The sequence below is a fragment of the Neopsephotus bourkii genome, unplaced genomic scaffold, assembly GCF_033783945.1.
Source record: "Neopsephotus bourkii isolate Nb327-2 ecotype Australia unplaced genomic scaffold, CSIRO-AGI_Nbou_v1 NB_1572, whole genome shotgun sequence".
NCBI lineage: Eukaryota > Metazoa > Chordata > Aves > Psittaciformes > Psittacidae > Neopsephotus > Neopsephotus bourkii.
This window is the reverse complement of record NW_026902048.1, coordinates 2,535,276-2,823,633: the sequence shown is the minus strand read 5'-3', so window position 1 is coordinate 2,823,633 and position 288,358 is coordinate 2,535,276. Positions and strand designations below refer to the sequence as shown.

Sequence of the window (288,358 nt, the reverse complement as noted above, 5' to 3'; positions counted from 1 at the left end):
CAGTTTTGCTGCACAGAAAATCAGAGGATTTTTCTTCAGATCTGTTTCTTTTAGGGCATCTATATTTGTTTCTGTAGCTGTTTTGCATCCCTGTAGATAATGCCTACAAGCAAGCCACAAAGATGTTGATATGTTGTTCTAAGGCTTGAATGACTAATTTTCTGAAGGTGTAAGGAAGACAGCCCTTCATGTGAGGTTTCTTTGTGCTTGTTGCAACTGTTAGAAGCTGGAGAAAGTAAGTAAAGATTAAAATTTGGAGTTGCAGTCTGATGAGGAGTCCTCCAGGCTTCTCACCTTGAATAGCTGAGATCACAGTTCTTGCTTCTGTCTTACTTGTACTTTGCTGCTTTTAATTCTTTGTGGTCTCTTCTGCTTAATGGCTTATAAGGTACTTCACTGGCATAATTAGCTTATCTTAAAATAGTCTGATCTGTTAGCAGTATGGGACCAGTAAAGGGGCAGCCAGCCCAGACATTGGGTTTCAGGTGGCGCATCCACAGAGATGTGTCAGTGTTTTGCTCAGGGGAGGAAGGAAGGAGTAGGTGAGAATTTTTTGAAGACATGACATAGCTGGATCTTGAAGATGAATGCTTTAGTGCACCTGTGTTAGGGCTTAGAGATGTTTTCCTTCAGGATTTTGACAGCAGTCAAAGTATCTAGAAAACAGCTTACTTGTATCTTGGTTGAAATGAAAAGTGCAATGAAGATACGGAAGTCAGTTTCAAGGGTTCCTTTACTTAGGTTGTTCATGTTTGTAGGTTGTATCTGACTCAGTTTATCAACTTTTATGCTTGAGAGTGAGCCTCATCTTACTTCAAACTCTCTTATTTCACACTTAAAGAAATCTGGTATCTGTATCTGGTCTCAGACATCAGTGTCTTACCATGAATGTCTCTACTGAGTTTGTGTATCTGGGTTTGATTATTTTCTGTAATAGTCTTGTTGTCCTTTTCAGTTTTCATTTTTGCATCCATAGACAAAAATACAAATGCAGGCAAGGAAATAATTGCATATATTATTGAAAAAGCTCTTCGTAGGTGTATTAATTCTGAAGGGTGAGCTTTGCTTTTAAAATCTGTAGTCTTTGGAAGAGCTTCTGCTGCAGTTGTTTTTGTAGTTGCTACAATATTGAACAAGGGATTAGAATGCTTTTTGTTTCTTTCTATTATGCCGGAGAAGGAACTTGATGTACAATACATTCAGGATGCTGCTTGTGATGTGATTTAGTCCATATTTTCTGAAAGACATCTTTTGTTTGGATTTCTATAGAAGAATACTTCTTTTTCTGAAGTTCATAAAAACCCCAAATTATGAGCCAAGTTGCTATGCTTTTTGTTGATTAAAACCGGATTTCAGCATTTAGTGTGATACAACTATCCATTTAGTGAGATGTTCAGATCCTCAGTAGCTAAAGCTGGGTACACAAATACTGGCTGGTCTTGACTTTAAGCAGAAAATGTAGGTTTATTATTGCAATGTCTAAAATGAATTTTGGGCAAAGTTGTTTTTTTTTTTTCCTGGATTGATAACTCTTGCTTTGGAGTCTAATAACACTTCTACACTGACATTTTAGGTCTGATATTTTGATCTGTCAAACTCTGCAAAAAACCCTTAAGTTTAGAAGAAGCGTAAGAAATGCTGTTATTAGGTGGTGTTTGAGTTTACAGACCATCACTGAAAGACTAACTTGGACTCTGTAAGATGCAGTTAAACCAACTTCTTCTGATAATGTTTGAATTCTGCATCCAGGTGGATTTTATATACTGCCTCCACACAGGAAGTGAGAAAAGTAGTTTTAACTGTATGTTACTGTCTTATGTATGCTGTGAGGCTTCTTGAGCTTTTCCTGTAAATGACAGTAACTTGGCAAGTCCTGTGTGTAGTTCAGTGTTTAAACTAACTCTAGTTTTATTTTGCTGGTGTTGCTGGTGCTCTTACGTATACAGCTGGAGTTGGAATGTAACTGAAGACTGGGAAGTGGAACTTCCTTTTCTTCCTGTTAGACCTATGCATCCCATAAGATTGGTGTAGGGATCATTTTAGTATATGGTTCAGTTTGTTACACCAGAATTATTCTAATGAAACTTTAAACCACATTTGATGAAGCCAGCTTTCAACTGGATTTGGTACATTTCTTGTAATTCTTGCGTTTTGTGGGGGGGGTTTGGTTTTCCTTTTTTCTTGTTTCTCCCACATTAATTGTGCTAACAATGAGTTTTCAGTGAATTAATTGTGTTGTTCCAGCTAAATCCTTGGTTGTGGTGGTGGCAGAAGTGGTGGTGATGTTATTCTGTTATCCTTTCTACCATGTTTTCCTTGTCTCTGTTAGACCTATTTAGATGAAAGCCTTGTAAGCTGATGGCATTGCCTGTGTGCTTCTTCACCATTATACTATTAATGTCTTAGAATATCTAGTAGAAATGTCTTAGAAATATGCCTTAGAAATACTAGTAGAGAGATTGCTAGGAGAGGAAATCTAGAACTGAAAAGCTTTCTGCAGACTACTTGAAATAGTGGTGAATTCTAACAGGGTTCCCATGGTAGGGAATGTGTTTTCTTTAATACACATTAGTCACATCTTGCTGTTGCCTTTATAGTGCAGCATGTTGGCTGTGTTATAGTCAGTATGCAAGTTGCCTTAGCAAAACTTTGTAAAACACTATTAAAACAAAACAAAAGTAAAACCATGTTTGGCAAAAAAATGCTGAAGAGTTCCAGTGGTTCCCCAGTGTGTAGGGAACCGTCTTTCTCTCTTCTTGGCATTCACATAAGCTTTTTAATCCAAGTCTTTGTCTCTTTCTCCTCTGCTGTATTCCTGTACTAAATTAAATTATTTTTCTTTTATTTTAGCAAGAGGAGACAATTTGAGCATAATTAAAGTAATGTATCTGTCCAAATGAGTGATAACCTAACTGGATTATCATTGTTTAGAGAACATGTCTGCAGTCATTCGTGGCAAAACTGTACATTTCTCCTTGAGAGCCACAATAAATGTTAAATCTCATTGTTTAATGAATGTAGCTGTCGATTTGCACTTTCATTGACACTGTTAATTTCCAGACTGTACTAATGGGTTGAGATGCTGTTCTGGAATTCCAGGTAGAGGTGATGGGAGCTCTGCCTGGAGCTTAGTGGCAGGGTAAGGCACACACCGTTTGCCTGCCCAACCCAGTTAGCACATAGCCGGCTGTCTTCTTGTGGTTTGTCTGCTGTGCCTGTTACGGGAGGTTGCAGTCCTCTTACCGCTTGGGGCTTGTACTCTGCCCACTGGATCTGGAGGTGCTCAGAGTTGTTTGGATAATGAGGGAAGATAACGAGTGTATGATTTACATGTTTTTTCTTTGAAAGGTGTTTTTGGGTTATAAACGTGTTTTGCTAGTCTCAGAAAATGTATATATTAAATCTTCTAAAACCAGAAGGCTCTTCACCATTAAACCTGTGCATCTGATGGGTTCTGTGCAGTGTGCTTAGATATATGTTACAAACTTATAAGCGTTTAGCTATTTTTCCTATACAGCAACTTCCTTGGTTTATTTTAGTAACACTCATTTGAAAGACTTGCTAAGGTACTATACTGAGCAACACATGGTGGGAAAAATATTCAAAACCAAATTCAGGAAAATAGTTTGGTCTGTTTAGCTAGAATTCTCTTCCTAGATCAATGGTAAAGCTATGTTGTGGTAGATGTGTGTAGATAGATGTATGCTTGCTACCTTTAAACTACTTTTATGTAGCTGTGTAGGCCCTGTAAATCATAGAATGGTTTGGGCTGGAGGGGACCTTACAGGTCATCCAGTTCCAACCCCCTGCCAAGGGCAGGGAGACCTTCCACTAGAGCAGGTTGCTCCAAGCCAGTCCAGCCTGGCCTTGAACACTGCCCCAGGGATGGGGCAGCCACAGCTTCTCTGGGCAACCTGTGCCAGGACCTCACAGGGAAGAACTTCTTCCTTATACCTAATCTAAATCTTGTCTCTTTCAATTTAAAGCCATTCCCACTTGTCCTGACACTACTTGCTCTTACAAAAAGTCCCTCTTCAGATTTCTTGTAGTCCCCCTTTAAGCGTTTATTTTTTTATCCCTACCTCTTGACAATCCATGTTGTCACAAAATGCTCTTCAGTTGTAGTACCTAATGGGGCAGACCTGTTTAATAGGGAACACAACTGAAGAGACATATTTGCCATCTATTAAGTCTCCAGAAAACTGTCAGTATGTTCAGTTATGACTATTCACTAGTGGGATGTGGAGGGCAATGCACCTGCATTTTGAGGTGGGTACGTCCTACCACATGGTCTCGTGTGGTTTGTAGCTGTGAATTCCTGTTGCAGCTTTTCTTCATATCTTTAGCAGAAGAATGCTGAAACTATGTGATACGTTCCAGTAAAACAAATGACAGTGCCCACCCAACTTGTTTCCCCCATTTGTTAATTAAATGTGGTTTGGTCATTTTTTGTGTATTGTGAGAACATACTAAGATTTTTGATTTAGGAGGCTTTGCTGCATGAAATGCCTTCAAAAATTGGCTTGAAATTATTTGTAATAATTGTGTAACAAATTCAAGTTACTCATCCTTAAAAAAGAGTTCTTATTTTTGTTTAGGTATTTCATTTAGATGATTGGACTACATTGAAGTTTATGGATTTTCATGGAACTTGTAGTTCCAAACTAGATGATGCCTCTGTTCTGAGAAAAAAAGTTTTGGCTCAGATGGCCTTCAACAAATCAGGAAAATAAGGGAGGTAAAAAACCTGTTCCATTTTGATCTGTCTGTATGACTGAGGCCTCTGAACTGGCCAGCATATGGATTTTGTGGTGCTGGTAATGGTTAGATGATGTAATTTGACCTGACCAAGTGGATGCTTGACTCTAGGAAGCCTTAACTTTAACAAAGGACTTAATTCTGCCAAGCGTAATTTCCATCAGCTCTTGTTATCCACCAATGCAGAAGATCAAATGATAAAAATTTTCTAGTGAGAGTGCTGCATTTTTGCATTGCATTTCAATTTTTCAGTTGACACCTTAAATCAGAAGTTTAAATTGTGAACACTGAAGCTGTGTTGCACATGTTTTTGGTGTGAGAATCTAGAAGAGCGAGTATGTCGGAGTTGAGATGTCTATTCTCCATTTCTTTTGTTTCTTTGAGAGATAGTTGCAAGTAAATCAGAAGTACTTCCACCACCATCCTCTTCTGTCTTTCTCTGCTATTTCTTTTCAGCTTTCATTCAGTTCACTTCCCAGTTGGGTAGATGATGAGTTTTCTGTCAGAAAGTGCTGGAGTTTTTCTCCTGAGGAGGAAAGTCTTGCAAATTCTACTCATTAGGTATCCCTTCTTATTTAATATCTTCCTTTCCATTTTTGGTTCGTCTTCTAATGATCTCATGAATCAAGTTCGAGATCCATCAGTTGGATATGTCACATCAACAGATTTTTTGTGTCCCTTTTTTCCACTTGGGGTCTTGAAAAGTAGGTGCTCCAAAATTGAGCATTTACATACTAACACTCTTGGAGAAATAATTACCAAAGTGTCTGTGTAGTTCTATACTATGCAAGTTATGCTTTTATTGATAATCGTGTTAGGTGGGTTTTGATTTCTGTTGTTGCTGGGGTTTTATTTGCTTCTGAAGTAAGAGTAACTTGTAATGCATCAGAGAGTTGCGGATAACTTAATTCCAAGTCCTCTTCCAAGGTCAAACTTTTTTTTTTAAAGTGCATTGTGTAATAGTGAGTATTTATTTTTCTTACTCAGGAAGTGTTTCGTATAATTTGTAAGACTGAGTTTTCCACCGTAGGACCCTGATATTATTTGCTTGCAGTAGAAGTGCTGTTTCTTTATGTTTTGCTATATTTGGGAAACTTGGAAGCACCATTTTGAATGGTGCAGTCAGAAACATGCTGATTAGAAGGATGAAAAACATGGGGTTTGTAGACAAGTTGTATTTGTTGATCCCATTTCCTAGTTTTGTCTTCAGATTGAAGTTTACTCGTTCTGTTCCCTCATTACTTCCCCCGTGGCTTTTTATCAGTGTAGCGTGTTTTTCGTGTTTGTTTTCTCTGTTAAAAGAATCCTATATAAGACTGCATTAAATATGTTAACTCTTAAATCATCCAGATGGAAAGAGTAATATGATGCAATGAAAAACTGGATTCAAGGGTAAGGAAGCAATGTCTTAAAATATTTGAGCAGTAGCAAGTGAAGTGCAAAGTTTAGCAGAAGTAAACAGTTGGAGCATTGTAATGCAGTGAGGCTCACGGTTTGACAGCTCTGCTGAGGTGAAGCATGGTTCTTGAGGAGGTGTTTCTCTTTTTTTCTTTGCAGTGACAGCTTCTGTGCTCTCATGGGTTGGGGGGTGGGGAACTCTTACCAGCAGCTTCATAGAAACCTGCAAGTGCAAAGATGGCCCAGATTTGATGTTAAAGCTGTCAGGCAGAATACTGCTGTGTATGCTATTTGACCAGATAAAGTATCTCAAACATGTACTTGTGTGTCACACTATACGAGTACATGTTCTCTGTGTAGCTAATATAAATGTTCTCCTGGTTCATTAAAAAACAAATCTGCTAATAATTTGAGGCAATTCAGTGCCTCCAGCGTGGTCCCTTACTGCAGAAGTTCTAATATCAGAATGAAACCTGGTAAATATATTAGGACCGGACTGTAAACTGCAGATAGTTTGAGTGACTAAGATTGCAAGTGTTGTAATAATTTTCTTCTGTAAAAAATGTGGTGTTCTGTATCTTTCTATCACTGTATTATTTGATAAATACTGCTATAATCTGCAGGTTAATTAAGGATTGACTCTGCATAATGAGCTAGTTTAAAGTATCATCTACTCAAAATCCAGCCATTTATTACAGCATATTTTTGCCTCTTTTTGTTCTTTTTATAGGCCCATAGCATATCCTTGTTGTGATAACTCAGTTACTCATTGGTAGTTCTATCTGCTTTCCAGGTGTCCCCCATCCAGGGGGAAAAGGAGGGCTGGTCATGTATGGACAATCTCACAGAGTTTCTGCTTGAGAGGAACAGCGTCAGGGTGTGCTTACAGTGTGCAGTAAACATGCAGTTGCAGCTGAAGTAGGCATAACCTTAGGCTAGCCTAGCCACTGAGGATATGGTTTCAGTAGAGCAGCAACAGCCTGAGATTCTTATGCAGGCTGGCTGCCTAAATATTTACCAAAGGTCTGGATGATTCCCCTCCAACTTCAGTGCTGAAATGATTACACTCTTACTGATAAGTATTTGTGCTTTGAGTTAGGCTTTCCTCTGTGCTTGTGAAAAGAAAAAGATTAATGTGTATTCTTCCAGCAGAATACAGACACTATGTTTGTTGACCTCTGTGATCAGGTCTGTTCTGCTTTTATTTTAGCCTTTTCCAAGGCAGCAGTCTGAAGCCATGAAACACATGATGTGAAATGTCTCCTCCCTGTGTTAGTCTATAGGCAGCTTTCCTAAGAGATTGCCTTCCCTTCCCCGCCAGGCTGGCATTCTCTGTTGTGGTATCCTCTTTTGTAGTATGTCAGGGGAAAGCAATGTGATAGAGGTTGGTAAAATATTTCTAGTGTGTGCTCCATTAATTTTGACAACTCAGATTTGTTTGTACTTTTTATACGCTAGTGTGTGTATTTCTATATATGTCAATATATGTAGAGACACTGTGTGGGTATTTTATATGTCGGTATCTTTTATAGAGAACATCTGCTCTGAAATTGTTAGGAGAGTATGCAATGATACTTATTTAAAATGTAGTCTAGTAGTTACTGCGTACTCAGTTGGTTTAATAAACTAAAATCTTTCAAATGTAGTTGAATAGCCTACCCGGTTAATAGCACACATGGTTTTGAGTTTCATCAGTCTCACACATCACATATTACAGATTATGGTCTGTGACCTTTTCCTTAAATTTTCATAGCAAAAGAGTAAGACAGAGGTTTGGGGTTTTGAATCTTAAAAATTCATAGTATAGATAACATAAATGCAAGGCTTACATGTGTGTTTTAAAATAGTAAATGGGTTAAAGTAGCACTGGCATACTTAGTACTCTATTGGCATAGTTTTCCCCTTCAGATGATGGTTAGGAATGTGACGCCTCTTCCTATATGTGCAATAGCAGAGCTAAACTTTAATGTTGCTTAGAGGAGACATTTAGTACAAGCAGCTTGTACAGAACTGACCCGCTGCCATGATAGCCTGCAGTATATTTAGCATGCATGTGTCTGGTAACCATGCAAGTGAATAAAACAGTGAAACTCTCAGATTATAACTTCTCTGAACGTTTTCAGAGTTCTGTTAGTTAAATAAAGTGTTACCAAACTATCTCAAGAGACTCAGTTTGTAACAGAGATGGAAGCAACTGCAGAATTGGCAATATGTGTCTGCATATCAGTGTGAGAGAGGACTGAGAATTCAGAAGTAGTTTTTTTGATACCCCATAATTTGAGTATTTTGTTAGCCTGCTATGACTCAGTTTGCTGCTACCATGATGACTAAAGATTAATTTGTAAATTAAATCTGAAAATGGCAATCTGATCCTCCGGTACTTAATCTTTAAGAAAAGCTACAAATGTAGATTTTGGCAATGCTGTGATAGTCAGAATGTCTTGATATCATTTGTGCTTAGAATCTAATATGTCAGTTCAATGCCTTCTGCAGGTTCTAGAGGTCACGGTTTGGGGGATAATATGAGGAAAGAGTGACGTACATAACTTGTCTATCAAGACAGCATTTACAGGGTGGATGACATCTTTAACAGAATATAATCTCTCCTATGCATAATCCTAATAAAGTTTAATACCACTTTCTCTGCTGGTTTGTTGCTGAAAGTGTGGTGTTGATGGTGGTTTTACTGTTCAAGGTTTTTTTCATGTCTTTTGCTGAGCAGAAGGAGTGAGATGATTCAGTATTTGTCTCGTGTTTATAGCATGATACCATTTAGCATGCAGTAGCAGCATTCTTCTTGCACTGCGCTATGGCCCGAGAGAAAGAAATGTGTCCTAGGCTTGGATCTAAGCACCAGAGTGCAGCTGTAATACTGAATGTGGGACAACGTATTTCTGATAACCCGCTGCTAAGCGATTTATGTAGTCTTAGACTTGCATGGTTGCATTCCTTAAGCCTGAAGATTCAAGTGGGTTCTGAATGCTCTGGGAGTACCTTTTTTCTTCAGGTCCAGTGGTCACACGTCATGCCAGTGAGGCTTGGCCAAAAGCAGAGGAACAAAGAATTCCTCCTCCCCCAGCTCTGTTCGAACTTGTACATCTTCTAGCTGGTAACTTTTCTACCCCTTCCTGCTCAGAAGACTATGTAGGTGCTTTCTTCCAGGTGATGGGTTGCTAGATTTTGGTTTTTGATGGTGTCTCTAGATGCATTGTCTGTATGGACTAATAAGCTCCTTAAAAAGAGTGAAGGTATTCGCTGTTTAATTCTGTAGTTTGGTAGATACTGTGATTGCAGACAAATTACGAGGAAACCCACTGTTTTTTCTTTTGAGTACTTTAAGGACATACATGGTAAAGCAGCATTAAATCGTCTCTAACATAATAGGGAACTGAAATTATTCCATAAAACACAAGGATATTGTGTGCTCAGGAGTTACATACCTTAGCATATGTACTGTTTCCTAGCTGTCCAGAGTGTAATTGTGTTAGAAGCTACAATTGGTCTTTTTAAGTGTTTCAAAATATCAATAATACTGTCACCCAAGCTCCTGCATTAATAGCATATGAAAACAAGGTCCCTTTAGAGTTCCCAGTTTGTTTTTCCATAGCAGCATTTGAGACACTGCAGAACCACGAAAACTCAGGTCTCTTGCAAAAGCTGCGACTTGTTTGTAATGGATTTGTCAGTGCTGAAATGTTGAGTGACAAATACTTACGAATTTCAGTTTAATGATTTTAATTTGTCTTTTATTATGGCTCTTCTAAACACATTTTGTTACAAGAGTGGAGTCTTGTGCTTTATTGATTTTGCTTTCAGAAGGCCAAAGAATACCATGTGCATCCTTGAAAGACCTCTTCTTAAGGTGAAACCCTTAAAATTGAATGAGAATTAGTTTCTTTTTAATGGCTGTTTGAACTGACTAAATTTAAAGCACCAGGTCCATGTCTTGGTTCTACACTTTGTGGCATCAAATTGGATAAAATGCCAGATAAAACTCCCTACAAATCAACTTAACTTTGCTGCTGTCCTGCATCATGGTTTTTCCTGTGCTTTTGCAGAATTCCCCTTCTCATCAGTGCCTTACTTGCAGCCGTATGGGGTGGGCATCTTCACTGAAGCAAACTTAACTTATTCCGAAGAAGAACAAACAGTGAGACTTGAGAGCTGTCTCACCCCTCTATGGGAAGATTATAGGGAATATCGCCATCTTGTTCAGGAATTTCTTGGCTTCAGTTCCACCTACTGAAAGACTTAGGCAAGGGCACCCATTTGAATAAAATGAGGTTTTGAGTCTGAGGATTTGATAAATAGCCTAAGTACATCTTCCTTTCCAAGCCCAAACTGACATCTTGCAAACAATGCAACCGGACTTATTTGGCAGCATTAAAATGAGCAGGAATCTTAGTTTATTCTGTTCAATGCAAAGCTTAGAGCATTGCTTCCTTCTAGGCGCTGTCTACCTTTGTAATAGACCTACTTCATGCCTGCTTATCTGCCACTGAACTGTGCATTTATCGTAGTCTTAAGATTTTCTATGGTGCTTTTTCTGATGCAGAATGCTAAAGGGTTTGCCTTTTGTTAAGTGGAGTATGAAAGGAGAGTGTGTGCCACCTATACAGGCCTGCTAATGCTGTTAATCAGATATTAACCATTAAAGTTAAATGAATTCAGTGGCAGACAAAGAGGAAGGAAGTGCTACAAGAAGCTCTAAGGAAGAATCTCCACAAGTGTTGGCTGACGTAACACATTAAGAGTAGTGCCTGCTAGAAGTACAGGGTGAGCTTGTTTTGATTCATATCTTCCTTTTGAAAGCAGGCAAATGTTTATTGTGTGGAGAATGTCTCCACCCCTCCCCTGGTGAGGCTGTGTGCTGGAGAAAATGATGATTATGTTGGTGAATTCTAACAAAGCTAAACATAGCCGATAATCTAAGGTGTGTCTGTGCAGGGGTGAAAATCTGTTGGCTTCAGATGAAATCATAAATTGAAGGTTTGAGAAATAGGTCTGACTCAGTGCTCAACATTTTGGGTTGTACTAAGAAGTCTTTGTTTCAAATCTCAGTTTAAAAATCTGTTAGTTTGGCAGCAGGATGAAATGTGCTGAAAACCAACCATCAATCTGCAGTTTGTCTGAGGCGCTGAGTGAATCGCTGGAAAGATGCCTTTCTTCTGGTGGGAAGATGGATAGAATTTTGTAGTCTCCTCTGTTTTGTTTTGTTTTGAATTTTCCTTAAACAAGTCTGAATACATTCCCTTACAGCTGCTTTAGTCCTGCCTCAAAGTAGAGGATATGAGGTGAGAACTAAGAGAAAAGTAGAACTTAGTCATCAATATAATCCACTTTACAAATTCTTTCTTCTATTTCTTATGTGCTGTCACGAGTGTCTTGTATTTTGGCATACAGCCTTTTCCCTGTTTGCTTTAAGTTGATGGTTTAGTTTTTATTAAGCAATATGTGGCCTCATATGCAAAACTTGCAAAGGGTGGGTTTAAGGGAGAAGGAGCTGAGCTATGTAATAGCATGAAAGGGTGAAACTGGATGCTGCGAGTTTCTTGCAGTACAGTTTGCAGCCAGAGTTAGAGCTTTGTTAGTGTCTGTGTGCTGCAATGATCTAATAGCTAATTGACGTGTTCAGGGTGATATACTTTCTAAAGCAGGTATGATAAAATGTACACCAGTCTTATTGAGGGGTAGGTAAGCTTTTCATATAGGAAAAAGCAGTGGTAATACAGATGAACATATTAAGCCCTAGTTATGCTGTCCCTTCAAGGCTCTGTCTTTGCTGATGCAGGTGAAATAGGAGACTACAAGGCCTGGTATATCTGCTGTTTGCCAGCTAGCTGTCAATATTTATTGCTTCAGCTGCTGCAAGGCTTCCAGTCAGCATGTAAAAGAAAGATGGTTTAAATTCCTGAAGGCCCAGAGCACTTAACAATAACTTTTAAGAGGAGTTAAGGTTTCGTGCAGGTGCAAGAATGCTTCTAAGCAGGTTCTTGAAAGTTGTTTATCAGCTGCATGCCAGTTCACTGTGGTTCACTTTTCTTGTTCATATAACACTATGTGATCATGTTCACAGATGATTTACTTTGAATAAAATGAGATGCTGTAAAATAATTAAGCTAGCATCTGACTTTTACAAGGGCATTTGGGGATAGGGCAAGGGGTAGGTTTAGATTAGATATGAGGAAGAAGCTCTTCCCTGTGAGGGTGATGGGACTCTTGCACAGGTTGCCCAGAGGAACTGCGGCTGCCCCATCCCTGGCAGTGTTCAAGGCCAGGCTGGACTAGGCCTGGAGCAACCTGCTCTAATGGAAGGTGTCCCTGACCATGGCAGGGGGATTTGGAACTATATGAGCTTTAGGGTCCATGCCAACCTATACAGTTCTGTGATTCTAATGATGTACATGCAGTCATGAAAACATTTAATGTGAGATATTCTTTTTCTTTATTTAGGGAAGTAAGTAGATAGGGTATTTTGTGAAAACAGAATGGTTTATTGTCATACCAGAAAGGAATGGAAAAGATTGGAAAATCTCCCTTGTGTGCTGTAGTGATACTGTTAGAATATAAGCCATTTGTTTCTATATCTAAATAAGTATCACTTCACACAGGAGTTTAACAGTAGCTTTAACCACTCATTTCTCCAAGCTCAAAGATTAACTAAGGTGTCTGAACTTACGTATTGCATACTTTCATGTGCCAGAGCTACAGCCCCTATTGAAGTTTTATAGTGGCATGCAACTGCTCTTACCAAAGTAAGGTACTGCTGTTAACATTAAGTGCAGCAATTAGGACTCATACCTTCAAGGAGAAGTCATTCACATCTGACTACTGTGCATTCGCCTTGAAACTGAAATATGGTTCCTAGGTGTCTTAGGTTTTTGTCAAGAGATGAACAAGGAGACAGCATGGGTGGAAGGGATCCGGCAGTGTGTGTGAAATAGGCACTGTTGTCTGTCCTTTTCCTAGCAGGTTTAAATCACTGATGCAATAATTAAATGCTGAGATGTCTACTTTGACCATCTAATAGTGCAAGACTGATGATGCAGTCTTCCCTTCTGAAGTGGTTTTAAGGCTTCTGCTTGGCATTTCTGGCAGTTTCTTTGATAGTGAGGATGATTTTTTTTTTTTTTCTTTGCTTTCTTTTCCCCTTTTCTAAACTCAGGATAGTAACTGTGTGTGACTGTGAGGTTGGTTGGTTTGTGTTGTTTTCTAATGCATAATTGCAGGTCTGGATACCCAGCTATATTGATAGTCTCTGATTCCCAACTGACCCTGGTTATTGTCCACTCTAGGCAGTCATTGCATCAGATACTTGGCTGGCTAAGTAGTCGAAGACAGAGATGTCTATCTTACAGTTTCCAAAAGCTTGCATTTGCATCTTATGTTTCATGTCAAAGTTAAACGAATATACTTGTTTAAATGGAAGAGGTTTTCGCGAAGGGAAGTCTACAATAATCTGAGCCTGTCTGGGTTTCTGCTTCAGATTCCTGGCTACTTAATGTAATTAAAAATAGACCAGCTGCCTTTAAGATACATTAAGTTCCAGCTTTTGGGATATCTTGCTTTTCTGAATATTCCTTGCTCTTGCTTAACTCTTCAGCGATGTAGTAGTTTGTTCATCTAGTAGTTTATCAGAAGGGTTTTTTATATGTAGATCAGTTAAGTGATTCTTGCTTGGGACCTCACTTAAATTTTTCTGGGCCTTCACTTACACTTCTGTCAGTTGTAACTTCTCAGTCAGACCTTTTTAGTGGCTCTATTCATGTAAGATGTTTGTCAGGGCTTGTTGACAGGAAGAGAAATGGAGATATTTTCCATGTTTTGACAATTTCTGGTTTTAATACAATAATGGGAACAAATGGGTCAGCCTGCTCTCTTTTATTTATAGTCATTTCAATTTCATTCCAGAAGCTATTGAAAAAGATATTTTAATCCGTCTTGCTATCCATCACAGATCATCGAGTTCTCTTACAAAGCAGCAATGTTAGTTTGGGTCAAATGACTCAGTTTTTTTTTTGTTTGCAGCAATCTACAAGAAAGGTGAAATAATTAGATTTTATAATTTGCTCTGCCTTGCAGGTATAGCAAGTAATGGAGTTAATGTAGCATCATGAGTTTCCACTTTCCAACTACCAGTTTATATTCAGAGAACAGCTCTTACCTGGAGATTCAGTGTGCTATAATCAGTGTAGGTCAGGTAACATTTTTCAAGTGTATCAAATGGGCAAGATTAATGACATGTGAATGCCCAGACCATCAGATATCCCCTGCCCATGAAGCAAAAGATTTTTGTGTGGGAGCAGAAAATAGTCTGAAGAATATTCCCACTTCTTTTCTTAGTAGAAACTGAGTTTTCTACAGTATGTTTAGGTATTGGGGTACGTATCTTACTGTAGTTCACTTTTGTTTTTAATGGCCTACCTTCTACTTGATTTGGACAGTCTTAGTTCGTGATTGCTTTTAAGTATATAGACATCCAAATGGAGGACTGTAATGCCAGCCTGGGAGTGTGGGGGAAGAAAGAGGGTTATGGAGTACTTGGATCAATAAAATGTTTTAGGTTGTAAGGAATTTCATTCCAGGCTGCCTTTTAAAGTGGCTGCTGAAATTAGAGAATTCATGGGAATCGGACTGTTTCTTGGCCATGGTTACCTAGCACCATCTTCTGAATTCAGTGGTGTTGTCTGTATTATTCCTGTATTTAATCTTTTTCCAGTTCATCACTCCAAACATGTGGCTGACTGGATTCATCTCACTTGTATATTATTATTTGCCACCTGTCTGCCTTGTATTCTGAAACCTTTAGATTATAAAGAAGCAGTCTCCATGCATGCATGGAAAGGACTTGCCTTATGATCTGCTGCAGCTCCCCCTCCCCCAGCAATAATGTTTTATTTTACTTAGGTATGAAATGATTATTTGCTTAAAAGGATGCAAGGAAGGGAATAATTCCCTGACATGTGGGTTTAATCTGTAAGTGAATTACAGTGTAACTTTAAAAAGATATTTTTACTTAGAAGTTTGAACTGGTGGTATGTCTGAATTTTAACCGACTGAATTTTGAGCAAAGGCTATGACAGCCACAGAAAAAGAGCCTTACCACTACTCTGTTAGAAACATGTAGGCGTCTTTATGGTTTACTGAATGCCTTCCTGAGGCATGCAGGCTGTTGTGAAGCATTATGTTGTCGTGTCTGGTTTATAATTGTTGCACTTCAACAATATGACTGCATGCTGTCATTTAATCAGGCATTGAATAAATTAGCAGGAAGCTTTCTGGATAATTGTTCAGTGATTTAAAGCTTCATATAGATCCTTTGATGTGTTATCTCTTCCATTTGTTCTTGGTTTTCCTGTCCTGTTCCCTTTAAAAGGAGGGGGCGCCTTATCATGTGGAATCTTCTGGAAGACTGGAATTACGTATTTGGTAAGAAAGCTCAGGAGGGAAGTGGTTGTGGAGACTGCCTGTTTCAGCAGGTAAAAAAACCTCAAGAGCAAATAAACAGACAAAATACCAACAAGCAAACAAAAAGCCCCTCAAACAGGAGTTGGGCAAGAAGCTCGGAGCCTGCAGCATGTGCAGAATGTCAAGAAAGGCTGATATATTGGATCAGGAAGAAACAGTTAAGAAAAAGCTGAACCTTGGGAAGAAGTTTCCCAAATACAAAATGAGAGCACACGGTGCTCTGTGTCACAAAGACACTGTTGACTGAAGCCAAACTTGGGAATAAAGACCCATCTTGCAAGGGCACAATGTGCAAGAAGGCTCTTCGTTTATAATTAAATATATTTTCATTCTCTCATCTGCTTACATTTGTCCCCTTGCTAAGACCCTCAAAATCTGGTGGATTTTAGGGTGAAGTCTGGTTTGAGGAAGCTCTCTGTAGGACAGGTACAAGCAGAATCACGCAACAGCTATGGCTGCCTGTGTATCCCATTACATTCCTGAAGTCAGCTGTAAATGTTTTTGATTGCTGTAATGTTTGCTCGGTAACATGTGTTGAAGTTGCTGTCATGAGGCTGTTTTTTGCATTACCTCAACAGTTTGTCCTTTGTAGGCAGGATGGACAGTTTCCCTCTTTGTAGAAAATTACCAGAAGTTTAGTCACTGGTACATGAACTTCACGGAGTGTTGGAAGACTTGCTGCAAGTCACAAAATGGGTTTGCTGAAGCATGAGGCTCACAGGGCTTTTTTACATTAGGCTCAGTGTTAAATAAGATTATCTCATAATTTATGTTCTTTGTTTTTTCAGGAGAAGAAACTAAAAAACTGAGGAAATGCAATGCCTTTTATATACATGCTTCCTAAGGAAAAATCTGCTATGGTTTCTACTCTTGCCTTGGGAAACTGTGCCAGCTGTACACCAGTCAGTTTTAATACACTGAAAATAGACACTGTTTTACTTAACTGGAGAATTGCTTATTTGGCATTTGCTACAAGGAAGCTGAAGTACAGCCTGCAAAATTTGAATACAATTTTAAAGAGAGGATTTGGAGGATGAGAGTCATAAATCTCTCAACATTGTCCTCCAGCATGTGCTGGGTTCTAAATGGTTTTGCTGCCTATCTTCGTTTCTGCGAATTGTAACTCTCATGTCAGTATGCTGTTGGAGTTGGCTCAGTTGGCACCTTGTTTGATTTTGAACTATGTGTAGAATTAGTAGTACACTCGTATTGTTTTATGTTGCTTTCAGGTGTTTATTTTTTTGCTGAATAATCCCACTGTGAAATGTGGTTATGATACATCAGAACTTAACAGAGAGGGATATTTTTGTCTAGTTTTTGGTTTATGAATGTTCAGGTTTTTATATGTAGGTTATTTGTTGAGGCTCTAAATTACTGTAAAATTAGCCTGCCCCCCAAAAGCACCTACTAAAAACTTCAGTTCTCCTTAGAAAAGACAATCAACTTAAATCATGCAGTTCTCAGAGGCAAAAAGAAGAGCAGTACTCCTTATGTCCAAACAGAAATGCCAGGAAGCTGAATTTTAAGGTTACTTTGACATGTTGTTGCTTACGCTTCAAATGCTGCTCCTACTGAATTCACCCTGACATGGCCATGTTACATCAGAGGAAAGCTTTCAATTTAGTTTTCTATAAAATGATGAAAACAGAGAGTGACCACATATAAAAAAACAACCCCAAAACCAAACAGGTGCTGCAGCTTGTCTAGAATCTCACAGAAATCTGACCAAATCAATGATCAGAACAGTTTCAGCTGCTGTTAACTGTGTAAACGGCTTCTGTCCACTTGCAGTCCTGAGTGTTGTTTGCTGCCCTGACCCTGGTTTGCTCTGCTGATTTCCACAAGGATAAATATAGATGTGACAAGCGAGGCAGAGGTATTGTGAGAACTTTGAGATAATGAGGTATACCTTTGCCAAATGCCTGTTACGCAAAATAAGATTATCTGTATTCTCTGATCAAATGATAAACTTATGTTGAGATGGAGAAAGTAATGAGCCAAGATGGCAGTAATTAAAGCTTGCGAGTCACTGCGGTAACTGATGAAATATGGAGACTTCTGGAAATAGATTTCCCATGACAATACTTTTTCTTAAAGCCATGACTTAACTTAGCAGTATGTAGCGTGTTCTAAGTGTGATCTAAAGATGCATCAGTGAGCCTGGGGAAGATTGAGGAAGTGTTAAGATGTTGCAAAGTCAGAAGAAAGCTCCTTTCTGGTTGATAAGTATAATAATTGGAAACTGAACAGTCTTGTGTGTATTTTGCCTCTTTCGTTGTAAGATGAAGAAAAACATTAAAATGAGCCTTTTAATTGTCCACACAGTTAGGTGTTTGTTGTTTAGTTGATTACCAATGCTTGTGAAGGTGTCTTTTCAGCTGATTCTTATTGAGTCGTTAGGCTGTCTTTAAAGAAAGGCAGTTACCTTCCCAGCTGAGAACAGTAGTCTAGATTTGGTGATTTCTTCTGCAAGATGAATGTAAGAAGTTCATTTCACAAGGTGAAATGCCTCCTGCTCTTCTGTAGCAGCTGATTGTTGTGGGTGAAATGGTATATAATTTAAAGCCATGTCTAGTAGATGTGTTTTTATCAGCATTTTGGAAGGTTTATCCTGGTGGCTCTTTCTTTTGAGACGGAAAGGAGTTCTGGTAAGTAGACATGTGGCTCTGTGCCTTTTTCTTTTTTTGCCATATGGTCGCTGAGTTCTACAGCCATTGCAGATACTTAATAACCCCAAAGCAGATGGTTTTGATCTTGATCATTTAGTATCTTTTTTTGTATGTATATTTTAGTTCAGGGAAGAAACCTTATTTCTGTGGGTTAAGTTGCACAGAGGTCTGTAGGTTTAAATCTGTGTTTAAAGGCTTTTAGTTGCACTTTAAGCTAAATAACTGAAAGTTACAAAATGTATAATGAGTTGTAAACTAATTGAATACCTGCAGAGCATCAAATGATGATTACTTTGTAATGGAACAATCAAACCTAAACTTCCATTTAGATTTCTTCATGTACTTTATTAATTTCTAAGAGCTGTAAATGGGAAAAAAAAAAAGATTATTTGGGCAAAAGATGTAAAATTGTGATCAGGCTTGACATGACTGTTCTAAATGCTATGGTTCATTCACTAGGAAATTAATTTTTCTGCCCACAGCTTTTAAATGCTGGGTTTTCTTTTGTTAACAGAGCTCAGAATCATTTTTGTTTGTGGCTATTTTTGTATACCATGGAAAAGTTGCATCTTTCAACAGATTATATGATAAATTAGGAACAAGTTTCTTGAGAAACTCTTCAGAGTGTGTTTTCCAGACTGCTATTCAGTCATGCACTTATTTTCTTAATCGTTTCTAGATGTCTGGAAACAGAATTCTTGTGGTTACTTATTATTTTAAGTTGTGTTTCTATCTAAAATTGGATTTTAATCCCATATTGAAAGTTTAGTTCTTTTTCTGTGGTCATCTTTGTCTGCTGTTAGCTCATTAGTTTCCAGATCCTGTTTTCCAGCTGTGCTCTAACATGTTTTTTGGGAATGCAAGGTTAAATTATAGTAGAAAATATCAAGATCAAATATAGGGATGGGAATAATAAAATAGAATTTAATATCACGTGAAAATATGTGGTAAAGATGTGTGATTTTACAGAGAGCTTGATAATGGCTGTTTGCTTCTAGAGGGTATAAAGGCTCAGACTAGGATGACTTGAACAGGTTTTTTTTTTTTGGCTTTCTGCTCATAGCAGTGTAACAGTGTGAAAACTATATGGGTATTGAGTTTAATTGGAATGTGAATGCATCTTAAATAACAAAGTAGAGCAGAATTCTTGGCTACTCCTGGTCCTGGGCAAGGCCACATCTGTCATTTTATCTAGGAGTGCATGTGCTGTCATAGGTGATGCTGATAGTTCTTGAAATCTGTTTGCTCTGTCAGCTTGAGAAAATCCATCTTTAAAAAGAAGTGCATTCTAAGAGTAGTAAAACTTGTTTCAGAAACAGGCATCTGAGTCTTAGCCCATTTTTTCATACAGTTTAGAGTTTTGTAGTTTGCAAGAAAATACTGTTATTCAACTTCATCTTACTTGCTGCATGGGAAGGAATGGCAGAAAGGCCATTTTGTGCAACAGTGTATTTAAGTAGTATTTAGGAGGTGCAGTTCTTCAGGAAGACAGTAGTTTTTGAGAGTATTTTGGTATCTTTTCTAATATGCCTTCAAAAGCTTAATCTGAAAACCCTTGTAACTTACGAATTAGAGGCTCAAAAATAGTTTTCATTTTAATATGGAGCTGGGGACCGTGTTTAGTTGCAAAACTTCACAAATCCACTCTTGGAAGTATGGTTCACTTAAGTTGTGTAGTATCAAAGGTGTGTGTTGTTCTTCCCAGCTAAAAGAAACAAGTGTTTTATGATGCATAAAAAAGAATATCAGTCAAGAATTGTTTATGGCTTTCTGTATTTTTTATGTCCTACTTCTTATAGAAAGTTATTTTGGCTAAGGGTGGTATTATTGTTGTATAACAATGCTTGTGTATCACTTGCTAGCTGAAGACCTTGGAGCTTTGAGGCCAATCTCACTGTAAGGCTCTACTTGGATGTAGAAGAATGGCTTCTAAACTTAAGAATGAAAAAAGGTTTATTTCCTAATATTGTGGTATGACAAGAAGCGAGATAAATGACAACATGTCTTGTTTGGAAGGGATAGGCTGTGCTATTGTTTTACGCTTACATTTGACATTACTTACCACAATGTATTATGACAGGGCTGTAGAAATGTGGCTGTAGGAATCACTGTTTTGTTACTGTTTTTGCACACCTCTGCAAAAACCACAGCAAGAATGTGAGTGTGGTCTCTGTTAAAGGCAAACATAAAGGTAGATAGAGTCCCTTTGCTTGAAATCTTCATTTCAAAATCTGTCTTCAAAGTGGTAGTGAATTTTGGGAGCAGGGTTGGTGGAATGTTCATGTAAAGAAGTCAACACATGGTAATGGGCCTCATCTCCATCTTGCTATGTATGGGAATCTTTATATTCTGGTCACATCCTTGGTGAGCATGCAAAGTGTTAGTTGGAATTGCCAGTGAGTGCAGTTTGGCTGTGATTTGGTAGCACAGTCTATGCCCATCAGTTCATGTTGAGGGGCAGAATCTACAGGAGTATCTGCACAAGCTTCTTTAAGACTAGAAAAAGTCCTATTAACCTTGATTTAGTAAGAGAACATTGTCTGCTATTTAGTAAGCCTTACCTAAGTATTATCAGTGTGAGCTGCATCTGTAGAGATCTGCTTTCATGCAGCTGTGGCTTTTGAGAGTTATCATGCAAATGATCTGACGTCATGACACTCATTTCTTTGTGTGCATTGCAGTAAATGAGCTCTGCTGAGATGGTGACTGTCAAATGTAACCTGTAACCATGATGCTGAAATGGAAGTTCCAAGAAAACAAAGAAGCAGAGGCAAATAAAGGCAAAATAAATGGAAGGAGTGTAATTCTGACACAGTTTTTCCTAACCTGTTCTGCCAGAAGGCTTCCAAACCTTGTGGAGTTCTGCACAGATATAATTTCTTTCCACTGAACCCTTGAAAGAATCTTTTTAAATAGGTCAAACACAGTTTCCTTGCTTTAAAGTTCAGCATCTCTCGCTATTATGAAACTGTGAGCAACCTTGACAACAGAGAACTGAGCGGAGCTCCTGAAAATCTGCAGTCAGGAGGGGGTATTTGTGCATATGGTTCTGTTGGCTTTCAGTATTTCGTGTGTTTTCACATCGTAGGGGAAGGGAATCAACCCAGAAAATTTGGAATGAAGTCTACTTTTATACAATAATAGTCTTTTACTTGGACAGCTACAAGTATTTTTCTTGCTATTATTGCAAGCTGATGTTTTCTCGTTGAAGCTCATCATGAAGCACATGTTTTTTTCCCTTCTTTTCTCTGTTTATTCTTATTGTTCTGTTTAGTATTTGCTGAAATTCTTGTTATAAACAAGAAAAAGAAATACTTTGCTTCTGCGTGACCCTCAAGTTACGGAAGGCAGTTTTGGTGGCTGTCATTTGATTCTGTCACTTAAGGAAGTAGAATGTTACCTTCATCAAGGTTACTTCACTTTAGTTCCACATTTACTTTCAGAAGTAAATATGCATTGATCTTTATAGATCAGTTTTCCTTTATTTGGGACAAAGTTTGATTATCTAAACGAAATGACTTTCTGACTTCAGACTTAAGTATGTTCGCAGTACAACTGTGATTTAGCAAAATTAAAACTGTTACTTACGTGTTGAATGAAACCATATAGTGAATGCTGTCTTTTATCTTACATGGCTTTGTTGCTAGTCAGGATGGAAAGTAAAACTGCAGCTCTGACACAATCAAGGATTAGAAAATGGAAAAGTCATTGTTCCCATGAGAGATGTAACATGCATTTGTCATTGGTGGTAGCTTCCCATTTGGATGTTCTGAGCACGCATGAAAAGTGGCTTTTTACTGCACAATTTACTCTGATTTTGCAGTTAGTGTCAGGATCCTTTCTGCCCTAAGCTCATGCCAAACTTATGTTTCAGTTCTTAGCTTTGAATATCATCCTGTACATGACTTCAAAATGAAAGGGATGCTGTATTTCAGAGCTGGGCTGCCTTTGGCAAATATGTTCCAAAGCCGGGTTTTCTGGTGTCCATAGCAACGTGTGGGAGAGGGAGGAGAGACTGGACCTAAACGGGGACAGACGTGCAAGTAGGGATTTGGAATCTGCTAAGTGAGAAAAGAGCTTGAGGTTGAAGAAAGTAGAGAAAGAAGCAAAAGAGAGATGAGAGACAGCAGTGGGCTGATTAAAGAGGGTAAAGCAGAGGTTGTAGATGGGAAATGGGTTGATGCGTTTATGCCTAATAGAGCATGCTAGTTGTTCAAGACCTGAAAAAACACCCTCAAACTATAACAAAATGTTGGTGAAAATTACAGTCAGTTTTCCCATTTCCCTTTGCGCAATGGTACGTGAAGCAGGTAATAGTGTTTCTCTGCTATTGTTTCTTCCATTAGCTCATGGAAAACATGTGTGCATTTCTCATTTTGTATCCTTAAGTATATATATTGCATAGTTTCAAGTCATATTTCTCTTACTCTCTGCCTTGTTCTCCCATGAGATCTTATTTTATTCACTGCACAGACTTGCTTTTGAATGTGTACTGCAAAAGGTGGAAGAGCTGAGTGTATGTGATAGGACTGTATGGAAGTGTGTGGTCCCACACAGGGCTTTTAAAGTTGTGTTCTGGAGCATAGGGCTATTTCCTTGGGAAAATTTTGAGAAGTAGTAAAGTTGCCCAGGCCTATGTCTAATGTTGTCAAGCATAATATTTTATTGTGCCTCTGCATAAATTTATGGTAGATTATAATAAAATTTTATATACCTCATATCCTGTATACTATACACACTGCCTGTCTTTCTGTTTCAGGAAGGATAGGGGTAACTGCAAAGGGTGGAGAGGATGGGCCAGCTGGCCAGAGAATGGCTTTTGTGTAAGAAGTGCTTGATCAGAGTAGGATTATTTAGTTTTGAGTAAAGGTGACTGAAGGAAGATACAATATAGGCATCAAAATCAGGGCTGACGTGAAGGGTGAAGGTGACTGTTTACTGCCTTGTATAATTAAAAATCTGGATACCAAATAGAGTTACAAGGGTCAGGCTTAAATGGAATGATGTATCTTCTACTCTGATGCATAACTAAGCCGTGGAACTCCTCTCTTCCGGGTGTTAAAAATTTAACATAGATTCAAAAGTAATACTAATGGACATTTGATGAACAGCTTTAAGTCTAAGATTCCAAATATGACTCCAGAAGTTTCTGATTCAAAAGTCACTGAATATCTGGAGAAAATGGCTTATAAATCTTAGAGGTTTTATATATAGCTTATATAGCTTTTAAGTGTTATATATGTATTCTATTCCCATGTCCTTCCTTTACCATCCTGGTGATACTTGCCCATAGCCATTGATAAGATAAAATAGGTAAGATGCTGGACCAGGTGGATTTTTTGGTGTCGCACGTGGTGACTGTTAGCATGTACTAGTTGGTTACCGTGGTGTTTTCTTTTAAAAAGCAGAGAAAGGAGTCTGGTAATTCTGTGTTCAGAGAACTGATTGAACAATATATGGTATATTTATAAGATAAAACCACACATGAATGAAAAAAAACCCCAAATTTTAATAGCGGTTTTATAGAGACCCTTTTATTAGGTATGTCTAAGGATGCAACCAGAATTTTGCAGAGCTAAATGTAATGTGTGATTATAGTAGGAGCTGAGACTTTTTTCTCCTGAGTGGGGCAGCTGATGTTTTACGAATTGAAACTTAGAGTGCAGTGAATATTCTTGGTGGTTGTGGGCAGTGGCATTGTTTGTTGTGACCAGTGGACATCACATAGACTTAGTGTTGATTTGATCTTAAATTCCATGGGATAGTATCTTTATGTTGGGGAATGTTACAATGTTTTACCAAAGCAGTCCCTTGTTGATAGCAGGTGAATATACAATGACATCCCTTCATTTTGTGATGCTCCTTCACCTCTTTTTTTCCTCCCAAGCTGTATTAGAACATCATGGTTATTTCCTCAGTGGAAATTGAATGTATTGTGAAGTGCAGCCTGTGACTAATCTGCCTCTTGCTGTCTCTTCTCATTAACTGGGTGATGGTGATGTGGTTGCACCACTTTCTACACATGGCCTCAAGGATATGGCATTGTGACACCCATAGTAAAATACGCAAGGCTTGATTTCAAAAGGCATTTTGGGTTGGAAAGTTAGAGAGGTTGTAAGCTAATATTGTGGTTGGTTTTACCCTTTTATTTTAATGAATATTGGGTGGTAATAGAGTGAGGTGTACCTTTTTCATGTTTATTCACTGATACACAGTTGATGCTCTAGAGGCAATTTATTTCGATTTGTCCTCCAGTTTTGTTGAATTGATGTTATCCTACAGTTGAAGAAGTATGTTTGGATTATGTCTTAGCAATTCTTTTTTTTTTTTACTGAAAATGCATTTACAGTTGGTTAAATACTGGTGTTTTACATGTTAGTTTGGTGCCTTAGTACCAGATAAATATTATGGTGGCACACTGGCTTTTCAAGTTGCATGCATCTTTATCTTTCTAAACAATATAAGGACATGAAACAAGTGCTGGAATGGTAGTTGGGTATTGACAAATGTGTGAATTGCAGGTTACTGAAGAGAGAGTAACTGTGTGAATGTCTTAATTACTTATTGGTGGATTGGTAGCTGTGCAACAGGACTTCTGCGAAAAGATTTCCTGTGGTCTTTATCCTCTTAAAATAAAAATACTCCCTCTTTACTTCTCCCTCCTGTTTCTGAATGAAACTCCAAATATTGTCTTTCAAAATCAGGTGTAATTTAGTTTAGGAACAGAAACTTGATGTTCTCATGCCTTTGTTTTGTTATCATGATGATCATTTTACATGAGAAAGGGAACGGACAATGTGGTTTCTCTGTAAGGTTTCCAAAACTCTGTGGGTGAATTTTTGAAACCTTCAGTAACTCAAAGCCTGAAGCTTAGAGGGGTGAGCACCACCCCCTTGGCAAATTTTTTTTAAGGCATCCAATTGCAAGTGTATGAAATTATCAGTAACTTTCAATCTGTAGTTTGTAGGTAGAATCTACCAAATAGTTGGAATCGATTTAATTGGAACAAAGTGTGTAGTATAATATTTTACTAGTGAAAATACTTGGTTCTTGGCTAAAATTACTTTATGCATGCATCTGGTTTATGGATATACAAGTGTTGTGTAAATTAATTTTTTATTTTTATTTTATTTTTTAGGCACTTATAAGAAGAAATAAGAACCTTTCCTCGAGCTGAAGACAGTAAAAGAAAACTGTATCATGTGTTAGAATACTGAAGAGTGACATTTGGATTAGTATATTTCTGGATTGCAAAGCAAAAGAAAGAAGAGGCCAAAAATGGGGAGAAAGAAAATACAGATCACCAGAATAATGGATGAACGGAACAGGCAGGTGAGAAACAAGGAGTCTGTGAGCGAGTTCAGTATAATCCTAAAAATGAATGGAAATTTTGAATACATTCATCCTAGTGCTCTTCTAAAGGCAAGCTTTGTCTTCATGTATCTGCAGATGGCATTACCAGAATACAAATAAGAAATGTCTCAATTGTTTTACTGCTGCTTGAAGGGAAATTTGTTATTTATATCAATTACTACTTTAAATTCACTGTAAATTTAAATTCCTATTTAAATGGTACCCTAGTCTGTACTTCCTTTAGACTGGAGGATTGTGTTGAAACAGACACCTTGCTTGATCTGATAATGGTTTGATATAGTCATGAGTTTTGTTAACATGGTTCTATTTAAAAGCATTGTTTTACATCTCTTGTAAGAGCTGTTTGCTATAACAGTCTTGAAAAATTGTCAGTCAAAAGGGTAGGGTATTCCAACGTGTGCTGTTTTAGGGAAAGCCGCTTATTTAGCTGCTCTTGCCCTGATAAAGAGGTGTCCTTGAACTGGAAAAGTGCCAAAGGTTGATGGCTCTATAGAAGGAGAGTTTCCTCTCGACTTCTAAATGGCTACGTGAAATAGGAAGTGAAATTTTAATTGGATATTGAAAATGCACAGTGGGGGATCTGGAAGCTACCATTTGTAAGGAAAGTATTGTAGAATGACTTGGGACTCTAAGAGCAGTCATTGTGGTTCAGACCAAAGGTGCCGCTAAGCGGTATCTTCTGTCCAGTGATGGTCATAAGCAAGTAAGCGTAGGATGCAGACGCACATGTTACACTACTCTAATACACTTCCAGCTTCTAACTATTCTTAGCTCAGGGATTTCCTGAGCTGGATGTGGTTTCCATATATTTAGCAACCATTAATGGATATTTTTATTTTTGTTTTCCCCACCTCCTGCCAGTGAAGTTGTTTGGTTATCCCTGGAGCCCTTACAAAGCTGCAGCATTTATAGCATCTTTTGGCTAGGCTTTCCTATGGGTCCGTTACCTGTTGCTTCGAGAAGCACCTTTACATTTAGACTTCGTCATAGTTCTGCTAATTAGTTGTTCAGCTCTTGTATGGGAGAGGCAGCAGTCATTCCTTATCTAGGCTGTCCATCTTGCTTGTTACTCTGTGGACCTCTGCAGTGTTTCCTTATTTTCTTTCAAAATAACTTCTTTCAGGCTGAAGCACCCTAAGACTCAGTTGTTTAAAATCAGAATTGATTGCACACCATTGACCATTCTCTCTGCTTTCCCCTAATCCTTCTCAGGTATCACTATGTTGCTTTTGGTGCAGGGAGACCCATAACAGTGCAGTGTTGGAGTTGCATGCAAAACATGGACTGAGTGGTTTACTGATGTTCTCTGTTCCCTTCCTAGTATTTGATTTACTTTTTTAGCTTTGCCTGAGCACCAAATTGATGTTGGGGTAGGGTCAGAATTCCATGAGACTGCCTTGCTGCTGACACAGTCAGCTCAGAGCCCATTGCTTTCTAAGTGACATCAGGATTGTTTTTCTGCCTGTATCACTTTAAAAGCAATGTAAACTCTCAGAAGACTATATATAGCAAGAAAAGTATTATTGGAGTTTGGGAGAAAGCCAAGTATTGTGTTTTAACAGCTTTAATCACACAGCGACTGTATGTTTGATGTAGATAAATGTCTTAAGTGCATGTAGTAAAAGTAGATGAGTTAATAACTTCAGTTCCTTCAGGTCTTGTTCTAGAAACTCAGACACGAGGAGATGGAAATTGATCCCTCTCCCCTTTTTTTTTAACTTGGAGTAACTTGGACAAATCGTTTTTGTTGCGCTTGAAATAGAAAAACTCTTACACTATAACCTGGCTTTAGTGTGGTGGACTTGAGGGGGAGTTTTTCTTTTTGTGGATCTCCATCTCATTGTTCAGGCTACATCAGTGGAGAAGAGGAAAATTAATGCATTTGTATCAAATTTTATCACACTTGTAGCATTGCTATGACTGAAGCAAAATATGGGAATTAAATTTGAAGTTTTGCTTCTGGCTGTTATTTCCTAGGACTTCTTTGGGCTTTTCAGTGACTAGGAAAAGGCTTTAAGCTCTAATGGAACTAGGCTTGTATCCTGGGTTCAGCTGTAGCTGTTCTTTTTCTCCTTAGCTGAACCCAGGACAGCTTGCCTTACCCCTTTTCTGTGGAAACTCAGAGATGATTACATACTGCATCTTGGCTTTAAAAGGCTTTAAAGAGATTAAATAGCTTAAATAGCTTTTGTTAGTGGAGCCATATTTCTTCTGTGTAGAGGCGTTGATGGTGTTCTTTAACCCCACTGGCGTCCTGTGATTTTGGTAGCTGGTCTGTAGAGTTTTAATATACTAAAATGCCCTGATGCACTTAGTATTAATTTACTTTGACCTTTTTTTTTCATTGACCCATGTAAGGAGGACATTTAGGGTTTGTTTTGCCAGCCTGGAAGTGTAGTTCAGTTGTGTTCTGTCACTTTTTCTATGGCATACATAGCTGGTTAGTAGGTCACTCATGAACATGCATGTGATGTCCTGTTTCGATGTTTAACATGATAAGGTGTTTGTTTGAAAGCGTAAGAATAGAATAGATGTTTGCCTGTAGAGCAAGTTCATATGAGTTACGTGGGAAGAAAAACTATTGTTTTATCAGAGGCATCTTTATTTCTGACGGGATTGCATGCGACTCAAAACAGAATATATAGACCGTTACTCTGGGGGATTGCGATTGTCCCGAGACTGTCATTGTACTATTAATTAAGCAATTTTGCGTGCTTGAATGAGCAGTAGGACATTTATCTTCATTAAGCTGAAGAGAATAAACTGCAGTAAATTAGATATCAGAGGAACTCAGTCTTGTTGCCTTTGGTCTCTCCTCCTCACCCATTTTTTTGCTAAGCAATGTTGTACTGGTGCTGAGGAAGCGGTTGGCCTGTAATAAAGATACATCTTTTTTGTTTTTACTGTGATCCTAAATGGCACATTAAATGGCAAAAAGAGAAATTTGCAGAAATATTTCTGCTGAGTTCTTAAATGAAAACTGAGTTTATAATAATCTATGTCTGTTGAAGTAAGGCTTGGACTCCAGAGGTAGTGGGGTTTGTGCTGAGCACTGTCCAAACACAAAGTGAGAAATTGATGCTGGCTGAGTTATCTCACAAGTAAGTAAATCTCTCAAATAAAATAGCCTTACAAGAGGCAAGAAAGATTATTTTCCAGGGTCATATGGAACTAAAGCCTTCAGTCTTTTCATTTGGTGTCTTCTTAAAGTAATAACAGCACACACCCATCTTGTTTATGATGCCTTTTTTCCTGACAAATGGTAGTACCTGTCTGTACCTGCTCATACTCAGGTAATAATCTCTTCCGTGTCTTGCAATTGAAGTATATCAGAGCAACAACAGTGGTGGTTTAAAAAAAACAGTGTTTCCCAAATCCGCAGAGGAGTGCAGAGAAAGTCATTCTTAATTTCCCATCCAAGGAAGGGTAAACACCAGTGTTGTGGAAATAAGCATGTGTAAAGTGACAGAACTGCCAGGAGACTTCTTTTAAAAAGCAGCTGTATTGTATTACAGGTGAATAGTAAAAGTTCCACCTGCATTTGGGAAAAGCACAGCCCAGTAAAACCTACATTTGTACTTTGTCAATTTGTTGAACTGGTAACTGAAAATAAAACTCTTAACAGCAGTTGCATTAAGGTAAAGTCTGTCAGATTTTTTGCCATCTTGTCTCACTAATGTATTGTAATGGTTAAACAATAAGTAAGTGAAAAGATCTGCTTACCCTAGTTGAGCCTTAATGTGTTAACAGCACTTTACATGAAATTGTTTGAGATAGTGCTGTATCTTAATGGGCTTCTCACCAGACATGCTTTAAAAGGGTTGAATAAAAAAGTTATGGGAAGTACTTACCTTTCATCTGAACATGGATTATTCAAGCATCACAAAAGCCTCTGTGATTAGTGGTCTTTAAACCCTAAGTCTCTAAGTTAGAAACACTGCACAGCAACTTAAATTAAACTGTGGTTATCATAATACACCCAACATTCCACGTTCTCATCTTTCTGGGTCTTCTGTTCATTATCTCTGTTCTTGCTGTGGCTAAGTGTTAACAGTCCAGGGTTTCAAAAAGTGTGGGGACACTGGTATTTTGGGGGCAGGGGGCACATGTTTTTGATGGATATGGATACAGTTTTATGGCCAGAGGGGAATCTCAGGCCCACAGTACCTTTGCAAACACTTGTGATAGAAGAGTAAAGTATACATATACTGTTTTAATAGTACAGTCATTACCAGCATGCTGTTGTTAGAGTATCTTTCTGCATCCCGTGAGTCTATTTATGTGGTGGGAAGTAGAGTATACGTTTTGAATTATGGATAGTATTAAAAAAGCAATATGCATGAGATACTCATCTCTGGAGAAAACGCCTTGAGGTGTGTATACACAGAATTTTCCCACCCGTCTTCCAAAAACTTGATGTACACCTTGGTAATTAACACGTGAAATAATAGAAACCCATAAAACAGGTTTGATGGTTTCTTGTGTTTTACTTCATTCCTATCTTGCAAAAGACTATTTCTGTTAAACAAGTAGGGCATGTAGGTCATTCACCTGTGCAGAGGCATTTACTTCAAATTGTAGTATAGGGGTGTGAGTGTGGCCACAGACAGAGGTGTTCGATTCAGCTCTGAAGCTCAGATTGAAAGGTTGAATCTGAAAATAACATCTTTATTAAAAATGTCTTGGAATATTAACCTCATACTAGTAGATAAAGTGCCTTTTTGAGACACTTAAGAGGACATTTAGTAAAAATACTGTCTTTTAAGAAAAGTTGACCTTTAGCATCAATCCTGTTTGATTCAATTTGCTATCAAATACAGTGATACTCCGATATCCTGAACTGGAATCCTCTAAAAGGAATAATTTTTAAAACCTTTTTTCTCATAATTGGTAGTGATATTTTAATAAGTGTCTTTCTCCTTTCTCCTATGGGCATATGGTTCTTTGTGATGGTTTGTAATGGATTTATTCCCCTACAGCAGTTCTAATTGGACAGAACGATTGTTCCATGATGTTCCAAAGTGCAGAAAACAAAAGTATAAGTGAATCTGATTAGATGGCTGAATTGCAACAAAATAAGAATATTTCTTAGCTTCACATAACTAGAAATAGTATTACATAGTTACAGTGTTACTGCCACTGATATTGGCGTGTTCTTTGACTTTTAGTTAAATTGAAGTTGTGAGTAACTTGTAGAGTAGTTATGGAATAACTAATCATTACAGAAGTAAATATTATGATACCTTGAAAGTCAGAGTTGAACAGAAGGAAACGTTGTTAGAGGATCCTCAAAATTTAACACTTCTTGGTAGTTATATCAGTGGAAGAGTTGGGGGGGTGGGGTGGTGTAATTGTTCAGCTTAGTCTAATATAGAGCATTGGTCCTCAAAGTGACACCAGAATATTACATGCAGTTGTTCTGTTGAGCTTGTACACATGTTCAGTTGTGTTGCTTTTAGTAGGAATAAATAGGCTTCATTAGCATATTTCTGGAATGTTTGATTATAGTCCTGCAAACCCAGCATGTGTTTCAAAGAATACTATTATCCTTTCTTTTCTAGGTCACCTTTACGAAGAGGAAGTTTGGATTAATGAAGAAGGCATATGAGTTGAGTGTACTCTGTGACTGTGAAATAGCACTCATCATTTTTAACAGCTCTAACAAACTCTTTCAGTATGCCAGCACTGATATGGACAAAGTTCTACTTAAATACACAGAATACAACGAGCCCCATGAAAGCCGAACCAACTCAGATATTGTTGAGGTAACAATATGAAAAGACACATCAGTTTTCTTATCTTCTTAGCATTTTAAATATAGAGTAATATAGAGTATTTTAAGATATTTTAACCAAATGTATTTAATAACTTGAAAACCTTGTCATAAAATGTCAACTGCTGCTTTTAGTCTGGTTTTTCTAAGGCAATAAGTTGTCTTTACAGCCACGTTGTTTTCCCATCTGCCCTCCGCCCCCTGCCAGTTTCTGGGAAACATGTTTGATTGCAGCCACATTTGGCAATGGAAATAGAGGTGTGAAAGATGATTGTTTTTTTGGGAGAGGGGGAAGTGTTTGATTTTTTCATGGAAAAAATCAATTGGATGGAGAAAAAGGTCCAAAGAGTGCCCTCAGTCTGACAATTGTAGTTGGCTGCTTTTCTGAGCCAGTAGCCACTTCACCAGTCAAATACTGTACTCTGATCAAATCAGCCAGTGGCTGTGCTGCTCCTTGTTCAGCCAAAAAGCTCCCCCCCCAAGTAAATCTATGGAGCAGATGAACTTAATTGAATTTGTTGTCCAGTCACTCTGTATGTCAGTTAAAGCAGCAGTAGAACAATTGCAGTTTCTGCAGTAGTAGAACAGCATGAATATATTTACTCAAAGGTATTGGTTTTGTTGACTTCTATTATGCTGGTGCTTTAAATAGTAACTCTTTCCAGTACATGATTTCTAAATTAGGTGCAGTAGAAATCAAGGATTTTCTTGGCAGTTGGAGCCTTTCTGCACTGTAACTGCATTTCAGATAAGTCATGTCTCCAGTAGTCCTGTAAATAGACCAAAACAGGTGGCTGACTTCAGCGTTTAATTTAAATTCCAAAGTTGTCTTCTGAACAAATGCCTTGCTTTTTAGGAACGATTTAGGAATAGTGATTAGCCTTGTATAGCTAAATAGTTCATTGCCAAGGGGATCGCAGAACAGAGGCGGGATAATAGCTGATCTTGTAAATTAGTTTTCAAGCAAAAATCAGATTGAAAAAAAACCTGAGAAATAGACAAATGCCTTTTATTTCTTGCTGAGAAGATCCTCTGCTAATTTGTCAGCTGCCTTATGTCTTCAGTGTTGAGTACTAATAAGAGGGATAGTACAAGCTGTGAAGAGTTGAAGGAGTATTACCAGGATTAATACAAATAAGGGATAGCTACTGTAGGGTTAGGGAAAACCCAGTTCTTTCAAGATGAGCTTTTGATTGTGATGGACATGAATTTGAGATGGGGATGCAAGCAAGTCAAGTCACCAGGCTGCTTTTTGTTCTGCATCTGAGGCCTCTTTGTATTATGACCTGTGGTAACAGTGCTTCTTCCCAACCTGAGGAGTAAGAACCATAATCATTTCTACACAAGGCTGATGTAGGGGTTTTTTCTTGGTGACTTTTTTTACACAGGTGTCAAGCGTTTGCCCCCTGACAACTACATAAAAAGTGCAGTTAGTACCCAAGTGCATCTCTGGTTTCTCTTCTGGTGGAACATGCGAGGACCCATCTGCAGATGCTTTCCAGTTTTTCTCTGTAGGCTTACTGCATTACATTAGTGGGGGATTTGGGACTTTACTGTCACTTTTGAAGCATAATATAATCTAGGAGTGCATCTAGCTGTCTTTTCAGATTAGCCCTGTGGGCTCATTCATCTCCTTGAAATGTTTTTGAGTATTTTTGTTCTTTTTTCTGAGAAGGAAGTAAAAAAAGTTCTTCAGCCAGAAAGGGGATTATATACATTTTTGCAGGGAAAATATGTTCTTTAAGTTTATGGCTCTGTTCTGGGTTGGAAGATGAAATCGGTAGGATAAAATATTTACAAGCTCAATATATTTCAGATAAATCAACGTTTTCTCACTGTTGGATTCCAGAAAAAAAATGTATTCAGTATTTCAGAAGGATATTCCACAGTTTCATTTTCCTTGCAACTGATTGCATTTAAGATTTGCTCCACCTGTATAGTAGCTTTGTGATCTATTAGCTATTGTTCTCTATGGAATTAGAGAAATCATTCATGGTTGGGATCAGATGCTGCGCTTCCCAGTGTAAGTAAATAATGTCTGTAATTTAGAAAAACACTCATTTTCAGTGGAAAATTATCTACTCTTTTGCTTTGCAACAGAACTGGTTCAGAGGAGAGTATGATCTGCTTTGGAGCAGATGCAGTGACAGGTTCAGCATAGGCAGGGAGAAGAGATGAGACAGGGGGACTAAGACACCTGTATTTAAGCAGTAGCAAGTTGCCAAAAGCTCACTGCATGTAATGTCACCTTTGAGGGATTCTTGTGTGTGGTAGAGGTGAAGTTACAGCGTCAGCATTTTGGAAGTGTTCTGAAAAATGATGTAAAATGGCTGTTCTTTATCATGCCTACATAGAAATACTATTTTAACAAATAGAAATTACAGAAAATACCCAGCTAAAAATCTGTCAAGTATATATTAAACCAATTTGAATAAGTAATTTAGTTTTATGGAGTAACAGTTGAGGTATTTCTTAGTTAATGTTTCAGTATTCACTTGCCTCCTTGAATATGACAAATGGTATTTATTGTGACGGAGGCTCACCATGAATTTAGTCTTGACCCACTGTGGTCCTGGTATGCATGACAGGAAGGTCGTTTTGATTTGTGTTTTGCTATGCTAGAAGGAAAGCTAATTCTACACAGCTCAGAAGCCGTATAAGGGAGGAAACAAAGCTAGTGTTACTAATTTTTAGTACTGGGTGGATAGCAATGTTGTAAATGATTAAGTGAAATCGATGAGACATCTTCCCCTTATAGTTCCCTCCTGTTCAATTTTGGCATAGGAATTGCTTTCACATGCCCAGAGCTTGGTATCTTCTGTTGCTGCTGGAACGTTTGTGTGAAAACAAAGTAGGAGGGAGAGCATTGGCATCTTAAATGAATACAGGAATTTTTTGATACATGCCCTTATGTCTTTCACTGTACATGTTACTGTAGATATGAATGCTCTGTTGCTGTCCTATGCCTCTTGGTTTCAGTTTTTTTTGTCCCTTTTATGTGGGTTTTTTGTTGGTCCCACTTAGTTTCTGTAAATATTTCCTTGTCCCTCCCTCCCTCCCTTTTTTTCCCCCTTTCAATTTCTAAACAATTTACCTATCAATAGATTGTTGGCTTCTTTACCTATTTCTTGCCATGGAAAGAAATTTTAAGCTTAGTTTTCTAGCTGTCAGTAGTATGCATGAGAGTGGTCCGTTCCCTGCCATATGATACTTTTAAGATTAAGGGAGAAGATCTTGTAACACATGGCTTGTAACCACTTTTAAAGGATGATTTGTGTGGCATTTTTGAGCTGGGATTCAACCTTTGTGATCTTTGACTCTTCTGCTGTTTGAATCTGTTTTACAGCACTGGGAAAAAAGAGAGGTGAATAGGGCAAACAGGATTATTCGAAACACTTAAAACCTTCAGAACATAAACAGGCTTGTGAGAAAATGCCCTTTCTTATCAGGATCAGACACAACTGACCTAATGGGGTTTTCTTGATTAATTTCTGCATTCCTCTGAAATATGGAGGGTGAACACAGGTGGTGTTGGTGAGGACAGTGAAACTTTGCTTATGATTGCTGATCTGACCTTCTAGTAAAAGGTATTTACTCAGGAGGTGGAGAGTGTAATTTTCCTTCGAGCCTCATGAAAGGAAAAATGTTTATCTTCTGTTGAAATTAAAAAGTAACCTTTTACATATGATTTCAGAAATAAAAATTTTAATTAAAAATGCTTTGATGCTTTCTCTTGGAGAATATGGTCCTGTTCACATCAAATGAATTAGTCTTATAAGACTAATGAACATTATTAGTTATTTGAGGGGGGAAAGCCAGAGCTTTTGCACAGGGATGTTGAAAAAAAGTGAGATTCATACCAAGTGTGTGCTTTGAATTCTTGAAATACTAGGATCCTGTATTTGGTTTTACAAAGCCATACTGGCACAGCTGAAGTTTGATACACTGAAGTGCTGTCTGTGATTTGAAGGACTTGCCGTAGGTGTTGCAGCATTTGATGCTTTAATGCTAGTGGAATTTTTTTCTGTAACACGTTATTCTTGGCAAGTGATTATTTTTCCTGAAGAAAGAAGCAGAGTACTTCTGTGGAGTAAAATGGGAGGAATGTCAGGTTTTATCAGGATTCTGTATCCATATGGTCAACAAAATGTTGTAATGTATAAAAGACAGTTTGAGACTGTGAGTGTTCATTCTTCCTTCATCCAAAGGAAAAAAGGGAAATGAGTAGGCACTTGCACTCAACCCTCTTTAGTGTAGGGCGTGTTAAGATTATTATAGGTTATCTGCAGGGTAGCACTTCCATGGTGGGTCCTTCTGTCCCTTAGAGGGCTTCTAAAAGCAGCAGTTCTTCAGTTGTTCCCTCTCTTTCAGCCTCACTTTTTCTGGGAATGGAAGGCTGAAGACAGGCTCTTGCCTGTTTAGCTCAACTTCCTACCTCTTTTCTCTGTTTTGATGTTCCTTGAGTGATACAGCAAGCCAGGGTTTATTTCAGCTACACTTGGCCCTGAGTGGGTTGTGCATGTTCTACCATATCACCTCATTAAACTGAAGTGATTTGATTTTTAGGAGCCTGTCTAAAATGTGACCTACTTTGCTGGTTGGCATCTGTGCCCATGAGAATTTCTGATAGGTGTCAGTTAATAAGCCTCTTCTGCAGTGTATAGTTTAATGCTGTCTTCAGCATAGTATAATGGGCTGTATAAGGCTTAGGTTATACCCCAGATACTGACAGCTGTCCTTGAAATATACAATAATCCATAGTAAAAACAGTAACTAAAAGTGTGAAGAATAAATCCTAAACTATTTCAAGTAACTACTGTAAACATATTCTTGTAAAAAGCTGGTATATTGCAGTAACCATAATTGTTTCTTGATGTAAGTTACAGCAAGTGATTTGGATGTTTGTATTAAATCTCTTAACATGGGGAATGGTGACTCTAATAGGAAGTAACATTTGTCATGGCTTAGTGTGATGGTGGTCATGTCATGGTTTTGACAGGAGCAAGACTAAAAGCAGGTAAATGTACCTGCTGCTAGTTACAGTAGCATAAATAAGCCAGTTTAATCCTACAGAAGCTTTTAGTGCATCATCATGCGTTAAAATACCAAGCAAGCACTCTATTTCTCTGCCTTTTCACAAAATTCCACTGAAGAGCAGTCGTAGGAGCAATACATGTTCTTTAGTCATAGACATACATAGTGTCAGAGATGCGATTGTCAGATCATAGCTTTGAGTAAGCATGTAGAGCTCATCTGCACATGCAGAGCCTGCAGCATAAAGAAGCAGATGCATCTCCACAGCCAGATGGAGCATATGCCAAGAGACAAGTTTAACAGTGTGGGGAGCATAAACAGCAAAGTTGGTGTTGAAACACTATGTTTATAAACCAAAAGCTTTTTGGTTTTGTTTTTCATCTCATTTTCTCCACCTCCCCAGCATTGCTTCTTTTCCAGGCTATGGATTACCAACTTGTGTTTTGAACTGTATGTACAGTATAGTAGCTTGCTAACCATGGGATGCTATGGTATTTGATAGCACTCGAATCGGTTCATAGCTTGTTTTTTTTGAATTTGGGTGACCTTCACATGAAACTGAAGATCCTGGAATTGTACCTCAGTATATATGGGTGCACACACGGAATTAGGTGAGAAAGTTGAATGATTCTATTTTCTTCCTGGTGTATCCAGTCTAGATATGCATTTGGCAATCAGCTTAGGCTCCATATTTTGCTGTTCAAAGCTAAAAGGTAGTATGATGGAAGTTGGATCACATCCTTCAAAAAATACACTTATTTGAAATGTTTCATAAGAGAAGTTGCATGTGAAGTTTTAAAACATGTTAAGAAGGAAGAGCCCTGCAACCAGCCTCAGTTGAAAATAAAAGCTGATGCTTAATGTAGATGACTAAAATCTCCAAATTTCCATGAAATACCAACACAGCTTCATAGAACTGAAACAGTGCTGAGAGGCAATACCATGAATGTGGATGGTTAGACACACACGAGGCAGTAAGAAGGTTGGCAGTGCTGACAGAGTTTTGTATTCCTTCATGTTTGATAGATAGAGACTTGCCAGAAGTGGGCTTGACTTAGTGGGGGGAAAATCCAATAAAAAGGCAAAACAGCTTTGGGCTGAGAGAAGAATATGTATGAGCATGGTGAATAGTATTGTTGTATTGTGTTTGTTGTTTGACCACTTGCTTTGGTCTCCAAATAGCGTGGACCTCACTGTGAAAAAAAGTGGTGTACAGTTAAAGGAAGGAAGAAGCTTAAAAATGGTTTCAGTGAAATAAGGAAATGACTTTGTAATCTGCTCATGATGCTGAGAAAATGTAGGCGTTATTGGACTTGATTTGCTAAATGATTATGTAAATGTAATTATACTGCATGTAACATTTGAAATAATTTGAGACAGCACACAAATGCCTTTGAGACATGTTAAGGAGGATTTTTGTATGGTTAAGGACTACAATCTCACTTTCACCTTACTTAAGAAGAGAGAAAATGAATAAAACCTGAAGTGGTCCTGCATATCATTCATGAACAACTTCAATATATATAAATAAATGCATGTGTGTGTATGTATATATGTGTGAGTATATATATGTTTGAATCTATTTCTTTTTTCTAGTAGAAGTGTTTACTGTAAACCTGGCTTGTAAACAAGTCATATTTTGGGGTTTTATTTGCCACTCATGGTTCAGGAAGAAACGGCTTCCTTGGGAAATTGAAAATGTAGGCAAAGTAGCAATTACTTATGTGAATACAGAGACAGAAGACACCTGGGTATATTTTGTGCTGAGCAGAGCACTTACCCTCGTAATGGTGTCTGTCTCTTCTCTCCCCCTCACACCCTTTTGTTTTTAACAACACTTAATCCCCTGAGTCTTTTATTTGAGCTGTTTACTGTTCTCATTAAGTTTTCCATATCTTGCATTTAGTAATATTGTTCTACTTGAAAATATTCTTCTAATTCTTTGTCTGTGCTGGAATTGCTTTGGGCATACTGGGGACTAATGACAGATTGTTGGTGACTTTAAGAAGCTGACAGTGCTGGAAAAAGTTTTTGTTCCCAGTTAATATCATTTTTGCATTCCTTCATTTCAGATACATAAAGAATTGCCAGAAGTAGGATAGACTTCATTTCTTTTTTAAACAGCTTTGGTCTGCCTGAAAATAATCTAAAGCCCCACTTCCTTTGTGTCTAAGCCAGTGATTAAATTTAGGGGTTTAGGGTTAAGAATACTAGATTTACCTCTTAAAACAGTGCTGGTGTTTTAATCTTACCATCCTGTACTGGTATTCTGAATTTTGATGAATTCCAGCTTTAGTCACTAATTAAATCATACATATATATATATATGCATGTGTGTATGTGTCCATGTATATATATGCATGTGTATATATATATGCATATATATACACACACATATATCTTGAAGTTTGTCTAGAATCCATCTTATGTAAGTTTCTGAAGTCTGTTGCTAATGGTGGTGCTTAGTTATTTTACTACCACTAGTGATTTTACGTAGTTCTAGTTCAGATTGCTTGCTGTTCCAACAGTCCTATGACAGTTACACGTGTCAGATTATCTTAGAGCTGTGAAATACTTGCTGTGATAATCTCCTGATTTTTTTTCTAATAAATTAACAGAAAAAGCTAATCATTTAACTGATGAACAAGAGCTTACTTAGCTGTACATCAGTAAAATCTCAGAGTGAATCAGATGGCTCTTCCTTCACTGCTGTGAGGACCAGAATCTTAAGTCAATGTCAAATACTAGTAGAGGGCCTGTCTTCATTTCAAACTATCAGTGTTTTGACTTGGTTGTGTTAATGAAATGCTTAATTTTCCTATGAGCTGGATACTTGGCCAGTGTTCTAAATCCTGTTCATAGACCAGGATTCTTCCTTCCTTCCACTGTGTTCTTAGTTACCTGCTGAGAAAACATAACTAATACACTAAACTTTCTCCCTTCTTCTGCTTTCCGCCTCCCTCAAACACTGTTAATTTTTTCCTGAATTGGACATGGAACCCAAAATAACAGTAAATAGATGTAGCTTAATAGGTAGAGTAATTGTTAGTAACAAGTCATAGTCTGGAAGAAGCAAGTTCTAAACAGAGGAGGAGCAGTGCTTGTTGGGGCATCTTTCTGAGCACAGATGGCAGTCTTCTTTAAAACAATTTTTGTTCTTTAAAACAATTTAAAGCCTGGCTTGATTTATTTCCTATCACTACCTGTGTGTGTAGCCTCAAGCTACTCATAATCCGTGAAGTTCCCAGAGATGTGCTTTAGTTCTTAGAACAGTTCTCACTGTGACAGACTGTGAGCATGACTGGCCTGTCAGTCATGGTTTAAGCTTTTCTGTAAACCTAGAGCATAAGCTGTATCTAAACAGAAAATAGTACTATTTAGAAGTTCTTCCCTCAGTTTCTAGTGGTAACGTGAGTTGTTAATATTTCCATTTGGATTATGCAAGAATTTAAGTGTCTCATTTAACTCCAGACATACCACCCATTGAAGGTACAAGTAGCTAACAGTGCTAATGAATATAATGAATATTTTGGGTTTTAATTACATAACGATAAGTACCTCTAGTTTGTGTGATTTTTTTTTTTTTTTTTTTTTGGTCCTTTCCCTTGCAGTGTGCACAATCTTGGTATAATTGGAATAAATAATAATACTCAGCAGTAAAAGCAAAACTTGTTTTCACTGTACCCATGTACAGGGGACTCATTGCTTTTGCTGTTTACCATAGCAAACATAGGCTGTTGTGCTGTTGAAGGAGGCCTTACAATGTAAAACCAGTCATTTGGTGGAATCTGTCATTTTTTTTCTTTTAGGGTATGGCTATTGCAAGTATTCCTCATGTATTTCCTATGAAAACTACCCTTGACTTTGGTATATATTGCAAATTAGCAGATAGTACCATATTTACTCCACCCTTTTGTACAAATCTTTATTAAAATACCAACTTTGAACTGCAGAAACTGAAATGTGTCATGTCCTAGACATTTGTAGAATAAAAGATGCACTTTCAAGTGGAGTAATTAAGTGTTCTGAGAGATCCTTTAAAGATCTGTCTTGCATTTGGGATTCTGTGATACATGAGGGTTTGTGGGAGCAATTCCTTCATCCTTCACCTCTTCCTTGCCACCCTTGCCATGGAGGATTAAGGCTCCATGTTTATATGTATGTTTGTAGTACAGACTTGGATAACACATCGCAAAGAATCAAAACTTAAGCAGCTATTTTTAAAACATTGCATATATCTGGTGTTCTTGGTGAATAACAGATATCTCTCGTTTTCTTTGGAGACTGTTTTTAGTATTTATTTCAATAGGTGCTGCCGGTCAGCTACATAAAAAGTGCTTTTCCTCTGATCTGAAGTCCTGTATTTATTTGCCAGCTGTGCAAGTGATGTTTTTCCAACTGATTCGGCACTGTATTTGGAGAATGTTTTTAATCTTGAGTATTCTAGGGCAGACGCACAAAGTCAGTTCTCTCACCCACTGCTTTGGAAATGCATATCAAAGATCCGGGTCTGGGTAGACCGCTTTAAGTAGGATCGAAAAATTGACTCCAAGAAAATCTGTAACAGCTCACTGCTTGTTAATTCCTGGAGTTCATGCAAGCAGTCACACAAAGACATGATTATTTACTTGTGTTAACAAGTTCTTCAAGCTGTGCTGGTCTCAAGTTATTCTGCAGCCCTCATGTTCCTGCAGAATGTGGTGCTTTTGAAATTCTGCATTGACAGTTAGAAGAGTATATTTTTACTGTGCATTTTCAAAGCGAGGACCATGGCATCTGTTAATCAAGAGTGAGTGACTTTACACAAGCTGTGGATGGTAAGAATAGACCCCAGAACAATGTATCTCCTTGAACTACAGCAAGATAAATAACTATTCTTATGATGATACTTTTCATTTTAGTGGAGAGTTAACATAACTTCAGCTTTTGACTTTCAAGCTCATTGGCTTGGTAGTGTCTTCAACTGTCAACTCTGCCAGTCTGCCAAGGATTAACTTCCTTGCAGAAAGGACAAGCAGAAGTGCTAGCTTCTTGATCATTGCTGTTAATCAACCGGTGTTTTACCATGAACTGTCAAAAAGGAGAGAGCATGTTAGCTATAGGATGCTTCACTCCTAAGCGCCTTTTGGATCTCAGCCTGTACGTGCTGTGCTTCAGTTGAGAAGTGTTGAAAACTTTGCTTGATAATCTTAAATAATCTGAACATTTGGACCTGAAACTGGTGGTGCTTCAGGTCTGGAATCCCCAAGGAAAAATGGCCCAGATGTTCATACTGTCATAAAACCTCCCAGTCATGTAACCTGTATGTGGGTGTGATGAGATGCTCCTCATCATATGATGGAGGTTGTGGTTTGTTCATTGCCATTGTTTTACCACAAGTAGGCTGTAACATTCTCAACACTCACCTGAACAAAGGATGTCATGTTAATGCTTTCACCTGGTGTGTTTTGCATAGTAGCTGTTCTATCACCAGAATAAAGTCAGTACTTATGCTGGTATTTCTTGTGGTACAGACCATTCTTGTTCTTCGTACTACTTACAAACAAGTACACAAGGCAGTGTTAATGTCTTTCTGTTATATACCAGTGATAGTTACTACATTTTATGAATGTCACAACACTGATACTGCGTTTCATGTGGGACCTTAATGTCTGCAATTTACAATATAGACTATGGAATGCTAGTTTAGTTAAATTTGAGTAATGTTCATTTTAATATTTAAATTATGGTTTAATGGAATTATTTCTTGGTTAATAGGAAATGACTTTTAATCTAGAAGTCCCAAATTAATTGGGAATATTGTGAAGTTTTTTTTTTTAGATTAAAGCTCTTGTATCTATAACAAACTGAAGACATTTAAAGCCCTACTCTTTTTTCTACATTAACTTAGAATTTGGTCCTTGCTGAGTATAGTGACTTGTTAAAAAGAAAGAAAACCAAGCATGGCAGAGCCAGTCTTTGTCCAATGCTGACATGCATTACACGCTTACTCATATTTCACTCTCCCTGCTTTCTGTACGGTCTTTTCTCTCTACCTCTGTAGGTTCCACCTTTGATTTCCCATCCGCTTCTTGGGCTAGCTAAAGACAGTCTTCAGAGAGGTGCTTTGGCTTTTGAATAATTCACTCAAAATGAGGGTTATGCAGGGAAAAACATATTCAGTATATTCCTTCGACATGTAACTGAGAAGTTCAGTATTCCAGATATGTGTTGTGGCATACTTATTGCAGGTTTGTGTCTTGAACTCCTACATCCTAATTATTTTGATTCAGTAAAAATAAAGATGTATCTGCTTGTACCCTACTTCTTTATTTCTGGAGAGGCTCTCTGCTTCCTGCTGTACATACTTAGCTTGGTATTTTCAAGGGCCTCCTTTCAGTTGTATTCCTCCGCTTGCTTATTTTTGAGGGGTTTATTTTCTGTAAATACTCTGTAGTAATGTTCTGAACAGGGGTAATGCTTGCATGTGTGTGTGCTCACCTCACATGCATGTGCCTGTGTATGCTGTCTGTACAGGTGGACACCGTTTAGCAGAAACAAAGTGACAGTTCCATACCAATATTAAAGGTAATTGAAACTTGTTCTGGTAGGCATTAGTGGGGCTGGTTCCCACAATCTTATGTGGGAACGGTATTTTAACGATTACATAAATCCTCAGAATCCACTCAACATTTTCTTTGGGAATAGCTGCTATTTATGTTGTAATTACTGTTTTGATAACAATACATTATCTTGGGTACCAAGGCTTTGAAACAGTTTCTGTTACCCTTTCCAATTTTCAAGTCGTAAGGAGAAACCTAGAACAAGAAGCGTTTGAAATGGCAATACCGCATAGGCAGGTGGAGCACAAGAAACCCTTTCTTTTTATATCATTGAATTGTAATTAGAGTTTAGAAAATTTTTCTTGGCAAACTATGAGTAGGAGATAATATTTTTACTAAAGAACTTCTAAAAGATTATGAAGGGTATTATGCAGATGGGTTGCTACTCTTGGAAACTTTTCATGTTCCATATGGCTTATCTGCAATATACTGTTGCTGAAAGGAGGCATTCAGTCGGCTACTGCTGTTGCTGATTTATATTTTAACTATTGCAAGTATGTGAAGAAGTATACATGGGAGGAGATGTATCTACATATCTATTTTGTCACAGTAAGGGTCAAAAAACCACATTTATGTACCACAGAATAACTCTGAACACTTTAACATAGATGGTTATGTTACAACATGCTTTATTTTACCATTAATTGTGTTCGTTGCAGGCCTCTTTCCCTGAAAGGACTATAAAATCTATTTAATTTACGTGCTAAGGAATAGTTTCTGCTTCCTGAAGATGAACATTAATCTACTTTTTTGTTTTTAATAAAAGATTGAATGAGATCGACTTAGACTGGCAATATAGTGCTTTTAAATAGAAAAGTCTAGTTGATGGTTATTTTCTATAAAGCAGGTAAAATGAAATCCTGCTCAGGGATACAAAACTTAATAGTCTAGTAAATTGTATAGAAAGTGAAACAAAGACAAATGCATCAAATATCAGACTTTGAGAACTTGGTTTAGCTTCCACTGTGGAAACAGTATTATGATCAGTGCTAATGGATTACTAATTGTTTTATGTCTTGAGCAGTTCGTTTAGGAATGAGCAATTCAGCTTGCTTGTAGGTCAGCAACTATATTATGAAGTCCACAGTTTAGAGATACTCCTCTAAAATCACAGCTGCAAGTAAGCAGCCTCCCTTTCTATGCCTTCTGGTGTGTTCTGGGGGTGAAGAGTGGATCTTAAAGCCCACAAAATTGTTATTCTTTAATAAGTGCTTGTGGTTCAATTAAAATAATGTTTCACAGCAAAGATGCTTCAAGCTAGAATTTAAACTTCATACCATATCATGTCTAAAAACCTTTTGTATGTGTTATTTTATATAAATGCGAGTTTGAAGCCTGAGTGCCATCTTTATCATATCTTGGAGGAATTTGACAGCTAGCTTTCATGTTTGGCAAGCGAGGGATACATGTTAAAATTTGCCAGATACTGGAAGTGCTCCAGCGTTTGAAACAAGACAGTCTCTTTTCTTAGAGTGGTATATAACAGGGACACTGATAAAGTTTCAAATCCTGAACATTTTTCATCTGTAAATGATGAATACCTTTGTCTAAAACTGAGCATAGAGCATTGCTTAAGGGGCTGTTCCTCGTATTTTATTTTCTAGTGCTAGGCATATATGGTTTTTGTTTGTAAAACCCTGGAATAAGTAATTAACCTAAACCTCCTTTTTTCTCTGAACATACTGTAATATTCGGTGAAGAAATAGACTAATTGTAGCAAATTGTGTGAAAGTACTGTACTCAGAATTGATGTCTAGATATTTTTGCGTAGCATCAATTATTTACTTTAGAAATACTGCTACTAATTGAGCACAAGTATGGCAGGTTATTTAAGTGAGGTAGAGTATGTCAATTTTTCATGTTTAATTTTGTGTACATTGTTTGGTTGGGGAACCTACTGCAAAGGTTGGTTGAAGCCTTGCTCCTTAAGGAGTTAAGCTCTCCAAGTTTCTTAGCTCGTGGAAATGTCTGTCATCTGATTTGACCTCCTATGCATTCTCTGAAGTTTTGAAAGCTGGGCACCACTCTGCTTTAGTGGGATGGTTTGGGGGGTATGTGTTTGTGGCTATAATTAGAATGTGAAATTCTGGCTGATAACGTAGCAAAATGTAACTGAAAATGTGTTGGGCATACTGAAAGAGATGGTATGAGGGCTACACTTAGGTAGCCTCCAAACTCAAAGGAAAAGGATAACAGCTTCATAATGAAATTTGCAGATGCTTCAGTGGTTGAAGTTGAAAATATCGAGACCCTGAGGAAAACTTACAAAATTTGTAAACACCATATCAAATAATCCAGTACATCTGAATATGAAAAAAGAAATGGAAGCCTACGGAGATGGGCTTCAAACACAGAACACTGTTACCAAGTTGAACTACATGGGTTTTCTCTGGCTGTTCACTTTTGATGGATATGCTGCAGTTCAGATTCAACCCTGCTTGTGTTTTAGACAGTGGTGAAATTCATACAGCCATCACTGCAGGGTCAAGGTCTGACTTTGCAGAACCATGTTGTTACTTCAGAACAAAGAAACAGAAATGAGGATACTTCTGAAGCCAAACTGACCTGCAGGAAGTTCAAAAACTATAAATAGCTTTGAGTGACTAAGAATACTCCTCGGATGTCTGAATGTGTTTTGTACATAATAGGGGAGAAATTACTTACGTAGAGGATGATACACCTTAGTATTGTTTCAGGTGATAAAAGTGAATATTTTGTGCTATAAAAGAAGAAAAATCCAGCCTGGTTTTAGGACGCAAATAATAAAGCAGTTGTCGTGCTTTCAGCATGACTTTTTGCTGTATGTGAAGCCTGTAGCAAAGCATGTTGTTCTTGCCAGCTCAAGTATCTCTGCTGTGGGAAGGGAGCTAAACTGCATTAAAGGGATATGCCCTGTTTTCTCTCACTGGTGTCACATAAGTATGAAAATTGGGTGGGAGTCTGGTGCTGTGACTATTGTATTTGTCCTTAATTTTGTGAGTATTGGAAAGGAGGCACAGCTTTTTAAGTAGGATGCGATTATCAGCAGTGGTTGAGGCAATGGCTTGCTGCTGCCAGAAAGGACAGGCCGCTCTTTCTGCCTGCTTTCTATCTGTGGTGCTCAGCCCGTCCATTGGAAAACCACCTTGTTCCTGCTGCAACTGAAAACAAACCCAGGAAAAATAAGTTAAAGAACGGCTAAGGAGAATTTTCTGTCCCTTTAATGAAGAAAAAATGACTTACTGCAGGCTGGAGCAAACATCAGAGCAGGCATAAGGGTGGTCCCCAGGATCCTGCACTTTCTGTGGCAGCAAGTTGTTACTGTCAGTCAGCTTGTCAAACTGCTCCCACGGAGATTGCAGCAGTTCCCTTAAAGAAGGGAGAAAAACCTTAAAGCATGGATCATCTTTAGAGATGGAATCTGAGATTGATCCTGAAGGCTACAGTATGGCTAAATAGCTCCTGGTTATCCTTGGATCTCTTAGTTTGGGGATTATTTTCCTTTGCTGCTGAACACTGGTAGGAGAGGCAGTATTGCAACCTGGGCCCATGGTACTGGTTTTTACATTTTATCAGCTCAGTGACCTTATCCATGATGGATGACAGTCCCGTCCTTCCTGCAGAGAGCTGTGTGAGCACTTGTGGGGAGAAGCCTTTGGAGTTCCGTGCAAGTGGCAGCAGTGTCTCTCTCCACTGTTGTGTGGCAGCTCTCGAGGATCAGAAAACTTTAATTGGCTATCCTTTTGATAACCAGGGTGTATGTGCCTGCTGAGCAGCAGTAATATTTGGCAGCACTAGTGGAGCCTTTCCATTATTTCAGGCCTGAGGAATACTGACTTTTCTAAATTACCATTTTATGAAAGGTATTGACTACGAATTCATGCTGTTTCACAGCTTTCCTGTGCTCTGAATGCAACAGCAGAATCATAACTAGCCACAGGTCTTAAGTGAGAGGTTTGCCTTTTCCAAGGCAAGGGAAATCACTTTTCATTTCAATCTTAGTCAAGTTTTAGGTATGTTTTCCCTCATGATTTGGGATGAACCACCAAGAAAAATCCTGTTTGGCCAGCTCCAATAGTTAAGTGCAAAAATAGAGCTGTTAACATGATACATAGTAGCATTGATAGCATCAACCATTTCCTTTTTGTGTAATGTTACAAGAAACCCAACACTGACAATGTTTTGAATGAACTGACACTTTTTTGCACCTCATTACACTTTTTATGTATGAGGTCATCCTACTTTTTTGCTTCAAGGCAGAAAAATGTTAACTTCCTGAGGTGACAATGAATATAATCAAGTTCTCTACAGTTTTGCCAGAGCTGGTAAGGAGCCCAGATCACTAATATCAGAAATCTTGGCTTTTTAACCACACTCACTGGATTGAAGCACAAAACATGCTGATTGTGCTCTTTTAACCATTGGCAACATCCTTCCAGAGTCGGATGTGAAAAACAGGATCTTTCATGGGGAGGAGAACAGTTGGGGGTTGTCATTTAACTTCGTCTCTGGTAGCAGTAATCTGTGTTTATTAGTTCAGAGTTCCTGGTTTCCAGAGCTGCTGCTGACTGGTGTATTGAGCCTGTGTAAGTTTGTGAGAGAGAAGCTGTGTACAGCTGGGCTGGAACAAGCCTTGGAGAAGGTGGTGACTTGATTTCATGCTGTGGAGACTCAGCAGGCGTAAAGCTCCTGCATTTCATGTTTCTCAGTTGGATTTTGTGGGAGGAAGCTTATGCTAAAATAATTACACTGTGATGGTTGAGTATCGTTTTTGCTTCCTCATGGATCATACAACAAATAACTATTGTATTTTTATACTCTTTGGTATCTGTATTATCTCTTTCAGTCAAATTTATGTTGAACTGTGGGAAAAGTTAATTAGTTGTTGCTTTGCAGTGCATTAAAAGGTACCTTGCACATGTATGGGGAAGTTCAGGAACATATTGGGGCTCTGCCATGTGCCTGAATATAATACTTAAACCTGTAATACATAGTCCAGCCATTGTCATACAGTGTTTTTTAACCTCTACCATTAAAAATAAGTAGTAAACTATATTACTCAGATTTAACACAGTGGAACAAAAGCAATTTAAAACTTCTGGGCCATTCTGTACGGTCAAGTCGACCCCAGCTGTCTGGAACACTTGTTTAGTGGCTTTATAGGATGCACAACTGCTTTGTTGTGTTTGCTTTGTTCTTTCATAAAAAGACTTTTTGGTTTCTCATAAATACCATGCATTATTTTCTGACAAAAATCAGGACTTTTCTCTCATCCGTTTGTTAATCCAGTATAGTGTCAACGATGCTCAATATCACTTATTGAGCAGTGTGCGTTGGCAAACATGTTGAAACAATTTCCAGTCATTTTGGCTAAGTCTTGGAGTAAGTAGAAGGTAATAAAATCTTAACTCAAAAGGCTGCACATCCTTTAGATGACCTGGAAAATGAGACCTAACACCAGAAGTTAATTGCAGTGAACATCCAGTGCAAAATTTGAAATTCATTATGCTTTTTCCTTCTCATTGTAGTAAGAAAACTTACATTCTGTATTTATTAGCCTCAACTGCACAACCTCTGATTTTATTCTAAACAAACTTGTGTGTCACAGCAGAGGTATGAAACTGTCTTTGTGTTACATGAATATTAGTTGATCTCATGAACTGGCAGGTTTTTCTCTAAACCAATGGAGTTAATAAAACTACAATCTCCATGGTCAAATCTTGGAAATAGCTCAGTGAGGGGGGCAGTTATTTACACGAATTGGAGAAATAACAGATTTTAGCTGTAGAGGTTCTCAAGGGTGGAGTCAGCACTTGTTTATGGAGTTTGGCTTTCCCATGTCCCTGCGGAGCAATTCCCAGTAGTCACCTCCTTCCCTGTTTTCCCTTGAGCCGGGGCCCTTTATCATGTTTCACTCGGCGGGCTGTGAGAAAGCCGAGGCTGCGCTGTCCTGCGTAGGCTGCGCCTGGCCGTGTGAACAGATTACAGCATTCCGCTTGTTCCTATGAGCTGCAGAGCAGGAACGGTTCACTGTTATGTTACTGGGCAATGATAAAGTTGGCAGTCTTTTTATGGTTAGGTCCTCAAAGTGGCAGTTCGTGTTTTAGTGATAAGGAGACAGAGCTTTGGCTATCGGACCCAGACTTACTATCTCTTAACAGGGAACCGTGGCTTAAATCCTTCCACAATGACAGGAACCCCGTCTGGAGTGATGGTTTCCAGAATCTAAGCAGGAGATACTGAGGCATTTTCCTTCCTCATGAGTCAAAGCAGAGTTAACCCCATTGTTGCCATTAAAAAAATCAGCCATGAAGAAGGAGGCATTTTTGTATTTAACTACATCTCTTCCTTTATATTGGAACTTTAAGCATAATTTTTAGGCTGAGCTAGGAGGATGAATTAGCGACATTAGACTTAAAACCTTTCACTTGAGTATTAAAAGGAGCACTAACGAAACCCCATGCTGCAGTACTTAACATTGCTTTAACATGTTTGTCAAAGGAGGTGAACTAGATATTAGTAATGTGCATTTCTTGCAAGATCTCTGTTAATATTACCTAAACTAAGATTCTAATCATGCCCTGGGCACTGCATACTTATGTTGATGCTGAGCACCATGTAAAGACACATTTGATTTCTATTTAGAGAGTTCTGTGGGTTGCAGGGGTTAAGTGTAATCCAGATTATACAGTGTTAACATTTTCCCTGCTGATATCAAAGTGTGGAAGACTGGCAGGCTGACTTGTTAGGAAGGGCTGGGAGAGGGATAACAGGCTCCGACCTTGAGAGCCCGAAGAGCCGGCCCTTGTATGGCCACATCCATATACGTGTCCAGCTGATTGGGTAGAGGAGCGGGATGGGGGCTGTGACAGGTGCTGGAGGAACCTACACCTGTTTTCCCCATATGCTGATTTAGTGATTGCATTTTTGTGGGAGTTCCAGATACTGTGTGGGATCCGCAGAGCAAGCCAAGAAACTTGAGAAGGAATTTCAGCTTATGGTGACCTGTGATATTCAAGGATTTCAGATGGCGTAACTTGAATTTTCAAGTGCTGCTTGAAAACTGAAGTAGAAATAGGAATTATCTTGTATATATGTGTATAGTGAGAAAGCCTTGTGTACTTTTTACTGCACTAAAAATTAGGAGATAGCACTTGAAGAAGAAGTGCCCATGAATACCGTAGTCTAAACTAAAACCATGGGTTTTTTTTTTTAATCAGAAATTCAGTGCGTTATGGAAACATATTTTTATAGGAAAAGAAATGCACTTCTTTACAGTGCCAAGATACTGGCTTTCAGATTTTAAATCTTCAGGGGTTTTAGTGTAAAATTCATAGATAATTTCTCACAACCCCCCCCCCCCCACAGAACCCCCCTCATACCTGCATAGTCCTACTGCTGCTTTATGAACTCTAATGTATGCCTGTTAAAAAATAGATACTGATTTCCTTGTGAAACTTTTAAAAATGGTAAATTTTTTTCCATGGGGAATGTTTTCTATATTGTATTGTCATATGTGAGAACTTGCAAAGAAAGATTTCTGATTGTGTAATAGGGTGAAAAAGAAAAACAAGGAATACAAATACCCTTTAAAATCTGGTGATGAGACCTGTGCTGTCAATAGAACCATTTCAGTTGGGAAAACCCATGAAGATCATTGAGTCCACCCTTTAACCAAACGCTGCCAAGTCCGCCACTAAACTTCAGTAGCTTGTAATGCCTCGATCGTAGGCAAGTTGTTTTTTTTTTCCAGGGGGTGCTGATGTGAATTCTCCATCAGAAAACAGGAAATAGCTCAAAAAAGCAGTTGCATCCAGTTAAGCTAAAGGAGTCTGAAAAAACTTATATTTGGCAAGCTAAGTCATTGTTGTGAGGGATTATATAATTTCTTTTTTATACTTTTTGTACTTTTTTTTGCAGTTCTTGTTATGCAGGATGACAGAAATACAGGAAAGTCCTGTCTTTATAACAAGTGTTACGTATATGAATGTACTGCAGTTGTTGAAATTGATTGCAGATTTTAGCCACTGTGTTTCTCGGAGCTTAACTCTTTGCTCTTTAAAATTTGGATATTGGGATACTAAAATCAGTATTTTAAAAATCCAGTAAACTGGCTTTTAATTCATGGTGATGCCATTAACTCTTTTGCCACAGGCTTGAATGTTCCTTGTATGTCAGTCAACATCACCCTAACAGCCAGTATCTAAAAACAGTTTTGCATGGAATGCTGGAGAGATGAAGTGGGTGTAGGTTAAAAGTTACCCATGTTATGGCACCTGGGAGAGCCTCTGAATGAACCTTTTCTCTTTGTGTACTATGCCACTGTTTTGAAAGCCTAAGCCTGTCTGTTGAACAGTGAGTTTTGTCTGTGAAAGTTTCATGTAGTTTCAGTGGCTCTGAATGATTCAGTAGTATACAAAACTTCTTGGCAAGTTAGTATGATTTGTATGTGAATTTTCCAATTGTATTTCAGACCTTAAGAAAGAAAGGCCTTAATGGTTGTGAGAGCCCTGATGCTGACGATTACTTTGAGCACAGTCCACTATCGGAGGACAGATTCAGCAAACTAAATGAAGATAGTGATTTTATTTTCAAGCGAGGCCCTGTAAGTACTTTTATTTTATCTCTACTTTTTATTTGTTGATCCTTTTTATTAACTTCATTATTTAGGCTCTGAACAAGAAGGAACACAGAGGGTGCGACAGCCCGGACCCTGACACTTCATATGTGCTCACGCCACATACAGAAGAAAAATATAAAAAAATTAATGAAGAGTTTGATAATATGATGCGGAATCATAAAATCGCAGTGAGTACTAAAGTATGGTTTGTGCTTCTATTACATGCATGAGAATTTTCATGGTGTCTGCTTACCACTGAAAACCACTGCAAAGACAAGAGGATGTAACGGTTTGAGAGGGGAGTATATGTTTTTTTGAAGCAAAATGAGATGCTGATACTTGTTAAAATGTGTTTTATCTTACTAAGAAGATTTATCTATAGCTTCTCTTTTCCACTCACAGTTTTTCATACCTTGTGAACATGAGGTAACATTTCTAAATTTCAGGAGCTTAGCTGCTTTTGCTAATCCTACCCAAAATATTCTCACAAAGATAGATTTTGTCGTGGGATGTAGGATAGTTTATTTACATCTTGTAGCTCTTTATCTGTCTGTTGATCGAGGTTTTACAGTATGTTAAAAACAGGCAGATAGAATTGCATTAATTTGGCCATCAAACCAGTGGGATTTATTTTGCTGAAGACTGGATGAAGAAAGGCATTTTAGAAGTTTAAAGATAATGGGAGCCTTAAAAGATGGGTGTCTTATTCCTTTTGACATTCTAACAGATACTGCCTTGGCCATGAAAGATCTTGGAAAACTTTGCCCTGTGTTCCAACCCATTTGCAGTAGTATGTCACGGCTCCAGAACTCAAGAAGCTTGGGACTAACAGCAGTGTAAATCTTGCATTTGCCTCACGGAGGTGTATGTAATGACACTTCGATTCCATCTACAAAACCCAATTAGTATGGAGTATTACAGGGGAAGTATTTTCTAAGAAAACTAATATGGGGCTCTGCCACAGCCTTTGAATTTTTTAACATTGCAAATCTTGTAGCAATTAAAGTAAATGGACTGAGTAGGTTAATCAGCGTAGACCCTGGGGCACTTGGAGTAGCGTGTCCCCAAATGTCTGGCTGGTACTAGAAATTATTTCATTGTTGAGAGCAATAAGGCCATCTCTGGGACTGTCAGCAAACTGGCAGTCTCGACACCCAGCATCACTGCTTATAGCAAGTTCTTTTATACTTGAATGAAACCAATATCTTTGTTCTGAAGCTTTCGATGTCCAGCATTTCGGTGCTGAGACATCTTCAGGCCTCATCTCTCAGTATGTTAGAGCTAAACCGCTCTCACTTGATTTTCTGTGGTCTTTATGAACAGTTTAAATTGTCTGTGTGGACATCAGTGTATATAAAGAAGGCAACATTATTTTTTGGTTCTGTATTTATAGCTTAAATTGGGCCTGTTATGGTTCTGTTTCCAGTACTTATGGGTCTTTACAAAAACCTAGTTTCTTTTTGTTCTAGTGCAGTCATTACTGTCAAAGGATAGGAATGAGGCAAAGCATGAAGAATTCAGTCATAACCAAATGAGTACCATAGATGGGCAGAGGCAGCCTTTGTTGTAAGGTGTGGGGGGAAGCTGTCTTTTATTAGTTCTGTATTGAGACACCTACAGAAAGAATGTTCCAACTGTTAGCTTCTGGCATTGTTTTAAGCAATTCAGGTATTTCAAATTTAGGTTGAGTTGCTTGGCAGTGTGCTGTTTAAAAAACAACCTTCTTTTTGGTAGATACTGAATAGTTTCTGGAAGCATTTTCCCATGAAAACAAAATGCCAGTACAGCTTGTCATTAGTTAGATACTGTGAATGATTTGCTAGCATTATGTCACTATGCTTTATTGCTTTTTCCTTTTGTTGGTGCCAAAGATTGATAATTATTCTTAGAATGCTTCAGGAGGGATACTGTCATTGACTGTCACCAGTAAGAGATTTTGCTTCTTATAGAAAATGCATTCTGCTCTTTTAATTTGTAATTCTTTTATTTCTATCAATATTATTGTACAGAAGGTCCTATTCCGAGTAAATTTTAAGCTGCACATGACAGAAGTGCATCTCTTTAAGTATACTTGCTAGGTCATGAATGTTTGTCATCGCATTTGACCTCTAAATCAGAACTATTATCTCTGTATTCTGTCAATAAATGCCACCTAAGTTTTGCTCTTAAATTGCACCTGTCATGGTTTTGTTTCCAGTAATTATGAGAGTTGTGAAAGAAAACAGTCCCTTTTGTTTCAGAAACTCATCACTGTCAAAGGATAGGAATGAGACTAAGGCTGAAGAAGTTAGTCATAACCAAATGAGTACCATAGATGGGCAGGCATCTAAGCTTTTGATTCAAATAGCTGTTGAATAACAAACATATACGCTTGAGAAAAATAGTTGCCTTGTAAATAATGCTGGAAAACTTTAAATTAAAAAAAAAAGATTTGTAGAAAAGAAAGATGGAGGGGTTATTTAAGCAGTGGGTTGTGCAATACAGTCACAATAATGACAATGGAAATGTTTAAATTTGAACTGCTGACCTTAATGATTTTCTTAAGATCTGTGTACTTCTTTTAGTCTGTTGAAAAAGAAAGTTTTAGGGATTAGTAGCAGTATCTTGGCAAGGTTATGAATAGAAAATGTTATTACTAACTTTTTCTTTTTGTGTGTAAATGACTTTATTTTATACTGTGCATGTTTATGCTTACATTTTGAAGGTACAGCACTTCAGTGATTTGTAGATTTGTGTAACTTGTCATTGCTTTGTAATAATCAAAATTAACTGGTAAATTTGTGGTATTTCTGAGCTTGTGAATTCATATGAATTTCCAATTTTTTTGCATTTGAACTTTGATTACTGTAGCATTGTATGAGTAATTATTTTGGAACTGTATATGATGTCTAAGAGTTTAACACTGTACTCTACAACAAATGGATGTTTTAAAATGGTATGCTTAATACAGTTTAAAAACTAACATAATTAACTAATTTTTTTTAAACCTGAGTAATTATTGGCAAACTTAAATGTGTATTTTTATAATGTGCTATTGCTGCAGAAATAGTTATACTAATGTTCTGTGTGTGTTCCTTGTCTTCTTTCCTTCAGCCTGGCTTGCCTGCTCAGAACTTCTCGATGTCGGTTACAGTTCCAGTGTCCAATCCCAACACTTTAACCTACAGTAACCCAGGGAGTTCCCTTGTATCCCCATCACTGGCTGCCAGTTCATCCTTAACAGACACCACCATGCTCTCCCCACCTCAGACCACCCTGCATCGGAACGTATCACCTGGGGCCCCTCAGAGACCACCAAGTACTGGCAATGCAGGTGAGAGTTCAGCACTGTTGTCCTTTCCTTTTATGCACTGTTGTTGGACATGGATCTGTTGGAATGGGTCCAGAGGAGGCCACAAAGATGTTTTGAGGGCCCGAGCATGTCTGCTCTGGAGCCAGGCTGAGAGAGCTGGGCTTGTTCAGCCTGGAGAAGAGAAGGCTCTGGGGAGACCTTATAGCAGCTCCCAGTGCCTAAAGGGGCTGACAAGAAAGCTGGAGAGGCATGTTTGACAAAGGCATGCACTGACAAGAAAAGAAGGGAGTGGCTTTAAACTGGCAGAGGGGAGATTGAGAGTAGACATTAGGAAGAAATTCTTTACTACGATAGTGGTGAGGCATTAGTACAGGTTGCCTGGAGAAGTTGTGGCTGCCTTATCACTGGCAGTGTTCAAAGCCATGTTGGGTGGGGCTTGGAGCAGCCTGATCTAGTGGAAGGGGTTGGAACTGGATGAGCTTTAAGGTCCCATCCAACCCAAGCCATTCTGTGGTTATTAAAAAAAACAAAATAAAACAAACATAAGCAAATAACCCCCAAGTAACAAGTTCTTAATGGTATTGCTGCATTTTCTCTTCTTTAAAGGCTTAAGCTTTGAAGTACACAATGATACAACACTGTATCAGTTTAATTTAATGCCTTTTTTTGTTGTTAGGTGGAATGATGGGGACAACTGACCTCACAGTGCCAAATGGAGCTGGTACCAGTCCAGTTGGTAAGTGTGGTATCATCTTTTTTGTTGAAAAATAGTATTGTGTGTTTAGTTTCACAGTTACTCAGAAGCAGTTTTTTAGTTGGACTCTTTTGGAAAAGGTTGTGGAAGAACAAAGGTTGTAATTTTCTTAGTTGCAAGTGTTAAATCTTGTAAACTCTTGTCAGGCATTTAACTTTTTTCTGCCGTGCCCCTTCCACTTCAGTAATAGTTGCATTTTTTGTTAGTGGTTTTCAGTAGTAGCGTGCTGCTCTTGCTTTTGTGTTTCTCTACAGGTATAATTTTACAGCAATCTGAAGAGATCTTACGTGCACCAAATGTCTTGCTTTGTATGAAGTATACTGCACTCGCTAAACTATTACACTAAAGACAAGTTGGCTGTGTTCTCAAGCTTAGTATTTGCAGGACCTGGTTGTGGTGCCAATCAAAAGGAAGAAAATACAGACTGTATTGTTTGTATTGCCATGTGTATCTTGCTAATCATTTTGTAGCAATTATACAAAGAAAGCAATAAATCTTGGAAGCTCATAGCGAGGTTCTGTCTAAATTTTGGAAGATGATCAGGACTTCTTTCAAAAACAAGTTAGAGATGTTGCCAGAAATCAAATTCACAGTATGTTTTGGTCTTCAGTAAAAAGATATGATAGCACTGTTTCATTTAAGTAATATTTTGTCTCCCCTACACAAAATCTAGTACTCTGATGGAGGGCAGGCAGCCACTGAAATTTATCATGCTGCAGAAAGGCAAAATAAATGATAGTTCATCCCCTTCCTTCATGTTCCTTCCATGCTTTGAGATGTCTTGGTGACTGAAGGTCAGTTGTGCAAATACACATAACTCTCCTTGGTATGTGTGTGTAGCAAGAGAAGCAACTGTTGACCTTTCAGTATTTACCCACTGGCTACTTAGTGTGGCAACTGGGGAAAAAGTTCTTTGAAGATGAAGTCAGGCAATTGAATTGATGAATAAAAAATGCCCTAGCTTACAAGGCTGAAAGCACAGAATTGACTTTCCACTCTTTGTCCGTTCTTTGCCTATGTGCAGCAAAGATATGAAATATTAAAGAGTGGTTTCCATCAGGTAAGCAAGATTTTTAAATGGAGGAAACTTCCTCAGCCAAAAAGAAGTTGACTATTTTTAGAAACTGTGGAGGTCAGATGTGGATTTCCGTAGCATTTCTCAAGTCAGACTAAATAAGTTTATTATCAGGCTGTTTCAGGCCTCTTTTCCAAAATCAGGCTTAGTAACAACAGCCTCAGATTTAAGATTCCTGCTTTCAGTAAGCAAATAGAACAGTTGTTTACAGCACTTGCTATAGAATATTAAACCGTAGAAATACCCAGTTACAGCAGCTTGGTGAACATATTTAATGCCATAAAATGTTTTCCTTCTTGCATTTATTAATAGTTTATGTGAAAAGTCAAAATGCATCACTTATCTCTTACTTTCCAGAACATCGCACCCAAAATGTTACACACATACCCACTCATTTCTGGAAGGATTTTTTTTCATACAAGAGTTGTGGCTATAGAAGATCAGTGGAACATCTATAAGTACCACCTTTAGCGAAACTCAGCTACCTAGTTAACACCGGAATACTAAGCCACAGAGTGCCCTAAGTTGTCAGAGCTCTGTTTTCTACTAGGATATGGCATGGCTTCTTCTAAATACTGTTGGGTGCACAGTAACCTTTTGAGTTGCAACCAAATCAAGAAACCACACATAACCAGATTGAGTAAATCTGCTAACTTGTCAATCTGAGCTTGACAGCTGCTGTTGAAGTGTGTATATCAAGTTAATTACGTCTGCAGACAACAATGGGTTTAGTTTCTTGCTACATTTATTGTAGAATTCACTTTAAAAAGCTTGTGTTTTCTTCTTCTAGCTTTCGATCTTTTAAAATTCTCAGGAATGGAGAATTCTGCTATGGATATAGTTGTGAAAGGGCATATATCAAATTTGCAGCTCATAATCTATAGGAGAGATGTCAAGATGGAGTATTGGCATGCCCATATTCCTAGATACTCTCTTACAGACAAAGGAAAAAATAGCCAAGTCTTACTTGGCATTATGAAGTTTTGAGCATTTGAGATTTTCTTCTCATTTCATTCAAAGCTACTTACATGCCTTTATCTCTGACTAAAAAGCAAGTAAAGGTTATCTTGCCTAGTTGGGACCCAGTTCAAACAAAGATGTTGCATAAAATGGCTCATATTCAGTTCATATGAGTCTTTTTCTCAAGTCCTGTGTAACTTGATTGGAATAGATCTGATTTGCTTTAGCAGTCAATCTGCCAACTTAACAGTTTTTCTGTGGAAAATAGAGTAAAAATATCTGCCTGTTGTGGCAGAGATTGGTAGGTGGGTTTTTATATCTAGAACAGAAAAAATTGTGATTATTTTATAATAGTGAGAGCTCACTTCACACGCAGCTGTCATAACTCTGCAAAAGCATTCTTATTTTGTAGTATTTTTAAAACGTTACCCACCACATAAAAACCATCTGCTGGATTTTTTCCTTGGCAAGTGTATGAGCTCTGAGGAGGGGGGAAATGTCCGGCATTATGACACTGTTTGCTTTCGAGCTAATTTATTTTTTCTGTGAATTGGAGCCAATGTTTTGGAGCTAGGGTTTTCATGGTGACACTGCCTGTGGTCAGCGTTAAACTCTGTTCAGTTTTTGATGGGCATCCAATATGCTGCAGGAGTCTCCTGTCACCAGGATGCGTACACCTTGGTACTTGTTGTCAGCATGATCATGGCTTGAGCACCATGCATTTCCGTGTCCTTCTTTCAAAAGGCTCTGGATTCTAATTAGGCAAAGTGGAGCCTCACTTGCTGTGAGTACCCAGATGAGGCAGGGAGTTTCTTTGCCTTTGAACTGAAAGGATTTGATGGATGGATCACCTTCAGGTTTGTCAGGAGGAGGTCTGTTGTGTTCCAGCAGTCAGTGTTAATACCTTGAATCATCCAGAAGTGCCAGTAAAGTGCAGTTCCAGTGACAGTGTCCCACCTTTGAGAATCAGGACCCAAAAGAACTACCACTGTTACCCAGTGTTTGCTTTTTCTTCCATACCTTTCATGGATGGCATGGAGCTAGAACCATGCAAAGGACCTGACTGGTTTTTATTGCCAAGGCCGCATGAAAACCATAAATCTTAAGACCTTTGTACTGAGATGAGTTCCCTAAGTTCTTCCCAGTCCTAGATGATCTCATTCCTAGATGATTTTGAAAGAGCTGTTGAAAGTGGAGGTTCTTTATGGTTTCTCAGAGACAGAATATTATTTGCCTGTGGATTTCTTTGTCAGCAAAATAGCCATTCTGGTCAGTAATACACATTATGGACCCAGTTAATCTTCTGGGAAATTATCTTTACAATTTTATCATCAGAAGAATGGATAACAAAGGTCTGGTCTTCTTGAGTAGTGAATTTTTAATCTTTGTTCCAGAGCTGTATCTTCTCTGTCCTCAATAATCTTCAGATTCTGATATATGAAGTAATTTTAGGAATGTTGAATTCTTTGGAATACAACTTTGTCTTGAGAGCTACTGTATCTCTATTAGGAGCCAGTCTAAGCCATGTGTGATCTTTTATCCTGGCCCAAGGATGGATTATGCTGAGGTGCAACTGACAGTTTGCACGCACCTGTAAACTGCTTGTATACTGCCAGAAAGAGATCAAGGCAGAGAACTGTGAAGAGCCCCACCTTAAAGGGTTCCCTTTGTCTTGAGGGCTTGGCTGACTGGGAGAGCTTTTTCTGCTGTCTGAGGATAAAAGAATCTTTCAGCTTGGTCTTTCATAAGCCTGAGTCAAGTGGCTAATATGCTGCAATTCTTAAGAGTACACCTGAAGGCTTCAGTAACAAAACAGCTTTCGGTGCATGCCTTTTTAATTGTGTTGTTTTGCATATTAAATGGGAGACACCCCAATGAAAAGTATTCAGCTAACTCTGGAAAAACATACCTCTTGCAGGAATTTTGCTTGAAACTGGATTGCAGCTATCAGCCTCTTTCTTAAGAAGAGGGACTTCCTTCTTTCTCCAGCCCCACTGTCAAACTCATCAGCCTGTGTCACCTGCATCAGCTAAAAAGCTTAGCACTGTTGTAGATGACCACTTTAAGAAAGCAACTTTTACAATGGCATGTAGTGTCAGGACAAGGGGGAATGACTTTAGACTGAAAGAGAGGAGATTTAAATTAGATATTAGGAAAGAATTCTTCCCTGTGAGAGTGCTGGCACAGGGTGCCCAGAGAAGCTGTGGCTGCCCCATCCCTGGCAGTGCTCAAGGCCAGGCTGGGCACAGAGGGTTGGAGCAAGGTGCTTTAGTGGAAGGTGTCCCTGCCTGTGGCAGGGAGTTGGAACTGGGTGAGCTTTAAGGTCTCCTCCAGCACAAACCAGTCTGGGATTCCATACAATGTCACCTTGCCTAGGATACACCACCACAAATCCTCAGGTGTTCCAAACACTTCCTTGTTGTCATCCCTCATTTACCATTCTTTACACTGGCTTTGTATAGATACATAGAAATCAACAAGTTCAGAAAGCAGAAGTCTGTTGTCATTAACTGTAAGCTGTATCGTTAACAAAAGACCTAGAAATCATCCATTTACCACTGCTAGCATTTCACACAAAGCTGAGTAATGTTCAAGTACAAAAGCAGTATTCCTTTGTTATAGGTTTGCTGCTGCATTCTGAATAACAATTCTGGTCTTGAAGAAAGACCATTTAAATTCTGAATATTCTTGAATATTGTCTCTCCTTTTATGTAGCTTTAGGCAAGGAAAAAAAATGAAGATATGTCAGCAACCTGGGAAATTAGGGGTTTATTTTAGTTTTCTAACATGAGTAAGCATTCCCTTGACACTTAGTCATGTGTTTTTCTTCTGATGAGCTTTAATAGCCAAAGTACTGCTTTAGAAGCATAAATCGCACACGTTAGACATGTTTCAAAATCTTACATTACTGTCAAAGGTATGTTTTAATTCTAAGTATAGCATTATCTGCAGCATTGATTTGTAAAGATCAGTGGAAATACATTTATTTCAGCTTAAGATGTAAATCCTTTCCAAAACTGTCAGAGAACTTAGGCTTTGAAATGATGATAGAATCAGCAGTGATTGCTGTGCAAAGCTGGAGATGCTGCGAATGGCATATGCTGGGTTTTGGCTGTAGGGATTCTTATTTTTTATTTAATTTACACTTAAAGCTGTCATACAAAAAAAGATTAAATAAATTGAGCAAATAATGCACATAGAAATGCTGCTGTTGTATTTACTTGCAGCTTGTCGTTCATCCCCACCAAGATCTTACATGTGAATGTTTCTCTTCAGTAGATTTTATCTGGTCTTCTAGATGCATAGTGAATTGATGGCTTATTGCAAGCACAGTTTTCAGTTTACTTCTAATTACATGACGTGTTGAGCTGCATGATGTCATTTGAGGCATCAGTATTTATTTACTACCCTTCTTATTTTTTGTTTAATATTATCTTGCTTAGCTGCCTGCCTACAGTTATTTTCCAAATCTGTGTATAACTGTCCAGTTTCTCTGAAGGTGAGCCACAAAAAAAGATTAATGGCATCAATGCCTATAATTTATTCCTTGAGTAGTAATAAGGACATGGAGCACTTTACAGCCACGTGTGTTCATTGTTTCAGCTGATGTGATTTATATAGTGAAGTATGAGTCTGGCTCACGTAATTGAATGCTACATCGAGGGCTGCAGGATAGTAAATGAGATTAAGCTGTATTATGTCTCTGAAGGAAGAATACACAGTTGTTAAAATGGGTGGGTTTTAAGGTTTAGCTTCAGAAAAGAAGTTACTTCAAAAGTAAGCATTTTCTGACCAAACAAGAAGTAGGCTAATGCACATTGGCAGTGTTTGTTATCATGAAATCTAATTAAATTATGATTCATATAATTGAGAGCTTATCATCTTTGCACTGGTGTCTGTTTTCCAAAGAAGTGTTTTGAACATGTTTTCATCATCTGTTTTACAGAATTAGAGATAAATAAAACTCTGCCAATGGAAGTAAAAACAGTCTTATTTTATGCTTATGTAGGATTTTATATTCTGTTTCCATTTTTCAGTTTAATAGTGTTTTTAAACATAAAGTCATTGTCTTTGCGGAAGATCTATAGTGGGTGGGGTAGATACAATTTCTGTATCATACAAAGTAGTAAGTAGGATTTATGGGGTTATTAAAGCTTCAGTTTGGCAAACAGCCGCATAGTTGCATCATCCTGTAATCATTATCATCTTCTGGCTCCTGACCTTGCTCTAAAGGAATACCATGCTTTTAGTTATCCTTTCACTCTTAACTTGTAATCTGATTTTCTTATTAGATGATTAACAGGAAAAAAGGCTTTACGTTTCATACTAAAAATGAATATTCCAAACTCTCATTGCAGCTCCAGCATAAGATTCTTTAGATAATCAATAGAGATACTCCAGTGTTTGCTACATGTTCGGTGTTTGCCATTTGTAACAAAGGGCTGCTGTGGGATTGATAGCTATAGTATCGCACACTTCGGACATTTTTTGTTTCTCCTGTTCTTAATATATTGTTTCTAAACACTTAAAGAAATTCTCAGCTTTTCTTCAGAACAAATGCCTTGACTCTGTGCTGCTCCTGACTGATACTGCACAGAGGAGGCAATGGCAAGGAGTTTGTTGGTTTTGACAGCACTACTAAAAGCATGAAATGTTACTGAAGGATTGGCAGAGCCTTGTAATAAGGGCTGCAGGAAATGACTGTACTGGGTGTGGAAGAAAGACACTGTCCAGATTTAACACACGAGCTACTGAAATACTTGGAAACAGAGGACAGGAAATGGTATCATAGGATAGACTAAAATGCTGTACAGAACTCCATTGTTTATACAAAGTGTTATTGTTCTGAAGTTTGAATTCAACTCGGAACATCGCAGCTTTGGCATGGAAAGGTAACACTGACAGCCTAGTGAGTAATAAAAAGCAATTTATTATTATTAGATTAAAGCCCAGACTTATTTTATAACAGTAAGCTCTTTAAATGTTCTGGCATTTTTTTTTGCTGAAAATGAAGGTACTGTAAAAAATGTTTCAGATGCAATTTGGTGAAAATTACACCCTTTTCTAATAATTTTTCCTTTCCCATCTGGTTCCAAATCTGCTTCATTTTTACTCTGTCCATTGTGCAAGGTTTCTCTTGTAATCTGATGCTCTATTAGGCTGTCTGTAACTCCTGTTTACACTCATTAATAATGGATAGGGATTGATGCATAACTGTATTTAACAAAACCATGATTCTGTGAAAACTGTCACGGAGTTTTAGGAACCTTAGGGCTAGCACAGAACTTAATTTCACTTCTTTGGCTGGTTGGTTTTTCTGTGTGACCTAACTGTGGGTAGTTTTCTCCTAGCAGTCAAGAGTATATTTAGCTCTAGTACATAGTCTCAGCTCCAGACCAACTTTTCAGCCACTTTAACTAAATGTTATTGCTAACCTTAGAAGCAGCCCAATAAATTCTGCTGTTTTCTGCTGAGGAATGTAGGTGCAATCACGCAATGAGTTTTTGCTGCGGTTTTTAATACACCAGGAAGAATGCTGACATAAAAAGCTTTTTCTTCCTTCTTCTGTGTTCCTTCATTTCCCCATAATTTCTAAGTTAAATGGTAGAATTCTCAGAAAATGTATTCCCATACCTCTCATACAAATGCTTCAGGAAAGTACTAAATTAGAATAACTCCTCCTTGCTCTGTTAACCTCAGAAAACTCAAGGGGCATATGGGATCATCCATGTATGGTCAGGCTTTGGGCACAGTAGGAAATCCATCAAGTGAGTAAATCTAGAATTTGAAATCCTGGCTTTAAAGTTGTGGATTTAGTGCTCATCCATATGTGAACAAGACTCATCCTGTGGTTGCAAATTCCAGTCAGTTCTACCAACTTACAAATTCCTTCTTTAAAAGTACTTAGCAAGAACTTTGTTTCCAAAAGACCTTTCGAAAACTCAGTAGCACATCAGGACAAGAGCTTTGTTATAGTTCCTAGAATCCTAGAATGGTTTGGGTTGGAAGGGTCCTTAAAGCTCACCTAGTTCCAGCCCCTTCCACTAGAGCAGCTTGCTCCAAGCCCCTGTGTCCAACCTGGCCTTGAACACTGCCAGGGATGGGGCAGCCACAGCTTCTCTGGGCACCCTGTGCCAGCGCCTCAGCACCCTCACAGGGGGAAGCTTCTTCCTTATGTCTAGATCTCCCCTCTTTCAGTTTAAATCCATTTAAACTTGTCCCTCCATGCCCCTGGAAATGTTTGCTTTTTCCATTTCTAAATTGATAAAACAAGATGTAGGGTTCCATTGCTGGGGGACAGGGCAGAGCTAAAGATTGCATTTGGCAGTTTGCTTGCTGTGTAATGAGGATCAGTAGTAATGGAGGAGGCTCATTACCAATCTTGGCGAATTCACACCTACCACGTACACCAGCTGAGTATCTTAGCAGTACCCGTCACCTCCGTGAGTGTTGTGCTCTTACTGAGACACGTTAGTGTTCTTCATTCTTGCTAAGCTTTTAAAGGCATTTAACATTTTCCTAAAGGAGGTGGAATGTCACACTGACAACTTTCTTATTTTAATTGCTTCCAGATTAATATGTACTTAATGTAATAAAATTGGATTGGGCATAGGGGCCTATTGGAATTAGAATAATAATACAAAATTCATGCCAGTGTGGCGCTATGGGCTATTAGAAGAGAATTTCCCACACAGTGAACTTTGTGTAATAGACTTTTCTCTGGATTGTGACTATAAAGGCTGCTTTCACAACTGCAGTATTAGTATAAACATAATGGTGCTATGAACTCTATTTATTTATACACACACATACACAAGTTCTGTAGTGTGAACTATAGGGTTCCCTGTTGTGAAATTCCCCTTCCTTAACAACTCCTTTTTTTTCTGTATTTGCAGCTGAATAAGGTGTGTGTATTTTGGGAACTGTTGCTATAAATATGATAAAATCATTGGAATGTGGCTTTAATTTTTTTCTGAGAAGTGTATTTTGGTAACATGATTTGTGCTTCTGTCAGTGCAGGAGAACAGAATACTGGTACTTAACTGTTTCAGTGTCTTGTTACTTTTTCCTGATGTGTTTTGAGTGTGAGCTAAGGGCTGTGTCTTGAATGCATTCAGCTTTTGGAGATTTTCAGTGCTGAAGCCAGGACCTGCATGCAGTCTTTGGCGTGTCTAATTCTATTTAGAATGAGTATCAGGAGTAAGGTAGAGAAAGACCTATGTAAGTTAAATTGATGGGCGTAAATGACATTTATATCTGCAGTCAGAGCTTGGAATTAATTTGAAGTGAAAGGATTTGTCCCCCTTGTTGCTAAATATAATAATCGGACTGTATTTTTGAGAGGGAAAGTAAACTCAATAGAGCATAGATACTGGAGCCCTGTAGGCCTTCAAGATACTTGAAGAATACGTTTAGAAATAGAGACTTTAAGAGCTGATACCTTTTGTTCTCACAGCAGCAGACAACAGCTCAGTATAGTTCGTGTTCTCTGGGGGTGGGGATGGACTTGTGCAAATCCACAGACTTTTTGCAAGCTCAGCCTGGAGGAACTTAAAAGGGTGAAATAAAAAAGCACAGCGGATGTTATTAGAAATAGTTCTTGGGCAATGTGCTCTTCTCAGCGTTTAAGCAGCCACAGTGTGCCCTTGAAGTGATGTTACCTTTACCTATTGATCTTCTGGTGAGAGTGGTGTTTGTGTGTTCGATGATGCGGTTACTGCACCTTTGTGAGAGGTTTGGTTATTGGAAGTTTTGCAAAAGAAGTATTTTGCAGTTTCTATTTGTATTGCTGCAAATCTGCGTCTGTGTTGCTGCTTCTCTCCAGACTTAGGGGACATTTGTTTTTCCTCTTTCAGGAAATGGGTTTGTGAATTCTCGAGCTTCACCAAGTCTGCTCGGAACTAGTGGTGGCGGGAATGGCTTAGGCAAAGTCATGCCTACAAAGTCTCCTCCTCCACCTGGAGGAGGTAATCTTGGAATGAACAATCGCAAACCTGACCTCCGTGTTGTCATCCCACCCTCCAGCAAGGGTATGATGCCACCACTGGTAAGTTAAAACGTTTGTTCTGTGAGTGCCTTTGTCAAAATGAAGTGTTCTTCCCACTATCTCATCTGCTTACCGTAGGTTACAGTGATAGAAAGGTGGTTGTATTCTGAAATTTCACTAATGAAAAACCTGAGTTACATATTGTTTCCTTGGGAAAAGTTAAATTTGTAAGGAATTTTTTATTTAAAGTACAAAATAGTCTGACCAACCTAAATGGGGTTTGAATACAGTCCTAGAGACAGGTTGGGATTTTGTTGGTTTGACTTGACATCTCACTCAATTGGTACTGAGAACTTTGGTTTGGAGGGTGTGGGTTTTCAGAAAGGGTTACGTATTACTCTGTGGAGGAATGGCTGATCTCACTGGTGAAGCGAGCTATATTAATGTGCCCTAAAGCACGCTTTGTACCTGTTTGTCCTCAGCCATAATGGTTGTGGGGTATAAAATGTAGCTTCAGCGGTAATGACGGTGTGAGAGAAACTCCTGTTTGATGTGGTGTGCTGGAATGCAACCTTGTGTGTCCGTGGTGGATGCCATGTCTTCAATGCAGGCATAAATGAGGATCAGCTTCGGTCCCTGTTTGTGTACTTTCCAATCCTACTGTGCAGTTTGGCATGTTGGTAGTCATGTTTGTTCAGCCTAGATTTAGAATAGCACACAAGTTTCGTGTTGGGCATGAGGCAACCACCACATTGAGACCAGAACAGGTCTTTCAGGAAGAGTTACTCTATTTTTCCTTTAATTTGGTTGGCCAGAGCCTTTGGTCTTAATCTTTCACTGTCACATAGAAATCTTAAATGTCTGTGTGCACATACTCTGTTTTCTCTGTATGGAGGAATGAGCCCTGACCAAGAGGAGAGGATATAAACAATACAAGTACGTTCTTACTTGTTTTTAAGATGCCACAAGTGCTTACATTTGCTACTGGTATTCACAATGAATAATACAAATTAATCCACGTAACAAAAGCTATAATTACCTGCAGAGTAATGATTCCTGAAGTTTCAGGTTTTTCTAGGAATACTGAAGTGCAGAAGAGCTCGGAAATACTCTGGTTATTAAAGTGAAAATCACACTTTTAAATTAATTAGAAATAGATACAAGTGGAGGATCTTGTTAATGCTGCTGTTCTAACGTCAGTAGTCCACAGTACCTCTTCACTGTTGTGTTGTTAACAACAACATAATATTCAGTATAGATTTTGCCTGTCTTTTGATGGGATTTGGAAAGAGGTTTCAGAGTAGAGGTGCTGGGATGGTTGTATGTAAAAAATATGTAGTTACTGAGCTGGATGTTTATTGGATCAGTCCTGCCAGAGCTGATGTCCTCCACATCCACATGTTATCAGTGCATAGCTGTGTCCTTGGTTTTGCTGAGCTCTTTCTGCACTCTTTCAGTATGGTATTTTTTAATTGACCCAAATTACATACAGTATCGTAACTTCCTAGTAGTATTACTCACAGAATCAGGTGGCAAATTGACATTATGAATTAAAATGAGTAAAAATCCTGAAGCACAAACATGACTTTTTGTTTCATTTTTGAAAGCAATGCTATTTTTAGTAACTGTGTTATCCCTCTTGTTTGCTGAGTACAGTCGGAGGAGGATGAATTGGAGTTGGTGAGTTTGGGCTACTGTTTGATGAGAGCGAGCAAGATGCTGTGAAAACGCCTTTTACTACAGCTAACTGTAGTTTCATTACATATCTCAAATAATTCCAGTGTTCCCTTGGTAGCAGACAAAAATACATTTGTTTTATCAGACTCAAATCCCAACCAATTCAAGTTGAAAACAGATCCAAAGCCTGGTGCTTTCCATTTGAAAAGTTCTGGGTTGGTTTTTTTTTTCTCCTGAAAATGCTTCTGTTTTTCTTGGAGGGAACATTGGAAAAGAGCCTTTCAGAGTAACTGTCCATGTGGATAGGATATTTACTGTCCTTTGTGTCAAATACAAATAAACCACTCATCATCCCCTAAATTACTGGCATATTTTTAGAACGTGGCTTCACTCCTGAAGTGGTTCAGATTGTAACACAAGCCCTGTGTTACTTCTCTTATTTTCAAGGAGATTACATCATTGCTGGTGAGGTCACCTTCTTGGAGCTCAGAATTATTTCATCCTGCGTGAGATTATCAAACCACAGGGGTGTTCCCTGTTTACCAAAAGGAATAGAGAATCACAAGTGAATAATCCTACCTTTTTTTTTCCAGTGGAAAGATATTCTGCTTTGGAAAGGAAGCTCTCGGGATTTGTCTGTTTTCTATTTTTTTCCAAAAGGTTTTAACATTTGGCATTCCGTCTGGAAAATGGCCGTAAGGCTAAAATCCCTCGGAACTTATTTTTAGAGCGATTTTCAAATTGTTTAGCTGCTGTAGCACAAACCATGCAGAAGATGGTGCGACTGTGGACATACACGGTCTGCCTAGTGCATACCTTGATTTGTTTCTGAACATGGACCTGTTGCTAATACGAGGCTCTAATTGCATGAAAGCATGGAAAATGTAGTGATTTAGATCAATTTCTTGATGAATGCATGCTGTTGGTTGATTTGTTTCACCTTAAACATGAGCGGTGGATTTACTAAAGCAAAGGGAAATGGCTTTTCAGAGTCAGTATTGAAGTTTTTAAGGTTTATTGGGATGATTTGCTAATTGAGCAGTTGAACAGCTGCCACACGCATTCTTCCTGCCTTCATAGAGAAGCGTCTGGTTTCCAGTGCAAGACATAAAGCTCTAATTCAATGTAAAATCGCTTAATCAAAGGATCATTGCAACTGGAATTAATGAGAAAGCCCTTGAATTAAGGTATTTGTACCTGCTAAAAACTGCTGTGCTCTTTGCAGCGTTAAAGATTGGGCGAGTTGGTTTATGGCTCCTGTGTGGAGCGTGGTCCCTCTAGTGGTGTTACAAACTGAGCTTAGCTGTTAGGGGAAGAAGGCTCACACAAAGAAAATGCACTTGTGTCTTCCTCAGACGTGGTAGAGAAATAGGAAGTACACCTGCAGAGTTCTGTCTCTTATCCTGCTAATTTGGGATGCTGATCCAGTGCTGGGAAGCGATTCCAAATCACGTCTGTGAACACTCCCTCCGTGGGGTTGGAACTGAGCCCTGAATATGAAAACCAGATCTGAACAGTAGCATGGCATGAAATAAAGATGCTGAATTCCCCCTGGTGCTGCCATCATTTGCACCAGGTTAAAAAGGAATTTAAAAAATTCCTGAAATTTGGCATGGATCTTTGCTTTTGAGTCTGGTACAGCCAATACCAGATACATCCAAGTATTCCTTAGTGCCTTTGTATGGCTGAGTGTTCAAGGCTTATCTTCAGAAATAAATTACCTCAGAAACCCACCTTTATTAGCCACTAAAAAAGAGAAAATCCCATGGGGAAATCCTTTGGTCTGGATTGTTTCCCAGTATATTCCTCTTAACTTTTCCATTATGCAGTAATCCCAACTTTATAGGCCGCCATCCAAGAAAGCTTTGGAAAAAGGTCAATTCCTGGCAGACACAAAAAATCTGCTCTAATAACATATCTTTATGCCAGATAAACTTGGTCTAGGGGAGATTTTCAGAAGTACATAAGTGATTTAAAGGGATAAATTACACAGAAAATCAGTGGGATTGATTTTTCTTGTCAGCCAGACAGAAAGGGGATGAGAACATGGTAGCCAGTGGAAAGCCTGTGGTTGGTTTTAATATGGTAGCTTAGGTATATGGCTTTTTCCTCTACATTGGAAAGACAGAAGCCAAGGATTGAAAATCCTCCATTCATCTTCACAAGTTTAAGCTTAAAGCTGAATACAGCCCTGTTTGTGTACCTGCTCGTTCTCTTATTACAAAGGCAATCATGCATTTTTAATACCGATCGCTCACTCAGGATCACAGTGGAGACAAAAATGGAGTGCTGCAGCTCCTGAAATACTTGTTTATCTTTCCAAGACAAGGAAAAAGCAGTAATAGCTTCAATCATTTAAAGCCAGGAAATGGCATCCTCCCAAAGAGATGCAAAATTGCTGCTTTCGTAGCAGATATTTTCTCAGAGAGAGGGCCTTGTTTTAAATCTGTGTTTTCAGCAGTTTGAAATCCAGCTCCCTCAGTTGTAAGAATACAGAAGCACGGGGTGCCGAGACTTCTGATACTTCTCAGGCTTCAGTAGGTAAAAGTGAGCATCTGATGTTTAAAAATAACAATGGAAGAATGCAGCGTTTCCTGTTCCTGACAGTATCTGGCGCAGCAGGATGGTGCTGAGCTGCACACTGTGAAGGACCATGTACAGTTGTTGCCATGAGGAGTCGTAGGTTCTGTGACAGAGCAGCTTTGCTGCCTGGTGATATTCCCACCGTGATTAATGCAAGGTTCTCCAAACAGCAGATTTGGTTAAAGAGCTTAATTTGAGTGATAAGGTTGCTGCAGATGTTCATTGCAGTGTATGGGAAAGGCAGGCTGTTATTAAGTAGCCGCCTCGTGCCCACAGTCAGATAATGCAGTGTAGCTGCTTTTCCTGTCAAAAAGCACGGCTGCTCCATGTGAACTCCAGTGTCATTTGCCTCGCAACAAACCTGCATGATAGCCACTCCTCTCTCAGCTTCTCAGGAGCCATGGGAACAGTGAGATTAGTTTATCACTGAAGCCTTATCCACACAAACGTTGGTCTGTGCGTTCCTCCAGGACAGGTGTAGTCAGTGTTCAACCCAGGAACTAAAATGGTGACATTTGGGTACACCCCTGGGAAGCGGGAGGCTTCTCTGGTGGAACTGCCCCCACCATCTGCACCCAAACCTCTTGGAGTCAGCACTCTTAAATCACTTAAGAGCTTCTGAGAATTGTTGGGTATGTCCCTAAGAAACTGCATTTGGTTCTGTGTCCCCCAGCTCTAACACTGCTGCCATCTGCATGCCCGGGAAGCAGACCACTGAGTCTGCATTAATCTGTTCCAGTTTGCCAAGATCGTTTTGGTTGTCTTGAATGCCTTGGCTTGGTTAGAAAATCTACCCTGATGTATTCGTAACTGAAAAACAAAGCAAAGAAACGGGTTTTAATCGGATGCTGTTTTTATGGTAGCACTTGATTTTCCATTGTTCCAACTGATATCACAAGATGTTGTTATTTTTAATCATTTATAGAATACCCAAAGGATAAGTAGTTCTCAGTCTACACAGCCTCTTGCTACCCCTGTGGTGTCCGTGACAACTCCAAGCTTGCCTCCGCAGGGACTGGTGTACTCGGCCATGCCTACTGCCTACAACACTGGTAAGCTTGTTTTCATGAAGTGGCTTCATTTGTCAGATGTACAAGGCTTTTGTGATTCATAAGCCCTGAAAATTTGCATTTCTGTGACACTTTATTTTCCTCTTCAGTGCAAATGAAGGCTCTTATTCATCAAAAATGAGCCTTTAGGTTGTAAAATGTGTAAATGTTGAGACTCGCATCAGGAAGAAGCTTTCAGTCAGGTGGCAGAGAGACAGACACAATGCAGTGCATTGATTGCAGCAGCAGTGCTCAAGCTGTCCACCTGGGAACTGAAGGGCCTCACATTCAAGCAGTTGTTGATACTTCAGGGTGTACTACCCCTCTCAATGCTCTGCTTGGTTCCAACAGCAGGAGGGAATCGGGCTCTACTGGGGCTTTTGGTTTACTAAAGAGCCCAGACAGGGCCTTGTCCTCTTTAGTAGCTGTCAGGAGTGTGGTGGGCACTCATGGGAAGGCAGTGTCAGCGTTTCACCATTGCTGCCATCTCAGCTGAAGAACCTTAAAACTACTTCTTACCCCAGAAGGGTGAGATGTGAGGAATTTGGTGATGTCAGTGGTAATCGGTTTGCAGTTTGGAAAGTAAGTCATGATGCAGGGCCTCCTATTTGGTCTCCATACCAACAGAGACAGTTTTGACTTCAGCCTCAGGGTTATTTATTTGTTACAGACCCCATGTTCAATGATGGCACTGTATTTAAGAATGGGTAAAACCGGCTGTGCTGGTCTGTTATCAGTGACCATGTTCTTGCTCCTGTGCTAAGGTGAGGACAACACCAAAAAACCCTTCAAGGTTTGTAACAAATGGCCAAACCCTCAGTAATCTTTGTTTTCTGCAGGGAGGGGTGGCAGCAGGAGTCTGTAGTGTTGGAAGTCAGAGCAGCCTGCATTTGTAATGATTTCTCCCCCCAGATAATGGGGTTTTATACATTTTCTCCACTTCTTTAGTTTAGACTTGAGCTGCCTCCCAGCCAAACATCTCCCATTTTCTCCTATGTGTATCTTTTTGTATTGATGTGCTCACTGGGGTTTATTATCCATGAGCTGCTCTTGGCATTTTCTTGCCTCAAATGTGTGGCCGGCACCTACTGCCCTGTGGGTTTGGGTTTAGAGAGGAGCAGCAGCAGTATTGTTACGCTGTGGTAGTACCCCTCTGCGTGGTTGAACGTTTGTGCAAACAGTCGCTACCCTGAAAGGGGGTGAAGTCTGAGGAAAGGAATGAAGGAGAAGATGGGGTTGCAATAATGGCACAGTGAGAGATTGTGCTTGGTGAATTGTTGTGGATTATAAGGATGAAGTTGCTGGGCACAGAGATCTTGGTTTGATGCTTGCCACAAAGGTTGTTTAGAGATTGTGTTTAATGGCCGAACTCAGAAGTCCCCTATTGAGGTTTACCTGTCACCTAGCAAATCCCTTTAGTTTCTGGCACAGTCTGGCCTTGTTTCAGGGCACAGTGCTGTGTGTGCTCCTCACCCAGAACAGCCTGGAAGCTGATGGCTAAACCAGGCTAAAACACCACCAAGATGAGAGGCAGAGGCTGCAGGCTGAACCTTGGGAAGCAGCAAACCCAATGAAAACTGGTGTCCTACGCAACGCAGAGAAGTGCTGTTATCGCTGGGATGTGACTATAAAAAGCAGCCCGTTTCCTTTGATAATGCACTAATTTGTGCAAAGCTTTTTTAGCTTTGAGACACTTTAAAATTGTTTTGATTAGATTGAGCCTTTCAGGGGACTTGCAAACAGAAATCTGATGCTGAAACCAAATTGTCCTCTGGGTATTCTCTGGGTAGTCACCACCTGGCAGCAATCTCAGTTCTGCAGTTCAAGGACTAAGGTAAAATTGGGATACCTCTGTTGTTTTTCTGGATCAATAGGGTTTGGTTTCTCCCAGGGCTGGAAGGGATTGGGTTAGCTTTTGGCTCTGTAATTAAAATGCTGGATATGAGTTTGGCTATTTTATATAAGTTGTTTTGCTTGGGGAAGTATTCTTTATACCGATTGCTGGAGAAAGAGCCAGAACAAACCGAGTTAGTTGTTCTGAAACAGCCTGGGCGTTTCTGAGAAGTATCCAAACCCCACAGCAGACAGTTAAACAGTAACTTACACTTGAGCAGTGTATCTGGCCATAAATCATCTTGCTGGCTGCAGGTCAGTTATTTTGCAAGGCACAAACGTCAAAGGTACGGTGTAGCTGGAAATGGCAGCAGCAGGTTCCACCATGCAGAAGCACTGCTCTGTCTGTACTTCTCCATCTTGCCTCAGGTCAATCGTGTGTAGGAATTGGTGTCCTGCTTTATGGATTATATCTGATTATTTAGGGAAATGAGAGCTGTGCAGTGGCCTAGGTGTGCTTTGGAAAAGCATCTCCTCCACCCCCTGCCATAAGACAGTGTCTGAAGCACAAGAAGTTAATTGTCTGTCATCATAAGAGCTCTAATTGCAAACTAAAAACCACACGGAAACAGAACTCCCATAAACCCCTTCCCCAGGTCTGCTCCTACAGAATCCCAGTGGCACAGAATAGCGCATCCATCACCTCCACACCCGCAGGTTGTCACAGGTCTGGCTGCTTGGGAGGTTGAGTGCGTGTCCTGGGCACTGGAGGGCTGTATTTGATTGATGTTAGTTCTAGTTCTTATTCTAGTCCTGCAGAAGAGCTTCAGGTCACTCAGCTCGGGGGAGAACCTTTACGAGTCTGCAGGTTTGTCAGGGCTCCAATCAAAATGTCAATGGAGAAGGAATGAAACCAAAGGGCAGCTGAAGCAGCTTCACCTGGCGGGGGCAACCAGGAGCTCCAGGGCCTTGTGGAAGGGTCTTTGGGTGATTCATATTTATCACTGCAGGGCACAAGAAGTACCTGTGGGCTTGGAGGCCTCCCTCTCCTCCAGGCTGCTAAAAGGGAAACCTCAAAGTCATGCAATGGGGGTGTCATTTTATGACAGTACTACCCTCCCCCCCCCCAAACCCCAACCACAAACCACAGCACAGAGCACCCCTGCTGAGGCAGAGTTTGGGTTCCTCTGCGGGCAGGAGAAGTGCGTTTGGCTGCGAGCACTTTGTTGTGTTCTCAAGAGACTGGAAATTATTGTAAGGAAGCTTTATTAGAAGGTAATTACAAGCAGAGAAGTGTTTGTGGCTTTGTTTTAAAACCTGATAAAGAGAAAATAACTTCACCTCTGCATGAAGCGAGAACTGTCAGAGCGTTCCAGCCTCGCCAGGACTGACAGGCAGTCCGTGACTGTTGACAGGGATCTGCTGGATTTTCTGTTACCCATTTCAGTTGTATTTCTAAGTAATGGTACTTTTGGCTCTGAATAAAGAGGCTTTTGGAGATAGGGAGATGACAGTTTCATCAGACATAGCGTAAGGAGTGGAGCTATTGTAGAGAGAGGCAGGATGTGATGGGAGCAGCCCATGCTGTTCCACTACTGGGTTTGGCTTTAGGTTTGGGACTATGAGCTGCACTGGAACATGACCCAGCCAAATGGTATTGGTTTGACTAATGCTGCCTCCCACCTGGGAACTGAACCGGAACTGGGATGTCTCTAGTAAACACTGAGCCTTTCCAATGGCACGTACGAATTCTTCCCTTTTTGTTTCACTTTGAGATGTCTGCAGTCCAAAATCTTCAGAAATGCAAATACTTGTATTACTGTACGGTACATATACACATATCTGTTAATATATATATATGTATAAAATGTATACATACACTGTATGTGTGGGTTTACAAGCAGCTGTATGAGACAGCAGCGTGTAGAAATTGGCAGCATAATACAAACAAATTGTCATTTGTAGGCTCATGTCCTGTTAAGCTCCTTAGGAAGTCAGACTGCTCCCAGAGTTCAAAGCTTTCATGTCTGGGCTCCTTTGGGTCACTTGCCTTTATTTGCCTTAGGTAGAAGACCTTTATATGTATGTGTGTGTGTGTCGCATATATTCTCACATATTCTTATATATATATATGTATAAAATAATCTATAAACTACTTTCTTGTTCTTTTGCTTTCCCCTCTCAGATTACTCCTTGACTAGTGCAGACCTGTCTGCCTTGCAGGGATTTAATTCCCCAGGGATGCTGTCCCTTGGGCAGGTTTCAGCCTGGCAGCAGCACCACCTCGGTCCAGCAGCCCTCAGCTCTCTCGTGTAAGTACACCCCAGTGTTGTAAGTACACCCAAGAACACTGGTGCCACAGGCTACAGCTGGGCAGGAGCTTTGGCTGCTTCAAGCCTAATATTGTGCACCAGGGAATACGTAGCACAAGAGCTGGTGATGGTGCGTTGCCTTTCAGGTTTGCTCCTCAGCTGCAAAGCACTCGTGTTCCATGGTGCTTGTTCCATTCTCCCACTGACAGGCTGTGTCCTGGCAGCTCCTTACACCAGAGTCACCTGCATGATGAACTTAAATGTTTGGAATCAGGAATTAATGCTTTTTCCAGCTTTATTTCTTCACCTCAGTCAGTTGCATTTACTGATGTGCTCATTTTGAGGGTGTTGAACCGCAGGACCGCACATCACCCAGGCACATTGCTGTCACCTTCTTTCCTATGTCGTGTTTTCTCATCTCTGCCTTTCGGTTCTCTTCCCCCCAGTACTGGCAGCCAGCTATCTCAGGGTTCAAACCTATCCATTAACACCAACCAAAACATCAACATCAAATCCGAACCAATTTCACCTCCCCGGGACCGTGTGACTCCCTCTGGGTTCCCGCAGCAGCAGCCGCAGCCTCCGCAGCAGCAGCAGCAGCCGCCACCGCCGCCGCCACCGTCGCGGCAGGAGATGGGCCGCTCTCCCGTCGACAGCCTGAGCAGCTCCAGCAGCTCCTACGACGGCAGCGACCGGGAGGACCCGCGCAGCGACTTCCACTCGCCGGTCGTGCTGGGGCGGCCACCGAACGCGGAGGACCGGGAGAGCCCATCGGTAAAGCGGATGAGGATGGACACGTGGGTGACATAAACGTGCGGCGCGGCCTCCTCAGTTTTGTGTTCTCAAAGTGAACTGTCCTGACATATCTAAATTTATAAATAAGGACATGAAATAAGCGTATTTATATGTATATACATACATGCATATATATATCTCCACATGCATATATATGTGCTAGTGTGTGTAGCATACACAAAATCATCAGGCACTTACAAACTTCTTGCGTAGCGGCAGACGTCCCCGGTCAAACGTAACCGAACAATCCCGTAGGTAGTGATGGCGCCCGGCACGTACCTGGACTCGTTGTTCTCATCCTATAACCTGTTTTGCAGAGAAGCGTTGTACCCGCCTTGTAGCCCTGCCACACTAGATTGCAGAAACCAAGAGGGCTCGCCTGTAGTAACGTCCCTGTGTGTGTTATTCAAGCTGTATGGTTACTCGTAGTTAAGAAATAATGCTTTGTAGCAGCAGAGCAGTAGAAAAGCAGGAAGAAGAAAGCAATACTGTACATAAAATGACCTTTCTATTACCCCGCCGGCATGGGTCTCTATTGCAGAGGGTGCATGGAGAAGGGCTGATGCTATAACGAAATAAACCACAGAAAAACCCTGTTTTGCACGTGCAAAAAACCCCTAGTGTATTGGGTCAAAGAAGTGATTTTTTTAACGAGTGCAAGAGAGACATAGAGAACGCGCATGAAATATTCAGAAAATATTAGCCTAGGAAATAGAACCTTAACAAAAGAAAATTAATATATTAAGTTATAATTGGGAGAGCTTTGACAAATTTGTTTTTACGTTCCTACCTTTGAAAAATAGAGAAACGGATTTTAGCTCATGTATATTTTATATTAAAGAAAACAATACCCTAACGAATCGAAGACTATATATAAAGTTATATACAGTACTTTTGAACACATTCTGCTATGAATTATTTATATAAGCCAAAGCTGTACGTTGTAGCTTTTTTGTAGAGTATAGTTTTATCTTATTTTGACTTTCTAGTTTTTGCTTTCAAAGATGAAAAGGAAAAACTTGCAGGCGGAACCTTGGGGGAAAAATAAGCCATGAACACTTCTATGTACATTGAAATTTGAGCCAAACTCTTTGTGTATATAGCATCCTAAATATATGATCACCTTCGGTGTAAGTACCTGCGTATTGTACGTTCACCAGATTAAAAAGTATATTTTTGTGGATTGACGCCGACTTGAAGAAGGGCGAGGTCCTTATTAAGTAGAGTATTCACTGTTTAATATTTACTATTTTGTTAAATATACTGTACTTTCTTTGGATTTTAATTATTATTAATATTATTATCCAGATTTTTCAGAGGGTGTATAAAGGGGCTGTCCCCCTCACTGGTGGTGAATGTGTGCCGTTCAGTTGTAATCTCTGTGCTGTATGGTTAAGCTTCATTATACATTTTATATATATGTATATAAATAGCAAAGTGGCAAAAAAAAACAAAACCCAACCAACCCGGTGTTAAGTTCATCCTGCATAAATAGAAAAAAATCTGTTATGACACATTTTAAGGCATCATTTTGGAGCTGCCTCTTCTGAGGAGTTAAAAAACCAAACCAACAGTGGAAAAGCTTGACCTAATTTCTCATGGTAGGGAAATGGCATGAATCAGGTGAGCACAAAAGGTTCTTTAAGTTGGTAAATGGCTTGGGGTAAAGCTTCAGGCTTGGGAATAAGCCCGCTGCCCCCCTGAGTGGGAAGGAGTTGCCCAGAGCCTGCTGTGGCACCAGTGGAGGAGGCTGGGGTTGGGGTTTGGCTTTGGATTGGGTTTGCATGGCCCGAGGGCAGCGGCGTCTCCCTGGGTCACTTGGTGCCCACTGGAGGGGCCCCAGCCAGGCTGGTGCTGCAGGTTCCCTCCTGGGTACCGGAACCAGAGAGCACCGGCCTATGCCGGGCTGGGGAAACGGGGTCCCTTTCCTGGTCCTGGCTGCAGGTCTCCTCTCTGCACCTTCCTGCCCATGGTAGTTCTGGTTCTGGGGAGACCCCAACCTGTCCCATTACCCAAACTCTGACGTTACCCGCGATATTGGTAAATGTTTACTTGGGCTTTAGTTCCTGTAATTGAAACAATCACCTGATGCTGTAACTAAACAGACCCGGCCCATGAGGGGTGCAGCCCCAGTGCTTTGCTCCCCTCGGCTGCTGAAGCAGCTGGTTGGAACAGCTCTCAGCAGTGTAAAACACAGACAGGTTTCTGTTCCTTTCAGCCCCTTACCTTGGGAAGTGGGTCTCCGTTGACCACAGCAAGTTCCAGGTTTAGAGAAGCTGCTCCCAAGCAGCCCCTTTCCTCCTCACCACCTTTAAGAACCTTTCAGTGCTCGGGCCCGTCCCGTGGTGGTTCATTATTTATGCACATGTATGGACTTTGCTGTACATCCGAGTGGGAGTTCTGCATTCACATTTACTGTCTATTTTCTTGTGTGCCTTATCAGATGGCTTTGCTGACTGTATCTCAATAGTCTTTATTTCTATGCAGGTTTTTAAACAGTACTAGTACTGTTCTCTTAAAGAAAAAAGCTACGTAAGGGTTAGAGTTTGTATTAAAATTGCACCAATGAGTTAACAAAATATAATGATGATGATGATGATGATAATCTGTTCTTAAGAAGGGCGCAGGGGCCTGGTCGCACGGTGCCCCGGCCTCCAGCAGACCAAGTCTTTCCCCAGCCTCCCGGGGCAGGACAATCCCGCTCCATGGAATCAATGGGAATCCTGATTTTTAGCAACAGGGAACTTCACTTTTTTAGGAATTGTAAAAATGTTTTATAAGAAAACAAAAAAAAAAAAGGGAAATGTCAGAGCACAGGGATTTCAACAGGGAAAAACCTCCTTTTTTCAATTAACTCTACTGACTGAAGTTGCAAGTGGAGCCGCTCCTCGCCTGAGCCCCGTGTAAGGTTTGTATCTGGTGTGAGCGTCGCCTCCATCGCCGAGCTCACACCACGGTGTTTAACACCCGCTTTAGCCTTTCCTTCCACGTAAAGGACACTACCGCATCCGAACCTTGGAATTACTGTGCGCACAAGAAATACATAGTAAATAAGGAACAAAATAACTCCTAACAATCGATCCTGGGAAGAAGTTGAAGTAGAATGTGAAAGAAAGACTTAACAAATGTAAACGTTTAAATCTTAGTAGAAACTTTCTTCACTTTGCTGTGCAAGAGAACACTGCTTTGCTATATTTAAAATGGCTTTTTTAAAAGAGATTTATGTATTTGGTAAATGTTTGTAGTCAACAGTTCACAAAGAAGCTGTTCACGGTTTAATGCTGATAAGCCGTTTGGCGGCACAAGCTGGACTTTGTTGCCATCCTTGAGACGAATCTTTTAAGAAAAACAAATAAGTTAATCTCAATTTTTTTCCCTGAATGTGTTGTTTTTTCTTCAATATACAATAAATATTCTAGTGAACTTTTTATCAAATGGTTAAGAAAATGCTAGAGGTTGTTGTAAAATATTTGTATCCTGCATTCACTGAAGTAAAGATACTGGCTTTTACTGTGTACTCCAGCCTCTCTCGTGTTTCCGAGCACGCGTTCCCCTTGCCCCTCTCTGTTAGTGTGTTCCTGTTATGAACCAGCTCTTCCAAGAACCTGAGAACAAAAGGCTACTGAAATTGGTGGTAAATGTGCAGGTGCGAGGGTCCCTTACCTGCTCCAGGTGTGTTCCATAGGCAGCACTGCTCCATTCCAGTCCCTGCAGGACACAGCAAGGCATTTGGACTCCTTGGCCTTGGTGCAGCTCCATGAGCCCCACTGGCAGAAAGCGGTGTCTGACCTCATGTCCAGTGGGGACGCGGTGCAGCACCCGCCCTTCGGAGGACACGGCTGAGCTCTGTCCAGTTCTGTCACCACAAAAAAGGCCCGAGCCAGGGGTTGCCCCTTTGTGCTTTATTTGAAAACATCCCAATTCCCCCTCAAACAGGTACAGCTCCTTCACAGAAGAAAAGTACAAGTTTTAGTTCAGTATAAGGTACTTCAGAGTCCTCGATTACAAAATTAGGTTCCTGCAGGCTTTCCTGAGCACCTGTATGGTGGGCTGCAGGAAACAGCTTTTCACTCTAACAGCACACAGTGCTTCTTGCCATGCTCCTGCAGGTGCTTCCTTGGGCCCTGGCCGTGCCCCAGCCCAGCCAGGCTCAGTTCCACACCGCCCAGCCTGGGCAGTGGGAAGGATCCTGCACCTCTGCAGAGCAGCCCAGAGAGGGGCTGGAGCCCTGCTGAGCCCTCACCTCACCCCTGGGCAGGTGTCGCGCACTCTGTGCTGCAAAGCACCTTCGAGTCTGCTCTAGGAGAGCGTTCACCTGCGGCCGTGGGCCCTGAATTTGCTGAACTCAATTTCTGAGGCAAAGCTCCCCAAAGGCGCCTTTCCTGCTCCTCTCTGCCATGTAGTGTTTATTGACCTGTCCTAAGCAGCACTGATCTTGGGCCTGCGAATGCCTTGGGACCCCACGAACCGCTGCAGCTTCAGTGGGCTTGCCTATGAATTCCAAAAGCCTGTGAACACGAATGCCAGCAGCTCACACAAACCTTTATCACCCAGCAGCTCCACAGTCCACAGCCTGTAAAGGATTTGCACTTCTTCCTGCCACGAAGATAATGCAGGGCTGCAGTCCTGGACCTTGCAAATCAAACACAGCTCGTGACACTCCCTGACACAACCAAGGAAACTCAAACCCAGCACTGGTTGCTTGTTAGAGATGCACCATTATAGATTATTACTATTAAAAATATAATACTGGCTAAACACAGCTCCCCCACCCGAAACAACGAGCCTTTGAGAAGTGTGTGCTACATACATACCCCAGGCCTAGCGCTGCTTCGCTGCCTCCTCTACTCTTTCTTTGGCTATCTGCAGTCATGCAGATGTGCTGGCTCTGGCTGAGTCACTGGACTGCAAGAGATGCCTCTGAAGGAGTTTGCCGATGGGCAGAGGTGGCCTCAAAGGCATGGAAAGGCGAGGTGCTGGTGGCAGCCTTGTGCCACTGCACACCTTGAGTAATGCACTGGAGGAGATTGGTTTAGAGTCAAGTACATCAAAGCTACCGTGGGCTGCAAGAGCTAAAACTGATGGTTCAGAGGAAGAGTTGAATCCCCACTAATACTTGAAGCAAAAAGGGGGTTTTCATAAAATGCAAACAACCCCCAACATTCCGATAGCATTAATACTGAACTCTTTATCCAGCAGCAAAGGATTCGCTCCTTGGACAAGGCATTAGGAAATACCTGAAGCAACCACTATGAGTAGATTGCTACAGAATACTGTCCCTTGATAGAGCTCGTGGATGCTAAGCCAGCTGCCTGATGATCCTTACAAGCAACAAAGCATCCTGATTGTTCCATAAGCAGCACAGTGCTGCACTTCAGTCAAGTTCAGGATCACAACACCAGCTACTTAACAAAAATAGAAATCATCTGTGTTGTTACCCCTGACTGTGCTCCAGTCTGTCCCTGCACTCGTGCTGCAGCGCCGGGCGAGAGGCTGCAGGCCCTGCCTCTCCCCTTTAGGATTTTTTACCTACAAGTGAGCTCTGTGGTAATTTCCCTTCCAATCCCCCTGCTGAAACGTTTGAGGTTAGTGTTGTGTTGGAGGTATGGGCCACCAGGCCTTGTGTTTTAAAATAGATGATATAAAATACCGGCAGGACAATTCCTATCAGGAGCATAATAAAAACTGCATTCCACCACTGGATCCCACAGTCCGCTCCATTGCTGGTCCCCTGCTTCCCTGCTTCGGGCAGCGGCCGCTCCAGTGCCTCCGGGCAGTACTCAGCGTTCAGCTGGACCTCGGCCTGCACCGCGGCCTGAATGCTCTTGTCAATCCCCTTGAAGTAGTCACTGAGGTGTCTGCTCTCAGCACTGCTGCTCACACCCTCATCAGGCTCCCCTACGTCCACAAGTGTCAGGCCGGGCTGTGTGGGCACGCTCGGGACTGGCCTCAGGTCTCCACTGTTCTCCGTTAGCAGCCCATGGCTCTTCACAGGGATCTTGATGGACTTCAGAGCATACAAGTCCTGCTCCCGGATGAAGTTGTTCACACGTTTGATATCTGCAACCTACAGAACCCCAAAAGGACACAGATGTTAATGGAGGACATCCCAGACTGAAGAACATGGATGTTAATGGAGGACATCCCAGACTGAAGGACATGGATGTTAATGGAGGACATCCCAGACTGAAGGACATGGATGTTAATAAAAGCAAGCCTTGGCTGCATGTGGCTTAGTGCTCTGCAGAGATATCCCAGCTGCTCCGGGGTGCTCCAGGTCCTGCAGGACAGAGACTGGCCCATGTCATCAAACCAGTCTTTAACCTCCTGTCATGTTTCTGTATCTCTCATGGGTTGTATGTTGCTTAATACTTAATGGTTTTCCTTCCTTTAGCTTTCTTTACCGTTCTCTCACTTTCTAGCCCAGGTTAAGGCAAGAAGAGTCTTTATAACAGATCCTCAGTTTTCATACGTGAAACAATGACTGCTTAAGGTGAGGACAACATCAGTACATGCAGGCAAAACCCTCCCCTTGCTCAGAAAGTGATTTCGGAGTGAACAGAGCCCTGTCTCCAGAAGACACCAAGGTCTGACTGCGAGATCACCACTTGGAAGAGAGCTATGAGCACCCCTGCCACAAACACAAGCATCCTCTGCTCATGTCCCCAGGCACTGTCCCTTTCCTGCACACTAGCAGCTCACATGGCTCATTTCTCCACCGCTGGAAAAGCTCCCACTGAAGGTACACATAAAGCAATAATCTCCATGTACCTGTGATCATCTCTGGATGTGTGTAGTTCCCATCTGTGACTGGTATTCCTGCCCAGCTCATGATGCAAACAGCAGTAAGAGCAAGAAAGACCAAACTGTAAGTACAGCTTAAGTCACAAGGACAGCTGGTATCAAGGAGAAGACAAATCCGTGCTTCTTTGTTTAATGTTACATAGAGAACAGCTTAATACAGTGTCCACTCACAACCACCTGGTAAGTACATGAACTTCTCAGCTGCCCTAAATCCTCTGTCAAAGAAAACAAAAGGGGTGTTAATGTGTGCAAGGAGCTCTCCAAAGCAGCCATGGAGATAATGAAAGAACCTTGAGGGAAAAACACAGGATGCAAACCAAAGAGCAAGACCTCAAAGCAAAGAGAAAGGTGACACGAAGGGGCTGAACGACTCCTAATGCACCATAGAAGAGACACAGTCTGCACGGCTGGATAAAGCTGGATCTGTTCTGTTACAAGTGTAGTAAATGATGTATGAACCGCATCCTCTGCACCCTCACAAGTCTGAGGCTACCAGTGAAACCGGAGAACTAAAACCAAGAAAGTGCTTTACTTCCTAAGCAAATGTGTGACTGCCACCAGCACCAAAATCATCACAGTTGAGGGCAAAGATGCAGGGGTGCCAAGGGGAAGGCAGCCCCCTTTTCCCCTCTCCCCTGCAGGGTGGCCCCACAGGTTGGAGGCTGAGCAGCAACCACAGGAGTGAGGAGCTGCAGCCCCTCTGCCTGCAGAGCTGCTGCTCCCCATGGAACTCCCCTCCAGCTCATATGGGTTATCAGGGAACCACGCACCAAGCTCATCACCAGCAGTCCCTGGAAGTCTGCCATGTCACAGCCAGAAAGCAAGACTGCTGAAAGGGAGAGATGAGATGAACACCCGAGTCTCACATTTACTCTGCAAAGCTTGAGGAATCTGAAAATGGGAAATTTAATCTAGGTCCTAATCTGGTGCCCCGGAGGCAGCCTATTCTGACCCTTCACAGCTTGCCCCAGCGTAACATCTGGACTTAAACCCTGTAACATTATTTAGTTATGAAATAACAATCTCACCCAAAAAGCCTCCTAACTAAGGTGGTGCTTCAATTGTTGGTTTAGTTCCAATTAAAACATTATTGGGACAGTAAGTATCTCCCCTGCGGGGTCTGCAATCAAACACTGCCATGTTGTGCTAAGGCTCTGGTAACAGAAAGAGGAGCAGCACTTGTGCAGAAACAACAAACAAAGCTGAGGGGAGGCATGCAAGAGCATTTGCCATTTAGGCTTATTTTCTGTGCTTGTTTTTTGGCTGCAAGCAGCTCCTCTTGTCCCAGCTCAGAACAATGCCAAACAGGCAGGGCTATAAATGGTCAAGAGTAAAAATGAGAATTCTAAAGTGCTTTGCATCTCTGCCAAGTGATCTGTAGCACACACAAAGCTATCTGTGGCACCATCTTAATACCCCAACCCCAAGGAGGCCCTGACAATTCTGAAACCAATGGCAAGTTCTCAGTGATTTCAAGGAGAAGCTCATCCTGGATTTTGAAATACAATCACACGTATTAGTGGCTACAGCTCTTCCTCACTGATGTCCCAAGCAACCTTTCAGGAGCTGCTCAATTGTGGAAGTAAAACATGAAAACTCATCAGTGCCAGGCTGTAAGCTGACAAATACACCAATCCCCAACAATAAGGATTTCTGCACCCCCTCAGTTTACCTGGAACAGGTCACCACTGCATTTTCTGGAAGGGAGCAGGTAGTAGGGCAGTTTTGCCCCCATGGCAGCAGAGCATCCATGACCTGCTCACTCCCCATTAGCTTCATCTTCCCCACCTGATGAGCCCAGCAGCCTTCATCAGGACAGAATAGATTCACCTGTGCACACCAGGCCTGAAAGGCTCCTGGGGGCCAGAAAGGGGGTAGAGGGACAGGGATGGGACTGAGTCCTCCTGAGTTACGGAACAGGGGAAATTTTTATGCCATAAATCAAGAGTTGTTCTGAATCTTCCCCCTTTGAGTTCACCGAGCTGCTGTGATTCTGCACCAGTGGCAGTAACAATACAATGGCTACTGCTCACAGATGAGCAGAGTCACAACTACAAAGTCAACTGCTGCAGCTCTGAGCTCTTCAGGCCCTCCTGATGCCAATCAAGGCCTATTCAAGTCCTACCAGACTTGCTTCTCCACTCACATCAGGCTTGTCAGCAGAACCTAGAAGGGTTTCTTTTCTGTTTTGTTTTTGTTTCTAAGGGAATGGGAGGGGAGGAATTGTCGCAATCCCTGTAAGCCCTCTTGCTTCAGCTGCACCACACAGCTGTTGTGTTAAGCAACAGTCTGCAGTAGCATTGCAGCAGTTGAGCCAGTGCCGTATCATTATCCCTATTCAGGTCCCTTTCCAATTGTTTGCATCATGGAACTTTTTAATCACAGTCTAGCTTGCAGATAAAGGAGGCTCTAAAAATACAGCTTTAACTGCTAAACAAGAGGGCACTTTTAATGTCCAGATCAGGTAATTAAACTTTTCAACAGTTTTCCTATCAAGTGCTCTGCTTTGGGACAAAGAAATGTGTTCTGTAGTTTTGTTGCAATCCCATGCAGAGGTGCTCCCCTCTGCCTGCAGCTGCTGCACCGCACATGCTTCTGGGTACAACAGCAAGCAAGCAAAACCCACATGCACTGGCAGCACCCAGGCTCTGTGACCTGACCTTTGGCATCTCTCCTTTGCCAAGTCCACCCCTGTTAGACGCAGGCCTCCCTTGCAATATGTTAAGCTCATTACTTACAAAAAAGAAACAAAACCACCCCCAAACCAGATGCCATCAGGGTGGTGTTTCTTTGTGCTGCTCGGTTTCTAAAACTGTTTGCTCCTTGAGAGCAGGGCTCTGACCCTTATTTCTGCACTCAGCTTCCTACTTTTTGCCCTCACTTAAATAACAATCTACAAACCATGACTGCTACACTGCACTTAGTCACTCAAATTGAACAGGAAAGCAGGTCACGCAGGGTGTGAGGTAGACAGTATCTTCCCAGGCTGCTAGGTAAAGAACTCTTTGGGGTTTTTGCCTTTCTCCAGCTCAGTTTTACACAGATATTGACCATTCATGAAAGACACAGGACAAACACTTTGCAGTGTAAAAACCACTAGACAACAACATGCCTTCCTGTCATTCTGGAAGCTAAGCTACACGTAAAATACCTGTAAAGCAATTTAACCCAAACAGACACAGATAGCTCTTACTTTACAGCCATACTGCAAGGCCAGCTTGTTTAGGTTATCGCCCTCTGTAATCTCCCGTTCCAGAAGTACCACGTCTCCAACTCTGTCCCGAGAGGTGCTGCATCGCTGCTGCTCCTTGCCCCTTGGTCGTAATTCCATAACGTTGAGTTCCTCCTCTGATGACTCCTCCGAATCAGAGCGGCCATTGGGAAACACATAGACCTGCCTGCCCGGGTAGTTATGGATGGTGACGGGAGCCTGGAAGGATCTTGTCCGGCTCTCATTCAGCCTCATCTTTTACACCAGCACCTGGAACAGAAATCACACATGATGAGTTTCCTTCATATCAGGGTTTATTTCTTAGCATGAAGAATGGATATAAAGCACACACACACAAAGCTTTCCTTCCACCCCATCTTCTCAGGGTAAATTCCAAAAGAAGCTATTCTAACAGCAATATTTCTTCAATAATACGTTATTTTCAAACCTTTTTTGATCTACCCATGGACAAACCTCCATGTAACACTACGCTGCTCCACATCCTAAATACTACTTTCTATAACTATTAAAAATCAGGAATCACTTGAGCCAAGTGTCCTTAACTAGGGTAAAAAAAAAACCCATGGAACCACATCAGATCTCCCACCAATGCACACTAAAAACTGACCAAAATCTTCCTTCATGTCACCTTTCCAGAAATCCCTGGTTCCTCACACTTCAAGGACCCACATTTTAATGTCATGGAAGTGCACTGTTGTGGGATTTGGTTGGTTTGTTTGACATGAGGACAGCTCAGGCTATACGTAATTTCAACCTGAATGACAAGGTTGCTTTACTGCATTAAGAACCTGCCTGAGCACTCTGTTTAATTACCACTGGGCCTACAGCAGCGACTCATTAGGAAGCTGTTTTTTTCCTTTCAACCCTCAGCTCCGCAGTCTGTTGGTGGGTCAGACATGGGTAACAACCCCCCCATTCCCACAGCACTCCACTGAACTGATATTCCCCTGTACTCATAGCGCATTCCCACGGTGAAACCACTACCACGTTATGCCTTTCCCCCGCAGCCTGCAGGCAGGGTCACAGCCCCGAGCTAACGACCCGCGGCGGGACCTCTGCCTGTTGAGGAGCTGTGAGCCGAGCGCCCTCCTCAGAGCCTGCTCTCCCCACGCACTTCTCGCTTCTCCTCAGGGCGGGCCAGGAGCCCGGCTCTGACGGCCCCATCCCCGCACCCCCGGCTGCTGCCCCGGACCGACACAAGCGGCAACCCATGACCCCCTGAGGGGCATCCCAACCCCGGGATCCCGGCGCCTCCACAGGGCACAGCGAGGCGGCGGCCGCCTGGAGCTCGCCCCTGGCCAGCTTGAGGGCCCCGTTGATCACCTCAGGGGGGTCCCGCTGCTCCCCTCAGCGCCTCTGGGGCGGTCCCGCTCCCCTCAGCGCCTCAAGGCGGGCCCCGATCCCCTCAGCACCGGAGGACCCGGACCCCATTCCTCGGTGGGCGGACCCGGACCCTACCCCTTTCCCCTCACCCCCCACAGCAGCCAAGCCCCGTAGCCCACAGCGGGCCCCATCCCGAGCCCCTCGCACTGACCCGCGGATCGCCGGCCATCGGCCACACGCACCAACCTAACCCAGACTCTCCCCTAGCACTCCTCCCATTGGCTAGCAGTGCCGGAAGGCGGGACCTTCAGCGCCATCTGGCCAATGGGAGTCAGGGAAGGGCTGTGGAGCGAGGTTGGTTGAGAGGTCAGCGCTGGAACGTGTCGGCGGAAAGGGGGGCCCCGTTTAAAGGGACCGCAACCCTCGCCCCGGCTTGCAGGGGAGCTGCGCACGAAGCGCGGGGAGCAGCGAGGGAGCGGTGTACATCTGTACAGCCCAACGTATGTAATATACAACATATATACAATATATGCCACTGTGATATACATCATCCCGACTGTACATACAGTTACAGCATTTCAATCATCTGTCCCTGCCCATGGATGATCTTAAGGTCCTTCCCAACCCAGACCGCCCTGATTGCATCGTCAATGCATTGATCACACACACCTGGCGCCTATCTACAGTACACGTGGCCTAATGATGTCAGATTGGTCAGTCCTGGCCTTGGACTCAGCATGGCTGGTGAGTGCATGTGGACACCATTGCCTTCCAGTTGTGCTGTCCCAGTGCTGCTGTGTGGTTGGTGCCTGCGGAGCGGGTGTTGGGTGGGGCTGACGAGGCCCAGTCCACATGGGTTTGTTTTCCTTGGCCCAAACTGACTCGTGGCTTATGTTTAAGAAAGGAGGCCAGGAGAGACCTCTAACAAGTTCTACAGGCAAAGCTGCCCTAGGCTGGAGGGGAGAGGAGAAGAAGCATTTCCTTGTAGCTGTTTGCAGGAGTTACCCAGGCCCCACTTGCCCCAAGGGCCATCATGAAGATGTGTTGTGAGGGGCAGCCATGGGGCTTTGCACAGAGTGAGGGGCTGCTGAACACTGTTTGCCCTCAAGGAGATGGACAAACCTACTTTGGAGATACATTCAAGCTCAGTGGAGTTGCTTGCTATCCCTTTGCCTTGTGCAATGCAGGTGCTGGAAGCAGGGAAGGCAAGATAGGAGAGCCCCATCTCAGAGCCATTGTTAGGATTTCCTTCCCTCCATCCTTGGGCCCATGTGTCTCAAGAGTAGATGATCCTGGGGCTCAGCCAGCTTATGTACTTTTCTGACCCAACAGACAGTGGATTTAGTGTGCTGGAGAGGGCTCTGCAAGTGTGGGGGACAAGATGAGACGTGCCAAAATGCCTTTCCTAAGCCACCTGTAATCTCTCCGTGACTGTTGAGGTTCAAAAGTTACAAGCAATAATCACGCTTTCTCAAACAAATACAGGTTACTCGGGGAGTACTTACTGAGTAACCTGGGTAACCTGCTCAAACCTGGAAAATACAGCTGCTGAGGAGATCTGGAAACATGGGGCAAACCACCAGCCTTTGCTGACAGAGCTAAGTCTGGTTTGGCTTCCTCGGCCTGAACTGTCATTTACTGCTTAGTACTTTTCTAATTCCAGGAAGAATTACTCTAGATCTCATGGAAGGACACCAGGAAATATAGACGGGAAATTGCTTCACCTTCCAGATGCTTCCAGAATCCTTGTGAGAAGGTGGTTTTCTCCCAGCAGGAATAACCATTTTATAGGTGTACTGGTGTTGGCTCTGGGCTAATTGCAAGGATGATGTCATCATTCCAAATAATTGGAATACTTTTGTAAGCAGATAGACTGTGAGAGCTGCAAGCCTCAGATAGGGGAAGTCTGTCTGAGAGCTGAATGGTTCGGTCATCATACACGTTCAACATCCTTAAGCATCATATGTCCAGTGAAGTTCAGGAAGAAATCCTCCTTTCCCTGACCTGTGTCAATGCAGAGGGCAACAGAACTGAGAAAGTCTGCATTTTCACTTCATCCAAAGGAGCAATGATGCTGGGCACCAGCCAGCATTCACAACCATGCAGGCTCCTTCCCAAGGGAATATCAGAGTTAATCACTCAGTAATAACGAATCAAAACTTCAGTGAAGGTCTTGGGGGTTTCCAAACAGAGTGTAATCTAGAACAGGGCTCTTCTCTTTTGTCCCTGGATACCCATAAGCTCTTGCTCAGCTCTGGAGTTGCTGTTCTCTTCATCACTTTGGTTTTGTCCCTCTTCGCAGGCTCACTTCAGAAGTGTTGATGTGTCAGGCACATATTCCTTGTGTGTTTCTTTGCTTCTCTTTAAGCAGCCTTCTAAGCTCTGCAATAAAATCTCCCACTTGGATTTCAAATCACTCAGTGCTAGTCTGCTTTCCACCCTTGGGAAACTAATAACTTAGTGTGCAACCTGCAGAAAGCAGCTCCAGTCTCTCTTGCACTGGCATCCAATTAAGTCTGCCTAGAGATGGGCCATTTCACACATCCATGCACACCCTGCTCCTCGGTGCTAACTGATGCTCAGGCAACAGCTGCTCAGGCTGGCACCTGACAGCTTCCAACTGTCCAGGACTCTTAGGAGTAGAAATTGCAATTCATAAATCACCAGGGCCATCATTAACTGCGACTTGATCCATAATTTGGGATTAATAAAAGCCAGTCAGAGTGAAATTGTTCACCCATTTCCTTCACCACATGGGCTATTAACAATAAAAATGTAGAATGTGCAGGCAATAAAAGGTGAAGGAGGGGACCCTCACAAGTAGAGAACCACTGTCCTGACACCATGTACAGCACAAGTTAAAGAAATACTTCTTTAGCCTCTGCTTCTTAACATCAGCCAATTATTCCTGTTTAGTGTAGCTTATACAGGGCAAGGCTCCTACACAGCACTGCGAGCCAACAGGAATCTGTTGATATCTTTGATATTGCTGAATTATAACAAAGAAAGGAAAGATGAGTTTCCTTTCTCTCCTTAATTCGCTGTTTCCTAGTGGGAGACTGGGAAACCATAGCCAGGACATGGTGTTAGAGAAATTATGATGCCTCTATTGCAAGTAATTTATAACTGCCGGGCTTTGCTCTGGGTTTGGACTAATGGAGCATGACCAATTCCAGTGAAGTTACCCCCTGTGTGAAGGCAGAAGTATGAGCCAAATATAGCAAAATAATACTCTCCCTGGTGTCTGGAGTGACTAAACTACATGGGTACTGTATGTACATTTGGTTGAATTATATACACAGTAAGAAGTTTAAGAGGTTGTACAGTAGGCACACAATGCAGAGAAGAAAACCTCAAATTAATTACAGGTATGCACTTAATATAGTTAATTGAGCTATGGAGGTTACTCCGAGTGCATGTCTGCAGGTAGCACTGGGTTACACCTTTCCTCTTTCACTGGTTTCTCCTGTTGGAAGCACTTGTCTACCTCAGCAGGTTCCAAATTCAGCCCTGGGCAACTCCACATAGGAGCACTGCTCTGGTTGTTGAGTGCTCTGGAAGGGTCTTGGGCTGACACTTAACACTCTCAGAACAAGCTGACAATTCGGGTGGTCACAACTGGAAAGAACACAAACCCTGTGTGCTGCTGACAGCCAGCTTCACACCTCAGCTGCAGGGGTATCCCTGGCTCAGGAGAGACCCAACCTGGATACAGCCTATACCTCCTGTTCAAAGGTAGGCCCAGCAGCAATGTGACACCCAAACTAGCCCCTCCAAACGGCCACAGTGTGTGTATTCATATAATAGACAACCAGCTTCATCATTCATCTCCAGCTCAGACACCAAATTACTCCCACCTATGAGGACTATGTCTGCAACTTTCTCACTCTTAGGAATGAGACTTTTATCTCAGGAACCAGAATGTGGATCTGAACAGCACTGCTGTCTCCTGGAGGAGATAACGTGTGTGCTCAGAGACCTAGTTCTGTGCTTGCCTTCTATCACGCAGCACCATTTGGCAGGGGCTGCCTGGTTTATGTGATAGCAGACACTGAATTACTTCAGAAAAACAGAGACTTATTCCTTATGTAAAAACAAATGACTAATTAAAAGTGGTTTTAATTTTGCAGTTTGTATTTTCTTGGGATCATGCCAGATTCTGGAGTCTATACTCCACACCCTGTCCTTCTGGAGGAATTTGGCTAGGGCAAACGCTGTAAGATTTGTTCCCGTTCCTCTCCCTTACTCTTAAAATCCCTCCTCCCCCTTTCTCCTTTCCTGCAACTGGTAAACTGTGAAGAACAGGAATGTTCCTGGGAAGAAACTCAGGCAGAATCGCATTCAGAACAAGTCAGAGATTTCTTGCATAGCTGAAGCATGTGTTTGCAATCCCCCATTGCCAGTGCACATAACCCCTGCCAGCGCATGTTGTTCCCTTCAGATGTTCTCAGAGAGCTCTAGGCAGTGTCCAGGGCAGTCTGTGGACAGTGTTTAGCTGAGGCATTGCTCCTCAGCCCATCTGTTAATGGTGCCAGGGCAAAAAAGGTTATCAGTGAAAGGATGGCAAACAGCCAACCCTACCCTTCCACGGAGCTGTGTTAGAGGTGGTCAGAACCATTGGTCTGCATGACTCCCCTAAGCCATAGACTGGCTCCATTTGGGCCATGAAGAATTTGGTTCCTGCTACCAACCTGTCACCTTCAGGCTCCTTCTGGGACTGATGTTCTACAGAATTAGAATGTGCAGCCCCAACAAAGTACTGCTCAACAGAGAGGGAGAGAACCATGAGATCCCTAACTGATGTCGAAAAGGTAAATTGTAACTGTTGGGAAGCTGCAGATAAACAGAAACTACAGCTTGTTCCCCCCTCTGTTTGAGAGGTGCCACTGATCTGGAGGGAATCTTCCAAGAGGTGTCATTAAATGGTTCAAATCTGGAACCTGACAGGGCCAAGAAGGATGGAAGCTGGAGGCTGACACACTGGTTAGAAAAGTGCAACTTCAATGTATTTGTGAGGAAGGTTTCTCCTTGGCACAGTGTGGAGCACAGGATATTACAGGAGCACAGAGTGAGTCCTTGCTCAGGCTGGTGCTGATACTGGGGCAAGGCAGGTTGATGAAAGCATCACTTGTCTTTCCAATGACCTTATAATGTGAGCTGAGCCTGCCAAGAGCTGTCTCTCACTCTGTGCTCCCCGTGGTCTGAGCCAACAAGCCTGGACGTGCTGTGCTGATAGCTGATATTGTTCAGCACTGCATGGCAGTGTCTGAGTGTTGCACATGCATCCTTTGAGAGCAGGACGATGACACCTTTGTGCTGTGTGCTCCTTGCTGTCTCCAGTTCTTCTCACTTCCAAACATGCACAGTTTGACTTTACAACTTTTTGAATATAAAATACCCCAGCAAAAGCCCAGAGCTCATGGAAGGAACAGATGAGTCTTCCAAAGCAAGATCTATGACCTCAGTAGTTGAGAGGCTGTGCTGTGCTTAGCCTGGCTCTCCTTCACACTTGCCTGCAGGGCTCCCAAGTCTTTACTCGTGCGTGGCAACAATAATGAGTAAGTAACACATGGGGGCAGCAGCAGGCTTTGGTTTCTACTCATTCTGGGAGTGGGGGCTTGTAGCATCCTTGGAAGAGTCTTGCAGAATGGAGATGCTCTAAGATTTGAGGATCACTCTGGCAAAAGCCCAGAGTGACAGCTACAGCTGATCAAACCACGAGAAAAGCATTTCATAGGACAGAGGGGCTTTGTGGCCTCATGGGACAGGATGTCAGCACTGAAACCTGTGCTTTTGTCATTGCATCTGGTCCTTCTCCAGTTCCTGCAGCCCCAACCCCAAGCAGTACTGTACTCATGTTACAGTGCACATTCAACCAACAAACAGTTACAGCACTGTCTGCAATGGCAAATATGGCTGGGGTGAAAATCCCAGGCTCAGTTCAGATCTCACTGCACCTCAATGGACAAGCCTTGCTGAGCTTGTTGCACTACAGGCAGGATGGAGCCCAGCATGTCCCTTTCAGAGAGGTGAAATGAATAAAATAGATTCTCTTCTCTGACTGCATTATGAAGAAAGATGTGGGGTTTATCTGATACCATTTGTTCTCTTGGAGACTCTGAACATTCAGGTAATAGGAAAAAGCCTCGATCTTGGCTGTGAAGGTCTTAAAAGCCAAGTTATCAGAACATTTTAGTCAGGGAAATGGCCATAATTTCAATAGCAAGGCCCTGGAATTTTCTGGCAGAGCTATTTCTGGAACAGGATGTCTGCTGTCCTGCTCTGGGTGAGCAGAACTTCAGGAATTGCTTGTACACCTGATAGTTGCCTGACCTCTCACATCAGTGCTCCCTATCATATGAGTAATGTGGCAGCTGAGTGGTATCAGCTCAAGTCGATGCTGGAAATGGCAAGAAATGCAAAAATCCAGCAAAAGTCAGCCCCGTCACTGGAGATGATGATGGATTAATTATAATAAGAGAAGGGAAACAAAACAGCCCCGTGCTCCATGAGCAGTTAAAATAAAAATCAGATATCTGTCCCAGATAAGAAAAGCATTTTGTGTAACTGAGGCTGCTACTTTAATTGGGAAGTGCTGTTAACACAAGTGCTGGCGGAGGCGAGTGCAATAGCACAGCAGGGCTGCTGCAGATCTGCAAGTAAACAGCTGAACTGCATCTCTCAGCTTCAGTCTGTGAATTTCTGAAGCCAAAAGAACAGTTTTAAATGTAAGGCGTCTGTTGGAGCTCATGCTTCAATTGGGCTGTGTGCCAGCACATGCAAAGACTTAGGGCATTAAGAGTCTCATGTAGATGAAAAGACAGTGGGGAGTCATTTGGGTTGGCTAGTAATATACTGAGCTATAGCAGGATCAGCATTCATTCCCTTTAAACCAACTTGTGCAGAGGAAAACTGGGAAAACTGACATTTTATCACTTATAATTGTTACAGCAAAAACTAAGGCTAAGCATAGCCATGACAGAACTCCTGCGTCCTGTGCACAGCCCAACAGAAGGGTCCCAGCCCCAAGCTGGCTCTGCCATTTCAGTAACTGGACTGTGAAGCAGTCTCTGAAAATGCCTGAAACCAGTAGCTGACCACTGCTAAGGACATAGGAGCTGCTCTGTTGGCTGTTGTTTTCTACTCATTTCAAACCATAATCTCAGACAACTTTTAACTACAGAGTAACAAGACAGGTTTGCACTTACCTCCTTCTTACAAGGAACAGAAAGTGCTTTATAAAGTCACAGCCAAACGATGCTGCAGTGATACCTCGGCTATCACACAGGGCTACAGGCAAATGAACTGATTCACCCAAGGCTGCACAGTATGCCAGCACAGCCCAGATCCCAGCTTCTGGGAAACTGGGCTGAACATACATTAAACAATGAAAGATGTGTCTGGCTGTCAATAAAGACTTAGAAAAGCTGCAACTGCAGAGTGGGAACAGTAGCAAAGTGAGACAAACACTAGCAGCATGATCACCAGGTACCACACAACTAGCCAAATCAGCTTCTTGTCAGGAAAAGAAAGAGCAGAACAATGGCTTTTACTATGTGGGCTGTGGTCCCTGCTGGTTAATGCTGCAGCTCCCTGCACAGGCAGGCCTTAGATGGACAGACTGAGAATAATTACCAGGAGTCTATGCAATCCTTTGCTGGGACTCTTTGCTGCCAGAAGCTGTTTTACAATATTCCCAGCTGTCTCTCTAAGTATCCAACAGATTGGATAAAATGTAAGGGCTTGAGGACAGAGCTGACCCTCCAGGCTGTGGGAGCTCTCAACCTTTGCATGCCCACAGAGGTGGTGGGCTGGCAGCCAGGGAGCTGTGGAGGTGGGGGACAGGCTCATGGGTCCACTGTGCAGTCCCACCATGTAGACACAAACCTTATGGGGAAGACTTTGTAGGTCCGAGGCCTCAGTGCAAGAAGGGAGTTTCACCATGGTCTCCTCCATGAGAAGTCAGCTCTGGGGTCATGCTCATGAGAAGACTCTTAATGTAGTTTGTGCGTGCATGGAGCATGCTGGACATGATGATTGGCATTTAAATCTGCCAGAACTCCAGGGAAGCTGTGCCAGGGCCCTGTGCTGCCTCTTGGAGTGCTAAAATCAGAGCAAGTACAAGAGAAAAAAGAAAGGGGGAAAAGGAATGATTAGAAGAGTTAAAGTGACAAATGAGCAGATGAAAGGTACAGGGTGCTCCCAGGTGGGACTTCACCAGCAACAGAATGAATACCACAAAGAACCAGGCAGCTGTGGATCAGGTAACCCCCCAACCCCATTCCTTAAAATTCAAACCATACAAATGCTGAGGTCCTGCTAAAAGCAAAGCACTGTCCCCTCATCTCATGGTTATGTGCAACCCAGAGCCTGTTGATAGCAGCTATAGTGAACTAACATGAGCAAAAGTAGATGGGTTGAATTTCCTAATGGAGAAAAAAAAGATACAAGCATGTTGTTAAGAAAGAATGAGCACTAAATTTGTTTATTCTGATTCATTTTGTTTGATTGTGCTTCCCATAGCCAACTTTAAAACCTGCTGGGATCATATTAGCAAAAAAATAGAAGAGCAACAAAGTTGATAGTTTAGTGTTCAGGCAAGCACTGTGCCAGTCACTGAACCAGAAAACCAGAGTTTGCTCAGAGGCAGTCACTAAGTTGAAAAGGAGTAGTGATAAGATACTTTAAGGGAACAAATGGTGTGAAAGATAGATGGGAAGTGGTGCTGCAGAGCTAAGATAAGCAATCAGGAGAGAATACTGCATGGTTTGGTTTCTTTTGTTGCTTTTCTCCCCATTCTTCCCTATTTATTACTAGAAGAAAGAGTATTTTTGCCTGTAAAAATCTTAGTGCCTAAAGAGGTAACACTGGGGTGCGCTCCTGCACCACTGAACTTCTTGGTAGCTTTGCTTCAACTTGCTGGAGAAAATCTTAGTAGAACTGTTAGCCATGGCTCTCTATATGATCAACATTACCTTGACTTTAAGCATCTACACTTAACAAGCTCTTTGCTTGTGGGGAAAATATATAGCACGATGGTTTCAACTTACCAGAAAGCTGCTCCCACCAGCTGCTCGTTGTGGAAATGAGATCAAGTCCCAGACGGCTGCAGGACACAAGCCATGGCTAGCCAGGAGAAGATGCTGCCAAACATGTGGCACCTTCAGAGGTGAGGAAAGCCAGGGCAGCTTCTTGGTCCAGGAGATAAACTTTCACGCCTTAATAGATGTGGTGCGTTTACAGATGTTCCCAGAAAGGGGCAGTAGAGACCAAACCCACACAAGGAATAGAAAGACATCCTGACCAGGGAGAAATATAAAAAGAGAGAATTATTTGCAATGTTTCTTTTCCTTGGCATACAGAAGCTCCACCATGTGTCCAGTCAAATAAAAACAACGGGACTGGTATAGGGGGAAATGGGGCTGCTTGGCATGGCACAATAGTGTCAATCCACTTTGATATTGCTTCCTTCACCTGCTTTTCAGAGGAGGACATTAATCCTGCCCAAGTGTAAATGTTGTGTGGGTCGCAAGAGCTGGCACAAGGGTGTGCAATCATCATGGAGCATTAGATAATGCAGTGTTTAACACTTATGTCACTACAGCAGCATGGCAGCCTTTGAGTTGGCTTATTAGCAGGGGGAACGATAATAGTTTAGGAGAGGTTTTCTGTCAGGCTCATGAGTATCAAGATCACAAATCAGCACTTACACATTTGGCTTCTGCCTAAATTGAAAGTGAGGAGACAAGAGAAAAAGGGGTGCTTATAATATCAAGATTACCAAGTTCATGTTGGTGTGAAGGTGTGAAGCAGGGAAGCCCACCCCTGGACCACCTTTACAATCTCTTGAATTCAGGCTCTCTTGACCCACTCAGAGTTAATTCTAGTGCTTATTCAAGCTGCTGCCTGAAGGAAAAGGCAGTTATTTACCTGGAGCAAATCCCATATGTTTTACTGCATTTTAGCCATTTATCACAAACCTGGGCAATTGGTTTATGCCATCCTCTTGCACTGTCAATGCACGATGGAGGGGATGACTGCTGGTGAGATATATCCAGGAGCTCCAGTCATGGGGCAATACAGGCGTAAACCATGCAGTCAGTCTCTTCCTCAAGAAGTTTCTGGCCTAAAAATAAGATCTGAAAACATGAAAACAAGCAGGGGGCAATGTGAGGTGAGAAACCAGCTATCTGCATCAGAGGAGCTGAGGCAGTAACAGCTTTATCAGAAAACCAAGAACCCTTTCTGGTCCTGCTCTCAGCATAGCTCAACACACCAGCAAATCTGGCTGCAGACTGAAATCTTGGCTTCTCCCGAAGCCAGTGGCAAACATCCCACTGGCTTCAATGGGAGCAGGACTTCACGCCAGATCTCGTGCTTCCCATTCCTTTGCTGTAGCCATGAGAGCAACTTCCCTTCCAAGGCTGTTTCTGCAGCTAGGACCTTCAGGACCAGAACTGTTCTCCTTGCAGCCTGAGAAGTATCAATGGGAAATGAAAGGTTTCTTTTTGACAGAAATGGTGACTGCCCTAGAGAACTACTTGCTTAAGAGTTATGGGGCTCTCTGGAGCCCCATTTCCTTCTCTCTGAAATTTCTCCCTTAGGCTTTAACTGCCCAGAGGGCTCACAGCAGCTCAAGCACAGAGCTTTTGGCTGTGATGAAATCACCAGTGAGAGAAGTGGTATGAGTTGGCTTACAACACTCATCTCTCCTAGTCTTAACATCCCTCATTCCATATCTGCTGACATATCAGAACCTGTACATAGGTGTGACTTACAGCAAACATGCAGGAGAAGCCTAAGTTGGCTCATTTCTGCTTTTGTCACAACAGAGTTGAGGTCTGTTGGAGGAGGTGAAGAAAAGGATGCTGGAAGAGCTGCGAGCTGACCACACAGGGCTCTAAGTTTGCTCTGGCACAAGCATCTCTCTGCTGAGATGAGCATCTTGAGATCTCCAAGCTATTTGTGAGGTGGCAAGGTCATGGCTCTAATTTCCTGCAAATCTTTGCTTTCCTTGGCAAAAGTCAAGAATTTTGTTAGTGAAATCTTGGTGGGTGTTTTGTGATCAGTCAAGCACAGCAGATTACATTCCTGGAGGGTGTATACAGGACCTCCTGTCTTCTAGACATAGTAAAATGAGTCTGCTTGCTCCAGAAATTCAGGAGTCACCAGCATGGTGCTGACCACCTGTATTATTTCTTAGGTCACACAGCATGTCTACTGGACAGATTGATGTCTGTACAGCTGACTGTTTGCATATCAATTCTAGAGGCAAAGGAAATTCTTCAAATCCCAGAGCACAAATGTGCACTGCTACAGAAAAGCAGGTGGAGATGTGCCAAGTTACAGCTCCTCAGTTGCTGCCCCTGTAAAGAATGCCCTGCAAGGAAAGCTGGAAAATATTTCATGAAAGAGCAAAGATAACACAGGACTATCTGGCAAAGGGTAGAATTTAATATTAATGGCTTTTCTTCAGTCACTGTATTTCCTGTTCCTAACTTAACCCTCTAAAACCAGCAATGGTCAGAGAAGGGCTGCAAACTTGTGCACATCCTAAAGGTCTTTCAACTGAAAGATCTCAGAGCACTTTGCAAGTATTAGAGACTGCTGAGGGAGGGCTGTCACCTGAGGAGGATGCCCATGTAGCCAATGGCAGATGCTGCTTTGGCTGTAGAAGGCAAAGGCTGAAATCTGGTTTCTGCCCTGCTCTGCAGGAACATCTTCCCTTTTTGTCTCTCAGTCCATCACAGGAACACAGGAAACAAGGGGAGCTTGGTTCCCCTTGAATGCAGACTCCAGATTCACTGTGAAAAACACTTCCTCATGGACATGGATAATAGACACATGGCTGTGATGTGCCTGGTGTCATTTCAGCCCATTCAACCACTTTAGGATCTTGTCCCTGGGGATCCTCAGGGTTATCACAGAATCACAGAATAGTTAGGGTTGGAAACGACCTTAAGATCATCTAGCTCCAGCCCCTAGGGTTGGACATTGCTGATGGCTGTGCATGGCTCAGTTGCTGGCGTATCTAAACGTATCTGTTAAACAACAGCACGCTGAAGTTTGCTTTGCAAGGGAGCTGGACTAACACCATCTCCCCACCCTTCCCTGCCAACTACTATTTGCCTGGAGAGGTCCAAATACTAGTCAACACAGATAAGAGATGCACAACACGGCTCTTCTGGTAAGAAGATGCCATCCATGTCTTCCTTTAACCTGGCAAAGTACCTGAATTACTGAGCTGACTTGCCAAGAGAGATTTAGGTTGGAAACTTCTCTAGAAAGATGGCTCTCATTAGGGGCTGAGGCCAGCAAAAGAGCACAGTGCTGGCTGGGGCACAAAGCTGGGGAGAGAAGCGTTAGTCATCCCTGCCTCGGGTTCGGCCCTTCGGACAGTCTCCTCTCTTGGAAGATGCACTGTTTTGCCTGTCTGATTGTTGGCAGAATCTAATGAGCAGAGCTGGTTGAAAATTTTCCATCAAAACAATATTTCTGTTTTGCCAGAAGATAGTTTAAAAATTGTGTGGAAAAATTAGAGAAAAGAGCCCGGGTTTTGGCTGACATTGTTGGTCAAAAAAAGCCCAAACTTGGAGATTTTGTAGCCAGAAATGGAAGTATCTGGGGCAGGCAGGGGAAGAAGGGGGAGGTGCCTGCCAAATGTCAGTGATACCCTGAAAAATATCTAAGAAAATTTTGGCAAATATGAGGATGTTTTTGTCAATTTTTTCCTGTAGTGAAAGATACTCCTGCTTTAGAACCCTTCTACGGGGAGGCTCAAACACAAACGGGAAAATATGCTTTTTCTTTCTTATACATATGGCTATAGATGCTCCATAGCTTGTAGTATAAGCATAGGCAGTAATTCCTCTAGAGAGATACATAAGAAAGACCAGATCTCTCACAGAAGCTACCCAAACCCTATATTTCTCAGAAACACACACACATGCAGCTGATTCTGCTTCGAGTTTGTACAGCTGATGGAAAGCCTCGATAACCTTGCAGTTGCCTTGCATACAAATAAGCTGAGCCATGGGGACAGCCAGGGAAAAGACATTGCTGGCAAAGGAAGGTACTGTGCACACAGCTGTTGCAAAACCATCCGTACTTAATAGTCAGCCAGCCACAGGCAATGTTGTTGGTAATAACATTACAGGGAGAATGGCACATAAATACCTGGGAACCCGCAGAAAGCTGTTTTCCATCTTGCTTACACAATACTGTGGTTTTTCCTTTCCATCTTTAAAATTGTTTTTTCAGCAAAACATGCTTGAAAATAAAAGAAAATGGCTGGAATCTTCCTTACCCTCTGGGAAATGTGACTGACAGCATTTCTTGGGCTCAGTGTCACAGTCCCCTCCTCAAGGTACTGTTGCCCAGTGTTGTGAAACGATGAGGGGAAGAAGCCATGAGTGGCAGCAGCCGGCATCTCTGGGGGCCTGAAGAGAGCATCAGTCCTGTAGCTCAGCAGGGTTCTCCTTCCTTGACATGAACCTGGGCATAAGCAGAGGTGACAGTGCTGAAACTAACACAGCACAAGTGGCACAGAAGGTCTGTGGGAAAACCAAGATGTGACAAGTTGTTATTAGGCAGTAGGGAGCAGGGGAGGTTCAATTTATAGTGATTTCCTAAGGAACTAGACCATAATTCTGGACAGGATTTATATTTTAAACAACACTTAATTTTTTTTAAAAAAGGCCTAATTCAATCTAGATGTGGATTTTTTGCCTTTTCCTTAATGAGAGCCGCACTGGGGGAAGCAGGCTCAGAAGCACTGACGTGCCCTGGCAGGGGCTGCGACTGCTGCAACTCGCCTTGCTGACAGCCCAAGCTCGACTCTCATCCCACGACAGCCCCGGGGTTACAGTCCCGGCGACTTCCACCACAAGCAGCTCTGGCTCTGAGCCGCCCAAGTGATAAAAGACTTCTTGTGCGATCATCTCAGGAGGAAAGTTTGGTGCCAAACAAAGCTGCAGTCTGGTTGGGTCTTTTTGCTGTTAGAGACGAAATCAAGGGGAAAAAAACACAGGGCTGGGGAAATAAATGGAAGCTGCAAAATGTTCAAATAATGTCTTTTCCAAGAAAATGAAAAAACCTCCAAGAATGGCTTGTCTGGCTTTGCTGGCCAGGCCCTGGTTGCAATGATCTCTGTGCAACCTAAAGATCCTGTTAGAGGACACCCCCTTTTCAGCTATTCATCGACAGTCTGAATAGTTTCAGTGCCTGTCTGCAGGATGGCTGTGCAATGATGTAGTATGCAGTGACCTTACAGAAACCTGTCAATGATCTTTCAACAGCTGATGCTTTTGGGGGGTAGTGGAGCACAGACTGGCGTGCTACCAGAGCTCTCCTCCTGCTGAACAAATGAGCATTTTCCCCTCTGCCAGCCCACATTTTGAGCAGTATCCAGGCTTGGGGTTGGATCTTGCAGCCGCGTTTCTATGAGGGGCATCTCTGAAGTGATGTGAATCTTACCCTTTACTACTTCCAATAACAAAAAATGTGTCTGAGGATATGAAACCAGGGGGGAATATCCCTTTCCCTCCCTTGCCAGTGCAGTAACCACAGTACAAGATCACTTACTTGATTCAGAAGTGATCTATGCTCATCTCCATGCCTTTTCAGGTTGCTGCTGCCAATAACCCCAGCTAGTTGCTTTGGGAATCTGCCTTTTCACCAGGACCACCTGCAGTCTGTGAACCTTGAGAGAAGGACCAGCATCCACACGTCTGGATGTAGATTCTAAGTGCACAAAGAAAACAGAATCATTATAAAAGACCTCAGAACAAGAACCATCCAGAAAGCAACAGTGAAAACAGCCAGAAGGCTAATACAGGAGTACCATTAGAAAAACAGCTTCCCAAAGGGGTGGGATTAAATGGACTCGATCGGGGGAGGTATTTTGTATAAGCTGCAGAGGTGACAAAGTTTCTGGTGGGTGAAAAGCAAGTTTGTGGTGGACAAAGCAGCTACAAGCACAGCAAGAGGGGAAAAGGACTGAGTATATAGGGAGGTAGAGGAGGAAGGACAAGGCAAGCATCTTTGGAGTTGCTGCAAGCCCCTGAGGCTCAGGAGAGGTTGGAGATGCCGAGGATGAGAAGGCTCACCTGGAGAATGAGCTGTGCCAAGAGCTGGCCCCACACGCCGATGTCCTGTGGGCTCTGCCATGGTGAGCGTGCAGAGTTGCTCTCTCCTGAGGTCGAGGAGGATGCCAAGGCTTGTGACATGACCCAGACAAGTCACACTGGAGGCTCCAGCTCCACCCAGGCCACAGAAGGATGAAAGGATCAAACACCCAAACAGGAGCCTTTCACAGCCAAACAAGAGGAGCCGAAGGAAACCACAACTTTCAAGCAAACTCAGCTGCTTCTCTGCAGCCCAGCGGTCGAGGCAATACCTACCCCAGGCCACGCAGACCCGGCCAGCGTCTGGGCTGTGGTAACTCAGAGGGAACACATATGCAAGCCCCAGACATCAGCTGCAGGACTCTGCTAATTGGGAAAGTCTGTCTGGGTGTCTGGCCACCATTTGGCAGACACAGCAGCTCTGACAAAATAATAGATGTGGTACAGTGCAGCCTCCAGGCATTCTTCATGGGGTCTGTCACATGAAAGTGGCATGAAAGGAGACGAGGCGATGCAAGACACATGGAGGTCAGCTTTGGAGACTCTCTGATTACATTCTGAGTAGTTACTGCTAAGGGAAGTTCATGGTCCCTCTCTCCTTATATACTCTCGTTTAAACTCTCCTTTTATAAACAAAATTCTTCCCATCCAAAGCTCCAGTCCTGCTTGTCCAAGCCAGTTATGCTGTTGGAAAGTCTCTATCCAGGCAGACCAGTCCATTTCTAAAGAGCATGAAGAGAAGCCAGAGACACGATACAGAGACAGAAACAATGCACACAGAAAAAATACCTGGTCTTTGTGCAATAGCAGAACTTGAGGAACTCTTATCTTCCTAATGACCTGCCTTCAAATCAAGATGAACAGAAGGATGCTGAAGAGTGTGTGGTATGGAGAAGTATTATCACACATGTGCAGCAGAGGTCCAATTACTCAAAGAAGAAACGCAGTTCAGGAGTCATTCCCACAACCTGCCTGTTTCTGGGAGCACTATATTCATATAGCAGCAGGACAAGTGAGGCAAGTAACTTGCTAGCAGGCAGGTTAGCAGGCTTTCTTTTCTTAAACTATCTGAAGTGTGAGTGCATTGAACACTGAGTGCATCCAGCACAGTTCTTCTCGGCTTGGAACTTTGTGGCATATTGGTACTTGTGCCAACACTCTTCAGTAAGAAGAAAACATACCTTTCCCAATGGACCATGTGGTGCTGGGGAAAGCATGAAGGAACATGTGGCTTTCACTCTACCAACAGAGCAAGGTCCTTCAACAGTAGTACTCTCGGCAATGCATGGGGCTGATGCCAGGGTGAGGTGATCCATATTGTGCTTTTTGGAGAGCAGTTTCCTTCCAGAGGAAGCAGGGTCCTGCCAGCTTGCTGCAAGGGACCAAGAGACAGCCAAGGCTGCCGTGTATGCCAGGGCTTGCAAGAGAGTGAAGGAAGCAGGTGGAACTGGTGGAGGCAGAACTGAGCTCCAAGCAGCTGGGAAGAGATTATACTTTCTTCCTGGTATTGTTACGCCAGAGCACCAGAGCCATCTGACCTTACCTGCATTTAATGATCTTGGCTAAGGTGTCTTAAATATAAAGTCAACAGAGATCATAGGGTAGGACAATGGCTCCAAATCATCATGGCTGAGAAAACCAGCAAACTGCTACATGCAAATAGGCAAACTAAGTATATAAGCCTACTGGATTTATAGAACAGATATTGGCACATACCAGGAAAATTTCAAGCCAAATGTATGACAGCATTCCTTACACCCCTCCCATCCATTGCCATATCCCAGCTTAACGTAAAGCCTTTTGGCTTCCAAAGGCTTATAGCTATGTTTTATTGTTTAAACAGGTCAGCAATTGCAATCATATGTTGACTCCAGGCAACACACAAACACGATGATGTGCTAATATACAGCAACACTTGGATGGAGTTTCTACAATTTTGCTGCTGTTAACAGTCATATGTACGATGGCCAGTATCTGCTAAAGCTACTTCTGAAAACTAGGAAGCCTACCAGTGTTGTGCCATTACCAAGAAGTCAGCGTGAGATCAGTAAATGAGCTCTATTTTTAATACCAGTATAAACTCCATTTCTGGAAATGACTCTGGGAGGAGAACTCTCACATCCACCATACTTCTGTTTGTTTTTAAGGTTGCTCCCGTCTCCAAGAAGTGTCCTTTTAACAAGAGCTGCGCTGGAAAGGGATATGGATGGTGGCATCATGGAAGACAGGACAGGAGAGGATCCTACAGGCATATCTGTGTGCAGATGTCTGCAAAAAAACCATCTTCACCATGCTGAGGGGGGAGTTGAACAGTACAAACATTCTGGCTAGTGCCTACAACAAAGACATCCAAAACACTTGGCACTGAAGTAATTCCGTTTATTTCACACCAGGGAAATGTGCAGCTAGGTTATGTAGATACCTTTCCAATGGATGGAATAGTTTTGCTCCAATATAAATTTCCACATACTCAGCAGTCTTCATTATCAGGTTGCACCCGTGGACCCACTACCATTAAACACAGAGCAAGCTGCCACTTCACCTCAGCTCCAGCATACATTGAAAGCAACCTTCCTGTAAAGCACTCACAAAATATCCCCCCCCCCCATGCATAAGCTTTAGCTTCCCCACAGCCTGCTCAGGCTTCCATAGAGATGCCCCAAATGGAGCCTGGCTCACTATTTCCAGACAGGGAGTTTCTGCTGTTGCCTCACTGACCACAGACCTCACAAGGCATTTATCAGGTATTAACATTCCCTGTGCTTTACTTTGCAACCCAACCAGGACAAAACCCATCATTTCTTGATTTGTTAGTGCACTGAGAACCCCCAGATGCCAGAACTCTACTGACAAATGACCTTTTACACCTACCACAGCTATCAAACAGTTGGACTTAACTGAATCCCAGTCTCAGCCCAGCATTAGACGGATGCATAATGTACTACTTACAGCATCGCTCCTTTCTCTTAATTTTCATGCTAGCTGTTTGGTTTGCTTCATATTTTTTTCAAGTTCAGAAACCTTATTAAAGTTGTTATGGAAAAAATAAATTTATTATTCAACATACTCATTTTTTTTTTTTCCAAAATGGAATGAGCCTCTTTTTTTTTTCCCCTTGGTTTTCATTTACAACTGGTTCCATTCAGTTGGACTGTTTTTATCTTTTCTATTTATAACCAGCACCAAAAAGAAAATTACCATGGATACAGTACATATGCAAATTAGCTAATGGAAAAATATATACATTTCACTCTGTAATGAAAAACTTAAATGATATTATTGCCATGGAGAATATATCCCTGTATTATAATAAAATATCAAGCAATAACCAACTGCTAAGATTCTTTTCCACCAACAAAAAATAGCACCATACATGAGCTAGTGAGAATCTACACTCAATAACACAATTGTGCAACTAGAAATGTACAGTACTTTAGTAACAGTACAGAGTATTGTTTACAATATGGAAATACCACCACTGTAATCAAAAGAGCATCAGTCTCTTACGAACAACTAAAAGAAGTATTGTCATAGATACACTGAAACAAACAGCTTTCTTTTCACCAGTATGTAGTAACTGAGGGCAGAGCATAGCTGTAAATTCATATTAAACCTCTTATAAAATGATACAAAACAGAAATGCAGGAGTATTGAACAGAACTGAATATTTTTCTTATTATTAATTTTCTGGCTTATAAAGTGGGAAGATTGTCACCATATGAACACAATAACATCGAGCTGTGTTGTGCCATCAGTGTTTAATTAAAGTTGGTTTCTGATAATAAAAACCCTAAAGATCAATGCACACTAATCTATGGGCTGGGACAGCAAGTGAGGTGGGTTTTTTTCAGTGCTCAGACATTTGAAAGAATTCCTTGTAAATTCATGTTTCCTTCGGTAAGACCAAGAACTTGGACCCAAATGTGCCTTGAAGTCCAGGAACTAAGCATACTGGGATAGGCCACATGTCTAATTAGCCTAGTGTCCTCTTCTGGACAGTGACAAGGAGTGAACAGTTAGTGAAAAACATAGTAAGTAAAATCTTCTTTCTCCTGTGCACCTTTGTAGGAGCCCTCCTATTGCCTAGAGAGGGTGACAGATCAGCACCAGAAGGAAAAATTACCCCTGCTACTTAAAGGCCTTTGATTCCCATTAGTAATAAATGCACATGCTTTTCTTTCAAGCTAACAGAGAAGCCTGATGCCAAATCCTTCAACAGCCCAACTTGAGCCTTAGTGATGCCACAATGATCATCAAGGGGGTGGCGTTTCATTGGGATGGACCACTTCATGGGCAAATGCTGCCCATTAAAGGTAAACCAGCAAACTCCAAATGAAGGATGTCAAGGGGACCCATCTCAGCCAAACTGCTGTGAGGTGGCTATGGTGGTGGTGAGGCACTAGGGACAGTGTCACCGCAGGGTATGACAGCCTGCAAGGGGGAAAATTACCACTGTGAATTACCAGTATAAATCACGTCCTCTGGGCTCTGCCTGGTCTCTTGGAATTTCTTCATTAGCAGTTCATCTACCTATTAATTTGTCTAAATGAAAATCACTGTGGTATTGCCTAAATCTTCCAGGTCACCCCTGCTAATAACATCTTCTATTGATTACTTGCTAAGTAGTTACACAATCTCTGCACTTGGGCTAAAGGGTGGAAATAACAGAAGGAGGAGGTCTGATCCTGGTTATAAGATGCTGAAAGAACATTCAGTATAACAAAAAAACCAAGTTTGAATCATTTCCCTGATAGAGAAAATCATCTGGGGCATTGGAAAGCAGAACTGTTTGAGACAGGCACTTGAGAAAAAACTGTGTGCAAATGTGCCTTTGTGCATACAGGCCAACCCTGGTGTGCACACACAGTTATTTGCAATAGTAAGCACAGATGCTAATGTGAAGCCCACAAAGTATTAGTCTGTTAATGAATATTAGCTTCCTGTGCTTGGAAAACTTAGCCTTTAATACAATGCTAATGAGTTAATCCAGTGAGGTCCTGGATATGGAAAGGACTGTAATAAGGAAGAAAAAGTTGCTTTAAAGATATGTTGGGTACTGAAGGTCTTTATCCCTTCTTGCATTGAAAAAAAGACACAACAGCAACAAAGACAACTTGAGAGTTGAGTGAGAGCTGCAATCCAGACTGGCCCAGGGCTGTGGGTAGTGGCTGGGCTTAGTTCTGCACTCATCTCCAAAGTAAAAGCAGTAACAGGCAGTTCTAGAGCGAGTACAAAGCTGCAATTTGTCCAAACTGCTGTTTGTATCCTGAAGAGTGGGCTGTAACTTAACCACCATTGCACAACTGGCCTTGGACCCTGGCAAGGGAAATGATACGTATTGGAGCAAGGTATGACAGGGAGACATTGGTCTGTATGACTAATGGAGGGGACAAACTCTGCCCTGGGTAGAGCTCCTGTTTCAAGTCTCACATCTCAGAGAGGAGTTTGGTTTAAAGTGCAGAGACATGGAAGAGAGCATTGTATATGCAGCACTTGCTAAGTGCTCTGATAGCACCAATCTGATAGCACCAAACCTGATAGCACCGTGGAAGACAGGAAGCATTAAAATACAGTGAGTACAATCCTAACCTTCTAACCCTTACTGAAGGCAACGGAACGCTTGGCCTTATGGCTTCAACAAGCTTAAGATTACACTTTGAATGTCTTGTATCCCTGACTCCTTTTGACTCAAAAGGCTACACAACCTCAGATGTATACAAGAGCCGAGAGATAGGAAACGCTTGTTTTGCTGTTCGTGTTTCTTCACACAAAGTTTGCTCCAAATCCTGTTTTTGTACCAACCCTATCCAGTTTCATGGTCCTCTTAAAAAACAGCATTCAGCCTCATTATCTGACTGACTTCTAAAAACTAGAGAGATTAGACCAAGAAAACCCTCAGTGAGCTCTACCTGAGGAAATGATTTCTTGCTTCTCTCATCTCACGTAAATAGTTCCTGTTAAAAATAACTATCTGCAGCTGTTAATAAGCTTCCATTTCATAAAGCTCAGAGAACAAACAGATTTCATAAAAGAAACTGTAATATTATGGGGAAAAGAGAGAGAGGACTGTTTTTCTAAATAAGAAAGAAGAGCAGTCCTGATTAGCTTCTCTAAAATACACGACTTGGAATGTTGGATGTAATTGTACTGAGTTTTCTGCAGGAATTTCAGAGATGTTCATCCTCTGTTATCAGTTTTCATAAGCTTTTACAGCAAATCCTCTCTTTAAATTAAGCCTCTCATTTACGTGTGTCCCTCCAAGCCCACTCCACAGTGGGATGACTGTTGGGAACTGAAAGCACCAGATGAAAGCCAAGATTAAAAGATTAAGTAATGTCTCTACCTTTGCTGAATTATTTTGCCAGAGGCCTTCCTCCATGGGGGTACCCATAACCTTAGTCAATGTAATCACTTTGCAGCTCTTGTCCTTTTCTTTAATGGTAGCAAGCCATCCAGTGGCTGGTGATTTAATATATTAAAGTAAGAAGCATTAATGAAAAATGTAAGGATGTCAAAATACCATAAAAGGAGTGGCTCCTTGAGATGACTCTTTCTGTTTGTTTGTTTGTTTGTTTGTTTGTTTTTAAGGTGGATGAGTGGATTACTTTGGTATCCAGTCTGTAGAATTAGTTTCAAGTCTTATTAGGTATGCTTTGGAATCCACCACATTGTAGCAACTCATGAAGTTCCAGTACTCAGACCTACTAGTCCGTGATTTACATACAAATAGCTGTAACGCTCTAAGAAGTAGCACAGGTTCATTAACTCTTCTGCTGCATCTTGTTTGCATAAAAGTCTCTGCAAGTCTGGCAACAGCGCTGATACCACCGCATGTCCTGGCACAGGTTCTTCTCCCGGATCACCCTGCAGTACACTGTCCACTGGTCGCCTGTGCACTTGTACGTGAGAGCAGCTTTGGACAAGAAAAGAAAGGAGAAACTTGCAGATTAGCCAGAGAACACACTGCAGGTGTGATCAAAATTTCTGCATGTGAGGGAAGAAAGGGCCAATCTTGCTGTCAGCACTGGAGATCAGATGATGTTCTTTGTACTGAAACATCAGGCTCTTGGAAGTGTTTACTGCAAGGGTGTAGCAGGACATGACTGGGGAGCACAAGCCCCCTCACATTTTGTCTCAGTGGCAAATAGGCCTAGAGGAACAAAACCTCTAAAGCATTGGCCTAGATTTAAGCATATAGAGACAGCACAGTTAACGGGAAGCTATGTGGTCCCAGGAAGAGTGCTGTGATAAGGCACTCTTTCAGAAGTGGCCATCACCCCCTTGATGGAAAACATTTTTGCAGAGAGGCAAAATCAAAGCAAATTTGGTGGATGTAAAGATAAATCAATAAGAAGTAAAACCAGCACTTCTTGGTGGAGTAAAAACAGTAGGATTGCTATTGGGAGGGGGGAAATGGACAGCAGAAACTCCCTCATGCTGACAATAGGTTTGTGCAGAGGGGAAAGCAGCAGAGAGACACTGTTGCTGAGCCTGTTGACAATATCATTAGTCACATGTGCTTTTATAAAAAAGTAATGGTAGCAAAACTGTACACATGATGAGAATGGACACATACAGTGGGTGCTTTTTATAGTATGTGATTTATAGTATGGTATGTAGCATCCTTATAAATGCTGTGATCACTGGAAAATCTTCTAACCAAATATTGTGACCTCTGAGGTTGGGGAAAAATGGTCTAATTAAAGAACATCAAAAGGTGCTGACCCAGCAGCATCCTGATTCCCCTATTCCTCATAGCTGCTGGAGGAAACCAGGAAAGGCTCTTATCCTGTATTCAGCTGTGAGTGTCCATGCCAAGCACCAGAAAACAATGGCAGCAGAACTGGTAGGAATGTTTATCACTGAAGCTTTGTTCAGCTGGACAAGAAGCAAAAGTTTGAGAACATCTGATGAATTGCAGTTGCCCCAGAAAAAAAGGAACACGAAGCCAATGCAAAAAAACCTTATTGCAAGAAAAAAATTGGAGTAGAAGTGGCTATCCTAAACAGGGAGAAGGTTATTTGTGAGTCTGCCAGCAGCGGAGGGGCTTTCTGAGGGGGGCTAGATCTGCAGCATGCCCCTCAAGCTGTGGTTCCAACCAGGCACAGAAAATGTGATGTAGCTGAATAAACTACACATCTTGCAAGAACATCCAAGATAGACTTTATGAATCTGAGAGACTTCGTATAATAGACACTGAGCAACAAACAAGGCCAGGACTCTAATGTTTTAGACATCCAAGGTCCCTCATAGGTTGTGAAGACAGGAAGCATGCTGAGGAAGCAGCATGGGCTAGGAGGGACAGAATAATCCCCCTCTGAACGTGTTTTCACTAAGGGACACTGAACACAGATGTAAAAGTCAGTTGAGGTGAACTCTATGCTTAGATACTGAAAATGCTATACCTGGGATGAAACACATCCTGGAGTGGGTACAAGGCAGCATGGGATTTGTAGACTACTGAATTTTTTTTCTATACCATGTTTTTTGGCAGGGTTTCCATTGCAGAAAACAGATAATTTTGTTTAAAGATAACCCAATGAGAGTTGTTTATAAGCAAGACAAGCAAAACATTCAATGACATATCTTTCTGCTAGAGCCAAATTTCCTTGTTTCTGGTTCTGGTGATTCCAAGCCTGGTTTAGAAATAAAAGCATCCCAAATTACTTGCAGATTACTTTCAGCAGGGACTTCAGCCTCCTCAGTCTTCTAAATATGTGAGCTTTTATTGCTTTGTCCTAAAATATGAATTAGGATGGATTTCTTGTCTCATCATGTATTAAGGGCTTACTTCTCAAATGAAATGTTTTCCTTTCACTATGCTTTTAGTGCTAAAATCTCTGGAAGTATTTTTCTATGTTCTTGAACAAAAGAAGTTAGAAGCTCCTCAGTATGACTGCATTTGCATGAATAAAATTCCCATATTCCTTTAAGCATCTATTAAACTTTTGGGAACCAGATTTCAGTTCAGAAGCTTCCATTCCAGTCCTAGTTTGTTATTTAATACAGGACAGGGCTGTTAGAAAGTAGTTCTCTATTTCTTAGCAGCTCTGCTTTTTCATGTTTATTAGAGGTATCTTAGCCTGCAAACTAGCCCTGCTGAGAGGGTGGAGGCTGTTCTTTGCTGGAAAGCTTTTAGCAGCACTGTTTACAACCCAGCCTCTTTTACTCAAAAGTAATGGGAGGCACCAATGAGGCTGTGTCAGTGCAGCTGATGGCTTAGTTTAGCTTCGTCTTACTGGTGATGATGTGTGAAATGTAAAGAAATCAACTTGGTCCTTGGAGCTGTGGCTGAACACACAGGGCTGTGTGTATTTGGAAGAATATATTTTTATCCCCTTATAACTTGAGCAAGTATGATGTGGAAAATCATGGATTCCCACAATTCTGCATTAGCAGAAGCATTCTTAACTAGAGACATTTCTTAAATACAGCATCGAGGTGTTTTGGGAATCAGATGGTTTATCACCATATTTTCATCTCAGCCAGGTACACCAGGGAAGCAGGGAGGGTGAGGAAAAGGACAGTGACAGAAAATCAGAGGGTTCACAGAAAGAGGCTGGCTGGTTTCTTGCCTCCCTGGGCAAATTATTTCATCAAACCACGTCCTTGTGGTGCAGATGAAAAGGAAATAAAAAGCCAGCAATGCTTTACTTGTCAAAGTCATGTACTTGGGGCATGGACGAATAAATTATCATACCTTACACTTACAGGGGCAAAAGCAGGGCATGAAGGTGTTTCTGATGGAGAAGGATATGCATGCCAGCTCCCCCACCTCTGTGATCAATCAGTCACCCACCATTTGTGTGTTCCTGTCAGTCTCTCAGGTCCACTGCTGTGTGCTCCAGCTTGGGCAAAGCCTGAGGCAGGGATCTATGTATAAGAGAGGACCTATCCACATTAGACCTTTAGTCTAGAGTCTAACTATGGGTTGTCTCCTAATTTCTGATCCTGGACCATCCTCTGAAGCCCCACTTTCATCGCATTTGTCACACTGGGACCCTGGGCTTTGTCTGGTCCTTTGCAGGTGGCATCTTTCCCCCAGCATCCCTTTACTCACCAAGTCTGGGCGAGGTAATTGTGTTGACATTTATCTTCTCATTGCAGACCTCTTGGTGGCACTGCCTGTAGGCCGCTGGCTTGGACAGGACAGGGCACTCGCTGCCATGGCGCCCGGTGACTTTGTGCATACACTGGACCACACGTGACTGGAGGCCTTTCCCACAGGTTGAGGAGCACTGGAGGAGAGAAGGCACTGAGACATGGTCCATGCAGAGTAACTTCCAAATCACATGTGCACATACCCCAGAAAAATCACTGCCAGAGCTGAACTGTGCAGCAGACTGGCAGCTCACTGTGGAGCTGAGGACTCAACAACAGGGTCAGTCATTCTGTCAACCCTTCATGTAGATGATGATTTTGCAGCTTCAGGGAGTGCTGTGAGCAGGGGAACTGCCCTGGAACAGGGAAGGTATCTGTTGTCCTTCTGTCTGGACTTGCTCTGTGTCCGTCTGCACTGACAGTCCCTGAGGATGCCCATTAGGTTCAAGCAGGCAGAGATGTAATTCCCTTCACCAGCCACAAAGAGGCAAAGCTGGAAAACATTTACTGCTTAATTACGGACAAGTAGCTTCCATCTCCCTCTCCATAAAGCACCCAACGGCACTTGATTTAAAAGCCCTGTGGAAGACTTGAATGGTCTAACAAGGCTTCCTCCACAGACAAGATTACCAGTGCCAGGCACTAATAGAAGATAAACCTGAGGATTAGAGCAGAGGCAGGCAGTACTACTGCATGCCCAGAACTCTGTTCCAGTAAACGAGAGAACACATCAGGTATTCAAGTATTTGCTCTCACCTATCCCTGCTAACTGTCTGGCACTTGTCTGTCCTCCGGGGAGCAATTGCAAGTTGTACTGCACAAGTTTTGGCTTCCCTTAGCCAGGAGGCCCAGCCTGTTTATATGCTCTCTTTGTGTCATACAATTGGAGTCCCTACCTCTCTCCCTCCCTCTTCCTCTGGCCCAGTCACTTGTGATTTACAATGTCCTACTTGCACGCTGTTCAATTTTAATAAAGCAAACACAGTGAGCACAGTGAGGTGCACCAGCTGGAGTTAATAAAAGAATCTTGTATTTAAAATAAAGAAACAATGGGTTGCAGGACTTTGGTAAGATTCCTATTTCTGCTAAAGCCACACACAAGCAAACGATGGGGGAGAGGAGGTGGTGAGGGAAAACTCAGGAGATATAATTAGGATGATATAAAAACAATCATGTTTTCTGTCCTCTGCTGTTTCTGAACAAAGTCAGGGCATTGGAGCTCTCTCCCTGAAAAACACCATCACCTTAGAGCTCTAATTCCTAAAAACATCATGCCAAACATTGAAGAGGCTCAAAAGATGAACGCCATTGAGGTTGGACTGAAATCCAAGAATGAAAGATGTATATGCAGGGTGGAATGCTTGTAAGACTAGGAGCAAGGGGCAAAAGAACACATGGATGCATGTAGGCTTCCATCTCTCCCATGTATGGGGGAGAGTACAGAAAAGCTCTGGTCATTTTGTTCTGGAAGTACCCCAAGAAACCCCTGCTTCTTCTCAAAGACCATCTGATGCAAGAAATGTGGCTTTGGTCTGGGTGAGGCCCAGGGAGCTTTTACTTTCTGTGTGCATCAGGGAAAGGCCTGAGAAAAAATGGCCTCAGATGAACAGGACCACGTAAAGCAGAGTTGATGGAGTCCTGCAACAACCCAGTGCAGAAATACATTTACACAATGTGAACAACTTATATTTAGGTAGGAGGAGTCGTAGGATCAGTGTTGTTAAGAAAACCATAGGCTTTTTACCCTGATCTGTCTCTTTAGTCACACACGTTAATGGCTGCTTATTAACTGGCTTTCTTGGTTTTGGTGTACTCACCAAATTTGTCTTTGCTTTCCTCTTATTTTTTTTTCCCTATATTCCACCTGCTCTTTATTCCTGTTCTTTCTCACAGTGCCTTTCTCTAGGACTGTCTGATTTTCTCCATTCAGAACAATCTCTGGCTCAGATCCCTTCTGGACTTCAGCATTAAGCTATCCTGGTGTGCAGCCTACCTCTGTGTTTCCAGCTATTGCAGCCCCTCCAGGACCTGACTATTGTATTCTGGAGGCAGCAGTTGTGCTATATTAAAATTCTACATGTATTTTGCAACTTTTTTTTTTTTTAATAAATAATTGGGTTTTTTCCTTTACAGCCTTCTTATTATTTCAATTTATGGCTCACTCATTAGTTTACACCAGGATTTTTTTGCACTTAGATTTTGAGCTATTGAATTTACATCAAAATTTGGTCACTCTCTATTAATTCCTCAACAAGGGTTATGGTATTTAGCACTATGCTGAACATTGCGTGCCCTAAAGCAAGCTATTCCAAAAAGCAATTGTTAAAGTTCCTTATTGAATCACCGTTCATAGCTCCTGCAGTAAGATCTAGGCATTTCCCTAATCCTGGGTGTCCCTCTGCTCTTCCCTAGCACTGTGTGCCCTCTGACTTTTGTCAGTCTGAATCCAGTCAGGCATAGGCATTACATTTGGATTTAAAGTTAACAGTTTTTATCCCGATAATGCAACTGTTCGGCCCCTCCACATCTCTAGTCATATGCAACCCCTAATCCTCAGGATTTTAATGGCACTTTAGTCTTCAGGGTGCTTTACTAATCTTAATCCTCACAAAACTCTTTGCAAGGGGAGTAAACCGTACATCCATTTTACAAACAGAATAGCTGTTACCACACAGGCATGAAATAATCCATCCAGGCCACAGGGTTTCTTCACATGACTGTAACAGAGTTAGTCTGAAATCTGTCTCTGGCTTTTAGGTACTCCCTGTGCTTATGAATGCTCTTAACAAAGCTGGGGAGTGGAAAGAAAGAAGGAAAGAAAGAAAAAAGCATTCTTCTCATAAGGTGAATAAGGTTTGCAGATACCAACATACAAACACTCACCTACCTTTGTGCTCCTGTCTCTGCATTTGTTAACCAGCAAGGAGGGCAAGCAATGAAACTTTTTCCACAGATACTGCCAAATCCAATCCTTAGACAAATAACAGCAGAGTTTTTGCCCGAAGCAGTTTTATTCCTTCTCCTGGGAGACTGGGATCATCACCTATGCTATGCAATTAGTTTTTCACAGCCAGGAAGACAGATTTTAACATCTTTCTTGAACTCTTTTGGGCTTGGCAGCTACAGGAAGGTTGGACATCTGGCTTATTTTAAGACAAAATTTTCAACTCTGTACTTGGATAGTCTCTTTCCTAGGAATTTCAATAGGAAATAGGAATAGATACAAAATACATACAAAGGGGGAATTGTTACTCATGCTGCACTATGAAAAGAGGACATCATTAAAGGAGGCATAAAAATCAAACTCCAACTGAACAGCAAATTCCCGTAAATACCTTCTCTCCTTCTCTGGAGATCTAAATGCAGTGCTACAGTCTCTCTGTTCCCAAATATTTATGGAGCAAGTAAGCAAAATCCATAGGACAATTTTCAGGGCTAGATTTACTCTGTGCCCTCTGATGCAGGACCCTCAGACGTGGACACAAGTTATGAGTAAGGAAAGGTGCTGTGTCCTTCTTGCAAAGAGAGGAGCTTCCAGGCAGCCAAAGCTGCAGAAGAGTGAGCACTGCTCATGGCAGCGTGTGGCCTGTGCTGCAGGGGCAAAAGTACAGTTCCAGTGTGCAGGACACCAGGAGGTTTCAGTGCTGCACAGTGCAACCACACTGATTGGACTTAAAGTGGGTCACACACTGAGTTCTTACACTGCTGTCAACAACCAGACTTTGCAAAAGCCTTTTCAAGCATTGCTGTGACCCTCAAGAAGCACACGTTTTGATGCCATGATGGAGTACAGTGATCTGTGAATGGGGAGGACTGGTTCTGGAAGCTGGTTTGGAGCTGTGTGGATCTCTGCCTGCCACCTGAGCTGCTACACAAGTACTGAGAGAAAACCCACATGCAACTTGCTTACTTTGGGAAGCAGGGCTTGGACAAGTGGTGGAGCAGAGATGCCTGTGTCAAACAATGAAGCATTTTTTCCCTTCCACGAGGCATTCCCAGTGATATCACTGTCAGAAAAATGCATATGCAAAATTCATGGAGTTTAACCACAATGCACTAAGCTGACAATGTAGCCATTGTGAATTGGAAATCCACCCACAAGCAAGGATCAAAGGATTGCTCAGCACTGTAAAAAAGAGGGGGTTAATGAACACTTACAAAAAGTGAAGCTAATGAGATCCCTTGTAACTCCCAGTTCAAATACTGCTTGAGAAGGCAAAATACAAAAATGCCTCCATTCACATTCTTTGGCAGTAACATGCAAGCCAGTGGGGATATCCAGAAGGAAATAAACTCACAAATTGTCAAGGCAGCAGCTGCATTCATCAGCTTAAAGATTTACTCACTCTAACCTTAAGACCAAGCTATGATTTTTCAACTGGAATGCTATTTCCACCTTAGGATACTGAAATGAAAGCTTGAAATCTACCAAAGGTGCTGACAGATGTCTAATTGCTTTGAAAGCAAATGCCTCAGGAGAATATTAGGTATTAAAATAGAATGAATTTACAGTAAGTGCTGACGTCTGTCAGGGGCTTCATCAACTCCTGATCTACAAAAGATAGCCAGAGAAAGAGAGAGGAATAGGAACAAACGAAGCCAGGGCAGGGGCTGCTGTTGGGTTGATGGAGGAACACGTAAGAGAGGCAGTCCAAAGAATCCCTATGATGAAACTTAGTGGGGACAGAAGAGAAGCTGTGATCTGTTCAGGACTGAATGGGTTAATGACGCATAGCTTATGCCTTAGCTGAGGGCTGCTGGCTAGGCAGGGTACATTCAGACCACATATCGCCTTTAAAAATGTCACTTTTCTAACCTCTAAGAGATAGATGTTAGTCTTTTGCATGAGACTTGCTTTTTCCAGCAGAAGGTCATAGCATCCCTTCAGCTAACCCTGAATGTACTCCAGTATTTAGAAAGCTGATGTGCTGGAGGGAGATGGAGTTCAAGATGACCGTTGTAACTAAGCTGAAGGCAAGATGGTTTTTTTCTGTATTCATCAGTCTGCAGTCATCTGATGTTTAAAGATACTGGTTTGTCCCCAGTTTGCTGAAAGTTGCTGAAGCCAAGGATAACACTACAGCTAAAGCTCCTATATGCAGAGATATAGTCACGCTTTACTGACTTCAGAGTTCAAGTATTTTGAGGCGTTAGGATAGGGTAGAGTGTTTTTTCCCTCAGGGGTCTTATTTCTCGCCTCTATGAAAGTCAGAAAGCAAGCAAGCAAATTCCGATTAATAACATTCTAACACAGCATCTGAGATGAATGACAAAGGTCCTATCATTGCACCGCTCCTGAGACCTTAATAGTAATCATGTGTGTGTGCTCCCCACACCTTAACATCAGGCTTTTTATGAGTATCACTCATTTAAACTCTCCATTTCTAGCTGAAAAGCAGCATGCAATGTGCTTTCATAAACACCAAGTCAACTTTCACCGTGGCATCATGCTAAAGAAAGAAATTTCTGTCTTCTCACTGATAAGATCTCATTAGCCCAAAGCAAAGTGTAAGCTGTTTTTCAAGCTTCCTTGTTCTTTTCTTTCTTTCCTTTCTTGTTTTTGAAGCCTTTCTTCTTTTTGAACCCCAGACCTGTAAAGAGAACGTATCTGGTCTTGCTTAGAACAATCTTTCATTTGGGAAGTTTTGTGAAGTGACTGATTTGTTTAATTTAGCCAAGAAAAAAATGCATACTCTTCTGACTCAGTATGGGAAGAAACAATAAATTATAGCAGAAAATGCTCATGGCTGATGTGACAGTATCTTAGAAGGAAAAGAGAGAAGCAATCTTCACAAACTGCCTACAGCTGTGCTTCCAAACTGCATGACCCTAAGGAACAAGACCTGACCAATACATCCAGCATGTCTCACTGCATAATTAAGCTTGACTTTGCTATTCTGAAAAGTTCCAGTGTGTATAGAGTCCAGAGACTAAGAGCTGAGTGCATGAATATTCTGAGTAGTGACAATGCCCCTAAGTACTTGTGCAATGCAGCCCAGGTGGATGCTAATGAGGAAATGTCATTTAATTCATTACACCAATCAGGCAGAATTTACTTCTCACAAGCTTTCAAACTGGGTTTCAAGAACAGGATCCAGCAGAGATGTGAAATGATACGGCGTTGCCTATAGCATGCCATCTATAGTGTGTGCGTGCAATGATTCTATGATCTGTGGCAGGTAGAAAGTAGAAATACTCCACAGCTTGTTCCACCTGAAAAACTGCATGGAAATAATGCCGAAAAGCACTATGTAAAAGGCATAATCAAGCTAATTTTATGTAAACTAGACAGTAATGGACAATCGTGTAACCATGGGATCACATAACTCAGACTGACTGCTTGAGAATCAGCCCTGCTTCTACAGCAGTGTGTGCTGCTTATGCTAAGCAGTGTTTGTATTGGCTACATGAGCTAGAGTCCCACACTAGCTCCTGTCACAGATGTTAGCCTGAAAGAGTATCTTGAGAACTGAAGCTCCACTGAATACATATTTTAGTTATTCACCAGTTAATGATCAATGCAACCTAAATGCAATTAAAAGGACTCCATTAGGATTACTTAACTCCCAGCAAGAGGCCGCTCATCTCCATCCTGCCTTAGCATTCTCTAGAGCTACTCAGCCTTGAAATATGTGAAGCTTAACTAACTCTGCATTTCACCTTTTTGCACAGGCAAACAGTGATCACCAGCAGGCTGGTACTAATTGTTCTTCTGTGATGTTCTGGAAGATTGTCATCTGAATGCCATTATAAATCTCAAAAGGCTATTGGAAAGATTGCAAAATTATAGCAGTTCCTGCTAGTAATAATGTTGTGTGCTATAAGGATTCAAGGGGTAAAAACCTCTTTAGATGAGTAGCACAAACTTTAAATGGTGAATTACCTGCTCTTTGTGTTTTTACAAACATGATCCTAGCCACTGAAACATCTCGAGGGAACTCAGAGAAACTGAATGCCAATATTTGAACAGACTTGTCTTCTGTGCTCTCTTCTTTCTCACATTAAAAAAAGAGAGGAAAACAGTAAGGATGGAATTCCATTTCCAAGCTACTGATCTTGACAGGATGCTTTAATTCTCCATCAGTAAAATAAAATAAATAAATGCACTTAATGGATGAGGCTTTTAAATAAAAAATGTCAAAAAGGAGAAGTTAATCTTCCAATTAACAGGATCACTGGAGGCTGTATTGGAACATGGGACAATAACAGTGTGACAGAATGTGTTCCACTTCAAACAAAACACTGATTAATATGGCCTTTTTGTGGCAAATTCTCCTTTACTAAGGAGCCATCAAAATAATTTGTCCTATGGATGTTCCCAGAAACTCCAGCAGAGATGAGCTGTGCAAACTGTGCAAACAAGCAGCAGTCATTGCCTCAAAGGCATGAGCAGGACTTGGTTTCTGTAGCTTACAGTCCACAGGGCAGTGACACAGCCAGCACTGTACTTGGTGTCTCTTCGCTTTCCATGCCTAGCTTTCCAACTACAGCTGCATCAACTGGGCTGGCAGCTAGCCCAAGTCTAGGTAGAGGTTCAACCTTGTTTTAACGCCATTATGACATTTACACCTCTGACCATAGCTAAAGACATTTCAGAACATGGGGACAGAGAATCAAAGAATTAAAGAGGTGGAATTCAAGGGGTGTTTTGAGATAAGCTGTTGCACGAACGGCTGTTGTTTGCACTTCAGTGACCATGTCCAGAGGAACAAACCATGGGGAATCACAACTAGCAGTACAACTTAGAGCAGTAGTTAGGTTTAGGACACTCTGATGCTCTGGCTCTTGGTCATGCCCAAAACCAGAGTAGCAGAGGGTTTGAATACTAAAGCTTGTTGTGTCCATTACTGTCACATCCAGCTCTATCATCTTCTGGAGAACAACTGATTTGCATCAGTGAGGCCTGTAGGTAATTTTCCAATGGCAGTTTCTAGCTGTGGTGCTGAATGCACATGAGGAGCCATAAATCAGGAAGTTGTTTGCTGAGCCAAGGTGAGTAAGCAGCAGGAAAGGGTCTGTCAGACGTGATGTGTGACTGCAGCATTCAGTGACCATCCTTCCTGCAGAGCTTTTTCTCAGTTCAACAAGGAAAGTTATTTTCTCCAAGGTAGGAGAAGATGAACTTAGTTATGACCTTTATGAAGAATTAACAAGTTGTCCATAGTTTATCATAAACAGATGGTGGGTCAAGCCATGAGTTTGTAATGAATGTTAGAACAAAGGACAGTTTGCTTCCATGTTTATAACAGCTTTGAATATCCCTCTCAAACCACAGCTGTCCTTGATTTACTTCACTTATCATGTAATGTGAATTAATCATTAAAAGTGAGGCGTATAGAGGATTTTGCTGATGTTCCCAAACATTTGGAACTTGGAAAACATGCTTCCTGGAACTGGAAGATTGTAAATTTTGAGACAAAAAAAGCAGAACCAAAAGCCCCAAACCAAAACCCAACCCCAACGTGTTTGTTGGTGTACTGCAAGGCCAGGGGTTTTATCTCTTAGAGAATACAATCTACTGCAATACTGCCAAAACAATTAATTTGCAATTACAAAGCCCTTGTTACCACCCACTGTGATGAATGACTGCTGATCTTCAGTATGAAACACCTCAATGTCTGGCACAAACCCAGCATTTTTCATATAGGAAACTAGATCTTTTTTTTTCCTGCCTATTGTTAATATTCTCCTGGGATGAGAACCCACAGCCAGCATTTCACAGGCTGAGCAAAATACTGTATAGAAATTGGCAAGTATTGATGTCCAGGGAGGGCAGGTGGCTCTAGGTAATTTTTCAGATGTGCTTTATCACTACTGACACTATTTGCAACATGAACATTGTCCAACATAACACTGCCAAGCTGACCCTTACTAGTGCTTTCCAGTTTTTGAAGCATACAATCTTTCTGAATCCAGTGAATGTTGTGCCAGGTGGTAGAGAAAGATTTCTCCCCTACTTTCTCTCCTCATTGAAGCCCAGCTTGACATGTCCTATATTTCTGTTTCCACCCAAGAGCATGAATCTGTGATGTTTCCTACACAAGACCCAGAGATCTCGCACAGCCTGCTCAGTCACATTCTGATCTGCATGGCACTGGCATATGCCTGCAATAACTTAAGTGGCTGAATTAATCTGGATTTACACTAATGTAAGAGAGACTGATATCTAACACACTGTGCTGAGTGAGATCCTTGGCTTGTGTCCAGTGGATTATAGGGAAGAATGAAAGACAGTTACCCTGGATTTACATTGGGTTATCTGAGATTAATATAGGCCTTAGTATTTACAGAGCACCTACTGTAACTGCAAAGAAAAAATATGGCAAAGCCAACGTATTACAAGGCTCCTATGTATCTTTCTTCTTCTAAAACTCTTTTCATTGGGCTATGTAATATAATAAGTTAATGAGCTAAATTGTTGCCTGAGGGACAGAAGTTGCATGTTTAAACTTCTACCCACAAAGCTGAAAATGCACCCTTGTGAAAGTCAGCAGTAACGATGGAGCGAGTATATCCCACTGGTAATTCTACCTTCCTTGATATAATACCAGTTAAAAGGAGAATAGCAAAAACAAAAAAAGAAACTGGGAACCCTGAACCATGCTGTGCTATTGGCTCAAAATACAGTGCTTCAGTCACAGGACCAAAATAGAGTATGTCAACGCATACAAAATAGTGACAGGATTAAGTAAAACTGGAAATGAATTAAAATCCATTCAAATCTTATGTAGAATTGCTCCTGCTGGATAATCCTGCCTCTTCAGTTATAGCCTAGAAGAGCTGAAAAGCCAACTGGAGAAAAGGAACTAAAAAAAATACAGCTTTGGCTCGTATGTTTGCACCTAAGTGCTTTCCCTGCTGCATTATTTCTAGAGCAGAAAGGGAGAGAGCTGAGAACCCAGCTAACGTAGCTAACAAAGCAGTTCCTGGTGCTCTTCACCTTCAAGCATAACTCATTTTTGTCACCCCCATACGTAGGCCTGCATCTCCCCACAGCAGGCTAACAGTGCAGCCCCCATCATTTGGGACATATGTTTTCAACTGTGTGAGTCAAGATGGACTTCAACATGAAATCTGCTGCCTCCAAGCACAGCCTAGAGCAGGAGAATGGTCCAGACTCAGGCTGTGTGTCCCACTAAGTCTCCCACATTCATAAAGACGTTTTGTCCACTAGCTGCCACATGCTCTTCACAGGAATGTAATCCTTGACATAAAGTTTGTCAGCAAAACACAATTCACCATGAAAGAATGAACTACTGTCTTGCTAAAGCATCAAGAGGTGTATTTTCAGCAGCCGAGGAGTCTGAGCAAGCGTTGGGAAACTGAGCAACCCATGTTTGTTCTTTTGCCTTGCACAACTACAGCAAAAATATATGAATACTTCCAGTGCTAGAACATTTAACAGTTCAGATTTCAAACAAGGAGGAACTATTTCAAAGTAGAGAGAGTGTAGGAGATGTTTGTTTCTTTAACTGAATGCAAACTGAATGTGGAATTTCCTTTTGGAAGAAATGATTGAATGGGAGATGGCTTGGATTCCCACTTGTATATTGTATCATATATAAAAAAGGATGATATAATGAATTGCATTTCTGAAGAATCCAGGCAACAATAAAAAAAGTGATTTCAGGTTAACACCTTCAGTGTTGCTCTAAATGTGCAATCTGTCTTTTTCCAAAGACTCTTGGGCCAGGAATAGTTTAGTTATGAGACTCATAATACCAGTGCTGTGTTTGTGTTAAGTGCTGATAATAATAATATCCCTTTAAGATAAGGGGTTTAAAAGAAAAGTTGCAGTAGTGCAGAGAACTTGCAAGTTTAATAGCAGTGGTAATGGAGGTTACTCATGGTTAACGGAACAAATACTCTGTCCTCAGATCTACACAGTCTGTTAATCTCAAGCACTGGACTGACAAAGGTAGCCAAAAAATAACTTTACAGACCTGTATGTTTGCAAAGTGAACTTGATACATCAGTTCCTCATGCAACACTTGAAATATTCTGTAAATACACTGGGAGTTTACAAATACCAGAGCCAAGACTGCTTGCTGAATCTGCTCAGTTAGCTCCAAATGCTTACCACAGTGCTAATACACAGTAAGGACCATCTGCAAAGCAACCTGACAGAAAATAGAATAAAAGTCCTTTCAAAGGGTAGACGAGCAATGGGTGCCGAGCCCTTACTAAGGCCAGTGGATGAGGTTTTGGCTGGTAGGTGCAGGTTAAAGATCAGCATGGCCATGCCTCCAGCCCTCACCTCTTCTAAACAGTGGTGGACCCAGGGTCTGATAAGCCCCCAGCTTGTCTGGTGTAGAACTGGAGATTTTACTGCTGCCTATCCTTGTACCTTCTGAATGCAACAGGATCCAAGATGTTATATAGCATAACCATATTCATTGTTGTCAGATGTGAGATGAGTTATTAACACAGGGCTGGGAGCTCCTTAGGGAAGTGATCTGTCTTCTCATGCACAGAGTCTGTGTATTCTATAAATACTACTATTACTCCTATATAAATAATAGTCTGTCATTACTACCTCAGCAGCCTGTTTTATTTACAAGTTGTATCTGGACTTGACTTTTTAAATGAGGTTTTGCCTCTTTGTTACATGACTTCCTGGTATCTTCAAACGATCTTGGTTTGGGAAATTAAGGATTGGAGGCCAAGTCACCATGCAAGCTGTTTGCACATAAAGCATCAAAGTCCCTTACTTTAATCTGTGATAATTACTACTGTCAGTTAAATCTTGCCTCCCTGATGGTTCTTAACAATAAGTAACAAATGCACAATGCATTAATTGCTAAAAGTTGTTGCTTGTTCTGAGATCAATTTGTATTAATAGGAAAAGTTTCCATCTTAGTCAGCACAAAGGTCGCTCTCACAGTGATTTTTACAGCACTGGGAACAAATGTTTTACAATGGAATTTTGCCCTGGATGTATGAATTTTAAAGAGTTCACTATAATCTCACTGCCACAGACTTTGTGTTTCTCCTTAAAGAAGGAACTGTTTTAAGCTGGACAACACCAAAGAGGAGTTGCTGGTGGTTGTAAAGGCTCTTCCCCTAAGCCCTGCATTAGACCTTCTGGATCCCCATGACGAAAATCCTTCTCTCAGGATTTGTGAAGAATTGAATTCTACACCAAGCATTTGAGTTTCTGGGACATACCTGTGTTTCTGGGACAATGTACTTTATTCAGAGAATTGTATCTACCCCATACACTTTTCTAGCCATCCAGTGGTGCCTTTTGTTTAGCCCTCTACTCAGAGAATAAGAATCTAATTGTGTGATACTGGTGTCCAGTCAGAATTAACCAATACGTCTAGAATTTTAGATGCTCATTATAATCCAAATCTTAAGTCCAAGAACATCCTTCTGGACTCACACAGGATGAAATTCCTGGGAAGCAAAGAGCTGGCACAAGCTCTCTGCAGGCAGAAGCAGGTCATATATGCAGCACATAAGCTTTTTTTGCCCTTTTGTATGGGGAAGATCCTGATTCTGTGTTAAGAACTGCAAATAATAAGTGATTTTGCACTGATCCTGTCCTGCTCACATACTGACACTAAATCCATCAAGAACACTATTTACTGTGACCAGTGTATGATTGTAGCCTTTCTATCAGTGAGCCAACATCTTTATCAGATTGGAACCATTCAGAAAAAGCTGAACGTTCAATCCTTGTGAGCAGTGAATGCATAATTTGTTCATATTCCTCCCTATATAAAGAGAATCCGGGTCAATTTGCAGGCCAAAAGTCTTCAAATTCCACAAATAAATAAATAAATATTGTTATTTCACCTGTTAACACACGGGAACTGTTTGTTTTGGCCACTTTGCATGGACGCTGTGTGCCAGGTTACGAATAACGTTCGGTGCTCTAAACGGTCTGTGATACAAATTCCTGGCTCAGCATAAATACAAACCTTTTGTATGCAGCAGGTTCTTAATGCATTCTCCAGCACTGACACCATTAAATTCATGTGTCTATGGCAGAGTATAAGTATTTGTAATTCCTAATCACAATGTAAAAAAAATAAAGCAATCACAGATAAGCCAATTTGCCCATCATGGGCCTCTGTTTCATTGGATTTTGCTTGCTGGAGTTTGGGTTTTTGGAAAGCCAAATGCAACTACTGTATCCCAGTGGTTTCAGCACATGCCGTACATTCCGGAATACAAAGTAGACTTTCTGTTTTAAAGAACAGAACAGTTCCAAAGATAAGATAAAACCAAACTGGAATATAATATTCCTGGGAATATTCCTTACTTCTTAATGCAGACATGAAGTCAGTAATGCAAAGGATGCTTTAAGAACAACGCTGGCAAAGACTGAGTTTCTCACACCGCTAGACCTCCTTCCCAAGCAAAACTACCTATTACTTTAAGATCAGGTGCACATACAGAGCAGACTCTGCTCTGATTTAATCCACAGCATTCAGGAATTACTAATGTCACTGAAGAAACTAAATTCAGACAGGCCTCAGTGAAGGTAAAATCCAGCCTCCAAGAAAGGACTGATGGGCTTGACTTTCCCTTTAAATTCATGGCTTTCTTTCATATCAGGTGGTTGGAGTAAGTCTAGGAGTGGACTATTAATACCAGATTAATACTCTGTCCTGTTTGGAATACACTTCTCTCACACTGGCTAGGTTGGGGGCCTGTGTTGCAGTGTTCGGGTTATAAATGCAGAAGGGGAGAGTTTAAACCCCAGCAAAGCTTCCAATCAAAACCAGTTAACCCCTTACTTTCCAACTATTTAAACTGCAAATGACCATGGAAGCACATGACTCTGAACACCTTTGCACTCAGGAAGGAAATACCAGGTAGTGCTCACTCTTACCTTAGACCAATCGCCCGTTTTCCATTCATAACAGCCTGTGTGATCCTCACACTCTTCCTCATCTCTTGGCCTGGTGGCTGCATCACATTTTCCTTGAGAATTTGTGCACGTCACTGTTCTCTTCTGAATCCCCCTGCCACAGTCTGCTGAGCACTGCAAAACAACAGGTATTTTGTTTGCTGTTACATGATGCCTAGAAATGATAACTTTTATCATGGTATCACACCTAAAAGGAAAAGCTGGTTTTATGAACACAGAGGAAATCTGATAACCTATACGATTTTCTCCCAATAACCTAATCCCCTTTCAAAATAAATGAGTAATTTGAAAAGCATGAATCAGCTTGTGCCTGAAAAATAGCACTTGTGGAAATCAACATTCTTTGAATAATATCAGCTGGCATTTTGTTAGGATTGAGGTTACAGCTTAAAAACTCCACAAAATTTTGTGTGTTAAGAGCTCATCCTCTGTACTGAAAAAGCACATACTGAGATTTACAACACAGAACTGCACATCTCTTGATGTATTACAAGAATCAAATGTTGGTGATAAATGCATTTCTAGATCACGGTAGTACGAGACCACTTTACAAACAGATTTTTGCACTCCAGTTTGTAGATACCATGGCAAAGTCACAGTTCTTACACATGTTCTCATGTGAAATACATACATGACCTTTACCCTTTGATCTCCCATATGCTCATCCCTATGTTAGTTCTAAAGAACCTCAAAGGTACAAAGCGGATAGCTCAGGAGAGGCACTATTCAGTGAGCTACAGAGCTGTGATCAGCTTCCAACTGTGGCCAGCAAACTAGTGCTAACATCAGCAGGGATGAAAGGCAGACTTCTCAACACCAAAAGCACAAGCAAGGCCTGTTTGAAGTCCTCTGAGAAAGCAGCAGGCTACCAGAGCTACTAGAACCAGTTCCTGAAGGAAGACTTGATTAAAACATTTGAGGACTCTAACAAATATTCATGTGAATGAACACAAATTGTCCACAAATGGTTTTGTGCCTGGGTAACTTCTGAAGAGCAGGGATATCTGGTCACCCATTTGTTATCTTTGCCAATGAAAATTCTGTTTTACTGGAGCATTATCTTGATTTCATTGGCCACACTAGGTGGGAAAAGGACACTGGCATGAACTGAAACAGAATTTCTGTTTTAAATAACCAGTTTGGTAATAGAGTAACAGATCTGCTGTTGCTGCCACAGCTATCTGAGTGCATGGCACTACACAGCAGCATAGCTAGTCTCTGCTCTTCATTTCATGCCACTGCAGTGGTTAAGAGTCAAATACTTTCTTGAAGAGCCACTGGGGACAGGTGGGTGGAAAAATGATATATGTACCAACTGAGATAAAAACTAACCTCCTCCACTGTGTCAAGTTCTCCCCTTGAGGGGATCAGCATGGAAAAGACAGTTGATTTGACACTGAATAAATAGCGAAGATATGAGATATTCTGTGAGGTCTTTTGAACGTGTTCCAAGAAGCTTCTCCATCCAGGGGGTCTATGCTGGAAACAAGCGTCAGCTTGATATAAATTACATCAAATGGACAAATCTCAGCATGCCTGTCTAACCATCTTAAAAACACAATCCAGGCAGTTCTGACCTGCTGGCCTTGTTAAGGACATGAATGACAAGCGTTTATGAGCTGGCAAGCAAACAGACATGCCTTTAAATATTTCAGAGCACTACAAAGTGACTTCTTGAAAATCTGGGAAACCTTCCACTTAATTTACTATGTGCTGCTCATGGCATGACCTCCTTACGGATGTAACATCTTTGTAACAAGCACAATTGTATAGTTCTGCTACATACGGGGATGAATTCTTCCAGGCTTTGCAGAATTCCAGAAGCTGCTTTGCTGGAGTCCTTGGAGCACAAGATGTTCCAGAGATCCCAGGCTGGAGCTCCCTAGATGTTACCTAAAAGCCATGAATTTGCCCCAAGTTGTACAGACTTTCCCAAGTTATGTATCATTTTCCTCAGCCCCCGGGGTGGACCCCTCAGGGTTGCCCTCGTTCATCTCAAACTACAAAGCACAATATATAAAATCTTTCAAATGGTCCAATTTACTCGAAGTAAATCAAGCTGAAGCGGGAGTATTTTCACAGTAGGAGAAATCTCTAGGTGGGTTTTACAAGCAAGTCTGGGAAAAACACCAACTGTTTGTTCTTCCCACAAGCTTTTAAGCCATTCACAGATTAATACTGCATATACTTTCCTAGACAAAACAGCATTTGCAAAAGGTTGCCAACAGATCTTTGGTGGTCACATATAAATCACCCTCTTGAAGAGTTCTTTTTCTTTCCCTAAGCCGTCTGTTTTCATGAAGAATTTCTTACCATATAGATTTTACAGAGACCCCACAACAGTCTAAACATGAATATGCGTCGTCCTGGAGTGTCCAGCTGGGATCATTAGGTCTTATTTTATTAACAAATTACTTTGTCAAATCCCATGAGGTTTTGTAAAGGAGCAACACAACTTTGCAGTTAAGAAACAGCTCCTTTACTTGAAGGAAATCCATGTTTTTTTTCTACTCCAGTTCCCTAACAGTAGGAACATTCACCTTTTCCTGACAGTCTCTATTTTTGTCATTAAAAATGGGTTGAGCAGTGCTTTGTCCAAAACAATCTCAAGTGTTTGGCAATAGGAGGGGAACTTAATTTTTTCCACACTGGAGATTGCATATTGGAATTTGCTTTGAAAACACACATTTCTGATGGGGGACCAGACATCAATGTGGTCAACTGGTTGCTGTTGTATAACCAAAGGGTTCAAAAACATACGTGAGAAAAATTGATTTATAAAATGATACCACTACTGTGATGTTTACTCCATAACATCAGATTAAAATGCTAAGGATTAAAGTGATTACCACTGAAGAAAGTCCTAGTTATGAGAAGTGTTCAAACTGGCAGAGCATCAAAAGTGTCCTGGAGTCAACTGTGCTACATAATAGCAGAAATGTGCCAGAACAAGAATGAATTTAAAATCACGAGTGGGCAATTGCAGACATGACAAAAGTAAACATATCAAAGAAAAAGCAAAGCAGTTATTGAGAAAATGATCAAAAATTATTATGCATTTTTAAATGAGTTACGTGGTCTCAAATACAGAACATTTCCACTCTGGAAAAAGTCATCTGTATCTTGACTTAGTCCATTTCATATAAAGGAGAGTGAAGTACCTGGGACTGTTAACAAAAGGCCCAAATAAAACAGGTAGGAACTGCACCGTAAGATTAGTCTCAGCTATGAACAGTTCAGCTGGCTCAGCTATAGGAAACAAAGAGGGCATCACCTGAAAGGGTTCCTTCTAGACCACACAAAAGACCTATCAGACAACTTACTAAACTTCAGTGTGTTTCTCCACACGTTTTGAAAAGAAAGAACTCAGCAAGCAAATCTCATGCATTAATGAACAGATACAGCATCCTACTGAAAGGAAACATTACCCTCGCTTCAGTAGGATTTCCTGTTCAAGGTGGACAACAGAATACCATTGTGTTTGTTAAGAGACACTGTTCCTCAGTGCAAGATCTCTCGTATCCTGAGTTTCTGTGACTTTTAAGCACGTTTCGAACAATAATATTCTGCAAAAGCTCTGACATTGTTTTAAATAGGAGCTCACTGCTTCAAAATAGAGATGAACAGCAGGGAAAGATGCTTCCCACAGAGATGACTGTTGCTGAACACTCCCATAACTCAGCCAATCAAGAATGAGACTGGTAACGCTGTAAGCACTGCACCAAGAGTGAAAGGATCTTCTTATGATTCAGATGAGGCTAACAGATACAATATCAAAAATAAATGGACATCTTCTGCCTCCCTTCTGGAATCAAGTTCCTACCTTTGACCACTCTGATGCTTCCCAGATAGAAAGGCAGTCCCGACCTTCACAGCTTTGTACTGTTGTAGGTTTGTTGCCAAGGCAGTAGAGGTCTCTTGTGTTAACGTAGGTGCCATTTTGCAGCTGATAAACACAAGTCACTTCCCTGTGCTGGACACCTTTCTCACAAGTAGCAGAGCAGGGACTCCAATGGCCAGTCACCCACCTGTGAAGGCGCCAGAGAAGGAATGTTAAAAACCTGGTGGCATAAAACATCGTGCTTCACTTAAAACCAGCGAGAAATGGGCAACTCTTCCTAGATTTGTGGATTCTTTGACTATGCTGTGTTATCATCACACTGAGAGCATCTGATCACCTTTGGGAGTTGAAGTGTGCAAAGCAGAAAAGTGTTGGCATACAAGAGAATATCCAACACAAATCCTCAGTCTCTACAATGTGGCTGCATTTTTCCCTGGAAAGAGAGACTTGTCTGCAGATGATCCTATCCTACAAATATTGTTGCCTTTGAGAGGAATATGGACTACATCTGCTATGATTCTATGATTCTATGCCTGTCTTCACTGTGCCGTGGAGCTGCGCAGAGAACCTACACTTACCATGTACAGACTGGGATGGTGCTACAGCCAGATGGCTTTCCTGCAGCTAGGACCTCCAGCCCTACACTAGACACGCTCAAAGAATACAAATCCCCTCTATCCCAGGCTACTAGAATGCAAAGACATCTCCTGCCTCAGTTCTAGTTTACCCCCTCACAGCCACTGGTGAGATTTCACTTTTCATAGTTGGATTTTCCAGGATATTTAATTGGAATCTCATCAGGTTGAAGTTCATGGCATCAGGCACCTTAAAAGTGGAGAGCAACTGGCCACATTCATTGTTAGATAATCTGGACTGCGTTTAACTGCCAAGGCTCTCACTGGCTCCAGCAAGAGCTGGGAGCACCACTGTGGTTAGAGCCAGGCTACAAGGCAGTGAATAAAATGCCCCAAAAGAATCAAATCAGGAGTAGGGAGGGACCATTATTTTCCCTAAAGACAAGCAGCATCCATCTTTATGCTTCCTGCAATCTGTCAGTGCAGAACATGTTCTCTGTAATTACTGGCATTCCTGTGTGAAGTGAAGGACCGGAACAATAACTGTGAAGGTGCTGTGCACCGGAAGGCTATCATGCCTTTCTCACCAGGTAATTGACCTTGTAGCCTGCTATTTAGGACTGCCATCTAGATTAGTATCCTTATACCATGAATCTTTTACTTGTCACCCAATCCTGGGTTATCTGTTACGATAAGGGGCTCAAATAAGACTTCTCAAAACCAAGCCTGGTCGGAAATGCTATTTCACTTTGCTGAAGGCTCCCATGGTCCAGTTACATCCAACTTATTAAGCACATTCCTTTAATGCTGCTCTGCAATTTCTCCTAAATGAATCAAACAACTGTTTCCCATCTTCCAGTTCCTGAATGGGGAAAAACCGGTTCAGCACAATCTGTAGAAACATCACAGTGTAATTGTCATGAATTCATTTACCAAATGCCATGACAGATGTGCCGGTGTGGCAGCACTGCTGACTGCGTTGACAGTGAAGTCAGAAGCCATTTGGTTGGAGCAGGATGGGATAGGGCAGGCTGGCCACCTGTCATCTGTGGGCTTCAGTCAAATGCTTCTGTGCATTAAAGCAGTTGACAGATCTGTGAATTTCCATTGGCTAACACAGCTGGAGAGACACCAAGCGTGTTTCTCTGGACAGTAGTTTTGGTGCATCTCTGTGGCTGAGTGCTTGCTATTTTGCTTATGGAATGGGAAAATGCCAGCTGGGTAACTGAATACTGGGATTGAAAGACTGACAAAAATAGCCTTGAAGTGCAGAAATCAGTGTTCATGAAAATAAATAGCCTGGCTCCCTTGATATCAGCTGGGCTCTGCCTTGTCAGAGCAAGTGTGGAGGGAGTTATCTATCTGGGTGAAGGAACCCCTCAACAAGGGCATGGAGGGGGAAAGAGTGACTGTGCTTTATGAGCTGAATGTGAGTCATGGGGCTGGGAATGGTTTCTGTACAGGCTCCACTGAACTAATATTCACTTCAGCACTGTACTCTCACTGTGATCTAAAGCTACTGGCAAAAGAAAAAGGGAAAGGGGCTGAAAGCAGAGGAGAAAGATAAAAATACATTCTTGGCAGAGGCTGTCTGTGAGCTTGCATTTAGGATGGGCAGCACACAGCATGCCAACTATTTCCAAGATGCCTTCAGAAGTGAGCTTATGACTTTCAGGAAGGAAAATTCCTTTTTTTCTAATGCTTTTGGTTGTTGCTCTTGTGCAAGGGAGAAATAACCTCATTTGTGCCCTGTTTGTGTAGCGGTCGCTAGTTAGTGACCTTCAGTGGGCTCTAGCACAGATACAATAGAGTGTAACTGGAAAACTGGCACAGAGAAGACATTGTCATCATCATCATTATGAGAAGAATGGTTCCACAGGGCATGAGGCAAACCCCAGGGAATCAATACAAAGCTGTACCAGTAGAGAAAATGCAATCTCCAACTCTTTTGTCAGAGTGGCATCTGTGGCCAGCTTCAGCTACAGATCCACTACATCCATCCCTGACCTGAGACCAACGGTTACAGATTAGGTAGGGCTATAGCATAAGGGATCTCTAAAACCTCACAGCCCTACTCTTGACATCTGCTGCTAACATGAAATCCAAATCCTTACAAATTAAAGGCTATTTTAAAGTGCTGGGTTTAGTTTCATGTTCAAGAGACAAGGGAGCAGTTAAATGTTTAAATAATAAAGTAGGCTATTATATATTGACCACAGAACTTCATCCTCTCAGTGAAGTCTCTGCTTCATGGCTTGTCAAAAGCATCTAGCAAACAAGCAAATGTGAGTCCTACATCCAGTGCTAGCAGTGCACTTCTCTCCCTTCCCAGTTCTCCCAAAGCCCCCTTCATAGGCAGCCGAAAATGTTACTGTATTGCCTGTAAGACACAGAATCACTGCAACTATATGTCAACATTGTTCACAACAAAAGTGGGAGGACAAGGGATTTATGGATAAAGTAATTAAACATGAAAAATCCAGAAAGTTTCATATTTGGTAAAGGAATGTGCAGCCAGGTATTAGCATATCTGCTATCTCAAGTAATATACATGCAGGGAAGAAAAATGTGATGTACAAATAGTATCACATTATGGTTGCTATTAAATTACACTACAGACACATTTTCCTCTCTACACCGTCATTACACCTTTTGAACGCACCTGGATGCCTTTAAAAAGGAGAATTACTTTTAATTTCTTTAAAACCCAGAATTTTTCTTATGACAACATAAAAAAGAATTTCATCTTTCCAACTCGGAACAGTGAGCTCTGTTATTAACTAAGCCAATTAACTGCTGTACTCTAAGCCCTGTGTATATTATATACAGCATTTGGCTTCCAGTTGTGTTTTAAGCCTGTAAACTGATCTTAGGGATTGCTTGACACCACGGTTCTTTTCAGTTTGGTGTTTCCCTCCCAGGTTATAACCTATCTTGTGTTGGACCATGTGAGTGCTCTCACTGGAGTCCCTGGAGAGCCTCTCATTTTTCCAGCAAGCACTGATTTATGTGACAAACACACTTATCTTTCTTACAGCCATAGGCAGGGCTTTATCCATGGTATTAGTTTTTGTAATCTTACCTCTACAGAAGATTCAAGAGCTAGATGATACCTGATGGTGGTTAAATTTAGGAAGAAAGTGATGAGCTTTTAAGCACAGATTTTGTAACCCGGTCAGTGGCTGTCTTTCTAGCTAAAGAATGCCCAGAAGGATGTGTTTTTCTATAGCCTCAAAAAGCTGGGATGGGCAGGACACGCAATCTGAGAGGGCTGTTTTAAATCTTTGCCTTCTGAGTCTTCCTCAACCTCTGACCTCTCAGTATCTCTGCTGAGGAATTGGGAGTTCTTCTTCTAATCTGCTTTGGCAATACTCATCTGGCAGGCCCCTGGAGCAAACTTGAAATATCTTTTGGAGGTTCAGTTCATCATTTGATCTTTCCATGGTCTGCATTAGTCATTAACCTTGAACTATCTTCTCTACCTACTTGCCCAAGACTCCTACATTTTCTAGGGAGAAAAAAATGTCTACAGCAGTATGTACATAACCACAGGGGAGATGAATGTCTGCAAATGAAGACTTGTAGCTAAGGATCTGGGGGAAAAATGCTATGGAGATAAAATGGGTCAAGGCTAAAGCATGAGGTGGAGGAGTGCAATCAAAAGACATGAGGTCACTTTTCAGAGATTTGTAGTCTTTATAACACAAGGCATTACATGTTCTAGGGTAAATACTGCAGTCCATTAAATTTCACCTGGTTATTTCTGTCTTGAGCCCTGCAGAAGGCCAGTGCCTGCAAGTTGATTCTATTCCACCATCTAAACATCCATGGCATATTTGCACCTGCACTCACTATCTACAGGGATTGCATTACTTTTGTTCCCTCCACAATGCCTTGGTGGAATTAATTTCCCTGCTTTCACAACAATAGCTTGGATGTGACCAAAGACATCTGCAATTAACACATTTTTTTCTGGTTTTATGCAACCTGTTTGCTTAGAACTGGCTCTTAACTACAGCTAGCTTATTTGCAATATAACATAATGTAATATAATGTTGTAATGTAATGTGTTAGCTGAATAAAGTATCAGAGGAAATTTGCTACAAGACATAACTAATTTGAAAATGAGTTGTGACAGAAACTAATCCAACAGAGTGTAATCTGAGGCTTCTATTTCTAGCCGATTTTGTTCCATCCCTTTTGGTTTAACATATATCCTTGAACTAACGTATAAGTGAGAATACGTCTAGTTAGGACTGGTTGTCTTTAGCACCAGTTTGTAATGCAAAATCATGTAGAAGATGCTCTTAGTTTTCACCTGGGTGAAACTGTGGCTCTACTGATGTTAGGTAAAACTCAGACCAACTTACAGCGGGGCCAGTTTTCACATGGGATAATTTTAGCAAGGAGAATTGGAAACGATTTTTGGGAATCAGTCATGTGGAGTTGACAGTCAGATGTTTTCTGCTTACAGCTATCAAACTGAGTTCGTGCTTGAATATGTAAAAGCAAGAGAACACTGTTTACAAATGGACTCATGACTGCCATGAAATACACGCACTCTGCTATGTTATCTTTCTCTCCTTACACACTTCTAAAACTCTCCACCATATCCCTGCAATACTGAGATATGGGGTCAAAATAATCAGGTGAATCTTGAATTTTGGGAACAGGTTGTGCCACACCCAAGCATAGAAGGGGATTTTTTTGTTGGAAAAAAGTACAAGGAATCTAGTAGAATAATACAGCTGCTGATGTCGAAAGTAGGACTCCAAGACTAACATTCCTGTCTGATTGCCTTTATAAACAGTGCTCAGTGATTTTCCAGTACAGTAGTCATTCTGCTAACAGACTTGCCAACTTTCACTCACACAGGTTTCTTTTTAATTTGGTGATTATCATTTTGACAGCTTGGCTTTTTGTAATTTCCCACCAATTACAAGATGAGCCATAGCACAATGTTTTATAATTTACATGCACCTTTGGAAGACCTTTTAAATGGAAGACATTGTATTCTCCCTCCTCCCTACCCTAAATCAAGGAGTTCACTCACTTCCAGAGGACTCAGTGTGGCATGAGTAGATGTTCTTTTTGCTGGCAGCACTACTCTAAGGCACAGAGTATCAGCACCCTCAGAGGCCTTTGGCAGTGAGTTACCCCTACCCTGATCCATGGCTGGTGTACCTCTGATAGTGCAACTGGTGTCCAGCTCCATTCCTTGCCTTTCAAAGAAAGCGGTCTTTCCCTCAGCTCACACCACAGGATGAAAACAGAGTAAAAAACATTACAGCAGGCAGTAGTAGGAATGAATTTCACAATCACATATTTTGTTAGATTATCCTGCTAATCCTTCTTTGTGGTAGAGACTGCGCTTGGCCTGAAGAGCCTCAAAACAGAGGCACAGATCACTTAACATTTTAAAACAAGGCAATGTTCAAAGAGAAGGCTGTTGAGTCAAACATTATAATGGGGAAAAATGTGATGTAAGTCAGCCTGGGTGTTTACAGCAAAGCTAAGAAACCTGTCTCATGACTCCATGTGAAAACTAATGCCAAATTGACTTCTGCTGTAGCAAGTCATCTTGAATTACTTCATGTAAATGCATTTACAAGGAGCAGATAAGCCCTCCTCATTCTACTCTCTGTTCCCAAGCCTTCTGTTATTCTCTGAAAGACTGCTTCATTGAGTTGAGTTCCTGGATTTGCTTGAAAATATGTTCTTTGTCTTTCAGTAGCTAACTACTGATTGCTGGTTGCTGCACTTGAGGACCTTCCTACAAGCTGGAATGCGTGTGATTTTGTCTCCTAGCGGATGGTGATAACCAAATCTGTCCAAACAGGACATTGGCTCCCCATTCACAAAGGTGGCCTGAAGTCTCTTCTGGTCTATAGCATTTGGCTTCTCCTGCAAGACCTACCAGGGACTCGTTGGAGCTGTCGACCAGGATGGCTCCCTGAAGAGCAGCCACCAGGGCGCAGCATCGGCCGCTGGCTCCGCCGCCTGCAGCCACCGTGTCTTGCACAGGGTCCAGCACGGTCCTGGCAAATTCATTAAGCTCAAACTGATTCTAGAGATCCCAGCTCCAGTTTTGGGAAATACTTCAAAATGAGCTCTTACGTGGTGCCTCCTTGGATCAGAGGGTGCTAACATTACTGTTTATGCCAGATTTCCAGGCTAAAATGATTTGAAACCTTCCTCATGGCTGTTCCTTCTTTTCTTTTTTTTTTTCATGTAAGCAAAACTCAAAGCACACCAAAGGAGATGTTTCTTAGCACAAGGCACAGATAAGGTTTTGAACTCGTTGCTATTGAACCTTATGGATGGTAAACATCTGTACAGGTCCCAAAAGAGTCTGATTGCATTAATGAAAGAACATACCCATTTGAAAGCATTGAATGTCTAGCTCACTCCCTTCAGTTAACAGCACTCCCAGTACATCCTTCCAGTTTAGTATAGTTTCCATACAGCCCTGTAAGTAATTTGCTAACATTCTCAACGAGTTTTTCACCATACTCTTCCCCCCAAAATTCTACTATTTGCAAGACTTTTCATCTAACAAAATGAATCCAAAACTGTTCTGCTCCCCATCTACCTGTGATGATAGCACAACTCAACGTGGTGCAAACAGAATGAAGGACACTGCTTTCTGTACTCATAGACTGTTAAACAGAGAGCTGTCACAGGTATATGGGAGAGTGTAAAGGGAGAGGTGGACTCTCAGAGAGCAAGGGTCATACAGATAAGCACCACGAGCTAAAACCAGACCAGCAATCAAAGCAATGGGCACCAGCAACCATGGCACACTGAGGCACTATGCTTCGAGTTGTCACTAGCCTTTTGGGCAGGTTGGTGAGATGCTGAGCTAGCTGAGGCCTTGGCTGGCTCTAGTAACTGGCTTCATTTTTGACCTAGTGGGTATCATTGGAGTACGTAAGCCCTTGGAAAACACACTGTTAGATTCCAGTCCACAGATGGAGAAGTGAAAGGGGAATAGAAGAAAGAAAGACAGAAAGAAGTGATCCATGGAACCACAGAACTGACCTCAGCAGCATGCCAGTTTTTGGAGCAGATTTGAATGGAAACAGTAATCAAAGACATAGTGGTAAATGGATGCAGTGTAGGTTTCCTCCAGGCAAAACTCACTGGCTGCAGTCTGTGATTAAGATAACTGCTTTTCCAGACAAAGGAAATGTGGTAGATTTAATCTATTTGGTTATCAGTAACAACCTCCTTTTGTTTATTTAAATTGGAGGAATTGGTGATATGCTGGGAAGCACGGATATCAATATGTAATTTCTATGGTAGGTGAGAGTTGGCTTCAGTGTAGTGCTGAGAAGGAGTATCAGGTCTGAAGAGAATCTAGGTTAGTTACCAGTGGACTTCCTGAAAGATCTGCCTTGCATGTGATCTAATTTAAAATGCTCATTAATGACCTTGGCACAAAAAGAAGGAAAAATAGGGAAAATGCTGACAATACAAAGTCTATACAACAGAGGATTAGGAGTCATCCAGGAAGAACTGAATAACCTTGAGTGCTGCAATAACAGAGATAGGATGAAAATTAATAGCATACTGTGCAAGGTTGTGTGCTTAGGGACTAATAACAAGCATTTCTGTGTTAAAGTAGGATTCCCATGCTGAAACAAATGAGGAGGAAAACATCTAGAATGACTGTAAGCCACAAATATGATGCAGTCATGAAAAAGGCAAAGCATATATCAGGAGAGTTACTGCCAATGATGGAGGGAGATGATGAGTGCAAGGGTTAGACTGGAGTGAGACTGGGATTCTCCATGCAATTCTGGTCACCTGCACACTAAAATTATGAATTTAAATAATGTAAATTAGAGCACCAGGAGAGAAGGTGACCAAGGGAATGAAAAATTCCATGTACAGTCTCTGATCCAATAAGGAGTTAAGGAGAAATAACGGATTTAGCCCAGCAAAATGATGGAAGGAGAAGATACAATGGTTTGCTGTATCACATGGCACTCAGCCCAAGGCAAAGAGCTAGGGGGGAGAAATACTGTATAAGCAAAGGAACAGAGCTGATGCAAGAACAAATGGCTGAAAATTTACAGTGAAAAATTAAGGCTGGAAAGAAAAGATCTTGACACACATGAGCAGCGAGGTCACAGCAGAGCCTTCCAGTGAAGGAAGGAGACTGGAGCTATATTGGTTTCTACATGCTGCTGGTATGCAAGTTAGCAGGAAACTAACCCTTGGACTCAGGAGATACTTTCAAGTCCCAAATAGTGAAAATAAGGGCTCAGGTCTCCTGTGGTTTTGTGTAGATGAAGGAAGGGATTTCTGGCTTTTATGCTGCTGTTAAGCATCTGTGTAAGAACACCACATATTCAGCAGGTCCCTGAAAGAACTCAGCCTCTATTAGAATCTATTACAGCAAAAAGGAGGAAAATTAAGAGTGTTTGCATACAGGCCATTACAAGTCGAACAGTTGGGAAATTTCATGTGGTTTTGGTTCTTTTCCTGCATTAGAGGGGAGCAGTTTCATATTCATAGACTCAACCATGCATGTTGAAGTGTGTGGCCACTGGCCGACCTATGTTTTCAGTAATAACAGCTGATGTGATCTGTGATTTCTGAGTCTTGTGCCAACATGAGTGCTGGGTTTGCCTATATATTTGGGTTGGTGTTCAGTGTGCTGGAAACAACCCATACACACCACATGCAAGAATCCAGATTCCATCTGGTTACAGCAGGGTTTTGTAAAAAATATCTAAAGAGCTAGGCAAAGGATTAGAATAAAGAGGTGCTAATAGGGTGCAGTTGGGACAGGAAAGGAAGCTGTAAAGAATTTAATGGAAAAAGAGGGTCAAGGAACATAAGAAATAAAATAGGAAGAAAAAGAGGCATTTTTTTAAAGGGTGAAAGAGTAACAATAATAAAGAATGAAAGATTCTTTTCTTTTTGCCAGTTTCAACAAAACCCTTACGAAAATTCTCTTCTCTGACGTTTGATTTTAAAACATGTCAGTGTATCCAAACCTTGTTTCAATCCTGCTTTGTGTTTTTCAGGTGCTAGGTTGCAGTTGCAGAGTTCTAATCTGCTCCTTGGCTTCATGAAACTACTGTCCCCTGCCCCACATTATTTGGCTCTCCCAAGAGGTGGCTGAAGTTCAAAGGGATATATAATTTGCAAAGCACTTTGGGATCGTGCTGGAAGAAAGACACTGTTATTAATATCATAACCTCTTTTTCTCCAGTTCACTTTACATCTATAATGTGGGTTATTAGTTTTTACTTTTATGATAATCTCAACAGCAATAGCCTCCTCCTTTTCCTCCATTTACATATGATCTCACCCCATCCCAGAGAGTTTACAATCCAGATTATACATGGATTGAGAGAGGAAGCAAAGAGACAGGGTGGGATAGTGAATTGAAGTCTCACAGCATATCCACAAGGGAAACAGAGACTGTGTCCTATGGCCCAGATGGCCATAAGGCCCTTCTCTAAGGATAAATACTCCTAAGTTTTGAGTAAAAATGTAGATGTAGTTCAAACTTTACAAAACAGAGCAGGTTTACTGCAGAAAGAAAAGCACTGTTCCTCCTGAATTTAGGTAAAGGGCTTAGGTCTTGAGTGGAAATGGGAAAGGACCATATTGTAACAAGACGCTACAATAATTTTACTCGAAACCCTAAAATAAATTCAGGGTTCATAAAATAAGCATTGACATGGTGAAAGAGAATGGTTTCTTTAAGATGTTCTTGGTCAGAGAATATGCTAAGCATGCATTTCTAATATCTGGGTGGGCAAACGCAAGTGGAAATTTAAATTCTACAGAGGCACAGAGAATGTGCTCCTGAAAATGTTTCCACTTAAAAGCATGTTAAGTGTGAAAGTGTAGTCTACACAGAGGGAGTGAGGGAGTGTGGTCTATCAGATCATCAGCAAGGATTCTGCAGCCTTTCTGGGTACTAAGCATGTTTGGTGCTTGCTGTCAGTGCTCTGAAAGAAAAGAACCAGTAAGAGTGTCACTGTGCCAGTGCGAACTGCTCCCGTGGAGATTTGGGCTATAAATTGCCTGGTAACTCTGTACAGAAGAATAGATACCTTGGAATAATATTAAGGGCTGGGCCTGAAATCCCAAAGGAACACAATCGGGATATAGGAACAGAGTATCCCTTTCTCAGGAGGTTTTGTGTGATTGAACCTAACCCACTGAAGAGGCAGCAATGTCATGCTGAAAAGTGTGCAACAAAGAGGAGACTTAACCAAGGGCTCAGGGTCAAAGAGATTCCATAGAGAAACAGCACTACAGGTCTTAGGGCTCTATCAGACCTGATGGCCAAGACTTCCCTTTGTTGCTGTCATCTAGCAGAGGCCGAAGCTGCAACCTTCTTCCAGAGCTTTAGATGTTTCTTTTTTTACCTCTACCACTTGGAACCCCTCCATATACCTGCCTGGGCTCACACCAGTCTCCTCTTGATGGCTTAACATAAGGTCTGTAAGAAATACAGGGCAGGGCATAAACAAAAGCAGATGCTCCTTGTTTCTGTCTTTCTTAAAGAATGATATGCCAGAAATCCCAGCATCACTGAATTTAGGAAACTTCCTCATGGAAATGACAGTTGTTCCTTTGAAGTCACTGGGAGTTTGGTTCTCACACACCTAGAAGCACATGGGGTATCTCATCATACCTCTCAGTACCACTGAAAGCAGTATGGCCACAATATTGTATAGCAGCAATAATAGGCAATGCAGACAAAAAATCAAACCTGAAACAGCCTTATTGATGGATGACCTGACATTGGATTTCCCTGCTTCAAGGCACTGTAATCAGAGAGCAGGTCTGCAGGTCTAATTAGAAGGAAGTGTGCTGTTTCTCATTGCCCCTATTGTTTCTGCCAGGAGGATTAGCTTTGAAAGTACATTTCCCTGGCTTGTGTGATTATACAAGGTGCAACAGTTAGCAGGTTGTTTTGAACATGCTTTTTTAGATGTTGTTGAGCTTTGTCCTAAATTGATTTTACGTTCTAACTACTATCAAAAGTGGAGCCTCTACAATGCTCCACAACGCTAAACATTACTGTGAAGCAAGAGTAAACTGAACAGATTAATTTGCCTTCCTGTGTTTTGTCATCAGACCCTATTCTGCACTGAATAATAATAAAAAGGTTAGATATGCAGTCACTGCTCTCCTGTCCAACTTTATACTGCAGGTTGCTCTGTCACCCAAAAGGCAGCCAAGGGGAAAAGCAAGCCATTCCCAAACAATGCATGAAGGCAGCCTGCATGGTATCTGGCCTTACTGGACACATATTAAATGGACTCTGAGGTAATGAAAGTCTGACCTGCTCAACAAAAGGAAATGAATATTACAGCTGATTACTGTGGCTAACAATGCGTCCCAATACTTGTAGATATTTTCACCACATTCACCAGATTGAGGCTTTGGAAACAGGTGATTTGTGAAGGAAAAGGATATTGGGATTTATTATTGCTTAAGTCCTTACCGTGACTGGCAGGGGTGTGTGTTACATTTCCTGACCTGGGGCTCGGGGCGATTCACTCGCTGGCAGTCACTGTCATTCACCAGTGTCATGGTCTTGTTAATGATTCGAGTACAGGATACAATGGTTTTCCTTTCACCTATAAGTCAAGTAAAAAACAGCTCTGAAAAAGGAAACCAGTGGCTCAGAACAAAATCAGGTCAAGTCAATAACCAAAATGCAGAGGCTAGAAGCTCCCTACTACCTCTGCAAGATTTAATCTACACAGATCTACCAACTCTGCAAGCAATCCCATTTCCCACTTCTGTCTTACCTTTGTACTGCTCTGATTTTTACTTTATTTCTGTTTCTTTTCAGAAAAAGCTACAAATCTTTCCCCAGTAATTGAGAAATTGGCTGCTTCACAGCAACAACAGGTTGGGCTTTCTTCTTCAAGCATTTCATGGGGAAACAACCCTGAAAACAATTTGCTTTCATTTCTGGGTCCTCCTCCACATATAGCTGTGCCCTGTAATCACCTAGGACAGATGTGCCAGCCATGTAAGCTGAAACCACACAACCATCCACCCCTCAGTGACTGATGATGACAGGACAGCTGCCTCTTGTTGCTCTCCACTCAGGAAGAGTCAGGTTGAAAAGGAGTGACTGGGGTTCAAGAGTGATAAATTGGGTTTGTTTCTATTTCACAAAGTGGTGAAAGTAAGCCACTGAAATAAATCGTTTCTTAACCTCCAGATATACTGCTTTAAAAAACATGAAGTATCAACCTGAAGTATCTCAGGAGTATTCAGCATTTCTCACATAAACTGTGTGTATCAGGAGTTTCATCGACACACCTCACTGTAGCCCTAAGGGTTCAGCTGCCCACTGTGTGCCAATCACTACATGTGACAAGAAAAATGTCATAGATGCTCTTTTTAACCCTGAGTCTGCATCAAATTGAGTTTATTCATGATCTGCAGCATCTCACAGGCAAAATATAAGAGATAATTGCCATCCAAGCTACTACTGCGGGGAGCTGATTTGATTCAAATCTGTGGCAGGGTTGCAGCACAAGTCAAAAGAGCTACAAATTTCCCACTCACTCAGGTGAGGATTTAATGCTCCACCCCTGGCAGTGTTCAAGGCCAGGCTGGACAGAGCCTTGGGTGACCTGGTTTAGTGGGAGGTGTTCCTGCCCATGGCAGGCGGGTTGGAACTGGATGATCTTAAGCTCCTTTCCAACCCTAACTATTCTGTGATTCTGTAATGGCTCTAAGAAATTAGTTTTACTAAATGCATAAAAGTGTCCATTTTAAAATGAGTTCTATTTACAGAAAAAAATAGATCCAGAATTTCAGTACACTGAAGGCAGTGAGCCTGCAAATGTGAAGATGAGCACTCTTCACTTCTGTCCTATAATATTCTGTGATTCTATGATAAATAACTGGGTCTGCTAGTGAAGAAAGACTGGCTAGAATGCATGGAAATGATCCATTTTCCTCAGGGAAAAACCTACTCCTTCCAGCACTGAAACTCCAACGGACAGTGGCTGACAAACCAGTCTCTGGTTTCACAGGCATAAATTCCCCCCAGGGTTTGAGCAAATCTGCCTCAGCACATCCTGGGGATCATCTGCAAGGTGCGATTTGCATTGTGCTCACGTCCACCTCCCACTAAGAGCATCTGATGCAATCTGCAGTTGTCACAGCAGCGCTGCCCCAGTTCCATCCCTGGGGAAGGAAGTGTCTTTCAGTGAACAAGCCTGAACACCTGTGGAAACTCTGCTCCAAGAATGTGACTGAGACTTGAGATATGGGGCTGCACACGGTGCCTTGAGCTATCCATGGAGCACTAATCCAGGTGCAGCTCCAGCCTACGGTAACGAGCCGACAAAGCAGTGTCCCTGCCAAAATGCTGAGTGAAAATTAGCTGTGGGGATGTGGATGAGAGCTGGGAGAGCTGGTGAGAATGAGCTCTCTTTTGAGTTCATTATGGCAACATCCATATCCATGGCCAGTTTCCTTCATACTTTGGCAACACTGTCCTTCTGCAGGCACCTCTCTAATGGCTGGTGACTGTAAACCCTGTCCAGCAAGTCCCATGAAGCTTCCAAAGAGCCTTACCTCCTCCACACTGCACACTGCATCCTTCCCATCCGCTGTGCGTCCAGATGTACAAAGAATCCTGTTGCTTTTCTGGCTCGCTTCTGTTTTCAGCAGTATAGTTTACAGGAATGGTGTATTCGTAATGAATTCCATAATTCTGGTCATGAAATAACAGCACCTGGTTCGGCAGGAAAAGAAAGGCTGTTACAACACACTGTGTACTGGGAAAGCCAACACACTGCAGAGACAGTAATGCTGGGAATGCTGTCTCAGGACAATGTTCTAAAATATAAGTGCCTTGTGAAAGGCAACCAAATCTTTATCTAGAAACCTGAAATCACAGTGATATTGGTAAAACAGGACATCTGCAGGAGCAATGACTGCTTACAGTTTGTGAATATTTAAAACACTTCTGGGAATGTCTAAACCTGGAATTTTGCATAACTTTGTTTAAGCCTCAAATGTGATCAGCAGGCCACTGTCCGTAGTTTGAAGGTAGAAATGTTTATTAAGCCATCTGAAAGAGCAAGTTGATCCTTCTCAAAGCAAAACTAACTCATGAAAAAGAAGTCATGCCTGTTGAGCAACATGGCCTTCAAAGTGAGCGTGAGTGTTCCTGCTGACAAGCTGTAGAAGCAGGATTTTATTGTCTCAGAAACCTGAGGATGAGGAGGAAGAGCCATTCCATACAGCTGCTGGCAACATCTGTATTCTCATACCCTGCACATTGCTAGAGGAAGGTGAAACGTGCTTCCAGCATCAGGCCGATTATTTCCCGTGGAGTCACATGTGATGCCTCTAGTGTCACTACCCAAAAGTTCACTATTAACAGACATAAGAACTAACACAAATGCTTATTTTTTCACCACAGGCAGATGACAGTTCCGGTCCTGTTTTTATTTACATCTTGGGCTTCATTGGCTCTCACTTTCACTGGCTTGAGTCAGAAGTGACTAGAAGATACTCAGTGGTGTATGAGGTCCAGGGAATCTCAGTTACCACACTCTTAACAAACGCCATAGAAGTACTACTGTAATGCTGATGGCGTGGCTTTGGACTTATTACCCCCTAATCTCAGCAGCACCAGGCAGGTGAATTCTGCTGGCTCTTGTCACCTACTGAAATAGGAGCAGCATCTTATCAAGCAAGATATTTTAAGTAGAGCTATCATAGGTGAAACAAGCAGCTGCCCAATTAACAAAAGCAAATCTGCAAATGCTGTTTTCTCCCAGCAATTACTGTTTCCCATTCAGAGCTGCAGAAATCACTCCTGTTTAACCAATCATCTCACTAAAGCTGTCATTTAACCAAAAAAAATTAACTGAAAGGCATCCATCTTACAGCCACTGACATCCTGGAGGTCTGTGCTGTGAACACTGTGGGGCTACACAAACTTAGGTCCCATGAGTTGCTCTGCACAGTGCATAATTCTGGAGAGAAAAGCATCTTCCAGACGATGAGGGGAACAATGACATGATTTTGCTTCAGCCACAGAGGCAGCCTGACTACCAGAACTGAACACCAAGGGTGAAACTAGGCAGTCATCATCACAATTTCAAAGATGAATGGTTATTTTTTAAACACCATTTGAAACGCCAGGCTGTCAGAGGCAGAGAACTCAAGTCCTGCTCTGGCTTTCTGTAAGTGCATGACATACAAGCAGCTTGTTCTACAGAACTGATCTTTAGCCTTGACTAAAGCTTCTTTATGCCCTCTGAGTGTTTGGTTGTCCTCTGCTGCTGAGAGGAGGTCTAGCACAGGCCTAGTTACACACATTTCTCCAAGAAATACACTTACAGCAACACACTTGGAGAAATGCCTCAAGTATTAAAAGCCAGGTCCTAAAAAGAAATCCTTATTATCTCAATATGGGTGCAAGACCAGTGTCTAAAAGGCCCATCTGAAACCAATTTCATGCAATTTCGTAGCCATATATAATTGGGGTGTGTATGTATGTGTGTATAATTGGTTTCAAATGCAGGTCACAATGGACTGACTGAAGCTTCTGGCTCTTTGTCAGTCCAGTGTATTCCACCACTGTTTGAACAACAGTTTTCTATTTAGAAGTAACTGGTAACCATTCTGCAGTTCTTGTGTTGAAAGAATGAAACCCACCACCCTGTATCAAGGAAAAGATTAATATCTGATTCGAAGAAAAGACTTCACATGTGCTTTGTTTATGACTGGCAGTGATTTTAAGCCACATGCTTTTTTTAATTGTCTCGTAACTTTTACTTTCCTCCTTTTTAATCATTTTGGGAAGGGAGGTGGGGAGAAGAAGGAAAAATTCCTCCACTCTTATCTGTTGAAAATGCCAGTCTGTACCTGGAAAGGATACTCTAGGAGAGCCTGATAATCACTGCTTTCCTATGTTAGTTACTTACTCCTTAATGAGGAATAAATGAGTATTTCTTTAAAAACAAAGCTCTGCTGATGCTGAAGTTCACAAAATGCTGCTTCCAGATTTTACTGCAGTACACCTCAACCAGGTATCACCCTGAAAGGTTCCATGAGCTGGCAAAGGAACCTTGCACAGCATCTTCACAAATGGTACCTGTGCAACACCTCTTTCTTACATGAGGTTAGGAAGACCTTGGCAGTACAAGGTACTTTGTCAGAGTCCTGGTTTCAGGAGGGAAGACTTGTGTTAAGGCCAAAGTCAAGCAGAAGCTGATTTTGCTGCTGCTGAAGACCTCCTTTATACCCCTTTGTGTGGGCAGACCTTGAATTACATGGCTAAGTCAGGAAGGTGCTGGTGTGCACAAAACTGCACCTCTTAGTAGTTCAGTAGTAACCTCTTTGAATCCAGCTTTAAACTGGTCTGTACGTGAACCTGATAAACTCATTCATCTGTCTTGAGAAAGCAAAGACAAAACACCTCATGTACCTATGCAGCATACTTTGACACAGAGAATAGTGCTGACAAAGTGGAGTGTTATTATTTTTTATGTCTGTGTGAAAAGTTTGAATGACTTCTGAGCTTTTCAAATTGCTCCATGAAATGTTGCACAACAAACACCAGAAAGGCCAAAAATTCAGGTGAGGAAAGGGAAGGACTTCCGATTTATAGCAGTTCTTATGGATAGCCTTCAGCAAACAAACACAGCAAAATGTCACAGGCAAAAGAAAAAACACACAGAAAAATGTAGTTGGATTTAAAAATTGAGGATAAAAAATACAGGAAACAATGCATACATTAAAATACTGTAAGTAAAACTTGCTATAGGAACTATAAAGCTTTCTGCAAACTTTGAATAACCCATGTATGAGACAGGCATTATTACAACTGTCTTACAGATAGAACATTAAGGTTATCACCAACATTAAGGGACAAGCCCATCAGTCACCCCATCACCCACTAGTGTCAGGACTGGGACTACAACTCTTCTTCTCACCCCTGTGGACTTCTCACTCATGTTCTCATATAGCAGCCATATGACTACTTATAAAATGACATGCCTTGTTAACAGAAGAACTATGTTGAACATTAGGAAAAAGCTTTCAAGAACACCTTAAAATACATAAGATTGAAAAAACAATATAAAGGAAACAAGTAACTAAGTCACTACAGATGGTTAGTCACATGTATCATCCGTACATGCCAAATCTGCATTTCTTTCTGTTAGAGGAACAGTGTATTTAAATACAGAACACATTCTGGTATCAGCTGAGAAGATATTTCAGCAAATATCCTTTCATGTGTGAACAGGTATGTCCATGAACTAAAGAAGGTCCATGGAAACCTACATTCTCTGGAATGGCCTTATCACATTGTCTGCCAACACATTAAAGGAGCATCCAGGACATGACCTTACTGGGACACTGCATAGAAACAGCATCATTTACTTTCATGCAGGGAGCTGGGTTTCTCCAGCCCTTGCAATGCTGCAGAAGAATGCAGAGAGAGGCACTGGAACAAAAAACTAGTGAGGGAGCAAACAATCAAAATTGAACTTTTAGCTAGGATATAAACCCTTTATGTTGCATCACTTAAGAAACACAAACAAAGGATATAAAGTTACCATCAAGTGCAGTGGTATTTTAGTTGGTCCTTTGGCAGAGATTTTCTCCCACAGACCCCTTCGCACGTACCGGACAGTAGTGCCTGCGATCTGAAACTCACCAGGAAGCTCAATTTTCCAGTCGCTGTTAATGGATCTCTTACTGGAATCTTTTAAAGCTGGAATGAATCAAACACCAGGGAATGAAATGTAAGTGAATTTGTAATTACAATATAGACTACTGAGGTTCTGTCTCAGCCCACCTGAAGAATATTGAGAATAAATGATACTTGGAGTAACACGTCCTTTCCTCCAGCATAACCTATTGCATCAGGATCATTGATATCCTTCAAACACTGGAAAACGACTACAGCCATAAGGACATCACATTACTGTTGACTCGTCAGTGCATGCTGATTTAGGGATTTATGTTTCTGTGTCAGAACGGAAGCACAGTTATCCAGATGTTGGTGTGATGCACTGAGGGAAGTCCCAGGCCCCTTTGTGGAAATCCATGCACTGTGATCAAATTTGCCCTGACATCAGCCAGACAGAACAGCTCGAGTGTTCCTGGGCTTCCTCAGTTCAAGGCTAACTGTGTCTTTTAGCTAAGCCTTTAAACAAGATGTTTTTTTAACCTCCAGCATTTCATGCCTATTTTATTCTCTGCAGTAAAGAACACAACCTTGGCTTTCACTTAACTGAGTGCATTGCAAGAAGATAAGAGGAGCTAATTTAAAGCCTTTTCAAGTTAATACAAAAATCTCCCATTGTCATCCCTTTAGATCAAGTCCCCATAGCCCCCAAATACGTAAACTAATGCTATATGTAACTGCCTAACACACTTAACAGCCAAGGAAGTTGACTTCTTGTCAGGTGCATAACACAGCTGACTTAACAGTTGGGTCTAATTTACCATGGGAGTGTTTGTAAAAATATTGGGCTATTCTACATAAACTTGCCTTTTATTCTAGTTGGCCATGTCTAACACCTTTTATATAGCTATTACCATGAAGGTTTCCTCAAGAAATGAGAGGCCAGCTCACCTCTTCCTCAAATGAGGTTTGAGAGGAAGGAAATCCCTGTTAGCTTTCTCTTTAGGGTTTTTCCTGAAAAGCTGTTCTATTTGGCTCAACAGGACAAGTGCCAGAGGTTCTGCTGCAGGTAAGAGGAGATACCTGAAGTGATTCCAGCACAGAGCACCATCTCACAGTGGAAACCTATTTTTAGCATATTCCGTGTACAGTGCACAGACAAGTCCCCAGGCACCTGGAAACCTCTATGTTGTTGAAACAGTCCCTAGCATATTTTATGGCCCAGGTCAACTTGAATCCCGCCAAAAAACTCTTAGCATGGATCAGGATCCAGAACTATCAAGGATCTCTTCTCAATAAGCAGTATGCAGACAGCCCCCTTCACTGCAGGCTGACAGCTCATACACAAGATGCTCCATGACCACTGGCCTCAGTGCCCAGGAATATTGTAGGGCACATTCAATTTACCAAGTGAACATCATTTCTAGTATCTAACCTCGGGGGAAGTTTTGAGCAGGTGGAGCTCCATCCAATATCCTCTGCACCCCAAACTATTCTGTGACTCTATGATCTGTGTGTGCCTTTCTGAGGATCTGCATCCTGGGGTGTTACTGGAGAAAGGTGGAATATCTTTCTGTCATACTGCACACAACCTTCCTGACAGCTCTCATGGCTCCATTAGAGGATCCAAAATCAGGGTGAAGATTCTTTTGGCACATAGACAAGGGTATGATGATGTCCTGGTATCTGCATGCTACCACAATAAACCCTGTCTGCGCCTTACTTCTCTTCCTGCTTTGTTCCTCCATCTCCAAAGTACCCTCTGCAAACTCCAGACAAAATCCTGAAGTAGGATTCCTTTCCTCTGCCAGAGCCTGGTGGCTTCCAGGCAGATCAAAGCAGCCATCACACTGGCCTTGAGGAGCTGTGAACATGACTAATCAAAGCTGTGGATGTGATAAAACTATCTCCATGCAGTATGGACGAGTAAAGTTAGCATGGCACATGCTCGAAACAGTGTATAAGAGCTTGAATGACTGAATCTATGCTTTGGTTCCAGCTCATCATCAAAGGAAGACAGCTCACTGATGAAAAAGAAAATGTTTAATCTTTGTAGACCTCTTTTCTGGGTAAGGTTTGATTTTGCTGGAGGCACTGCTCCCTTAGTGACTGAGGAGACAGAATTTGGAAACAGCTCCTTGAGGATTGCAGGGACTGCACTGGAAACTCAGCAAAGTATTTGGGCCAAAGTATTTTTGCCACTGTTTGTCTTCATTGCACACAGGTGTTCCATCAGTAGGGATCAATGCTGCAGCTATAAAACCTTCATGTCTCTTAGAGCATTACTCTTTCTCCAGTGGCTTCTGTGACACACAGAGAATAAACAAAGCACACAACAAAGAACACTTGCCCAACCTCCCTGAGAGCTCAGTGGCCAGAACTTGTCTGGCTGTGGTGGAAAAGCCCAAACAGGAAAGCTGTTATGAGCCGTTTTTGCCAAGCAGCCTTCACTGATCTAAGCTGGTACCCACAGGATTCATTCTGCCTTGGACAGCCAGCTGCAGTTCTCCTGGGACCCTGCACCTCAAACAGGGTAAGGAAGCCCAGCTCTTTCTGTTCCCCCCACTGTGGGTACATTTAGATAGTAGTAAGAATCCATTGTTACAGCTCTAACATGTCTCTGGCTCAAAGTTGCACGGTAGAAGCAGCAAAAGGAACCCCAGCAACAACCCATAACTTTTTTTCTTGTTGGCAGGAAGACAGGAACTGACCAATCTCCTTCTAAACCTGGCACCTACTCAGATCTTTATTTCCACCTTGGGTCCCTCCAGCTTACTTCCCAGCCTGTGGACACAAACTGCAGAGGCATTTCCTGTTCAAGGTGGTTTTTAAGCATTAAAGCCAGCCAAGGCAGCCAGCGTGGGTTGCCTGTAGGTGGAGGGAAATTCTTCAGGCACTGCTCCCAGCACATGGAATAATGATTTCAAATTATGCTGGGCTCGTTTCCAAAGTGTGGTACCTGGTTCTGAGTGGAAACAGGACCTGACTGGACTCAACTTTGTCAGTGTAATTGAAATAGAAAATCCTTCTATATTCAGACCTAGATTTACAATGCATTATGAGGCCTATCAGAGTGATTGGAGTTTGTTTTCTTGGTCATATTTTTCATCCTATTGGAACACTTCTGTTGGCATTTTTCAGCTTAGGTTATCAAGACATTGGGTATCTTTTCTTTGTGTCCAGTATCCCTTGAAAGCAAAAAACTCTGAAAAGCTTAAAGATGTTCTCCTGGCTCCTGAACATGACCCAAAATGCTCAAAGCTTTAAAATAGCCACATTTTTATCTATCTTTATGTGATGAACACAGGGCTAAGTACTGTTATCAAATACATGCAGTCTTAATCGTCAGTGGGGAAATACCTGCTTTAGTAAAGGTTGTGTGGTCACAACGAAAGGCAGTTGCTACCTTCATGTATCACTCGCAGTGTGGTAGCTACCTGCCAAGCCCAAGCCCTGGACAAATACCCTGTGCAAATCCCACCAAGAGAAACAAAAAGGCTGCTTCCAGAAGGCAGAGTATTTGCAAAACCCAAGGAAACACTGGTTCTCATTGTTCCACCAGTGCTTTGCTATGTCAAACATCTTATGTGTAGGCGTATTCCTCTCCCAGCAAGTTGGCTGCAGCAATAGCGGAAGTACTAGCAGTAGCGATACGTGCTTCCTACCAAGAAGTGGCACAAATGCCAATGCTTTTGACCTAAGGGCAGCTGAATGACATGATTTACCCTCTTTTTTCCCCTTTGATGATTTGCTCTCTGTTTTCTCCCTGAATCTGGAATGAAAGACAGAGAACAAAAACATCTTTCCCAGTGATCTTGCCAACTGTGGTAGCATCAAGACAGAAAACAAATAGCACTAGACCTGAAATCCTAGGGCACAATCGCTATGTAAATATCCTCAGTGGTGTCCTACACCCCAGGACTGGATATTAACATCTCTTTTGGCTGCACACATGGAGGATTATAAGCAACAGACATAGAAATCAGAAATCAAGGGTCTTAGACTCTGCTACTTATTCCCTGCATATCCATGAGCAAGTTGCAACACCTCCATTTCTTCTTCTGCAAAGCAGAGAGCAACTAGCTTCTTAATCCTCCCGGTTCTTACCACAGGCTTGATATATCTCTGGAGGCAATTCCATTTTTCAGAGTGCTTTTCTAGCCTAAAACCTCGAGTTTTTGAATAAATAAAGTCTTTGTTCTGAGAAGCTCACTCTGACAGAACCAGAACATGCACAAGTGAAAGCGCCATCTAATAATTCCTAGGCTAAAGGACAGCTGGAATATGCATCTGCTTCAACCACTGCAATGAGAATATTGGCACATGGAAGGGCTGAAACACTGTTTCATATGGAAGGACAAAAATAAGGTGTTAATACACTCATCAACAGCAAGAACAGCTGAGGTTTGACAATGCAGGGACCTATAAGCTGCAAAAGTTCACTGAGCAAAGGAGGAAGTTTGGGATTTTCTCTTATCAATTTGTTTTTCCACATAGCATAAAGAACTTAAGAGAGACAGAATTCCCCCAGTTATGTGTGGCCATGCAGCTCTGAGTGTGCAAAGGGTGTTTCAATGTGCTGGGTGTTCTTTTGGGCCTTGGACAATATTCCTTCAACTCCCTCCTCTGCCACAGGCATCCTGCATGAATGCAAGGCAATGGGGCATCAGCATTCCTGTGACTTGATCTCCCTAGAAGCAGATGGGAGCTAAAGCCCTTCATGTACTCCACAGTAATGGCACAAAAAGAAACACCCCTAACACTGGAGAGAAGAGGCAGATCACCAGACTGACAGATGTGTCTTGTAACTGGCTGGTTGCATTTTACAAATGTCCTTTGAACCTTTAATCTAAGTGATGAGTTACTGGACGACAAATTTGCAGACAGACCCTGCCCTACAACAGCCTCACATACAAATATGACCCATCACTCATGTCTAAAACTTTGTTTCCAACAGGGAAAAGAGGAAGCCTGTTCCCCTCAAACAGAATGCAGAAGTAGATATGAGAAGAGGATTAAACAAGTTGTTTGGCCTGAGAAAATTGAAACAAGTGGACTGGGGGCCGCAGCTACCCCATCTCAGAGTGCAGGATCGGGTCTTGGGTACAGCATCAAGTGAAAACCTTCCACTGCAGGAAATGGCACAGGTGACCTCATGGTTAGGTTATTGAAGGCTATCAGCTGCCCTGTCCTGCCTTTGCTTCAGTCTGAGTTGGGCACCTTCCTATCTGTATCTCTGTCATTCCTTTCTCTAAATGCACTGTTCTCTCTCCCACTCCCTCCCAAAGTTGTGTGCTCCTGGCAGTTATGTTCAACCCAGTGCCAAGTTCTGTTCGGGAACACTTCTGTCTACATAGAAGTATTCTCTGGTCCTTCCAAGTTGCACAGGGCCTGTAAATGTCACACACTATCACATCATGAAACCAAGCCGCGAAAGTAGAGAGAGATTGCAACAAGAATGAAATCAACAGCCACTTCCTGGCAACAACAAATCTATCATCTTACAGGTCACTTAGCAAAGGGTCATTTTGACAGAAAAGAGAGCTGAGATTTGAAGGAAAACATTTGGGTTTTTTATCTTTTTACCCAGAAAGCTGTGAGCAGGTTTATCCTCAACCACTCTGATCCGCCGGGCACCTGCAGGGATCACAGCTGCTTCGATGTAACCTATGGCAACAAAAGAGCAGATGGATGAGAACACGCCACAGGCAGCCAGAGGCATCAATCACTCAGTATCTCACCGTGAAAAAACAACTCCAGCCCAAGTTGGGGAATGAGTGGGAAACACTTCAAATGAGATCCCTGCGTTGGCAGCCAAGTTTCACTGCTGCGACATGCATGGTTATGACTAACATTTCAGTCTGAGAAGAGAGAGAGAAATGCACGTGTGCTGCTTAATTGTGACTTGAGGCTTGGGCTTAATTAGATTTGCTCCCTTTGAATCACCCTGGCTCTCCTGCAGTACTGACAGGGGTGCATGAGGACTGTTCCTGAGCTGATGCAAAGTGTCACGGTCAGGAGCAACACTGCACACCACAGAACAGACATCTGGGATCTGAAATGAAGTTTCCAACAGATACTCTTGCTTTCCCAGAAAAACCCTGCTTGGGGTTATGATTGATATCTGAAAGGACTCATTTCCACAAAACATTTTGATGATGCTAAAACTAAACAGCAGGAATTAGTGGAACAAATGGGGGGAAAAGGACTTTTCACACTCCAGCTTTCTGTACAGAAATTCTGGAGGATATAATGGTAATGGTCTCCATGCATCAGGATGCTGAAGCAGAATTCCACAGCTCAGATTTGATGTAACAACAGAGCTGAAAGTTCCTTAAGAACTGACCACCAGTCCCGCTAAACACTGCCAGCAGATGCACATGGCACATGAGACCATCCCAGCATCTGACCTGTAGGAAAAGTTTTAACAGCATCCCATCATATTTTTATAGAATTCTCTTCGGTTTTATCTTTCTGAAACCCTCTTGGCCTTTTCATGCTTCCCTCAACCACCAGCAATGTAATGCTATTATACCACTTTTAACTAACAGAATAACAGTAAGAATAATTAGGAGCTATAAGGAAACACAGACTATTTCCCCCCTTCATGGAGCCATGTGGAGTTACAGACTTGTTCCATGGGGTGGAAGTGGTGCCTTTAAACTAGGAAGCTGAGAAACATTAGAGCCCATTTCAAAGGTCTGGGAGCCACACAGAGTTTTTCCACTGGCTTCACTGGGCTCTGAATCAGGCCCCTGTGAATGACACTAATCTCATCACAACCATTACTTGATTCCTTCTAATTGGCCACCCAGTTTACTTTGCAGTATATAACTTGGCACCTCTTTTAGGTTATTGCTCTCCTCTTTCTTTAGATTTTAAGTAGCTTATCCTCTATGTTCTCTCATCCCTCTTTTTGCTTTAAAGGCTCTGTGAAACTGTTCTGTGTCAGCCCTGCCTTCATGGAAATGGTGGGCAATCTAGAGCAATGGGTTGTAGAAATGCTGGCATGAAGAACAGTGACCCCTCTTGCACTCAGCCATGTTTTTCCCCAGTCATTGTATCTGAATGACACATTCCTCCTTACTTCTCCTTTACTCAGGATATTTCAGAAACAGTCAGTCATCCCTTGCAGGAGAAACAGAAAGAGGGACAGCAGAGCTGCAAACCATGCCTGTGTACAGAAGCCAGAGCAGCAGCTCTCCCCTTTGCTCTTACAGAGTGGGGAAAATCATTACTTTTTAAAGTAAATTTTCCTAAAGCCAATACTTGAACTTGTTATGAAATCAAAGCAGGAGTTGGATTTTATTCTAGACATTACCAGGAGTTGTTTTTTCATCAGCTGAGATACCAAATTACAATCAAATCAGTGTTTCAGAAGTCAAACATCCTCACAGCACCCCATGCATCTCTAAACCCAATTGGTAGTTATCACCAGACAGGAGCACCCAGGAAAGATGTGATTAATGACAGTCCATAACGGAGAAACAGGCCCTGTGACACACCTGACCACCCTGTTAGGAAGCCAGTTTAAAACATGCCCAAGTTTCAGGTAATGTAATGTACCTACTGGGGAAATATTTGCTTATTTAGTTTTTAAATCACACACCAGATACAAATGGCCAGAGTTGAATCATGCAGGGGTTGGACACAAAGTTATACTGAATTCAGTGGAAAGCCAGTCACTAACTTCAGTGAACTTTGGATCCGTCCCCTGCCCTAGCAGCAGCCAGGAGTGTGTCACACAGCTTTAGAGGTGAGCAAACTGTGGAGCTGTGCTCGAGGTTCAGCTAGTGCCATAAATACACTTTCATTTCATCACTGTGCCATGAGAGAAACACCACGTGGAAAAGTTGACTTTTATGTCACTATTTACAATAGTAAATAGCGTAGTGTAAGCTATTAATAGAGTATTAGTTCTGGAGAGTGTTTAGTTTGGATTTACACCAGATTTTTCTCCTCATGTAATTTCTAATCCTGATTAATGGCTTGGGGGGGGGGGGGGGCTGGATTCACAGCTCCTGAATAAGGAGAAACATACTGTGCTAACTCACTGAGATCCTGTGGCACAAACCCGACTGCTGACCTTCACTCTTCTGTTAGCCAGCTGCGAACCACTTTGCAGTTGTGTGGATCTGACCTGTCCTGTCAGAGATGCAGAATTCTTGGGCATGTCCCACTGGGAGCATCTTGACACTCTCATTTGTTATTTCCAGCAATATTTTGTGAGTTAGTGGTCAAAACCCATTGCAAACAGACTACGTATCATCCATGCAAATTTGCCACAGGTACAAACTCAGATGGCCACCACTGCTCCAGTCTGGTCCTTAGAGCTAATGTGAGGCTTCGAGTCACAGAATATTCCTGATCTTTGAGATAACTGCACCAGAAAACACCTCCATTGTTCTCCAGGCACATTTTATTCAGCAAACTATAACTGCAGATTGCCAGAAAGATTATCAAGTGTCAGCCAGTGAGACCAAAAAACAAGTCTCAGAGTTGGCCCTGAGTCAAGGACTCTCAAAGATCTGCTGGGTCTTAGGATAATTGTCTGCAATGCAGGGGGTTGCAAGGTTGGGCTTAAAGTTCTGCTTTAAATGAGGAACTGGCTAAAGACTGATGAGATTTGGCAACTATCAGGCAGTATTTCTAGTAATTTCACCCATAAATCAGGCTGTTAAGATGAAGCTTTGAAAGTACAACAGGAGAACTTCATTATTTGATAATTTATAGTGTTGTATGTAGTATACTCTACCTTGGGAACAGTTACTTTGGCACGCACCAATCTTTCTGGATAATCTGCATTACATCAGTGTCTCAGGAATGTAGGACTGTGATTGAAGCAAATCCTAGATACAAATTATATGGTGTAACTCGTATTAGGAGAGACACCAGAACAAAGAGGTGGCTTTGTCATCAAGGAGATTAATATGTGAACAGTGGCTACTGTATCTTCATTTAAGTGCTGGAGAGATTTGCAGGAGAAAAGTAGCTCACACAGGAAAATCCATTGTTAGCCATTGTTGTTATTCCCAGACAGAACAGAAAGTTTAGTGTGAACTTCAGAATGTCATTGATCTACAAAACCCTTCTCCTGGTTCACACTGCAGTGAAAGATGGACTCTGAGGTAAAGGAAAAATTATCCCATGGCTGAAAGTACTGATCTCTGGGCATTGTACCTTCATATCTTATCTCTGTACATACAGGAAAATTAGGTGTGAGAAAACTTATCCCATTATCAAACTTCCCAAAAGTGCTTTGAACAAAGATCTCAGGGTAGAAGCCAAGGAAAATAGGCTGCCCTGCTTACCTGCTGGTCATGGCCAGAACAGCTTCCATACTACGTTAGGGATAAGTGCCAGCTGGGCATCTCAGTTTCCATGACCCTTTGCACCTCGCACCTTTGGCTTAGTGCTAGTTGTTGCAGTGAAGTGGAAATATGTCCAGGGGTAACTAAATGTCCATTTTCTGAATAGTGGTGATGATTCTCACTTGTGACTAGCTTGAGGGTAATTCCTCCACTGGCACCTGCCCACTTCCAGCCATGGGATAGCTCATTTGGAAGAAAATCATTTCACTGGAGAGCCATGGATAGATTTCAAAGCCTCCTACTATTGCTGTGAAGTTGGTTGCTGGGATGTCTAACTTGCATATTGTGCTTAAACCTTTATAAGAGATCCCAGAGTTAGGCCTAGGGCTCTATTTTTTCATTATTTAGATATACACCCTACTGACCAAAAAAAAAAAAAGGTTTCCTGTGTTGGCTAAGGATGCTCCTAACCAGAACTGCAGCTCTAGTGTTCAAATATTCTTTCTTTTTCTTAAAATACATGCTGGACAAGTGGTGCACACAATAAAACACCTGCTTTTTCACCATCTTAAAAAGAAAAATTGCTAGAAAGATACACTCTGCCCCAAATTATAGTTACAACAACTGGGATATCTCACCTTATTATGTTCTGCCATTAAAAAACCCTTTTGGATCACAAGTAAAGGGCAGCCATGAAAATTTTGATATGGCTGAGAAAAATCAAGAGAGACAGATACAGACTTCATTCTCAGTGCAGGTCTCTGAGCATTACAGGCACAGCTTTGGGGTCTGGGCAGAAGGCGTCAGTGATAAATCAGCTACCCAAGAGACACAAGCCAAAGAGCTGTCTTTGTGTCTAGGTCTCCTGCACAGCGGCAGGGAGACAGACGGACTTCAGAGCAAGTCTGTGCTTGGTTTTGAGAAACAGCTTTGTAGAAATAGGTACAGGGCACACAGCCAGTCAAAAGTAGACCTCAGTCTAAACACTGCATCCAGTTGGACTACTGAAACCATCTGCAAACAAGTGTATGTGACGTTTAACATCACAAATAAAGGCTTTTGCCCTCTTCCTCAAAAGAGAAATGGAACCCATTTCTGGTCAGATCACTGTGGATCACAGGTGGCAAGATGTGAACTGCTGGATCTCTCCATGAGACACTTTGAATGTTCCACCATCATGCCCCACCAGGGTGGCAGAATCTCATCCCTGACATTAAGGTTGTTAAAAAAAAAAAAGAAATAAATCTGGTTCTTTTTACCTGGTTAATGAAAATTTGGCTTTCTTTCATGCAGACAGGTTTTCTGAAAGGAAAGTGTCTGTACTTGATATCTTTGACAAACCAAGCTAAATAGCATAAGGGCTTGAAGTTTATCCATGGCTTTTGATACCAATCTCCCCATCTAAACCAACCAAAAGAAGACAAAGAACCAACACCAAAGGATGTTACCAACACCCACTGACACTGCAAACAGCATTCAAGTATCTTACACGAGAAACACTTGGGAACAGCCTTTGCCTTTGCCATCACACATGTGGAAACCTTCTTACAATGACTATTGGTTACTAAGAAACAGAAAGGAGTTGGCATGGATTAAGTTCAGTTAATAGGGCTCGGTAACATCATTTGCAATCACAGAGGACATGTAGCAGGGACCAATCCTGCAGTTCACAGAATCCCATGTGCAGAGCAGCTGAGGATCTGGCCCAAAGGTTGCAGCTGCAATCCCCAAAACAAACACCACTCCAAAACAATCAACGTCTGGATGTTTGAAGTCTATTCTCTTCTGAAACAATAAATCAACATGCTTGACTCAGTGTGCTGGCCTGGACTTGGATCCCAGCAAGTTTGTGGGGATCTGCCACTGACCTGTGCAAACATTCACACATCCAAACGTTGAATCTGTTACTGGAGTCATCTTGTGTACTCTCCTTTGCTCCAACTTCTGTCAGATGGTTGCACATATTTGCTTACATGTCAATTTAAAGAAAAAAAGGCCAATTTCTCTCTTGAGTAACCTCATGTTTGTTTGTGATACTTCAGACCCAAGCCTGGAGCTTTGCCTGCTGCATGAGATTCAGTAAGTTAACCCGAGGACCTGATCCTGAAGAACAGCAGTGCATTAACAGAAATTGATGGGAGTAACTCACAATGACCAAAACATTTGCAGAATCAGGGATGGGAATCATAAGTGAAGCCAACCAAAGTCTGCTTTCAGTGTCTAACATCAAAGAAATCCAAAAGCAGAAATACATGAACAGTGAATAATTAAAAGACTCTCAATATTCTTTCAATTTTAGATGGTGATTAAAAGAGCATAATTTAAAAGAATAAAAAGCAAAGATAACTTCAACCTGGAAGAAGAATGTTTGGCATTTTGTGGATGTTACTTTTTAAAAACTATTACCACCCACAATTTAATTCACTTTAAAATTAATAAATCCAAACATCTAATGCATGTTTATGTAATTATAACTGTAGACACAAGTATTTTATAGATTATGTGAGATGGGTAAAGGGGGAAACACTGTACTGACAAAGCAACATTTGTACAGGTTTTTTGTGCTTCTGAGATGATCAGCAAAGATAAGGACTAACAAATACTTGCCCACTGACCATGATTCAGCCAGCCATCTCTTCTTAGCTTGCAGTGCACTGGAGGTGAAAGCCTCCTGTAGTGTCTTGGCAGCCAGACAAGCAGTTAAGGCTGAAAGTGTTCTGTTCCTACAACCTTGTGAAGTTACCACCCTCCAGCAGTCTGCCTAGTTGGAAACGGGTGCAACCTCATGGCAGTGACCCAGAAATCTCTCACTTATCTGCACAAGATATTTTATAGCCTCATTGGAAAAGATAAGAGAGAGATACTCTTCAAGGAGAAATGAAGAAGTTCATGAACAGCTATGAAATTAACTGCAGAAATGGCGGGGTTTTCAATGGAAATGAGAAACTTTTCCACCATTTGCATCAAAGGCAAATGCCTCCCCATAAGCAGGTGGAAAATCAGTGGGACAAAAGAGTCAAAGACAGTAATGCAGGAAACCATTCACCAGGTAGGCCTAGCTCTGCAACATCACGAATGTGCTTCAGAAAGATGTGGTGCAAGTGGGAAATCTTTCCTGCATCTCAGAGGAGGTGACAGATAACGCTGGCTCCAAAGATGAGGAGGCGCAGGGTACAGAGGAAGAGGTCAATGAGCAAAATCAGAGGCTAAGACTTCAATGCTGAGACCTTGATTAAAGGAAGCTGCTAAGTACTCATGCGGCTTTAGTAACTAAACAGAACTGAATCGTGTGCTTAAAGGGAATCTTTAAGTGCTTTGCTGAACTCAGCCCTAGAGCAGCACACGTTGAATCTATTTCTCCAGACAGAAATGGCAATTCTGTATTCACTGAAGGGGAAATAATTTTTTCTGGACAATTCCTTCCTCTTGGAGCAGCTTGCAAGTCCTGAATCTGGCTTTCCCTCCCTTTGCCTGATTAGGATGTGTGATAACAGGTTTCTCAGAAGGGCAATACAACAACTCTGGAACAAAGACTAATTGAGACACCAAGCTGTATATACATTAATGTTTAACAAGAGAGGGGAAAGTCTTAACTCTGGCCGGAAGCTCTTGTATCCTCTGTGGCTATTATTGCTGGCAGGGAATCAGTGAAAATATTCAGAGGGGAGAGCTCTATCATTTAGCTGAGATATCCTGATTATAACATGAATCGTCTACAACACGCAGCATGCATCATTCTGAGTTCTCAAAGAGCTCAACAATGGTGCTGAAATCAGACTTCCCTCCCACTGAAAAAGACACTGCAATTTTGTCTCATTTAAAATCAACAGCACTGGTGGCATTCAAAATGAGAAACACCTTCATTCTGAATTTCAAACAGAGGCAATGGCTGGTATCTGGGCAACTGGGTAAGAAGCAGAGGGAGTATCACATTGGAATTGAGTTGGGGGTTGGTTTGTGTTTGTTATGTGTTTACTAGGGCAAATAAGTCCAATGCTATCCAAGAAGAAGAGCTATTACTACCGCTCTTTAACTCTCCTCAAGCAGTTAAGAAAGCCTCCACTCCACTAAATGCTGCTGAGGGTTACTCACCCATCCCCTTGGTGTGATTGAAGTCGCCTTTCACCACTTTACAGGTTTTGCCATCACCACTGCAGATTCCACAGCGATCCTCTTTGGCAGCTGAGCCAATGATTCCATCGCAGCCAATTTTCTAATGACAACAACCAGAGGTCCCCATTATTTTGTTTGCAAGGTTAAAGTATTTCTATACATTGAGATCAAGACTAAGACAGACATCCGACCAAAAACCTTAACGGGAAGAGAACACTGGGAATTAGGGGAGCACTCGCTTGGAATGGTGTTGAGTTGGTTATTCAACAACCCCCTTCCTTGACAATGAAAGCATGAACTTTGCTACAGAAGATTTAACTGAAGAGCTTCACAAACACTAGTTATTCCAGATACCATCATAGATTTCATACTAACCCACTCTAACTTCCTTCAAGCAAGGAAGACATCCTACAGAAATAGACCTGTACAGTGATACTTGGAGAAAAATATGTTATTAATATTAACCCAACTAACCAGAATCCTGGTGATAGCCCTTCACCATAAAAAAATCTAAGCACTGTTACAAGTTCCAGTGTGCTGCTCACTGAATGAGCTCTGCTTCAGACCAGGATCTGAACATTGGAGTGTAACATTCAGTTCTGATGACACTTCTGCAATACCTGAAGGCAGACCTCATGAATCAGATAGTTCAAGATGCCTGCAATGCACTGTAGCTCAATGGAACAGGTCAGGTTCATATTTGGCCAATTTGTACCATAAGATTGCTAAAACAATCATGACATTTTCAATATGCTTGCACTGTATTAAGCTTAGACATTCAATTGATAAAAAAAAAACCTAAACAAGAATTCTACCTAAAGCTTCATTTTTCATGGTGTTTTCATCATTTTCTACACCTACCTAAACTCTTTCCAACAAAAATCTAAAGCTTTGCTTTCACAGATGGGTATTACTAGGACAGTCACAGTATCCTCCCTGTAGCTACAGAGACTGTCATGTTAATCTTCCTTATTCCCCAACCATGTACAGGTTATTATGGTGAACATTGCACATTTGCATATCTCTTGAGGTTGATAGGATTTACTTTCATTTACTTTTTCTATGTTTTCAGTCCACGTAAGACCCTGGAAATAATCAGCAATTCATTCTAAAACCATAAATTTCTACTGAAATAAGAGTTGTCATTATGCAAGTTATTAGGAGAGATTCTACTATTAAAAATAAGTTACAGATTTATTCTCTGTAGATAAACAGTTTCTTGGCACATGAGTTAGCATGACTGTCACTAATAATATTTGAATAAGGCTGTTGGGTCTCTTACTTCTTTTGCCTTCTTAAAATGAAGCCAGAGGAAAGTTGGAGGGAACTGAGGGAACAATCAAAACAACAAACATTTTGAGAAATAGGGTAAGCAGAGAAATATTAAGAGAACTTGGGCTGTTTATCTGAGACTGTCTGCGTGCAAGCAACACAATTTGGACCTGAATTCAAACGTTCCCCAGTTTCAGAAGACACTGGCCACTGCCTAAGTCCAGATGTATTACAGGGATCAAAGATCGCCAGTGTTCAGACGTGTTCTGATGCAGCATTCATCTGGGTAAATCATTACAGACAGACCCATGCTGAGAAAGGATGATCATCTTAAACACATACAAGGGAAATGCTGCTCATTAACTAGAATAGCATGTAAGCCAGTGGGCAAGAACTACAGGGAAAAACCTGTATAAATGGGAGTTAAAGGAAGGTATGAAAACGACCACAGAGTTTCTGGCAGTTGCAATTCTCAAGTCTAAACTTCACACCCATGTCCAACAAATAATTTTGGGATATTGAATGTGATTCTGCCCCCAAAACAGAAGGATGTCCCAGCAGTAATCCTTCCAGGAAAATAAATATGATTTATTAATGGGGTTGCTGAAAAGCAGCTGGAAATATATGCCTGCCTGCCATCCTGCTGAGATACTGGAAAAGCTGCATTTAATTTAAGACTCTAGTGCTATCTTTTATTGTCCTGCATTGTTATTAGCACTATGTGAGCACACAAATGAATAAAAGGAATATAATGAGTGTTGAACCACACTTATTCCCAGTGCTACATGAGGAGACTGTAGGGCTGTAATGGAGGCAGGCAAAGAATGGGGAGTTAGCAATCACATGCTTTGCATTTACGCTGAGGTCTCCCAGATAATGTAAATCAGTGCAAGGCAGCAAAGCCTCTGAAAGAATGAATCCCCCTTCTTCTGACACTGGGGTTCAAGACAAGCCATTTCCTCCCATTTCGTAAGTCATTGACACACTTTGACTTGAAAGACCCTCTCTGAAAGCATGGAAAGTGCATCCACTGAATCCACAAATACACCTCCCAAAACCTTTGCTGCTTTTTACCTTTCATCTTCACCTTAATTTCCTAAGAGTGGAGGAAATAGGAATGGCCACTGCAGTGTTCTCTTTGATGGCACCATCCCTCCCATCCAAAGGGCAGACTTTGCCTTCAATCCAGGGCTTGAGGATTAAAGCCCCCATCAGATTTGGGCCAGGAAATGGCTTCTTAAAAATGAAAATCTTTAAGAGAATAAATCAGCTTTCCTTGTTGGCTTTCAGATGATAATTGGTGTGATCTTGCTATTTTATGGAGAAAAACACCTTGGAAGCACTTTACTCTTGTCTACATAAATATTAAAGCCCATTTCTCGTTCCCCATGCCTGCCAATCATTTACAAACTACAAGTATATTTAATAACAGTATGTAATGAAACAGCTTTTGTTAAGATTGACAGTGGATTCCAAAAGCTGCAAAGTCATTCACAAACACATCACAGTGACCATCTCAGTCACTCAGGTCCTTCGAAAACTCCCTGCATCGAAAATACTGCCACATTTAAGTGCAAAGGGGAAGAGACAGGGCTGGAAGGGTGAGGAAGATGAGCCATTAAGGAGTGAGCAGGGCATCTGGAGCTCATCTGTGTTCAGAAGGAAGATTAAAAAGTCCAAAGCCAGCCTGGGGTAAGCACCACCTGTTCCTGGTGGGAGCATTTGTCACTGCCAGCCCCGTTCTTAGACTCTTGGAGCTTCCCTGTACAACCCAGCATGGACTTGAACAGTGATATCCATAACTTTGGCAAAGGGACTGATGCTGACGCCACTCAGGTGTTCCACCTCCTTCCCGTACTAGCTGTTGAGAGCCTGTAGTGCTGCAGTACTGCTATTAACACCATCAACTGGACAAAGAGGAAGCAGATTTTAACCACAGACAGTTCCTTTCCCATTTTAAACCATGGGAGTGCTGGCAAGAAACTTAAAGATGGCCTTTTGGGGCTTCAAGTCCTTAACATTGACCATCACAGTTATATCTACAGGTTTCTTAATACACTTCAACACAGGCAGGCTCCTACACTGACACCATGTTTTCGAACTATCCATTGACCTTGAAATTGGCAGGTAACTACACATTTTCTGAGCCAAAGGCCTGAAAGTAATTCTCTCTAAGCTGATATCTCAATCCACCCATCCTTCCCTCCCCCTTTCTTCTCATCTTTGTAATTAAACATCTGAATATACTGCTTGTTGGGTGGTATTTCCAGCTTCAGTCATTGCTGGCTCCAGCATAGGAAAACTCCTCTTCTCTTCTGAATGCACATCATTTGGATTCTTCTGTGTGAACTATTTTCTGTAGTGCTTGGGTATTTTTAAGGGTATTTTTATTTGTCTTTTCAATGGCTGTGCAAGAACTCAATTGATACAGGCTGCGTGAGTATGTTTTGCTACATAAACACAATTCTTTTTGTTATATACACCCACCCTGTGTAAGAAATGACATTGTAGGCTCACAAAACTGTAATGCTTCCCATATGCTGAGCTAACTAGCTGTCTCAATGGATCAAATATAAATATTGATGCAACATGTGCCATTTTACAAATTAATCATGTACAGAGCATGCTGGTTATGACAGATTCATCTACACTGCCAGTTCTTTGTCCATAATATCCAGTATCCATTGATACCTCCAGGGATGGACCACATGAAACAGGAATGTACATATGTGAGCAACTGACATTCACATCTGAGGGCAAACGAATTCTTATTCATTTGCTTTACACATGACTTGTGAAGCCCTTGTGGGGGATTCTGGGTTCCTGTTGGGATCTGAACAGGAGGGTGAGCCTAGATCTCTAATCAAGCAGTTCATCTCCATGTTACTCCTATTTTTGTTCCACAACAAATTCTGTGTGATGGATTGGAGTCCATGTAGAAGTTAGTTCAGCAAATATCCTCCTGTCATTTCCTGAGCCTTCAGATTTTATCTGAATGAGAGCAGCTCTGCTGGAACAGAAGACACTGCTTGGCTTAGATTAGCATTATCTTATCTGGATTAGATATGCAATTACACTTGCCCAGTGACTTTGCGTTTAGATCCCTTAGAAGTTCATGGGGATGCTAGATACAATTATTCCTGATAACCACTTTTTCATATTTAGAGCTTGAAGGTTATGTGTCAGAATCCCTCTGTTCTGGCAGCAGAGCAGCCTATATGAGTGAACATGCAAATAATACAAAGCTTTTTCCCAACACAGGAACTCCTTTGCTTCTGTTCTCTGGTCACTTTCTGTAGCTACCCCTTTCTGATCCCTCCAAACCAACTTCATCTGACCCAATCCTACCCTGCCCTGGTTTGTACAAATGTCAACGGGCTGCAGGTAACAAAGGGTTTTATATCAAATACCCATTCTTTAAAAGAGACATCTATCATGTCAGTTCTGGATTTGAAAATAATCTATGTTTATCAGTATATGATATATTTGTATATACCTGTATGTATCTCCCTTCTGATCAAGTATTATTCTTGGCTGCCCCAACCACAAGCAAAACATAAAGCCTCCAGAACAGATAATACAATTACTTGGCTATTACACCCTTTCTGTGGGTTTACATAAAAGAAAAATAAGGAGAACCAGCATGATTTTGTTTTTCAAATCCCACTGTGAAGTACACTAGAAAAGCAGTAAGATACCAACAGCAGCTTGTTTTTGTCACTGTGCCCCACCAAAAGCCCCGATTCTGTTTCTAGGCCTCAGATTACACTGCTAAGAACAGAAATTGGAAAAAACAAAAAGGTACTTATACAACAGGTTTCTGCAGTTCAAACAATCCTCCTGGACTGTGTGCACATACACTAAATAATTTATCAAAGTACAGTGTGAAGCCAAGCTGTTGTATGGAGACAAGCTACCCAGTCTGGAACATCTTGTATCACAGTCTGCAATGCAGGAATATGAACAATACGTGGAAAACACTCAAGTGAGGAAGCAAAGCCAGAAGTGCATGTATCAATCAAATGCAAGAAGTGGGTACTGAGCATGTAGGAAATTGTTAGTCAGCATCAGGTCCAGTAGACAACTGCAATTTATCCTCTGCCACCCCTGGCCCTCTCCTGACACTTTGCCTATCCCATGTGAAAAACTGCTCTGGAAATGTGTCCATTTTCAAGTTTGTGTTCCCCTTTCCTACTGTATGACAATCTGTTCTATAGTATCTCTGCTGTGCCAGGACTGCCTAACATGTGGCTTGTCATCACAGAATGCCCTGTGGATTCACCAACAAGTTAAAAGTAGACGTGACATGACAAAACGCTAATGAGAAAACTGTAGTTAGAGCCAGAACAACTTCACCTCTTAAATTGTTAAATCACAGCAAAGACTGCCCTTGATCTCTAGCCCAGTTGCACTACGCAGGAGGTCTCTGTTTTCAAAGAGACCTTAGATTACACCCTCAAGTACAATCTGTAGTCCCCACTGGAAAGTTTTTGTGCTATCATGAGCCTCAGACTAATCCTCCTTTGAGAAAAGCCAGCACAAAGTCATGTGCGTCACAGCAGTCAGCTGAGCAGCTTGCCTTCTCCCCACACCACTGCTGTATGACATCTGACACCTTTTTAGTTCTACTTCTGCCAGTTTTATATTAACATCAGCAGCACAGAGTGAAGAACTATAAGAGGTTCTAAAGCGCACTGCTTCCACAGATCTCAACTTGTGAAACATACAGCAGAGTCTTAAGGAGGAGCAAAACTCTCAGGGAATCCTCTCTCTGAAAGCCACTTGTCACTTGAAGAGAAATATGGGAAGACAAAAGCAATCTGAGCTTCAGGTTGCACTGCCCTATTCCATCTTCACCATGACTTCAATCTCCATGCTAGAGAAAGCAAACTATGGGAGCAGGCAAGAGAGAGGCTGCCGAGACGAGCATTCACCCTCCTCCTCCTCATATCCATCAGACTGATCTTCTTCTCCAACCTGCTACAGATCTTGTGTCTCTGCAAAGTCTCAGGAGAAAAGAAATTCTCCTTGCTAGAAGACTATGTGCATTTTGAGAAGAAAAGTTCAAAGACCTGTGTACACATTGAACAAGGCATGTAGTTTGCTTAGAAGATAGTAAGGATAAGTGCATTTGGCATTACTTTTGAGGCTTCCCTTCTCAAAGCCTCCCTCTTCTTGCAAGTTTTTCTTTGCCATGTTCTTCTACATTGATTCATCATGTAACAATGATGCATGAGTTCCATTTAGGAGCATCTACTGCTGAAGGGAAAAGAGCTATTACATTTCCTGGACTAGATGTTCACAGGCAATGGTTACTGCTAATTTGTCTGTTACACTGGCAATGTGTCATTCCTGCCTTTGAGAGCCTTTAACTAGAAGGATTACACAGGAAAATAAATAACTATAATACCACCCTCTGATTTCAGCACTTATTCTCTTCTTCAGGCCCCCCGCAATGCTTGTAGCCAGGCTTTGTCTGCACTGGGTAAGAGTAATTAAAGAAATATGTTGATTAAATTGGTTTAATAAGCAGGGAGTTAGATGAGTATCTGTGGCAAATGGGGTACACAGACACATATGGCAACTCTCAGCTCTATATAAGGCAGAAGAGGATTATAAATGAGTTCACAAGGCTTTCAAATCTGCTCGGCTTGAATTGATCATTTTGCATTTTCTCTCAGCCAGATGCAAATGGACTGAATGTTCTGCAGCTGTCATCACTTCTCTGCACAGTTAAAGGCAGTTGCCCCCGACTTAGAGTGCAATTTGCTTTTCGTGATGTACCTCCAAAGCTCTGTGCTCATAAAGGTTTTCATTTGGAGGGGAGCTGGCTACTGCTCCTCACTGGAAGAAGAAAACATACATTGCCATAATGTGTGATTTACCATTCGTGGCTGATCTGAATGTCTGGAGCAGAGAAGCTGCCAGACCAGTGTAATGGTCAATGGCACACAGCTGGAGGTGCACAGCTGGCCTTACTATAAAGGTTAGTCATGGATTTTTTTGAGGCTTTTTTTCAGACACAGCTGAAAATAGGGGAAAATTAAGTAACTTGGGATGCACAATGAACCTGGCTCCATGTAATGCTCTTTGTATTAAAGAGCATCTAATGAATCAAACTCGTGTTGGCTACCCAGCAACTTGCTGTTCAGATCCTTCATCTGAATAAATTAGACTGAATTAAAAATGCCTCTTCAGTGGCATTTGGCAGGGAGCAGTGGGAAGTGTGTCCTGCAGCAGTGCAGAACTCAATCCAGGCAAAGATTTTTCACTTATGTCATCACATTGCTCTTTGTAAAGTTGCATTATGCCCCCAAAGGTTCTTTTATACCAAGGTGAACACTGTGTTCATCTATCTCCCTGTCTAAAAGGTTCAAAGCAACAAGAATTGGTAGTTCTTCATCACTGCTTACAGAAATCAGAGATAATGCCAAATTTGGTGTGCCTTCTGCCCCAGGGCAAGCTAGCATATCTACAGTGAAGTTAGTGAAAGTAAAGGGTGATGCTAGAAAGCTGTTCCAGTGGTTAATATTCAAAAGAGGAACTCCTAGCACAGGATACAAATCTAGATGAGGATGAACTTAGAGGAAGAACTGCCAGGAAGAATCCAGCACTGGCAAGGCTGCAGTAGCCAACTCAACTGTCTTTCACATCACTAACATGTGTGAAGCAAGCTTTGAACACATTACATGACTAGGAGAGAAAAAACCTTGTCATAGCGTCCGGGACAAATAACTTGAATCCAACTGCAACATGCTGCTAGAAGCACCCATTCCAAATGACTTCCTGTAATTTATGATCTTTAAATAAACATTTTCTTCTCTCCCTTCCCTTGTCCAAACCTTATATTTCCAGTTAATATAGGTATACACAACTCCACTATGTTTTCAAGAGATCAGAAATACCAGTTCTAAGAGATGGCTTCCCTAAGCATTTGATGTGCTGTGTTACAAACTGTCTCACTGCTCAGCAAAGAGTTGCATTAAAAAGATCTCCCACACCTAATTTTGGTTCCATATGCAGTTTGGCTAGAGAGAAATAATCATCATTGCAATGGTTAAAGGCCATCACCCCTTCACTCCAGGAAAAGGGAATCAAATCCAAAGACTTGAACAGAGTCCATTTCCATTCTTGACTTGTCTGACCAAGCGTAGAAGGAAGCAAGCATGTTCAGGGTTTGGCCAGGCCATCCAGGGACAACCAAGGGGGCACACTGACTGTCCCACTGCAGTACAGCAGAAGGAAGCCTATCCTCCAGTCTCCCTGATTTGCCTTTTGTGTGACCCAAGCAAGACAATGCAGAAGAGAGACAAAAGCAAACTGGCTTGGTTTGTGCTCTAGCCTGCAGGATCTGCTCCTTTAAACCTATATTCTCTGTTGCACAGAGGTTTAAAACCTACTTTGTGGGAAGAAGAGAACCTTTTTCTTACTGCAAGGGAAGCAGGCCTTTCAGACAGTTTTGATGGGCCCCTACAGTAACTCACCTTGGCATTATATAGTAACACAGTCAACAAAAAACACACAGGGGAAGCTACTGGCTCCTGCAGCTGCAGGATCCAAGGAGCAACTGGTATTGAAAAGCTTCCTCCATTTCCTAGGCAGGAAGCAGGTAGACCTACAAAGCATCATGATACTGGCAATATAACACTTGTAACAAGCTAGTGACAATCTGTAACCCAGGATTGCCTTCTGACCTCAGAGACAGCCTCCCAGCCACCCACATGGATGCCTGCTCTTCTAGGACGTACACAGCTGTCCCAGACTACCCTTAACACTAGACATAAAACAAGAGGAAGTTACTCCACCTGGCACTTGCCATGTACACAGAGGTCAGTCTCATAAGGCCCACATGGAGTACCATCGAGGACTCTGTCTGTCACCAGCACAGGGGAATCCTTCCCCAAGGGAGAGCAGAACAGCTCACATGGCTTATCTGGAAAAAGAAATACAAAAGCAAATGCCTTTAGAACAGCACAGACAAGTGTTTGAGACAATGGTGATGCAGTCTGTGTGAAGGGACTTGGAAAGGTATCTGTTCTTTGAAGGAACTTAAGCCTTTCAATTTAAGCCTGTCGTTTCACCACTTTAAGTTCTCAGTATTCCTCAGCAGACAAAAGTTGCATTTTTCATCCGTGCTAATGGCAATCATTGTATTACATATTTAGTCCTCACTTTGGAAAAGCTATTACCATGTTTAGCTAGAGAAGGAGTTAAGTAAAAAAGCTTTTTCAAAGACTTGTATTATTAACCAGTAGGATACAGCAGATGTCAGGGTTTGCTGAGTGCATTTGTCATACATTTAAGTAACAGATATTTAGTCAAATATAATGGTTTTCCTTTGGAACTGACTCTGCTACGCACAGACTTCATCCAAGTAAGAACCTATAGACATTCAAATTGAAACATGTTTTGTTCTGCATTGCCAAGTACCTCCACTCATCACACATAAGAGAGTATTGCCAATACATTGAGCTAAGTGGCATAGGCCTTTTCTAAGTTTCCAATGCAATAAAAAACCTGCAAGCAGGATGTGAAGCTGAGCTGCACTCAGCCCAGTTTGCTTGACACAGGAATTACATACATAGCCTGTGGATGTTCAAACTCCTGCCTTGTGTCTGATGCAAGGCAAATTTGCAGAGGCTGGATTTTGACATCACTTGCAGACTGAACAGAATAGTTCTGAAATTAGCCAGGGAAGTAGCTCTGCATTGTGTATTCAGACAGCAAAACTATTTGGGGAGGGGAGCGAGGGGAATAGCGAGCAAAACCAGCCTGTCTCCTGGGGCATCTGAAGGAACTGTGCTCTTGGATGGTCTGCTATAGGAACTGAAATGATCTCTGTATGATTGGCCTGGCATCAGACCTAACTTGTCAGTGCTAGCACAGGAAAGGGTTTATCCCATGTCTGGTCTTCTGGTATCAGTTCCAACACCACCCTCCTCTGTTCAAGCATGTCTTTAAGGTGACCAAATGAAACAAGACTTGTCTGTTTTTCAGCGGAGTGCAGCAAAATATGTTTGCTTCTGCAGAAGGAACATTATTACAATCCTTTTTCAGATGCCCCCAGCATTTGAAGTAATAGTAGATGAAGAGCAAGATCTAGCAAAGGAAGCATTAAAGGAATGTAGGTAGGATAGGCATTCATCCTGAAATGCCCAGAACTGACACACACTGAGATATCCCAGGGAATCCTTCTTTTTTTTCAGTTCCAAATTAATTTAAACACCCATTCCCAAATACCTGCCTGTTCAGACTAGGGATCAAGTCAAGGCACTTCTCCACCAACATTACGAAAAGAGGAGCAAAGAACTAACAGCTCTGTATCTTCAGTTAAGAAGGCTAAAAGAACAGCAAAGCAGCACCAGAACAGTTGTAGCAAGTCTTTCAGTTGTAGCTGGGGGGAACATACTGTAGGCTTCTCACCAGCAAATGGGAGTCTTGCAGATGAAATCAAGAGGGGCTGAGAAGCTGCAGTGAAACATCAGCAAGGAAGTACAGAAAAAACTTACCATCAACAATGACAGCTGTCAGGAGACTTTTCTTCTTGTTGGTGTATCTGTCATGGGCCTGACACTGTTGGTCCCTGAAGCTTGGCACACCCTTAGGGCAGGGTAAGTTCTCACACACAGTGTGCTCCACGCTGGCTCCCCGGCAGTTCTTCCCTCCTGGCCCTGGGCTATTGTAGGAAAACCAAACCAGTCAGCAGGAACAGCACACATTCCCACTGGAACACCTTTACCTCATTTTCTCTGCCTAAGGCAACTCGTGAAACAGCAGGAAGGATCCTTCCTCTCAGATGTTCCTTGTTGGAGGGTAAATCCTGCTCTCAGGGGCTCTGACAGAAAATTATTCAAGCTCCATTTTGGATCTATAATTGGCTTACCACAACACATGCCCTGGAGTACTTCAGAAGCATGCTCTTTTGTAGTATGCCATATAGATCAACGATAGGAGCTGCCTACAGATACACTTCAGATAAGAGGTAATCCAAAATATTGTTCATCTGTGGGCACTAAGCAGCCTTCTTAGAAGATATAAAGAGCTTAACGGTTTGTATTCTGGTCATGAACCGAGGGGTGTGACTAATTCTGCACTGCTGACCTGAGTTTCTTCTTTGATTTCAGAAGCAATTCATTCCTATCCTAAGCTATTATCAGATGGAGCAAGCAAATGACCAAGAAAAAGCAGACAGAATACGTGCATGTGTATGTACCAGCAGTTTCAGAACAGGACTTGAAGTAAGGCACTCCCAAACTTTGGGTTCTGTTGTGACATCAAGCCTGAGCTCTAACTTTTCCTGCAATGTGGGACAACTGCCTAGAGGCACCAAGGTGACATTCATGTGCCCAGGATCACACTAAATACCTAAGGCAGAGGCAGGCAACCCTTAATGTCTTGCCTTTCTCCTCCTACCGTTTGCTTTCACCCTGCCTCAAAACACTCTTAACAAAGGACACACAGCAAATGTCTCTTCAGCACTCATTCTCTGAGGTTCTGTCTTCAGCAGTTTGAAATGAAAAGAGCAAATAAGAAGCTATAACCTGTACTGTAAGTAGGGTGTCCAGAAACAAATCTGTGCAGCAGATAATCTCCCTCCAGGAAAACCATGACATTTTACACATTCGGTTATTAAACATAGAATCATAGAATCACAGAATAGTTAGGGTTGGAAAGGACCTTAAGATAGATCATCAAGTTCCAACCCCCCTGCCATGGGCAAGGACACCTCGCTCTAAACCATATTACTCAAGGTCTCGTCCAACCTGGCCTTGAACACTGCCTGGGATGGAGCATTCACAGCTTACCTGGGCAACCCATTCCATAATAATAAGATAATTTTGGTTTTGTAATACCCTTACCAGCAATTACAACTGCATCTTCAGATGGGACACTTGTGAGATGAAATCTAGATTGTTGGTCTGTGGAAAAGCAGATGCTGGCTCCGCAAGACCTTTTGAATGCTTATGCAGGAAAGGCAACTAATCCAACATTGGGATTAAGCACCTGCAAAATCTATTTATTCCTATTTATGATTCCCTGGAGAAGAAGTAAAACCTCAAGCTCTCAACAATAGCCTGTGTTTTGTTTGCAAGATAAACCAAACCAAGCACAAACAAAAAACCCAAGTAAACAGAAGTCTTGGACATCCTAACAGGTAATTTCTTCACCTACTTTTTGATACTCTCCAGAATTTGTCACACTTAACTGACCTCTGAAATCATATTTCAGTATTTACAGGTCTCTTGGCACATTTAAACAGGATACTGAGGGTTTTCATCATGCAAGATGAAGAAAAACAGTGTCAGTCACACTCTCTGGTCTCTCACAAATGGTTACCCAGCTCTTGTTCATACATCTTTCTTTCCTGCTTCATTCCATTTATGTGGCTTTGTGTCCCTTCCACCTTTCCAAATGCTGAGACCAAGACTTTGGGTAGCATCTCTATCAGATTCTGCAAAAGAACCTGAAGGGACAGACCCCTGTCATTCCAGATCCCAAGCCCTGTATGACATGGGCTTTAGCACTGCCTGGGATTTCCAATAAATTCAATCCCACCCTGACACATGCCTGGAACAGTGACTGTGTGAGATCTCCTGGTAGACAACTCCACAGCCTATCTTTCACTGTATTTATGCCAAGAGAATCCACCCACCAATGCAGCTGAAGAAATCAAAGCCCATTTCTACTACCGTGACCCTTTCACATGACAAGAGGGGACTGGAGAAGGGGTGGAGATTTCACCCTGCTCCTTTTTTTAAGCCAGTGTTTTTTCTCTTCAATCCCACTGTACAACAATAGCTCAAAGCCTAGACAAGACCAAAAGGCAGTACAACACCAAAGTCTGCACGTGCAAACTGGCTCACGACACACTGCCTTACAACCATTTGGAGGCAATGCAAGCAAATACTGAGAGCAATTACAGAGAGGAAAAACCAAATCAAACAGTGAAGCAACTGGTTTAAAAATACTGATAGTCCCACAGGCTCACAAGTCAGCTGGCAGGAGCAGAGATTCCAGCTAGAAAAGCAAAAAACAAAAAGCCAGAGACCAAATATATATGAAATAAAAGATAAATCCCTTAGCCAATATTTTTGGACAGTGAATAAACCAGCTGCAGAAGTGGGCTGATGCCAGGAATCTGAAGTGAAAGAAGATCACGTGTGTATCCCCAGCCAAGAATGTATATGAGAAAGAGAATTTTAAAATCAGTGTGCAATCTTGGAGGGAGCATTTCCTGTAATTTAAGGAACGATGATGAATGGATTTAGGTTTGGTCAGCAATGTGGTTAAAGAGACTTTATGTAGCTGACAGCAAAGAAACCAGCTCAGCCCCTTGTTCAGGAAAATGAGCTGGTAAAAATCAAGCCTGGACACTGTAGACGTGCAATTGCTGTTAAGTGTTATTTAAGGAGAGAAATAAACAAATATATCCCCTTCACATGAATAGGGCTCAGCAGACATCCATCATCTAGGCATTTCTTCAAAGTGACTATGTTGCTAGCCAGGATTTCAGCCCCTATTTAAAAAGAAAAGTTTCCTGTGCTTTGTGTGTGGAGAAAACCTTCAAATATGAATAAAGTTAGAGATACAGAACTTGGAGGACTGCTCTCAAGATTGTGAGCACCCTTACTCACTGAGAAGTTAGAATGTACACAAACAGGGGTGGTCAGTTAAATAGCCACCACAGTAAACCTCTTCAGGCCTCCCATAAGAAAAGATTTCCAGATGTGCCTCAACTGATGTGGGGGATGAAGGATGGCACATGGGAAATAACACTTTTATTCCTTCCTGCATCAGAAAAAAAGTCAAAGCTCAAGCAGAGAGCATAGACTTATCTGTGGTGACTGTGCAGGACTTAAACAGCATCCACTGCATTCTGTGTGCAGGAAACTTTCTTTTTCCTATGCAGCACATCCCAACCAACAGAATACCTTGACATGCTTTATCAACATAGCTATATGAAATGAGGATCACTGTCAGCCACTCCATTGCTTCCCAAGCCTAGAGCCAGTACTCCCTCTATCTCTAAGACATATTGTCTCAGCTTGGTTGATGGATCCAGCCCAGCCCCTCCTTGTTCACTGCAGTGCTGCAGAGGAAACACAACATCGCTTTTAAGCAGCCCATTTTTAATTCAACTGTATCTATGTTTGAATCATCCCAAAGGGCCACCTCCAACGGTAACCCTTCAACAGAAGCAACTTCACTCCAAGTCACTTCAGGATTTTGACCTGATCCCTGTTGCTTGTGAACAAGAAAGCTCCCATTTGGCTCTGCTGCCAAATTCCTCCCTCTACTCATGCAGCAACAATTGTCTAAGCACTACCTGCAAAATGCAATCAGCATGAAGTGAAGACTTACGGGGGATTGTCGCATTTCCGCTGTCTGAACCGCACTCCTGTGCCACAGGTCCTGCTGCACATGCTCCACTGACTCCACATGCTCCAGTCTCCATCAACGTGCTCAGGGATGGGAGTTTTGCTGACACATTCCCCAGCTCGGCACCACTGAAATGCAATAGTGTTAGCAGCACAGGCTGGAATGAAGCCCTCATCTTGCAAACATTCCTGCACAGGTAGACTTAAAAGGATGTCTGAGGGATTATAACAAGCCCATGTTTTGTTTCTAGAGGTTCAAGGCTTCAGTGAGAGTGAGGTGAGTGGAAGAGAAAGGGAGGAGGTGAAACAGAAATCCAAGTGTCACTCTCAATGAACCCCTGAAGAGAATTCTATCATTAAAAAATAAATCACTGAATGGAGCTCCTTGCTTTATAAAGCAGATAATTATCTCAGTGCTAAGTCTTAAAAACTACACTTTATAGAGACTGAGTCCAAGAGCTTATACCCCAAAGCAATGTCTTCATCAGCAGAATTCCCAGTACGTTCAAAATAATTGAGGGATTTTGGACCTAACACAGCTAAAGCCCCAAACAACCTTTGATTCTAATAGGTTGTGCTGGCTCCTGACCAAGCAGCAAACTTGGCTTGTTCTCCTGCTCTGTCCAGGATATGATACAGTAAGCACTGCTAAGCAGTCTTACGAAAGAATCACCAGGACTCCTGTTGCTAGAAAAACACATAGCTAAAAATCTTTTGTCTCCGTTTCCTTGTCATGCTTTCCAGGAGCCAGCTTTTCTCACCATTGTCTATTTGCAAGCAAAGAAAAGGTCTCTAATCTTTGATTTTGGCAACAAACTGCTTAATTTTACACTTTCTTATCTCCTCAAACACATAATATACAAAAACCACCAGAATCCAAACACAGTAAGGAGGCGGCTGGCAGTTACCAAACCAGTCCCGTTCCTTTGTAGCCTACCAACTTATCAGCTGCACCAGGAGAGTCAACCACATACATTAATGATCCACGTACCACCTAGCAGTGCCCATCTCAGCAATGGTGAAGGGGAGGCAGCAGCTGAGCCTCAGTAAATCCCACCCTTATGGCACTGAAGCCAGTTAGTGGAATGGTGATTTTCACTTACAGTGATTTCACTTACAGTGAAAAAAACCACCTTGCTCATGAAACACCACTGGCAGCAATGCGTTGATGTGACACAAGTGACCTACTACCTGAAAGGACTCACAGGGTGCTCTTTGCACCTGGAGTGAGGCCTGGGGTTTTCCTGACGTGTTTGTAGAATGCCTGGACCACAAGAACTTGACTACTGAGCTCTCCAGAGGCTACTGGAATACACGTAACATAAAATCAGAAAGACTTAACCCAATCCAGCTGTTAATTGAGCAGTTTCTGTAACAGAATCAGTATAAAATATGGGTTTAAAGTAACTACCTAACATCTTGGAAACATTATTCCACAGACAATGCTGGAAAAAACAAAGTGACTGCTAGTGAGCATTTTGATTACCTTGTCTGCGCCACATTCTGTGCCATCCAGAGGGGGGTCCAACTTTGTTTTACAGGATGTATCTCCTTCCACCAGGCACCAGAGCCCAGCACACATCAAATGCTGTAATCACAAAGCAATGAGGTGCAGTTACTACTTTTGGAGATGTCAGCTATCATTATGGGATACACTTCAAAGCTCAGGCAAGTGAAATCCAATCTCAATCCAATCTCAAGTGAATCCAGAGGCATCTAGTTGGTTTGGGAGCAATTATTTTTAAAGCATAGATTGGCATTAAGTGGTGGGGCTGGTAACATAAAAGAGGTTAATGGATCCCATTGATAGGAATAAAACATACCCAAAACAGAAAGTGGATTATTTAAATAGATTGCTTTTCACAAGAATAAATCTGGTCCATTAAAAAAGAATCCTATATGGGAGGCCAAGGTGGGTGCTTTGGAACCAAGCCACATGCTTAGATGTCTGAGCTGCTTCATTACCTGTGTGTTTAAAAAAGATACCCCAGTAACAGAGCCAGCTTTGCCGGACTTGATGGTAGCTGTAATCAGCCAGCAATGCCTCTTGGGAGGAGAAAAGCGTAAGGTGGAATGAGAAAGAGGAAAGGGTTTCATGGTGCGCCATGCAGCAGAGGAGGGGCAAAGTTAGTGAAGGTTTGGTAGTGAGAGGTAGCTGCTAGAGACCAGTGTGCTAGAGAAGGTGAAAAGTGAGGTGTGAAGGCAGGAGAGGCAGGAGGTGGAGCACATCTCGCTGCCAGACTTGAAACACGTTCTGGGTGTCATTACTCAACATTGCTGCTCCACTCGGCCCACGCGTGCTGCAGCGATATTAATGCTGACCACACTAGCACGATCTGTCAGATCAACATGCTTCTTCAGAAAAAGAACCAGGAAAAACAGCTTTTACATCATTAACATTTTGCCCAGCACCCACCAAGCTTTGCAGTCCATGAAAGTGGATGATTTCAATGCAGTGCTGCAGATCTGAGCACCAAAAAAAAGGGGAAGAGTTACGTTTCTTTACTATTGTTCACGTTTGAGTGTAATGGTAAAAAGATGAGGAGCTGACTCTCGTGCCAGCTGGTCTTGTCAAGATTTATTGCACCTCATTAAATAGTTGAGTCAACACACTTCAACCTTACGGCTCTTTCACAATGTAATGTAAGAGACCGGGGGTGCCTGTGTGTTTTGTGTACACGCATGTTGGTATGTCTATATAAAATAGATCTGTATGGCAGAGGGTGCAGACAAAATAAATCCCAATACCACGAGTGATGATGTAGAACATCCTGAAACAAAATAGTGATCACAGCAGTATCTGCATCCTGCTTTATTTCCACATATTTTTCTTTCACACTATTTAAACCAAAAGAACATTCACAAAAACTAGGAGCAGAGAGCACAACTCAGCCACATCTGTATTAACCACAACACAGAAAGCCATCATCAAACAAAAACAACAGCAAATACGCCAGGGAAACCTACATCACTGAATTTTCAAGGCATTTCCCCGAACTAATAGAGCATATGGGAAAATATCAGACTTTAGTCATTTTGACTAAATGGCTGTGACTAATTAGCGGTTTACCCACAGCTCTGAAAGCACTTCAGCACCAACTAGCTGTGAGGACATTACACACAGTTTTACAGATAGGTACACTGAGGCAGAAGAACAGAAAGTTCACAGCTTGCTGAAAAAGCAATTTTTCCACACTGTAAGTACCAGATTCTCCAAACCTCACTATCCCTGGAGAGGACTAAAACCAAGAAGTCCATCAAGTAACTGTCCATCAGCCTTACAAAAGAATGATAATCCAGGAAGAAACTATATAAACCAAAAAAGCTTTTCCCCAAAATGCCAAATTTGCTCTGTGAGGATGCTTGTTTTCCTAGCTGTCAAGCTATAGCACCCTTGCATCTGGTTTAACTCACTGGGATTTACAGGTGATGGGCTATTCTTTATGTTAAGACTAGACATAAGAGTGATCAAAAAGGGTTCAAACCCAACGAAGATATGTCAAAGCATGTCACAGACTTAAGTGGAAGGTACCTACAGGGTAGAATTAAATGCAGTTTATGAACATGAGACTTGCTAAACTCTAGCCGCTTCCTTGTCATTACAAATAAATGTATTGGTCATGATGTTACTGTTAAACCAGATTCAGGAACTGACAATGTGGACTCTCTTTTTCCCCTTGATGACTGTGGCCAGTGATCCTGTGAAAGCACTACCAGCAAGTCCTCCTTTCAGACTGTGGGTGGGAACACTGAGATGTAAAATGAAGGGAAGCCTCAGTGGTGAAGGGTGCAGATATAAAGCATTTGCATTTTTCTAGGCTTCAGCCCTCTCTTACACATGACCACAAAGCTTCAGAGCAGAATGTGATGAGAAACCCTCCAGCATGATCTCTTGAATGACCCCGACAGAAGTTTTGCCCCATGGTTCCAGAAGGAAAGCCTCTGTTCTGCTTTCTGTCCAAAAGACATCCTGGCTGAAGATGTAATGGAATTCACAACATCCCTAAAGAAGTTGTTCTAGACACATACAGGCACCACTGCTAAATATCTGTGCATTATTCAAGGCCAGTATTTGTTAAGCTTGGATCATAAATGGCATGTAAATTAGGGTTAAATTCTCCTCTTTCATGTACAATTGGGAGGAGGAAGGGGGAGTGGTGGAAACAAAGTTTATTTTCTATTAAACTTAAAAGAGAAGCAGCTTATTGTGCAACTTTGGTTGCCAACCAGAATTCCCCCATAGCCCAAGAAGGTGGCAATGACAAAGCCAGACAATATGCTCAGTATGAGCCATGGCCTGGGGGAAGCAGTGGGCACAGAAAAGCTCCAACAGGTGATTCTGTACAAGCAGGACTGCAGAGCTGAGGCCGGTCTATGGATACAGTGAGTGAAAATACATACATGTGTGTGTATGTGTATATGTATATGGGTATATGTTTGTGTGTCTATATATACATACACACACACAGAGCCATATATTAATAGGGAGACAAATAAAGGAAAAATCTCTCTCAGCAACACCAACCTTTCTGCAATTTCCCATCTTTGAGGTATGGAAAACACAGGATTTTAATAGTATCCCTGTGTTTGATTCAGAATAATAAATGCAAAGCATATTTCAGGAAACAGTTACAGAAAAATCTGGTAACTATGCTTGAGCTCTGTGTTCTGGTGCCATACCACTACAAAGCTCAAACACTCGTTAGTGCAGTCCCTGCATTTAATACAGCATTCGGATACCCCAGCAAAGATTAAACCATCAGCTTTGGTATTGTATGTTCCCAAGATGCTTTATCATGTTAATAGCTCATTTCAAAAGAGATCATATATCCTCCTCAGCTACAATAGAAACCCAAACAAAAATCCCCATCAAACTACCCTACAGCTAACCAGTTGCAGTGACTGACTTTTTAATAGTTAAATAGCCAGCTTTGTGGGGAAATATCAAAGTGAGAAGTGGCAGGACTTGAAAGGAAGTTGCTTCTATATGAGTTCAGAGCTTACACTGACATAGAAGGAGCCATTAAAAGAGCTGTATTATTGCTAGTTGTAAACTCAGCAACCAGCTTTTAGATGGCAGAGCTCTGCCTGCAAAGTCTTCCTTACAACATTCAGAAAGTGCCTGTTAGGATTTTCCAATGATATTTTTCACTGGAAAAATATTGATTTGTTGAAACTGTCTGTGGGGAAAGGTCATCTTTGGATCAGCTCCCAGATTGAAGTATTTCCAACAGCAAAATAAAACCTAAAAAAAAGTGAGCTGGTTGTTGAAAAGTGATATTTCCATAAAAATTTTCATGCCCTTTATTTTTAATTGCAATCCTTGTTCAACAGAACCCTGAAGGGATTTATAGAGATAGGAAATAAAATTAAAAAAATGGAAATAAAAATGGGAATTTTTATAGAAGTGCAAATTTTAGACTCTCAGAAGCTCCTGGAAGATAGGAAAACTTGTCTGCACTGCTGTGAGACACCAGTCCTGAGAGAGAAAACAGTCTGGAAACTCCCAAGCTGGGAGAGGTCTGCTCGGCAGGTGGATGATGATTCCGATTACAGGGATTATAATGGCATCTATCTGAGAAAGGGGCCTTACTGTGCCAGGTGTTTTCTCTGCTATCTAAACACACCGCTGGGAGTTTGGAGATAAAGGGAGCTTTGTGCTGCTGTTATAGGTGGGAAGATGAGGAACAGAAAGGGATTAAATGTCTTGCTGAGAGTCTGCTGGGAGACAAGTTAAAACGCTGCTCAGAGCTCTGCAGTCCTCTGCCCAGTGTCACAGCCACAGGCTCACACTGCCTGCTCCAGCTAAACTGCAGGGTGGAAGCAGAAACAACTCCTGTATCCCACCTTTAACAGCTTGTCTTACCTTTTTCACACTAACTCCATGCCACATGTGGGCCAGCCCGGACCCGCAGCATGTGAAGCACTGTGACCACTCACATGCGGCTCTAGGGAGGTAATCTAGTAATCTATTTTAGGTTCTTTAACTCAGTGCTGCAGCTGGAAATGAAGGGAAGCCAGAATTAATTCAGCCAGCTCTTTGCCCACAGGCAGTAAGTGTAGAGTCTGCTAGTTTCTGGGTTAGTTATTGCATCACCACTGTTACTAAAATCAGCACGATTCTGCCCAATGACCTCATATGGTCTCACTGAGTAGAAAGGGCTCACAATACTTACCCGTCTCAAAGCCTCAGATTATTACCTACAAAGGGGAGCTTCCAAATCTCCAAAGCATAAAAGGAATGCAATGAATAAGGATGTACTTCCCATCAGGGAATAACTCCATGGAAGCTTGTTTGCTCCCTACACGTTCACTGTCACACCTTGGATCAATCCAAAATGAGAAACACTTATTTCTCCTGAGAATGAATTTGTTCCTGCTGCCTACTGCCCACTGGAAAGAGGAACCTGTTATTTCTAGCAGCAGAATTAAACCACTATGAAACGATTTTGCTGTCAAAATGAGGGAATTATGAAGAAGGACTTGGAAAGAGTAAATATCCTTAAGGAAGAGGAACAAGAGACCACATAACACACAGGCATGCTTATAAATAGGCTGGCTTTCAACGAAGTATCGGATCTCTTTCATACTGCCAAGCTTTTGGCTCTGCATATAGCTAACCAGGAGAGAAAACATGCTTATAAGCAGAATCCTAATTAACACCTATTAAGTACAATAAGCACACAATTTACACTTGCTTTCCTGTTCAAAACATTGTGAATAAGTTCTTGAAGCCTCACACCATGCCTCTGCGGAGGAATTCTTTACAAAAGGTGAGAAAAACAATGCCCCCAGTTTCTATATTGTCACTGTCTTTAATTTGGGATGCATGAACAAGTGCACAATGGGTCACAAGGGAGGTGAGCACTGTTGTTTACACTGCTGTTAGATGGAGCTTCTTGATGTTGAAAACCAGATGAAAAGTGCTCAAGATTGGAATCCTGCAAAAACTGGAAGGCACTTTTGAAAAGCAGCCATGTGCTGCCCCAGACAAGGTAACTGAAGCTTGGATACAACGCACCAGTGGCCAGCTGCTGCCCTTTCTCTAGAGATGACATTCCAAAGAACAAGTAGTAGGTCCAACAGTGTAAGTATCTACCTGTCTAAATGACAAACCTGCTCCAGAAGTCAAGGGAAGGCTTAAGAAAGAATCATGAGAACTATCCTGGAATAGTCAGGCAATGGTTGATATCCACTAACATCTAATTTTAACAAAAGTGGGCAAGAATCCCACAGACTTGATGAACTTAAAGGTCTATTCCAATCTAAATGATTCTGTGGCTCTAAATGCATAATGTGCAATTCTATTCATTAATGCCAAACAAGAATGGATCTCTGTTGTTGGACTAAAAGCACCTCAGCCCTATTATAAAAATTAATCCTTTAATCTTCTTACATAAATCCAGAAAACATTTCTTAAAAAGCATTTCTCTCTTTTCCCCACCTGATGATCACCTTGTTTCTTCAGAACATACAGCAACACATGTGCATGTCCTGCTTTTTAGATGAACAGGACCAACAACCTGCCTGCTTGGAGCCAACGAACAGGTTTAGAGCTGCTACCCCTTTATGTAAGCTTTTTCATCAATGTAACTCCACTATCTCAATGAACGGCCTCTTCATGGCTGCTTGTGTGAGTGGAAAGTCACCAACATCAGACACAAGATTGTTTTAAGTCTTGAGGAAATGGCCCTTGACAGTTGAAGAGCTCTTCAGGAAACAGCCCCTGGGAGTTAACTGCTTTCCTTGAAGAACAGTACAAAAAATTCAACACAGTCATTTCCGACGTTTGTGCATGTTCTGTATCACAGAAAACAAAACAACCTGAACCCAGCAAACATGAAGGCTGTCACGCTAGGTTTGGTTCTCTGAGCTAGGTGGTTTGATATGCATTACTCCAATTGACAACATACTCTTTCATATATATATATATATATATATATATATAGTGATATCAAGAGCTTTATTCATTTACAATTAGAACAGAAGACTGTTTCTCCTTGGCCTTTCAGGGAGAAAGATGACATGTGTCAGCATCCAAAAAAGTAACTTACCATGACATACCACTCATCATAGACAGGTTTGCATGTGTAAGGTCTGACTGAAATGAGCTGGTTACAATCTTCAGTCAAGCAGCCTTTCTAACAGCAGATGAAAGGCAGAGGATTAGGAAACTCCTGAGCTCTCATGCTTTGACAATGTTAGAAAAGCAAAACTGGCCTATTCAGGAGCTGCCCAAAAAGCACTTACAGACAGGAAGATGAGCCCTGACCTCACTAGAGCAGATGCAGCAGGGATCTTTTGCCAAGTGTGCCATGGTCTCTCCTAGTAAAACTGCTCCTAGGGCTCTATGAATGGCTTTGTAGGATAGAGGGTAAGAGAGAGAGAAAGGAAAAAGTTCTTGTTTTGAGAGGGGTTTAGCTAACTGCAACCTCTTCACCCTTTCCTGAGAGGAACTGGAATTAATTACTTTTATACTGGAGTTGTGCAACGTAGTGTCTGGAAATGGCTCCAATCTGAGCGAGATACAAGAAACCATTATTTTGAGAAGTGAAGAGTGGTTTGGGATGCCTGACTGGGCAACCTTTCCATGCTACTAGAAGCTCAGGGCTTCTGGAAAACCACAGTTTCCCCGAGACTCAGAATCAGACGTTAAAACATGGACATATTCATACCCATTACCTAATTTGACCACTTAGGCCATGATTGAGCCTCCTGAACACGGCAAACTAAACGCCTTCTCCACTGCACTACTCTACAAAGCACCAGTTCTATTTCAGTTTTTGCATGTACCTGGAATTAAAGTAATAGTCAGAAGAAAGAGATTGGAAAGACTGCACTAATGGAGACCACAAATTAATTTTATGGCAAAGCAGCCTATGCCAAACACTAATCCTTTCAGTGCCTTTAGGGCATTCATGAAACTAGCTCCTTTGGGTCAATGATTCCGACACACTATTCAAGTAGATGAAGATAAGCTTTACCTATTTCCCTACCAACACACAATTCTTTCTCACTGTATGTGCCCTTCAGCTTTGCTGAGCCCAGTTTTCAGCACCTTAAATGAGAGAACACAACTGTACGTTATGTTATGTCAGCTGAAGAAATCATGTGAGTATTTTTACATGGTCAAACTGGAAGAAGTAGAGACATGTAGTACAAAGCACTGGAACGCAGTCACTCTTTTGAACTGAACATCAGAAATGTTGTACTTCGACTTCCTGCCAATTTCTACCTCCGAGCCACAGCTAAACAACTATGTCCCAAGCACAGCAGCTATATTAGCATCATCTTGCACATGTCATGTATTAAGTGCTGCTCTGAGGTTCATACTAGATGTACCCCACCAAGAAAACTTCTGAGTTTGCAGTATTATGCTGTAATCTAGCTCAGGAGAAGATATCTCCTCATGATGAAGCAGGGCAAGAGCTTCAGGCAGGCTTCATAATCACTCCCATCTAGTACTGCATTTGCAACTTAGAGCCTAAAATTCTGTCCCTGCACTTTGCAACATCCATCTCATATTGTCCTTATTGAGAGCAACGTTCACTCAGGAATTCCACTGAACTCCTCAGGTCTCTAACACCTGCTTATAAGATACAGAAAGCATTGATTTTTTTTTTAACAAGAGGCAGTGCTCTCCATTAAAAAGAACACAGCAAAAACCTGGGAAATTACACGAATGAGATCACGGATCGTGTTTCTTGGCCATGGGAAAAGAGAAGAAAGGGACAGTAAAATAAATCTGGATATGTACACACACTGTTCAGATGTGGTTGTGCAGATGATGGGAGTTTTCTCTTGAAGTGTTTTGCAGATGGGAAGTTCCCAGCAGGCCAATGGGAGAGGTCTGAATGCCCTTCAAGCTTGTTAGACACTATTTTCAGGCTGATACTCAATCGTATTTTGGCTAATTTCGTTAAGTTCAAACTTCAGCTGTCGATGCCACATCACAAGGCTACACTAATTCTTTCTCCCTCCTCTTGCGTCTTAATGAGAAATGTAAGATTGCCAGGCTCGAGTGCTTGATTCTTAATAGGCACTCTGTATGATTTTTAAGAGTTTATGAAGTTTGTATTCTTAAATTTCCACATTGCATTTTTATAATTGTATTTTGGTTCCCTTCTCTCTTTTTAGTTCTCTTTCAACCACTGCACCAGAATGTGTTTTGACCATCTTCCAAACTGAAACACGTACAAAAATTTCTGAAGCATTCCAATAATTGTAAACTGGGCTGTGCTGCCCAGGCAGGAACTCTGCTTCTTTCTTTCTTTCTCTCTCTTAAACAAAAAGTATTTCCACTGAAAATAAAGAGAAAAAAGTCTTTTTGCAACATACAGAAGCAGTGAAATAGGACACTTCGGTTTCATATGAAACAGGCAACGTGAAAATAGTCTGAATTTTAACAACCTACATTAGGAAAGCTATAAAATATAGGGTGGCAATTAAGTAGATTGTTACCTTTACTTCTGAAAAAGAAAAACTTCTTATTTGATTTTAGAATTGCCAGGCTTCTATCCTGCAAGCCTCAAGAAAGCCAAACCCATCCTCTTCCAGATTTATTATTATTATAGTTTAACATGTGCAATGGAAAATTATGGAGACAAAGTCCCTGGTTGTACAGAAAATGACAATGCAGCCTATTCTTTTCAGGATAAATCAGCTCTCAATCTAATTACTATGTTCTTGTAAATATTCTATAGGTTACTAAATAATAGGGCTTCCTATCATCGTCTGGCTCTTGCAAATGACCCCGTAAAGAAAAAACAGAGGCCCATTGATTCCCAGGCATGGAGTCCATGAGTCCACTCCGCCAGACTCTTTGCAAGATCAACACCACAGAGAGACCCACAATTGCTTAATTATATTCCCCCCCTTACATCGAATATGAAAACGGAAGGGATATGTAAAATGCACTTGATTATTATAATTGTTGCTCTTCCTTTACTTTGTTTTTCGCTTCCTCTCCTTTTCCACTTTAGCCCATAAATCTGATCAGTCTCCTTAGGCTTACGATCAGCTCTGCCCTCCTGTTCTGTGCTGCTGCTCTGGAGCTTTGAGATACCTATACTTGCTAAAAAACAACTTGAGCTTAAGAAAAAACAGCAGAGCCAGTTCCAGCTGTGTTGATTTGTCTAAACCCAGCGTCACATCACAACTCACATTCCTACTTACATCCAAGTTGAAAGTGACCCTTCTTCAGAGGAAAGTCTCTTTGTAGCAATGGTAATCTCTTTCCACATGCCATTTTAACCTAAGCACAGCTTTGACTCAAAATGATCCTGAAGGATAATGGTTATGTAAAAACCCGCAAAATTGTGTTAATAATAAATAAGCCAAAAGTCATATAAAGCAAAAGCCAAACTCTGGATACAAGAGACAGAAATCACATTTTTTCCATAAATATCATTTCAGTGCAAAAGCCTCCATTCGTAGGCATGCCAGTCTGAAAAATAACCCTAGAGTTGTGATTAAACACACAGCATATTTTCACGTGAGGTTATGGACAATGTGTTTTCATACAGCTCTGGTGGAGAAGCACCATCTCTGCCCTGTGAGAGACTCAGCATAAACCATCTGTGCTGCTCCTATCACTGACAGCACTGCTCAGTGAACGGGACAGCAAAGAGTTAAAACCTGCTCTCTGCAGAAGCCTTCATCGCTTGAGTGGGGTTGAGGCTTTTTGCTTCCTCTTGCTTAGGGGTCAATTGAAGTCACAATACTTGATTCATAGCACAGTGTGGATCTGAAAAACTGAGGTCAGACAGGTTGAATTTCCCATTGTTTGGACAACCTAGGATGGTAGCCCTGAACTCACATCAGCCAACATCCAGCAAGCAGAATGCCAGATGATCTCTGTGCCTGGGGCACAGTGATAATGTCTAGTAATCTAGTGGATGGTGTCCCTGCCTGTGGCAGGGGGGTGGATCTGAATGGGCTATAAGGTCCCTTCCAACCTTCAAGTGAGATGATCGCACTTGAGAATTGCCCAACTTCTATTTTCTCATTCAGTTCCTCAGAGCAAAACTAATTCTTCCACAGAGCCATGAAAACATTTGCTCTCCTGATGATAAGCAAGGACTCACCCATCTACTACTCAGGTTAAAGTCAACCCAAAACCAGACACCTCACTATATCTCAAACCACTAAAATCCAGTAGAGCACATACCAAAATGGACCTGCATTCCCTTAAAGGGCTGTCAAGAAATCTTGCCATTTATTGTTCATATGGTATCATAATTGAAATAGTGCTTTTCAAATACACAGAATTTGATTTCTCCCTGCACAACAAGTGTCCAGCCTAAAAGCCTGATTCCACAGCTCCTTAAAAAGGTGACATACATCAATAAATGTTACCTAACATTGATGTTCCATTACTGGATCCTAAATTATATATCCTGGAGGTCATAGACTACAATAATGGGTTATGATTAAGGTGATTATAGCATATATTCATTCTGGTAAGTTGGGGTTTTTGTCAGTTTTACTATATTAAAATGAAGATGCAGTGTCCAAGCAAAAGAAAAAGGAACATCAAAAGGTATCACAGACGTAAAACTAAACCTACCTTGTCTGTTTCCATTTTTGTTCTGCACATTTGGAACAGAACAGCTGCAGGATAAGCTGGTTTGGCAAACTTCTGATTCTGAGAGCTACTATTTGGTACTAGGCATCTGAGCTATCCTTAAAAACAAACATGGAAGAAGAATTTGGGAGATGCAAACTGAAATATCCAGATAAGGCTGAATATTTATGGATTAACTATCTAGTTGGCCCAGTGTCTGAGGTGCAAACACTGCCAAGCATTTGGGCACCTGACTTTCTGTGAAGGCAAAGGAGATTATGCTCCTTTAAAGATCTGGGCTTTGATACCTTTAAGGGGAAGAACTCCCTGCACAGAAAGTTTCTGCAGTTCCTCAAAACTGTAGAAATTTTGGATTCATTTAATCTCTGAAATTTACCCTAGAACCAACTTTGTTGGCATTTTTCAATACAGGTCCTTTAGTTAGCCTGATAGAGCGAAGCAGCTCAGCTATCGCCAATGCAATGTTATAGTGTAACTCTTTTATTACATCAGAAAATAGGCCGTAGACACATGTAATCATAAAAAGATTGAACATGCTCATTTCCTGAAGTTTATTCCCTTTTTCTAACAAATATTTACTGTCAAATGTTTATTACTTTTACATTTGGATTTTTTTAATACTTTATTGAATTAAAAATACCACATTACCATTGGCTAAAAGAGGAGACAGCTCTATTTGCCAATAATTTCTACAGCTAATGCCAGTGACTAGTGCCAATTTTTCTCTGGTTCATATTTTTGTAGACAGCTTTGAGACTTACGATACAATCATTCTGCAGATGGGGCATGAGAAACACAAAGGTGAAAAGAACACAAACCTCAAAGACTTAAAAACTAAAGCTGATCATTTCCTCTAAAGAATTTCCTTCCACTGCCTTCAAAGGACAAGTCAGAGGAACATAACAGGATGCAAATATTTACTCAAATGAAGATCCAAAGCTTCCTGATGTTAAAACTCACAAATATCTGTAACAGAAAAGTACTTCTAAATAAGGGATTACAAACTGGGTTTAATCAGTTGAAGTTCTACCAGGAGCTTCATTAGAAAGCACACAAGTCCTCACATAATATGCTTTTCTCTGGGAGACACTAAAGGAGGGACTGAGGAAAAGATGTCAAGAAAAGACTGGTGAAGAATCTTGGGAGACACAAACACCTGCTGTCTGTATCTCACAGAGAAGAACAGTGCTTGCTGGCTTGTTAATCTGGCAAGCAACTTGTCCCTGAAGCAATTCCAGACTGGACATGCAGTTTCTGCATGAGAAATGCTGACCACCTACAAGTAGGCTGACATTCTCATTAGGCACTGGGCTATCCAGAAACAGAATGGTTTTTATCACACCAACGGAAATAGCAAATACCTCTTCCCACAGCAGGCAAGCTGGGTGACACCCACACAAGTGGAAGAACTTGAATCATCCTGGGTAGACCTGGGGTTTTCTTTACAGACCTATAAGCTAATACTTTGCTTCCAGTACAGTAGTCCTGGTGGTCTGCATTTTCTTGATGGAGCTGGAAAATACGACCTACCCAGATTCTTTTCTTATTGTTTTATATTAGCTAGTTTCCAAATCCAAAGTAAATAAAACAGCAAATGCGAAACTAAGAGCATGTTCCCAGGACTTGCATGTGTTCAAAAGTTTTAGTAATTTGGCACTTAGAAACCTCAGTTATCACTGATTACTATTTTCTTTGTTACCACGGATTTAAGATCCCAAGATTGTTCAGAATGGGAATAAGGGACAACTAAAAATACAAATGGCTAATTAATGACAGCAAGAAACCCAGCTGCTTGATGCCTGTTCATAGAGGACAGAATGCTGCCAGCTGACAGGACAACAGCACTTCGTGACTTTCTTCTGGATATTTCCAAGGCCACACTGGAAGCATTGCTCCAGTGGGATGCAGACATACTCTGTCAGAATGAAGACTTCTGATTACGTGCAAGCCCTTAGGAAAAGCTGAGCCGTCTAAATGCCAGAGGAAAGTCAGACAGTCTCAACTCAAGTACGACCTACTTCTAGAGACACCAAAGATCAGTGTTTCCATTTTGCCTACCAAAGATGAGATATAAGCCATGTTGCACCCAAATCCTGACCAAGCATCTTGCTGCTTAGAAAACACATAGGAAGTGGCCTAATTCTGGACAAATCTCTAAATGGCCTCATCAAACAAGTGGTCATTAATATTTCACGGCACAGAGTTAGAGTCAGCTCCTAAGAACATGGTAGCAGTTTGAAGGTGAGGTCTGCTGAAAGATCTAGACAGCCTGAGTGACTCTGTGGAAGAAGGCAAGAACTCTTGTGAGAAGAGACCTTCACCTCAGCTGACCTTCCAACAGAACAATCTCTGCTGAGTACTGCAGCAAAACAGTGCCAGAAGGGAACAAAGTACAAACACAGTTATTTTGGGTCTGCTCCTGGAAATAAACAAGACCAGTGCAGGGAAAGGAAGAGCACTGCATATGAGAATGTGCTGTTGACATCAAGGTTAATGGGAGTTTGACCATTGATTATGTATCAGCAGTGCTGAACATGGTAAAAATCCCATGCAATACTTCTGAGGGAGGCACACACTGCTTTTCTTCCTCAGTGCTTGACAGCTTTATTTTCCCTTCCCACCTTGTTTCCAGGTACACCCCATGAGCTCTTACCTCCATATTCTTACAGAATGTAGCATTGGTCCCAAACAGTATCTGGCACTGTTCATCAGCACTGTAGTGCATTCCTGGCAGCTTGTGAGGGAGCCGCACTGCGTACCGGCTGCGGGGGTCTGTCACCAGCAGGCAGGTGCTCACCTTGGACCTGTGAAGTGTAAGAATTGAATATGCCTTTAAGGGAAACTTAAACTCTGAGCTGGAGTGTTAGATCACTGCTGGAGAGAAGCTGATATCCTCTCTTCAAGAGGGAATCTGACGACCTTATGTAAAACAGTGGTGATTTTTCCCAGTGCCTATCTGAAAGCCTTCTGAATCATTAAAAATTATGGCTAGAAAGGTCCTTGGGAATTCATCCTTGGCCCTAAGCCTCAAGCAGAATTGACTATTTTCACATCTTTTTGAGTTAACTGTTTGTCTAAACCGTTCCTAAAAATCTAATGGAGACTCAATTCTGCCCTCAGGGTACCTAGTCCAAAGCATCACGAGCCTTACAATGACAGCTAGGAAGTCTTCTATCATGTCTCAGCTGAATCCTTCTAGCTGAATTTTAAGCCCTTATTTTCTTATCCATCACTGATATAAATGAGTGATTTTTCCCTTTGCCTTCACAACAATCTTTTATAAATTGGAATATCACTTTCTCCTCTCCCCTTTTATCAGGGACCAGAGCAAGCTGAAATACAATTTCTTTTTCAACTTCATGCCTTTAATCTAATATCTAATTTTCTTTCATTATTTTCCTTTCCTTGCTTTCCTAGCAACAAAAGCATTGGCCACTGTGCTAGACACTGGCAGAAAGCTGCACTGTAGGTTTAAGACCACAGTTACAGAGTTCAGTCAATTCCAGTGCTTGCTATAGTACATGAGAGTTAACAAGCAACAGGGTAGAAATCTTCACTATTGAAATAGTTCACTATTGAATAGTTCACTATTGAATCCGATCAACTGAAATATGGATGCAGGGGGAAAGAAGTTTATAGCCAACTGTTTAAGACCAACAACCACTGAGGAGTGAGAAAACACATCAGAATTACCTCCAGGCTAAGTAAAGTTCCCATAAAATAAAAGCTATTTAATAATAAGAATGACAGTAAAAGCCACAGCTCAAAGCTGGCAGCATCCTTCAGCAGAGATTTTTTCAAGCCACTTACGTACAGATTTCTGTCACCATAAACATGAAGGGCATTTTTTGTAAAATTAAAGTGATTTGGGTTGGTTTTAATACTTTTATCAGTACATTGACAATTGCACATGGTTATTGTGCCTCTCTGCCAACCTTACTTTCAAAGGGGCTACGGTAATGGAGATAGATTCAAACTTGCACTCCCTAATGTCACAAACACACACTTTTTTTAAAGGAAAATTGTTTAGACTTTCAGTTTCAAATAATACATTGGAATCTTTTCTGAGAGGAATTTGGGTAATCAGCACATTCCTTACTTTAGGAAGTTTTCGAGATCATCGCGGCTGCATGAAGACCAGGAAAGATCACTCGGGTTCCTGCCCTTCACCCATTCTCCAGACATAATGTGGGACCTCCCTGCGCAGGGCTGATGATCATCATCATGGCTCATTCCCATGCTGTGTGATTAAAACAAAACAAGACAAAAAAACCCTATCAAGTTATCATGTGGGTTTCTCATTTCCCATTGGATTTAGTAATGACACTGTTCATTAACAAGTCAAAATCAGGCTGCACATACAACACAGAACCATTCACCTACTCCTCTGGGAACCCATTGCATGAATAAATCATGGGTTCCTTTACATTATCAATTTTCTTAATTTCACAAAATTTTTAGTATTTGTGTGTTTTAAACTTTTAAATGTGCTTCTTATGGACTTTCCTACTAGGAAATGTAACTACCTGAGGGCTCATGAGAAGCGAACCTGGACAAGTGATGTAGCACAGCCAAGGGATATCTGCTAGAGCAGCAGAGTTAGTACTTACTGAACATTTTGGATTGCTTTCCCAAACCTAAGGGATATGGTCTCTATAATCACACTGAGGGAATGGTCAGTGAATTAGCATTAGACAGTATTAGAGAAATTAGTATTTGTTGCTGTGTCAGGGTGGATTTGGAAAAACTACTGTCAGGAAAAGCACTTATCTAAATGCGTAGTATTGTACAATCTCTCATCTAACTGAAGTTAAATGAGAACTTGAGCCTTCTTTGAGCAGTGGGTTGGATCAGATGACCTCCAGTGGCCCTTCCAAGCCAAATTAGTCTATGACTCTATAATAGCAACGCACAGATAGGAGCCTTAGGCAGAATCAAGCCTGCATTTCTGCCAGCACTGCGCAAACAAGCACCAAGATTGCCACATGCCAGTCTCAGCAAAACCACAATGTGACCTACTCAGCAAAACAAACCATCTAAACAAACAGCACAGTGTGGAGTACAGACATACAAGGAGGAATTCAAACACATTCAGTGAGGTTTTCAAAAAGGATTCAGACATAGAAAAGTATTGCTTTAACCTCCATCCAACTCCCACTCAGGACCCTTCCATCATTAGTGGAGCCTCTACCCTTTGACTTCTACAGCAAATCACTGCCCAGAATAAATCTCTGTTGCCACTGATGGGAGTTGAGACTCTTCTGCTGGACGTAAGCCTTTGTGGACAACGTTCATGGTGGCAAAGAAAGGATAAATGATGGGATCAAGTTCACCTGCTACACCAGTGACGTGTCAGAAGTCCTGACTAGCAGTCCTACACTCAGCCATACCATGCTGCCCAGCAGCAAAAGTGAGTTAAAGGGTTTCCATCCTACTTGGAAATGATCATTAAAGCCATTTTTTAAGATCACACAGAGTAACATCATTTTGAACTTTTGATTCCAACAAGGAATGGGAAATGGCTTTCAGACGAAAGGTGCCAGGGTCCCTTTCTAGCAAAATAACAGCCACCAATGTGGGGCTGAAAACACATTAATAAGAGCTCAGGAGATTTCCAGCTGGCTGAACTGAGCAAGCCAGGAGCAGTCCCTTTAAATCTGGTGTTGAACTCTTTAATCCATGCTATTTCTCTACAAATCAGAAGGTCCTGTTTGCTTTCAGACTATGCTCTTGGCTTTGCTTCTCTCCAGTTGCGGGACTCAACTGTTCAAAGCCTAAACACCACATACATTTCTAGTTGCAATGAACCAAAACCAGCTTCAGCAGTCTGGTAATTATGGCTTAGATTAAACCACCATCTAAGCTATTTTTAGCTTAAAGTGAAGATTACATGGTGGAGTCTATTATTTTAGGTTTATCTCCAGGGACATTATTATTTCTAGCAAAACTACATTTAACATGATTTTCAGACTCAGAAGTTCATAGTTACTCCTGGTTTTCAACCTTTGTAGGTTTCGAACACAGCAGGAACATTAACATCAAGCACATTTTGTTTGATGCATGCAGTAATAATTTAACAGTCTATTAGTAACTCTAACTTCAAAACAGTACAGAGTGAAATTCCTGCTCCACTGAAGTGAATGGGAGTTTTGCCATTGACTTCAATGGAGCCTGGATTTCGCTCCAAGTATTTTACCCATGTTGTTCCTACACACAGAGAAAACTCTTCACATGCTAGGAAGAAAGTTCCAGCAGTATTCCTCCAATGCAAATATGCCCTTGTAGTCCTGAAAGTCAGGAAAGGAAGAGCTGAGCACCACGAAGCAAGGTATGGAAGCCTGCTGGAAATCTTGCAGAGGAAAGTTTGCCCAAAAATGCCAGTTGAGAAGGTTTGTGGGCATGCAGCAATCGTGTTAACTCCCCTAACGGAAAAGGGGCAGGTTTCCAAGGTTTCTTTTAGCTTGCCTGCCTTGTGGCTGCCACAGTGCTGAGACTCAAAGTTGGGTCCTTCAGTTTTCTACTCTGTCAGGGCTTCTGTAGGATGGGACTTGGCAGCCCTTCCATTGTGGCAGCTTCCTGAACTGCCTCCTGGTCGGCACCTCAGCTGTCCCACTTGAAAAGGGTGAAAATAAACCATTTTCCTGACTTCCCAAGTGTTTAACCTCCCTGATTTTATCTCTTCCACAAAAGAGTAATGTTTGGTCTAGAGCTGTTAATTAAGGAATGCCTCAGCTTTCTGATTACCTTCATTTATCCCTTGTTAAATCTGTTGAAAGGGGGATTTTTTTGTTGGCAAACAATGCAGGCAATAGTTACTGATTAGTACATTCCTGCCCTTAACTTCATTTCCAGCCTGACCTCATGAAAGATGTCTGCCTAGGACAGATGCTGAAGCTAACACTGATTACTCAGCTCTGATTTTGCAGGGGTGTTTGAGGCAAACATAATGTATTCTTTATAAAGACTGGGTCAGAACTCATATCTCAGTTATTTACAGGCTTCTCTGAAATTGTTTCAATTCTTACAGGTGTGGCAATCAACACCTTTCTGAGTCATTCCTGATTCTTAGCAGAAATTCCTTCAAAAGTCATAAGCATAAAGGAATTGAGCCTGAGCTATTGATATAAAGCAAAGGAGCTCTGCTAAGTCCAAAGAACCATGCCAGTTTATATTAACTTGGGATCTGGCCTCAAGGTACACAGGCAACCTCTACTGGCCTCTCTGTGATGAGTTTCTGGTAGAATGAAACCAGCAACACCTTTAGAGCCTGTTTTAATTGGCAGTGCAGAACTTCTCCCAGCATCTACTTTACCTCACAATGACTCACTTGAGGAAAGGATTAAATGACCTGCAGGACTAAGGCATACCCCTAGCATGCTAACACATTCTTTTCTGAAGTTCAAGGGTCTCCAGCTACATCAAAGGGATCAGTTTTTTGAAAACACACAGTAAATGTAATGCCATGCTGATTCTTTTCACTAATGAATAGTCCCCTTCCTTTTAACAGAAACAAATCGGACAGAGCATTATGTGTTTGTAACAAACAGCAGTGCAAGCACTGATTCAGTACTCTGCATTTTCTTTGTGATCATCTAATCTTACCTGCTATTCAGCTCACATGGAATTAGGAGCAGATAATCAGTCTCTTGAAATATTCTGCCTTGGGAAGTTCTATTCTTACATGACCAGATCTTGACAAAAAACTGGTAAGAATGGCTCTTAGATCAGAAGTAGGAAAGTCAAAATGACATTACATCGCCCTGCAAACCCACTGCCCTCTGTGCCTTTTGAGTCATAACTGTCCTTTTTACCAGACACAACAAACGCATGCTGCGTGTTATCCTTCACACTGCAAAGCCAGTAGAGCCAGTACAGATGGGCACAGTCACTAGCTCCTCGGGGTAAATTTCAGCCTTCAGTTCATCACATTCTCCTTCTGAAGACAATGAGATTTCACAAAGGCAAGCAAGAACAGCGTAAACTGTCAGTTCTTCAACTCCTTTCACTGTACCTTTATTCACAGTAAGCACAATGAGACTCAGGTTTCACACTCCAGCTTCTTTTCTAGTATAAATAATGCATTGGTTATCAGTCAAAGACTAAGGCATCACCAAAGGAGTTCTACAGTATATTTATTGATTAATTGCTGCTCATTATATGTGAGTCCAGAAACAAGCTGACTGACCAGTTTGAGTTAACGCAACCATGGCAAGGCGAATTTTATCAGGAGTCAGAGGGAGGCAGCAACAACAAATCTCTTTGATGCTGCTTTCTGTAAAATGATGCTTTTAAGTAGCATTGCTGTGAATCAAAACTAGCACGCAGGCTCTCAAAGCTCTGGCCTCTCTGAAGTCTGTGCTTTATTCCAGGACACTAGTCTCTGTCAGAGGCCATGCAGCAATCAGAACTGGGTCAGGACGCCAGAATTACATTCTGGGCCTGAGCTGGCCAATTTCTTGTATAACCCTTTTAGCTTAATGTAATTAACAGCCATTTGCTCTCCCACAGCAATGCTAAATAAATGCACTTGCTTTGTTTGCTTCGGTCATTAGTGGAGCTTCTCCTCTAGACAGTTAATGTAACCAAGCTGCTCTGTTTACCCTTGGTGCATTTTCCAATGTTTCCTGTTATTCTTTCAAAGCCTGAGCCAAAGCTCACCAAAGCCTGTGGAAAGCCTCCTACCTCCGTGGATGCACTGCCTGCTGCACCTCTGAGTTCTTAAGGTCATGTATACAAATATTCATCAGAACCACGATGACTCTCAATAGGTTTCCTATTAAAAGCCCCAAATCCCAGTTAAAGGATAACACCAAAGAGCTGGGGGAAACTGGTTTAGGAGATGCTTTGAATGTTTTCAACAGCTGTAGCTCCGCGGCTGTAACAAACCACTTGAGAAATCCCCAAGATTATTATCATTTACCCCAAGTATTGTGAAGTTGGGGCAAGAGGCAAGTTCAACAGAAAATGCTATCAGCAGTAGAAGAGCTTTTCTTCAGATAAAGGCAGAAAGATGGTAACAAGAGAGAGAATTATAAGGCAAGCTTGAAAAACACACACACAGAAGTGGAAACATCATGAGCTTCTACAGTCCCTCTGCTTCAAATAAGCACTTTAGCTGGCTGTTAATGGGACCTTCTCTACAGTCTGCCTGTGAAAGCCAGACTTTAAAAAGGAGGAGCTTCTTGGAGCCACTTGCCCTGCAGACCAACATGGGCTCAAAGAATTGAGCAAAGGGCCTGCTATAGCAGCGTCCTAAATACAAAGGGGAACAGAAGGCAGTGATATCTCTTGCTCAAAGTGAAAAGTTCAGTGGGGCCACTGAGGTTTTCACATTCTTGGCTGCTCTTTGCTGGAAAGCATGCTTTCTGTACCTGTGTTTTCCTGCAGATGTTCTCTAAAAGGCTCTGTTTCTGCAAGGCAGCAGTGAACTGCACGTCACAGCTGGGTAGGTCACTACTGACCTTCCCAAAAGAGCATATGACAGAAGTCATTCCCGGTGACCCAGCTTGCCATGATTGACCCAGAGGATACCTGCAGAGCCAGGACTAAGCACATAGAACCATAGAATGGTTAGGGTTGGAAAGAAACTTAAGATCACCTAGTTTCAAGCCCCCTGCCATGGATAAGATTTCTCTCTAAACCCCACAAAAGTAATGCAAAATAATGCAGAATAATGCAAAGGGAGGGCAAACTGGACAACATCTTCGCATAGTGTGAGAGGGAAGGGAGAAGGGGAGCTGTAATTTATCTGCTTTGGCATTTCAGTGTGGGCAGGATGACAGTGCCCCATGGAAAGGCTGCTATTTAGACATGCTGTGGGTACAAATGCTATCTGTTCCTCCATATGAAGGATATAACTGAAGGACAAAATTCCTCTCCCTTCCCACTTCCTATCAGGTGTCAGTGAATGGTTGAGAAGGGAGCCCTGACTATGGAGTCCACCCAATCTCACCCACAAAGGAGGATGCTGGTATGGAAGGAGGTTATACAGGGTGCATGGCTAACAGCTGAGGACATTAAACACAGCCATTAAATTCAAATCAATATAGGTCACTGCGCAGAGAATGTACGTCAACAGTTCTCAGCAGCTACTACTTGGGCTGGATTTGAACCAGCAAGTTAGAAGTGGGAGAGAGTATAGCACATAATCCAGGCTGTGAGCCGGCCAGTCCCAAAGTGAGTTCAATGTCAGGAATTTTTATTAACGTTTGAAATTGAAGCTGCATCACTGGAAAGGTGCCTACTTCTGAACTGGTTCAACATGTTTAACATTTCAATAGAAAATGCTGATATCTTGGAAGTTATGAGGTTTCCAACCAGTTGGGAATAAAGGCACAACAGAGGCAGAATTGAAATGGGGTTGTTGGAATTATATAGGAGCTGCAGTGCAAAGTGAGGATGGTAAGTTTAAGGGTGACCTCGGAAGGTGATGCAAAGCAAGCAAAGAAAGGCAGAGACAGCCAAAGAGGTCAGGAGGGGGGCCAAGTGAGGCTTGGATGGAGGGCAAACTAACAAATGCTGGGGAAATACTGAGCTGAGGAGGAGGCAACAAAACAGCTTGTATAACCTTCTTACAAAACCAACTGTCACTAAGCCTGCTGGCTTAATGGAAAACAGCCTTTTTCACCTTGTGCTTCTCAAACACGCAAACACGGTCACTTAAGTACAACTTGACTATTACAGAAGCTGTCAGGAGGTTCTTTGGGAAGCTGTAATTAAGAGGGGGAAACGACAAATGGTCAATGCGTACATCATGTTATCTAGAAAAGGGGTATTCAGGATGGCTGCTGAGCTATTGGGTTTGGGTTTTTAATCAGGACAGACAATATTTAAAGGGAGCCATGACTACTGGACTCTTGTTTTCACAACCAAGTTTATGTCACTCTCCAATAATGAAGTAACCAGATATTTTATATGGTTATCTACTCATCAAACAGCCAAGAAGTCAACAACAGCGAGTGAGAACACACGAACGCCTATGTTGAATAACAGTGTGGAAAGCTGTGGTTTATTCAGCTGCATGACAGATCCAGCCTTTTATGATATGGTCTTCATTTAAAAAGAATTAGTTCTTTTGCCATGGGATCTGGAAGGCAGCAAGTACGATCTTGTGCTGCAGGGGACAGAGAGAAACACGTGAGAGGCTGACATGGCAGGAATAGGCAGTGGGGTTTTTACTCGCTCTAATATTTCATCTAAAAGCTTTTCTGCCCATGTGGTCCCAGGGAACTGTGACTGAGCTGGCCAAACCCCACTGGCATCAACAACAGTCACAGAACCACAGAATGGTTTGGGTTGCAAGGGACCTTAAAGATCTTCTAGTTCCAAGCCCCCTGCAACGGGCAGTATGGCTTGATTGAAGTTAGACCAAGGCCAACCCAACAGGTGCAGAAGCTCAGCACACTTAGGATAATTTCACTGTCCTTCGTGTTGATCAGAGTTGTGGTGACTCCCATTCCAACCTTCCTGTTTGGGCCCTATGGGCTTTAACAGCACACAATGTGTAGTGATGTATCACAAACCACTCATTGTAAATGTGTAAGTAGCTCTATACTGGGAATCGTTTCTCTCAGGCTATCAATGATGAAACACAGCTGAGCTGTGACCCTAAAGCAAGAATAAAGGAATTTAAGGACCAAAGGTAACATCCCTATGAAAATGTATGTGTTGAGCTGTTTCCTTGCCCTCCAACGTTTAATCCGCTTCTTGGACATGAAAAATGCTCTCTCCCTCTCTTGCTTTAGTTTGGCTTCAGAAAACAGGAAAGTGTTGCAGGAGGAGGATAGTGACTAGGGATGAAACAGTGATGGGCGAGAAAGACTGCTCATCTTTCTTTTGAGCAGAGGCTGCTGTGCTCCATCTGTAGCTCCTTGTATGCAAAAAAAGCACCCTGGTGCACTGCAGAAGTAACATGCTGAAGGGTAACAAGCTGCTTTCAGCGCTGCCTGAAGTGGGTGAGAATGAGACCTTAGAAAATGTGACATCCATTTCCTCAGAAGATGAGAAAGGAATATAAATTGCAGGGTGGAAAAAAGACAAACCCCTGGGATAGCTGGGTGGGACTTCCCACCCACCAGGGAAGAGAGACAAAAGCTCAGTAAGAAGGGCTGACGGGTCTGTCACTCACTGTTAGCAACCTAAAGGGATGCTCTTGCATGCAATCCACAGTGCACTTTGCTAAAGCTCTTGTGAAACCAGTGAAGTCTCCAGTCAAGTACATCAATGACAGCAGATCCAACGTGAATGAAGAAATGCAACACAAGACACCCTTAAAGGAAACACAGGAGAAAGGAGACACTGGAGCATATTTGCCAACTACGTGCAACCCAAGTAACCACAAATGTCCCCCACTCTACCCCAGCAGGAAGCCACCCACTGCTGAGTGCTGTGGGAAGCAGGGCAGCCTGGGAATGCACTGTAGGAGTCAGGAATGCTGGCTGCCTTCCCCACATGGGGAGATGAATTCTCCATTCCTGGAGGTGGGAACAAGGAGATGGCCAACATCAAAAGACAAAGAGGTGTGAAGTAAGTGTAATATATATAAATTCTACCAGCATTATGCCTTCTAAAGTCCCCAGACAAGCCAGTGGATACATGTTTTATGGTTCCCAGAGCAGCAAAAGCCCTTTTCACAGAAAGAAATATTTCTCAGCTTCTTTCTTGGTCTATGTTGCAAAGCTTGCAGGTTCAGTGCAAGAAGAAATCCACCCTGTGTGACCCTCTTACACTGATTCACCAAGGTGGCAGGTGACTGTAGGGGACAGTAACAAACCTGTCTAGGAAAAAGGCTTCACAGGAAATGCATGATCCAAATCTATTAGTTGCAGTTATAATCTCACAACGGATCAGCCTGAGAAGTTCAGCTGAAGGCATTTGCTCTAAGGACACAGCATTTTCAGTCACTTCCATCACTCAGGAGTGCTCCCCATCCTTATGGAAATGTTGTTTCCGGTAATGCTCCTCCCATGTACCAGCTCCCCAAACTCTTGGGATTTTTCATAATGGTGCAGCTGGGAAAATAATTCATAATCCCAGAACCATCTGGCCTTGGCTGTTCATATATGGTTTTCAAAGCTCAGCATGTTATCTCACTTAGTCTCACTCATTTGATCAGCAGGGAGAGACTTGATATCAACAAGGCATATTGCAAATTATGGCTTGGTATCAAAGCGATTTTGAAATGATATGTTCAGACCAGTACTGAATGGGAATGCTTTGGGTAGTGGGTGTGCCTGGTTGCCTACAGACCTCAAGGCTAATGAAGCCAAGTTCGCTTTCAGACTATCCAAGAATGCGACATAAAGGAAGTAAAAAGCAACTTGAAAAGAGATACTCTTCCTTTGGGTAACTCTGGCTTGAACATGTTCGTGTGAAGACAAATTACAAAGAAACAAAAAAGTCTATTATATTCCTCTTTAGAGGGTCTTCATCTGATAAGAGGTGCAGCACATGTTGTTTAACTAAGGACAGCTTTCTGGAGACCACATAGGAGTTTTCTTCATGATTCTGTTCATTGTATCAGAGGTGCTGCTGCAATGATGCATTTGGCAAACCTGGTATAAAGCTATTTCAGCAAACAACACCCAAATTTCAGGAAGAGCTGCAGATATGCATTGTAGTACTTAAGGTATAAGAAGACAACACAAATACATTTTACTAAGCAAGTAAGTTGGTTTTTTTCCTTGAATGGAGAGAAGCCTCAGGATATCTGGATCAGTACTGAAAAGGTCTCAGATGAACTAATGGAGAAAGAGCAGAAGGGAGCTGTGCTTTTCCTTTGAAGGAAAGATACTTCTAAGTATAAAGACTCCCTAAACTAAGAAGCAAACCCATTTCTAGGGAGCACCACTTTATGCTGTCTAGTGTTAATGTGTATAATTAAAATCAATATTTTCAATGCCAGACCAGAAACCTGCCCCTTCGTTAGCTGCCTCTGGAGTGATGCTGGTGAACAGCAGGAAGGGAGCCCAGCTGGCAGAAGGTGGAACACATAGGAAGGCTCTGGAAGGCACCCACCAGAGGGTGAACATCAGAAATTCTTGAAAGGTCAAACTGTCCCATTTGTGGATAAGATCTGGTGAACAAAGTGAGTGTCTCAGTGGACTCTGGAGCAGAGAAAGAAGGTATAGTAAAAAACTCTCATTTTTAAGGCTCAACCCTCAAAGCTCATTAGAGCCCAATGGGAAGGAAACTTTTCAAGCAAGTGAGAACGAACCATTATGATCAGATTTCTTTCGCTTTGATTTGTTTTACCTAAAGAACAAAAGCAGAAAACTGAGAAAACCACTGATTATTCTTCTCTTTTTTGGAAACTGGGGTTCAAACACAGACACAGATGACAAAACTCCCTGCTGGGTTGGATCCAGGAATGGAAAGAGGCCCAGCATCTGATGTAGTGAGAACAAAGAAGGCTGTTTCTTCTGTTTGTCTAGTAAACTCTTTTTGCTGAATTTTACACCCCAACACAACTCTTGGCTAAGAGGCAGCTAACCTTGTTCCACTGCAGTGCAGCCTTCCATGGACATAATGGTAAAGAGAACCACATTTTTAGAGGTAACAGCATTTCCACTGGCATTGCTGCTGCTGCTGGGTTATTACCAAAGGCTTTTCCAAGTGACAGTCTGAGATTTATCACTTTCCTCAGCTCTGCAGTCATTTTCACCTGGAACCTGTTGAACTCAGCAGGCCAGGCACACAGCATGGGTTACAGGCTATTGGAACCCAACTGCTAGCAGAAAAGTAAATATTGCAGTGAGATTGCTGCTCTTGTATAAAAATAAATGATTATTTGGTAAATGACACTTGCAAACCTAATATTTCCTGTGTTGGTGTGTACTGCAGAGGTTGCACAATGGGGACTTGTACTGTCCCTATGTTTTGGGTCATTGGTTGCACAAGGCTGTTGCCAGCAAAGCCAATGAAGTATGAAACCAGAATGCCTGTAGCAGGAAGCACATGCAAGATCTGCCAAATCATTACAGCCCAGCTATTTAACATGGCCTTGGCTTACTCAGCAGAATAAGCCTTCAGAAAGAAAGACACAGCTGGCAAAGCCACAAAGCTATTGATGAAATGAAAATTGTGCTGTCTGGGAGTTCCTAAACGACTGTCGCTTGCCTGTTTGGTGCAGTTTTATTTTGTTAAGTAAAGCTGTACAAGATGCTCAAAAACAAAGACATTAGAAGGATTGCAAGAGAATGTTGCCTCACTAGGGATTACACAGACATCCTTCACAAAGCCGGAGTCAAACCATAGAAACCCTTGCCCAGAAGCACACTAATGGTTGTCACAAGAGTCCAGAAGGCAGTGGGAGGTGGACATTCCCATGCCCAGTTCCAATGTGGTTATATCCCAATACAGTAAATAAACTATCAAATGTGGAAGACACAAGGGTGGGAAAAGATACTCCTGATAGAAGGAAGGTTTCCCACCACCATGACAGGATTAGCAGGTTCAGCACCTGTAAATATCTTGCAGTTTTACATCAAACTGAAAAAAACCAACCTGAACCAGGCCTATCATCCAGAGTCTGGCACATGACACTACTCAAAACTCTCAGTTTCTCCTTCCCAATCTTCTTTTTCTCTGAGTGATTTCTGTATGTGATTTTCTTTATGCGGTTTTTCACTATGTGTCATTGCAAAGTCAACTGGCCCAGATAAGGTTAAAACAACAGGAATATTCTACTTCTGGATTCAAATTAACTTACCCAGGTATCACGGACTGTGTTATGTTGGGCAAACACATCTTCTGCCTAGCGATGCTCCATCTTCCTCAGGTCAGACCATCCATGATCGCAGGAGGTTACACTGATTTTTTTAGGTGATATATGTTTAGCTCTGTATCTGTCTCTGATCTCTGCTTCCTTCTGACTAATTTAGGACAGTTTTCAGAAAGCTATTATCAAGCTACTAAAATCAAGCTACTTAGGTACATAATAATTCTTTTTGGTCTAAACCAGACCCCTCAGTGTGTTAGCAAGGGTGGAAGGAGCATCTCCTTAAGATCTTAGGCTATACCTAGTCCTCTCTCAAAACCAGAACATGTTTAATAATTGCTTTGACTAGATCATACCGTTCTGATGCACAAGCATGTATGATGAAATAGGCAGTGTTACATTATGTCTTTTTGGAGTTGTACAGAAAAGGGCTGTGAAAATGTGCTTGCAATTATCTGTGGAAGAAGAATGAAACCTGGGAGGAGGGGAGCAAGAAAAGGGAGCCTGGGAACAGAGAGAGACATTCCACAACAGATTTACAACACAAATGGCAGAAAATAAAATTAGCAGCTCCAGGGTGGGGTACAGACTGTTGCCAGCAGCTTTGGCCAGCCCCAGGGTGCGTCTACATGGCAGCCAGTCCCTCCCAGTAATCCTGAGACTGCAATATACTGGCACAGTGATGTACTCCTGTGAGATTTAACATGGAGAGTGCTGGCAGGAGTAGAACGTAGCTGGGGTAGTAACCTGAATCAAACTACGAAGCTACTCAGAGAGTCTTGGTGCAGCAACACAGTGCTAGTACCTGAGCTTGCTAAAGTAAAGCTTGCATGGGATTGCCTCTGGCTCCAGTCACCCTTGGATCCAACTGACCTTGATTTTCAGCGCCCTACAAATGCAGACATGTGAGTTCCAACACATTGTTTTTTACAGCATGGTCATAACACCCACACAGCATTTTACAAAGGCACAGAGGGACCACAAGGCAGAATCGATATCCAAACTGCCAGCAGTGTGATTGGAAAGGCTTATCCAGTCACAAGGAAGATCCTGTCAGCCACAGGCTGCATCCCCGAGCCACCACATAAATGGATACTCCCCTACAGCCCCACAAGATGGGCAGCTCTTTGCAAGGTTTCTCTCTAGTAAAACATTAATGCACTGGAATGAATAAGATGCCTGTAGGCATGTGTTAAACCGGAGTCTTTAACTACATGCTGAAATACTACCCTGTGCATAGAAGTTTAGCCTCATTTGCAGGGCAGAGAGACTGGAGTTAAACTTGAAGCTGTCCAGATAACCCTGAAACTGAGACTTCAGTGCTTCTACATGTTTGATTCTGCAGCTTTAGTAATGTTGGTTTTAATGCCTTTTGGGAGGTAAGAAGTGATCTGGGGACAGACTGTTTCCTGCCAATTAATTGCTGTACTTTTGCAAGAGCAATGAAGAAAAACATTCCACAGAAATTCAGGTCAGGCAGAACCTGCCTGGTAAATGTGGGGCTCACTCGTGCCTGTGCTCCACCTCAAACAGCAGTTGCAAGGTCTGCCTTCTTTTCTGTGTCTGATCCTGCTGTCAGCACCATCACACTCGGGGATCCCACTGGTTGCTTTGCCCATGCTTCTGAAAACAGCTCCTTACAAATGCTATGGTGAAAGCCTTGTGTTTGCCATCATTACAATGCAGATGGTGAAAAGAGCAACACAGAACAGAAAGGAAGCTCAGATGGGATCCCTTTTGGAAAAATAGGTTTAATGTTTAAATTCAGTCAGGACAGAAACTACACTCAGCTGCATACATCAGTAGAGCTGTGTGTTCAAGGCTGAACTCTGGTGAGCTGCTCTAAAAGGGGTAGGGAGAGTTGTTGGGGTTTTTCTTTGAAAACAGCTTCTCAGTTCCCACATCCTGCATCTCAATGTTATAATCCCAGAGACTGTAATGAGAGAGTTTGTAGCAAAGGTCCCTCCATTTTTATATGCTCAGGTCTGTGTTCATTTAGTATGGTGGTCGTCAGCTTTCACATGAAACTTTGAGTTTTTAAAATGCATTATTTGAGCAGATCCCTGTAAGCTGCAGGGTGAGGAAAAAGGGGACTTTGGTTCAGTTCTTAGGAATTAAACTTGTGTGCCCCCACTACGTTGGCCTGGCTGTGCCAGTGTATGCTGTCACAGGACTCACTCTGCACCTTTTGGATGTGCTTCAGACAGCCTTCAATGTTTTTACATTCTGCCTCACAACTGTTTGCATGACAACCTCCCTGCTGGGTGCTGCACTAGATAGGCTCAGGAAGGTAAGTTTATTCACAAGTCTATTAGCATAAGTATCAGGCCACAAAGGGAACATCCAGAAAGTGCTTTTCTCTTACCTGCAACACACCACAAGGGCCATATTTAATTATGCAGCAATTATTTATGTACTCTAAAGTAATTTTAGCCAAGCTACATCTATCAAGATTTAACATCTAAAGCAAATGATTACACTGGACAGAAACCTACTGGTTCTAAACTCTTCTCTTGTCTGATTCCAACTCCAGAGCTATTTGGTTTGTGCACTATAGGCTTTTAACCTTTGGACTCGTTTTTGTCCTCATCTGTTTCAGCTTCAAGTTTGAGGCCATGCGGTTTCACGACTGTTGGCAGCAGACTGCATCTTGCTTATTGTCAGTTGAATTTGATTCACTTTCTTCAGGGCATTTGACACGGGGTGGCTTCCAGCCATACCACCTCCAGCTATTCTCTCACCATCCAGGCAGTGCCAGGTTCCGCTAGCTCATGAATGGGAATCTTCCCCTCCTCACCCAAGCCTGTCCCCCCATCCCACAACAGGAAAGCTGAGGCTGTTGAAAGAAACAGGAATGGCAACAAAGCTAGCATTGTTGTCCTGAAAAACCACTCACTGGCTGCAGCCCACCCGCTTCATTTAGGGGGTAACGGATATAAGGCTGAATCCCAGGTTTTGTTTAAAACACTTATGTGCCTTTTTTCTTTGGAGAATGACTTGAAAATGGTAACAAAGTCACTGCTGTAGGCAAAAAGAGAAACCAGGGAGGGGGAAATGGCACTATTTTTCTCAAAGTCACAGTTGTTCAGGGTGGTCTTTAGGGTATAAATCTCAGTCCAGCTTCACACTGGTACATTTCATAGAGGAAGAGGGATGCACCATTCAAGACCCCACTGGCAACAGTAGGGCATTTTCAAGCTCTTAGTGATGGAGTTGCCCTTCTAGTCTGAGGAAAGATAACAGAAGGAGGTCAGCATGTTAAGCTGTTTATAATATGAAGACCTTGGATTTACACATTTTAAGACTTCAGGGACCACTGTGATCTCTGTGTCTTCCCTTTTGTGTAAGTCAGAACACAGTACTGCACCAGTAGTCCCTAGATATAAACCAAGTAACTGTGGTTACATTAAAGTACATTTAAAAGACATCCACTATTGACCATGCTGAATGAAGGAACAAGGTTTGCTGAGGGTCCTGTCTTGTATGGTAAGAAGCTTATGATTTGCAGCCTCATCACATATTAAGTATCCTCTATCCTGCCTGTTACCTTTTTGTAACAGCAAAATCCTTCTCTTGGACTCCCTGTGGGAAAAGTGGCATCTAAATATAACGGGATGCTCCCTTTGTGTCCATGGACCAAAATTATCACTCCAGGTTTGAAGATACAAATACAAAAGATAAAAGTTATATCATTCACCCCATCATCAAGCTATAGGTTAGACCTAAAGATTAACTTTTATAGGAGCTATAAGCACCACCCTAATGGGCTTATTTCATGATGTCTCCATGTTTTCACAGTGCAGCTGTCTGCAATAGTGTTTCCTGCAGTGAGTCCAAATGACATTTGTGGCAGATTAGGAATCTGACACTCCAATTCGTAATCCATTCACTTTTTCCAAACCCTACATCACAAACTATCTGTGGATGCCAAGCTGGACTTGTGATCTCCACAGATATTTGTTAGTCTTAGGGCAAGAAGCAATAAATCTCTCAGCTTTTCTGCACACATCAGGAAATCAGCCTTCAATAATGCTCACAATTATGGGTCTCCAAAATGCATATTTTTGCCAATATGGACGTAAGTTTTGGTTAGGGTTTTTCCTTTTTAATTAAGAAACTTGTGCCTAGTTTTCCTTGAGTTTCATTTCTAAACCTGCAGCTCATGTCAACTTCATCTTTGTCTCTGCAATGGGTTTCCTTACATTTCACTTAAAAAATACCAGATTGCAAACAATCCTTTTACTTGCACAAGACAGGCTGAAACAGGAGGGCTCAGAGCATACTGTTGTGCTTCAAAACCAGAAGAATAAAGAGTGGGCTGACACCTGGAAAGGTCAATGAAAAGACTCCTGTTGACTTCAAGGCCAGAAGGGCACCAGTATATTGTCCAGATGTTGAACTACAGTAACTAGGCCACTGGGGGATGACAGTATAGAGGGATGATGCCGATGCTCAGGTTGGGTGCTGAGTGAGAGATGGTATTTTTTCTCCCATTTCTGCTCATGAGGCAGCTCTGTTGGAAAATGCAGTCTCCTTTGGCATTTGCCCTCCTTCACCTGCAATCTTCATGTAAGCACTCCAACTCTCCCCACAGTGGGATCTATGCCTTTCCTGAAGCAGAAGATTCTCTGCACAATAGCACATTCACTGTCTAAATTCTCCAGGCTACTCAACTCAAGCCACCCTCTTGTCACCTCCTTTAAACATCTCATACCCACCTCGTGAAATAGTTTGCCACGATGGAGGCAAAGAAAGAAACCAGCAGAGAAAGGACATGATGGTCTTACCACCAAGACTGCACTAAGGAAATGGAGTTTGCTATTTTCTGCACAGATGGAGAGCTGTATCCAAGAGCATTACATCCCCTTATTTATGCTGTGGATTTCTTGCAAGACAGTATTAGAAGGAAACTTGACAACTCTGCTGAGAAACTTGGCAAACACCAGGGCAGGCCAGGCTCTCTCTTTTACACAGCTGCATTTTCTGCAGCTCAAGTATTTTTCCCCTCTTGCTGTTTGCCCATCCAAAGATGAGCGCTGAATTTCCCTTAACATTACCCACAGGTTAATTTGTTATTAAGTTTAGGCTCGGTTTAACATCTTGGCATGCAATTTAAATAAAACCAAAACCAAATGTCCTTCATTTCTACTGAAACCACCCTCGGTTTGGCTCAGATGCCTTTGGTGTCACTGAAGGGTGAACAGGAGATTCATTTTTGTATTGTCATTTTCTGGTAGTAACCTAAATATTCTCTGTGTAACTTTGAAACACATTGCCATGAAATAATTATTTGTTATGGAATGAGACTGGCCAGAATCTGAACACAATATATTAGCCCTGACTTAGCTGTCAAATACTTGTTACTGTAGGAAAGGAAGATACAACAAAGTGTAGGAATCCTAAAGGGTGCAGCCAAAACTTAAGCACAACTTCTTACTACAGGAACAGTGGTGTGATATCCCATCTTCCATCCAGCCCGACTAAAGGAAGGAGTACTAGAAAATCCCATAGGTAGAACCCTTGCCCCTGGATAAATTTGTTCCTGGTCTAATTCTACACCTTCCATAGTCTAACTGTGACACAGTGCAACCAGATTGATGTCAATGAAAAGGGGAAAAAGCTCATAAGTATTATTGAATAAGTGCATATTACACTTAGCCTGGAAAGCAGTTCATGTGGATGCTGACCAGTGAGTTAACCCATTAACTGCACTAAGATGATGATGCATGTGACTCTTCAAGTCAGTTATGTTTTCTTCTATGCAGGGGATATTTACAGCTTTAAGAAATTGCCAAAGTCACCTGCAGAAAGGAAACAGTCATCTTGTTCTGCAAATCTCTGCCTAGCTAGGAACTGTCACGCTCTTTGCTGGTTCAAAGTCAGTGTTCAAAGTGTGTTAGTTTTATGATTTCTTCCTGTTGATCAAAAAATACTGCTTAAGGGCATTTCCAAAATACTGATGCTTACAATTTCATCCACAGTAGATTATTTCACATGCAAAGCTGAAACCATCACCAAAGTATTTAACTATTAAAACCCTTGACATGGACATCTGAACTTCAGAGGAAATTTCGCAAGTTCAAAGATGTTGATGTTGTTTTTGTGGACCTATTCTACAGTGTAAACAAAAGCAGGATTTGTCTCTAGGTACTATCGATCATTCAGGAGAATGAAGCCTTTTTGTGCTCAAAATCAAAACATAGAATGGAAAACAGGGGAAGATCAAATAGAAAGATTTATGTATGCTGAAATGAATATTTGCATAAGACTCCTAAAAATTTAGTTATTTATCAATCTGCAAGATTCATGAAATAACAAACATGCCACACTCATAATTTCACTTGTAAGGCCTTAAAAAGAAGCATGCTACAGTGGCATTAGCAAAGCAAGAAATAGGAGGACAAGTTCTTACTTGTGCCCAAGTTCATGCGCAATTGTAAATGCCAGGTTGAGACCGTTGTCTTCAGCAAGAACACACTTTCTCTTGGCACTGCAGACACCTCCCAGGTAGGCAATTCCTGCAACAGAAACACCGAGAATGTTCCCATCAGAATCAGTGAAACAGCTCATTCACTCACACATTCAGCAGTAACTCTACCAAAATGATAAAAAATACAGCGAATATAAAACATATTAGAGCAGTTTACACGCAAAGTCATCTGAGTGTTTTTCCATTATCCTACTGAAAAATCAGCCTAGGATTTTGTCAGATAGGAAACTAGTGAAACACAAAAGGAAATAGATTTTGCTATCTCAAAAATATATTTCACTGAATAAAACATTCATCTATTTATTCACACCCCACATATAATATTAGAAGATGGAGTGAAGTAGCCTCAACAAGCATTTCAATGCAGGAATTCTGATTTTCAGAATGAAGTTGAGGAGGGGTAACAACAAAAGCAGAGACTTTCTGAAGGATCTTACATTTCCCCTTATTTTCATACTTGGAGAAAGCAAAAGTGGCAGAGTTGGAAAAGCTGGCAAACTCCTGGTGGTGAGTCACAGAGCCAATGGAGGTGGCAGGAGTCTCCTATGACTTAGTGGAATTTCGGATTTGATCCCTTGGACAACTGTACAGTACTGTCTAGGCCTGTTTGTGTGGGCACCACAAATGGTTGTAGGCTGAAGTCAAAAAGGAATCCAGAAGTTATGGCATGAAACTTCAGCTATGGAAAAGCAATAGTCCTCATATGCCCTTCCTGCATCCAGACAACAAATTGCAGTTGTACTTGGAAATGTTGTGACGGCATCACAGGCCATGCACAGGACAATTTCCTGATCCAATTTTGTTTCATTTGCCACCTAGAAACCACAGTTAAGCCTTTGGGAGTCATGCACAAAGGTTAAAAGACAGAGATTAAGGATGGCTCTATCTGTATAAACCCTCCATGGCTACATGAGCACCTCTCATACACTTCAAGGGTGCCTACAAAACGAGATTTCCAGACAGCACAGAGTACCCTAACACCCGAGTCCATCCTTCTGATAACTTTCATAAAGTGAGGCCAAGTCAATGTTTGGTGTCACCTGCAGATAGGAAGGGGCTATATTGCCATGACTGGGAGATGTGGTGTAGCGAGTTCTGTCAAGATATTAAAGGGGGTTGAATATGAATTAAAATTTCAAATACACGACTTCAAATAGTGATTCTTCTGAAGTCTGTCTTCAGTGGTTCTGATCCCCACTGAAACTCACTGGCAATAACACTGCTCTGTGCCAAAAGCCTCAGTTTCCAAAGGTGGAAAACTAATGATTGAGATCTCATACAACCATCAGTGGCTGAAAAAGAAGTGACTGTGGCTCACACAGAGTCACCTTATATTTATTAGCTATTTTCAACGCTTAGTGTGGATCCTGTGTGGCCATTAGAACGTTTGCAGTGACCAATTTAAAAATGTAGACATCTAAAATTAGTTTATTATTACAATTATTAAAGACTCCTGTGGAGCCCAGGGATCAGACAATAGAGAAACAGAAATGGCCTGGGCAGTGAAACTCAGAATCCTAAAGAGCAGAGAGCACAAAGCCTTGCAGTGCATGAAATGAGCTCCTGAAGAAGTCCATCTCATGCACTGCTGAGTGCTTATTAATCAGAGTCATTCTGGAGCAGCCAGCCAGTTATAACAACGGTTAGAACAGTTTAAGCCTGAAAAAGCTCACCTCAAAAATGGGTTTGAAATATATATATATATGTCCTATTAAACTATTTCTTTAAGACTATAATTTTCTTTTGGACCAATAATTTTACCATTACTTTTTTCATTAGAACATAAACAGCAAATGTGCTCTTGATCTGCAAACATAAGCAGTTCTTTAGTAAAACTACCTGAACCATTAAGATAAATGCAACTTTTTGTAACCCAATACGATGATTCATATACTTTATATACAGATACACCTTTAACTGGCAGCGACTGTAGCTCAGTGCCTGGGTAGCTGCATTAATATGATTTATTTTGTTGTGGGGATGAATGGAAACTGATGTTTGCATCTTAAAATTCCAGATTTTTATCTGAGCCTGTCAAGTCTGCAGAGCTGGAATAAAATCCTCATGAACTCAGACATGTTTGGGAAAACCCTGGCATGCCGTGGATCTACCACGCTGGGAATAATGCAAGAGGAACTTCTCTCATTTGGTAACTTTGCTTCTGGCCCTGTCTGGGGGACAGGTGTGTGAAAATGAAAAATAGGGAAGAAAGCCGAACTGGGCTTTTTGGATTGTTTGGTTTTCAAACACCCCACGCTTCTGTGCTCAAGCAATTACACAGACAGGGCCTTTCCTTAGGGTAAAACAAGTCCTTATCTTTCCAGATACACTACCTGCTGCCAGCAATTCCCACAAATAGACTTTTAATATCAAAGAAGATGAAGCAGGAGCATCAGTGGCAGAGTGACATGAAAGCTATTTACTATTTTTACTATTACCAAGGATGAGGGTTTTTTCCTTTCTCTCTTGAGAAATTGTGTAATTACAGCCCATAACTTCTGTGTTTGAACACACAGAGCTCTCTGCACTTCCACAGCAAACCTCAGCACACAGGCAACTGTGGAAACTCCCATTTATCCAAAAAGTTGTCATACATAAACAGTTCGCAGCTGCTGGCCTCAGCTAATGAGCCCTCCACAGCAATATCTCTAAGGGGAATGATTACATTCATCCTACCAGCTCAGTTAGGCATTAGGATATTACATACTTGCCACAGTGATAGCCAAAGCTGGAAAAAGACAAATTCTGGTGCGTGGGTTTACATTTTATCCTATTCAAAACACCCAGGGCTTCCTTCTGATGGCTGTGGAATATTCACTCAGCAAGTGGTTTGTCCAGGTACTCCAGCTTTCAACTCTCTAATGTCTTGTTTTCATTGCACTCCTAATACTTTAATCTCTTCTTTTGCCAACCACCTCTGGATACAGAACTTTTACTTGATTAAAACTTGGCTAGCTTTCCTCATCTCAATGTATTCGCTGTTGGGAAGGGAGCCAGACTTGAAGTCCTGAAGCCTGCTTGGCACAGATGGAGACTCACTGCATATCCACATGCACAGAGCAAACCTCCCATTCTCCACCATTACTAGTTTGGTGTTGAGCTGATGTTTTTCTCATCCTCCCACGATTTTCAATTTGTGCAGCTCACACATTGCCATCAATTACACTCTTGTAGCCTCTCTTAACATCCTACATAAGTGAAATCAGGAAACCCTAGAAGTGATTCATGCTCTGCCTTTCCGTTTGATGGCAATGATATGTTTGACAGAGATGCCCTGCCTGTATTTACACATCAAGTCAGTCACCAAGGGAATCTTTCAGTGCTTATGATCTGTAAAGAGGAAAAATACTTTTCCTTTATAGAAAGCTTACATATAAAAGGTTCCAATTTTTTAAAGAAAAAAAACATTAACAGAAATACCAACTAAGCTGCCTCCAAGGTAGATAATAACACAATCCCTGTTCTACAGCTGAACAAACAGAGGTCCCAAGAAGTCAGCAGGATCCAGATGAAAAGAACACTATTCATGGAAGGGCCCTCTCCAGCACGTTTAGCATGGAGAGGCTGAGGTTGTTACCATCACCGTCCTACTGAGCCTCCAGTTTCAAGTTTGGTTTTCAGGGGTCATCCAGAAGAAGCTAACAGGGTGAGCTGTTCCCTCATTTTATGAGAAGGTGGTAATTCAAAGCCAGACATGCAATTTTAGTGGCACAGATTAATTTGGCTTAATGCTGGATAGTCATCTAGATGCCAATTTCTGTTAATCTTGCAGTAACATCATGGTTTCCATTAGAGTTTAATATCTGCGTATGGAAACAGTTTTCTTTAGCAATAATTTTCATTGTTGCCGTATTTATTGAAAACCACGGTGGAAACAATACACTCATTCTGAATCAACCAGTACAGGAATTACAGTACAAGCACCCAGTGCATGAGACACAGCCACAGGCAGGTACGAAAACAAGTTAACAACCAGGCCAAGTGTTGTACCCAGTGCAAATCACAGTATTTTAAACTCATGTATTTATATAGGAAGAGCTTCTGATGCCACAGACCCACTCATGGAACAGGATCCCAGGCACTGCAAGAAGTCAGCCACAGCCTATGTCAAATAGACCTCCCCATAAGTAAGCCTTTACCACTGAAGGGAATGTGAAATATGAAATAAGCTCAATCTCTATGTACCCATGAATTCTACACTGACAACAGTGACAGTGTTTTTCCCTCTGCCTGTAGTTAATCAAAATGCAGAGAATATTAACCTCTCTCACTCTCTTCATGCCATGCAAGAGACAAAAATGAGTCCAGGGAAATAATCAGTCCACAATTCACTCGTCCTTGTTGAGTGGCAGCACATCCGCTCCCTGCTGAGGGCTTAAATTCCCTGCAGGGTGGGAGGCGGTTGAAATCATATCAAGGAAACAAAGCAACAGAGGACTGGTCCAAATACAACTCTCTGTGCAGGACTGGGTAGGCACTAGCTCACAGGGGAAAAGTTGAAGTCAAAGTCCTCAAGAGGAGTTTATAGAATTTAAGCTGGAATACCATCCAGGCAGGTGGGCTGCTCCCCTAATTTTACCTGGTGGAGAAAAGGAGTGGAAGTACTGACTACTTCGAGCATCGCTAAGCCCATGCCGTTTCTGCAGGCAGAGGATGGTCTGTATTCCTGGGAATCCCAAGAAACCTCTAGCTTAGGGAACATGAGGTTCACTCCTCCAACTTTACAGCACATATTTGTTTTCACTGAGAAACTAGCAAGTGCTACACCAACTTTACAGCCAAGCAAGCTAAGAACATTCAAATAACTGGTGAGATCACACAAGCAGCCACCTGACTTCCTGTACCCAGCCAACTTGTTGCAAAAGCACCCGTCATCACCATCCTCTTCTGACTTTGGAGAATTTACCTTATCCCAGATTTCAACATAACCTCTATAAAACTATTCCTTGCCCTCCAAACAGCAGGACCTGCAGACATGCAGCATGCTTTCCCAGAACTCAGTGTGCTCTGTGGCTGGACACCTCCCCTGCGGGACTGACTGCTGTCCCGTAGTGCCCCATAAAATCTCTTCCTCCCTGTAAGTCCAAAAGCACTGCCACTTCCAGTATACACAACTGCTGTCAGAATCCCAAAAGCCCAGCAAGAAAAATACATAGCTGAAACAAAGAGTACTTTCTGAGCCTCTTGATTTTCATTACAAACACCCCCAAAGCCTAACAAATAAAAATCTCTCCCTAGTATTCACAATACTCTGATGTTTCTAGAGCTGATAACGTTAACACTCCTCAGAACACAAGGTCCCAATATCACAAAGGAAGGAACCACACAATACCTTTCACAGGGGACACTTTTGTGGCTGCTGGGAATACTTAAAGATACTTGGTACTGAAAACTTGCTGTGGTGCCCAAGAGTCCAGCAACTGGCCCTGGGTAACATTTCATAAGAGCAAGACTCTCACTGTGAGAGCCAGATTCAACCATGTGCCTCACTCTGTGTGCAGTGACTATGATTCATGGCAGATAACACCCAGATCTTGGCCATGGCACCACTGAAGCTCAACAGAAATCAGTTGACTCCCGCAGCCCACACTGCATTCTGTGCAGGAATGTGTTGCCCCCATTTCAGACAGATTAGCTGACACCTACCCAGGGTTTGTCCATGCAAGCTGCCTTATTTTGTACCTTTCTGATTTTGTGAGGCTAGACCTCTTCATGTCTGCAAACCTGCAAAGAACACAAGATTCTGCAAATCATTAGACCTTAAGGGAGCACTTTTGCTATCTTCTTTTTCTCTTTGTTCAATTACCCTGCAGGACAGCAATTAATAGGACATGTGGAATCCCCTCCCCAGCACAGCCAACTCTCAGCTTTAGTTTTCATTCATTCTATGGGGCTTTTATGTTCCCTGGGAACCCTCCTGTGGTTTTCTAAGTTTAATGGATGAATCATTTATCTGCTCCTTTACTAACTTGCCCACACACAGACATTCCCCACAATGTCAAGAGCCTTATTCTAATGCTACTTGCATTGGATTCACACTGCGCTAATTCTCTCATTTAAGCAGAGCCTTTCCCAGTGTACAGGGGCTGCCCAGACAGTTGAAAAGCCTGAGAGATCAAGACCTCTCATGTCTTAAGGGATAACTGTCACCCAAGTTAGTAAAAGGTCACCTCAGATACCAAATGCATTGACTTGAAGACAGCAGACAGATTTTCTAACACCTTTTTTTTAGCCTAGAAGAGGCTTTAACCAAGGCAAATAAAGACACAGCAGACAGGCTGTTAACGCTGTGTTGTGCCAGCAAAGACCAGACAACCTTCAGAAACCCTCAGAGGTTTGGCACGGGCATCTTTGAAAATGACATTCCAATTCCATTCACCAAGGATTTGTGATCACAAGCATGAGCATCCACCACACTCACCATACCTGAGGAGAGGCACGGTGCTCACAGTAATGCAAAGCAAGCTGGGAACAAGCACGCTGGATAGCCTCATCAAGGAGATATCCATCTGGAGTGACACGGGTATCATTGATCTTGCCTTGAAGCAAGGGAATGCATTAAAAGACCACCTGAAGTTCTTTCTGGCCCTAATTCTAAGCTTTTATGATAAAGCACTGGGATCTAAGACCTCAGCAAAGAAGAAGATAAAAAGAAATACCCTGTTTATTTGACATCTGCTCTTTGTTCAGCATGACATCCTTTATGCCATTAACATGGCTCCTCCCTTTCAGCAAACCACTGCTTCCCTAGATGACAGCACATTAATAAATCCTCTCCATCTAATGTGACATGAGGAGTGGCTTAATTAACTGGAGCAGAGGAAGCAGGGTATCAGCTACATGTTTACTTTACTTTGATATGCTAACAGCCACATTCCAAAGAGCTTCTCCCGCACACTCCCCAGCGACAGGAGCCCCGGCTGCTGCTGAATGCAGATCTCAAACAGGCAAAAAACCAGCTCCTTTCTGCATTCCTGCTTCTCTAGCTAAAGATGAGGTTGGGATATTTAGTCCAAATCAAACCACCATTCCCAAATGTAGATTCCCAAACTCTGGCAGCTAATTCACCATCTGTTTATAGACATCATTCCACAGTGCTCATGCACACACATGGAAATACATAGGCTTAATTACTCAAAGTAAGATATATTAGAACAGCTGGACTCCAATTAAGAGGAAAAACAGGGGAAGAAGTAGGTGGATATGAGAGGAGGACCCCAGTTGGGCAGGGACTGATGGACTGGATGAGTCAATACATAGTGCTGGGAAGTATACAGAAGTCTGGCATAATTCAAATTTAGTGAACAAGGGAGAAAGATGGGAATGTAATAGGGAATGAGAAGAGATTTGGGCAGAAACTTAGCAAATGGAGATAATATGAGTTATCCAGAAGCCTTCAAAAACCAGGACTTTGATCTCATAAGCAGCAGGGAGTCACTTCTGTGGGATGCAGGGGTCAAGGAGGGCAAGAGATAAGATCAGAAGGGAAGATGAGCTCTCTGGGAACTTCTGTGTGTACTTACTGCTGGAGAAAAATGGATCTACAGCCCTGGGTCATATGTCTCTGGCACCATGGGTTCACTTGAGGAAAGGTAAGGACTGCACATGGAAGAATTCAGGCAGGGAGACCTGTGCCTTAGTGTGGGAAAAATGGCACTTAGTCTAAGGAAAGAACAGCTGTTGGAAATGGTATAGGAACAAGCAATGGATCAGTGGGAAGAAAGAGAGGCATAGGGGAAAAGGTTGCTCAAGAGTATCTTACACTAAAAAGGAATCAGATCCAGCACAAGTCAAGAGAGATCTGATGCTTTTGAAAGAATACGGGAACGTGTGACTGTGAACTCAGAGAAAACATCACCAGCAACTGTGAAACCAAACTGTAAATCAGGATTTGGATTCTGGCCCTTGAAAGTCACTTCTGCCTGGGGCTCAAAGGCACTTGGATTTGAATGTCTTCTCTTGGCTTCACTTTGTTAAGTGGATGTAAACTGCAGAGAAGAGATTAACCTGCTGATCCTTTCTACAAACTGCTGTAGAATGAAGCAGGATCTTCCCTTCTCACATGCATGCAAACACTGGAATGACAATATGTAAAAGGCAACCAACCAAGGTGACAGGACAACTCAGCACTGTAATAGGTTTTGTGGAGCTGTGTGAATGACTGTCTGCCACTTCAGTGGCTGAAGCAGACACAGGTTAGAAATGAATCCACATTTCTCATCTGCTGCATGGTTTGACAAGAGGACAGAGCTCCACCTCTTCCCTCCTTAAACAACCTTCATGAACCTTACCCTTCACTTTCTGCTATTAAAAATCAACTCATTTCAGTATTTTCATTTTGACTTGTCGTATTCTCAGGATAAGTTTCCATCTGCAGGTTACAATCTTCCAACAAATGGAAAAAACCACCCTGGCATGGCCTGCAATAGCTGCAGATTTGCAAGCCAGGGTTCTAAAACCAGCTCTGAGACTATTTTCATCTTGCTTTTTCAAATCAGTTCTGTGAATTCCAGTTCTGAGTTTGTCAGTTTGTCCCTGCAACTCATCTGAGCCATCTGCTTCAGAGGGCCTGAGTTCAGAGAGAATGAAGAAAAAGATAAAATCAGAGCTTTTAATGAGCCTGCTAAACAATGAGGAACATGGAATTCAGCAGCAGGGATCCCGGAGCCTTCAAATTCCTCAGTATCTCCCTTCCAGAATGAAGAGACAAGGTCAGACTTGGCAATAAATCAGAAACAATATTTGGAGTCTCTGCAGCAAACAGCATCTGCTTTAAGAGCTAACAGTCAGGGTCCAGCATTTGGTTCCAGTTTTTCTTTCTCTTAACTGCAAGCACTAAGAAACTCATGAAGTTATTCAAATAAATGAAAAGATTCTTTTAAGAGTTTCAAGGGCTTTCCTGAGCCGTGCCTATCTCAGCCTGCTGTGGTGTTGGTTGGGGGTGGATTCACGAGCAAGGATCAGTCCTGCAAGCCTTAAACATTCAGCAATGTATGATGAACAATGTTTCAGTGCCTGGAGAGCTTCAGAGCAGGCTGCTGAAGCAGACAGCTCTGGAGATGGCTGAGCACCTGTGCTGCTGATGAATGGCATTCTTCCACGGCTCTCCACTACATTCTTTCCATGTTCTTAAAGAATGACTAAGCAATTGTTACTCTCGAAACCTGAATGAATCTATACTTTTGAACCATGTTAATATTGAAAGTGTATTTTTAGGAGCTGTATGCGTGTCAAGCTGTACTCCTGGCAACACAAGAGCAGCTCAGGCGACCAGCAGCGCAGGCCAGCAGAACGGCATGATTCACAGCAATCAAACTCTGAACAGATGCTTCTCCAAATTGCTTCTGTGATACTTCTCAATTACAGCTCCTACATCCTGACTTACAGGGCTGCCTCAGCTCCTGCCTTCACTTCGTCAAGCTGCCAGCCAACACATGCACTGATAAACTTACTTAGTGATTCTTGGTGTAGTTCTCCTGTTTTAATTCTTTGTGGAGTGCTGATTTAACCTCACAGCCTTCTTGACTTGACAAAACCAATGAGCCTGGGGTTTGTGCCTGATAACATTAATAAGGTTGAGCTGCTGTTAAAGTCTGAACTTGGGTTGAAAAGCTTGTACCGTGTAAGAGAATGGAAGCCGGTCCCCAGTATCTCAGCACTGGATAATACCTCTGCTGCGAGGGTTAGGGAGTGAAAATGATCCTTCCTTGTTGGTGGCCAGGAAGAGGAGACAAACTGCCATGGCTCCGCTTCTCTCCACACAGTCCCACGGGCAGCACATTTGTTCTGGCAAAGCATGACAGTATGGTGGAAGGGGAGGTGACAACACAAAAATAAACCCTAAACTCACTGCAAGATTAATGGCTTGATCCCCTACACAACTGCACTTCCACTCGGAGCTTCTGGTTGTCATGGGTTAAGCCCAGGGGGCAACTAAGTACCATGCAAATGGTGCCACACATCAAAGAGTAGACAGACATAAGCACACACACTGAATGCATACATTTACCAAATCAGGTTAAAATGACTATCAACCTACAGGGCTCTCTTCTGGGTTCCCAAACAGAGCTCACCATTCCAACTTCCACCCCATAGGAAGGGAAGGACCCACACGGTGCTTTATGCAGACATAAACATATCACAGCATCAGCCTGACACAAGTAATGGCTAATGTCAGAGTTAACAGAGCTGGAGATATTTCAGTATGTCCTGAATCTACTTTCTCAAGTGCCTCTTTTCTAGATTACTCTCAAATAAAATGTCACCTTTAAAGTAACACAAGCTGGAGAGAACTTTTCCCTACGAAAAAGACCAGCATGAGCTTTTCTCACACTCAATAAAAAGAAATCTCTCAAGTTCAGACTCGAGCTCCTGTGAAAGAAAACACAGATTTGGATGAATACTGCTCAGCCCCTTGCAATGATTGACAGCAGACAGAAGAGTCCCTGGTGCCTCACAGACACAAGTCAAGGCACAGTCCCAGTCCTGAGGCCTTTATCATCCGAATTCAGAAATGAAAGCATGAGAGGCTCAGTGTGGGGGCTGCACCTGCAGGCAGCACTAAACAAACTTACTGTCACAGTGTCCTGCAGAAGCCAGTGGGACATTTTCATGCACACATGTTCACGTTATTGCTCCAGGCCTTTATGCTAAAGTATCAGGACCAGCAAGGGGAGAACTGCCTCTTCCAGTCTCATGTCCCTCTAAGAACACCTCTGGGAAGCACAGAAGCTCGTATGTACTTGTACATTTCCAGTTCTGAATCAAATCTGTGTGTCCCTGGTTGTGGTGTGCAGAGGTTTTCTCAGCTGCCAAACCCCACTCAGTGAGCTGCTTATGGAGAGGCTTTGCAAGGGGAGCAGCTGTACTTCCCAGCTATGCAGATGGGGTATTTTGGTTCAAGCCTGCTTTGGTGCCCAGTGGCAGTGGCCTCTTGTCAGCTGCCACGTAATGAGCTGTGTTTCCCAACAAAGCCACTTGATTAATGAGAGCATAAACAGCCTCATGGCATTCCTGGAAATGAAGCTGAATATGTATTACATCCGATCTAATTGCACCAGCTATCATAATCACCATGGCCTTGATCAAAATCTCACTGAAATCAACAGGAGTATTACCACTGCCTTTGGAGAAGGCACATTAAACCATTTCCTATCTTCTTTTACTTAGTTCCTAGCCCCAGAAGGATGTTTTTTCTCTTCTTCACTTCAGTGTAAAGCCAAAAAGCTTTACTTCAGTGTTAGACACACTCACAGACACTGGTGCATGTGTGGGTACTCTGCATGTATAAACACACCGGTTCACACACTCACAGACACTGGTGCATGCGTGGGTACTCTGCATGTATAAACACACCGGTTCACTGAAGGAACACAGACACTTCAGTTTTCCCATGTTTGAAAATGCAAGAAGCAACATAGACAAAGATAAAATTAGAAAATAAAGGGATTGTTCCAAGATACTCAGTCAAAAGTTATCACTTTTAAACCTGGCATTCAGGCAAGGAAATCCCAAGGATCTGACCATCACAGCAAACACACCTCTGCACTGCAGCACAAGCTGCAGCAGTCAAGAGCTGGGACCCATCACGGAAAGGACCAGACAGGAGAGAGGTGTAGTGGGGGATTTCATTCATATCTGGACCCAGATAAGACCAAAGTGGAGATAGTACTTTCTCTCTAGCCAACAGACACAGCTAGAAAAGCAGACAAACTGGGGCACAGATGATAGTTAACATGAGATTACGGGTTTCTTAAACAGCCATAAAATATAAAATCCAAATAAAACTAACTTCAATCTTTTTCTCTCATTTTAAGAACAAAAAGTCTCATTAGACAGATGGACTGATTTCAAAGCATCACTTTAACGCTTCAACAAATAAAAACAGCCACCCAGAGTTTCCTAACCTACAGGCCAGTTTTCTTGTACATAACCACAGTGTTTACTATGTTTGTCTACTACAGCACAAATATTGCTGTACATGCCAGAACTTGATGGATGACATTATTAAAAGCAACAAGCAGATCCTCAGCAGAGCATTAGCGTGTACCCAGCAGTGTGGTTATGGTCAGGCAGAGCCTTAGTGCAAACAGATTAGGCAAAATGGCTACACAAATAAGTATGACACAACCACACAAAACCAACAAATACCTTCAACCTGCTGACTGCTCATGAGCACTAACCAGAGTAGAAACACAAGGCTAATTCCAAGCTAAGCAAACACAGAAATCCTTGGCATTCTGCAAATCATGTTGAAAGAGCGACAGGAAGAGAAAGATACTTCATGTGTTGCGTCTAGGATTGAGAGTTTTGGTTATATTTTATATTTTAAGGAGTTCAACGTATTTCAGCTGATCTAACAGGTAAAAAGACCTGTCAATCTAATCCGAACACCTTGCACATTATAGGATTCATAACCTGAAATTTACAAGTGTATGTAGCAGAAACCCTGTGTTCTAATAAAGTTCATGGGTTCAAAGGGCAGTTTATACACACACAGACACACACACACATATATATATATACAGACACACACACACACACATATATAAACACCCCTCAATGAGAATCAGGCTAAAATCTGAAGTGTTCAAGGCCAGATTAGAGAGAGCCTTGGGCAACCTGGTCTAGTGGAAGGTGTCCCTGCCCATGGCAGGGGTTGGAACTGAATGATCTTAAGGTCCTTTCCAACCAAACCATTCTAGGATTCTATGATTTCACCATCTCCTACAGTTACCTTCCTTCTAAATTGGCAAGAACTTTATAAAGAAACCCCACTATTTTCTACATGACTTGGTCAAATTCAAAGTTCTCTGCAACGCATACATAGACAGCAATTCTTTTCCAAAATGAGCATTATCAAAAGATGCATACATTCACATCAATGGATACAGAAAGGCAAACATGTACTCATGCAGAGAAATATTCAGATAGTTTTGCACTAATCTAACCAGGAAGCAAAACCAACTGAAGTAAGCCTGCATCCCAACCCAGAGAATCATTTTATTTCCTCAAAATCAGTGACTGCTCAGAGAAAACAAAAAGCTGAAGCACATCAGAGCCACTGCTCACAAATGCCACGTTGTATTCACTCAGGATTAATGAAGATTGGTGAGGTCCTACAAAATCTACATCTTTTACTGCATACCAGCACTACTGATTCCTAACGCCTCTTCCCTACCTAGGATGTGTAGAAATGCAAAGTCTTATTTTTGGCTTCCTCAGTCTATTTGGCTCTCAAAAGACACAAGCCCAGAGGCAGCCTGTGTTCCCTGCAGTACACTGAATATCAGTACTTTTTCCTACTTAAAGGCAACTGAAACCAATTCTTTCCCATGCTGCATGACCACAGACGTCAGACACCAAGTCATGCAATATCACTCCATCATAAGCTTTTAGTAGAAAACAGGAATGTGAAACTCACTGCATCTCCCCCTTCTCCTTGTCTGTTCTGGCAGGAAGAGTCTTCAAGAATTCCAACAAGTCACTGAGCCATGATTTTGCTTCCTTTCCTAGAAACCATGCTGGCTTTCTTTTATCTCTTTTTATCTGTTAGGTCTGTTTGCTCACCTCTCCCCATTTAAGCTTTTCCCCAGAAGTGAGGCTGAAAGAATTACTCTGGGGTTTCTGGACATTCAACAGAGAAAAGTGAATTTGCTGATTCAGCAGGCTTATCCTTAGCTGAGCATTATCTCCATGACAGATGTTTTAAGGTGAGGCCAAAAGATGACCCAAATTATCTCAAAGACATCAATTCTGAGCAAATGATGAAGTCACCATCTTAGCTCTGGACACAGTCTCCTGTGGAGTGAAAGAATCAGCTGGGATGGCTGACATGATTACCCATCAAAATTCCAAGGACTTAAACTGACTTTCAATCTACCAAATGCACGTCATGTAACAAAATCCTTCCAGGACCAGACACCCTATAAAACGGGCTAGTTATTACACCAGGTCATGGTGCCAGATGGTTAACCAAAGTTGTAGGAAAGAAAGAACCAAAATGAGTATCAGTGCAGGTCAAGCTTCCTTCTTATGGATAGGGACAGGGGGAAGTTTTGTCCATGCTTCCCAGTGCTGTTTTCTTGGTTATCACTGGTTAAATCTCATCTTTACAGTATTTAAATCTTACTCTAAAAATTGCATTTAGTCTTGGCAACTGCAAGACAAAAGAAATGTAAAAGTACAGTAGGCAACTGACCTTCATTTCCTTCCTTCACTCTTACATATCCTGTGTGCAAGTGGAATGCTTCTATTCGATTATCCAATGAATGCAATCATGCCTTATTATCCTACATGTCTGTAGCCTATTGCAAAGTTATGTACAGATGTTTTTACACAGCTTGGGTTTTTAGCTACAGGGTCTATAAAACAATAGAAACTATCTGAAGTGTTTTCAAGCCAGCAAAGGATAAAGGCACTGTAAAGCAGTCAACTGGATAAAAGCCATCTATGGCTGACAGGAGGAGAAGAAAAACCTCAGAGGTTTCTCAACTATAAATACATTGGCTTTCTAAAACAACACGTGGCTGCACACTGCAGCCACTGACCACACTGGAATGTGTGAACAGAGGTAAAAATAAAGACCCAGGCAGTGGCAAGAAGAAACACAAACCTCTGGCCTGTTGAAGAGTTAAATCAGGATTTCGCTGACCTGAAGATCTGGCTGCTGCCCAAAGAAGCTGAGCTTCCACTGGGAAGGCCTGAGAAGAGGTAGCATTGCCTCCAGCTGAGGGGCCTGGACTGAGAGTTGAGAGCTGCAGCTTAGCCCCCAGCCAGCTCTGTCCTTTGGCATGTCCTTTCACATGACCAGGCTTCATTTTCTCGCCCAGTACAATGGGGTTAACAGTTCTGATCTCTTTGGTAAAGAGCGTTGTATTTTACTGAGGAAAAGCCCCATTTACAAATTCATTTTCTTCTCCTCTCAAGAAATTGATTTTTAAAACTAAACTAAAATGCAAAAAAACACTTAGTGGCACAGGTCTACCAGGGAGGCACCGTAAATCAATGGGTAAGGCACTGAACTGGGAGTCAGGAGGTGCCAAATCTGTTCCCTGCTCTTGGATAAGACACAATGAGCAAATGCTTTTATGATTCAGTCTTTTCCCTGCCCACCTGGTCTGAAGTGTGTCATAGGAAAAATCCTGCTTTCTGCTGCAAAGAACCTTGGGCTGTCATTTTTAGCACAGATAACAATAGCAATGGGTATAGCGTACTGACAGTAGGTTTGACACCAGAAAACAACACTGTTTCTCTTTCCATAGCCTTATATTATAGAAGAGAAGCAGGATGACCTATGGGAACAGAAGAGATGGTTTTGGTTTATGTTTATTCTTGTCAAAATCCCGCAGAGAACCAAATCCTCAGAGCAATGGGAAATGCTGGAGCTGGGGAGCGAGCCTGGTGAAACAGTGCAGAAAGCATGTAAAATCTGCACATCTCCACTGACATGGATGAGGAGAGAGACAACAGCAGAAATACTATAAACCCTAAAGACAGAAATAGTCTGTCCACAGACCTAATATGAGATTGTTCTGTTTGTGTCTGCCTCAAAAGCTTCTCAGCTTCACACACACACAGTAGCAAGGAGCAGTTCCAGAGCTTTTCCTGACAGTTGTTTGGCAGCATGTACTAAGCTGGACATCAATTAGGCTTCCGCCTTCAGCTTGTCTGTTCGCAAACACAGTGACCACTTTCAGAGATCAACAGCAGAGATTTCTTTAAATCATGATTAAATGTCATTTAGCCATAAGCAAAGCCTTGGTTCTCAGGCAATGTCCTACAAATCATCCCTCATTTAGAAAATAACCAAGGCAGAAAATTGTAAGGGGATAAAACCATAATTCTGAAGTTCTAGCATCATATATTCACGTGACCCATAAACACAGGAACTGCCAGCCACACAAGAGAAGAAACATTAAAAAATTATGTTTCTGATTGGCTTTTACTCCACGATAGCAGGAAAACTTACTGAATTGCTTCTGTGAGATACTGCCACATAAATTCACTAGAAACTGTTAGTTAAAACAATAATAACATGTCCTTTCAATAACGTAGGAAGGAGGTGAGGGGCAAAAAGGTGGGGAAGGGAACATCTTATGCAGGTATCTGCCCTTTAAGCCAGGAGACTGAAATTCCCAGGTGCGTTGTGTACACGTCTATATAATTTCACGCAGACATAAATGGCCCTGGAGTGGAATGTAGTACATGTTTGCACTCGTACCAGTCAAACTGCACAGTGATTTAGCACAGAGAGTGAGTTATGACATGGAGCTGAAATGAAAGAGTACAGTCAGTGTATCAGAATAAATATCAACAAAGTCACGGCAAATATTTTCCCTCATGACATACTCCTTTTAATAAAGGCAACAGAAAGGAGCTTAGTTATACACCAATTTGACATTAAGCTAGGATTGGGTTTGGAGCTTTAGACGCCTGATGTACCATAAGACAAGTTTTGTAGCCAGTGAGTTTGCTGAAGATATCTTTCATTCAAGTAGTCTTCAGTGCCTTTCTTGTACAGCAATGATGTGATGGCCTGAAGGATACTTACTCAGAAATATGCTGTCTGGTAAAGGAATATTACAGTTCTTTTCCACAGCATTGTAAACAGGTTTTCTCTTGTATTTATCAAAACAGATTACCGTGGACTATTAGTAAAACCCTTGGAGAAGGTAAAGTTTTGAAGGTAAGAGACACTTAAACATCCTGCATCAACTCTGGGGCAACTCACAATAAGGAAAACAAAAGCTTGAGTGAGGTTTGGAGTGAGCAACAAGAAGAGCAAGATTTAAGATCAGCGAAGATACGCTAACAAATAGCAGCAGGGTGGTAAGCTGATGAGATGATTTTGGACATGCTCCCTTAGTTGACAAGAAAGACTGTGTGTCTTTCAGCAGCCAGCCTGAATACCAATGAACATTAATTACCAATAGCAGTTTGATGGTGAGGGAAATGAAAGGCCAGGTACAGAGCAGGAAATGTGTTATTCCTCCCTGCTGACAGTGTTTAGTTCCAAATCACGGAGAACAAGCTACCTTCAAACAGATACCACCACTGTGAGGCCTACTGTTTTATCTTGTGGGATGGGTGCTTACTAAGCAGAGAGACAGACAGATAAATAATTGGAAAACAGAAGTGCTTAAAACGCATTTTAGGGCTACAAAAGGAGAATGATGTATGGAGGAGAACAACTAAGGAAGTGCTAGAGGTTTATGAAGAACAAAGTGTAGTAAATGTAGGGAAATTCCATGAGCTCAGTGGGCAGGCCATGCGGTTAGCGTGATGGAAGACAGACCAGCCAGGCTTCTCCAGGGAGAGCAGCCTCTTGGTGTCCAGGCACAGCTGAACAAAGGGAAGATGAAGGAGCAAAATTGAGCAAGAGCTTCTAAGAGTTCTGAAATACCACCGAAGAGAAATAAATCCTTGACAAAAAGGCAAGGAAAGAAGGTTAATGGTGAGAGCCACTGAGGGTCTGTGATACTGAGAGCTGGGCACTGGAAACACAGGGAAGAGGGAACAACGACAAACGTACGGGAGATCTGTCACTGACCCTTCCTCCACTAAACACTTGCATTTATTTCGATTACACAAATTAATTCTTGCTCCCAAGACACGAAACAGAGAAAAGATGAAGAAAAAAGTTAAGATAACTGAAAACTCAGTCACTAGCACTCACAGATTAATGAATTCCTATAAAAGAACAGACTGATCATTCAGCCCTTTTCTACAAAAAGACGTTGCAATGGGACAAGCTAAGCTCCACACTAAGGACAGTATTTTGTAATTGGCTACTCTGTCTCTTCCAGAAAAACACTCATTTTTCAGCTAAGGAGACCAAGAATCCCCCACTACCCTTTGTATATGGAATGAATAAAGACAAACCTAAACACGGCTACTGAGCTGCAAAACAAACCCAAGGGCAGATGAAATTCAAATGCTCCAATTTCTTTAACAACAACAGAAAATAAACCTCTATAAAATAGCATCAACCCTTCACTCAATCAACTACATTGCACACGTTTTAAGGTTTTGTAGAAATGAATAAGAGAGCTGATGCATTTAACAATAAATATGTAGTCTGTTAAAACTGGCATGCCCAGCTTTATTTTTTACATGGATGGAGGGGAACAGATTGTATATATATACCCTTTATATTTTCTGTTTGACTTGTATTTCCAAAAGCAGACTGGATCAGCTTCACTGTGGTTTCCACTGGGTTTCATTTTCTGGCTCTCAGACACTATTGTTTCTTTGCAAGGTTTGTATTTCAGGGATTTTGAATGCTCAAATAGCTTTATAGGCATCTCAACTGATTTTCAGAAAGTGCAAAGGACCATCTGCAGGGTATCTGGCTTTCTAAAGGTGTCTCAGGTACTCCAAACCAACTAATCCCTCTAGGAAAAACCTCTACCAGGTTTCTGACAGAGGCCCAAAGAGGGGTCGCATGTCTCAGACAACATACAAGAACATGACTAGGATGCTGATCCTGCTCACAAACAAAATCCTCCGTGAGCCTGACATAAGCAAGAATTTCCTCTGGTCTTTAGCTGTGAGCCTGCAAACAGCTGTGCACATGTGAAGCCATGTCTCTGAAACAAGGAGAAACACACACAGGACACTGAGATGAAGAAGAGGAAAGGTTATGGCAGCAGGAATTCCTCCTTACTCGAGTGGCTGTGCTCATCCCAGGGCTTCTAATGAAACTTCTGCAATCTTATGTTACACTCACTTGGCACACTGCTTTTTCAGTGGGAATTTGGAAGAGGAGAGATTGCTAGCTGGTGAAAAGAAATTGGAAGGCTGTTGTGTGTAGGGTGGGGCCTGAGATGGTAGTGATGAATATGCCCAATAGCACAGTCCTGCACTGTCTGGGTTGTGCAGCCGAGCACTTATTCCCTAGCAACCAACAGACAAGGGGAAAAAGTCTTCCACTGCACTGTACCACAGCTCCCTTTGGTTTCATAAAGCCAGCCTAACACTCTATTGCCCTACAGAGCCACAAGTGACAGAAAAATTGGCAGTGCTGGGAGGTCTCTTCCTTTCACAAACTCTGAATCAACCTGCCAGTGTTCCTTTAAGCAACATTTTAACCTAGAGTATGTTCATTTTAATGCGTTAAAGTGTGTTTGGTTTTGGTCTGAAGGACAGCCCCAGCAAGCCTTTTGCTAAAGCCAGGCACTGCTTCTCTAATGAATTGTTTTAAGCAGCAGGTATTTCTATTTATTCTGGCATCAACTAAAAACCCGCCCTGGAATATACAGAAACATTCAACATGAACCACTACGGAAAATGTTTTTAATGTGAGAATTCTTTTCTTTTCCACTCACAGCACAGCAGCTAGTCCTTCCCCTTTCCTTAGGGATTAATTCTCTGTTGTGACACTCTCAGGGGACTGGAATCAGTATCACACTGGGAGGAAGATTTAGACGAACAGCACACAGTACCAGCAGGACGACCAGAACTGTTACTTGGCTGTAGGCAGGAGGCCACCCAACTGTGCAGCAAACAGCCAAGAAGGTAGGAATGGGCAGTGCCTTATTCAGGTGTTTTACATGGAATTATAAAAGGATGAAATCTACTTGGAGACCTGGACCAAATGTTGTTTGGGCACATTTTGAAACACTTTAATATGATAAACTCCTAAGGAGAAAGCAGGGTGTAGCTACAAAGGGAGGGAAGTTGGTTAATAGCACCATAACATGCAGCTCTCTCACAGCACTTTTCACCCATAGGTCTCTAACTGCACTTTGGAAGGAAGGGAAAGACTAAGGTACGAAGACACTGGTGCAGCAGGATGCCATCTCTGCAGTCAGCAGCGCAGTCAAAACCAAACCTCAATTTCCCCATTCACATATTGGGGTTGGGAAGAGCCAAGAAAAAAGGCAAATTCTGGAAGGATTTCTAATCTTCAGGACTTAGAAATTACCTTTGAGACCTTTAATTAAAGCCAGCCAGGAGATGGGAATGTTTTTCACACAAACATTGATTCGCTTGTGGAAACAGTGTGGAAAACTCTGTTTCTCTATCACCCCTGCTCAGATGCTTGGTTTTCTCCAGGCAGCTATTCCTTCAATTAAACCTGCCCATCCGCAGCGTACACACTACACTCTGCTTTCTTTTCCCCAACATCAAGCCACAGAAAAGCACATGTGACTGCAGCAGAGGTAAAGACATTTTTAACCAGGGCAATTTAAGGATATTTAAGACACATTCTCATTTTCCATTTCCCAGTTCCACACTGCCCCCACTTTTATTATTAGCTGAATACAGGGAAGCTTCAGCTTGGATCTGGGGTAACATGTACACTGAGGAATCAAGGCCAAGCTTTGCCTTGAAATATGCAGGATCATTCCTAACTAACCGTAAAGCTGCTTATTTGGCACTAGCAGTGGAAATATTGAACGAAAGGGGCATTCTCAATCTGCTTATGTCACAGAAAGGTTGGATCCTGACAACGTGCAAGGCTCCAAGCTGCAGCCTGATATTAATAGCTAGACATTAAACTCTCAATTTGGCTGGCTTAGAGGCAGCTCAATTGGAACAAAGATTCTTCTGCAGGAAACGGCAGATCTGGTTAGAGTCACATCACGGGAGATGAGTTTGAAGCAGCAGCACACTGCAAGCTTTTTGAGTGGTGTGTGACAAGGCTGCATTGCACAAAGCCAACCTTTCCTGCTCGAGCTGCAGAGTATCAGGGGTCCCACAACAGAGGCTGTGGAAGCACAACTGTTGTAAATCTATTGCACACAGTCATGTTGTTTTCCTTCCATCCACCTCCTTTGGAATTCATTCCTTCTCAAAGCTAACTCACACAACCAAATGGAGCAATGAGCATTAACAAACTACTTCTTAAACAAACGTGGTCCTGTTTCTTGATGCAGGCAGTGGGGTCTCACCCCACAAAGACATACCTACATATTTTCACCATTTTTGAGCTTGTTTCAGCCATTATGTAACCTTCCACACTACTTTGGCAGCTGGGCCAAGAAAATTTGAACCAAGTCCCCAGAGCAACTGGTTTCAGTGAGGGGCCCCTGCCAGAATACAAATACAAACCTCCTGCTGCTGTTTTCTCTCGGTGTCTGCATGGCAGGCAAAGATTCCAGACAGGTTTTTCAATATGGATCTTTCTGAGCACAAACGAACACCTCTTCTAAGCCATTTAAACTTCATAATCCCACTTCCGAACAACACTGGGCCTCCATACTTCCATCAGGGAAAGTTTTGCTTCCATATTTCTCACAAAGAAAATCAAGGAACTGTCACTAGAACACCCGTTACCTGCAGCTCTCCGAGTCCTCTGATTTCAGTACACATCATCTAATAGATTCTTTGTAGTTTCCTGAACATGACTAAGAAACATTAGATTCTAGACTTGTATTGCATCATATAATCAAGGACATCATGCTGCTTTGGGTGAGAAGTTCTTAAGTCATGCAATCTCCTGTAGCTTTGCACTCAAAATCCTCATTTCATGGAGGTAGACAGCAGCATTCAGAATGTGACTTGCCAAATGTCACACAGTGAGTCAATGCCAGAGCTGGGAATAGAAATCAGGAGTCTAGAGCCCAGATCCTCTCCCTTATATAGAGAAGTAGCCTCAGTCTCCTAGTTTAGGGGAATGCCTGCTTACCAGAAAGATGTTTCTTCCTTTACAGGATGGCAGCATACCACATTGCAATGGCCAACGTCATCCATAAGCAGGTATAAAACCACATATGCATCTGTTGAGATCATGTTCTTAATATATAGAAGTGAAGCATAAGGCAAGAAATGAAAGCAAGCTGCTATTCTGAAGAACTTTGGGGAGTGTTATAACCTCAGCATCACTGAAAGACCAAATATGATTCCACTCTGCTAGCTTCTTGCTTTCACAGGTAACATTGCTGTTTTGGAGTGGACTAACTTGGGAGCTAGAATTAGGAATAGGAGCCTGGCAACAACAGAGACAGCACACCACCTCTGGGTTCAGACAACAGAAACAGTGGGGCATAGAAAACGCGTAAGTGAAGACACTGGTGCTTTGCTGCTATATAATAAAACCGTCAGGGAGAAGGAAGGAAGGAAGGAAGGAAGGAAAAGTAAGACTGAAGACAGCAAGGAGGCCAGGCTGGTTTTGTCCTAGGAACATCCACCTTTAAATATCTTGGAAAAACTATGCTGAAGAGAGTCACAAATGAGTTTAATCTTTGTTGCTCTGATCTTCCGCTCTCTCCACTGCAGCCACAGCCTGCAGCAAGAAGTACTTGGGTATTGTAAGAACAGAAAAGAAGTTACAAAAATATTTCCTTAGTCATGCTGTCTATGGTAATATAATTCCCTGAATAGAGATCTTCAACAATACTGTCTTTACAAATGGAAAGAGCTCTGACCTTAGTCAGCATGTGCCTGCCACCAGCTTCTCTTCTTTCTTTTTGTTACTTTATTGCATCTTACAACAGCCATCTCCAGATGCAGGTACACAGTATAAAAACCCTTCTCAGTGGAAGTGTGTTTTCCCTTGGGCACGGAATAAATGATTGCAAGAGATTCTGACTGGCAAAAAAGACCTTGGACATAGAGGCCAGTCCTTGTCCATGTTTGAAAAGAAAATGTGTGTGTTTTCCAGCTCTGTATTTCCTCCTTTTACCTGATCAATCCCCACAAAACCGAAGGGGAAGGACTTGCCTTCTGGGCTGAGGCTTCTGTAGGTACTTCCAGAGGTCCTACTGAAGGCATTTCCCCCCTGTGCTCTTCATCACCCACTACTGGGTGGTAAAGCAAAGCAAACCCTAGATCTGTGTCTCTCTGAACACTGGACTATAAGATCAGCTGAAAATCAGGATCCACTCCAAGTTTACATAGGATGTAGGATAAGGGGCCACTTGACATAGAGGCAAGCCTAAAAAAAGTCACGCAATCGTCATGGAGAGGATGTTGAGCTGTGCCTCCAAACACCGCAGCTACTTAAAGATACCAGGAGGACAGGTACAGTGAAGGTTACTGCTACCTAAGCTACATAAATAATGTATTTAACATGTGGGATGCAATGACCCTGTGTATCCAGGGTTTGGATAAGATTAAAGGCCATTAGGAAGTAGGAGAAGTAGGAGGCAGAAGATTTAACTTGGCTTTCCTACAATGAGGTATTCTTCTCTGGTGTCTGAGTGCCAGTTTGATCTGGGAGTGTTACACAGGTTCTTACAATGGGAAATACATTCATTAATTTGCAAGTTCTTTTAGGTGAGAGAGCACTGAAAGTAGCATTGTACAGACACACCAAAAGACAGTTTCTTAATCTCCAGTTATCTAATTCTACATCCACTTCAAAGCAGGAATATTTCAGATCACTTCCTGAACTCAGAGGCCTCCAGTGCTTACAAGGGGTTAATATTTAATTAACATTTTATTTATAATTCATACCCTGCTCAACTAATCCTATTGGTATCACAGAGATATACAGAATAGCAAAAGCAACTTAACAGCGAACCAAGCCCAGAAAGCTCCTCTTAGTACGGTGCTGGCTATCAAAACAGTCTGCCCTACTTCTTTCACTTACCCACAGTGTCACAAGGCTCGTCTTTGTGTACGCAGAAATCTGTCCTAGAAAGAAAAACAGAACAGAAGTGAAATGTATCCTGTGCCTCCAGACTTGAGGCTAGGGAAAAGCAGCGATGCATGACTCACATATCATGGGTGTTGAGGTTTGAGGGTTTTTTTACAACTGCTGTGCAGGCTACATGATGACAACACAGATAGCACTGATTGCTACTGTGAGATTACAGCAATTATGTGAATCAGCTCCATATACTACAGCCCAATTGAACAGACCTCAGCATGTAAAAGAGCCTCACTCTGTGATGTCAGACTTCTGCAACTGGATTAAAACTGAACCTCTTATTTTCACAAGAGAACTGTAACAAAAAGGAGCAGGCACCCTGTGATGTAACAGCATCATTAAAAGTGGGAGGAGGAGATGTGTTGGGGTGCTGCCTGGAGACACAGAACTGAATACGTACAGCCAGAAATTCTTAATTCTTCAGGTTTTTTTCTTCTTACACTAGTACAGTAAAGCACAAGAAAGAAGCAGGATTTAAAAGTGAAGACTGATGTTGATAAGGAAGAAGGAAGAGAACTTCAAGATTTGCCAGGTAACAGCCAGGTGAATTGGGTTCAGCTACACTCATTACAGTCCAATTTGCCATTTTATGCTTTGAACCCAACACAGAGAGGTTCAAGAGACTTCATTTGGTCTCTGTTACTCCCCCACATCTCATCAAGACAGGATCTATTACCTGTGCCCTCGACACCCACGGATCAACCAGGGATCCATGGAACTGTATTAAACAGAAAGAATAAAAAACCTTGAAGTTCACCATCTAAGCAATGATACTTCACATGAGTAGATGTAAATAAGATTCCTCATGACAGAAGAACAAGTGTGGGAGAAAAAGTATTTTACAACTAAACTAATGGTTTGAATACATTTCAATAAGCACTTCAACCCAAACCTTTAGGAGCTATCTTCACCAGACCTGCTTTGCAACGTGATCTGCTATGAAGAGAAGCTGGAGAAAAGCATGTGCTAAAACATTTCAGGAGTTCCCAAGGGAAGCTGAGGAACCATAATCTCTATCATTATGGCTTTCCTCACCCTGCGGGGAGGCTACTGAGAGAATCAGATTAGTACATTTGGAGTGTGATATTTGAAATGCCTGAGTGTCCAGTGGGAGTCTGAGTTTAAGAGTTTGGCAGGGAGAAGATTAAAAATAGTTAGAGAAAGATAAATACTTAGAAAAAGAAAACACTTGGAGAAAGATAAAAATAGGGGAAGATTAAAAATACTACTTTCTGAAGAAAAATATGAAATCTAGGGTTATAGGAAAAGGGATTTAAGGCCCAGGACTGCAGCTGATGAACCCAAACCCTTCACACCAAAGTCCTTTGAAAGTCACAAATCAAGTTGTCAAGGGCTTGGAAGGAGAGAAACAACAGCTTCTACCAGCTTTTGTTAAGCAGACATTGAAAACCAACCATGCTTAAATGCAGAAAAACTGTAACAACCACCGAAGTGTTAAAAAATCAGATGGGAACAAAACAGAATCGGAAGCTACGACCACACACCAGCCCCAGCTTTCATTTTTCACCATAGCCTGACTGTGTCTCGACACCTTGGCATTCCAGCCTTTCCAGAGAAGACTAATGACAGTCTCCTGACGGAGCTGGCACAAACACGCCTGCTTGAGTTCCCAGAGCCAACTTGACAGAGGTTTATTTAAGGACTTATTATGTTATATAAACTGGTAAATCAAACAGATGCTTTTCTTGTGACAACAGATAGCTGAACTATTAGTAGATGGCAGGAGGCCATTGCTAGAAAAGCATCTCTTTGCAGGGGCTGGCCAGCTCTGCAAATAAAGCACAGCAATTTTGCTCCTGCACTCTGTTGTACACTGAAAGGTGTCTGATACTTTCAGGCAGCTCCCTACAGAAATTACCACCATGCCATAAAATGAGGGGTCTTGTAAATGATCCAGCAAACTTGCATTCTCTCCTACAGAGGCAGAACACTCCTTCTCTGAAAGAGAGTGCTGTGATTCTGTCTGGCCAGGGAAGGACTTGAAATGGGTCAGCAAGAAATGACTAGATCTGCTCAATTTACTGCATGCAGGCCTCTAAGTATGAAACCTCCTCAGCCTGTCCTTTAAACTGTCATAAACACAAGTCCCAAGTCCAAGAGACACCATCCTTCTATTCAAAGTACCAAAATTCCAAACTTTAAATCCTCCAGACCTACTGTAAACATTTTACCCCAAAACTCTTTAGCCAAACAGAAAAGCACATCCAAACCTTTAGCCCCAAATGAGCTTGATGAGTCTCAGACTTCTGCCAAAGGCAAGCAGCCGCTCCATCACAAAACCTATATACTGAAACTCCACAGGCCTTTCAATCAGAGCAGTCAGAGGGGAGAAAACACTTTAAGAAAGATCTATCTCACCTCTGGATCAATCACACCAGTGAGGTAAGATGGCCCCATCATGGCACTGAAACTGCTCTGCTTTCAAAAAGGTATCAACCACAGGTCTGTCCCTGGTGTCTTTTTGAGCTTCACTCCATCTATATTTTTTACACAAGAACTTGACATGAATGATACTATAAAGACACTCCAAAGTTATAAAAAAGATACCTTAATTGCATGTGCAATGTCTCTTATCACAGAGACATCCTTTTGTTATGAGACTCTTTTATAGGGCTATGTTGGAGTAAAACTCTTACTCCAGAAGCTGCAGTTCAAATCCAAGATCTGACCTTATCACATTCAGTCTCCAACAATATATTTAAATCACACACTGTAGCTGTGAAGCAATTTTACTCTCCACTTTTAGCCCCTGACTGAACCAAGCAGGACATGTATTCTCATCTTCTAGGGACCTGTGAAGATCTCCGTCACTATCACTTGTGGTAGATAACTGCTCTTGTGCAGACAGTTTCCATTAGCAGACTTCAACAGTTCTTCTAAAATAATGACAACAAGTCAGTTGTTTGTTCAATAAAAATGGCCAGAAAAGAAGAGCTCAGAACTCCTCCTGCAGTCACTCTTCCATCTGGCTCACACGAACTGGAAAAAAATACCTAACTGTGCTAAGCTAAATTCTGCAATTCAAGTCCTTCCTGCAAGAAAGAAAGACAGTAGCTGAACTGTGCAACATGAATAAGAAGCATTCTGTTTAGCAGCCCCTTCCCAGCATCCTTCAAATGACATCTTTTGACCAGTTTCACCCTGCAGGGTCATAAAGCTAAAGGACAGAGGAAACTGGTACAGCTGCCAAAGAAAACTTTCCACGTCCATATATACATTTAGTAGCACTCTGCACCCAGTTTTCTCAGTGCACATTGAATTGCTTCATTTGCCCATTTAATGGGAAGGCAAAAGGCTGGAGAAATGGGGAAGGGAGGAGCAGGCTGCAAATGGAAAAGCTACACCACTATGTCAGGAAAATAAACTCATGTCTTTGCTTAATGACAGCTCTAAGTGCTGTTCCTGTCAAGGTTATGTCACTCTTCTCTCTGCTAGTATACATCACTAGTCTAGTAAGTGGCTCAAGCACCTACAGCAAGGAGGTGGGGAGAACATCAGTGTGTCTGAAGATTTCCTAGGGAATGCAAAAGACAGATCAAGAGGGGGAATATGTTTCCAATGAAACATACTTCTAAGATCACTGAAGATACAGATCCCACAAAGAGAAGTTATCCTGGTCAGCTGCCCATTAAAATATGAAGTACATTATCCATACATGACAAGAGATTTGAATTTCTGCAAGTTCAAAACCAGGATATGAAGAAGAAAAGGAGGATTATATATATAACACTACACTCAGACCTTCAGGGCTATAACAGATTATTCTCACTGTCTCATTTACTGAACTGGACAATGGTACGTCTTATTTCACTGACATAGTTTGCCTTTTTCCTGGAACTTGATAGGGGATACTATCAAAATCCCACAGGAGAGATATTTACCATCTAGATAATCTCCTTCTGCATACAGATGAGTACACGGGGAACATCAGCTAGAGGTGAAGTTTCAAAAGACAAGTGCGTCTTGGTGTTTCAGATGAGCACAGCCAGATTGGAACCACGGGGATTTCTTCAGAGGTTGACCCTACAGGATCTGTTTCTAGCCCTAAAGCAGCTGCAGCTGCTGAAAATTCAGCTTCTGCTTTTTCTGGCGCAATTGTTTGTGCTGGACATGTTGTTGCTCCCACATCCTCTACCAGTGGTCCATCTGGACAGCCTGGGGAGGGTCCAGGGACACACACACACATACACACACTTCCAACGCCAAGAGTAGAAAGCCTTATTTCCCTGACGCAGGAATCGGGCTGCTGGGCCAGAAGTCTTCCAAACAACTCGGTATCTTCTATGCAGCAGAAGCGAGATGGGTTAGGGATCACAAGACATCACAAGAAGGAAGGAAAACGACCACAAGTACACACTGATGGCCTATCAAACAGGAAAAATGCTGTTCTGATGCACAGCAATGTACTCCCTAGACCAAACTTTCTCACACAATCTGAACTTAGTTTCTAGCTCAACCAATCCTGTACTTCTCCAGGTATTCTGACTGCAAACCCCTGAAAATCTATTGGACAATTCTTCCTACAAAGTCTTTCTACAATTTTCCCAGAAGCCCAAGTCCAACTCACTTAGCCTGACATTATACATTCAATTTCATAAGCTGCAGAGAGACTGCACAGATGAAGTGCCCTGCTTATTCCTCCACCACATGCTTTGAGCACATCAGAAGAGATTCTGTATGCCTGGCTTGTCATGTGGGACAACTGGATGCCAAGATGAGTTTAGCAAAAATGTCAGTTATTGTTTTAGGCTCTGGTCCAGTGAAATATATGCTTAACTATAACCAGGATGTGCAGCCCATTGACTTCAAAGGAACTATTCACCCTGTCTAAAATGTTAAGTATCTGCTTAAGTGCTTGGTTGGACTACACTGAATACAGAGGAGAGACATGGATTTGTGGGAGCTGCACTCATGTCTGTGAAGGTGCATTCTTAGGAACTTTGCAGGGCCCATGCCCTGCTCACCAGCTATTTTACTGAACACACACCAAAATCCCATGGATAGTTTGCAATGTGACTGTTAACCCAGAAGATTATTGCAATCACAATGGCAGTTTATGCAAAAACATGTATTCCTACCTACACTATTGGCAGAGAAAAAAAGGTGAAAGTGGTAAATGATATTAAACTGCAGTATAGACATTTCCTGCCTCAATCTGGGGAAGAAGTGGGGAGGCAGTAGTGTTTTTCTAGCACGTACAGCACTACTGACATCCCCACTACTGATACACTGGCTGCTCCTCTCAGGCTGTTCAGCTGATTTGTACCTAATTATACACAGAGCACATGTTCTCAGCTGATTTTCAATTCCACAGCTTCTTTCTTTTAGGAAGAAGGGTTTATGCTCCAAAACCTCACTTTTTCTCCAACATATTCCAGCTGGTGTGAGAAAACAGCACCTGTGCTACAGCCTTGTCTTACTAGTATCCTGACAATAACTATGACAACACTGTGGCTCAAAAGGAAAGGTGCTTTTGCACAACCTTGTGAAGTATCACAGAAAGAAGACAAACCACTTTCATCTGAGCCATCTGCACAGCATGTAGGTAGCACATGTATCATCATCAACAGATCTTTTTCTTAGATTACTGCTAGACTGGACAAACCCATCACTGACTATAGGCCATTAGTGAAGTAAACTGATAAACTAAACCTCACTATACCTGGTTACAAAAACAGCAGCATCCACAGGAGGGGTGTCATCCCTTGCGCCAGGAACATGGTTGTTACCAAGGTATTTTGCCCCACCATATTCTTCATTTTGCCATTGACAAAAGCTCTCCAGAGACCGCTCTCCATGATGACCAATGGACAACTTTGCCTTTTGGGAAAAAAAAGAGATACAAAAGAATAAATATCAGTCACATTCTTTACATAAAGCATTAGACCTCCAATGAAAAATCAGGGGCTTAAAAATACAGATGTGATAGAACAAAAAGCTCAAAACCAGCTTCATCTGAGCAAGTGAGCTAGGGACTAGAATGGTTGGATCAGATGATCCTTGAGGTCCTTTCCAACCTGGCATTTTATGATACAGCTTTCATTATCATACAAAAGCCAAACTTAAGAGACTTTTGAATGTAGTGCTGTATAAGAAGATGCTTTCACTTCCACAGCCCCCCACACTCCCTACCTTTAATACCACGTGGTAAAATGCAGCGGACACTACTCATAGTTGGTGACCATGTAGGCGGACATGGCCCACTCCCCACCCCAGACAGGGACGCTGCTCTGCCTGTGAGACTACAACAGTCCAACCAGAGCTGCAGGGTAAAGATGAGTTAGAACTTACAGGACGGTTGCGAAGCAGCACTAGTTTGGTCACTCGAATGTTGACTTTAATTCCAAGACTTTGATGTTGAAACATGTTGTATACCTGTCAAAATGCAAAGAAAACATCCAGTGTACCAGTAACAATATGAGACCTAATAATAACTGTGGGAACTAACTGTCGCTATAGTTAGGCATTTGGCCTTGAAAAAATGACCCCAAACAAGCCCAAAACGGTTGTGCTACTACACTCAATACAATCAAGAATTTTAACAGCTACTGTTATTACTCTTAGTTCCACACATTACAGTGTAGCCAAATCACTTAGAAAAAGGGTAGGTTTGCTCCTGTCCTAGCGCACTGGGCTTCACCACCTGACCCATGTGCCTAATCTGAGCAAGATTCTGCATTCAGGGATGAAAAATATGATAACATAATAAAAACTACACATGCCAGTTGCAGAAAGAAAGATACTTTTAACCGGAATAAACAAGAGAAACAACCAAGAAGGAGAAAGGAGTGAAATATTCCAAAGGAAATCTAAGCATAAACGAAACTCTCAGGAACATGGACATACGTTGCGAAGCATCCAACTAATATGGATCTTCAGCATTTAAATATCAGAGATATCTGAATGCAAGATGAAATAATGGTGTGTTTTAGACTTCAGGAAATCGAATGGAAAAGCAATTTCCCTCTGTTATTTTCATATCTTATATAGGAGAATAGTAATAAGGCAGCACATAATGACACAAGCCTCAGGAAATACAAAAATAGCACCGGAAACTACCTTACTGCTTTCTCCAGATTCTGCATTCCAGCTCAGATACCTCACCTCGTTTTTATGGGTTAGAACATAAGATCTTAATTGATGCCAGGATTTTATTCCACCCATTTCTCCATGTACAACTGCTTTAAATGGACTATATCAAAAAAGGTGAGGGAGGGGTTTATTTTAAAAAGGTGTAAACACCACATAAGAACCTCTGGATGAATACTGTATTCCCTACTTAGTCAAAAAAATAACCCCAAGACCACAGAAGAGAGACTCCCGACTAATGGGAGGCAGGATTTGGCCTCAGGTAAGCTGTATTCCTTACTCACAGCTCATTTGGCTAGAAGTATCACAGAGGCTCAGCTAACTTCCTATAAAAACCCAAGACATGAACACATTTTGGATACTATGTTTTCAGTCCTTGGTTTGGGTTTGGTTTTTTTCCTGTTTGTGCAAATACTCAGGAATGTGCCCAGTGTAAGGGTGTTCTTAAACTCCTTAGTGTTTGGGGTTGGATTTAAGCACACACATAAATGTTTCCTATAATTTAGGCACAGATTGCAAGACAGACGCTACTCAGTATTTGACCCACTGACCTTCAGTGTGAGCACAATAAGCCATTTATCTTCCCTGGGGCTGGTATACAAATGCAGACAAGCGCTGGTACTATTTGCTTAGCTCGGGGGTATGTTGGTAGAGAAGCTAAAGCCTCTTACTATGGACCTCGGGGGATAAACTTGGCACTTGCAGAGAAGGGCTCTTACACAGTTGACCTATGTGTAAATGGAGACATGGACATTCAGCTGAGAGGGTCAGAGGGGCATCACACTGATCAAATCAATCTCTCCTGTACCACTCCAGAGGCTAACAAACATTTACCTGTGATGGATGCCTTTGATTTGCCTAGCTCACTGCTAGCTCTGACCATCCCATAACATTTCTACTCATAAAATGAGTACAGCAAATAAGTTCTTATCATTAAGCCTAATGGATGATGGTGCCTGCCTTTTCAGTAGAGCAGACAAGCTGTCTGCCTCCAGACCCAGCACAGGGAGATCCAAACACCACTGATTTCAAAAGGTGAGTTTCACTGGTGAAACTTGCATAGCAAGAACCAGCTGCTGGAGAGTTTAGTGTGTCACTTTGAAGGCTGCTAGCCCTTCTTCCTTTTCTCTAATGCTCTCTGTTCTAAGGATAACTTTGACTGCACTTGTAGTTGCATCCACCAGTGATCTCAGAAGAGCTCAACCTAGCTAGCTGCAGCAACAATTGGATACTAACCAAAAGGACACTAGGCATGCAAGAGAGGCTTTACTTTGCTTGTTTATTCAAGCTTTGTTTGCTTATTTTCTCAAATAGAGCACAAAGCAGCCCCAGACTGATGGTAGCTTGTGTCGCCTAGTAGGAACAATAACCTTTTGCTCTGCTAAAGAAGCCTGACCGGTACAAGTGGCTGTTCTACTTCATCACAACTAAAGCACTAAACAGACCCTCTCTCATCAGAGATCTGCTCCAGCTAGCTCTGCATCCATCCCCCACTCAGAGGCTGAACCAGGTTTTTCACTCCATAACCTCTGACTGGATTAAGGGGGAGATGTTGCTTCAATGCAGTCCAACTGGTTCCTTTGCACTGCAGTCAGTACTTTAACATGTGTACAGGTAAACATACCATAACTTGCCTGACACCAGAGTGGTTGCCGATCACACTCTGATAGTGACAGGTTGCTACTTATTGCTGCAGCACAAATCCACGTGTATTAGCAGGAAATGCTTCTCCTGATGTTTTAGGATAGACAACGTGCCGGATTTTGAAGATATGGTGCAAGCAAAAGCAGCAATGCATATTCTGGCCATGCCTCTGAGTTGCTTAACTGCAAGAACAAATCTACGTAGATGAGTTATTACCAAGAAGAGGCAAGAAAAGATGATAGCTAACAATACCCCCATGTAAATAATTTCTTAATGAAGTTTCAAACATTTTTCCTCAGAGATGGATAGACAATGGCCAGAGGAATGGTAATTTTGGTTTGTTTCATGCAACTCCACACTGTTTCTCAGTACTTAAAGTGTCACCATAAGAAGCTCAGCTGAAGAAGACATTAGCACTGTGATTTAAGATGGTCCAGCACCAGAACTACAGGACACTGTCCAAATATCACGTGTACAATTTCCTATCTTCTTTCATGAGCCAAGCTGAAGAGCAGAGAGACATCTCCAGCTTCACCTGCCTTCTATTTCTTTTATTCTTCTATTTTTTTGTTCTATTTCTTTATATTTTTCAATTTCTTCTGCTGTTAGCAAAAAGCCCACTGCAGATTTTCATACAGAAAACTGTACATAGATTTAGCTGGGAACTGTTCACAACCCACCCACAAATAAACTTGTCTTTCAAAACGAGCTAAGATCTGCAGGCAAATTAACAAGGAAACAGATGTAAAAGTGTGCCTGCAAATTGGTCCACATGAGGAAATGTCACCACCCAAACAGCTCTTATTCGTTAACTGAGTAAAGGACATACTACATAGGTACAGATAGAGGGCTAGCAATTACCCTCATGAGCAAAACACACTTGACTTGAGGAAAATTTAACTTATTGCCAATTAGAATAACTTGGTTTAATTTATATTTGTTTCTCTCCATACAATGTTTTCCTCTCACCTCATCCCATTGCTTTCTCCTACGCTCAACTCCGCTGCTCCATTCCTGACTCCTCTGCCCCCTCACTCCGGATGAGGAATGGGGGCTGCAGTCAGTCCATTACAGCTCCTCTCTGCTGCTGCTCCTTCCTCCTCCTCACACTTTGCTGCAGCATGGATCCTCTCCATGAGCCACAGTTCCTGTCAGGAAAACCTGCTCCAGTGCAGGGTGCTCTGTGCAGGCTGCAGTATTCTTCAGGGGCAGCCATGTCCCCACCTTGGTCTCTCCACAGGCTGCATGGCAACCTCTGCTCCATCACCAGGAGCACTCTTCCTCCTCCTGCCATGGCCAGGATAGCCTCACACTGGTTTTTCCTTCACAGCCTAAGCAGCCATTTGCCCTTTGTTGAACGAGTTCCTACAGAGGCACCACAGCTCTCCTGTCCGGCTCCTGTGGTGTGGGGAGCGCAGAACCGGCCGGAACCGGCTGTGTCCGGTGTGAAGCAGCTCCGGGGCTCTCCTCAGAGAGGCCCCTGCAGCCCCCCCACTGCACAATGCATCGTCTGTTAAATTAAACCTCAAACCGCCTCAAAGCATGGCCTTTAAAGCTGCAAGAAACCTCAGCAAGAAGACAATCAGATCTTAAGTGACTTGATGAATAAATGAGGTGGGTTCAGTGCAGGTTATTGATAGCCATTTTGGCAGCACACAGCTGGTGTTGAACCAGACTGTGTGAGGTAGGTTGTGTCTGAAGGAAGCGTTACCATAAATAATAGAATCCAAACAAATAAATACAAGAATCCAAATCCATAGGATTGGATTCCATCATGACAGTAACCGCCTTCTGCCCTTCTCACCAGCCTACAAGGAAACCATAGACTCAGCATGTCCAAGCCATCCCACAGGCTGCCATAGGCACGTGAGCTACCTGCGCCAAGTGAGGTGGCTGAGAGAACTGGTACCAGGGGAGGAGGAATGGGATTTCCTGCAGCAGATGTCCTCAAGATTTCCTGCTGCATGGACAACATGCATTAACAGAGAGCCTGACTCACAGACACCTCCCTTCCCACTCGCAGTGCCATGGGCCACCCTTCCTCAAGCCTGCAATTGCATCACACACCCTTGAGCCTGCCATGACCGCTTCCAAGAGGGGAAAAGTAGATATATTTGGGGTATTTTAGAAGTATTTTAATAAATAAGGCAGCTAGGAACACAAGTGTGAGCTGCATGAAACTGGCTGACATGCTGCTGTGGAATAAAATACAAAAGTTAGTGGTTTAGGACATCACCACAGTGCCAGAAACCAGCTTAACTGGAGGTTCTTGGTCACTAGGCTGAAGGGAAGAGATGTGAAAAGTTGTCAGTATGGCTGAAGTGTGGTCATGATCACCTGTTGCCCTAATGCAGGTGAATTTCTATGCTGCATTGACTTCCACTCTTTGAGGTGTCATCAAAAGTAGAGAGTGAGCTTTGGAAACAAAGAGGTATGGTAAAGAGGCATACAAAGCAGGCAGAAAGATGGAAGGGGAAATGCAGAAGAATAAAGCCCATCTCTGCCATCTCCCTCTTTCATCTGCATTTCCCTGACACAGCTTTACAGCACAGAATGCCCTACAGAAAACGGAAAAGCTTGAACCACCCTTCTGCCTCTGTTTGCATTCCTCCTGACTTTCCTTCTACTTACAGCTTTGACTTGGAAGGGACAGAATAAATGCAGCTTTGGCATAAGCTGTCCAGGCCTGCCCTAGCATGCATAAAGTACAACCTAGGCACGAGGAATTGGGATAAGAGAGGAACTAAACTACATCAGTTTAATTTAATATCTTTAATTCTCAGGAGCTTCCCTCTGCAGGTGGATGGTGGGAGGCAGACGTGTGTGTTTCAGATGTGTTGGAGTTCAGAACAGCAACCCTGAGGGTAAATTGACTTTTTTCTTCCTTAAGCATTGCAGTCAAGTAAGAGCCTCCCCACTGCCTTGGCTGCTTTGGACAGCAGAAGCATTAGTCAGGTTACTGAGGTTGTCTTTCACTTGGTTTGAAAAGTGCTATAGGATTTCTAACACCCACCTGAAGCCAAACGTTCAAATTACCCCATTAAATATAATGAAAAAGAACATATTCATGGCTCCATATAAGATAGTTGACATAACTCTTTCTCCTGGGGCTGCTGGAGTGAAAAAGAGGAATCTATAGACTGTAATCAAATACTTACATCCTTTTCCTTTACTTCCCTGTTCCCACCGTGAAAATTCCAGATCAGGGTAAACGGAGCCAATTATCAGTGGCAACTCTGGAGCCTTTATGTGCCAGCCCCCAAGAGCACAGATATAAATCCATCAATGCATGCATGATAAAAATGATTTTATCTACTCCTTTAACATAAAAAAACCCTCTCACGGGGGAAATCCAAATGAAAAACAATCTGCAGAGTGTAAAATGAGGCCTCAGAGAGTAAACCAGCATTATTCCTAAAGAACAACATTAAATATTTCCCTCTTAATGACATCCCAAAGATCACTAACTTCAAGTTACTGCTTGCTGCTGCAAAGAGCTTCCACACTAATCGCATGGCTTAGCAACAGCTGCAGAACTAACACACATCACAGTAACCTACCCCTGAATGCTGTATTCTCTCAGAAAAAGGCAAGCTCAAAACCAAGCCACAGTTGTAATTTATTCCAAACCCCCCAAAAATGCACTCAGGGAAAAAAAAAAACCCCATAGAAAGCAGCTTTTAAATTACCATGCTGTGGTCTTGGAAAGTCAGACATCTCTGTCTTTAAATGCTCAGAGGGTCAGTCTGAGTGGGGCTTGGTTTGCTAAGAAGCTCTGCAGAACTGCAAGGAGCTAATATTCATAACTTGCTGTTCAGGTACCAGCTGAAACCAGTCACTCCTCATCATTAAAAACACAATGGTCATGGGCAGAACTTTCCAAAGGGTCTCATACCTCCTTTATCATATACTTCACAATCATTTGAATTGGAGTTCCCTATGAGAAGCTGAAAGCATAAGTCATGAAGACCACACGCAGTAGAGGCCAGTTCAGTTTGCCTGGCTATGAGGACAGAGAATCTCCTTTTTGTCTTACTGCCATTTCTCTTGGAGGAAAAGAAAACACAAGAGGAAACAAAGCATAAAACTCCTCCAAGAAAGCAGTGATGCCTCATGCTTCAGAACCTGCTCCTGAACCAAGGCCAGAATGGCAGCTATTTTAAACAGATACACAGGAACACATGGGAAAGGAAAAGAGAAAGGCCAGTGCTCTGGTCGTCTAGTTGCTGGCTGAGAAACCTGAAGTTCAGTTTAGGTGAAGCCATGATGTGTTGCAAGATCAACACAGAACTTCGTAAGAAACAGAACATCCATCCAAAGAGCCTCCACGTGGATGAAATGCAATGAGAGATTTTAGTTGCCAGACTAACAGAATGGGTGAGCAAAATAAGTTGGTTTTGCGTTTCTATAATTCTACTATTATCCCTGCCTGTTTATGTCCTCATATCCAGGATGTCCATAAACTCACTGCCTCACTAAAACTGCAGATGTACATGGTGACATTTGACAACTTTATCAGCTTATCTCTTCCATCATTATCACAAAGCCATCAGGAACCGCCCATGAGCAAAACTGTGCTGAACCAAACATCTTGCCAGAAAACAAGAGATTTCATTTTAGAGGTGGTGACTTAAAAAAATGTCAACTCAAAGCCCTGGGGCCATGCTTGTTCCTACTTATACATTACAGAGTAACTTAGAGGGAAATTCTTCCACGATCTTGGAAAAATCTGTCTTATAACTTCAAATGTTAGCTTAGTAAATGAAGAGCTTGTACCTCTACAGTGATATTCAGAAATAACAAGTACCTTTAATGTGAGTCTATTCTCTGTTCAGGGGGATATTCAGAACCACAGAATGTTATTAAAAACACAGCACTTTCTGTACGAAGCACTAACTGTTATTTTATTTCTGGGCTGCAAAAGGGGCTTGCTGTGTTTCTTAGCTGTTATTCTAGAGGAGGGTGGTGGGCTTTTTTTCCCCAAGAATCTCATTTACCAAGGGAGCAATAAACCAGTATTTTGTAATGCTGACTTTTTTTCCCTTCAGAAATTCTTGTAACATAAATAGATATTAAATACTTTAAGGCAGATCACTTTATTTAAAATGTCTATAAATATAAAATGCATTAATAAGACCTCTTAATGCTTGTTTTGTGGTTTGACAGTAAACGTAATGGCTTACAGAGAGGAGTTAAGTTAATATACCCCTGACCAGTAATGTTCTATTTGCTTAAATGCAAGCCTCCAAGCCAAAATTAACATTCTGGTTTCTTTTAGAGGCAGCCCGCCATCCTGCAGCATAGCTGAATAAGCACTGCCTAATATCATGGGGCAAATCCTGCCCCCCAACTAACAGCCACAGAAGGCTGACAGAAGTATTGAGGCAGGCAGGAGACAAAGATCTCAAGGAGCCAGGAGGCCTTCATCTGTGTGTTATACAGAGCACAACTGATCCTGCACCAGAGAAGGATGTAACAGATGTTGCGCTAAGGACCTAATTCCTCATAGCAGCTTTACACATGAGAAACTATCACACAAAGATTGACCATGGCTGGTTCAGGCGCTACCCAAAGAGTAGTGGCTGAGTGAAGAGTCTGGCTAAGCCCTATCTAAACCACATGACTATCCAATCTCTTTTCCTGAAATATGTTTTCTGAATTGTTCCTCAGCCTCTTTTGCTGGGATGAAGATAAGCTTTCATTGTGGCAAATGAAATGTGAAAATCCCCCTTGATTTCCTTGAATTTCACCTTGGTTTATAGCCTCAAAATAAAGGATTTATGCAATGATGCCATCTATGTGTTTGTCTGTTACTATTCCTCTGATCTTTCCAGCCATTCACAACCAGTTTCCCGAGGGAGGTAGAGGCGTGGAGGATGATATGCTCCTACAAGTGTGGGAATGTAGGTGGCCAAAGGATAGAGACTCTGTCAGTGTTCCTCTGGAGGCTGAAAAGCTGAAATATAAATTCAGGTCCTATCAGACATCAGAAAGCCACATGGGTGAGTCCCTAGGAAAAATGACTTAACAGCGGGAAGTGTTTCAGCTGGACTTTGCACCTTAGCTGTTAGATAAATGTGTTCCTCAGCCAACAGTCCCCTTCCATGTGCATTCTCTAGTGCCTAATAAATGTGTGAGCTCACACTGCAGCATCAGAACCTAGCTTAAAAGTCCATCAGACAAATCCATTGGAAACTAAGCTTCAATATTAACCCAACAGTAAATGGGTTTAGAGAACCCAGCCCATGTACCAGCACCTCTCCACACATACATATTCACACGTGGCAAGCTGATGTTGCTGAGATGTTCTGCAGTACTCAGCCTGGACAGACAACAGGATTCATGGTCATCTTTTGTTTGGGACTTGGTCTATCAGTATTCTCAACCCAAACAATCTTCATAGGTTGATAACGCTACACAAGATAGAGAAGCACTAATGGCTACACTGAAATAACTGACCTTCTGGCATGAGGATCATCAAGACAGATGATCAGACACATGTTTTAAAAGCTCTCACATGTATAATCCCTGTCCCAGCCCCACCAGAACTGTGGGACACAACAGCAGATTGTTATTATCAATGTGGAACAGATTTTAGGAGGGAACAGATTTTTGGGCTACCGCTGCAAATAAAAAGTCGCCATCACCCCGCCTCGAGGTCCCAAACATCTGACACCAGAAGAAACTCAGCTCTGACCTGTACATTATATACGAGTATGGACTTCTGTTTGTTCAAAAAGTGACTTGAGAAGCAAACTTGTTCAGAGCTGGCCTTATGTCCTGCCTGCTCACTGCAGAACTGGTACAGGAATTTAAGGTTGGAAGACCGTGGCTTTGAGAAGAATAAGGCTCTTGTGCCCCCAGCAAACACATCCTTAAATGCAAGAAAGCCAGTAAGTAGACCCTGAAGTGAAGGCGACATGAATGGGTTTGTTGCAAGAAGACATTTCCTACCAATCAATCCAAATAAATGTAGAGACACAGTGAAGCCCTATTAAGTGGCTATTGTCACAGCATGCCAAAAGGCAAAATAAACGGTAGAGGAAGTGACACAGAAAAGCAGCTTGTTAACAGAAAAAGACTACTTATTCCGTGCTTAATCAGCAAAGCATTTCACTACAGGAGAGCTCCCTCACACCAGTGCTTAACAGAACACAAGACCTTTGAAAAAGCTGTTGTCCCATAGCTGGATTGTGCACTGAGCATCCATCACTCAGCTCTTCACTAGGAAGTGTTACCAGTCAATTACTATTAAGAACTGGGTTTTTTTTCCAAGCTAATTTGCTATTTGTGAACAACAACAGATCAGTAATCAGGAGAATGAACTGTTCCTGGATGTTACAATAGCATGGGCAGAAGAATACCAGCTTCCTTAAAGACTTCCTTGCACAAATGCCTCTGGAAGGACCCCTGCCGTCTCTGAGCAGACTTTTCAGTGTCCACATCCAATTTAGCCATTATCTTTTTATTGGCACTGACAACAAGTGAGTGAGAGAGCATTCACTGCAGGAGACTTTGTGTCCCCTTATCAACTGAGACAGAAGGCTTAAACTACTAGGCCAGCTAACAAATTAACACCCACACTTCACTGGAGATTGCAGTTTCTAAAGGCTTTCCTCACTCCTGGCAGGTTCCCTGCAGAAGTTCTTGAATGCTTCTAAAGCCCAACTCCAACTATTCAGAGGTGTGATCAGCACACCACTTCAGGCAGCCCAAGAGATCCTTGGTGAAAGGAATGGGATCAGCTGGCAGTTTGGTAGTGACTTTGTCCTGTTTTCTGCAGCAAGGCAGGCAGACACTTTCATTATGCAAAAATCAGAGGTAAAGAGTATTTCTAACTGACTGAAAGATGGGTTTTCTGTTGGAAATCAATATGACTGTTGGCTTCAATAATAAAACATGGCAGAAAACACCATTCTTCAACAATGATGGAATATTTCCTAATGAAAACTTGCAATTTCAGTTTCAAAAAAGTTTTTCATTGTGATGTCCTTTAGCAAATACAGGAAATCATATAGATGGGGGAGAAGAGGCACATGACATAAGAAAACCAAAACTTTTCCTCATACCTCAAGGTCAAAACAGTGGCCCGTTTCAGCTGTCAAGGAAGCCAGCTTTAACCTACTCTTGATATGAACTGTTCTTCTTTTGAGAGTAAAATGCCTACTTACCATATTCATAACTGTGAGGATGAATCTCTGGGCAGCCTCTGCACCGTGGTATTGGACCATATCAGCATCTGCCACCACCAGGGTTTCTACTGTATACTCGTTGGTGAGTCGAATGGCGTTTCTTCTCTCCCTCCACTCATTGGTTGATTTCATCTTCTTTTGTCTCTTCTTTTCTAAAAGTCAAAATCCTTATTAAGGCTGGCAGATCATAATAAAACATTTACACTCTTCAACAAACATTCTTGTGCACATTCAGGTTGTAATGCCCTTTAATTGAAGTGTTCTTTGCTGATAAAAAGAAGCAATCAAGAGGTTCCACTGCAAGTACATCTGTACCTCTGTGTGCAGATTCGCATGAGACCACCAGGTTACGAGCAAATAGAAAAGACAATGGAAAAAAGAGAAGTCCAGAAAAGCAAAAGATAAACCAGAATTCAAACCAAGAAGTCATGCTCCTGCAAAACTTTCCAAAACTGGACATCTTGCATGTGAAAGTAGCATCATTCCTCTAGAATGGAATAGATGCTAACTAAGGAAAAATCTCTTGAAGAAAACTTCAGGATAGGAGAGTGCTCTTTAGGGTGCAATGTACACTTGAGATTCTGCAGGTTCTCCTGAGCCACAGAAGTTGTGAGATGTTCCTGGAGTCACTATTTCCATCAGTTGTATTTTCACCTGCTACTAGCCCTACCAGAGCAATGTAACTGAACACAACAGAGCCTCAAAAAATTTAAGCTAAGAGTGCTTTGGAACATGAATCATTGGCCAGCTGCAGAAGTCTCTGGATGGAACCCAGGAGTGCAGAAGGTCAGGCTAGATAAGACCTTCTCAAGCTTTCTTTGCTGATTTACTGCTATTGGCATGAGCACCAGCACCAGCAGCTGCAGTCACTGGCCACCTACGTGCAGAGCTCACATGCATCTTTATTGTGGTATGTGCACCAAAAGCAGGGAATCCCTAGACCTCAATGAACTGAAGTTACAAGACCTGTGAAATTGACCTATCCTAAAGACTTGAAAGTGAAACAGTAGCGTCAACACAAAAATGAAACACAGAAGTTAAACCTCCCTTCCTCCATACTAAGAAACTCAGGTATTACTAATTTGTCCTCTTCTAAACTGAAAGGTGAAATGTGTTTCACAGCTCAAAGGCAAATGTACAAAGCAGCTGAAGCATGAACAAAGGAGAAACTAAGTCCAGATCTGAAATTGAATCTACTCACTTCACCGCAGTCACACAAAATGTATTCATGTTTTCAATCGTAAAATGAAAGAAAAGCAAATGAAGTCATTAAAACAAATTTATTTTGCAGTAAGAAACAAACGCCAAGAATTACTGAAATTACATCTGCTAGCTGCTCAGCCTGCAGTATTCCATGGATAAGATACTGATACTGGTTTGATACTGATTCATGCATTGGTTTCTTCCAATGGCAAAGGGAGCAGAACACACAACATGTTCTGAACGAGCATATACACAACATTCAATGCAAAAGTGACATGGGATAGATCATAATGATCAGACAGTGCCTCTTCTGTCACACTTTTACATTTTGCATAGTTTTAACCTGAGCCCCTCTCTTAGCAAAGCACCATTCTGCAGCAGGCAGATCTGAATTAGCATTCGCGGACCCTGGTTTTCCACAGCCTGTTTACCTTACATAATCCAGCTTGAATTTCCCTTCTTTCCCAGGCTGGTAAATGCACTCGGATCATCTGCTTTCCCTGACTGACCTCTTGTACTCGGGGTGATAAACTCCATCAGCTTTAAGCCCTCCAAAGCCTACCTGAAATGGACTCCCTGCCTCCTGCTCATTCATATATTTTCTGTCTCGTCAATATGCAGATTTGCACATGTCCATCCCATATCTCTATTGAAGCCGTCTAGCAGCCATCCAGCATAGCTTTGCACGTGCTTTTCTGCCCAAGGCATCAGCTGTCAACACTTGGTACGTATTTTAAGCATGAAATTTGATTTGAATCTTTTTTAAAGGGGTGTGGAAATATCCCCCCTGGGTCTACAGAGACAGACGGGCCCACGGAGGAGCAAAAAGAAATGAGAACTTGGGGTGCTCATAAATAACAGAAGTTTCGTGCCAGCAGCAAAGATGACAATCACCAAGTTTCAAGGCTTGTTTTCACACAAGACTGCAGGACAGCTACCCAAAAGTGCACGATCATGACACAGCGGCCACAGAGCAGGGGATCTCTACGCTTCCAAGGACTTTAGAAAGGCAATAAGATAAAATGGAGTGATTGTACTAGAAAGAAGGAAAGAAGAATACACCTTTGATTTTCCAGCTATGAAATGGAGATGACTTCACCAAACTTCTGTGGAAAAGCTCCCATGTTTGTTTATCCCTTTCATTTTATCCACCCACCCATCCCTCTCATCCCATGCAGCTTTAGGTGCAGTACTTTCCAGGTTATCATTTAAGTACCAGGGGAGAAGGCAGAGAGAAAGGAAGAGAAGGCCAATTATTATAGCAAGAACATAGGCCTTTTGGGTCTGGCTGCTAGTGATCAGAGCCTTCCTGGAAGTAATAGCACTTCCACATCAAATTCTTATTTTGATAATTCCGTAACAAATTAAAGCATTTCAGCTCATGTAAATCTCCTACCTACAGAGAAGTTGTTCTTATGGAATGAGCTGTGTAAAAAAGCTTAAATGGAAGAAAATGAACCCAAAGTACTCTGGGGCTTCACTTCAAAAATCTCCTTTTTGGTAGAAAAGAAGCCACTTGTGTCAGAGGAAACCACCATGGTAGACCATAGCTTGCACTCTGTGGAGAAGAGGTCATGCCATGGTCATTTGCCATGGGACTGTCCAGCATGGTCACTCCTCTAGAGGTGGATGAAGGAACTGGTAAGGCTTTGCCGATTCCATTCAGCCCCTCTTTGCAGAAGGCAGCTGTACAGAGCTCTGGAAGGTGTGATTTCTGGAGAGCAGCAGCCTGAAGGGACTCCTGGCAAATTGCTGGGTAGTCTTGGGTCATACAAAGCCTCTGGCCCCCATTCCTCCAGGAGTTTGACTTGAAGCTCTGGGTTGGCTGCTTGCCACGGGGTTGTAGGGATTAAAGGTTGTGTGTGGAAAACTACCACCCCACAAGCTTGCCTAGAAACACAGCCAAAGTGACCTAACTTAGAGGATCTGGGCTTTTACTCTTATCCTCTCCCTCACATCGGCCAAGTGTAAGCTTACTGAGCACTTAAAACAGGCAACATGTAATAGACTCAAGGGAGCCTACAAAGAGCTCAGGTGGTCACTGATGATACACTACAAGAGACATATGGCAAAACAACACAAACTACTTGAACAGAAAAGGGATTGTGTCCCTTTTTCTTTCCATTTTCAGTTATCAGCTCCTCTATAGTGTAACTTTATTCTTTCTGTCCTTTTTGCCCTTGCAGAGGGCTACTTTCAGAGTGGTTTCTATTTGCATCCTCCTGCCTTCCACACATGCAAACAATTTTCCAGCATAATCAAGCACATGGAGAAAACACAAGTATCACTTGCATGGATGAACCGTCACAAACAGAACTAGAGAGATACTCACATCCCGTATCACAGACATTTGATGATGAGGAGAAAAAGATCCAAACCCAATAGTAAATCCTCATTAAACGCATCTGCAACTCATACCTGAGGTGAGTCAAGTTTATGGAGGTACCCAAAAATCCCCCATCTCCAGAGCCTCACTTCGGAAACAAGCCAGTACTGAGAAGTCTCATTCCTGCTCTGCATGATTTATGGACTATGGGCAGAGAATCCCTCCACGAGTACACGAAACCCCAAACTAAAATAAACATCAGCCATTAAAACAAGGATTAAATGCTTGGTGGATTCTTTATTCGAACAAACTGATGCTACAAATTTTGTGGTGCAGATGTTAAGTGTTAGTGTGAAGGCATAAGAGGCCATAAAACACGGGCAGGAGCCTGTCAGAGGAGTTTACATTGCGGGGAGCATACATAACCAAACTGCACACTATTTTAGGAGTCAGGTGTTCCCCACAGAAGAGGTCAGAGAATTCCATGTGAAATATGAGCTGAAACAGCCAATCTACAGCACAGCACGTATATGCTGCGGGTGACTAGGCACAGGGGACATGACTCTTTTGCCAGTCACTTCGACAGTGTGTTACACAGTCTAACTGGCCAAAAAATCCACAAAATTCAGGATTACAGGTGATGGGAGAAGGGTGATGCACTCCCAGATCCTCAGTATAAAATGGATGTAACATTGCACAAGCTCTTAAACTGGCTTTTATTGACAGGGTCGTACCTTTCCTTTGCTAGTCAACTGCAAAGCAAGATGATCATATCGTGTTCTGCTGACTTTGAAATCTTCCTCAGAAAGGCAAAACCCCACAGTCCCTACTGCAAGCAGCAGCACAACGGAGCTCTGCTGAAGCCTCAGTAGAAAACTCCTTATGTACAGTGCTTTTTATGGCAACCCAACAGATGTACAATTCCAAAGCAACCGCCCCAAATGACCTTTTCCTATTACACACCAAAAGCCCTGTCTAGCACTGTCTGGGTTTTGGCACATTCTTGCTGTAACTGCAGAGTCCCTTCCTGCTCCTCCTACCTACCTCCCTTCCAACTGTATTTCCCAGACTCATCTGAAAAGCAACCTCTTCTCCTATAGCCTTCCACGTTTTTTGCCCCCCCCCCAATCGTTCCCTTTGTAATTTTAGCTACCTCATTCTAGTTAAACCTCCTGAAAGCTCCTGGATGGAGTTCAATAAAAGCCACAAACGAAAGTAAAATTGCAGAGACCTTTCTGCAAGGCCGGATTTCTCTCTAGCTCTTTTCTATTGCTGCCGTAAAAACCCTTCCCAGTTCTTCCTCAGGAAGCCCTCTGCTAACTTCCATCCACCCATGACCCCTCTAACATCTCTATACAAGCTCACCTAGAGAGCAGCTCTGTTTTCCTTTATGCCATTACTTCAGCAGCACAGAAAAGAGGAAAGAGCATGCAAGTGGGTGAACAGCTAACATGAGTTCTTCCTGTACCCCAGGAGTTTCTAGAGATAGTTTCACTGGTACTCACATTAGGTGGGTTTTATTAGATCCACTTCAAAGTAAAAATCACCGCCTCTCCAAAGCAAAGCACAGAGAAAGAAAAAGGAAATCCTGCACACAAATCAAGACTAGAAATTAAAGAAAGGAAGTTCTTCAGGCACATGCTTAGTAGTTAACCTAAAATCATATGGCAATCAGAGGAAGGGCACTTGCTGAATTCTCAGAGGGACAGGATGCCACAAAGTGTCTCTGGTACCGGTAGTAGGATACAAACACCTTTCAAAATGCTCAGTGCTTTAAAGAACATTATACTGCACCTGTGTCTCTTGGGCATTGCTATTTGATGCAGACACTGTGCTAATCTCAAAGAAATTTTCAAATCTAACATAATGACATGATTTCATTTCAAATCAAGGCAAGGTGTAAGGTGGAGCCCAGGAAGGATGTAAAACACAAAGTGGAAGGTAGCAGCAGCAGCATCTATTTACATCCCAGGCCCAGAGCAAAACCTAAACAGAATAGAGGCAGGCTTCCTTTTCAGCTTGAATTAAGATCAAGGGGTGGTGGGTTGAAACACAGAGAAGTTGAAAACACATCAAGAGAAATATGCCACAGTTAAATCAATCTACTCCTCATGTCTGGATCTGACAGCAGAACTGCTTCCAAACCATTCATTGAACAGCCTCTTCAAAAGCCTGGCTGTAAGGGATCACCACAGTGGATGCCCACACGCTGTGCAAGGCAGAACCTTGTTTGCTCGGTCTGGGGATCAAGCTGATCGTGGTTAGAAGGGAGACAACTTTGAACAGGCTTAGAGATCTGAGGCTTCCAGGATGACAAAACATTCACTGCAGAATTCAACCCACTGAAGGGCATGTGCTAACCCAGCCTGAGCTAAAAGAGCAACTACAGATCACAGGACAGCTCAGAGCTGGGAGATCACCACAGCACATAGGGAGGGCAGTTAAGAGTTCACAGATGCCACAAGAGACATTCGTTCACTGCCGCCTGTGAGCTTTACACCCAAAGATCTGTGCGCTGGTTACCTTGCAAGAAACCACGTTCCAACTCCAGAGGCCTTACTCCACACAGCTGCTTCCTTGACACCTTTTCTGGGGCATCACCTTGGAGCAGACACACACAAGGACTGAAGAAGGAAACTGAGAGGAATGGATACTACTGGAGCTGCTGCCACAGCCAGCACCTCCCAGTCCATTTCCAGCCATGGGAACATGGAGCCCCTTCACCTCTCTCAGGACACAGCACAAAATTGTCCCTGTGCACTCATCTTTTATACCTCCCTTAGAAGCTTGGAAATCCAGATTTACCACAGCCAGCTGATGCCAGTGAGTAATCTGAAGTTCAGGAATGAAACGTGGTTGCTTATTCAAATCACAGCTGATTACAGACTGAGAGCTGTCCTCCCATTTTTGTGCCTTGTCCTACAAAATGCCTATGTACCTCCAGTTTCTTTCTGACTAGAATGGCAGGCAAAATCGTGCACCAGCTAGTAAGAAAAATCACTGCATAGCAGAATGATCCATTGCTGCTTAATGCACCTCCCCATTCCTTTTTCCTACACGGCCACTTTCCTACCAAATCACAAGTTCATGACTATTTGTCTGGCAGAGCAGCAAACAAGAACTTGAGACATAAGTCATGAACTCTGTGCTGCATCTCAAAACACCACAGAGGTTTTATTGTAAGGATTTGTTATCCAAGTTAGTCTGTGGCTTGGACACATCAGTTAAAACCTTATTCTTCTGCAAAACATACTCAGTCGTCAACATAACACATCAGGACTTAGTGTTTAACGGCAGGCCTGTAAGGCAGCACAGGATAAGCACTATAATCTCCATATGCTCACTGGTTCAATTTGTATACTGGATTTCAAAGATTGCCACCTCCTGAACTATGTGCATTTATCGCCTTTTAAAAGACACCTTCATAGTGTGCTTTCCAATCAGCTGCAAAACAAAAGGACTTGTGTAAGGCAGTCAGACAAGAGAATGTAATGGTAAATGTTTCTGTACGAAAACATGTATGGTGAGCATGGCTTAATGGTAAGACTATTAAAGTAGGAATGGAAATACCTTCTCTGCTACTCCCTTTTAGCCTCTGCCTCAGTTTCTCATGCTATGCTTGATTTGCTCTGTTACCAGTTGTAAATCTAAGGCTGAATCAATTTCCTTTGGTTATGACAAAGGCACAAAGGTTCCATAGCTTGGGGCCATGCAGGAAGACCCTGTAACTCAAGTGTAATTAGGTTCTAATGATAAGAAGCAATGGATGTAAGACTCTGGACTCCTCAATTTTGATCACTCAGTAGATCTGAGACCAATCACAAAGTACAGTCCTAATCCACCTCAGGCTGCAGTTACACTGTGAGAAATGGCATCGTTGCCCTCCAGGTTTATTTTGTTTTAATGAGTCGTTAGCTAATGTGCTTAGTTTCCAAAGTATGTTTTTACATCTGCCAGCCTTACCAAGCATCCTGAGCTTTCGCAACTGAACTCCAACTGCTTCTGCTGAGGCTGGAAGACCCCAGGGGCTCCCCACCTCCTCACCATTATACCTATACCTTGAGGAAGGTGGCACTGATCTCCTTGGAAGCTGTGCAATTTACTTCTCGTGATGTGTAAAAGCCAGTAAAGAACACAGGGTCACCTCCCATAAGCAGTATTGGCTCAGCAGGTCAAACTGAAGTAGAAAGTAGTGCAATAGCTATTTTTAATCCCAAAGGTATATAGGTATGCCAAACAGATCAGCTAAGGAAGAAACTGTCAGTTTATTGGGTAACTTTCAGATCCAAAGGCTCTCATACCATCACCAGCTCAGATTTAGTAGCCCCACTTTGCAAATAAAGAAATTGCTTGAGAATTAGAGGTTATTGTCTACATTACTTCTAATTTCCTGTGCCTTCAGTCTTGGGTTCACAGTTTGGGATAGCTACAATTTAGGAAGCTTAGAGCTATTGAACAGAGGCAAAACCTGCCCCAAAGTGTTCCCATCTTGGTCACACCAATTAGTAGGTGCCCAACACTTGGTAACTTTCACAGATAAAGTCCCACGGATCTGCTGAAGATCAAACAACTTCAGGAATAGAGGCCAGCAGAGTCCCAGCTCTCAACTCTTGGCTCTAACCCTCACTTATGTTAATATGGAAGAAACAAAGAGAGTTAACAGGTAAGCAATGGACCTTAGTCTCCTTGGGGCCACCTTCCTTGCCTTTTTAGCCAGAACGACCACTTGAATACCTGTGTACATCCCAAGACAATGATGGTGTCCACTAGACAACCTTCCTCATCACCACCTGCCAGTTTGGACTCCATGAGGTTCCAATGGAAACCAGCACTAAGTTATCAGGAGCCAAGTGAAGAAGCAGTACAGCTCTACTGTGTGCAGCTGCTCTGGAAAGGGAAGAAATCCACACATTACATGTATTTGCATGTCCTCCTTTTTGTCTCCTTGCACCTTAACAGCAGAAGAAGAAGCAGCTGGACTCCTCCTGCTCCACATTATCCATTCTGCCCTCATGCTGAGGGCTTCATCCAGAACAGACCAGCAATAAAGCTTCACTTGCCACATGTGATGGAAAAGGACAGCTGTGAATAGATGGCTCCAAAGGCTGCCGTGTATCAGCCATAAGGAAACAATCACACCCCTGCAGGGAAAATCCAGACTCCCCATTTGGAAGACCACGGACCAGGAAAACCAAGGGATTTATCCACACAAAGTGAGACACACTCCCATGCGTAAAGTGCTACATTTCTGATACAGGGAATACTTCTATGCTTACAAACACTTAATCACATTACATCTTCTGCACAGTCCATTGTTGAAATCCTTGCTTTAATTCTTCAACAGATGCTTCCTAATATGGATTAATACAGGTTGCATTACATCTCTCTATTTTTAGTGCACATGTTTTTTGGCCATAACAACTGCTATGTCAGGCCAAGTCAAACCTGCAGAGAAAACACAGCTAGGAGACAATGATTAAAGATGGGGAAATGCAACGTAGCAGTAACATGTGTTTGGGATTTATACCTGTTCAGGGAAAGCATTCCCTACATCTGATACCTGCACACTAGCACTTATTTAAATTATTACCAGCTTTGATCAATTGTTAAAACAGGTTGAGAAGTAACCATACAGAGAAGCAACCCATTATTTTGTGAATTAAAACACTGCTTTTCCTGGGTTTTCACTACATGCTTCTCTCCATGCAGCACATTTGCATTCAATGAAAACCAGTTCATTTGAACTGACAAAGGGGTTTAAAGCAAACCCACATTTAAAAGTAATTTATGAGGCCTGTATCATAAACATGAAATAACAAACTTCCCTCCACAGACAAGCTGCTCTCCCTCATGCTCCTGGGCTGTATTTTATATCAAATCCCTTCTATGTAAAGGGACTTTAATACATCACTGGAGACCTGTGGAAAAGTTATAACAGAACTTAGTTTTCTCCACGAAACAAAGTTTTATGACATGGTTAGAGGAGATTCCTGCACTTTCATAGCACGGTTTGATCCTCTCTTTAACACTGAGATTTTCTCTCACCAAGAAGAACTGAGACTTTTCCATCCATAGATATTGATGGCATAGGAAACACACAAAATGCCACCAGATCTCAGCAAATCAGTTAAACTCCTGCTGTTCCATGACAGTTAACAGAACTATATCCATTCACTGCAGCTGAGGGTGTGGTGGGTATTGTCACATGGAAAGAACTTTATTGTATGTATTACCAGGCGACAGAGAGACAGGGTAATGAAAGAAGCCCTATCTCAGGTGATTTCTACCCCCATTGTTAGCTCCAGGGAGTCAGTTAAGGAGATGGTACTGCTCCCCTACAGTGCTCTCTCCTCTGCCCATTTCTTCTCTGCCATGAGCTCTTTCTGTAGGGTCAGAGACTGGTGGGAATCAGAGATATCACCAAAAGATAAATAAATTGAGAAGTATATTGATGGATGTCCAGCCCAAACCTGAGGGCACTGCAAAACTGATGTACGATGCATTAAGAGATCTTTTTCTCTCCCCACCTGGCTCATCTGCAGAGAAATTCTTACTTATACCTATTAAATCCTACAAAAACCTCCCTATGACTCCATATTCCGTCTCCTGAAAGACCTCCAGTGTAGGACCTTTGACAAGAAAGCCATCAAACTTGTTTAAAATCAGAACAGTGTGTGACAGCAGGTTTGCGCCCCAGATGCAGCCCAGTGTCTAAGATGAGAACCAAAGAAGTGTTTCACATCAGTGGTGTGAAGCTATTTCCCATGTTCCTAATGACACCAGCCTTCAGAGCAAATGAAACCCAACCTTTCCTTCCTTCCCCCTCACAGCATATGCACCTGGAAAGCTTTTAATAGGTTTTCTGTTTGCCTCACAGGGGCTCATGTTCATGCCTGAGCAGAAACGTGCATTGTGACTTGAACTCTTTCTCCTGCTGGATGACAGGTGATAGAAACACTACGTATACACATATCATATAACTAACAATAGCACCTGGGCTGTGGTGATGGGATCTGTCCTTTGCTGCTGGAGCACTTCAGAATTTAAACAAAGGAATTAAAACATCAGCCCTGAATTCACAGACCTGGGGTTTTTCTTTTAACCCGTTAATAGGCACTCTCAGATTCACATCTCAAAGATCCAGTCATGCAAGACCCTAAGTGCTTTCCCATTCCTGACTACAGCCAGATTAATCCTCTTATACAGATTATTTCAGGACAAATTTGGCTCCCACAAAGTTCTCCTGCAGCTCTATAAATCATTTGGAGTGCTGTAGGACATGTTACACCACTGAGACTAAAGGAGTGGTTCCAGAGATTCTAACCAGCACTTACCAAACCAGGCTGCCACAGTACCCAGCCCCAAGGTGAGCTCAGTTTCCCTCTCTCACAGCTGGAGTCTTGGAGGACAGTACCACACTTCTGGGTGGAAGGAGAGGAATGCCCTTGGAAGGCTGCGCTCTCTATGCCCTCAGTAGCACTGACACAATGCATGTCATCATTAAGTTAATTTAGCTTTATTAAAATGCTTTCCTCCTCCCCTACAAACACTCACACAAGTCATTACATCACCATGCATCTTGTTTTACCATTAGTTAAGCTCATACAGCACAGGACCATTGCTGCCAAGAGAAACTTGCCATTAAGCAAATTAGCCCTGTTCTTATGACACAATCAATAACTAACATTAAAAATTCAGCATCTGGGGGTTTGTATTTTATTTGACTCCCTAATAACAGCAGATTGTGCCAGCTACCATTGAATAACCAAAGTTCTAAGAAGAAAAACTCTTTAGAGGTGGTGCTGCTCTGTTCAGAAGATACAAGAACAACAGGAAAGCCCTGGAAGACCCCCGAGCAAGGCATTTTCTGTGGCCTTGAAAAATACTCATATTATATTTACACAGACGTGTTTTTCTGTCTATGTTGTTCATTGTCTCCGTACAATGCAGGATGTGTATCTAAACCATCTAGCATGAAAAGATTTCCCATGTATTTACAACCTCCATTCATCCCTGACAACTTTTAACCTAGGTGAGCCGTATTACAAGCCAGTGAACAACCACCTCCACTACAAATCTGACCAGTCCTTCACTCTGCCAGTGTTTTCCCATAGTAAAGAGACCTTTTCCCAGGAGAAAGTCTGGAAGCATGCCCCCAGAGCATCATTTCCACACAATTTCATTAGGAATGGACCTTTTGTGTGTCAGAGAGGATTAATTTTTTTGTTTCTGAACTCCTTGTGCACAAAAGTTAATCCAAAGCAGACAGGAGTCAATTAGGTCATTAATGTGCTAAGCCTATTAAGAGCCAGGACTTCCATTTCTTTCCTGCAACAATGAAAAACATTCAGGAGTCTGCCTTTAAGTGGCAAAGCCCATGAGCAATTTCATTATTTTATGACACCGCTACTTGAAGCAGGAGCTGTTTGCAGAGCAAGCAGCACTCCCCACTGAGCAGCAGTCAGGTGCTTGGCTCCCTTTATAGCACAGCAAAAACATCAGCACCCAACGGATATGAATTCTGTTCCCAGCTGGCTTCTAAACTCCTGTGTGATCCTAGGGCAGGGAATCACTCAGTCCCAGATTTTGCTCACCTGCCTCCTGGGGGAAGGACCACAGCTATCCTGATCTCACACAAGGGTCAGAGAGGCCCCATGCTCTCCCCAAATCCAGTCCCAGTTTAGCCCTTCAATTAGGCAGGAAAAAAATCCAGTCACAGAACAAGATCCATAGCCTTAGATGAATGTTACACCAGACTGTGAATCTCCCTCTGCCTCAGAACATACAGATATACACTTAGCCCATGTGGCCTGGCAGGAGCTGAGCTATGGTAGTACTGTGTGCATGTATGTGCATGTGCTAGCTCCTGAGGCTGTCAATGGATTAGAAGCCCAGTAGAAGCCAGCCTAGATGGCTTGACCCGCTGCCTGCGTAAATGGGAGGCACTGAAGTATGCAGTCCTTCCAGTAGAAGGCAGGAACTGGAATATTAGCGGGATAATGAGGCAGGAGAGGAATAAAATGAATAGAATATACAGGCACACTGTAACCTAAAGACATTTCACAGAGTTCACAAAAAATACCCCCTGTGCAACCCACCCAGAGAGGCTTCCACAAAAGATTCAATTGCTTCAAAGAAGACAAAACTAGCCCAGCTTATACAAGCTGACAAACAGATTGTTTGGCTTTAGACTGTGAGGAGACAGGCTCTGATCAGTGAATAGCTGGCCATTTTCTTTTGAAAAATGGTAGGAAATAATAATATCAACAGCTGCTTTATTATTAACACCAAACAAAACCCCCACCCCAATGAAAAGGGTGGGAGGCAGCTGTAGCTTTTCAGGGTTTCAGCTACTGAGCATTAGAATACAAACAAGGTTTGCAGCAGCTCACAGGCACACACTCTTTAAGTGCACAATACAGTAAAGCTACTGACCTGTGGTGCCTTGACAGGATGAAGGTGAAGAACAGGAGAAATATATTGGCAGGAAGACCACAACCAAACAACTGGATCTCTTTCCTGTTAGTCTCCCATCCAGATGGGGACTTTAGGGCTTAAAATCAGATCCTCAATTGTCACTTTTGATTCAGGTTTTTCTGTTCTTAATGTAAAAAGCTTTGACATTGTCAGTCTGGGTCACAACTGAAGACTGACACCTTAGAATCATAGAATCATAGAATAGTTAGGGTTGGACAGGACCTTAAGATCATCAAGTTCCAACCCTCCTGCCATGGGCAGGGACATCTCGCTCTAAACCATATCACCCAAGGCCTCGTCCAACCTGGCCTTGAACACTGCCAGGGATGGAGCATTCACAACCCCTTGGGCAACCTATTCCAGTGCCTCACCACCCTAACAGGACATATCTGGCAGAACAACAGTTAAAACCAGAACTGCATCTTCATGGCTGTTCTCTAGAGCCCCTTCAAGCTCACCTGCTACAACCTTGCAGTGCTCCTCAGATGCGTGCGACTTCATGGGGTGGCTTGACTTGGTGGATCGTCTGCGCCTGATGAAGTGTTCTTTCCCACTAAATGAGGTCTCTGATGTATTCACTGGTTGTATCAGCATGTGCTCTGATCCAATCTGGATATAGCCAACCTGTCCAGAAAAGAGAACAAAAAACCCCATCAGTTTGGTATCCTCATCTTGTCTATCAACCGAGTGTGAACCTAAACCATTTCACTGCAACTCTTGTTTACAGTGCGAGGAAATGAAGTGGCAATGATTGTGTTTAGTCTGCATAATACAGACTAATGAACTTCACCTGCTTCTCTTATTTACATCACTGAGCCCTACTTGGAAACACCATGAACTGTACATGTACAAAGAAAAGGTGGAGGCTCTAGTCAAAACCTTTACTTTCCCTTCTTCCTCCCCCTCTAGCTACAGCCCTACTCTAGCTGGAAGCATAAATACCTATGTCTCACGTGAGGACAAATAAACCCTATGAACAGAAATCCTTTCACAAAGACCTTTCTAATTGCCAGCTAGAATTGCATTGTTATTAAATGGCATTTACTATCTCAGAAGATCAAAGAGGGGAGATTGCCTACAAAGAGGAGACCACCTGTGTGCATCACTTGCAGACAACACTAAGTGAAGTGATGCTGTAAGTATGACTTGCAGAGCCACCCACGTTTTACATACAGGGACCAAATACCTCTTCTTGAACTGCAATAGGGGCCACACAGTAAGAACTGTTCTCACTGCAAGCCATGGGATGCAGGGAGACCTTTTGGGGGTCAAGTTGGGAATGGACTGTTGCACCTTCCCAGTTATGAGATTTTCCACTATTCCTGGAATAAGTAACACAAAGAAGGCAAAGACTCTGTCTAAATAACAGTAGACTCCATAAGCCCTAAACCCCAGCCTGTCTTGCACCAAACCCAGATCCAGCACCAGGGCTGGCAGGAACATCTTTGGAAGGCAGCTTCTGCCCCAGGAGAGCTCTCCTCTGCAACCCAGAGCTTTTAAGGTTCTTTTATGCTTTTTCTGACCCTTTTCTGACATGAAAAGAGTGAAAGCAAAGTTATCACCTTAAAACTTAACAAAGCCTCCAGGTTTAGTAATCAACACTGAGGTTGTAACACATTGGAGGAAGTTAATACATACAGTGAGGGTTTCTTTCCTACTTTTCATTGTACTAATCCAGTGATTATTTGTATTGCAATTAAAGGTCTCGAAATACAGCTCTTGGCCATTCACACCCCTGAGAGAACTCTCTAGGTCTGGTCCAACTTCAGCTAGCAACAGAAGGCCTCATCTGGCCTGCCAAGAGGCATCACATCATGCCTATGGTACACCTTAAAGGAGCTTACAAAGGGGTCCTGCTACGTTGCATGCCCACAACACCCATCCTATAGGCATAAAGAGAGACCAGACTTTCCCCACACACACTGTATTCTGTGCCAGCCAGGCAACCATCCAAAGAAATGCTCTGCACGTACATGCAAATACTGTATATTCAACAGCTGACTGTACTAATATGATTTATAATATACATTACATGCATACTGTATATTGCACATTTCCACACCTCCCTGCCAAATTCAGTCCTCACGTACACCCAGGAAATCCCTTTGGCCTAATATTTCCAGCAGGAGGAATTTCTGCTAACAGAAAGGAGACTTCTCTTTTGACAGCCCTGCTAACTGAACAGCATTCATGAAACCAGGATCTCTCAGAAAGGGTCACTATGCACTTTGAAGAACAGCTAAAATAATAAAGATCAGTGCCTCTATTTGCCATGGCTGAAGCAATTCATCCACTGTCTCTAGAGACAAGAAACACCTCTCACCTCTTTGGGGTCTGTCAAAATAGACCTACTCGTGCCCTGCAGTTCCCAAAAGTGCTGCCTCTTCATTTAAATCACAAATTGGGCTTTGTCAGATTTGTTTCAGAGACAGCAAAAGCTCCAGTGACTTCTTCCAGCCTCCCTTATGATGCTCCCCATTACTTCCCCTCCTTGTTCCAATCTTCCAGCTGGGAGGTAGCCCCGGCCCCCTTTTTTAATATAGGTTTTAATTATTGAGAAGAAGGGTTGTAAATCTGGTGCCATGGTACTAAAAGCCACACCAGAGCTCCTGAAAGACTGCCAACCATTTCTGCTGGTGCCAAAAATATGTAAGAAGAAGTGGGTTTCATCACCAGCCGACATTATCCCAACTTTCTGGCATCAAGTGTGAAAATAATTTAAACCATTGGAAAGGACTTATGTTTCACATTTGTTTTGGAATTGTGAAACCTATAGAGGGAAGGAGCCATGTGTCTTCACCCTGGAATAGGTTAAGAAGCAGTCTCAAGTTTAATCTGACAAGCAGGAAAGATGTACAGGATCAGGCCTGTAAAGTATTCCCAGGGAGTTAGTTTTCCCCAGGTTTGCCAGTTGGGTTCTGAAGAGTCCTCAAACCTGGATGGGATCTTCTGGACCTGGTAACGTGGATACTCTGGCCATTATTTTGCTTTCTTAATAAGAAATGCATTCCTCTCGTTGCCTCCCTCAAATCCTCCAACTACAAGATACTGTACTGTGCTCAGCAGGAGATACCAGACATCAGCACAAATAATCTGTGCTTTTCTTCTCTAGCCTGTATGATGTACAGGGACTGCAGAGTGCTGGATTTTGAAGGTAAAGAAGTAAACCAGAAGACCACGTAACTACCAGAGCTGTTCTCCCCACATCTCTGGAAATCATTCCAATTAAATAAAATGCTTTGGATCTGCCAATTCATGTTTGCCTGGGGAGATCCATGTCAAAAGCTGGGATACTCCCTCTCATCCTTCTTTCGCTATGAAAGCCCATACAAACAGGACCTGCCAATGAGTCAGACCCCAGCACTGACTAGAGCCTGGGAAAGCAGCTGCTGCCCAGCACCACCATCCTACAGAACCCAAAACACAGGAGTCACCAGGAGACCAACAATACAGAGGGCTGTAGAATCTCAGACTGCTTTGAGTTGGAAAGGACCTTAAAGCTCATCCAATTCCAACCCCTGCCACGGGCAGGGACCCCTTCCACTGGAGCAGCTTGCTCCAAGCCCCCGTGTCCAACCTGGCCTTGAGCACTGCCTTGAACTCTGGACAACCAGAGCCTTCTCCAGGCTGAACAAGCCCAGCTCTCTCAGTCTGTCTCCATAGCAGAGGTGCTTCAGCTCTGTGGCCTCCTCTGGATTCCTTCAACAGCTCCACATCCCTGTTGTGCTGTGGTCTACGTAGCTGAACACAGCACTCCAGGTGGGGTCTCAATGGAGCAGAGGTCATCATCTGCATTATGAATCTAAGCTGGATTTTACAGTCAGTATGACAGGACCATACAGCTGACAGCATCACGCTGCTCAGCTAACAGGAAAGGCTGGAATGATTTCAGCCTCAAAAGACAGGCAGCTAAACTGACAAGTTGATTAAAATAAACAATAATCCACACTTCCCACTACAGAGCCACTCAACACCCTGCTTAACAGTGGATACATCTTTCATATTAAGGATATTTCATATCCTTCATTTAGAAGTCAGCTCAACATGGCTCACTAGCGAAAAGAGGCCCTGCTCTCCAAACCACCAAAATACTCTCACTTGCTCTTACCCAGTTTTCTACATACATGGGTCACTCTAGCAATCTGCTCTCTATCTAATCTACTATCAGTAGTTCACTCTTTTATACATGATCTTCCTTGTCCCTGGGGCTTTTATCAGCCTGAATGACATCAGTGAAGGGAGGAAGGTCCTCACACCATATCACTGAAATGACAACAGTAACAATAGGACTGTTAGTGCTGGCACTCAAATAACATTTGTAACCACATCATCCTGCTCGGATGGCTTCACTGTTCTGTCCCCTGGTTGTCCTGGTGGAGCTGTACCAGCTTGAAGGCTCGTTCAGGACAGGAATCCAAACCTTCAGTGTTCTCTGCAGGCGGCTGTGGACCTTCCCACGCGTTTGTGGTCTCCAAGTCGCAGTGTTTTTCCAGCCCTTTTTACTGTCACAACATCTTTGAAGGAGATCTGTGAAATGCTGAATCTTTAACAGGTTTTTCTTTTGCTCCTGAGTGTTCATTAGTTACATACCCACAGACATGCAGAAAAGAGTTTTAAACATCTGACAAATTCCATCCGCTTCAACATTTCTCAACTGCTACACTGTAAATCCTACTTTAAGAATTTCCTCAAAGTTAAAAGGAAGTTGGCTTTTAAAGTGAAGACCAAAAACCAACACAAACACAGTCTAATAAACTTCATGTGGCTTTTAGTCCTGTCCTTATTACCATGCTTCGGCTTTTGGTTATCATTTACAAATGCAATACCAGCAAACTTAAAACCAGATTTAAACGAGGTCCACCATGAGAGCAGATCACACCCACTGCCCTCAGCCCTTGTAACGTGCATCATCCACTTCCATTGATCCAGTCTGCACAAGGAAGTTTCACCAAGTTCAAAGACGACAAATAACATGGTGTAAAAGTTCCATGTATGAGCCTGAATAGGAGGGAATCACAACCTCTTCTCTTAATCACAACTGAGAAGGACAATCCACTTTAACTAGAGACAGACCAAAGAGCAGTCCTGAATCGAAACCCAAACATTCCAGATTTCTGAATGGAAGAGAAGTTACTGAGAATGAGAGCCCTGCCTCTAAATGCATCCCAGTGATTTTCAGCTTTCAGATATGGTTCCTGAGCAGTCAGGAGCTTAAGTTCATTTCTAAGTAAAAACTTAATGCTCACTTTAACATGAACCTGTGACCCTCAGCACTTCAGCTACTTCAAAAATGCAGGTACAAGAAATACTGCAGGATTGATAAACCCTACTAGGACTTAGAAGAAGCATTTTTGCAATCACAGCACAAATACATGGTGCTGGAAGGGCCTTCTCTACAGTCAAAAAAGCTCTACAGAAGGTAACACTGCTCTGCCAGACTTTGCTAGAGAAGATAAGGGAAGCACACTGAGGGCAACGCTCAAAATGTAACTGAAATTGCACATGAAAGCAATGGATGAGTAGTTCTGAGATGTATGAAGCAAACTGGAGTTTCCTTGCTGGAGAGGGACTAACCTGTGTCACCTAGGAATTGATCTTAGATTTAGAAGCAGAGACTTCAGTCCACAACTCAGGGTAACAAACACTGTGGCCTTACAAAGGAGCTTCCCAAAAAAGAGGCAACTTCCTCTATTGCCTACTGTCTTCTAGTGCTGGCTAGGCAAGTTGCAGCACTTCACTCCTGACTGTGTCTGCCCAGCTCCAGGAAGGGACAGTTGAGTCCCGCAGGGTGCTCAGAAACCAAGCATTTGCACAACTGTGTTCCCCAGGCTCAATACAATCCTGCCAAGCTGAAGGCAGTGGAGCCTTGGGGGAACACAGGACCTCTCGTCTGCAATTCCCAGGTCATCAAGAGGAACAGACAGACTGGAGTGTCCTCACACGCAGTATTTTAACTGTGCAGATGAGATCTTAAGTACACCAGGCCTGAGATGGCCACCCTTTTCGATGCAATTGCAAGGTGTAGCAGGAAGCTACAACAGACCACATACTGGCTAACAGCAGCATCTGCGAGCAGAGTTTAAAGAACAAAACACAACCTTCAGATGCCACTCTGGGGATGGGGTATCATTACCAGGAAGCAATTGCTCAGCCTGGCTGTAGCTCAGTTTTCATGCCACTGTGTCAGGGATTTTGTTTTTATTAGAACTCCACATGCCCTGATCATTTTATATCACTTTTTGTGTGATTTATGGCTTGGTGGAGGAATACGATTACAACAAAGTCTGAGCCAGCTGGAGATCAGCAGGAAGCATTACTACCTACTCTGCTTCTTGGCAACCAGCTCTTGTGAATGAGACATCCTGACCATCCGGTTCCAGTCCAACATGCACTCCCACACTGGAGTTTTTAGGGAATCTCCACCTGCAGCACCAGCACTGCTCAGGAGACAAATGCCAGGATAAAAAGGTTGCCAGGTTCCCACTATCAAGGTTTTTCTTCCAGCTGAGCATGCAAGCCTCATCCATGTCCCCACCTGTGGAGCTCTGGTGCTGCTGAAGGCAAAGCTTTATTCTTTCTGCTGCAAACAGGGCTTAAGGAAGCAAAAGGAAAATTCCAATTCTCTTGGTGTCTTAGTGTTTTAAATTGCCAGACTAAGAGGCAAAAAGCTCCAATCACCTAATCTCAGTTCTCATGGAAGATTCAAGACTTCCTAGATAATGTGAAAACCCTTAATTCCTCTGATCCCAGAAAACACCTTACCACTAAATTGCACGGCTTTTGCTATAGGCATGTTGATTCAGTATGGCCACTGCAAAGGACTGCATAAACACTAAAAGCATCCTAAAATCCGATATTTTTCCTATTTAAGAATAGACTTAGGAAGGCTGAAGGTCCATTTAGGTAGAATAATGTCTGTCTCCATGGTGATGTTGTTCAGTTTAATGACACCATTTCAAAAGTCAATAAGGTTCATCTTGGAAGTGTTCAAGGCCAGGGTGAACAGGGCTTGGAGCAACATGCTCTAGTGGAAGGTGTCCCTGCCCATGGTAGGGGGTTGGAACTGGATGAGCTCTAAGGTCCTTTCCCATCCAAGCAATTCCATGATTCCATGACCTTAAGGTCATCCCAAAGGCACTTGAGATTTCTGGTCTCTAACTTTCAGTTCACAAGGGTGTTACAAACCTTAACTCACTTGTAGGGATCAAACACCTGCTTTGAGCCCTTTTCTCACTCCTGGCTATAATCTGAACGAAGACTAAATGAATGGATTCCTGTAACAGGAAAGGAGAATCCCAACAAGCAGGAACACATTTACTCACAGCCAAAGGCAAGCAAAGCTTTACCGACACTGCCCATTAACACATAGCAGTGCATGCTTTGGTCCCCAAGAGGTACCACAGACTATCAGCTTTAACACCCATCACTTCGTGATCCCACATTCATCTGGCTTGGTTATGTCAGTATAGTCATTGCTTACAATGCATATGACACAAACAGGGCATTACTGCAGCTCACGTTTGCAGAGTAACGAACAAAGACTAACTAGTCTTGTTCCTTTTCCAGCTCTTCTACTGGGAACATCGCCAATCTTCTTCACTCCCCTCCTCCATCCCCTGATCTCGGGCAGTTAATATCAGGCCTCCAACTACATTCCTGTGCTCCAAAAGGTTCCCTCTCCGCCTGCTTGTGCTTTTCAGCTGTGCAGGAGTAGGTAGCTTTGGAAGCCCCAGCACTTCATGACCAGGATTAACAAAACGTGGCTCGTGACAAAAGCGTGGAGCTGTTTGTGATTTAGAGCTCGAACTGGAGGTATCAGTTTTAAACTCCATAAAGCCCTCAGAGGTCTACAGCTCCATTTACAGTGCCACTCAAACGCTCAGCAGCTCTGAGCCACTCGGGCTCTTTTAAACCTGAGGCACAGCGCCCTCATACGGCCCAGGAACGAAGGCCCAAGCCCCAAGCACACACAGCGCTTCTGGCTACCAAGTTTAAGGCTCCATCTCCATCAGCAGGTCTGTACCGAGAAGCTGAGCACACATTCAGGACCATGTCTATGCCCAGCGCCCCGGTGACTTCCTGAAGCAATCAGAAACGAAGTTATCAACAATAATTACAGCCAGGTATCATCTCAAGTGTCCAAGTTCCATCATGGGGGAGCAGAAAGGCCGCCCCATGCAATGTCACCTCCGCTTATCGGGGTGCTCAGAGGAGAACCCAGTCGCTGCAGAGCCACCTGAAAATGCCACAACCCATTCCTCAGGTGGAGATTTCTGAGGTAGACATACACGTTTCTCAGGTAGAGCAATCCTGACACTGGAGGTGGGAAAAGCCTCCCTGAGTGGGCTATTCCCTCCGACCGTGCCTCAGTACCACATACCTCTACACTGCAGCTCCCTCACACACCAACGCTGACTGCACCAGCCAGGCGGGAAGGACCAGGCTGTGCGGTGGGGCCATGCACGGCTGCTGGAGGAGCCACCCGGGCACGCAGACGAACAAATCCCCCCCCAGTGGGACCCAGCCACCCCCGATGGCAGGGGTACAGTGACAAGAGGAGGGGTCCCTCAGCCAGGACGCACCCCAGGCCCTGCCGCACAGCGGACATGCTGCGGCCGGGGCCTTCAGCCCCTCAGGTATGGCTGACTCTGGGGCAGATCCCACAGCACAGAGCCTGGGCAGACTGGAACCCCACAGCGGGACAGCGGCGGTGGTGGCCGGGGCCCTGGAGGTGAGGGGACGGAGGAGGTGCGCGGCGCTGAGGTGAGGTGAGGGCGGGGAGCGTGGGCTGACAGGACAGTAATGGCGGGGAACACGGGACACTGTCGCCTCGGCCCGGGTAGGCGAGGGGACAGCGGGGGACGCGCAGGGGGTTCACGGCGCTGAGGGGAGGCGCGGGCACGGCCCAATGGCCGCTTCCCGCCTCCTCCGGGCGGGGCCGGGGGCTGACAGGAGAAGCTCCCCCCGCAGCCCCGGGAGGGAGCCGCGCTGCCCGTGCGGAGGGGAGGCGGGCGCGGAGGCAGTACCAGCCCGGCGCAGGTACTGAGGGAGGCGAAGGAGTCGGTGCGGTTCAGGACGCGCCCCGTGTAGAAGCAGAGCCGCTCCTCCGGGGGCCGCCGCGCCTCCCCGCGCCGCTGCTCCACCACGAAGTCCCGGGCGAGGAAGCTCAGGTCGCGGCGGAGGTGCAGGTAGAGCTCGGCGCCGGAGGCGGGCAGGCGGAGCAGCAGGGCCTCGGCCGCCGACCGCTGCCGCGGCAGTGCCCGCCGGCGCCGGGGGCCGCCGCGATCCCCTCGCACGGCGGGCGGCAGCAGGTGGATCTTCTCCAGCGGCACTCGCTCCGGGATCACCACTTCCAGCTCCGCTCCGCCAGCTGCAGGCGAGAAGGAGACAGGCTCAGGCGCTCGTACCCCCGCCGGCCGGTCCTGGGAGCTCCGAGCCCAGCCACCCCATAACCACCCCCCGCGGGACAGCCCCGCGCCCCAGCGGCATGTCCTAGAATGCAGAGACTATGGATCCAGCGGAGAAAGGGTGTTATTTGTCCTTCTCCCCCTCTATACACACGGATATTAGAGACAGAAATGTGCAGGGAAGAGAGGAATAAAGCAAATGCTAAAGCTAGTTGTATCATTAATATATATATATATATATATATAGCTCAGACACAAGCATCGTATTTCACCAACCCCAATAAAAATCTGCAGGGAGAAGGGGAAAAGCAGAGCAAGCCGAAGCCGCAGCCAAGGACAGTCAGCAGCTTTCCACATGGAACGTTACAGCGGTAGCGGCGGCAGCAGCTACAGCAGCGAACGCACGGGAAGAGAAAATGCGAAAGCCTGGAGCAATTCACCCTGCAGACTGGGACCGCGGCCACGCCGGGACTAAGGGGGAACCCTGCCTGCACGCTGCCAGCCCCGCTGGCTGCCCGCGGCCAGGGCTGTCAGCGCGGCTCGGGGCAGCCAGGAGAGGGAAGCGTTACCTGTGCCGGCGCCCAGCCCGCAGAGCAGCAGGCAGGGAACCACGAGCGGCAGGAGGCAGCCGTCAAACATGGTCCGGCAGCGGCGGGTGGCGGCGCGGCGGCGGCAGCTCGACCCGGTTCAGCCCTGCCCGCCCTCGGGAGCAGTGACCGGCGCCGCCGACAGCCCCGGCGTGCTGGGCGCCCGGACACGCCCCTCCCGGCGGTCCCGCGCCCTCATTGGTGTTGGCTACAGCCGGGACACGCCCCTCGCTCTGCTATTGGCTACGAGCGGGAAGGCGCTGGGCGGGCTGCGGAGGGGCGGGGAGCACGTGGGTGTGGGGGCGTGGCCGGCAGGGGGCGCCCTCTCCTGCCCCTGTGCCCGCTGTGGACATGGCGGCACTGGCTGGTGACCGGGATACCCGGGCCTGGAACAGCGTCCGTCCTGCAGCATCCGTCCAACAGCATCCGTCCTGCAGCACCCCTCCAACAGCATCTGTCCTGCAGCATCCCTCCTGCAGCACCCCTCCAACAGCATCTGTCCTGCAGCATCCCTCCTGCAGCATTCCTCCAACACCATCCCTCCAACAGCATCCCTCCAACAGCATCCATCCTGCAGCATCCCTCCAACAGCATCCGTCCTGCAGCATCCCTCCAACAGCATCCGTCCTGCAGCATCCCTCCAACAGCATCCATCCTGCAGGATCCCTCCAACAGCATCCGTTCAACAGCATCCCTCCAACAGCATCTGTCCTGCAGCACCCCTCCAACAGCACCCCTCTAACAACATCTGTCCTGCAGCATCCCTCCAACAGCATCCATCCTGCAGCATCTGTCCTGCAGCATCCCTCCAACAGCATCCGTTCAACAGCATCCCTCCAACAGCATCCATCCTGCAGCATCCCTTCAACAGCATCCGTCTTGCAGCATCCCTCCAACATCATCCCTCCAACAGCATCCATCCTGCAGCATCCCTCCAACAGCACCCAGTCCAGCATTCCTGAAACTGGGACACTGCTGCAGCAGCTGGCATCAAAAACCCAATCCTTCCTGCACACCCTGTAGCCTTCTCCACCACCTTACCCAAATATTCATCCCAGGACTTGGCACACCAGGATATGAGGTCAGTGCACAAAGAGTTTAGGAATAATCTTAGATGTCCCAGGAGTTCTCATTGCCCCCAGACTGGTTTGGGTTTGAGGGACCTTAAAGCTTATCCAGCTCCAACCCCTGCCATGGGCAGGGACCCCTTCCACTGGAGCAGCTTGCTCCAAGCCCCTGTGTCCAACTTGGCCTTGAGCACTGCCAGGGATGGGGCAGCCACAGCTTCTCTGGGCACCCTGTGCCAGCGCCTCAGCACCCTCACAGGGAAGAGCTTCTGCCTATAAAGCTCAGGAGATGTAAAAATCGATTTTCACAGTGGTGGGCAAGAGGGGGGTGCTCATTTGAAGCAGGGAGGGCAGGATGTTCAAGCTAGCTAGGAAGGATCTTCGAGAGAGGAAGAAGAGGAGGAAGCTCCCTACCAGCTCCCTTTCCCTTGCCATTTGGGTGCAGAGGACTCTTACCCAGGTACAATCCATTCCCATTTCCCCAAGATACCCTTCCCACCTGATGGTTAGGGCACATCCTTTGTGTCCTCAGCTGCCCAGGGGTCAGGAGAAGTCAGCCTGGTCCAGGGGCTGTTGCAAGCAGAAGGGTGATTTCCAAAAGCTGAAATATTCCCACTGCGTTCGGTGGGCTTTGGATGGGATCCTGTGCTCCTGGCATGGCCGGGTCCTGGAAAGAAGTAAAGACCCAATGTGTTAGCAGCCTTAAACTGCTGTGGCCCAGCAGAGCAGTGTCCAGGAGTGTAAACTTCTGCAAAGATCTGCAACTTTGCTCCTGAAATTGTAGAAGAATTCAAAGGAAGACCCATAAAAGGGTGAGAATGACTCTGGCAGATCTTGTTGCAGCACTTCCACAAGGATTGTCCAGGGTTGTGCTGACAGTGGTAATGGCTGAGTCACAAGCAAGGGGAATTGGATCCGGATGCTCATTGTTGCGAGGGTGCAGCACTAAGGAAAGGGCTGTTTGAGTCTAGGAAAAGGACTGATAAGAGCCATAGGCGGGTGAACACCGTTTTCTTTCTTTCAGGCATTGGACAGGCAGCAAGAACTGTGTTTTCTTTAAGATCCTCATCTCTCTGGTGCTGTAGCACTTGAAGGATGTTACCAAGCAAGAGCAAACCTGAGGACCTGCAGCCAGCTCCCAGCAGACAGAACCTGTGTGAAGCCAAGACCCCACGGCTCACATTCACTTTCTTACCATGAGATCAGGTGAGATTTAATAACCCTGTGTTTTCCTGTCTTTCAAGGCTCAATCTGATCTCTTAACAGTAAATCAACAAAGTGAAGGACTGGTCCAGGACCCACTCAAGTGAGACAAAACCTCATTTTGGGACTGCCTTGCTGTGTGTCAAATGTGGTTAAAACAAAGCCTCAGCGCATGGTTTCCCTCCTGACCTGTTCTGGACCAACAGTTGCGGTGCCTCCCTGCCAGGCCAGAGCTCCCCCACAGCTCTGCCACCCGTGGCAATCCTCCACTCCTGAGAACCAAGAGGCAGTTTGATTTGTGAGCTGCCACCCCTGGCCTCAGCCCTGGGCAGTCACGTTCAAACCCAGACCACCAGCCGGCTTCGTTTGCTAAGGGACCTCGTCTCTTCCCTCAAAAGGGTTTTTGGGGGCTTCGAATTGCTTTGCTTTTTAGTAGATTCCTTCTCCCACCTTCCACAATCCTCTGCCAAAAAAGTAATAACAATACAGAGAAATAATGAGTTTAATGGTGTGGGGGAAGAGGGGCACCAATAAAGAGAAGTCTGTAACTTACTGCATGGAAGGACTCACTCAGTGGCTGGGCTGGCCAGCACAGAACACATTGAGGTAGATGAGCATCGTGGACTTGCAGCATCCTGGCAGGGACCCAAGGGGATGTGAAGCCCCACAACAAGGGCAACATCAAGGCAGACCTTGGTGCTGGCAAGAGCTGGAGCCAGGAGCAAGGGATAACCCCTGCAGAGGTACCCACACAACAAAAGAGGGAAGTGTCTTAGGAGCAGCAGTGGTTTTATTGAATCCAAAGCCCAAAGCTCCGGTGAGACACAGGCTTTCTGCATTAATTTAACACCATTCCTGGGCTTGTCAGAAATGCCTTGGAATTGTTACTGGTGAGGACAAAGCATGTGGCAGGAGGGGGCTGAGGTCCTGTTGTGCTCAGTGCATTTCTCCCCTGCGCCCAGCCCGTGCAGGGGGGTTGTTTCTCCTCCTCTCCCCATCACCGAGTGGATTTGGCTCTGCAGTTTCTAGGAAACAAGCCCTCTCCCCCTCTGAAACCCGTGTTTTATTTTTTTGCAATGCTCAATGCATGTCGAGGAAGCCAAGTTTCATGGCCATTATTGCACAGTTAATAACCCTTTGGAGACTGCAGACATGTGTTATATCCATCTTCCCGAGCAGGCGTTTGGCTCCTCGCCTGGAAAATGCCAGCGTGCAAAGGGTTAACTTGGCCATTACTCAGCCTTCTCCTTTCTCTCCAGCCACCCCTATCCAAACCCTTCCTGTCCTGCTCCTAAGCAGGCAATCCCACCTCAGGGCTGATGCTCTCCTGCCCAGGACACTTGGATGCCTCCCGCGCTCTCCCTGCAGCCCCTGGCCTTGCTCTGGTCTTTGGGCATCAGGGATTTCCTTCCCTGCTGCTTGGCTGCACCTGCCCTAATGCTTGGCCAGGCTGGTCAAAGGGACCTGGTCAGTGCTGCTCTGGCTGTGCAAATGTCCCCAGAAAGAAGGCAGAGGCAGTTTAATGATAAATAGGGACCAGGATAAGCTCTTTTGTCATTTGAAACAATCAGCTGCGTACATCCAAGTAGTTCTGTAGGTGCCAGCACTGGGTTTCTAGAGATGGGTTTTTCACAGGGAACCAGAGGTCTGATTAAAGCTTCTTCCCTGGGTAGAGGATGTTGAAGGTTGTGCTTCCTCATGTTGGACTCACTTCTTATGGTTGGACTCAATGATCTTAAAGGTCTTTTTCCACCTAAATCATTCTATGTGGAGTCATACAATCATAGAATGGGTTGGATTGGAAGGGACCTTAAAGCTCATCCAGTTCCACCCCCCTGGCACGGGCAGGGGCACCTTCCACTAAACCAGGTTGCTCCAAGCTCCGTCCAACCTGGCCTTGAGTCTCCAGTGTCTGGTGCTGTTGAGGCAGCTCCAGCAGAGCCATTGATCAGGTTTTTCCTTCCAGCAGCCTGAATTCTGAGCCTGAGAGAAAACCTCCCCCCGAGATGTCTCTGTCAAATCTGGCTGAAAATGGACAGCCTGTTCCTGAGCTCCTGGGGATAAGGAGCTGAAGGAAAAGGGTCAGTGATGCTGGAGGTGGCCAGGGACAGAGCAGAGCCAGCAGCATCTGTGTCCTTAAGGGAGCATGCAGCCTGTGCTCAGTTAAGGTAAGTGCATGGCAGAAGGCCTGTCCCTTGCTTTCTTCGAACAGGGAGCTTCATCCACAGGCTGGGAAGGGCTCCCTTTTGCCAGAGCGAGGTTGCTGTGGTTGACATGTGTCTGTGTCACAAGCAGCGAGTGCATTGCAGGAGGTTTTCCATGGAGATCTTCCCTCCAAACACTTCCCCTCTGCGCCTCTCCTGGGGCCTCACAGCTTCACCCAGCCAGAATAGGGAAAAACATCCTAATTCCATGGAAAACAGGGAAAAGAAAATCAAAGCACTCCTGTGGGCTAGGGGCTGAGAAATGGACTCCTAAAATCCCAGCTCGCTTCCCACCTGGCCCCTGAAAGAATGGAGGTCTGGCCACGTCCCCACACCGCTGCCACCACGGCCTGTGCAAAACCTCCTTTGCTGCTTTGGCATGGATGTTTGAAGGGATCAGGGGGCAGCAGTGTCAGGAGCAGAAAATGACATTGCTCACATGGCACTGTGGGTGAGAAAAGCCAGGAATACAGAAGGACGTGCTTCCAACGGAGTGACACTGCAGGGAGCTGCAGCATCCCCTTCGTGACACTGCAGGGAGCTGCAGCATCCCCTTCCTCCAGCGCAGGCAGCACTTGGGGTGTGTAGAGGGATCAGAAGTGTGAGTGTACCAGCACCTCCATCAGACCATGCTGGATGTTTGGACACAGACAGGGCTGGTGCAGGGTCTGTTTGGTATCTGAGCACTGTGCACAGATAGCCATCACCCAGGCAATAGTGACCAGGCACACGTCACTCCCCAGGCATGCAGGAACAAATGGACAAAGGAAAGAGCTGTCTTTGTTTGAGGCTGACCCCAAAGTTCAGCGAGGCTTTTTTATGAAGTCCAGTGTTGCCACCTCTGATGATGTTATCAGGAACCTGGGAATAGCTGGCACTTTCTTTTGTTCTGCTTTATGGTTGGTTTGGGTTTTTTCCTCTCCAGGCCTTGGCTCCTGCAATCATCAGGCTGATTTCTCATTTAACTCCATCACTCCATGTTTGACCCCATCACAGGCTGGGAAATGTGAGCTGGGAAAAGCCCAGAGGCTTATTGCCCAGGAGCAAACGAACTGATTCCCAACTATAGAATTGTTTTAAACAACCCTTTCTCAAAAAACCCAGTGCTGTTGATTTCTTGTTTGGAGTGGAGGCAGATGTCCTGCCTGCTTGGAGTTGGCAGTATCAAGGGGCTGTCCCTGGCACATCCCTTCAGCTTGGCATATGCCACATCCATATCAAACACCTCCCTTTGTATCCAACACCTGGACAAGGATCACCCCTCTTAAGACAGATATTACATACAAGGTTTTGTCTTCTTCTATTCCTTGCAGCAGGGCACAAGAAGCCAGAGGAGAAGATCTGTAAGCCAAGAAGGCCATGTCATGCATGGCTTGTAAGAGAGATAGGGCTGATGCCAAAGGGATGCACAAGACAGCACAGCCATCTGCATGGATGCCTACAGGAGCCTGGACATGGTGGCCCAGAGCAACTGCATAGACCTAAAGTGGCTCTTTTCCATCATGAAAGTACTAATAAGGGAAACTGCCGACTTAGAACGCTCTTAATAATGTTTTCCTATTTCTTTAACACCTCTCCCCTGAGCGCTCTCTCCTCCCTTCACAGCGTCTTGGCCAATTACACTTGCAAAGCAAACAGAAAACTCAATATCCCCCCCGAGCAGGGATTGCTGCAGGTCAGGGGCCCTCGTTTTGTGCCATGGCTCCGAGGTGGGTCACAGGAGCCTGCTCTCCTCCAGCCAGCAAAGCCCTTTACCCTTGCTGGACATGGGGCCCCAGAACCAGGCATTGCAGGGCTGGGTACCCCTACTCCTAGCCCAGCAGCGCTGCAGGGTCATGGGTAGGGGGAATGCACCAAGGAAAGGGCTGTCCTCAAGCAGAAGCCCCACTGGGTGGTGGCACAGAGCTGAGTGTCCCAAGGCCAAGCCCCACTGGTCCCTTGGACTGTGTCTGTAAAACACCCCTTTTCTCCTGTGTAAGTGAGCCCATGTGCTTGTGTAATCACTGCTCTGGGGTTCTGCTCTCTAACCCTTCTTGTGTCTCATACTCAGCTACTCTCGAGCTCCTCTCAAAGCTTCATCAAATCATTTAAACTAGCTTTTTTACAAATGCATCAAGCAAAACCCTCCATCCTATCCACGAGCACTGATAGGACCAACAATGAAAGACCATTCAAAGCTATGTTTCCCCACAGGACCAATCCTTTACTCAAGTTTGTCCCATTTTGGATGCAGAGCTGTGCAGAAGCATTACTGTAATGCTGCTGTCAGAAGCTGCCCAGAGTTCACAGCCCAAACCTGCCTGGGGCTGGACTGGAGGACAATCCAGTTCTGCTGACCTTTTCCCAGACCTGGCTGCTCAGCACCTTTCCCCCCCTGGACCACTCAGTCTTCCTCTTCCCTCCCCATCACCCCCAACTGAGTCAGCAAATTCCCAGCAGTGTCCCAGGAGGAAAAACACCCCCAGCAGGGAGGGAGCTGTGGGCACTCAGCCTCCAGCACATGGTATCCCACAGCCTTTAGTATGAGCTCCACAGCCTGGAGACACAAACTGGGATGTTTGGTCATCTGATGTGTATCTATGGTAGTTGTCCAGACTAGATCACTTGGAGCTCTTATGTGGGGAAAGAGCCCCACATTTGGGGTTGTTGAGCTGACGTGAAGCAGCAAAAGCTTCTTTGTTCTGAGGGGATGAAGGAGCAGGGCAGGCAGGATGTGCTGTGACCACATCTGTAATGCACTTTCATGGGGTTTGTGCAACTCACGCTGCTGTAAGCGACAGCAGGGGCTGCCTTTTCCATAGTATCCAGCAAGGAAAGCTGACTGTGCACGTCAGCAGAGCCTGCTCAGAGTCACAAGGTAAGAACTGGCCAGATGGAGGGCCAGTGCAAGGTCTGGAGGGAGCAACTCTTCTGGCGTCTGAAACACATCCTGCTCTTTAATCAACAACAGCCACCAGTACCTCATCCCCATCCACTCGGGACCAATGCTGTCATTATCTGCAGGGTCGTACAGTGAACCAAGAACAGAACTCCTCTGATGCTAGGTCCTCTCTCCCAGCAGAGCTGGCACTGACTTTGGCTTGGTTGCAAGTATTTGTTCATAAAAGCAAAATATTAGCATCACTCTGGGACTCCTGTAGCTGCTTGTTGTGAGGCTTCCTGGGCTGGACACAGGAGGAATGAGATGTGTTTCAGTTGACCTGCTGCTGTTCAGGAGTCCCATTGGCACTGTCCATGAGCTGTGATGGAGCAAACTGCACCAGCAGGCGGGTACCAGCCCGTGGCAAACCCCACATGCAGCATGTGCCAAATGGGCAACCTCAGAGCTTTGGTCTCTGCGGGGACTGAAGCCAAGTCCAGCTGCTCTGAAAGAGAAACCTGGAGAAGGGCTGGGGTTGGACGGGAACTGGAGATGCTGCCATCCACAGCCTGTGGCTTCCCAGCGCCTCCTTTTCACCCACAGCCTCGCACAGAGATTGCTCAGGGAAACACTTTATCCCACCATCACAGCAAATCGGTCCTCAGCTCCCCACACAGCCATAGCCAAGCACAGCCTGAGCACAAATAGGATTAAAGAAGCTGCAGACTCTGTGGCTTGACAAATGTGTACTTTTAGTTAAGACTAAATAACTAAATGTGTCTTAGGTTGTCCAGAGAAGCTGTGGCTGCCCCATCCCTGGTAGTGCTCACGGCCAGGTTGAACAGGGCTTGGATCAACCTGGTCTAGTGGAAGGTGTCTGTGCCCGTGGCAGGGGTTGGAACTGGATGAGCTTTAAGGTCCCTTCCAACCCATCCTAGCATTCTGTGATTCTATGATTAAATAAACAATACAAAAATGTACAGGCAGTAAAGCAGAGGCAGAGAAGATGGAACATCTTTTCTTGCCCAGCCCTTACTCTAGACACAGCTCTGGTGCCAGGGGATTCAGCAGGAGACCAAGAGAAGGATCCCAGGTGACATCCAGGTAGATGCTGGCCCTTGGGATGCCGACACACTGGTCCTCCGGTCTGGTACCCAACCTCACTCCCAGTAAAATCCGTACTGCCTTTTCACAGTGATGCACCTGACAAGAGTTTCACAGTTAGAGAGCAACCAAGTGGAAATTACCGGTTGCACTGAACACTTTCACACCCCGACCGTCCACAGACTCTGTTTTAAAGGAGATGGACCACACCGCTCCCCGGAGCCGCGCCGGAGCGGGCAGCAGTGTCCTGCTACTGCCACCTCGTGGGCCCCTGCCGCAGTAACCAGGTACCCGACACGCGGATCTCGTGGCACAGGGGCTGGAGCTCTCCCATGGCATCTCGCAGCACCGGTGTTGCTCTGGGCATTCCGAAGGGACCGATCACAGAGACACGTTTACTTCCCATACATGAGACACTTCCCCTGTGCCCGGTGACCAACAGCACTATTTGCTGTGCATTTTGCACTGGCACCTATGGCTCCATCGCACCATGGGATGGAGGAGCATCAATTGCCTCTCTGAGCTGTAAAATGGAGAAACAGAGGTTTTCCTAATCTCAGTGCTATGTTACAGAGCAGGAAACAGGGAAATGCATGAGACATTCTTTGGTCACTGAATAATTCCTCCTTTAAACCAGCAAAGGAACTAGGTAGGATTTGCATAGCCTGGTAAGCTTTAGCTCCTGCTTCCCACAGATTCTTCTCCTGAAATCCTGGGACTTCTCCTGCATTGTTTGCAGCCCATGACATAACCAAGAAACTCCTTTCAGCAGTGTTCTGTTCTTCACTGTAGGAAGCAAACACACAACTCTTCCAGGAGCTCCTCTACCCCTGGGGACTCTCAATCACCAACAGCACAAACCCAGCGCTGAGGCTGAACAGCGAGGTCGGCTTGCCCAGCAAGTGGAGGTGAACCAGGTCTGTTGGCCTCCACTCATGGCTACCCTGGCCCAGCCCCAGCTCAGTCCTCACTCCCATAGTGAAAGGAGTGTTTCCCAGATCCTCCTGCCTTGGGAACTCACCGGCGAGGCTCAGGTTGAAACCACCGGTGCTCAGGGAGAAGGAGTTGTCCTGGCTGCTGTGTGGGAAGGGCTGATCCCCACTATTACCGAACTGCCATCCTTTTCCCTCCCCTTCTCTCAGGCCTTGTTTTCTTCCCAGCCTTCTTACTGCTTCACATGGTGATTTTGGTGATGTCAGGTCAGTGCTTAAACTGTTGCCCCAGCTTCTGCTCCCTTTTCTCTGGCTCAGCAGCCCTCTCATGCACTCATACACTAAGGTGGTTGGGATAACCACAGCTTGTGTCATTTGCCTCTTCCCTGTAAATCTGGCCTTGGATCACAGGCTTCAGCAGCAGCATCCCTGCTTTCCCAGGGATGTCTTGCAAGAGGCATGTTTGGGCAGCAGCAAAGGCAGAGCTGTCTTCAGGTGAGTGTCCTGCAGACAGAAGATCTCATTTTCCAGGAGGGATTTTGCCCTGGACTGTAGGAGGGGGGAACACTGGGGCTGTGCCCTGCTCCTGACAGCTGGAGAACGCAGGGCCATGCTGTCCTTATCATCTTACCTGGTTGCTTGAGGTCTGGATCCAGTTCTCATCAGCATCATGGGAAAAGCCCCTGTGAATTTCAGTGGGAATTTAATCACCTTTTTCATTGCCCAACTCAAGCTTTTTTTAGCCCAGCTTCTTTTGTGGTAGGAAAAATATGGTCTTTTCACCACCTGAAACAACTGCCTGGGAGCTGTTTCCTCCCACCCCAGCTCAAGGCACAGTACTATTCGATGACTACAAGGACATGCTTCTTGCACTTCAAAGTCACTGTGGACGGGTTTATACTTGTTATTCCACTTAATGTTTCTGACTTTGAAACGATTATGGGGTCTCCTCTGAATGCTTTATGGGGTAACCGAACTCCAGAAGAACAGGGCTCTTGCCAGCTGAGTAAATAGAAGATATTTTCATAAATCTTCAGACTATCAGAACATCAACAACATTATCCTACATGTGTTGTTAGGACTGCAGTGGAAGCTTAGACCTGTGCTTTCAGCCTTGTCTTCTGCTAAGCTAGAAACCTCAAGTAATCCCACAGGGGGGACTTCAGTTAAATCAGCTCCCAGAGCCCTACCTGGAGTTCTTTGGAGCCAGCCAGGGTGAGGGTGAAGACTGCATTGCCTTGGTCACCTGGATTGGGAATCTCAGTCTTTGCCAAGGGATTAACATCAGGTTTTTACCTCCTCTGCTGCTTCAGATTTTAACACATGTGGATAGCAAGAAACTATCAGAGTCCTACTTGTTTGGCCAGTGACTCCTCCTCTCCCCATTGCATCCCAGTACTTTGTGCAGAAGGGCTCTGCAGCTCCAGGGCAGCAAACAGCCACCAAACCAACTCTCTTTGGCATTTTCACAACGGGGCAGTGTTCTCACTCTCAGCGTGGACCTTCATTCCTGCCCGCTGGTTATCTGTTGTTCTTCAGCCCCACAGTGGGGGAAGTGCCTGTGGAGATGGTGTTTTTCTTTCTAAATCAGCAAGATTTCTTTTATTATTAAATTCTTCACAGTTTGCAAGTTGTTTGTAGCCAAAACTCACATCTCCCCGTTGGATTTGTTTTCCATCTACTTCAGTCTTCCTCGTAAGCTTAAAAAAGTGAATGTAGGTAATAAAACCAAAGTATTTTGCTACAGTTCATTATTTGGCCTGAAACACCTTCTCTTATGTGTGTTTGCCCATGGGAAGAGATGGTAAGTCAGAAGCTCTGTGATCTGCCCGAGAAATGGAAAGAATAAGGAATATGAAACAGCTTTCCAACTGATACCAATCAGCACAGCTCCCTTGGGTTCAGGAGAGCTCTCCTGCTTTTATCAGCTTGAGATCCATGTCCGTGCTTATGATGAGCCATGGAGGTAGTAATTCCATGTCACCCTAACTGGGTGACAGCACCTCAATCTGTGTATGAACATAAGCACTCCTGGGAAACAAAGAATTCTCTCTGTATTTGCACATTATTCCAACATTCCTCAAATAAACATAACTTCAGACCAGGCCCTCACTGAAAAGCTGGGAGGGAATGGAAAGCGGAGAGGAAGAGGTGAGGAAAACAAGGGAATTCTTACATAAATACCTGTTGTTAAAAAATATTTCTCTCTAGTGTGGAGCACAACAGACCAGACAAATCCAGTGCCATTAAGAACAAATAAGGGTAATTATCCTGAGTAATACACATTGACAAAATGAGTTCTGTGGAGTAAAGGAGCTCTGTAAATCAAATGCAAGTAGATCAGTAACTCTATGTAGTAAACAAGTACAGAGGCAGCATGGGGTACATGGACAGGAGAACCTGACCAAAACTCAGAGGATTAAATACAACAGAAGAGATTCTGCTAAGTCCAATGAACTAAGATTTCATTTTCAGTCCTTAATTCAAGCATAAGTATTTTGGTATGGTCAAAGTGACACAGCAGAACCAGACAACATCAAATCATTAAACCAGGACCCACTTTTACCATCAAATGGTAGAAGTAATGTAGTCCATCATCTGTGCTCACACACATTACCTGCAACTGTGCTGCACTTCCATTTGGAGACTCTTTACACAGTAAGAATACAAAGTTAAGGGCATTGAATAGACTGAAAATCTGGAAGCACCATGACATCAATTTATTTAGCATGAATCATGTTCCCCACGATCTCAGCTCCTTGAGTTTCTAACCGTAAGGAGTAGAAGATGAAACACATGTAACATCTGGAATGACAAATCTCACGTGTCCAGTCCCACTGGGACAGTCTGTTCCCACTTCTTTCCATGCTGTGGGTATTCATCCCCAGTGCCTAGTGGTTTACATCCAGAGTTTTAATGTCTCATCGCTTCAGCTGGGCATCACAGTAACCCCCAGGAGGTCCCATGACCCTAACTGCAGTGTGATGCAGTTGTTCGGTTGTTTACTGTGCTTAGACTCAACCTTCACCTTCAGGATGTTATTTTCTTCCATATTCACCAAAACTTTGCCTCCATACTTAATGTTTGAATGTCTTTATCTACCTTTTCCTCTGAGATCCTAGTTTTGCACTGATTTTAAACAACAAGTCTTGTAATTAAGCTGGATAACTGCAATCCAAAATTTTTCCTAGGTAAGACTCCAGTGGAGTTAATTGGGTTCAGTGGGAGACTCGTCCACGTAGGAAGGGCAAGATTTGCCCTGAATCAGACTATAAATTCCAGTGTAAAACTCGGTAGCTGTTCAGAGGCTCACTCCTGTGACAACTTCACGTTTCTTTTCCTGAATTCCTTTCCTCCTCATAGCAGGAATGTTTTCTGGCACCAAAATGAAATGATAATACCCTGGCCACCTCTCAAACCCCTGTTATGTCTTGAAGAAAGCATCACTGTCTCCACTGCTCTCAAAGGGAGTCTAAAGCCTCCGAGATGTCAGGTTTCTATGTTTTGTCAGGAAAGGCCAGTTCTCTTCATGCAGGCAATAAACAGGCCCTGATAAGCAACTGTGACCTTGCCAAACTCACCAGTTGCTTTAGATGATGTAATAAGTACTTACACTTCCAATAAACCCACACTGCAGTATTTAAGGCATTTTCCACAGCTATGTAAGGAAGCACAGTGCTATACAACAGCTACCGAGGGAATTCTGCCTGCTCAGCCCAAGAAGCCCTTTTTAACCACAGGAGTCTCATTCCACTACTGCACATTTCCATCCTTCTCAGAAGCTGGAGGCCATTCTCCTTTCTCAGTAAGTTCTCTTTATGGTGAAACACAAACATTTGGGGTATTACATGGTCCAAAATATAAGTACAAAATTAAACACGGCCTAGTTGACCAGACCATATGAAGATACTTTCACATTGCCAGCCTCTGTAATGAAGTACTCCTACAGCTCCTTATAACTGCACAAACTTCTTCATATCTGAGATCCCAAACATTTCCCATTCTTTCACTGAACTTTATCCCTCTTTGCCAAGAAA

At 42.6% G+C, this 288,358-nt stretch overlaps 3 protein-coding genes across 12 annotated transcripts in view; 1 reads left to right on the top strand and 2 right to left on the bottom strand.

Annotated features, from left to right (window-relative positions):
- MEF2A (myocyte enhancer factor 2A) overlaps positions 1-79,509 on the top strand; it is an 89,598-nt gene extending 10,089 nt beyond the window's left edge. For 2 of the 9 annotated variants that reach the window (XM_061371258.1, XM_061371260.1), the window contains exons 2-11: positions 25,432-25,625; positions 31,229-31,432; positions 51,726-51,875; positions 54,769-54,988; positions 55,644-55,703; positions 65,613-65,803; positions 67,400-67,423; positions 70,929-71,055; positions 75,071-75,197; positions 75,644-79,509. In XM_061371258.1, the coding sequence (XP_061227242.1) occupies positions 25,572-25,625; positions 31,229-31,432; positions 51,726-51,875; positions 54,769-54,988; positions 55,644-55,703; positions 65,613-65,803; positions 67,400-67,423; positions 70,929-71,055; positions 75,071-75,197; positions 75,644-76,007 (1,521 nt within the window). In that variant the 5' untranslated portion in view covers positions 25,432-25,571 and the 3' untranslated portion in view covers positions 76,008-79,509. Of the gene's footprint in view, positions 1-18,136; positions 18,273-25,431; positions 25,626-31,228; positions 31,433-51,528; positions 51,661-51,725; positions 51,876-54,768; positions 54,989-55,643; positions 55,704-65,612; positions 65,804-67,399; positions 67,424-70,928; positions 71,056-75,070; positions 75,198-75,643 lie in introns of those variants that run through there. The other 7 variants (XM_061371267.1, XM_061371259.1, XM_061371261.1 and 4 more) reach the window with 7 other exon arrangements.
- A 1,822-nt stretch (positions 79,510-81,331) lies between these two features.
- On the bottom strand, positions 81,332-86,492 carry LYSMD4 (LysM domain containing 4). The gene is made up of 2 exons (XM_061371270.1): positions 85,990-86,492; positions 81,332-82,059 (listed from the first exon to the last, which is right to left on the bottom strand). The coding sequence occupies exons 1-2, from the start codon at positions 86,260-86,262 to the stop codon at positions 81,508-81,510; spliced, it is 825 nt and encodes a 274-aa protein (XP_061227254.1). The 5' UTR covers positions 86,263-86,492; the 3' UTR covers positions 81,332-81,507.
- An 18,349-nt stretch (positions 86,493-104,841) lies between these two features.
- On the bottom strand, positions 104,842-275,096 carry ADAMTS17 (ADAM metallopeptidase with thrombospondin type 1 motif 17). Of its 2 annotated transcripts, XM_061371256.1 has the most exons (24): positions 274,934-275,096; positions 273,984-274,327; positions 265,416-265,581; positions 251,931-252,103; positions 241,318-241,401; positions 240,689-240,846; positions 234,946-234,989; positions 211,329-211,434; positions 193,298-193,438; positions 191,852-192,002; positions 178,099-178,200; positions 176,596-176,741; positions 172,743-172,909; positions 171,039-171,166; positions 161,941-162,061; positions 159,338-159,412; positions 154,124-154,204; positions 148,464-148,621; positions 144,460-144,619; positions 142,358-142,493; positions 130,283-130,487; positions 126,421-126,573; positions 112,537-112,714; positions 104,842-109,389 (listed from the first exon to the last, which is right to left on the bottom strand). In XM_061371256.1, exons 1-24 carry the CDS (start codon positions 275,001-275,003, stop codon positions 109,238-109,240), a joined length of 3,399 nt encoding a protein of 1,132 aa, XP_061227240.1. In that variant the 5' UTR covers positions 275,004-275,096; the 3' UTR covers positions 104,842-109,237. The 2 variants fall into 2 exon arrangements, with proteins under 2 accessions (XP_061227240.1, XP_061227241.1); XM_061371257.1 differs by lacking the exon at positions 159,338-159,412.
- Positions 275,097-288,358: the final 13,262 nt, after the last annotated feature.

Coding starts and splice junctions, on each gene's coding strand:
- LYSMD4 (XM_061371270.1), bottom strand. CDS start 86,262: ATGAGGCTGAATGAGAGCCGGACAAGATCCTTCCAGGCTCCCGTCACC. Junction 82,060..85,989: donor CCTTGCAGTATGGCTGTAAA/GTAAGAGCTATC, acceptor GGGGTTCTGTAG/GTTGCAGATATCAAACGTGT.
- ADAMTS17 (XM_061371256.1), bottom strand. CDS start 275,003: ATGTTTGACGGCTGCCTCCTGCCGCTCGTGGTTCCCTGCCTGCTGCTC. Junction 142,494..144,459: donor CAGTGTGCAGTGTGGAGGAG/GTAAGGCTCTTT, acceptor CTTGACTTATAG/GTGAAAGGAAAACCATTGTA. Junction 112,715..126,420: donor AAACGGGCGATTGGTCTAAG/GTAAGAGTGAGC, acceptor TCTCTCCTCCAG/TGCTCCTCAACCTGTGGGAA.